Raw genomic sequence first — 288,358 nt, forward strand, 5'->3', positions numbered from 1 at the left:
CAATATCAAAATAGATCTTTACTAGTGGAAAGACCTTCAATTGTTCTCTGAACAATTGGTTTTTAATTAGGTCTTTCCACTTTTCCGTGGAAAGACCTATTGATTTTGTTATTTTTGTTCTTCCGCCTAAATTTTTTTCTTGCGTAGTTTTGTTGTTTCATAAGATGTCGCTTAGATATTTGAAATATGATATTGTATGGTTTATACGCTTTAAAAATTTACAACCGCGTAACAAAATACTTTACGTTGTAAGAGTTATCTCCCCAAACACTGTTTTTCTTGTGGCCACTACTCCTTCGCAACCGTAAAAGATTACGACAAAATTATTTTACCTAATTGCTCGTTACATCATCAGGATTAGGATATTCATTTGGACCAAAGCTTAACGGAGACTCCATATGAGAGTTATTCCCCCTTTTCCATTAAATTAAGTGATATGCATTTCTAAATGGTCAACCATAAGTGATAGAGACCTAGGGTCTTCAGATATGTGGTACTTGGTCCCAAAAAATGAAAATGAGGTCAAGGTCAAAGGTCAAGGTCATATTCTAAATTTTGATTTTGGCTTATTTTCACTTATTTTCAAATACTGAATGACATTTCGACAAATAATTTTTCATAAGTTGTTAGTTGGGACATGTCCTTACCTGTATATTTTGGTTGAAAGGGTGCGCAGCCAATAAATTTGAGTTTTTGCCATCTTACATTTAGAATAACGCGTAAAGTGATATTACTCATTAACCAAACATATTAAAGACCTAGGGTCTTTTGATTTAAGGTCCTTGGTTTGTGACCTTGAAATTGAGGTCAAGGTCAGAGGTTAATATGACGTTCTAGATTTTGACCTTTGCTTTAAATTCATATAAATACATCATAAAGCCATAGAAACTAACATTTTAAACTGATTTTTCATATTTCAATATCAAAACAGATCTTTACTAATGGAAAGACCTACAATTGTTCTCTGAACAATTGGTTTTTAATTATTATTTTTTTTTTTTTTTTTTTCTTCCGCCTAATTTTTTTCTTGCGTAGTATTGATGTTTCAAAAGATGTCGCTTCGATATTTGGAATATGATATCGTAAAGTGTATGCGCTTTTAAAACTGACAACTACGTAACCAAATACTTTGCGTTGTAAGAGTTATCTCCCCAAACACTGTTTTTCTTGTGGCCACTACTTCTTCGCAACCGTAAAAGATTACGACAAATTTATTTTACCAAATTGCTCGTTACATCTTCAGGATTAGGCAATTCATTTCGACCGAAGCTTTCCATAGACTCCATATGAGAGTTATTTCCCCTTATGTAAATGATATAAGTTATATGCATTTCTAACTGGTAAACCATAAGTGATAGAGACCTAAGGTCTTCAGATTTGAGGTCCTTGGTCCAAAAAAATGAAAATGAGGTCAAGGTCAAAGGTCAAGGTCATGTTCTAAATTTTGATTTTTGCTTATTTTCACTGATTTTCAAATACCGTATGACATATCGACAAATAATTTTTCATAAATTGTTAGTTGCGACATGTCCTAACTTGTATATTTTGGGTGAAAGGGTGCCCAGACAATAAATAGGAGTTTTTGCCAATCTTATATTTAGGTTTACCCGTAAAGTGATATTACTCTTTAACCAAACATATTAAAGACCTAGGGTCTTTTGATTTAAGATCCTTGGTTTGTGACCTTGAAATTGAGATCAAGGTCATAGGTTAATAGGACGTTCTAGATTTTGACCTTTACTTTAAATTGATATTAATACATCATAAAGCCATAGGAACTAACATTTTAAACTGATTTTTCATATTTCCATATCAAAATAGATCTTTACTAGTGGAAAGACCTTCAATTGTTCTCTGAACAATTGGTTTTTAATTATTTATTTTTTTTCTTCCGCCTAATTCTTTTTTTGCGTAGCATTGATGTTTCAAAAGATGTCGCTTAGATATTTGGAATATGATATCGTATAGTTTATACGCTTTAAAAATTTACAACCGCGTAACAAAATACTTTACGTTGTAAGAGTTATCTCCCCAAACACTGTTTTTCTTGTGGCCACTACTCCTTCGCAACCGTAAAAGATTATGACAAATTTATTTTACCAAATTGCTCGTTACATCTTCAGGATTAGGATTTTAGTTTTGACCGAAGCTATCCGGAGACTCCTTAGGAGAGTTATTCCCCCTTATGTATTTGATATAGGTGATATGCGTTTCTAACTGGTAAACCATAAGTGATAGAGACCTAGGGTCTCTTGATTTGAGATTCCTCGGTCCAAAAAAATGAAAATAAGGTCAAGGTCAAAGGTCAAGGTCATATTCTAAAAATTGATTTTGGCTTATTTTCACTTATTTTCAAATACCATAAGACATATCGACAAATATTTTTTCCTAAATTGTTAGTTGCGACATGTCCTTACTTGTATATTTTGGTTGAAAGGGTGCGCATACAATAAATGGGAGTTTTTGTCCATCTTACATTTAGAATTACGTGTAAAGTGGTATTACTCATTAACCAAACATATTAAAGATCTAGGGTCTTGTGATTTAAGGTCCTTGGTTTGTGACCTTGAAATTGAGGTCAAGGTCATAGGTTAATAGGACGTTCTAGATTTTGACCTTTGCTTCAAATTCATATTAATACATCATAAAGCCATAGGAACTAACATTTTAAACTGATTTTTTATATTTTAATATCAAAATAGATCTTTACTAATGGAAAGACCTTCAATTGTTCTCTGAACAATTGGTTTTTAATTATTATTTTTCTTCTTCCGCCTAAATTTTTTTCTTGCGTTGTTTTGTTGTTTCAAAAGATGTCGCTTAGATATTTAGAATATGATATCATATAGTTTATACGCTTTAAATATTGACAACCGCGTAACAAAATACTTTACGTTGTAAGAGTTACCTCCCCAAACACAGTTTTTCTTGTGGCCACTACTCCTTCGCAACCGTAAAAGATAACGACAAATTTATTTTACCAAATTGCTCGTTACATCTGCAGGATTAGGATTTTTATTTTAACCGAAGCTATCCGGAGACTCCATATGAGAGTTATTTCCCCTTATGTATTTGATATAAGTAATTTGCATTTCTAACTGGTAAACCATAAGTGATAAAAACCTAGGGTCTTTTGATTTGACATCCTTGGTATAAAAAAATGAAAATTAGGTCAAGGTCAAAAGTCAAGGTCATATTCTAAATTTTGATTTTGGCTTATTATGGCTTATTTTCAAACACTGAATAACATATCGACAAGTTATTTTTACAAAATTGTTAGTTGCGACATGTCGTTACTTATATATTTTGGTTGAACGGGTACGTAGACAATTAATGGGAATTTTCACCCATCCTTTAGAATTACGCGTAAAGTGATATTACTCATTAACCAAACATATTAAAGGCCTAGGGTCTTTTGATTTAAGGTCCTTGGTTTGTGACCTTGAAATTGAGGTCAAGGTCATAGGTTAATAAAACGTTCTAGATTTTGACCTTTACTTTAAATTCATATAAATACATCAGAAACTAACATTATTAACTGATTTTTAATATTTCAATATCAAAATAGATCTTTACTAGTGGAAAGACCTTCAATTGTTCTCTGAACAATTGGTTTTTAATTTTATGAGTTTTATTTTGAGTCTAAATGTATATGTACAACGAATGTGTTTAGTGTCTCATAAGTCAATTTATGAATGGGTATTGTTTGATTTATTGAATATTGTGATATGTTAATATTTTGTCAAAAATCATTTAAAATATTTCAAATGTAAATCCAAATTGCATATACAGTTTTTACCACTTGTGTACTAAAAGTGCTTTCATCGTTCTTCGGTTGACAGGTTGGTGTTTCTTTGGGTTTTTTTTTGTTTTTTCTGGGTTTTTTTTTTTGTTTTTTTTTGTTGTTTTTTTTTTGCTCTTATATTGATATATCAGTACATATCAGTGCAGAAGTTATGACAACTGATTTGATTACAAAACTGTTTATGAGTAGTGGAATTATTCCAACCGTCAATTCATTAAATACTCCTAAGTTGCTTATGACCAAACACGTCAGACACCGTTAGTTTACGGAAGACTCTTTAGTGGCATTCGAAACGATTAAATTAATCAATAACGAATATGTACAGTATATAAGATAAAACTAACGATGTGCGTTCCCCCATGCTGATTTTCCTTTTTTGGACACTGAAAGACACCAATAAACATGCAATTATTCCCATGAATGGTATCCTTTTATCACGTTGTGAATATAAAAGGAAACAGTTTAATTTCATTAACACAAGAAAAAACGCTCTTTGGTGGATATTCAGTATATTCTCATTTAAAGAAATTAGCTTTTATATGATCATATGAACTAGCTATTATACATTCTGTATCTTAGTCGAACATGCCTTTTTAATATTTATTGTAATTTTTAGTCTCGCTTAAAAAAAATTCACGTCACATCATATTTTCCTTTAAAGGATGCGATTATTAGATTTGTATAAGTATTTTCATCGTTATATTATTTCAAAAGGAAAAGGACTTAAATGAGACAACCCCAAAATATGTTACATCCAATAGGACGCCCATGAGACCTATTTCGCTTATATTGATCACAACCATGCAATTAACAATTTAAAACTATATGTATTATATTGCATAAAAACTTGTTGAACCACATTCATAGACACGTTAATGTTTATTGGGTTTTTTTTTACCAGTAATTTTATTTTTGATCGATAAAAAAGAGAATTAAAATAGAGAGATATCGCATGATTTACAAATAATAACAAGACGTCAAATGACGTTGATATATGACAAATGTGGAGGAGTAGGATATTTCGAGGAGGATATTTCAAATAACTACTTATAGTCAGTGTTTCTGAAACGAAGGAAAAAAATGAATAGCCTTTTGCGAATGAAATTAACATCAAATCAAATAATACACTCCTTTGATAAATTAAGCTATGCTAAAATTATAAACAAGTATATTAGAAGATTCATTTTGCGTTCAGCATGTATAGTATTAGATATTTTTCCTGTTTATATAACTAAGATATCATTCTCTTGTAGAATTCTAAGTAAAATGGCAGAGGATGAAGAGAAAAAAAAAGAGCATTTTATACGACTTTTGACATTTATCACTGGACCAGCCACAGAAACGTTACACCTTTACTTTGAGATAAAAGTTTTAAAATCGTTGGACTTCTTTATTTTCTTAGACAACCATAAACATATTTTAGTTCATCAGTTACATCAATCTACTAAATGCTGTGAATGTAAGACGGGTGATATAAAGCAAATAAGTCGTCTAACTCCAGTACAGTTCGATTTATTGTTTGAAACAGATGAAAGAAGAGAAATCAATGGTCATAAAAGAACAAAAGGACCTGAGATAATACAAATATGCCTATGCAGTATTTCGGCAAAGCGTACAACTACTGTGGATCTTATGGATATATCACTTATGTCTGCTGTATTGAATTCGTGTTGCCCACCTGGGTCAATATCTGGAAATCCAAAATGGATAAAAGATATTAAAGAAACAAGAAATCTTATTGCGCATTCGCCGAGTGATAAAATATCGAAGTCTGAATATGTTCAAAAATTTACTTTGATTGAAAAATCAGTATTGAAGATAGCAGATGTAATAGGTCCTGTATTTCTAAAAATGACAAAAGAAAACATATCTAGTTTTAAAGACAGCGATCTGTCGATAATTATCAACAAAGACCTCAAGAAGAACAGCAACGACAATATCCGACAGGTATAGATTTCAAAGTTTTCTTGAAGTAGAAGTGATTTTTATTTACTTTTCTTCTATTGGTATTTATATTTCCGTCTCTTGTTACTGTATCAATCGAAATCCAGATGGGAGTTATGATCTCAATATCCTACTTTGTCATGTGACTTTTCCAAGTCGGGAATCGCGTTAGTGATTGTCTCGTATCATATCTTAATTGGTTTTGTTTTCTTTCCTTTTTAAAACTTAGAACTTGATGATTACCATATCGACAGTACATAAACCGAAACTTCGATTAATTTAAAGTCGAAGCAGACATAAAGGGGGTGGGTTAAGATATCCAAAAAACATGTTTAACCCCGCCGCAATTTTGCGACTGTCCCAAGTCAGGAGCCACTAGCCTTTGTTAGTCTAGTATGCTTTTTAATTTTATATATTTCGGAGTTTAGTATTGCGTAACTTATCACTGGACTTGTACAAATTTTGTAGGGGCCAGTGGGAGCACACTTCCGGGTGCGAAATTTTCTTGCTGTATTGTTAACCAATTGATGGCCTTCGGCTGTTTTCTGCTCTTTGGTCGGGTTCTTGTCTCTTTGACACATTCCCAATTTCCATTCTCGCAGTTCAGTTAAAACAGAACAACAAATGAGGATTTTTCAAAAATATATTTCATTTGTATTTGTAGTACCATAATTCATTGTTCGAGATCTTTATAGTAAGACATTGCTTTCACCTAACCATGCAAATTTTTAATTGTGTTAAAGTAGGTACGTAATTAAAAACATTATATTTTTACTTGGAGGTCGACCAAAAATTAAATACTAACACCTTGAAAAAAGAAATTATTTGTCAGCAATCACTTATATTATAAAACTCTTTTTGTCTGGTTCATCATATTTATTTTCCTCATTATTTTTACACTTTTTATTGTTATTTCACTTTGATCACCTAGACCATCATATTTTTGTTTAATTCTAGAAGTTTCTAGTGGGTTATTTCGAATACTATAATCATTATCATAACCTAGTTGAATACAATTTTCAATATTGAAAAGGGAATTGAGAGTTACGGAGTCGATAAATACTGTTCGGTATTGCATCATTTATGATTCATATAATTATGGATACCGAAGCAAATCTGTACATTAGTAATACATACTACCACAAGTCTCTGAAGCACATGTTGAAGTTGTTCTGTTTTTTATATAAAAAAAAGTGGGTAATACCGCAGTTCCACTTGACCACGATCGCACTACGATCTGTGAAAAAAATGCAAATTTTGATGATCGTAGTACGATCGTGTAGATCGCAGTAAGGTCGTATCACGGTCGTGGTGAGGTCTTCAAGATCGTAAAGAGCGTGGCCAACTTTGAACATGCGATCGTGGCGAAATCAGGTCGTAGTAGAAGCGTAGTGAGAGCGCACTAAGATCGTAGTAAGATCGCAAAGGTCGCTGTACAATCGTAGCGAGAGCGTAGTGAAAGCGTGAATCTATTCGGAGAGATTGGGCTACGATCTCACAGCGACGTTATCATGACCTCACTACGACCATCACGTTCTCACTGCGACCGAACTACGCTTCCACTACGACTATACCACGCTGTTCAAGACCAAAGTACGATTCTAGCACGCTCTTGCCGTCCTCATCACGCTCTTCTTAATTACGACTTGACTACGTTCACACTACGACCACCATTTTTATTGTCATTTTCACATAAAAGATATAAAAAAGCTCCCTATAATTTGTTTGTCTAATTGTAATTATCCATTTGCTATAACGGCTCAACCATGCTTTTTGTTTTTATATAGATTAGACCGTTGGTTTTCCCTTTTAAATGGTTTTTACACTAGTATTTTTTTGGGCCTTTATAGCGTGCTGTTCGGTGTAATGCCAAGGCTCCGTGTTGAAAGCCGTACCTTGACCTTTAATGGTTTACTTTTATAAATTGTTACTTGGATGGAGAGTTGTCCCAGTGGCCCTCATACCACATCTTCCTATATCTATTGACACATCTGTGTCATCTCTGCTATCGTTCACTAAAATATCTGTGCTTTATGGACCAGCAATAGGTTGTAATTTAGGTTGGATTGGTCGGTCCGACATCTCTGCTTGATCAGGATTCGTTACTTTGCTACCTCTGCCTCTACATCCACCCCTACCACCACGCCCACGTGTTCTAGTAGATTTTGGTGGCATGACTGTATTGTTTCCGAGAAATATACGTATTAATCAGAAATAGAAGGAATGGAACTGTATTGATATGGAACACGATGTTGACGTTATTGCTGAGAACGTAGTAAGATCGCGGTATGAACGTAGTATAATCGTGGTAAGAACGTGCTATAATCACAATAAGATCTTGTTGCAATCGGATAACTCGTGGTATGGTCGTAGTGAGAACGTAAAGAGCGTAGAAAGATCTTGATGAGCGTAGTGAGGTCGCAGAATAAGCGCGATGAGAACGTGGTATAATCGTAGCGGGATCTTTGTAGAAGCGTAATGAAGAAGTAGTAGCATCGTGAAAGCAACGAAAATTTACACTTTCATGCCGCTCATACTGCGACTTCACCACGATCTAAATTTATTTTAGATCGCCGTGAGCGTGGTGCGATCGTGGTCTAGTGGGACTTGGGCTTAACTGTCGCCTGCAAATAACAATGTGAACTCATAAATGAAAATTTCTTTGAACAAATGTGGATGATCCTCAATGCTCTTCAACTTTTTACTTGTTTGGCTTTATAAATATTTTGATATGAGCGTCACTGATGAGTCTTATGTAGACGAAACGCGCGTCTGGCGTACTAAATTATAATACTGGTACCGTTGATAACTACTCATTTGATCGAATCTTTGTCTTAAAATCTGTTAAGAAATTATGTATGGTCAAGTTAGAATAAATGTTTTTATAAGATTTTGAATGAAACTGCAGTATGTTAAACTATATCAGAATCAATCAAAGCCAAAATATTGAAAGTCATGAATATGTAATAACCAAAATACGTGAAGAGCTACATACACCAAACCACACAGGACCTAAATCAATGTATGGTCAATATTGCCGAAGGACTAAATAATGAATTCATGTTTTGATATATTTAGAGAATAAATGTTAGCTAGAATATAACTACGACATCAGAAACATGGCCAATTTGTATATGGCTTTGGTAAAACTGAATACTAATGTGCCCAATGTGTCTATTTGGACAGGCTGTTATTTATTTATAAATATATTCCTATCAATATGGAACTCTTTTTGTGATTTTTAATTGTTAGAAGATTAAAAATATCCAAGGCAATATATCGACAAAATTAAACTTTACACTAATTTTACGAACGCATCAGAAAAAAAATGACACTGGATGTGAATTGAAGGAGCAATGGTCCAAAAGGATGTTTTCTGTAATGAACGATCCTGGAGACATTGCTTTACGATATGTATTGTTGTCTTAATCGCACATTTTATTTAAGGATTGAAACATTACAATGGATTCATACTAAAGAACATACACGCACTAGAAATAGGTTAAACTTCACATGTGTTTACAGATTCTCGAAGAATTTATAGAGGAGCAAAAACGAACGTCTAAATTATTAGAACAGCAAAACCGGAATTTATCAGAGAAAACTGAAGCAATGATATCCGAGGTATTCAGAAGACTTGAAGAGCAAAAAGGTAATTATTTATAAACACGACAAATGCCACTAGTGAAAACAAAAGTTCTTACTGGGAAGGGCACTTGAAGTAATCCCCAGTTGTGGCGGGAATCGAATAATTCAATCCTTAGTTTTTCTGAGTATTGTCTTGAAGACTGTTGTTTCAATTTTTTGTCAAATCTGTATCCAATAAATTTCTGCCAATATAGGCACACCTCCGTTTATGGAGTAAAACAATAAAAATAGTTCCACCACCGCAATAGGTTAGAATATGTATCCACCAATATATTTACACTATAAGCATTATGTACACAGTTCATAGTTTAAATTACGATACTTATTTATTCTTTTATATGTAAAAGATAAAAATTGTCTGTATACTATTAAAATAGGAATAAAAAATTTTTATTTATAAGATTTAGCCGAGGCGATCTGCAAAAACTCTATTTGACCTTTCTAATTGACTTTAAAGTTCATTTTCCTCCTACTACTTATTAAGTCCATTTTTGAAAGTATTTCATATCTCTTGTTGTGTAAATTATATATTAATTGTCTGCACAGATGTTCAATTCTACAGCATATATCATTTTCTGACTCATCACTGCCAGCATAGTGGAATGGATTAATAATAAGTTTCAAAATGTCTAGCTGAAAATTAGAATGTTGCAAAGCAGGAAGCTCACTACATTTACATATAATGTTTTTCAACATTGGTGTACGAATTTGGTCTAGTGCTCTACAACACAGCAAAAAGTGTGATAGTGATTCTACTGCCTGGTCACATAATTTACATGTTGGATCAACGTTGTTTTGATTGTAAGCTGCTCTATTCGTCTGTAGAATGTAGGTTCCAGTTTCAATTTTTATTCTTATTGGGATTCTCTTGATGTCTCTTTGATTAGCACTATTCGCTAAGGCCAAAGGATGAATTTTCCCAACTTTAAATGATGATGTCGGAATGTATTTCAAGCTGGAGTAATACATTATTTCTTCGTTAATTCTTGTTGTCCAATATTTATGTACTGCTGTGGTAGTCATTTTCTTCCATTTTTCTTTTGACATTTCATTATAAAGTAGTGATAATGGGTTTTCTGGATTATATTTGATACAGATCTTTTTCATATCTATAAACCAGCTGTTACTATCTAAGCTCTTAATCTGTAGTTGTTCTTTTTTAATTGCTTTATATATTTTGATTGTCCGTGTACTTCTTGTTTTCTTTGTATAAATGAGACACATGAGGCAACAGTCTAAAGTAATAAGAATAGCAAAGTTTAACTCCTGTCAACTTTCCCTACTTAATTGTCTTCGTCATTTCTTAAGAGTATGCTATATAAATTATGTCTGTCCTAAAGAAGTGACTACTGAGATCAGAATTGCATCTTTTGTTTCTCTTGGTACCTTCTTGAGAATTGGTCTTGATCAGAGTTAGAAAATGTCGTATTTAAATGAAAGATTTCGCTCTTTCGGCGTTTTTATTTGGTTCTGGACATTCAAATATGTCGGCCAGGACTATCACTGACGACACATTTATTGCCAGAAAGTGTATCTGGTGCATACAATTGGTGTAAATCTTATTAAATATGCATAAGATATTAAAACGTTCAAACATACTTTTATATTGTGTTTAACATTGACAATGTGCTTTTTATAATCCAAATATTTTATATCTTATAGATTCCAAAGCAAATATTTTATCCTTTTGCTCGCAATTTTTTGTCTTCCAAATGTAAAAAATGAAGATAATAATACAATGTTGACTGTTGTTCCCCTATGTTTGTCATTTTAACCTATTATGTCTGTTTGTTTTGTTCACGCATCTTTGTCAATATAATGCGACTGTCATAAAAGTAATAGATTTAGATGGCTATAAAACCACGTTCAATCCACCATTTTCTACATACGAAAATGCATGCACCAAGTCAGGAATATGACAGTTGTTATCAATTCGTTTGATGTGTTTCAGCTTTTGATTTTGCCATTTGATTAGGAACTTTCCGTTTTGAATTTTCCTCGGAGTTTAGTATTTTGGATATTTTACTGTTTACATTGTATTCATTATTAAATTGTAACTACCTCAAGCAAATTGGACCTTAGATTGAATTATCTATAATTGTAGGTCCTTTTTGGTCACAAAGCTCTTCAAATGTTGCGCTTCTTACACATCCTTGTTTTTGAAATATTCGGCTTCTAGTACAGAGCACAAAATACATTAAAATATCTTTCATTTATTCATATTTGAGAACAGAAAATTAACCTAAATCAAATACCTAAAAGCACAAAGCATTACATCCATTATACATTATACATGTAATGACATCAAGGCAAAACCAACATGCAATGTCGCATTATTTTAACAATACATAAAGAGGGAAATAGAAATCACTAACAATATATGAAAGTTAAACAGACCACACTAACCACTAACTAATCAAGAAAAATTAACAAACAAAGACCAACTACAACATACGAGGTTTTTTTTTATCTTAAATTTAGTTCATACATGTTTAATAGAACAACAAACAAAAGAGGAATGGAAATGGAATTAGCGTGGCGATTCCCGTTCGCACAATATATTTCGATAGAATATAGAAAGTAAATATTTGTTAAACTCATTTTTGAAAAAGAAGATTTTTGTTTAAGGAGATTACTAAACATACAATATCTTTTTAAAGCTATCTCTGTTGGCATAGGTGAAATGCTATTTGACGTTAAAACAGTGGTGCAAAATGAACTACCAAAAGCTGCATATCCCATTGATAAAACAGTTTCGCATGGTATGTGCTTTGTGATCTTGTTTTTGTTAAAGTTTTATGCGTTTAGCATGTTTAGAAACTATTATTCTCAGATTATTCATTTTAAAGCTATGATCCTGATGTTATTTTGAGTTCGTTTCTAACTTTTGTTCTATAGCATATGATACACACATTGAAGGTCAATAATGAAAAGCGACTATAGAGCTTAATGTTTTCTTATTCATCATGGAATTTGATCAGGACAAATGAAAGTATATCACATTACATCTCCTTATAGGTTTGTTTTTTTATATTAGCTGGATTACTGAATAAGGACAATCTTTGTACAATATAAGATTACAAATAAAAGTCTTAGAATGATAAGCTTTTTATAGTTTTGGCTCATCTATAAATACTAAATAAATCATGTTTTGACATGAATTATCATTGAGGTTATAATAAAATAACTTTTCACAAAACTTTGAATATTCGAAATACTGAGGATTTTTAACCCAACGAATAGATAACCTTAGCTGTATTTGGCCAACCTGTCCGAATTTTGTGTTCTTAATGCCTTTCAACTTCGTACTTTTTTAGCCTTTTTAACTTTTCGATTAGAGCATTACTCATAAATCTTTTGTGTACGAAACGAGCGTCTAGCATATACAGATTTAATCGTATATGGTATATGTGGTGAGTTTATAAGTATGATGATCAATGAAGTATATTGTAATGTTCAATGCATATTTACTGACCTTTTTCCAGATCCTGACGTTTGCTATGTTGAATGGAGGCTGGCCACACCAGGAAACTGGAATGTAGATAAAATTAAAGAAGCCTTGGAAAATACTCCATCTCTAATAGGACAGAAGTTCCATATAGAATTTGTTTACAAAGGATCACTGTTGATTCAGACAAAAGCTCCAATGTTTTTGCTGCAAAACTTCAAATTATTTGTAGAGGCAGTAGAATCATTTTTAAGACATTTTGTTGACATTTGTGGTCTTGATACTGAGGTCAAAACTATTGTAAAAATGGAACTTGTGGTATCCAAGGAGAAATTTGCATCACGTACGTAGTTGCATTATGAAAATGAAACGATATGTTATGATTGCCAATGAGACAACTTTCCGTGAGAGACCAAATGAAGTGAAAGTGACATTTAAATACGAAACAACAAATTAAACACCACATGATTAGCTCTAGTTGACCCACACTATAATAATGGAAAGGAGAAAATTAACTGCCTGACATGTCAAAAACGTGTTAATTGAATGGTAAAATGAAGAGTTGATGGCAAATGCAAATGAAAAAATGAAAATAGCAAGTTATAAATTTAATGCCTCCAATGTGTTTTCCTTGATTTACATTCATCGGGAACGAATAAAAGCCTAATATTTGAATATTTGAAAGTCATAGATTTTAGAAACTTAACAGTTCAAGATCTATATAACCAAAAAAGATCGTAAAATAATTATCTAAATCTATGTTTCTAATAATTTCAAATAGCACTGGTTCGCTGACTCTTATTATCATTCTAAAAGAAAAAAAAACAAAAGTTGTGACTACTATTCAATGTTTTTCTTAGGTCATGTCAAATTGTTTTGTGTAAACATTGAACGACAAAATTTCTTCCTATGTGACATATAAATTTTCTGCCGTCAGACACGCGAAGCAATGAATGTGTTTTTTATTTGATGGATGTTGTACATGTTGTATGCTTTTTTGTAAAAAAAAATTGTTTTAAGGGGGCTCGCGGGTCTAAATGAAATTTTTTATTTAATATAGGATTTCTCTATATTTTTCTATAAATGAACTTTATCTTATACTTAATAGAAAAATGAAATAAAAAAATGGGGTCACCGTTTATTTACGCCCACAATCTGCCTTCGAAAGAAGCATACATTTTTGTTAATGTCTTTTTTTTTCTGTTGAACTAATAGGAAAATAGCGGTAATATCGAAATAAAAAAAAAACTAAATTACAGAAATCGCTAAAATTTTACAATTATTTAGTTTATGTACAGCTTATTCGAAAACAACAATGAAAAATATAGGTCACCGATGAGTTAAAAAAGATATTTCAATTTTAATGCCAAAAAATGGCATTTTTGCACCAAAGGGAGATAATTTGGAACTTTTTCAATGATATCTACATTTTAAAAGTCCGCTGGGGCCAACACGAATTGATGTCTTGGAATGATTTTTGTGCCATATGATAAAGTAACAGCTACTTAAGGTAATCAATAAAATTTGTAATGAAAAATTAATGTTTAATTTTTTCTGAAAATCTTATACCCGCGAGCCTCCTTAAGATTGTAACACAGCGATGACTGCAGTACCTTATATTTTGACTATTTTATTATTATGTCTGTTTTGTTCACGCATCGTTTTGAATATAACGGAATTTGATGAGACTGTTATACAAGTGAGAGGTTTAGTGCTATAAAACCAGGTTTAATCCACCATTTTCTACATTTGAAAATGCCTGTACCAAGTCAAGAATATGACAGTTCTTGTCCATACGTTTGATATGTTTTGTCATTTGATTTTGCCATGTGATTAGGGACTTTCCGGTTCAGTATTTTTGTCATTTTACTTTTTTTCATATTAAATATCATTGATTTACAGAACACCTTGATCCCGAGAAGATGGAAACATCAACGTTTGCATGTGACCCCTGTTCCAGTAAAAAGCATTCATCAGAGGCTATTCAATACTGCTATCAATGTCAAGACAACCTTTGTCAGCAATGTTTCGAAAACCATAACTTGAATGCAGCGTTTTCGCAGCACAATCTGACAAGCACCGGTATATTAACTTTTGAAAACAATTGTTCCAAGCATGAAAGTCTCACTCTTGACTTCTTCTGTGTAGATCATGATTGCTTATGCTGTCGGGCTTGTATAACAAGCGAACATTCTTGCTGTCACAAATTAGTGCCTTTAGAAGATGCAGCAAAAGATGTTCAACACTCAGTTATATTTCAAGACATATCTTATGCTTTATCTAACATTGCAAAGACATTAGATAAAGCAATCACAAATCAGGACGAAAATATAAAAAACCTTGATGGTTATGATGAAGTTGCGATATTCAACCAAGTTGCAAGTCATAAATCCGGAATCATTAACCTATTAGACGAACTTGAAGAAAAAGTTAGACTAGATTCGTACTGCTTAAAGGAAGAGCAAAAATTCAATTCCGTATGGAGTAAAAAAAAGTTATTACAAATAGCAAAACCAATAAAACACATGTCGGATCTAGTAAATATAGTATTCAAATATGGTTCACAGAAGCAACTGTTTGTTCTGCTTAATAGATATAAACTAGAAATTTCAGACTACGAGAATAAACTTAAGGCAATCTTACCAACTCTTAAGACTAGAAAGATTACCTTTCATCCACCAGACAACATCAATAAGACTTTTATATCTTTGGGATCAACCAGACTAAATTCAATGCAATACAACGCCGATTACCAGCTACCGAGAATGCAACAAGTTCAAGTTCCTTTATCAGATAAAAGTATCCAAATGACATCGAAGTTTACATTACACAGTAAAATAGAAATAAAACGTCCAGGTGGTGTATGGATCAGCAGTATAGGAATAACAGACGACAACCGTCTCTTACTCTGTAATTTCTATGGTGAAAACGTCCTGGTATACAGTGACAATGGAGTTTTCTTACATGATTGTAAGTTATCGGGTGAACCATGGAAAATAGCTGTTTTACCCGGAGAAGACAAATCTGTCGCTACTCAACCTCATCAGCATTCAATACAATTTATCAACACTAAAACAATGAAACCTAGTTCTACACATTCTGTACCTGGGGATTGTTATGCTGTCGCTGTCGTCAATGACAAGATTTGTGTTGGTGGACATCAAGGATACTTATATATTGTTGATAAACAGGGGCAACATATAACCACAGTGAGGGTAGCAGATGCTGGTAGAATAGAATATCTACATTCTGGTCCTCATGATACTGTTTACTATATAGATAACAATCATATGGCTGTAACCTGCGTTAATCTGGAAGGACATCGACGATTTAGATACACTCCAAAAGATCTTAAACCCCTTCGGTGTGTGATTACCGACAAGGAAGATAACATGTATCTTGCCGGTAATAGTTCTTATAATATCCAACGACTAACACCAAACGGAAAATTCCTTAATGTCATCCTGGACGAAGGAAATTTTATGAAAAATCCCATTGACATGGTCTTCAGTAATGATTGTCGAATGCTGTTTGTCTTAAACCAAGACAAAAATAACACATATGTTCTCGTTTTCTCGTGTTCATAAGAAATATAAGGAAACTGCAACAATACGTAAACTATTCTGTAATTGCTTTGTACGAAATGAAATTCAATAAATATACGTTCTTTTCTTGTTTAACGTGTTTTACAGCGATATTCAAGCACGTACTTTTGGAAGAAAAATATATTTTAGAAATTGAAATCTCAATTTCTTTGTCTTCGTAAGACTAACAAGCGTTCAAAAATATTGTAAAAAAACTTCCTAATGGAATTTTTTCTGTCAATTTAGATCATAGAAAAGGCCGTCAATCAATGTTACAGCACAACATACACCAAAAGTAAAAATAAGTATGAATGCCTCCATTCGTTTGATTTTTAGAAGCCCAAGAAAACAATTAACATTATTCGAGTGAATAACTTAAGAGATATAAAAAAAAAAAAGCAGCCGTAGTTACTAAAAGATAAAGCCAACAGTAGTTTATCTCTGTTAAAAAGTCATAAATCGATTAAGAAAAAAACAAATCCGGGTTACAAACTATAACAGACGGAAACTCATCAACTATAAGAGTAAAACAACGTAGCAACAGAAACACTGAACTTAAATAAAAACAAACGCCAACATACGAAGAAACGTACAAAAGTATTTGATAACAACTGCCATAATCCTGACTAGGTATAGGACATTTAAGAAAAAATATGTGGGTTGAACCTGGTTTTATGGCTAGCAAGACCTCCCGTTTATAAGGCAATGTTAAGAAAACGCTAAAATGACAACATTACGTGATAGGAATACAGTACAAAAAAGGAAAGCCATTTCAATGTCAATTACAACTAATAAATAAATTGTGTTTTCAAAACTAAAGTATCAAATAAACATCAACAGGATTAAGTGCAATAGCACCATAATCAGTACGAGAAACGCATGGCCTTCTGTTAAAATGCCAATATATAAGATTACATTATCAAGAGGATGTAGGATCTGGTTAAAAAAAAATATTGACATAATACAGTTCAGAGATGTCTAACCTGTCAGCAAAAAGTTGAAAAAGGACAATATAATGGACACCAACATTCATTTTTAATTCTAAATCGTTGGACATGACCAGGGAGCAGGGCCCAAAAACATATGTCAAACTGACATTAACTGATAGTAATTCAATTTTATATAAATCATCATTATATTGATCATTCGCAAAGTAATTCCTATCAAACAGACTAGGCAAAAACTAAACATTGAAAATTGCTTATTTATTGAAAGTGGCTAGATCGTGAAATAGAGGGCAGGGTCTTAAAATGGTCATCAAACAAGTATACACTGATAGTTATGCAACTACATACAAGATACCAAAGATCTGTCACAAGTAGTTTCTATCAAACTTCCTTGAGCAGAAAACTTAACCATTGCTGATACCGACATCTTCATCCTCTTCATTGCTGGAAAAGTAATTCCTATGTCTCACTTTCCCGGAATATTGTTGCAGGCAAGACACAATCAGAATTTCAGAAGGAACCAAATACCAAAAGTTTTTCAGTCATTTGTACGGTATAATTCTTTTAAGTTTTCAGTTGAATTTTAAACGTCATACCATCTTCTGTAGATGTCTCTTTTCCTATATGCTCTAGTTGAATACAAAGTATACAAAGAAACCTCAAAGATATTACAGTGATGTACATGGTTTGTGGTGATCTATTTCACACTCTACTCAGCTAGGAATGGGTCATGAACATATGATAAGTTTAGATTAATACATTTGAGGACATGAAGAGTGACTGCTATCAGGAGCCTACAATTAAGAGTTTGTTGTTTGTTGCTGTCTGTCATAATTGTTATTTGTTAATTTGTTTTGTCATAATTCAGTCCATCAGATTCCCTTTTGAATTGTTTCACATTTTCTCATATCAAGACCTTATATAGATGTCCATTTGGTATTAGATTTGCTAATTGTTGGAGGCTGTATGGTGACCTATAGGTGATAACAGCCATGTCATTCAGACTATGGTGGATGGTTGTTTTAATGGAAATCGTTCTTTATTTTCAAACCTGTAAAATTTTTCTATTCAATATATCGGAAAACCTGTCTTTATATTGGTGTACACATTGCACTGAAAACCTTCAATACATTAGACCATTAAAAACAATTAACAAACTAATTATATAGGCTATAACATAACTAACACTAAACAAATTTATTTATCATTTTTATGAGGTAAATTTAGGTGTACACATAAAATTGTGAGAACTTAAATATCATTCATTTACATATTAACATACTATATAAAAATCTATACATATGAAATAATCATGAGTTTCAAAGCCATACTATACATGTACCACTTTGTACATAACAAATAATTAAAGCAAAAGTCTTATTTTCACTGACGTTTAATTCATAGAAAATATGCAATAACTAAGGTTACTTGGGAGTTATAAAAGTGTCTTTAAAAGAACTAAATATAAACAATGTACAACTTCTGGCATAACACATCTTTTTATAGAAAACCACATTTACATTTTTATAGTCCTAGAATTCAAAATTCAGGACCCAAAACTGCAATCCTATAGTTCAAGAGTTCATGATAAAAAATTCAATCATACAGTTTGATAGTTCAGAATTCGAATTTAGGATGGTTTCAGATTATATACTTTTATTATAGAAAATTTAAATAGCAGAAAACATAAAATTGTCTGATTAAGTAAAGACTGCTGGTTTCCTCATGTCAGAGATATAAAAGGTGATGGATGCAAAACAATATCAATCTCTAATCTTTGTCCTAATTTACTCACTGGAAGACATTCTGTAATACTGACTAAATATGTACATGTTCACTGAATAACCAACAACAAAAATACTAAGTACAGCAGTAAAACATATAGAGATTATTATATGGCTTTTTCAATATCACATCCATATCAATCAGACACCAATATTAGAGCTCTGCATGCAGAATAATATTGGTTGAGGAATGATACAGTGATATATTGAAAAAGCCACTTAAGTTTATATAAACCTCACCTACATGTTTTTATGTGACATGACATCATTTAATTTAGGAGTTTGATAAAGACTTTGCAACAGTGAATAAAAATGATGAAACGACGTCAAAGAATAAAGGTGTGATAAAGCCTTTTTAACCGTGACTGATAATCAATATCATCACGGATAGCATGATTGCTGTTGACCCTATTACAAATACAATTCATCAGTATTTCATGCTAAGTATATAATAAACATTTTTATCCTGATTTAGAGTAATTTCTCGCAATTTGATTGGCTGATATTGTCCTAAAAAATTTCAGTACAATTTTTTATTTCGTCAATTGGAATTATCTCCCTTATTTATTACGTCAATTGAAATTATCACCCTTAAACCATTGACCTAATAAAAAAAAATGAATTGCTTTCTAGTTCTATTATTATTAATTTTTCTCAGTTATAGATTAAATATCTAAACTGTATTTGGTTGCTATTGTCCTAATATTTAATTTGAATATAATATGTAATATAACAAAATAAGGATAAATTTGTTACACAGTGTTCAATTGTCCTAATACGGAATTTATCATGTCAATAATTTTCATATCATGTTTGGCTTTGCCTCATCAGATATGAATTTTTTCTGACACGATAAATTCTTGCATTAGGACAATTTAACACTGTGTAACTAATATTATCTTATATTGACAGAACTATTACAGATTTCTTACTAGTGTTTTTTCCTTCTACTGTAACATTATCTATATTGTATTTATTCATCAATGAATGTAGTCAAGTCAAACATACCAAACTTTGTGCATGTGCTTTTCTTGTCTTGCAGTCATATTTTGAGTACAATTATCATGGTCAGAATAAAAAATCGCCCAATCAAAATACTGTACTGTTGATTCATTATTATTTGTAGGATACAACTTTTTGTAGATTTTGTGGTTACAAGTGAACCACGAAATTAAATGTTCAACGAATGACATAATTTATATGGGTTAGTAAGGAGAGAATGGCAAAACCACAAATTAAGATAGCCACGGAAAAGCAAGTTTTCCATAATCCAAAAAAAATGGTACCCTAGAAAATAAATGATATCACAGTATTTGGTGTTTCTAGCTCAAATTTTATACTCTGAGTACTGATATAAGTCTTTTGACTAACAGGCTAGAAATACCTTCATCTAGAATACTCAAAGAGTTAGTTGTTTAGACCAATATATTGTAATAATTGTGGAGTTTTAAAACCAAATAAAAAGAATAGCCAAAACATTGCATAAGCAGCATTGCATGAAGAGGTTGTAAGGTGTTTTTTTTACAAATAAAGATAGAATGTCAGATGTTATCAACTTTTTGACAACATTTATTTCATATATATATATAGTTGTAGTGTATTTAGTATATGTTGAATTTGATCTGTTTTATATTCCAAAAATATAAATGTGTTTTCATTTGGAATCAAGCCATGTTTATCTTATATTCAAATATTTATGAAACAGAATTGTTAAACTTATACTATGCAAGATATTGGTATAAGCAGTTTAAAAAAGTTCAAATAAACATCCGAGGATAAATATGTTTGTTTGAAGGACTGATGAACTTTTTCAAAAAAATCAAATTCATTTGACTTGACAAAAAAGAAGGACAAAGTAACTTTTGGTTCAAATCTAAATTATGGTTAAACTTTGTTACATTATATAGCTATAGTGGAAAGAACAAAATGTACCAGCAAATATAAATAATACACATTTATTAATCATATACATGTAGTAAGAATTATATAATACACTTATGTAGTATGTACACCAGTATGAATGACACAATGTAATTTAGCACCAATTATTATGTTCCAATGTTTACATCAATACTTTATATGTATATCATCATGAATATGAAGTCATCATGAAGAATTGTAAATAAGCACTATCTATACTTCTTGTTCTATTCTTTACAATATAGAATTTAACTAAGACACAAGTCTTTTTGTACATGAAGACATGATAATTTGTACATTGTTTAATAGTTGCACCAATACCTTCCATAAAGAATTACTGATGATGGTTGCTATTAAAAAACAGTCTTCACAGTTCTGTTGTCTGATTGATGGTTGATGAAATGTTTAAAGCAATGTTTCTCAGCATATGTTTGCATTGCACTCTTCTTCGAAAAAAAAATTAATGTGATAAGATGGACGAAAACTGAAGAGTAAGCTAATGAGATGAGTTGTCTGTCTGTCTGTGATGGTGCACTAGAATACATCTTTGTCATGTTTATACCTGAAAAAAAGGAATTCATTTTGTTAATATAAACAAAAGTTTTCATATAATAATTATTATCTTCTACACATTATTTTGATTAGTGTGCAACATTCTAAAAGATAAAATATTCCCTGACAATACGTATACTATATCGAGGAGCTTTCTAGTGTCAATCTGACATAAACAAAAAATGGCTGACTACTATAATATTATTCATTAAATATAAAGACACACTGATAAAAGTCGGTAAGTTATAAGCAGCATGTCAAAATGCTCAAAGACTTTTTGACTTTTTTGTTCTCTCTTTTTATTCTTTTAATCATAGTTAAACAAAACAATAGTCTCTGGGTTTTTTAGTGTTTCGGAGTATTGTAATATTAACAACTTACATAATATGATGAATATTTTATATTCTGATTTTTCATCAGACCAATTCTTAAGATTATAGTTTTTGATATATGATAGCATATGTTTTTTTTTATTTTTATGGGAATTTTTAAAAAGTAAATACTTGTTCTTACAAATCTTGCATATACAAAAGAGACAAAATTTTTCATTAAAAGAAACAAAATAATAACCCAACTTACATCAGTACTACTATAAGCTAGAGGTGGAATTTCCTGTGATGCCATACGATATTGTTGTGAATGTTGTGGACTATTATGTAATTGATATTGGTGTGTTGGTGACATGTCTTTATGGAAACTTTCAGAAGGATGATCTATGTAACTACTGGATACATCAGTACCTATACCACTCTCTGGAAAGAAAAAAGATATTCAATAAGAAACTGCAGTATTAGTTTGGGGATCATTTTGGAGTCATTTGCTTGGTTAATGGTTTATTATTTTGAAAGTACTATTTATGTAACATACTTTTATGAAACAAGCTTAAGTGCGCCAAGATAACCTTATCAAGAACGATCAGAATCTTCCCAAAATTATATTTTCTATAAAGAGTAATTACAATTATCTTAAGGTGGTACCAAACACCTTGACTAGAATTAATTTGGCTGGTTAATAACATTTCAACAATTTTAAATTAACACTTTGACAAAAGTATAAAAATTTCAAAAAACTTAAACCACACCTTTATCGGAAAGATTTTATTGGATATATAGCAGTTTGACAAACACTAACTTTGATCCTAGAGAAGCCTAATATGTCCTTAACAATAAAACGTGATTAAAATGTTCAGCTGATTTTTACAGTTAACTCCCTGTAGTGTTATGTACCACCTTAAATAAAAAATTGATTTGATGGAAATATGTTAATAGAAAAATGAAAACTTTCAAAAGCAATAAGTAAGTAAGATTCAAGAGGATATATTGACCAGGACTTACCATTAGATAAGCATGTGTTAGTGGTGTGTCGTGGACTGTCAAAGGGATCCCCACCAGCACCAGGATTTATAAACAGACCAGAATGACTACTGTTGGATGACGATGTACTGCCAATGGAGATGATAGAATGAGGTCGTTTGTTGTTGAGCCTTGAATGATCAAAAGATGACACAGCTATTGAATTCCTGGTCCTCGCTGAAAATAGAAAATGTTTGTAGAAGAGTTATAAATTAAAAATAAATTACATTTTCACTTCTAATATTTGAAAAAGGAAAAAATTGCATTCAATTTGTTTCACTTTATTCAACATTTACCTATAGAATATTAATCAAAGAAGCATGAATGCTATCTCACATGTGTTTCATATTTTCTTTTTTTTTTTTTAAAGAAGCTACTTGTTACAAGACATATTTTAAGGAATGATCAACATTTTGCTGCAGATGGATTTAAAAAAAAAAAATTATCATAATTTCTTTGTGAGAAATAATATTTAATCACAATACTGTAGCACACAATTGAACTTTTATTCACCAATACTAAGTTTCTGCTTTTTTTACAGAACAAATTTGAGTCCAATTTTCAGAAGAAACCTTTGTTTAAAGTTTTATTTGCCTACCAACCACATGGTAATCATGTATATAGGTAATTACCTCCCCTTCCTCCTAAAGCATAGTTAACAAATCTATCCTGTATATTATTAGCACTTGGTTTGATATCTAAACATGGTTTATTTCCTATACCCATGGTTGCCATTTCTGTCATGTGACGATCTGAAAAAAGTTATTTTGTTCATATTAATCATTCTATTTACTATTTACTGTTTTCTTATAATTTTGTATTATTTCTTCTCTCCAGATCAAGTAATTAAACAGTATTTTATTTATCGTAGAATATATTTTAACTGTATAACATAACAGTTCATTCATTACTATTATAATCTTTAAGGTTTTAATACCCTACCTGGTAACTAAAAATAAAAATTCTTTTTTTTTTTCGAATATAAAAAATAAACAAAAATGCTGAAACTTGTCTAAGATTATTTGAAGTATTTGCATAAAAACAGAATTGAGATGACCAGTTACATCCTGAATATGATAAAGTCATCAAATGTGTCAAATAATTCTGCAATTGACAATTTGCTAGATAGATAGGTGAAATATTCTAGCTTCAGGTATATAGTGTTAAACTCTAAATCAAATTGGGTGATTTTGTTTGTCTGTTCAAATGTCAAATTTATAATAACACTTTTGTCTCTTCCTGTCTGATTGCAATTTAAAACTGTACATAAAAATTCTACAAGCAATTCAAAGTGCACTCACCCCTATTTTTTAAAGCTTGATTCCACAAGATTTTAGAAATGCCTCTGATCCAGTGAAGTTTAACATCTGAGTTAGGAGCCTGAAAGATATAGTTATCCCCAGAATTTCTCCTTCTGAACCAGATCTCAAACTTATACCCTGATTCTCCATAGTTCTCTGTCAGCCCTATATCAGCCATCTGAAAAGAAAAAAAAATCAACATCAAATAAAAGTATGTGTCTTTCCAAGTTCATAAAATATGTTTTATTTTTTACACAGAGTTATCTCTCTTCTATCATTAGAATTCACATCAAAATGCAGTTTTCTTTATTTTTCTGTGCTGTTTCTGATCATAAATAAATTTGGACAACAAATGGTTATATTAATCCATTGTTATCTAGTTATAAATAATCTAGTTTTTAAAAGCATGATTCAATTAAAAATATTTTTTATTTAACTCTGACAGATTTTTGGCAACATCTTCAATAAAAAAAATATGTTTTTGTCTCATGTGTTAAAAAAAAAAGAAGCTTTTTGGAACATATCAAAATGATTTTAATGCACAATGGGGGAAAAAACTAAAACATTCTTACATTTCCACAGCTGGAAACCAAAGCTTTTTTCAATTAAACATTAAACTTACTTTAAAGCTATTTTTATAAACATAATATTCTGGTCCCCCATGTCTGTTTCTTTTGGTTTTACTGAATAATATCATATCTTCAAACAAGAAGACGTGTCGTAATGATTTCTTCCTCCCCTGCCATACAAGGAATTCATCTTGTCGGAGTAGGCTTCCCTGCTCCTGAAGATTGACATCACAATCTTTCAAAGCATCCATGGCCAATAAGTCATTACCATGTCTTAATTGGAATTTTACCATTTGTTCAGCTGCCTACAATGCAAATAAACAAATTGATTTAGATTATCCAGGTTGTTTCAGAAAGAATTATTTACTCAAATCATGGAAGTATTATATTGACAGGAACTACTACGACCCGACTTCAAACGTTTCATCTGCGATGCAGAGCGCAATTTAATAACATGTTAATTAGCTTGAAACATGGCACGTTATTTACATACCAGCGTGTGGTGCCCTACAATATTGTCATTCTCGGTTGCTTTCGGAATTACGGAAATAAACGAAGAAATCGAAAGTTGTGATAAATTCTTAGGAAACAGCAATCGGCAAACCTCGGCAGATTCCGTTACCTTATATTTGCATATGTGTGCCGATTGAGTGATTGGTGGATTAACGCGAGTCATCATTAATTCTATAGAAAAACACATTGACGATGGAAATTTGTACCAAAGTTATTGAATAAATGCCCCATTTTTATTGATTTATTGTTCGGTAGAAATTGCACTTTATGTAATATATATCGCAAGTTGTGATTATATAATAACTACTGTTTACTCCACTGAGTGGCACACATTTCCTGCATATTTAAGACGATTGTAAATGATCGTTCTGATAAAATCAAAAGATCAAAGAGATTTTAGATTAATGTAGAAATTATTAAGCTTCTCTCTAAATCCAGGGTGAGATCATTGGTTGTTATATACGAATGTTCAGCCATAGATGTAGTATTACATCTATGGTTCAGCTGAACCCCGATGTGTTGAAATTTTTTTTTAGTACTGCGACTCAAGGATTTGTATAGTGACATTATACAAATTCTTGTGCGGCTGTTTAAAAATATTTACCAGTATCATTTGGACGGTTTCATTTGGTCGGATAGTGATAACATATTTTAGGGGACAGAAATGTATTATATAAATAGCTATATAACGTAGTTAGATCTCTGTTTTATTCTGCTGTATTTTGTTGATTGGTACGTACTTGCTCGATTAATTTTCGTATTGTAAACTGGAAATTTCTACTTTCCAGGATTATCCAGTAACTTAACCATATATATTACTCTAAACTTCACAGTTTTAATATTCATGAAATATATTTATTGTTAACCGGCAGTAACCGGAACACACCTTAATCGCGATTTAAACTTCACACACAAACTAATAAAATAATGTCACTCACTATTTCAAATCGTTGTAGAATAATTAATTCTGGGCCGATTTTCATTTTTTATGCATCAGTCGATTTGTTTAAATAAGTAGTTCACGAATAAAGGTCTACCGACGCAATTGAAATAAGTAAAGGTGTTTTCCGACAGGTAATATTGGTAAGCTGTCTCGATTAAAACCACGTGATTGATAAGAAGTATCTCTGGTCAATTTATGACCGCGGCATCGCAGATAGTCACAAAAGAAATTAACGACAGCGTACTAATTAGACAGTTCCCATATCTTTTCTACAGGGCTACCCGGGTTATAAATAAATGCTAATTAATCGTTGTAGTTCCTGTCAATATAATACTTCCATGCTCAAATGGATCATTTACATTGTTACTTCATATCTTTGGGAAATAAACGTATGTTTCATCTAATCCATACTTACAATTACAATCACTGATGACTAAAAATTGATACATAACATGCGTTTTTGTTGCCTTCAATGTTTTGTTGTTGTTGAATTGACTTAACTCCATACCTGCTATCATTTTAAAGAAAATAATGTTTCTGTCCTAAGTAATGGCCTTGGCATATACTCTCACTCTTAGTTATACTGAAATGTTCATGACTGTTAGTATATTTTGTGAAATGATTTGCAGGTTTTCTAGATGCTATGTCCTTTCTTCTTGAAAATAAAATATAAAGTATTGAAGTGCCCGCCTCTACTTACAAGTGATATTAAAATAATCACATAATTCAGGATTCTCAATAATTGGTCAGGCAAAAATGGTTAAAGACTACAAATCACTAATAATTTGCTTGTAGATCACATTTTAAAAGAGAGTTATGAGCCAAACTATTTAAGTCAGAATTCTACATATCTTAAATACTTATTTTCTGATTAACAAACGAACTATGAAACGTTATATAATTGTCATGCTTTGTTTGACCTGCAAGACTGAAGACATTCCCCAATTATCTGACAATGACATGCAAGTTATGTAATTGTTTATGAACCTTTAAGTCTTGATAAGCTGCATCAGATTGAGGACATTCCTTCATTATCTGTTTTAACATTAAGGCATATTTTCCCATTCTTTGTACGGGTTTCAGTAAGTAACTAGATAAATCCATTCTGTCACCCAGCTCTTCTTGTTTTTGCTAAAAAAAAAAAAAAAAAAACAAAATAGTAAGATTACCATGTAACTTGCTATGTCTTTTCCCTAAAGCCATAGCCATATCAGAGGTGCATCTTCCAAATATATAAAGTTACTCATTTCATCAAAATAAAGAGAATGGTGACATGCATGTACTGATTATGTGTCATTGATGGATACCCAATATCTTTTGATTTCTATTATAATACAAAACACTATATACATATGAAGTAGGTGTCGTCAAGAAATATAATTCATATTTGTAAATGTGAACAAATATCATGGTCTGTTTTAAAAGCATTCAATGGCTAAACTGTTATTTGGCAAAGCATCAGAAATACAGTATATCAGGTCATTCTGTTTGATTTGAAAGGAATAAAAATATATATATATTCCTCAATCAATTTGTGAATGGGGTCAAACCAATAGTTCAAAACCTAAATTTTGAATGATTTCTGAATGTATCAAGCACATGTTTGTTTTATTTACATTTCTCGACTTGGTGTTTATTAGGAGCTTGACATATCTTATAGACATTTGAAGATTGTGTATTGGGTACTGTTGATCTTTAGATTTCTTTGACATTTTTTAATGTTGTTGGGTTGGTGTCTCATAGATGTTTATCCTACATCTCATTTTATCCATTTATTCATAAACATTTATATTATAAAGTAACTTACCTTAAAGAAATTTTTGCCATATTCTGCCATCAGAGCATCAGACTTCGGTTTATTCTTATTATATAAAGCATACAGGTAGAAAAAACTCTCCTGCAAAAAATAATAAACTCAGATTTATTCTTTGTTTTCCTTGCAATATTTAAATACTATCATGACCATGTTGAGTATTTAGCAAATTTTAGTTCTCTTATATTTCTTTACCCTTAAACTCCTTTATTTCATAAATAATGACAACCATATCTTAGCATGTGTGCTTAGTGGGATTTCAATATCAGCATGAAAGGTGATATATCATTTATTTAAATTATACCTATAGAAATGGAAAAATAAAAGACAAGCCCTTAAATGATTCCAACGTGCAAACTTCTGCCATTAAACTTTAAATTCTATTTTAACACTGTTAACATGGATAAATTGTATTTTGTGAACTATTTCTGTTTATTTCATTAACACTAAGATTGCAACTTTTGTGTCAAAAATTATAGTTATTTCTCTTAAATTATCATCTCAACTGGTTAAAACAAAAACCAAGCCTTAATCAAGCCATTGATTTAACTTATTGTTTTTTGGGGTTTTTTTTATCATTTTGTCATGCCAGGAAATATATGCCTTATGCTAATTGTTGAAGGCTGTAAAGCATCCTCAACCCTTGGTCTAGTGGATAGTTGTTAGATTTGCAGTCATACCACATCTCCTTTATGTTAATACTAAGCATAGAAATAGCTATAATATTGATATATTAATATCTTTCTACTTACATGCATGAGAAAATAATGTGAGATCTGGAAAGGTTTCTGTTCACACATTTCAACTTCCTTCAAGAAATACTGATAATGAAACTGATGTATCTTTTCAAGGTTTCCAAATATAACATTTCTCTTTCCACGTAACGCCTGAGGAACATCTTCTCGTAATAATTCTGGGATATAGTTTTCTATAATGTATTGTAATGACTGAACATAGTCTCTCTCTGTTTGTACCATCTCACACATGACATGAGCCAAAATACTGAAAATAAAACAGAAAATTTTAAAATATATATCAAGCTTTGATATTTCCTTTTCCCTTTTTTATGACATGTTTAAAGAATTAATCATTATTTTTTTTTTAGATTTTAATGAAATTTTAATTTCAAAAAGCATCATTATTATTCTTATCTTAAAGAAATAATAATAGGTGTTGATCCATCATTTTAGTATTGTAATTTTTGGGGCCATGGCTTTTGTATTCATTTCTTGGAGAAAAAAAAAAACAATCTGATATGGTTAGGTTTTCATCTTTTTAAAGTTGTTTGACTCCTAAGAAGTACACAGGTCCTGTCATAATATAATCTCATAAAAAGGTAAATACTTTCAAATTACTATTCATTATTTACTTTAATGCTAAAGCACGAAATAAAAAAAATCCAAATTTCCCATCTAACTACAGCTGTAATAATTCAACAAGAGTTGTCTCCCATTGACTGTTTCATTTACTGATTATTTTACAAAAAAATGTTGTCTGTCAGAAGCCAGCATATATTCAAAACATTGTGACATTAACAGCATTTCCAACTAAATCAGCATTTTCACATAACTTATAATATATCATTATAAGTGACATCACCCTCCATTGTAATCTTAATCAAAGTATTCAAAAAAATCAACAAAAAATATACAAAATTCCATTTGATGTCCATGTTTATAAATAACTTTCACAATAAGTTACAATGTATGAATGGAATGGAATGTGAGGTTATCTAGGGGTCAACATAGTCCATCACAATAGACAAGTGTCTATGAAATATGGCTAGCTACCTTTTAGATTCCTTCCCAGAAAGCTTTAGACCAGCTAAAGATCCAGTTGGGACATTTCTGTTGAACTCTGACAGATGTGAATTAACAGGGACTGGGGTCCATTCTCTGGTAGGTGGACTACCACAAACTCCTTTGGACCAATCTCTCTTTTGAGGACTGTTGCAACTATTCTCTTGATTCTCTTCTTCCTCCTCAGGTAAACTAGAAAAAAATAATATCATAAATCAAATTTTGATAATTCATTTATCATGTATAAAATTTGTATATGTGTATACTTAAAATCAATTTGACAGCAAAATCAAAAATAGTTGATGATATGAACTGTCTGCTGTAATCATGGCAATTCTATCAAATAAAAGGAGGAAAAAAACATTATAAATTGTTTTTCTTAAAGGCTAAAGATGTTTTTCTCAAACTATTTTTTATCCCCACATAAATAATTTTAAGAGGTCCATGTTTCCTATACACAAGTTTGATTTGAACAGTTTTGTTAAACTCACACATTATAATACCAAATTGAAGTCACAGTTTGTGACAAACTAAAATACACCGAAATTTAAGTCTATCATTAGATATAATTTATTAATTAAGAGGATTGCTGATCAATTAATTTACTTGATGAATTGGAAGATACAAGAAATTTTATAAAATTAAGTCAAGTATGTACAGATTTGAATTCCTGTATCATCAACTGAAAACAACTGAACCAAATAAAATAAATATTGTATTCTATAAGCTCAGTAACACTTTTAACTGTTATCGATTTTTGCCACATACATTGCACAGTAATATCTTATGCAATCATATTGAGGTACTTCAATTTATCAATCTTTTAGTACAAATGTAGTACATTTATTTTCCGTTTGTTCCATTATTATTTTTTTTTTTACAAATGTAAATACTCATATGCAACATGTGCAAGGTACTTGAATCAATTTCAAATAAGATACAAAGTAGTAAGTACAACTAGGTGCAATTATGCATCAATACTGTATTCCATGAACTATTAAGCTGCATAGCTAAAAACCTTTCACAAATGTTATGATGAAGAACAGCAAAAAAAGCCCTACTCTTTTTATTAATTGGTCTCAAATTACTCTGTATCTAGTCGAATTCTCTTTCAATATTGGTTAACCTTAAACAACTCTTTCGACCTACCTTGAAAGACTATCTGTACTAACAGTTATCATACTGACCGGCCGACATTCAACGGTCTTCAGGTGTGGATTTCTTAATGGTGGGGATAATTTTGATTCATCTTCTTCAATAATAACATTACTAGGTAATGGAGCACTAGTCCGTTTTTGTAAACTTATATGTCCATTTTGAACTGCACCACTTGTATCAAGAGAATTCACGGTAGTCCGTTTTAACATTTTTTTCACAGGTCTGTTATGAGAAGAAAGTGTATTTCCAGGCTCATACGGAGGAGTAAAAACAAAATCTGTTGAATTCGTTGTTGAATTATTGAGTTTTTCAGTATTATTATTCTTGTTATTTTGAGCACTTTCCGATGAATCTTCCGTTAAATCTTCTCGAGAAGATTTTAAAGTTGTGTCATTTAACACTTTTGGAATAGAAGTAACCACATGATCAGATAAATCCTCGGTAATAAAAGAATTTCCTGAATGAGGTGAAAACGCTGCCTCAGAAACACATTTCCTGAAGGCTGGATGGATTGCACGGTTTGGAACAGCTGGGGTACTGGAGAGAATGGGGTTCCATCCCCCATCTCCTACTTCGTAAGACTGACTCATCTGATTAGAATCCTTTGCATAAGTCCGTTCAGGGCTTCTATGTGGAGAACTAAAACTATTTGAGGGTTGTAAATTTTGTTCTCTTAACATTTTTTCTTTTGCCCTTCGTAATGTTCCAAGCCTGAGATTCAATAAATTATTTGTTTCAACACAACGTGCTTTGGCTACACGACACTGTTCTAGAAGTTTATCGTTTTGTAATTGTTGGGCAAGTTCTGACATACTGGCAAATGTTGCCTCCGTCATGGCAGGATGGTGACGCAAGTAAAGCTCAAGACTACGTAATAATTTTTCTAGTCCTTCTAATGTTGTAGAATGGTCCATTTTCATACTGGCCACAAATTTCATTGCTTCTAAAGCCCATTCATAACTCTACAACATATCAAATTATTAATGTACAATTATATTAACATCCTGTTCCAAAGGAACAGAAAATATCACAAGACTAATAATTTAATATTCCAGCACAGATGAAAAGAATTTCTTCTAAGGTTGTAAAATCTTGAATGAATTTTTCACTTTCTTTATCAACAAAATGATCAAACATTTCATAAAATCATGAATTATGATTCTCTTTGAGAAATTTGACAGTATTCCAAAAAGAAGCAACTTTCCCTCCCAAGCATATTACTAGGTGTGAGAGTATTAGGCAATGAACACTTGAAATCAACAGGATAAACCACTTGTTATGGACTCTTTGATGTAAACACATTAATTAACAAGCCATATCCATTATAGATCATGTTCTCACAATATGTAAAAAATATCAAGACTTTCTGGCACATAAATAGTATTTAATGATGAGAGATTTGATATGCATTAATGTCAATAAGATCTATTTGCAGATATTATATTTCTTTGCATTCTTACTTAAAGATTCATTGATTTTTTTTTCTTTTTTGTCAACCTTTAACATTTATGTATTTTTAGTTTGTAGGCTCAAAATAAACATTTTTTTCTGTGATTTTTTATGCTATTTTTCTGAGTTGTATTAGACATTTGTTGGTTTGTTTTTTATATCCTGGTGAACATTATGATCACGATTCTGGTCTTAGTGTTGTTCAATTAGTCCATTCATTGTTCTCCTTAAATTATCATATCTCCTTTATACCCAAATTGAGATTTCATGGACATACTAAATCATGAAAAGCAAAGATACAAAACAAAAAAGATATCAACAGATAAGTTGAAGTATCAATACAAATAGCCTAGAGACTTATGACAAATTTATATTGCTTCATTTCTTATGCTAAGAATGCTTATGTTATTACATCACATTTAGAGGCAATTGTTCAATGATGTAATTTTCACTGATTGACCTTGGGTGTAACTTATTCATTAAAAAGACCTGAAAATTGGTCCATTAACGTTTAAACTATAGTTAATGAATTAAATAGAGGCTATCAAAGATATTACACAATACCAAATATAATAAAAGACAAAAAGAGATATAAGTCAAGACCTTCAATCACAGACAGATTCTGCATTAAACCAGGAACATGTGGCAGAGTTAAACCTAAAATATGTATACTGGTAATCATTTTTCATAAACCCATTGCTCCAATTTGTTACTATATACATTCATTTTTTCGGTCTTGAATTAAGAAATAACAACAAAACTACCCAATGCAGACTCTATCAGTTATGGGACCAAATAAATCAAACAATCTAGTCAGCCTGAACCTGACAGTATTCACTGTTATCAAGATATGGGTCCAAATCCAATCAGTCATACAAGTAGGTATGAGACCTAGACAACACAGCAACTTAACCAGCCTGGACCAAGTCAGAAATACACTATTCCATGGTATAGGGCTAAGAGAACGTATTTCTGTTTTAGATCCCCATCAGTAATATTGCATACCTTATCTAAGAGATGATAACATTTTGTGGTACTCTCTATCCTTTCCCTGGTGGCCTCTAGTCTATGTGTGAAGTCTTGTAAATGTTTCTTTAGGGTCCGGGCCAATTCTTTGTAGCCTGTAGCATCTTCAAAGTCTCCTGATTGGACAAAAATACTGGCCTCTTCTAACAAATCATTTCCCTTTTCTATGAAAGACTGAAATAATAGAGTAAAATACATGTACTACAAAATTAAATTGTTAACACTTGCATATAAAGTTAGATTTTTCAATTTGTAAAAAATATAAACCCAAAATTTCAATATGTTCTACTCTAAAGAGTTAAATTGCCAAGATATTTGATTTATTTGTCAATATCTGTTTTATATATTTAGAGAAGACATTTCAGATTATGTACTGTTTACTGTCTACAAAAAAAGGCTGCATTCATTTTGTTTCAAATATAAGGTGTTATTTATGGAGGAAATTGTCTATGTATGTATGTTATGTTAACTGTCAATTTCCAACTCTCCATATTTAGATATCAACAGACAAATGCAATTGAAAGCTTTCCTTTTAATCGGATTCTATCCAGACAAATAATATTCCTCCAGGAATTCCATCTATCAGCCTCAATTACAAAATTTTAGCTAGATTAATACAATATAAAAACCGTACCATATAAAACTACTACAAGTTATAATCCTTACTATTATTAAACACATATATATATATGTATAAGATATATACTTAATTTCAGACATTTTCAACAAAACATTTGCTAATTCAAGTAAAGGATATTCATTCCAATCTGATCAATTTCTACAAACCCAGAAATGTCAGTGATGTGTCAGTTTCTAATGAGATATCAACATTTAATATTTACACCAATCTAAAATAAGTTAATTTCATTGTCAGATATCTTATCCTGGATATGGAACATACTCATTATATTCCAACAATGGGATGGTACCAAATTATTTTATTGCATTTTAGACGATAATTTGATGAATTCTTCCGTATAAATTAATTTCTCTTATTCTGCAGAAAACAACTTTTCCAAGCAATGCTATCACTTATAAAGAGGGAGTTTGTTCTATAACTGGAATAGAAGGCCTTGCGGATGTGTTATGATTGATTTCAAATAAAACCCTTGGCCAAAGCAAAGAATCTTATCCAAGTGACAAATGATCAAGCCTGATGCTGTCCTTTTATCGATCGTTACTAACAAGTTCAGTGTTAATTTGCTAAAGGCATTTTAAGGCCTATTCTTATTAATTTAGCTCAGAAATGGTTTTAATTTCCTCCTTGATACAAGACAGAAGTACACATCATTATACAGAAACAACTTCTCATAAAATTGTTTCCTTAGTATGTGTTTTGCACTTAGTATTAGTAAGATAAAGAGATGTAGGTATTTACCAATATCAGAGCTGCTCAAAGGCACAAAAAAAATCAAAGAAATCTGGAGCTTAATAAACACTCTACTAAAGTAGGATTCATTTTTCACAAGCTTTTTATTGTATCAGTCAGTATCATATATTAAAATCTTATGTACCAGTAATGCAGTGTAAAGGTTAAAAGCATGTTTAGCTACAATTACAGATACACTTATTATATGCATTACATGTAGTTTTGCAGAGAAATGCAGTATAATACATGTAATAAAACTCCTCCAAAAATTATTTGATAATCTGATTTTAGCAAGAAATTCAGACATACCATGTAATGTACAAATACAGATTCAGCATCAGAAACTGTCCTCCTATTCAATAATTGAGTCATATAACCAGAAACAGTGATTATCTATTTTTTTTTTTTTTTTTTTACCAAACTGTAACCCTTAAGATCTTAAAATGTAAATCTATATTTACCATTAATAGTAAGCTTTTCTTAAGTTGTGATACAGATTCAAATGGTATTTTTTGTGATCTTTTACTTAGTATTGAATTACTTAACAATGTCCCTAATTAGTACATGCCACTTCCAGCTATTAATATTACAAACAATAAAAAAAAAAATTCTATCTGCCCTAAAGTAAAGGAAATCATAAATTTTATATCTGCAGTCAATTCTGTATTTTGTTATTGATGATAGCAGTCTTTAATCCTTCTAGCTATTTTTCCAATTATGTCCTTGATATAAGTTTTAGAGTAATTATAAACACAAATTAGCCAGAATGTCTTTTAAGGATTTGGAATGTCATATTATATCATTTTTCCATCTTTCTGTAAGGGAGATACATCAATACTCTTTAAATTCTTTTATTTTAGACTGATATTATCAGATTATTACATGGCATTTTTCATATCGCATGTATTATCAGCCCTAGGTTCAATATCAGCCCAAGAGCCGCATGGCTCGAGGGCTGATATTGACCGAGGGCTGATAATACATGCGATATGAAAAATGACATGTTATGATCTTTTTATCATATGCTTCAACAGTAGAAAAAAATAGCAGATTCATATATTGACCTTTTACTGGTTCCCGAAGTTTAAAGAGTAAAAAAGTTCACGGCCGTCGGACCCACAATTTGATACATTCAATATGAAATCTTTCTATCATATGCCTCAACAGAGAGAGAAAAAAAAATTTTATATAGACAAATCGATAAAAAAAATAATTCAACAATATACATAATGATCATTGTTTGGAAAAGTCAACTTTTTAAAGAAACTTTCTAAAATATGTTTCAGAAAAACTTAAAAAATGCATTTATTAAATAATTTGTTATTTTAATTTTTTTATTATTTTAAACAATATTCTTTCCAGTATTCAAATAGTTGTTTTGTACACTACTTTGTAATGTTTTTCACTGAAAACGTAGCATTGAGGTGTATTTTCCGGAATTGGCCGAGTATTACCGGAATGCCATGTGATAACGTTACGGAAAGGCATGTGATAACAATCGAAGCATGTGATAAACTTTTCATATCAGCCCGCTAAGCACCAATTCGAAAAATATGGAATTTACGTCAATTTAATGCTATTATCATACGGTAAAATTTATATGTTATTTAGTCTAAGTATATGATAATTATTATTTTACTCATTTTGATGAAAATATCAGACACTTATGTATACTCAACATATTCAGACTGAGCAAAATTATTTACAAGTTACTGTAGCTAAAAATATGTAAAACCTTCGATTAACATTCAATGTTGGTCTGCTGTACCTACAATATTTTTTTACATTTCAATTATTTTTTTAAGCACCTCATTTGCTATGGGTGTGTTAGATCAGGACTTAGTATATAAAAGAAAGATAAAGTTATGATATTTTATATGCATCTTTATCAGCTTGCACTTAATAAATGAACATCTGTATGCACTATCCTTCACATTGTTGCACGTAACATGCACATGCATACTTTAATAAGCTGAATCAATCATTTAAAAAGTTGTAAAAATGATTTCTAGTATAATAAGTAATGCTTCTAGCACAAAATAAAAACAAAATATTTATGTTTCACTTACCATTGCACTGAAATGAAATTTCTCAAAGTCTTTCTGTTGTGATCGGATGGCTTTTAGGTTGTCGGCCAAATTGGCATAGCGGTCTGCGATCTGTCCACCATGGCTCTTTAACCAACTGATAACCTGAAAAAGAGAGGTCAGGATTAAGTAAAACAGACAGATATATATAAGTGGGAAGATTATTGATCCAGCTTGTAAATTAATAGAAATCTCTTCCTGCTGGATGTGATTGGGAAATTTCTAAAATGATGGCTTTTTCCTTTTACTTGAATTCTATAATTGTCACTTAAGTGACCACAATTTATCTTTATCAAGATGGTTGGACAAATGGATTTTGGAATTGGATCCAAACAAAGTTAGCTATCATTAGGTAGTTAGTATAAAGCTATTCATTAACACCATAGTAAGGTTTGTTGATGACTTTCTCATAAATCAGACAGTAAAGTTAAGATCAGATCAATTTATCCATGACAGAACTGTGCTTAAAAAAAGATACATTTCTAATACATTTGAATCTCAGATATTTTTTAGGGCAAGGACTTTCTCCTTATGTCAATGAACCCCTAGGTAACCAGGGTATAGAAGTATTAATTGCTACCTTGACATTTTCCATTCTGTAATGAGAACCATGTAAAGGGCCATCTATTTGACAGTGTGACCCTTCTTACAAGCTCTCTGCACATTAACACTATTGAAGAACGCTTGAAACAACTAGTTGAAGGGTCTAGACTCCATGGTTGTCCTGTCTCAAGGTCAAATTTTGCACCTGCTTAATATTTGTTATTTATGTGGCTAAACAATACTCCTGTCCTACATCCTAGTCAACCTACTTCTTAGTGCCACATTTTGTGCATTACTTAACTTGTTCTCATCCACAACAAGCGTGAAAGATTTGCCATTGGAATTTAGGCAAACAACACTTATGTCCCTAATCTCATTCAGAACAATCTTTATCTTGAAATTTGTATATAGCCTTTTATTTCATTTTGCAGTCTACTACATTAATATTATTTTAAGAATAAGTATTTCATTTTAACTGCTTGTTAGAAATTTCCTTTTTGAAATAAATCATTCACATTTATAAAAAAAATGGAAGAACATGACCTTTCACTAACATTGACACTTTTACCATTTTTAAACCTCCTATTAACTCATGCATATGTGATAAAATCAGCAGTGTTATCAGTAACATGGGTGCAGTCATTAAAATGAAGACATATATACATATATAAGTGTATAAGTATGGTATACACAATTAAGATTGTGGCTAATTGGTTGTTGTTGTGCACCTGATGTTTATTACTAGTTGACACCTCATGGACTCTTCTCTTTACCAAAAGCAAAATAATATATTTTCCTTTACACACTAAAGAAACAAAGAAGTCACAAGAGAGTTGATTTTTTTTCAGTACAGATTTGATAGGCAAGGGAGATAAGTAAAGATTTTGTATTGAAAAGCAACAGGGACCTCTTATTTTTGGACTAAAAAAGATTGGCCCTACACTAGAAATCATCAATAAATGTCACTATTGGTGCATTTAAGGAAAATAACTTGCATACCCTGAGTCTATTTCTATGTCACTCATGTGGGTATCATGTTTGTTTAGGAGCAAACATTATACTTCAAAACCCTAATTTTGACCATTGTTTTAACAATATGCATCAAGAGGGTATACTGAAATAGGTTATACCTCTTGTTTTACATAGAATCTAAGAAATGACATAAAATAGAAATGTTAGCTTACCTATATAATTGTTTGCAGTAATATTTCTAACATGTTCAATAACACCCCCATTAAGAACTATAAAATCATCTACATCAACTCAATACAACATGTTGTACACATTCTTTACTGAGGTTCAAACAGGAAAACCAACAGGTAAAACAGATATTGTTATTGTAGTTTAAAAAGTTTTTATTTTTTAACAAAAGGTAATTGAATATTTTAAAGAAGAAGACACCATCTTTTATATGAAAACAATTCATGGCATAAAGTGCTAGTGTCTATTGGGGCCAGATATTTCCTCTGTGTTCTAAATGCATTTAATTGTTAGGAGAAATAAACAAACAAAAAAAAGAGTGCATAAACTGAAAAGTCTCCCTGAATCTGTCTCACCTACTTTTATAAATACTGATAATGATATAATTTTTGTTGAATTTTCTTTAAGATAATGGGTTTTTTACAGGAATCAAATAAACTTTACATACTCAATGATCCATGTTAATGAGGTCAAGGTAAGATGTAACCTACATTTATAAATGAATTAATCAAAATACAGAAGTACAGTAAAACTTCACTAACATATGCCATATTGTCTCAGATTTTATTTTATTTGAAATCTTAATATTGTTTAGTTTTCTCTCTTGTCACATAATAATCCTTAGATTGATTGATTGATTGATTGTTGGTGTGTAAATGCCACTTTGAAGTGCCCCTTTTGGGCTATTTTGTTGCGGTCAGTTTTTAAATGGTGGAGTTACCTGGAGTGCCCAGAGAAAACCACTGACCTTTAATAGGAAAACAGTCAATTAAGATCAAGAGTTATAATCCTTAGAAAATATCCAACTGAATACACTGGTCTTTCATTGAGGGAGTCTATGATCATCTAATGAGATCAAAATGTCTTCATTACCTATTCAAAATCTTGCTGTAATTCATTAATGCTTTCTTCTTTATCTAAAGTCAGTCACAGATAACCTGTTAATGTCAGTTTACTTTTTGCACTTCAATTAGCATAATTATTCTTGTACTTAATCTTTTTATTTACATACCCAAGTAATAACTTTTTTAAATTGATAACTAGGTATAGTCGATTCATTATTATTCGGGGAATACCAAATGGCAATTATCATGTATACTGTGGATATAGATGCACGTTTCATCATGAACCTAGAATTCAAATTTTCAATGAAGAGCAAATCAACTAAATGCATTGTTTCTGACTTAAGCAAAACTGAGAAATCAAATTGCTTTGAAAATACAAATGTTCATTCTAGTTCATTAACATAAAAAAAATACCGGTACTTTGCACATAACAAAAAGGTAACCATGCTAACCAATTTAAACTAATTTAAGTTTGAAGAAATAAATGCAAACTGCCACTGAAAAAAACTTTTGTCCCATTGGTAATGTGAAAGAGCAAAGATTCTTAGATAAGCAAAGCACAAAATTGCAAAAGTTTACAATGAATGTACTAAAAAATTATAACCAATAAGTTCTTGATTTCAGCTACCAATATGTAGGTACTGATTTTATGTTCAGCTCTGATAAACAGCAAATTGATGATGAATAAAATTGAGAATAATAATTTTCTATTACTGTTGTCTGCACTTCCTAACAACTAAAATGTCATGTCTGATTACACCATTTTCTAGTCAATAGTCCAGACTGCTCAGTCAAACATCTGAATGCAAATTTTCTTTCAAGTCCAAACTCATTTGAATACTACTTGATATTTCCTGCATTTGCAAGCGGTTTCCTTAACATACAAGTCCAATATTCAATAAATTTCAACAATTTTTTTCTTTTTTTTTTTCATTTACATGATATAAATGAAATAAATAAATTGATATCATCCTAAGGATTAAACACTTTACATGAACTAATAATAAAAGAAAACATTACTCTTGTTTATAAAAAAATAATCAAAATCTTGATTTCCAAATACCTCTAAATAATTCAGTATATGTCTTGCACAAATTTTTCCCCACCAAAAAAAATAAATCTGCACCTGAACATTAATTAGATAGAATCTAGCACTCAGTTTCTGAAGAAATTACTTTATTTTTTTTATATACTTATAAATTACTTACAACATATTCCAGCATTCGATCATACATTTTGGAATTTTATTTATAATCACTCAAAATACACTCTCAATCCTTTAAAAAATACAAATTATATGGTAATATTTGTCCTATGGATTACATATACATCCACATCACACTCCAAAATATTTATCACTATCAATAATCTACTGAGGCACAAGTCTGACACACTTCTAAGATACTTATATAAACCATTAAGATTATAGAGATTTCAAAACTTGCACATCTTCAAAACTTTATCAAAGTCTCCATAGAAACTGCAAGTTATCAAACATCCTTGTAACCCAGATGACTATGATTCACTATCATAATTCATATTTACCAAAAATTAGGATCAAAGCAGAGAATCTGCCAATACATACAAAAACATCAGTTATCTATAAAATAGAGAAAATGATCTCTGTAATTTTAGTAGCATTGATGATGATAAAGCCAAGAGATAAAATAGGCTTAATTCTAGATTAGATATTTATTAAGAAATTGGTGTTAGACTCATAAAAACAGATGTTTTTAGTCATACTAAAATAAATAAACAATCTAGGGAACTTATTAACCATTCTGGACATGTGCCGTCTGCTGTGAGAACATGTTTTTATTCATTTTTTACTGTTTATCATTAATCTTCCAATTAGTCAGATGATATTTCTAATGATTTTTCATGCTTTCCACCCCATCATTATGCTCGATAACATTAATCAAAGATTTTACACTGTTTGAAATAATGACTTAACTTTGAAACATAAACTTTCTTTCCAAAATAGAATTTTTCTTTATAAAAGCACAAGTCAAATAAGATCAAGAGTTTTAACACAGATATCCACATTTTCCATCAAGACTCTTACATTAATAACTTTCTGATTGAAAATGGCAAATATCTCAATTTACCTCCTAATATTTTAATCAAGGATGTGTCTAACAGTTAAAGAACAGACAATGAAAACCACTTTCTAATAAACTGTCTATGTAACAAAAAATGTTGAAAATAAAATTGCTGAAAAAAAGTTGAATGAGTAGTAAAACATGATGCCTTTGCAGTGAATATTTTGAAATAACCAATTTATCATCTATAAACTCTGCTTGGCTTTTACTATCTATGGTTTTGAGATGACATCAGGGAGTATCTTTGATACAATCTCATCAAGGGGGATAACCCTGAGATGAGATTAGAGGAGAAACTTCCTGGAGTTTGATATATTGTAGATAATCTGCTTTTCACTATTTTTCTTGACAACATCAATGACGTTAGCATTATACATCATGCATTCTCACTCTTCTAAAAACAGAAAAAACAATCTCAGATGAGTTCCTTGAGAGAGAATTATCACATAAAAGGATCAAAAGGAAATTTTAAGAAACTTGCTATAAGATTTTTAGTAATCTAGAGCAGTATCTCCGATTTAAATACAAACTACACAAATTCTTAATCCTTTTAACAATTTAGGAGTTTATTTTTATTGCCTTGGAAAAACATATAATCAATCTTGCCTATATGACATTTTTCAAATACACCATGAATAAAGACCCCTAAAACTGTAAAGGGTTGCTATTCTTCACACCAGAAAGGTCCAGAACTTCTGACTTTAACCGTACTGGCTACTGACCAGTCATATGGTTATCATACAGACAGCTAAGTCAGCAGAAAGAGAATATGTACTTATAGATAATATAAACAAACAGCAGACTGTGTCAATCTGTTTTTGAAGTTCTGTCCAAGAATGCTGGGTTAATATAGACCTATGGAGATTGTGCCAAGTTAATTATCAATGGACATTATACAGTGACTAGCCAAGAAATAAGTTATTGATGGGTATTGTAAAGTGATGAATGAAACATACCAAGAGAGTGACTTAACAGATAGACTAGTGGGTAGGTATGTTGCTGGTATGGCTCTTAAAATGATACTACAGTTGTTTTAATGCTCCTATAACTTTCTATCACCAGTAGTTCACTTTGGATTTTATTTGATTTTAAGCACTGCTTTTAGGCTATTTCGTGGCAGCCAGTTTTTATTGGTGGAGTCAATGTTGGAATGTTATGTTATATTTATAGAATTTGAGAATGAACTTGAGATCACTATACATATCAATTTATATAATAAACTTATAAAAATATTTTAGGGCCCATGATATTTAGGTTGTGTATACTGTATTTTTAAAAGGATTTACAAGAATTGTATTTTTTTATAATGTGATACTCAACTACGTTTGGCATATTTTGTCACATAAAACAATTGAGTTAGAAATTAGTACAGGCCATGGCCCACAATATTTTGGGCAATCAGTGCATTTAATGCATAAATTTGGCTCTTGCTATACAATCCTATGAATACAATACTGTTACCACAGAAAGGTTAAAATGGTTTTATGAAAGTCAACCACTAATCTGCAGTTCAAATGCACCACAGAAGGCACATAACCAAATAACGACAAAAGTAGAAAAAATATTAATTAATACTGTACTTATAAATGTAACAAACATGACACTTATAACTCAATAAATTGTTGCTTGACCCTGAGTTATGATAAAGTATATCATGTATATCCAAACATATGTAAATCAATACTCCCAACATCTATATATAGTCACACAAATAACAAATATTTTTTTATATTTATATTGGTTTTTTTCTTAAATAAATAAAATTTGACCCATTATAATAAAGAAAACAGTATGAATATATCTGAACTTTTAGTATTCTAAATATCCTTTAACACATAACACACGAATAAAGGAACAATACTGGTCAGTTTACACTGACTAGATATTTATTTTCTTCCACTTTAAACAACATTCTTGCTTTTCTAACACACAACTGGGACAATTTCAAATCAAACTCCAATAATTAGAACATCAAGAGTGCTCTCAATACCGGTCAAATTTACAAAACATATTACTGAGATTGAATAAGAGATAATGAATTACAGATTGATCCTACACCTCATCATTTTATAGAAGGGATACAAATCTTGTTAAGTTTCACAGCTTCACATAATTACAGCCAATACTTGAATCAATAAGTCATACATTTCATCAAGTTACATAATGAAAGCAATCGATTTCAACACTGATGTTACATTGGTGAGAAACATATGGATAATTCATTGATCTCAAATATTTACAACCAATATTTTCTCAGGGATTTTTCTTGTTCATCATTTGGTTGAGTAAAATGCAGTAAAGTAAAAAAAAAATCCTTTAAGTTGAAATGGGATGGGGAGGGGTTTGTTATGATGATATTGATCTCAAAGGTTTCCAGCTAATATTTTCTCAGGGATTTCACTACACCATCATTTGGTTAAGTAAAATATACACTAAATTAAATCTTCTTTTTTTTTTGACAGAACACCAACAATTAAATAACAGATGTCTGAGAAAGACAGCATAGCAACTAATTTGCTTACGATGTGGTATAAAGCAAAAAATATATACATGTCAAAATTTACAAATTGGAGCTCCAATCATGGATTCCATAGATTTTCATTTGTATGAAGGCAGCAGTTTCTGTGCATGTTGATATAATGTGCTCAGAAGAGATCTTTATAGATTGCAATTAATTGCATGTCTGCTATAAAGACTGAATATTGAGTGACAAAACTCATCTTCAAGAAAATTTCTAAATCCATGGATTGAAATTGGATCTTAATATGTCAACCAAGACAATCTCTGCAAATAATTCATTATATAATTTGATACTAAACAGCAGCACAATATTCAAAAGATTAACTGAGCGAAAAAATCAATTTTATGAGTTAATTGTGCTCGAAGTAGAACAACCAAGGCTACACTCAGATGAGATATTAAATATACAATTATATACCAAATACATATTGATTGATTTCAAAGAGGGCTGACAATGAAGAAAAATAATCTACATTATTAATTAACTACACTGTTATTGGACTTAATATGATGAAAACTGCCTATGCAATATAATGTGTAGACTGGGCCAATACAGAATAACTGGGCCAATACAGATTTTTTTCTGTATTGGCCGAGTTATTCTGTATTGGCCGAGTTGACACAAGTGCAGGATTTCGGAACGTCTCTAGGTTTTACATCGAAAGTCACGATAAACACAAACTGAAAGTAAACAGTTGTTTTGAAGACGCAGTTATCATTAAGAATGTTTAGTTATCTTAAACATGCTGAAAATGTCAGTATGGCATACATTTCAGGTGAAAGACGGTGACATTCATTTAAAAGGTATTTTGAAAGCAGACGTGACGATAAAACTATTTCAGGTTTGGGGAACGAGTAGATTATCACAAAGTTCATTTCTTGACGACCTCATAATTTCACGATTGTACACATCGATTTTAAATTAGTTTCTGCATTACACATGCAATGGCAGTACCTTTCCAATTACTATTTATGTGTTGCGTCTAAATTTAGGTTGTAACACTTTATAGTAACTGAAAAGGGTAGAAAAATTCATCAGATGAGAAAATGGTGAAGACACCTGGAAACAGCACCAGATCATTATGTATCGCATCTAATAAAAAGAAACAAACTGAGATTTTGATAGTTCCACTTCAAGGTAAAAATATTTATCTCTTTTGAAATGAAATTAAAAAAATATTGTAACACTGTAGTTAATTAATAAAGATATTATTACGTGTATTTCTGTATTGGCCTTGTTATTGGTCCTCGGCCAGCTGTATTGGCCTTCGGCTTCGCCTCAGGCCAATACAGCAAGCCTCGGACCAATAACAAGGCCAATACAGAAATACTTACGTAATAATATCATAATATTCCCAAAATTTCCCTAAAAGTACTAGGTGAAATTGTAATCTAAGGAGTGGCAAATAATCTGCTGACAGGAATAAATATGAAGGTGAAACTTTTCTAAGCCAATTAGCTGTAATTTCTAGGTCAAAAGACAGTCAAATGGTAAAACATCATTATACACAAATTATCAGGTAAATATCTACAAATTACAGTAATGACAAAACTTATTTTCACTTTATTTGGACAAGTAGGCCAATAGGAATAGATTTCACATAACAAAAATTGTAAGCAATAATAGTGATAATGTAAGGTTGGAAACAGCTATTTTGGTTTCATTTAACTTCTAGGGGCTTTGAGATGATTTTTGTAGTAACAAGTTTAGAATACGACATCTTCAGAAAACTTATGTCAAGTTTAACCAATAAAATAGTTCTTTGGTTCAGGTAACCTAAAATCTTGATTCTCAAATGCCAAACAAGTTTATTGGAATCTCTCTGCTTTTAAGAAATAAATTGATTCATTTAAATATTAAATCAGAGGGGAACCAGGATGCCAACCTACTTTTAGTGGGAAAAATTTGGTTGGTTATTCACGGTATGACTGGAGTGGGTACCTCTTGTGAAAATTTCTAGATCCGTCACTGTAAATTAAAGGAGCAGTGATCTCGTTACACCAAGTACAAATCATTTAGTAAACATCATATGACTTAATTGCAGTATTATGTTATTGCCAAAGGGAAGAAATTAAATGATTCACAAAATAAACACTACCAATTATTGCTTTGACATTTATAATGATTATCTAAAATTGCCTCCAACATATTTAGCAGTGCAGTCAAGGACAATTATTTCCCTTTCAAGTTGAAAAAAAAACACCATTATATCAACGCCCTTTTTAATATATAGATTAGTTAGAGAGGACGTTCTATGATTTCATAGATCAGGACATGATATGCACTCGTTATTCTAGATTGTATTGTATATTAGTATCCTAATTAGCTAAGATTACAAAATGTGCACTAATTCTGTGGAAATATTTCAATTTCAATTTGGAAGTTGGTAATGTTGGACAGAAGGAACTTAGAAATATCAGAAAATTTATATGTCAGTGGACTACATGCGTGCACTCAAAAACACAATGAAGAAAGTTCTATGTCTAGAAAAAATCTATAAAACAATTTAAGTAAACATTCCTTATGATATGTCGAGGGCTCTTATCAGATCTATCACTGTATTTAGTTATTCCAATATAGAATGTCCATATACCGTTCAGCTGCCTGACATATACTTCATCAGTTTTGTTCAGTTGAATGCAAAAAGTTTGTGTAACCTAACGTTAGCATCAAAACCAAAATGGCTTACAAAAATAGAATATAAGCTTCATCTAGCTCTGCTAGGATGATTAAAAAAAAATGTGCAAGTAAATTAAGAAGAAAATTTAAATGATTTCTGGAAATTAATTAAACAACATCATTTGATTATTGATTATGAAAATTAATGCTAGATTATCTCCCTTACATCACAACATAAATTTCTTGATGTATTTTACATACATAAATGGCTCATATTTATAATAGTTAAATCAACAAACCTTATTACTTTCTTCTTCAAATTCCCTGAGATGTAAACATTTCTCCAGTTTCCTCAATCTGTTCTCTGAAAGCTTCACTAATTTAACCATACTATTCTGTAACTGGATATATAACTGATCAACTGTCCTCATGCAGTCCCTAAAATGTAAAAAACACAAAAATATAATTGGTCTAAATAATTTCTCAACAATTCTCATACAGTTCCTAGAATCTTCTCAAAAAACTTAGTTAAATTGGTCTAAGATAACTGTTAAGCTATTCTTACACATATTTTCCTTTAATTTAGATTCTAATAGATTTTATGGGTCTGGTAATGTTTTGTTAGAACAATCGATTGGTAAGAGTGCAAAGAATTGAAATATTTATGAATATTATTGGGTTCAGTTTTAATACAAGTGAAACTGTGAGCAACTGCTTACTGATGAGACCCCCTCTGCAACTTGATAATTTAAAGTGTAAAAATATGTAAGTGTTCAGTAAACAGAGAGCTGTTGAGTGATGAATCTGAAAACGCATCATATAGTATAGCTTACTTATATAAACACTGAAACCAAATTTCAGAAATCCTTATAATGTAGTTCCTGAGAAAGATGCGACAAAAATTATTCATGGGATGAATGGACAAAGGAACAGACAGACAAAGGTAAAAAAGTATATGCCCACTTTTTTTTTGTGGGGGTATAATCAGGACATTACCTATAGTCTTCTGTATGTGACATATATTCCTCCTCTTTTTGTAAATCACTTATTATTCCTTTTCCATCAGATTGTAATGAAATTAATCTCTGATCACATAAAGCAGACTTCACTGATTCTTCATGGTGTTTGATTGTCTGAGTTGTTTCATCAAAGTTTTTTGGCATTACATCAATGTCTGATAAATCTTGAATTACGCATATTAAATATTTGGCTGTAGCTCTTAATTTGGACAAAAATGGATCCAGTTTCTGAAGAAGAAAACAAGAGAGCAAATATAAACACAGATTAAAAAAAAGTAAAACTTCAGAATTGAAGCTCAAACTTCGATATGAAAGATATTCTTCTGACATCAGACTCGGATTTCTCTTGAACTGAATTTTAATGTGCGTATTGTTATGCGTTTACTTTACTACATTGGTTAGAGGTATAGGGGGAGGGTTGAGATCTCACAAACATGTTTAACCCCGCCGCATTTTTACCCCTGTCCCAAGTCAGGAGCCTCTGGCCTTTGTTAGTCTTGTATTATTTTAATTTTAGTTTCTTGTGTACAATTTGGAAATTAGTATGGCGTTCATTATCACTGGACTAGTATATATTTGTTTAGGGGCCAGCTGAAGGACGCCTCCGGGTGCGGGAATTTCTCGCTACATTGAAGACCTGTTGGTGACCCTCTGCTGTTGTTTTTTATTTGGGCGGGTTGTTGTCTCTTTGACACATTCCCCATTTCCATTCTCAATTTTATCATTGAAAAAAAACATGAGTAGAACATGCACAAGGACATATGTATCATGCATTTTTCATGATACCATTGAGACAGTACAGCTTTCAAGATTGATGTGGGCGACTATTAAGCCTAAAGTCTCTCATTATGCATAGATACCAGACTCTAAATTTTGTACACAAGATGCACATTTTCTATACAAATGACTAATCAGATATGTCATGCTCGAATACAAAAAGTGAAGGGTTCAAAGTTGAAGAGCATTGAGGACAAAACTTTTGTAAGGTTTATTAATTGTAGCTATAAAAGTAATATTTCTGGGGTAGAAAATCCTCAGTATTTGGAAAAATTCAAAGTTTTGTAATTTTGACCATATAAATTCATAATTCATGTCTAAGGAAGATGTGCTGTCTTGTGATTGTTACAATCATGAATTACATCATACAATATAATTGGTTATTTTCATTTTAATATGATGTAATTCTACTTAATCTATTAAAGGTTGTAACTCCCTCTGGTGGAATTTGACCTTACACAGATTCGGCTAAACAGTTTAGGCGTTTGTGGTTTTGGTGCTCTAAATGGTTTAAAATATCTGTCTTATCAGACTTTTTGTCTGAAACTTTATTGATAAATAAATAATTGTCTTGTTTATTGAAATAAGTTAATATGTTGGTATAACTAACAGTGGGAAGGGTCTTTCGTCAAAAAAATAAACTGAATAAAAGTAAGATGTGGTATGATTGACAATGAGACAATTCTCCACCATACGCGGTGCATGGTTTCCAGCAGACTATGAAGGATTAATAATATTATACATTTTTAATTTTTTTATATTTCATTGAATTTTAGAGAATAATTTGAAATTTTAGATATTCCTAAAGGTTTTAAATTATTCCAAGTAAGGTACTTTTACTCATTTTTCATTTGTTATGACAGTGAAGAAAATACTTCCTGTAAAGTTCTAGACACAAGAAAGATTATGATAAATCATTTGACATACCATATGAAATCTAACCCAGTCCTCATGACAGTATACAAACAATCCATGGAATATAAGTGGGAGCTGGTCTAATTCTATAGAATCACATAGTTGTTCAACTGACAGTAAAACAGAGCTCTGAAAATTAATAAAAGAATGGTAAAGTATATAAGGTATCATATAAAATAGATTTTATTTCATAATATCTATTGGAAAGAAATGAAATCCTACTCTTATTTGGTTAACCAGTGTTTACTTTATTGATCAAATTTTCTTTATTCTTCTTAAAAAAACATTTAATTTCCATCTTCAGCAATATCCATTCCAGCTCCATGCAATAGTCTGAATACATATTTTTTTTAATTCTTATAAATTTATATGAAGAACAGTAATATAAGCCCTGCTTTTTTAGATATCAAATATAACGTCACATTAAATAGTACCATACTTGAAGGAAACAAAAGTAACTATCCAAAGACAATTGAAAGAAATAAAATTTGATAGGATTTAGGTATTCTTAAAGATTTTTCTTGAATGTCTTTTAAGATTTTATTAATTTGTGATATACAATGTAATTCTTTATTACACCAACAAATAATGATTTCCTCAACTAAAATATGAACCACATTAAAAGCAGTTTTCCTAAACCAATAGGCAAATTGAATTCTTAATATAGTTTTATAATCTCAAATCTGTCCTAAACTATTCATCATAAATCTCTTAATTTTTTTTTTGATATTCATAAAAGAAGTAGCTCTACAGCTTACAGTGGCCACATGCAACCCTAATAGCAACATCAAACTATACCTTAAAAGTTGCCTTCTTGTCATACACAGGAGATTTCAACACCAATGGTTCAGTATGGAGATCAGCGACACATAATAACGAAGAAATACAATTTGGTATATTACCCTGAAAAATGGAAAAAAGAATAATGAAATAATCATCTGACATTAAGGCTGTGAAATATTATCCTAGCAAAATCATTGTCCTATAACAAATTTATTTTTTATTGCTAAATTTCAATCCTTTTTACTGAAAAATAAATGGGTTCAACATTGTCAATTTGTTTTCTTCACAAATGATACTGTAAATACATTTTTTCTAAATATCCAACTCTTCTCTCAGCAAGCAAAAAAACTTAACACTATAAAATGTAAGATGCTGTGAATGAATATCCTCTGTAAAGTACTTGTCTAAAGACATTACTTCATAAGAGGTTTAGCAACAATCTTACAAAGAAATAATGCCAACAACAACTTTTTTACATGATCTTGACATACAGCGATCATCTGAAAAATATATTTGTCCTTGACACTGATCCTATGAAGTTTGTAAAGATATAACCAATTTTTCCATACAATAAGAACTATTAAACTTTAGACCTTATGCACTTTCTTTACATGGCATTAGTATACAAGAGTGTCAGTTGCACAGATGAAAACAATCTTCATCCAGGCACAGTTCCCTGAATTGTGACATACTACAAGTCATGTGGTCAAGTTTTTTTTTGGTGCATAATGTTTACAATTTACCTACACAGTTGTTCTTGCACACACTCCACCCCTTCTCTACAAGAGTTGTAATCGAAGAACTCCAAATTTTCCATATGAGCAAAAGGAATTGCTTATTCTTACTACTTTCTACCAATACGTTATATTATATGCAGTCTAAAAAGATTAAAAGAGTGCCCTTCTCCAATCAAATATAGGAATAGTAGTGGCCATTTTTTCAAGCAGTGCTGTTTTTGTTGTGTGTGTATTATATACAAAAACCTAGATTCTAACAATGTATCTACCTCTAGTAAATATATAGCCTCTAACAAAGTATTAATTGTAGAAGAGTTGGATCCTCTGACATCAGCAACAACTGTCAGACCTTTCTGTTTAACTTCCTCTCTGAAATATACAATAATAACATCTGAACAACCATCAAAAATTGTTACATTATTTAACTGTGACTGATCAGTTTGGTAATAACCATCCAAAGCATTGGAGAGGAGATCACTTCCAATTATGGTGCTCAGTCTTTAGTTTTCTATATTGTGTTTTGTGTCCTATTGTTTGTCTGTTGGTCTTTTTTTTTTGCAATTATGGTGTTGTCAGTTGATTTTAAATTCATGAGTTTGAATATACCTTTAGTATCTTTCCAGTCTCTTTAACAGATTGAATGTGCAATTTTACTCTCCATATACATATACATGTAATGGAACTATTGATTTTCATGTTTTAAGTATATACAACAACTTAAAATCTAAGATGTAAGTTGTAATTTATAATTAGTTTCTGATTTATCTTCAAGATATAATTTCCATTGTATTCTTGGCAGTTTATTAGTTTCTTCAAAATCTTGATTAAAGCATGTTATCACTTTGAAGTGGGAATTGGGAATCTGATTTGTTTTTGTTTTTGGTTTTTTTTTTTCACCAGATGCTTGGTTTTTGTTGTTGAATTTAGAATTCATTTTATGACCTCAACAAAGTATTATTTTGATAAATACTTTGTCTAGCTGCATGATGACTTCTTGCTATGAAGAAAAGGTTTTGGGTATACATCAATGTTTTCATTTTATTTTGGTACTGCTATAATTGTACATACATGTGTATTGTTATGCTTATCAACTTCTGAAGAAGCATATATTGGTATCAGAAATACTTCTTTACAGGCTGCTTACCTGGGAACAGATCTATAATACAAAAGGAGTCTGGCTAGCTCTGAGCTGGATACCTGTTGATTTTTCCAGAGAGAACTTCCTGTGAATATGAAAATTACTGCTCCTCCTCGCATATCTCGACATCCTAGAAAAAAACAAAAATAAATAAACATTAAATATGTGATGAACACTAAATTCAAGAATAATTTTTGTGACATATTAGTTTTAAATAGCCTTTAAAATCTTAAACCTGCCCTATTTACTATCTATACACAAAATCATTTTGACATATTTAGCTTCTACATACCTAAATTGTTTAAACTTTATCTTTGTTTTTTATATAAATGTCATTATAAGGTCATAACAAAGTACTACATGTAATACTATGAATTAACAACCAATTAGGTCTATTTTTTTATGTTTTTGTTTAAATTTGGAAACATTGGAAATTTTTTCTCTGATTAAAATTATTGTCTGTTTCTTTCTTAGATTGTGTTGTAATAATGTTTAGACAGTCTTTTGTAAAATAAATGCATTATGAGTTAGAGATTTTTTTCATAAAACATTATCCAGTTTTAGAGAAAAGCTATAAAGAATACTGATTGATTCAATATTATTCTAATACAATTTTCTGCACTATTGGCTATTTGGAAGTGGTCAGTTTTAACTTGTATAAGAAGCAGGAATACCCAGAGAGAAAGAACAGCCTTTGGCAGAATAGTGATTGTGATAAAACACATATGGGAGATGCTAGGTGCACCTCAATATTGACAGGCAAGTAATACAGTAGATATGATAAAACACATATGGGAGATGCTAGGTGCACCTCAATATTGACAGGCAAGTAATACAGTAGATGTGATAAAACACATATGGGAGATGCTAGGTGTACCTCAATATTGACAGGCAAGTAATACAGTAGATGTGATAAAACACATATGGGAGATGCTAGGTGCACCTCAATATTGACAGGCAAGAAATACAGTAGATGTGATAAAACACATATGGGAGATGCTAGGTGCACCTCAATATTGACAGGCAAGTAATACAGTAGATGTGATAAAACACATATGGGAGATGCTAGGTGCACCTCAATATTGACAGGCAAGTAATACAGTAGATGTGATAAAACACATATGGGAGATGCTAGGTGCACCTCAATATTGGCAGGCAAGTAATACAGTAGATGTGATAAAACACATATGGGAGATGCTAGGTGCGCCTCAATATTGACAGGCAAGTAATACAGTAGATGTGATAAAACACATATATGGGAGATGCTGGGTGCACCTCAATATTGACAGGCAAGTAATACAGTAGATGTGATAAAACACATATGGGAGATGCTAGGTGTACCTCAATATTGACAGGCAAGTAATACAGTAGATGTGATAAAACACATATGGGAGATGCTAGGTGCACCTCAATAATGACAGGCAAGTAATACAGTAGATGTGATAAAACACATATGGGAGATGCTAGGTGCACCTCAATATAGACAGGCAAGTAATACAGTAGATGTGATAAAACACATATGGGAGATGCTAGGTGCACCTCAATATTGGCAGGCAAGTAATACAGTAGATGTGATAAAACACATATGGGAGATGCTAGGTGCGCCTCAATATTGACAGGCAAGTAATACAGTAGATGTGATAAAACACATATATGGGAGATGCTGGGTGCACCTCAATATTGACAGGCAAGTAATACAGTAGATGTGATAAAACACATATGGGAGATGCTAGGTGTACCTCAATATTGACAGGCAAGTAATACAGTAGATGTGATAAAACACATATATGGGAGATGCTGGGTGCACCTCAATATTGACAGGCAAGTAATACAGTAGATGTGATAAAACACATATGGGAGATGCTAGGTGTACCTCAATATTGACAGGCAAGTAATACAGTAGATGTGATAAAACACATATGGGAGATGCTAGGTGCACCTCAATATTGACAGGCAAGTAATACAGTAGATGTGATAAAACACATATGGGAGATGCTAGGTGCACCTCAATAATGACAGGCAAGTAATACAGTAGATGTGATAAAACACATATGGGAGATGCTAGGTGCACCTCAATATAGACAGGCAAGTAATACAGTAGATGCGATAAAACACATATGGGAGATGCTAGGTGCACCTCAATAATGACAGGCAAGTAATACAGTAGATGTGATAAAACACATATGGGAGATGCTAGGTGCACCTCAATATAGACAGGCAAGTAATACAGTAGATGCGATAAACACATATGGGAGATGCTAGGTGCACCTCAATATTGACAGGCAAGTAATACAGTAGATGTGATAAAACACATATGGGAGATGCTAGGTACATCTCAATATTGACAGGCAAGTAATACAGTAGATGTGATAAAACACATATGGGAGATGCTAGGTGCACCTCAATATTGACAGGCAAACAATACAGTAGATGAACTTCTTACACCACTGACTACCAAGGCCAAGTATATTTTGTTTTTATCTTAACCACTGACCATCAAGGCCAAGTATAGAACAATGATCTCTAAGAACCTCTTAAACCAGTCTGACCACCAAGCAGTATAGAACAAATTCAATTGTTTTAATGATGTACTCCAACTACTGACCATCAATGCCAATTAGTATAGAACAATGATTCTAATGAACTACTTTAACCTCTGACCACCATGGCCTACAATAGAACATTGGTCTCAATGAACTACTTAAACCACTGACCACCAAGGCCTACAATAGAATAATGGTCTCAACAAACTACTAAAACCACTGACCACCAAGGCCTACAATAGAACATTGGTCTCAATGAACTACTTAAACCTCTGACCACCAAGGACTACAATAGAACAATGGTCTCAATGAACTACTTAAACCACTGACCACCAAGGCCTACAATAGAACATTGGTCTCAATGAACTACTTAAACCTCTGACCACCAAGGCCTACAATAGAACATTGGTCTCAATGAACTTCTTAAACCTCTGACCACCAAGGCCTACAATAGAACAATGGTCTCAATAAACTACTTAAACCACTGACCACCAAGGCCTACATTAGAACAATGGTCTCAATAAACTACTTAAACCACTGACCACCAAGGCCTACAATAGAACAATGGTCTCAATAAACTACTTAAACCACTGACCACCAAGGCCTACAATAGAACAATGGTCTCAATAAACTACTTAAACCACTGACCACCAAGGCCTACAATAGAACAATGGTCTCAATAAACTACTTAAACCACTGACCACCAAGGCCTACAATAGAACATTGGTCTCAATAAACTACTTAAACCACTGACCACCAAGGCCTACAATAGAACAATGGTCTCAATAAACTACTTAAACCACTGACCACCAAGGCCTACAATAGAACATTGGTCTCAATAAACTACTTAAACCACTGACCACCAAGGCCTACAATAGAACAATGGTCTCAATAAACTACTTAAACCACTGACCACCAAGGCCTACTATAGAACATTGGTTCAATGAACTACTTTAACCACTATGTCCAAGTATAGAACACATTGTCCTCAATGACATAGTAATTTTAATTTGATAACTGTTCATCACATTCATGTCAAATCTTAAAATTTATATTAACTTTACTGGAGGGATTTGAATACTTACTAAATCTTGAGGGTAGTAGAATTTCATGAGATTTCAAAGCCCTCTGAATATTTACATACTAAACACAGATTTATTTTAACAGCAGTCAACAAATCCTTGTGCTCCATTCTCAAATCTTACAGACAACATTACTAAAGCAAAGGTATAGATTTCCACTGAGATATTGATCTGGTACTTCAAAGAGGAGATCACAGACAATATTATTATGTCACATAAATTCCTCACCAAGATCAAACCTCATAACAACAAATACATTTAAGAGTCAAACCGTTTTTTAGTATCAATAAAATATTTAGTTCAAACTTTAGCTAATCTGTTACAAGTTTAGTGTAAATATTATATTAGGGTCGTATAAAGTAAAAATATTTAGATAAACAGTAAAGTAAACTGTCCTAAATTCCTAAAACTGAGTCATATTCTTGATACTGCAATGTTGTGTTATGACATAAGAAATATGCAAAGAAAAGTAAGATGACATCAATGTATGTCAACCCCAGGTCAAGTAAATGTTGAATTGTAGGTCAAATAGAAACTAGTCCTCTACTGCACCAAATATCAATCACATTTTGTACTTCACTGCCGTACAAGATAATTGATCAAATCTGAGACTTTTGGGACCACTGCTATAGATATAAGGCTACTGTTTTCTTAACTTTCACCCCAGTTATCAGTTATAGTAAAGGAGAGTGCAAACTATGAAATTTTTCACCTGCTTTACTGATTATGATAAGATCAATTTACATTGAAAATCTCAAGCATAACACCTGTCATGGTCAAAGGTCAACACAGGTAAAAAAAAATGAATCTAATGGCCATACCACATCTTCCTATCTTTATATTGTAGATTCATTATTTTCCTCTGGATACCAATTTTTCGTTTCTTTGTGGGTAGAGGCTAACCACGAATTCAAATGTTCAATGAATTAAGTTTTCTATAGGTTTTGCATTGCAGAGATTGGCAAAACCACAAAATCAAAAATCCATAAAAATGCAAATTTTCCTCAATCCAGGAAAATTGGTAAAGATGATACTATCATTAATAACTGAGGAAATTTTGAAGTTTAATGGTGATTTTAAGTCTGATAATTTTGAATCTCTATTTCAAAAAATGTGACTTGTGTCATGTTCACACAGTGAATGGGGACAGAAACATGACAAACTGACCTAATACCTAATAAATTAATTTTGTATGTTTACCTTACAAATTGGAGTAAATCTCTATTCCATGTTAGTATAGAGAAACATTGGATAGGAATGTCACAATATTATTGTAAAGTTAGGCAGTAGGTGGTAAACTTTACAACTGATGACATAATATATAAATACATATATCATCAAATATAAATCAAAATGGAATGATGATACAGAACTTGATGCATAATTAATCTATTTAAAAAGCAAGAATATTTAGGACCTTATTTTACATTTTTTTTATATAATTTCAACTCGATGACTTTATACAAGTTGTCACCTTTAAAAAGCTCTAAATTTGAAAAACTGAACAGTCTCAAATGTTGAAACTAATAAATAAGGAAGTGTCTAAGAAGTGTATGGCATAACTATATATATTTTCATGCTTTTCTAATTAAATTTCTAACAGATATATTTTACACACTCTGCATATCTGGAATCTGATGTACAGTAGTTGTCGTTTGTTTATGTAATTTATATGTGTTTCTCCTTTCTCTTTTTTTTATTTTATATAGTTTAGACTGTTGGTTTTCTCGTTTGAATGGTTTTACACTAGTAATTTTGGACCCTTTATAGCTTGTTGTTCGTTGCGAGCCAAGGCTCCGTGTTGAAGGCCGTACATTGACCTATAATGGTTTACTTTTTTTCAAATTGTTATTTTGATAGAGAGTTGTCTCATTGGCACTCACACTACATCTTCCTATATCTATATATGATGTAATCCCTTTTAATCCATATATGGAATTTAAGGAATTAAATCAAACATGTTTTGGACTTCTCCAATTTTCCAGACATGTTTCTCTAAATGGTTTATTTAAAAATCCAGTCAAAGTATTCAATACAAAAACATACATATATCGTACACTATATGAACCTACAGATCTATTTTTGCTGATACATGTACATGACATTTGTCATAATTAGATAAGCTCATTATATCATGTCAAATATGTGTTCACCTTGTCAGCATGTCATTATGTATAATATATATCTGTCCTTCAATTAAATCTTTTTACGTTTGCATTTGAAGATTTCTATATTTAACTGATATTGGTTCATTTTTAACCTGTCATAAGGGTGACACTAATCCTTTTAGATGTTTTGGCTAATAAGACAAAGTTAATACAGATTTAGATTTATTCTGCACCTTATGTTTTTTTTTTCTTTAATACTTCTTAATGTCATATAAAACTGTGACAACTAAAAATGAGAAAGCTAAGACAACTTAAGTTTAGAATCAGATGCAAAATTCTGAACATTAAGTTTTTTTTTAAACTTCTATACACCATATAAAAGCAAGACAAATGAAAGTAAGGCCATATAAGAGCAAGACAACTGAAAGTAAGGTCACATAAGAACAAGGCAACTAAAAGTAAGGCCACATAACAACAAGACAACTAAAAGTAAGGCCCCAATGACATGAGTAAGACAACTCAAATTAAAACCACATAAGAGCATTACAACTGAAAGTAAGGCTACAAAAGAGCAAGACAACTGAAAGTAAGGCTACATAAGAGCAAGACAACTGAAATTAAGAAAACACAACAGCAAGACAACTGAAAGTAAGGCCACATATGAACACAACTGAAGGTAAGGCCACATAAGAGCAAGACAACTGAAATTAAGAAAACACAACAGCAAGACAACTGAAAGTTAAGCCACATATGAACACAACTGAAGGTAAGGCCACATAAGAGCAAGACAACTGAAAGTAAGGCCACATATGAACACAACTGAAGGTAAGGCCACATAAGAGCAAGACAACTGAAAGAAAGGCCACATACAAAATACAACTGAAAGAAAGGCCCATAAGAGCAAAACCACTGAAATAAAGGCCATGTAAGCCACATAAGAGCAAAACAACCAAAAGAAAGGCCACAGATGAACCTGACAACTGAAAATATGCCCATATTACAGCAAAACAGCTTATGAGAGTAGCAATACTGTCTAAGATAGCTATGGTATTGGTCTTAATCATGATTTAAGGATGTGCAGTGACCTATAGTTATTAAACTCTATGACATTTAGTCTCTGGTGGAGAGTTGTCTCTTTGGCAATCATGGCACATCATCTAATTTAAAATAAACATATCACTACCTGGTAGAATAGCTATCCCAGACTGCAACAGATCATAATCTAGATCCATGATAGTTTTGGGAACATCCAGAGTTCTGTGATTATAAAATCCTGGACTCCGAGGCTGATTACATTGTAAATCGTTGTTCATCTGTGGGTAGTAACCATCTGAAAATAAACAAGACAGATTAGTAAACAGAACTGGTATATATAATATTATACTGCGTAAAAGAACATGTAATGCAAAAACAAGTGAATCTATTGCACTAACTTGACTAAGGATTGAAAACAGACGATTAAAATGAATTGTGACCATCATAAATTGTATGCACAAATATTGCTGATGGGGCTTAGAACCCCCAAACACTATAATTTAGGCTGAGATTTTGATCTTGCACTATAAAAATTCTACTATTATGAGTATGCTGGTCATGCCCCTGATATCATTACTCATTACAGTATATATGTTACATAACATACACCCACACCCTATGACTGTCCTGTCAAATCTTAAACAATATATGATCTGGTACATAAATTACACTGATTTAAGCCTTGTAATCTGTAATTAATTCTGTCTGGAATTTAGGACAAACGTTTTACTTTCTATAAGTCAATCTATGGTGCCTAACCATGCAACAAATCTCGCCACTGTTCAGATTGTCATAAGATTAGAAGAAAGGAGTTTGGCCAAATTGTATGCCAATCAGTAAAATCCTCAAGTAGTTATAATACACATATGAACAATTACAAAGCTACCTCTTGGTTTATTAGGAAAAATAAAGCAAGTCTTGGACATTCCCTTTTTTCTCACACAAAACATCATAAAAGCTAGACTAAAACAATTCTAAACTGAAATAAGAGCCCACAGACTACACCCTATAATATTAATAACTTCCAACATGTACTTTGAACTTGTTTAACCTCCCACTAGACAATAGCATCAATGCAGGTTATTGTTAGTATTACTTCTACCTGCTAATTCCAATTATTACTGCTAATTTAATCAGATGAAAGTGAAGCACATGGCTGGTTTACTTTCAGTTTAGTGATAAACATCTGTGCTCCCACACCCTACTCTCACTTTTCTCAATTGGGATCACAGGAATGCTAATGAATGCACATTGTGCAGTGGTAGTTATCAATTAACATGCAGATTGTTATGATAATCTTCCCTCCAATAATCCCACCCTCAAGTACATAAGTCACTCACTGAATCAAATAATTAAGAGATGAAATGATAAGTTTTTGGACACTTGTTGTGGATTCCACACTTTTTTATACATTTTTTATTATGATAAACTTTAGGCCAAATATCTTTTTGAGAGAAAAATATAAAATTGACCTATTTCAACATTCCTATGAATAAATTATATCCTGGTATCAAGGGTTTTGTGCCATTAAGAATGCATTGTAACGTCAGAATTTCCATTAAAAAAGCATTGCTAGTACAAATTCATATGACGTACTACGAAAACATATGATCTGACCATAAGTGTACTATTAAGTCTTTCACTATTTCTACCATTATAATTAACATATTTATTGTATATTATTCATCCCCAGCATGACTGATTGTGAAACAAATTACAAGCTACATTTCAAAATTTGATACTTTTCCAACAGTTTGTTCTTCTCAGTTATTTATACCTAATGTAAAGCCAATGACTTCATGTTGCTAGTATGATAGTCACAAACACATTTCTAAAGTCAATCATAAACATTTAAAGCTGGCAAAACAATCAGAATGATACATTCTAATTACATGATTTATAAATGTTACTTGCATTACTCAAAACAATGCAGAAGTGGTTCTACTCGGTTTAGTACAGTAACATATTAGAAGAACTACCTAAGTTGAACCTTCTTTGAAGCACTTCCTTTTCAATCTTGCATGTCTTTTTTTAAAGCAAATGCAGATGACAGATTGTCACTGTCAGGCCTTCAACCATGAGCAAATTCCATACAGTATATTTATAGTAATAGTTAGCTAAAAAAGGTCAAAACATGACAAAATATAAAACATTTGAAATGAGAAAAACTTCCAGCCTGATTTATGTACAAAACAAAAAACATCTGACAGACCTAATGACAACCTCTTAATTACAAGCTCCTTTGGTAAACCTTTAAAATCTTTGAAAAATTCAAACTGCCAACAAAAATTAAGCTTGTTTCAAGTAAGTTTAAATGTAAGATTGTCCATTAGTAATTCATTAGATTATCACAAAACTTGGAAGTGGAACATAAATGTTTTCAAACAGAACTAATCAAACTGAATCAAGGCAGTCTCTTCAGTGTTTAGTTCAATTCCTTGACTCACTCTCTCAGTATTCAGCAAAACTAGCAACCTAATCTACAAAAATATCTTGCATCAATAATCACTTCAAGAGCTTTTCAGTTAAACTAAGCCAAAGATGTTTATTTTTTACAAGCTTAGAAAACCTGACAAAATCAAGACAAAAAGATATATAGATAATGTTTCTTTACTTTTCTTCCTTGGAAATCCTAACAGAAACATTAATAAGTAATAAAATACAACAGGTTGTCTATATAATGACTTTTAAGTCTGTTACACCAACAGTGCAGTTAATTCATTGAAATTAATGTTCTACTTCAAACAATGTCAGCTGCCAGGGCAGAATGTTACTCCACCCAATAAAAACAGCAATGGATTATTTTTCTTAGAATAAAAGAAAGTAAATTAAAGAAACTACATTGTCTTTGATTTCTTTTATTTGAAGCAAGTTCAAATGCCAGTTGCCTTTATCAAAATGTCAATATGCATTATTCATTTTGGATATATATACAATGTAATAGTTTTCTTTTAACATGGACGAATTTGTTTTTAGGCCAAATGGGGGTTGCTGTCTCTGTATATCCCCTTCTTCTACATTCATGTGACTATAAACTACCTTTTGATTGTATATGGGCGATATATTTATTAGCTGCTGTACACAAAACAACTGACAAGTATTATATTCATTAGGCCAAATAAAATAGTATGTGTGGTTCCAGTTACATCTGAAAAAAAGTTAGGGTAGGTAGGTAGGGATTTTTTTTTATTTTATGTTTTTTTTTTACATTGAGTCTATGGGAGCATCATTCTGACTTTAACAGTGCTTAATGAAAAATGACAATAAAGATAAATCTTTAGGGTAGGCTATTTTTAAGCCGAAAAAGTAGGGACGGTAGGGTTACTGGAACCACACATATATTTTTATTTGGCCTTACTGTCGAATTACAAACATTACTGTAGCATTGCATTTTTACTTAGACTTTATACCAATTTCTATGGTATAAAATTAAGATGTGGTATGATTGCAAATGCAACAACTCTCTACCTGAGAGACCAATTGACACCTATAGGTCGTCATGAGGCCTTCAACAATGAGTAAAACCCATACCACAATAACAAGCTTTAAAAGGTCCCAAATATAATGTTTTACTAGATTTGTACAATCTATCTTCTTCCTCATTCCATTAAGAAGAGTAAGAAACTAAAACAAAATAATTAACATATCAATTCTGTAGTAGTAAGAACAGACTTACTTCTAATATGTACATAAATGTATATATCAGGGAAAGCTTTTAAAGTGAAGACGCTTTATCCACAGACAGACATAACTTCATTATTTCACTTGAAAGAACTAATCTTATGTCACAGCCTTGATATACATACTTATATATCTATGTACTAACCAACATGTTGGTATTGAATGAAAATTATGTTTGATTCAATTATTTACTACGAGAAAATTCAGTTTTTAATAAATACTGGCAATAAAAGTATTTTTATTTTATTATAATGGAACTGATATAGTGGTTCACCTAATGTAACATGAATTGATTTAGTAAAGGATGAATGCATGGAGAAATACATTGTACATGTATGTAGTTTTGTGAATCAACACATCTTAAAATTTGCCTGTGTGAAACCCAGAAAAGGTTTAATTTATCAAACAGAAAATGCATTTCATACATTTAGTGGCATTTATTGACATGCTTGGAATCAGATGAATTCTTTCTGCTCACAATAAACCCAACCATAAAACAAAATGAGCTTTACCAATTTTATTGTCCTTAGCAAATGGACAATTTATCTGCCATGATTATCTTCATTATCACATTAATGGATGACAGAGTATCAAATTGACTGGAAATAATTCTAAAACTCAAGTCTATAATTTTGTTGTCAATCTATAAACATGGAAGGCCAATGCAGATTAGATTACAGTCAAAGAGGTCACAAAATTACACCTTGTATAAAAATGTATATACATATATGGCAAGTTCAACATGTTCAAATTAATCCACATTACTAGTCCCCCCCAATCCTCCCTATATATTGCTCCTTAATCTATTTAGGGACTATGTTGTGAATACTAAGATACTTTCCCTTTTGGGGCCCGAACCAAACCCTGAAAAGATACAGTGCAAATGAAGCATCTGTTTTACACTAATCACAGATCAGTAAGGGGCCCAAGATATGTTAACCGGTTCTTAGTTAGAAGTATAAACTGAACAAACACAGGTTTGGGACAAAGAACCACAGTTTAATATTTTCTTTGCATATCAATAAAGCAATACATGTAAACATAATTACAAACAAAGCAAATTCCAGTTGAAAATCTGTGGTACCACAGTTTAATATTTTCTTTGCATATCAATAAAGCAATACATGTAAACATAATTACAAACAAAGCAAATTCCAGTTGAAAATCTGTGGTACTCCTAACACAAAGTACATAATAACTGTGAGTTCTTTTGAAAACATTACTACTCTACTTATTAACAATATATTTTAATAAACACGATAAAAGGCTGAAATGACAAAGCAATAAAGTAAAAACTATCCTCTAGGGAGCGGAGGGTGGGAATAAATAATTTCCCAGAAAATTAGAATGTCTGCTCCAAGCAAGCGTTGCTTTCAGAATAATTATGTGCTTGTGCCTAAAACAAAAGCCCTGTTAATTAAGCGCTGATTGGTTAATTCAAATGCAGTGTTAATTTTGATTGGTTAATTAGGATAATCTCGAAAAGCAATTAGTAAACGAGATTTCACATGCAGCAGCAACTGGGAAACCCCCAAGCTGATTGGACCAAATAGCAGACAGGGATTCCCAATTAAAATTATATGTACCTGCATTGCACAAAAACGTATTGTGTATTAATAATCTATTTATACAAAATAGTTCCATTAATCCACATTACTAGTCCCCCCCAATCCTCCCTATATATTGCTCCTTAATCTATTTAGGGACTATGTTGTGAATACTAAGATACTTTCCCTTTTGGGGCCCGAACCAAACCCTGAAAAGATACAGTGCAAATGAAGCATCTGTTTTACACTAATCACAGATCAGTAAGGGGCCCAAGATATGTTAACCGGTTCTTAGTTAGAAGTATAAACTGAACAAACACAGGTTTGGGACAAAGAACCACAGTTTAATATTTTCTTTGCATATCAATAAAGCAATACATGTAAACATAATTACAAACAAAGCAAATTCCAGTTGAAAATCTGTGGTACTCCAAAGTAAAACCCCAAACAAATGACAACACAAGATATAAGTATTTGACAAGTATACAGGATGGTCAGACATCTAACATATTATTGTATGAGAAGCTTCATAAACTTGCAGTAAAATCAATTTGGATGTCTGATCTTGATCAGAAATTTAATATTGAGGTTGTACTGTATAAACCACTTCATTGAATGAACAAATTTTGGTTGTGTATCATACAAATAGAAAATCAAACAAGCAGCATAAAAAACTAATTCAATCAAAACATCAAAGTAAAACATATATAAATCTGATAAATATACAAAAACACTCTCCATATTACATTTACAATTTCGTCAATGAAATTATTAATTTAGTAAATAGAGGAAAAAAAAAATAGAAAAAAGGAGACAAATGTCTGCAATTTATGAGTACATAGTTCTTTCATGGGTATAAAATATTGAAATGCATCAATATTTCTTTAATATTAATTATGCTGATAACTTATAAAATTCAAAAGTTCAATGTTTTCAATGAATGTTCAAATTAGAAAAATGGGAAAAGTTATCCAGAACTTGGTTAGATGGATTGATTGGTGTTTAACACCACTTTCAACACTATTGTGCTCTCATTTTAGCCAGAGAGTGCCCAGAGAGTGCCCAGAGAGTACCACCAACCTTCAGTAGGAAAACTGACAGCCCTATTCAATTAAGATTCGAGTAGAGAGCACCTGCCCTGTGCAGGAATCAATCTCATAACCTCTAAGTGTTGACTGGCTGGTAATACAGAAGTTCAATTACCTAGACCACTTAGCCACCATGAAGTTCCCTAACTTGGATGGAAGTTGCAATACAAAATGATTATATATAGCCACATTTATAAGTCAATGAATTAAATATTTCCACTAATATCTTTTGATCAACAATTATTATCATGCATAGTTTCTTAAAACAGAGAATATTACAAATATTTATCAAGGTATTAGCTCTGCTTTTGGAAAAACTATGATAATGTTTATTAATTAATCCATTAAAAATGGACATTTTCTCTGTTTTTGCCTTTCATGGGTGGATTGTAAGTAGAGAAACGACAATCACATCAGAACTGCCAGTTAAAAAGGAAAAATGTTTCAACTTCAAGGTCAAATTACCCTGACTTCAACAGTTTAGAATTTTTTAACTTCTCTAGGTCACAATATTTGCCCTATAAATGGAAATTGTCATGAGACAAGACTAATTTAGGAAACATTATTAATGCACATATGATATACCTATAAAAGAAACCCTTGGGATAAGTACTATAAATTTATTATGAGGAATCTGCAATACCTACAACTATATCAAGATTATAGTATCTAAATGTTTAATGAAAAGTAGCAATTTGTTTAGTTTTAAAAAGAACTAAATGAAAATGATTTTGGCATGAAACTAGAGTCAAGTAACTATCTATTATCGGCTCAAGTCATAATACTGATATTGTTTAAAATATTCCCAAAGTATGCAATTACAGGTTCAACTTAATAAATATCACTAATAGTTGCGTGTATAACCAGAAACACAACAGAAATATGGTATAAACATACTTTGGAAAGAAAAAATAGGGTTGGTGTGCAGTTCAAAAACCTTTTTATCTATAACTTGATCGAACTCTCAACCATACCATTATTTCCAAGTGATGTAGTTCTCTGACAATTATAAGAACAATGATCTGGTACTTATTACATGTATCTATATTCTCTTGTACATTGTATATTTGAGTCACATACATGTATTCATTCTTTCACATAAATTATTTTGAGAATCTATTTGTCTTCACCAAGTATAAATGACATGTTTAGAAAGAAGAGGTGATACATAGATGTAAATACCAATGAGGCAGCTACCCTACAGTGGAATCAAATCACAATACACATCTAAAATGCAATCTTTCAACAATGAGTCAAATCAGACTTCTAGAGGGTCATGTTTACCCCCCCCCCCCCCCCTTTTTTTTTTAATAGTAACATGTATTAGACAACTGTCAACATTCATTTCAGCATCAGTTTACCAATTTTAACACTTTCTTGGCTAAACATACTTATCTCGTTAATATCAATCAGGAAAGAAACATAGGTATGATTTCCCCAAGGACAAGGCACTATCTATCTTAGTACTAGCTTCAAGTGCAATCAAAAGGGAAAATAAAATTAGTTATACACCCAACCCTCTAAATAAATTGTTTTTTTGGGGGAAATGGAGAGCTAGGGCTTCATGCACTAGTTTTCATATGCATCTAACCAGTAAATAACTAGAACAGTTTTTCAGTTCAATTTTTAAAACCTATTTAAATTTTTAAAAGAAATTTCAAATTTTATATCAACAATTGCTATTTTAACCAATTTGATCATTGACTGAGTTTGATCCTCAGACATCATAAAATAGAATGTTTTATTGAAATAAATTAAAATAATTTAACAAACCTGCAACACTGTGTTTGTCGGTGCTATCCTTGATCAATATAAATATCAATAAATCACGCTATAAATATCCTATTAATATTTTCTCAAGACCTTCAAATTAAATATTATCCTAAATGCTTGGTCAATAACATGAATGATCACTCTCGTTCAATAACACAAACAAAATCTGATCTCCGTAATTAATTCCTTTACCACTAATAACACTAATATTGACATTAAATATTAAACAGGGAAAACCTCTCCTTCCACCATCAAATTTATCCAGAAAACACATAAAATCCAGATGCTTGGGTAAGATCTACAATGGATTGTAATATTACACAATGATTTTTGTCACTAAGCCATGTGGAAGTTGGCTGTGTGGTAATATTGTGCTATCTACACTGTACAAGTCAATATCAACGTTATGTCAGCCAATCAGGACTGATATGTTATTGTTGTGTGTACTAAACTCTCTGTCACTTTGATAGGTACAACAGAATAACTTAAAAGTCTTTAACTGTACATGTATATGTAAATTCTTTTTCCCATTAAATTAACAAACATAATTACAAAACCTGCATTGGCTTATGAAAGATAACTCTTTATGGAAGACTAATACTTACAATGAATTTATTTATTTATTTGTGGGTACCAATTTTCGAGGATTGATGAAAACTTGAATACTCCTGGATATTTAATTTCGTGGTTTTGGCAAAGTTTGCATACTTCCGTGTAGAAAATTTGTATATTTTTCGTTGAACATTTTAATTCGTATTTATCTTGTAACCAAGAAATCCACAAAAATTGGTATCCAACAAATAGTAATGAATTCACAGTATGATGCACATTTACAAATATCACGTAGTCAAACCATATTGTACTTAATTGTGACTTCACGTTCTCTTTCTCTTATTTTTGATGAAAATAAATATCATAAATCATAAGTGATAATTTCATTATGATAGCAATTTTTAGATAAGAAGGCTACAAATTAATTAATTGCTGTTAGCAAACTGTGTGATGGCAAATATTTCATGCATATTCTTGACAATCAAGTAAAATAACTTATATAGTATATTAATGTTGTGTGAAAAATAAAGGTGGCTGTAAATTCCAAAAATAATGATGTGTGAAATATGAAGGCTTAATTTGTCACAATCAATGAACTGGTCTCTCAGGTCATGACTCAATTATATTCTTCATTTACATTTGCCTTTTTTATAATCTTAATTTTCAACTGTCAATCTCCCATTGTAAATTTTCCCATTCTTGCATTTCAAACTATGCAAAATAAGCAGTTTTGAGACCCAAGATTAAGGATAAATGGTAATGACAACAAAATAAAGCTATCAAAATTTAATTTTGTCATGCCTTATTAATCTTAAAACAGACTTTGATCATTATCAGCATAATAAAATTTATTATCTCAAACATAATGACCCAATCCACCAAAACAAATATTAAAATAGGATTAAAGTTAAATACCTATATCAATATATCTAGTGATTATATATACTCAGAGGCATGCTTACATACACATTATTCAAATAGTTTTGTCCATGTAGATAATCCAGCTAACTAAATACTGGTCACTTCTACCATTTGTACAGAAACTTAATATGTTCACATGAAGTTTTTCATCAAAATGATCCTAAATCACCGACCAGTCATGAGCATGCATTAATGAAACGAGAATAATCACAAAATCAAATCATCTTGAATTGACTGGTCTTTGTCCAGTTGTTGTAAACCTCATAAAGATCACACTGCTGTAAACAAATACCAACAAACACCTTTGAGTAGCGTTAAATTAAAATTCACAAAATCGAGACACACCACTTTCTTCTTTATGGTGAAATTCACAGTCTAACATTTGCTTATTCTTTAAAACTCCAATCAATTAATTTAAATATCAGACAGAACCAATCGCTGACTTGAAAAGTTTATTGATTTAATTGAATGTGGATTTGTATTATTTTGTCAAAAACAGGTCTAATTGAAGATTTCTTTTATTACAGGGTCAGATGTCAACAAATAAATGACAGAATGTTAAACAGTTGTTCACAAATGTTCATAGTGAAGTTTAACTCTTTATAAAAAGACATTTAAATTAACCTTTCTTTGTTAAACACACTTCCATGGCTGTTATTTACTTAAATGCAGACTTAGGAAATTAAATGAGTAAATAAGAAATGGAAAATCTGCTAAGACAGCTTATTATTCTTATATATATTGAATTGGATACAGAACTTCCAACATAAAATCATTCAATTAAAATGTACTTATGGCAATGATGGTTGTTGAAAGGACTGTCGATCTATCTTATACATGTATGACAACCAATTAAAATTTCTTTCTACCAAACTATACGTTGCTTAGATTTGAATTATCATTTTTAATTTATATTTATTGTTGATGAAAGCAGATGGCAGGACTTCCTTTAAAAACTTTAGAAAAAAGTTCTTTAGTTTTGTTGTTTCCATTAGGGTTTAAATGCAATAAATATTAGTTTCCAACAAAACTGAAAAGAAACATGTAACTTTTCAGATGAATCGTCTGACAAAGACTGCACATTAATGATTTGTACCAAAACAAAAACAAAAATTTAGCCATTATGTCATCTCTGCATAAAATGCATGCAGTTGACATAATTTTAAAGTTGGCCTTTGCCAATTAACATGATTCATCAACTGGCAAGGTCATACCTCAAGTATATATGTCGTTGCTGAGATCTAGGACTAAACATAAAACTTATCTGGGAAAGACCAATGAAATACTTATTATGAACTAATAAAGTTTTTTAAGCATTTTTAAGTCCTCCAATGGTATGTGCTTAGATGATACCAGAAAACTCAATAATGTTTTCTAAGTAGAGTAAGTCATTAAGCTCACTGCCATATATAAATCAGTCAAGCTTATACATGATACAATCCTTAGGATAGAGAAGGGCTACAAGTAACAAGACATCATGTTGACAGATTAATTGTTAAGAAAAGCTTCAGGAGACAATAAACAATTGGACTAACTTACTGATCAATATCCAATAGCATTAAACAATGAAACATCACAGCTTCTCCAGGTCTTAAAAGTCTTTATTATATTAACCTAAAGCAAACTAAAACACTGGCTAAAAGAAGACATATTATTTCCCTGAATCTGAATCAATCCATGGCCTTGTATTTAGATTTTCGATATTGGACCATAATAGAACATAATTTAACCTTAACATATACAGATCTAGACCAGTAATAACAGTTCAATAAGTTTCAACCAATTCTGTCATCTTAAATCAGGACCAGCAATCCATGTATTTACACGAAAAGTGACAAAGTGACACAATATTGCTTTGACTCACTAAATTTTGCATTAATAGCTCTTATTCAGTCCATAAACTATCCACAAACTGAAACTTGGTGACAAATTAAATGTGACGTTGGCTCCAGTAAATATTCAACTGGATCTGACTCAAACAATTATTTAATAAGCTGATGGCCAATTTTAGAATAACCCTTGAAATTTGGTTAAAGATTTTGTATTCATAAACTACAGACTTTGCATTGTAGGGTGCGCTAAGAAAAATATTATCGGAAGGGGCATTAATCTGATTTATCATCGTAACAGTCTTCAAAGCCAACAACTCTATTGGTACAGCCTTGGCCTCAAGTATGTCTGATAGCTCCAAAATTATGTATGGGGATGTGAAATATACCAAACTATTGGAGAGTGTATCAAAACAATTTTCTGTGAACTAACTGAAATAATTCTTTTGTTTCCCATCAAAATACAAAATTTGTTCAATCTGGCCAATGATTTTTATTCACTTTTTCTTGATTTCAAAGTGAAACACAGCCTATGTTGAAGTTGAATACTTTATTCTACATTTGTATTTACATTGACCTGACTTCAGTAAGGGTTAACATTTATATAACCATCAATATTGTCCCTAAATTAACGAGGCCCGATCTAGAACGCGTTTTTGAATATTGCGCAACTCAGGGATTTTTCGGTAGTTGGTTTAACGGTTATAACATAACACATTAAATAAATATAAACAATACCTTTTCTGATTATTTTAGGAACTAAAATGATAAAATAAATCAATTTTTGATCGTAGTTTATATTTTATTTAAATTTATACTGTTATTATTGTTTACGACATAGTTTCGCGCCATTTACGGCAATGTAAACAATATCAGACGACATGCCTAGCAGAAAGAAGAACGGTCGGTTTTTGAAAAACTGTCAGGCAGAGACTTACAACAACAGATTAGACAACATATCTAGACCCGATTTATCCACAACTGATTTTGATACACCATCTACACTCGATTTTGATACTACTTTTACACCCGATTTTGATACTACTTTTACGCCCGATTTTGATACATCTTTTACACCATGTACACCAGGTTCTTTCCAACATGATCACACGTATCAATCCTCTGCATCGTTTGATGAGATCAATGAGTTCTATTTTTCTGGAAAATTAAAGCCAATAGGTTATACCAGACATGTGATTGACATTCAAACCTTTTTTGATAATATGAGATGTTCCAGATGTGACATTACATTGAAGTTAAAAGATGGAATTGGAATTTTGCCTGCTGGTTTATGTGGTCACCTGATTGTTCGTTGTTATAACTGTAATGACTTTGTACGTGTTGCCATGGGCAAAACCCACAATGCATCCCATGGGCCAAGGATATTTGATGTCAACACCAAACTTGCAACTGGTAAGTGCAAAAATAAAATCTGCACACCCTGTATATTTATACTTTATATTCACATGTAGCATGTTTACCTAGTACCAATTCCTGGACTGCAAATAATTATGATGTCTTGCGAGTGCTGCCTTGTAGTCGCATTAGCCTACTCTTTTTCGAAATCTACAAGGGTGTCTTTAACGTGCAAGAGGAATCCATGACAAGTCGCCCCACTCCTAATCGCCCCACTTTAAAAAAAAAACCGCCCCAACCTGGATTACCAAATCGGCCCACTTTTTAAAAAATCGCCCCACTTGTGAAATGTGTTAAATCCCGTTAATATTACTCCTGAAAACTTGCCCCACTGAATGGAAAACGATAAAATCTAGATTAATATATTATTAACCAGGATGAATTTAGTAAAGCCAACTCGCCCCACTTATGGAAAAAGATGTTATCCCGTTGTATATAAGTTAAATTCCGTGAATATTACTCCTGCGAACTCGCCCCACTATGGAAAACGATAATATCTAGACTAATATATTATTAACCAGGATGAATGTAGTAATGCCAACTCGCCCCACTTATGGAAAAAGATGTTATTCCGTGAATATTACTCCTGCCAACTCGCCCCACTTAAAAGAAAATGATAATAATCTAGATTTATATTATATTTAATATTATTAACCAGGATGCCAACTCGCCCCACTTGTAGAAAAAGATGTTATCCCATTGTATATAAGTTAAATTCCATGAATATTACTCCTGCCAACTCGCCCCACTTGTAGAAAAAGATGTTATCCCATTGTATATAAGTTAAATTCCGTGAATATTACTCCTGCCAACTCGCCCCACTTGTAGAAAAAGATGTTATCCCATTGTATATAAGTTAAATTCCATGAATATTACTCCTGCCAACTCGCCCCACTTATGGAAAAAGATGCTATCCCATTGAAAACCTTATAGAAACTTCTTATATTATTCCCTTTTTTTAATATAGCAGTAAGAAGTGAGTATTAATATTTCCACTTATGAATAGTACAAGTATGAATAGAGTTAAAATAAATATTTAACATGATTAAACCAATTTCACATGTGGGACGATTTTTTAAAAAGTGGGGCGATTTGGTAATCCAGGTTGGGGCATTTTTTTTTAAAGTGGGGCGAGTTGGTGAAAAAGTGGGGCGATTAGGTGTGGGGCGACTTGCCAGTGGGGCGACTTGTCCTGCTTCCGTGCAAGAGATATGACTCTCTCTTAACACGGGTCAGCCAATTTTCGTCCCCTTCCAACGGACTATCATCGTTACTTTAGTTTATTGCTTTTGGTTGGTTTTTTTTCTGTCGGGCAAGAATGTAAAAAATACAAAATCAAATTTACAGAACCAAAATCTTACATCATCCAGTGAAAAGGTACTTTACACAGTAGAATAAAATGCTTCATTGAGCGCTTATCAAACCCTGACAATTGGGGCAATATTGGACACAATATTCCAGCTTGATACTGTCTGAATTGGGATTGTGATTAAATTTGTTGACATAATTATGATATAGCTTTCAGGGCCTTTTGAAGCTACATGTAACTATGCTGAATGGGCTTTGGCTCACTGTTGAAGGCTGTACAGTGACCTTTAGTTGTAAAAACTGTCTTGTGAACAGTTGTCTCATTGGCAATCATACCACATCTTCTTTTTTATATTCTGTACATGTACATTTTAAATTTATTCTGTACTATGCACCAAATACTCAGACTATTGCCCTGATCTTTTTTATGGAACTCTGGTTGTGGCAAACCAACATTTTTTTCAATGTGGCCCCACATCAAGGATATGATATAGACCCAGAAAGAAGTCTGTAAAATGTATAAATTTTGAGCAATAACTATTAAGAAGTCATATTTTTTATTGATTTAATAAAATCTACCAACCCAACACGCATCGTTTTATAAGTTGTATTTCGTCACATTTCATTATCTTATGACACAAAAAAAATACATTGCATCCTGGACTCATCAAAATCTTTTGGGACTCACCATTTCTAAAAGTGATGAGTCCCAGGACTCACCATGAAAAATTCCTAGTGAGAACCCTGACTCTTATAACAAAACCTTTAACATCATGTGCCGCAATGTGGATATATCCAAAATCAGTGAAAATTTTGTGTCAGAATGAGGCCACACTTAGAAATATTTTGGTTTGCCAAAACCCTTAGTACCCAATCTATGCATCGAGAAAGTGGGTATATTTGTTGCTACAATGTAGGTAGGCTATTTCTTTTTCTTTTGGCTATGAGAAATTTAAGTATCAATGTTTATAAATCTTCATGTCTATCTGAATAAAAATAAATATTTTCACATTAGGACAATAAAAGATTTTTAAGTAGGTAGTATTTTCAAGGAAGGTACATGTAGCATTAGGGCAAACAAACCTATTCTTTTTTTAGGGTCTGATATAGTCTCCTTGTTCTATATATAGAAAACTGTTTAACCAGACTTTTTATATTTATATTATTTGTGTATTGAAATCATTAAATACTTTTGTTTCTTTTAAAAAAAAATAGCAATTAATTTGACAGATCAGTTGTCCAGATATATACTGATCATTAAATTGCTAATTGTTAATGAAAAAAACACCACATAAAAATTAAATTGTCTATCAGCTCAAGGCAAGATTTTAAGTAAACATATAAATTAGTAAAAAGGGCTAAGTTAGCTTTTCTCATCACTTTGCGTCCATCATGGTTTTTACAAAAATCTTCTCCTCTGAAACTATACTAAGAAAAATTTAACCAAACTTGTCGACAGTCATCATGATCATTGCGTTTATCATTATGGTATCTTGTTAAAAAGATGTGTCCCATGACCCTCCCCCCCCCCATGAATCAAGATGGCAGCCATGGCTAAAAATACATAGGGTAAAATGCAGTATTTTTTTGTTCATTACATGTAGGTCATGTTTTATCTGCCCTTTAATTTTCAGACCATTCGGGCAACTTGTTGTTGGGCTGCTGCCCCGGAATTAGTAATTTTAGGAAAATTTTGCAGCCTTTGGTTATTATCTTTTGATGTCTCGAAATATCAATGTTATCTGTACAAGACTTACAACATGTAGAAGCAGATAGAAAGCGAGGCTGTGGCGAGAAAAAGTTTTTTTCCAGCCAAGTACAAATAAAATTTATATTTCGAAACAAGGTATGCTGTTTCACTATAAACTGCAACTCTTATAACTGATCTAATTGATGTATTTAGAGTAGAAACTATCATTTCTTACTTATAAGCCAAAGGCGTAAAATTTCCGCCAACCTGTATATTTTATTGACGTCATCAATTAAACTGTACAGAAAACCATTGTCTACGTCATATACAAGGGGATATATACATGTACGATCACTGACTGTTTATCACAGATGAATTATAGTCGATGCAATTTGACTGCTCATATAGCACAGCTGCAGTATGTCACCTTATATTAGTACTGTTGTTCAAATTTTTAGTTTTAAAATATATATATGTTAGATATAGGAAGATGTGGTGTGAGTGCCAATGAGACAACTCTCCATTCAAATAACAATTTATAAAAGTAAACCATTATAGGTCAATGTACGGCCTTCAACTTGGAGCCAACGGTCTAATCTATATAAAAATGAGTAACGAGAAACATGTATAAATTACATAAACACATGATAACTACTGTACATCAGATTCCTATATGTACATAAATGTATTGACACATACAAATACTGCAATTTTTTAAATGAAAATTAATATTTCAGGTATGTACCACAGTGGAATAGGACCAATACAGCTTAATAATTTATTTACATCACTAAATTTGCCAAATGTCAGTGAAAGCCTGATAAGAAGACGTTGTGAAGAGGTTGGGCCTATTCTTGAAAATATAGCACAACAGTCCGTAGACAATGCTTTGTTTGAGGAGGGATTGCTAACAAAAACTTGTGAGTAAATCAATGATGACTCTTAAATGACAGATTTGTGTAAGCCTGATATTTTCTAGTATTGAATATCAATCTACAAAGGATTGAACCACTCTACACATGTCATGAATATTAATGTGAATGTGATTTGTTGTGTGAAAATTAGCACTATTTTGAATGAGCATGAAATGAAGTTTAAATCATAATTAACGCAACATAAGTTTTTATATGTCAGTCTTTAAAGAAAAATAGAACTTTATTCATATGATAAACAAGAGGCTAGCTAGATCTGGCTTTGTTCACATGTAATTTGTCTATTATTTGAGTTTGTTAACTTTCAAAAAACCTGCTATGAAACAATGAACACCAAACTAAGTCTAAATTATCCTTATTTAGTACAAGGTTTGTGTTTTATTTTCTCTTTTGTAAAAAAAACATGGCTGCCATTGCTATAAATAAATCATAGGGGTGAAATGCAGATTTTGGCTTATAACTCTGAAACTAAAGCAATTAGTATATATTTGACATGGGGTCAAGATCTATATTCCCTTAAATTTTCAGGGGAATCAGACATTGCCTGACCTGTTGTAGGGTTGCTGTCCATATGTAGTGCTTTTATCTTTTAACTTGTCAATCATTTTTTCATTTCAGGTAATTTACAAGCCGATAATGACAGTGATGCAATTCATGCCATTGCTAGTGGGTCAGAAACTGCAACAAGCAGTAGTGGAATAGCTTCAACAGATAACACTAATCCTGTGTGTGGCCCTATTAGTGTAACTGGAATAACAGCATCAGCAGACGGAGCTTATCAGAGAAGGGGCTCAGGAAGGTGTTACAATAGTTTGTCTGGTAACTATATCTTTATTATTTACCTATCTTAAGATGGAAGTATTATGATCTGTTTACATGTCATACTAAAACTAAAAAAAAACTTATTTTATTCTTAAAACTAAGAAATATTGAACAGATATATCATTCTTGGAAGCAGGGTTTCCGTTGGCAGCCTCCATTTTTACACATTTTGGAAAAGAAAAAAAAATGTTTGCAATGAAAGATTCGTCGTTTGCAAAAGAATTTGGCTAAAGAAATTATAACAATTGGATTTTATCCATCTTGTTTACCTTTTACGGGTTTCTTGGACAAAATGAATACTTCATCTTTTTTTTTCTCTTTTGGTTTTTTTCTAAGTAAGGAAAATTGTATGTAAAATATGTTTATGTTTGTTGGCAAAACTAAATTGAAAAAGGCATAGAGGTAAAAAAGAATATTTTCCACCAGCAGAAAAACATATGTGTATAAAAATGAACAGGGTTATAAAAATGAAATAAATTTGAATAAAAATACATTAAAAATACTCCTGGTATCAACTATTTTTATGAAGGGTACAATAATGTGAATAATATATATGAGGAGCTAGATTCCTTTTGACATGAAAGTGGGTGTAACACGTAATTAGTGAAATCCAGTAATTTAAAAAAAATATTCAATGGAAAACTTTTTTTGTAGGAACAGCTTCCATGATTGGGAAAAAAACAGGAAAGGTTGTTGGCTATAGTGCTCGATATAAGAGATGCAGGAAATGTGATGTGGCAAAATTTAAAAAACGGCTACCAACAAAACATAAATGTCGTAAGAATTGGTGTGGCTCAGCCAAATCTATGGAACCAGACATGATTGTGGAAATACTAAAAGACGCCAAAAAGAAAGATACCCCGGTAAAAACACTAATAGGAGATGACGATTGCACAGCATTCAATCGGGCAAGATGTGAAGTCGACTCATGTTTGGAAAAGGTCAGTGACATCAATCATGTAAAGAAGAACATATCAAATAGGCTCCACAAAATAAAAGGCAAATATAAAGAACTCTCTGTAAAAACAATTACTGCTCTCATTAAAAGTTTTTCTTTCATGTTAGCCCAAAACAAAGGTGACTCAGACAGAATAAAGAACAGTTTACCATCTGTAGTGCTACACCAGTTTGGTAATCATGATGGATGTGGAGACTGGTGCCAAATGAAAAACAAACCCACAGCAAAGCACAGAAATCTACCATGGGGTGCAGATCTCAAAGATGAAAACTTGAAAAAAGATCTTTTAAAAGTGTTTACAGACCTTGACCCGGGAAAGATGAGCAAACTAGATTCCAGTAATCCTAATGAAAGCTTTAACAACACTGTTCGATCAAAGGCCCCAAAAGACAAGCATTACAGTGAGAGTGGAAGTTTAGCTCACAGATTGTCTGCTGCTGTTTGTCAAAAAAATGAAGGCTACAAATATGTTGCACAGGTACTAATAATTTATTTAAATAAAGTATAAATATAAAAACATTCATCAAATTATTTTTTTAAACAGAATATGGTTTATAAACTTGAAAAACTGTAAAACTGGTTCACTAATTAGGTTAAGTTGAAAGATAAACCATAATCACATGAAACTCATAGATATAAAAAAGAAGATATGGTATGATTGCCAATGAGACAACTCTCCATGAGACAAACTTGACACAGAAATTAACAATTATATATATATATAGGCGACTATATGGCCTTCAACAATGAGCCAAGCCCATACTGCATAGTCAGCTATAAAAGGCACGAAATGACAATGTAAAACAATTCAGACCAAACTAACCGCCTTATTTTTATAAAAGAAATAGAACAAAAAACAAATTTGTAACACTAACACATAATTACAGGTTCCTTACTTGAGACAGGCACATACATAGAAAAAAATATATCAAAAAGAATAATATAAATGTTGTTTAGGATGGTAGCTTTGTGAAATGTTATCATACACAATGTAAGACACAGCTCCCAAGTTCTTGTGTGTTTTTTTAGGTCCATGAAGAGCTTGGTCTTAGTCCTGGAATTGCCACAACAGTAACAGCTGCAATAAGAGACAAGGATGTTAACAGGAAAAGGACTGTAGCAAAGACTAAGGAATTTAAGGTTTGATTTAAAAGCATTTCAGAATTTTCATTCGAACACAATCTTTATACATTAAATGACTTTTAAGGAGATTGATAAATTCTAAACATAGTTTTATGCAGCCTTTTGAAATTTCTTATTTTCATGATAAAAAAAATTAAAAATCCCTGTTTAGTGGGAGTTACATCCCTTTGATCATATGATAGAAAGTTTTAAATGAAAAAAAATCCTCTAAATTGTTGGGTTTTTTTTAAATTTTATATAAAGTATTATCCTATTGTATCATTATAACTATGTGAATAAACATTAAATTTGTCATGCTTTAGAGTGTGTAGACTTTATTTTACAGTTACAACGTTTAAAACTTAAAAGTCAGAGATCTTCAGAAACAAGAAGTCATGAAATCAGGGAAGGGGACACTTACTGCTCAAATGTCATTGGTATGTATAAATTTTATCTGTACGTTTTCAATAAGAATTTAAAAAAACAATAATTGTTCCTACAACATGCTATCAAAGCACTACCCATATATAAAATATATTCCAAAATATTTGATATAAAATTATAGTTATATTAATTTGGGATTTACTATTTTCTAACAAAGAAAGATAATTTTTGTTAGAGTTTTTTGACAACATAGATGTTTGGGGAATATGATTGAACTTTCATGATGAACAACCTTTTAATATAATTTTGACAATGAAAGAACATGACTAATTTCCATTAATGAAATTGCCCTGCTAACACTATTGGTAAATTATTTATAATACTGTTACTCTCTTTTGTGGTTTCTATTTCATATAACTTATATTATGTTTTTTTTTCAAATATCCAAATATACAATTTTCAAATATACAATTATCCAATATATAACAATATCAAAATAAGAAAGAAATTTGAAATCAAAATGTATTTTGAAGATTTAACAAAAAAAAAGTGTTTCCATTACTTTTTCATATGACAGTGGATTACAACACAAAAACCGAAACAGTGTTATTACATCCCTTCTTTCTAATTTTATACATTATATTGAATTTTTCCAGATAGGTCTTCTTACAAGATATAATTTGACCTCAATTGTATATTTTAGCTGATGCAGAAGAACCTGATTTGACAGTTATTCCAGGACCATCAGAGGACAACTGTGAACATATTGAGAAAGTTGTCGTTTTTTATGATTTAGAGACCACAGGACTAAGTATGATATAAATATGAATTGGAAATAGGAAAGCATCAAGTTTATTTGTACAAGCTTTAGGAGTAAGGGAATATGCCAGACTTGCCAAACAATTTCACCTATCAGCCAAGTATTCACAATAAAGGGCTGCGCTTGAGCACATGATACGCCCGTTGCTCTTTTAACTTGTTTTTTATGCTTTAAATGAATTTATATGATCAACTAGAAATATATATACAAATCAAAAGGGATGTTACATTAAAAGTTTCATAAAATCCCCCTTTTTTAAGTATAAAAATTCATTACTTAAGAAAAACGTAAAATCTAAAATTTAAAAAAATGGAAAGGGAGCTTATGTCAATAGATATAAACAATTTATCAAAGTTGCATAAAATTTTGTGAAAGTGTTAGTTATTGTCCCAAAATTGGAAAATCCCCCCTTTTTAAGCATAAAAATTCATAACACGGAAATGTAAAATCTGAAATTTATAAAAATTGAAAGGGAGCTTACATCAATAGATATAAACAATTCACCAAAGTTTCATGGACATTGGTGAAAGCCTTTTTGAGTTATTGTCCGAAGTGTTGAAAATCCCCCTTTTTTTTATGAATAAAGCCCCATAAATCCAAAACTTAAAATCTGAAATTTATAAAAATTGAAAGGGATCTTACATCAATAGATATAAACAATTCACCAAAGTTTCATGGACATTGGTGAAAGCCTTTTTGAGTTATTGTCGGAAGTGTTGAAAATCCCCCTTTTTTTATGAATAAAGCCCCATAAATCCAAAACTTAAAATCTGAAATTTATAAAAATTGAAAGGGAGCTTACATCAATAGATATAAACAATTCACCAAAGTGTTTTTGAGTTATTGTCCGAAGTGTGGACGACGGACGGACGGACGGACGGACAGACAGACGGACGGACGGACAACGGTATACCATAATACGTCCCGTCTAAAAGACGATGGGCGTATAAAAACTTGATATTTTCTGACAATATTATATACTTATTGACTGACAGGCTATAAGGACAAATCATTGAATGGATAAAGAGTGGAAGCATAGTTAAACTTGCTATTGTTTGAAAAAGCCAGTCAATAACTATTTTTTTATAAAGAAAACCATGGCATCAGATTGATGTATTATCAGACTATGATGTCACTTTTATCCAAAGACAAAAGTTCAGGAAATGGTTAAAAACTATTTGCTGGTTAAGTCTTTTTTACTATTAGGTAAATAGTCAAGAGAAAATTTTCTAAAAAAAAAGCTTGTGTTCGTTTATAGTTCTATTGTAAAAAAAACACACTGTCGTATAACAATGGTATTTTATTCGGAAAAAAGTTCTAGACAATCAGGAATTCATTAGTTGAGCCAAATAATGTCCTTCCACCTTTTTAATCTGCAACTTTTTAGAATGCCTCATCAAGGAAATGTTATGAAACTTACACAAAATTTAAGTCATAGATGCACATTTATTGGAAAATATAAAGAAAAATAATCCTGGTCTAAGAAATTCCAAGGGAGATAATTGATATAATTTAGTTAATCAAATGTGGGATGTGGAGGTATCCTTTAGTAAGTTGAGTCATATTCCTATGCAATACTCTCAGACTGCTAAGTACTATCCATACTGATCTGTGTCCACTATTGTTACTCTTGGTTTAATTATACAAAAGAAATTTGCAATTGAACTTTTACCATGACAATCATTCAATCTACTTATTTTCATCAATTTATTAAGTTATTTTCTTTTTTATATAGGTAGACAAAGTTCAATTACACAAATCTCTGCAGTTTGTGAAGAACAGGAATTTAACAGATACGCAACTCCTACTCAAGAAATTTCAGAAGATGCATGTAGAGTGACAGGATTAAAGTTTAATACAGCGACAAATGAGCTCCTTTACAACGATGAACCAGTTTCACATAAACACCCACAGCAAGTTCTTTTAGATTTCATACAGTTTTTAATGTCACTTTGTGCCAGTGACAAACACATTGTGCTTGCTGCTCATAACAATAGGCGATTTGACAGTATCATACTATTTAATCAATTAAAATTTTATAAATTATGGAATCATTTTTCAAGATATATTGTTGGATTCTGTGATACTTTACCTTTTTTCAAAATGTTGTATCCAGAATTTGAAAATTACAAGCAAGAGTATATTGCTCAGAAACTGTTGAATGAAGCTTATTCCGCTCACAACGCTTTAGATGATTGTAGAATGCTTATGTCTCTTGTAAAAAAGACGGAGAAAATTGATGTTCTCCTATCTGACTATTTTTACAGCAGTCACCAAGTTACATTTCAGGGTGTGCAACCGAATAAAGAGTCATTAGAACACTTGTTAAGAAATAAGGTCCTCTCTAGAACAATTTTCAAGAAACTTGAAGATTCAACATTGACTTACAATCATCTGAAAATTTCTTATCATAGAGATGGATTTGATGGTCTATTTTATTTGTTGAGTGAAAAGACAGGCAGTGGAAAGGCCAGAATTAGTAACAATCGTCGAGTGATCCAAAAGATAGCTGACTTTTTTTCTAATGAAGAATGATGTTATTACTGTATACAGTGACTATACACATGAACATGTATTGATAAATAGGGCAGCATTTAATATTTATACATGCGCTTTAAACAAAATAGGGGTTTACTGTTCTACCTCTGTCTGTGCCATAAATATATTTTGTTTAATTTTTTGAGGAACTTGAAGACGAGGATTTCTGATATTTTATTTCAGGGTTTATAAGTAAGCTTTAACCTGTGATGCATTTTAAGATTCCCCACTCAACAACTTCCTGTTTAACAAAATTAGTATGATTTTACACATTATAGCCAAGTTGATATTTTTTTTGTCACATTTTTCTCAGAAACTACTATATAAGTCAGCAATACCATGTGATTCTTTTTCAGATTCATCAATCAACAACATCCCATTTATCTTACACTTGTATCATTTCACACATGATAGCAATGTGGAAAATTTTAGTTACATTTTTCCCAGGAACAATTTCAATTTACCAAGATTTCTGAAATTTCAACATCTTTCTGTTTTATAAGGAAATATTCAGGTGGGGGTATCATTTTACCTGCATCACGGTATGTAATTCTGTCTGTCTGTCTATTAATCTTTCGACAATGATTTCTTCGCTTCTATGAGAGGGAATGATTTTATATGAAGCCCAGAGCTTGATCATGGAGAGTTGTAAGCATTTTTTTTATCTGGTATGCAGCCAAATTAATTACTCAGTTTAAAGTATGACTGCTGAATGTACAAGGAAATTATTTTTGTAAAGTTTTCTTGGCTTTTATGAAAGGGGATGATTTTATATTTGGCCCAAAGCTTGAAAATATTGAGTTGTAACGATTAAGCAGTTTTTAGATCTGAATTCAGCCACTTTGTGTTTGCTGATAGTTTGAAATGTAACTACTCATTGTACAAGGTAAAAGTTTGTCTTCAAAATTGTCTAAGCTTCTATGAAAGGGAATAATTTCATATTTGGTCCAGAATAGACTCCAGATCTTAACATGTTGAGTGCAATAATTAGATCTTCAGTACAGGAACTTCCTGTAAGAGGGTAGTTTGAAATTTTACTACCAATTGTATTTGTGTATAAGGAAAATTTGTGAACAAAATTTTCTTGGCTTCTCTACAAGACAATCATTTTATATTTGTTAACCTTTTGTAAATTTGTGTAATACTAATGGATATCTTGGATAAACCAGTAGGAAAACTTGAATCACATTTTCCTGAGTGACCATCTGTTCAGTTTATATTGATAAGGTATGCTTGGAAGGATGGGTACGTCAATAAACGCCTTTGCCAAAACTGCTTCCCTAATATAGTCATGCGCAGTACACATGAAAAGAATTTTAGGTCTGAAGAAAGATAAAATTTGGAAAACAAATATTAAAAATGTATCAATTAATAATTATCAGAATTTAGCACATTTTTTTAGAACGTGGTTGCTTTGTAATCTGGTCTCAGACTCACAAATTCAACATAAAAGCCCTCTTTTTTGTTTGTAAGTTTAGGACTCCGTCCAGTAAATAAGTTTAATCCTATAATGTTGCACAAAAATTACAATTTCATTTGATTTCAGTTATCAACCTTATGTTTTAGGGACTTTAAAAATCTGTTCATAAACATATATAGTTACCTTGTTTTCATTGTTGAATTTATGTTATTTGTTATATTGTTAATATTGAAATTATTAAATACTCAATCAGTAAGAGATTGTTTTTTTTATTATGTTTATCTGGCCTAGAAACCAAAGAATAGATCAGGGAGTGTTAGTTCTGTCTGTAGTAATGAACATTGTTGAAACAAATGCATGAAGTCATCACCAAGTCTCCCGGGTGCAGTAGATATAAACAAATAAGAAGATGTGGTATGATTACGAATGAAACCGATTCAGCTATAAAGGCTCACAATATGATCTGCACTGAATGACATTGGAATTGACTACTGACAGTCTGCTCCATATTGCCTCAAAAACATTTAAAAAAAACAGTTGAATACAATGGCTCAGCAAAATTTCAAGATAAATGATATGACAGAAAAAAAAAGACTCGTCATTCCAAGAGAGGAGTTCACACGGCCTTAAAAGTACCCAAGCCTTCAGACTATAAAGACCAGCTTTTAATGATTTCAACAGGATTCTGTATGAGATATCTGTTTTTATAGTTGAACCCTCACAAGTTTATATATATACGTCTACTAAAAGTAGGGGATTATAGTGTAAAGATCTCTGTGTCCGACAGTCCATTGGTACAAAGTCTGGTTGAACTGCAGGTAGAAGTTATTTTATTTTACCATAAAGGATTGTGCTATGATATCATTATGAAAACTTTATATAAACCTATAGGCATCAGAGTATAAATAATATCATTTTGGTATTTAACCCTTCTAATCAACTTCACGGTTCATTGATTATGTAAAAAAGGTATTGCATTACATTTTATTTTTTTAGATATTCAATTTGTGTTTTGAGATGTTCCCCATTAAGATTTTTAACCAATATTTCCATTTGCAAGTCTTAACTAGGAATCTACTTTATTCAAATAAAATGCAATTCAATTCCTATTGATATTTTCTATTTGTAAAATAAATAAAAAAAAGTTTTGAGACTCTCCCTTCAAAAATGTCAAACCCAATAAACCAAGTTTTTTTTATTTCTTTCAACTCAAATGCATTCTTTTATGTATGTATTATAAGTTTGTTTTATTTACATTTACATATTTCTTTTCAATTATTTTTGATTATTAGATTTTTGCTTGTGAAGATATGATAATAAATGACTTGAAATTTTGCACCCCCCCCCCCCTTCCACCCCCCTCCTTGTGAAATTTTACCTTTTAAGTATGTTTTTTTAATTAATAATTACAGTTTTGTTGATCCAGGATAACAAAGAGACAACTTATTACATTTTTAAAAATTAATTTTGGATATTTTGAGTGATATCTTGATTTTCTTTTAAAAAAATGGTAAAATGTAGGTTTTGAGAGCCCCCCCTATAAAAATTTTCCCCCGCAACACCTGGTTTTCTGACTTTGAATGGAAAGAGTGATGTTTGATGCATGTCATATGTGAAAAACAAAATTAGTTATTGAACAGTTTTTTTTTAAATTCACTTTTAGTTCATTTCAGGGCAATTTTTACTATATATCCATTATAATATTAGCCCTATTTTAGCATGTCCCTCCCGTTACTACAATAAAGGTAAGGTATATATTTTTTTAGCTTAATCCATTCATTATACATATATAGGAATTGAGGAAAAAATTCAGACATAGTTATTGGTCAGATTTTTCATAATTCTTTTAGATTGGGCCTCGTTAAGGTCAATTATAAAGTGACATGAAATAGTGGACCTTAACAGATTTACTATGACATAAATTATCACATTTAAAGTCCACCTTTAATCCTGTAATGTGAATGGGAATACTTTACTGTTAGTAATGTTACCATACACCACTGGAATGTTTTCTGATCTTTTAAGAGAAAATTGTGAAATTAAAGCATCATACTGCCCTACTATTCTACAGCTGTCAACCTTTAATGTAAATCTTCTTTTAACCTGACTGTCTGGTCTAACAAATTGTAATGTTCAAAGTCAAAAACAACAAATTGTAATGTTCAAGTCAAAAATTACAAATTGTAATGTTGAATTGGCAAGATTTACAAATTGTAATGTTCAAAGGCAAAATTAACTAATTGTAATGTTTGTATGCGGTCAAAAACATAAATCTCCTTTCCTTTTGCATAAAGATATTCCTATTGTTATATTATATGCTAAAATATCTTACCTGTAGCCACATTTAATGGTATGTCCTTGTCCAAGCTTAAATTAGCATCTTTTATTTTTGCAGGATAGAACTGACACTACGGTGGATTATTTTATTTTTGCAGGATAGAACTGACACTACGGTGGATTATTTCATTTTTGCAGGATAGAACTGACACTAGGGTGGATTATTTTATTTTTGCAGGATAGAACTGACACTACGGTGGATTATTTTATTTTTGCAGGATAGAACTGACACTACGGTGGATTCTTTTAATTTTGTAGATACAAATTTTCTTTGATGAAGGAAAACTTACTTCTGCGTGAATATTTAATTTCAGTGTTTTGTCAAAGACAAGCATACAAGCCAATATAGCAATCTTTTTTATTAGTTGAACATTAATTTGGCAGTTAAGGTGTAATCACGAAATCCACAGAAATTGGAATCCAACGTATAATAATGAATCCACAGTACTCAATAGAGGGAGTGTTGACCAATTTTGCTGTAACCAGATAACGGAAATACTTTTTTACATAATATTTTGACAGACTTACCTTAACTGGCGTCAGTCAGTTTTAGCTGATTTTCAAAAATGCATGCGACAATTCATGTGTAATTGTGTGGAAAATTAAAGGTCACAATGGAATGATTTTTTTGTGAGCCCAGTATTAATTGGTCAAAGGAAGTGCCATTAATTGGAAATTAATAACCTCACGGATTATCATTAATCTCCTTCATTACACAAATTAATCAGGTATAAATGATATATTAGGACACATGTCAGACATATTGGTTTTTTTAATAATATATAAACTCAGTTATTTAAATTTTCATTCATATTTTTTCAATACTGGCTTTAAGTATACTACATATTAAAAGTTACAAAAATAACAAAACTTTCAAGCTTACCAGAAAAGTACATACATATCAAGAATTAAGTTTATATATGCTAAAACGTACTTTCAAAATGATTATATAGTTAAAAGAAATGAGGATATTCACTGCAAAATTTGAATATCATTGTCCCAATATATAATGAACTCTTGAACATCTTTTCATTAAAAGTGTTTTACACTTAATAAGATAATGTTCCTTCATCCAAGCATATCTTGGATGTGCAGGATGAAGGTCATTCTTAGAATATGAGCCTGAGGCTCGAAAGTAATGAATTAGCTTTACTTCTCTATGAGGGGTGAAGCTTACATATAATATCTCTGTTTAAAGAAACAAACTATATAACCACCTATAGCTGGCCAGTGACCTTGACCCTAGTATATAAGCACCTGTTCCATAATAACTTGTCATAATTTAAAGCAAGTTTGTGTCGACCAAATATAAAACCCAGTGGAAAAGGGTGGGTCTGACTGATAATCCCTAGGGTGGGAATTAATTACTTTCGAGCCTCAGGCTCATATTCTAAGAATGACCTTCATCCTGCACATCCAAGATATGCTTGGATGAAGGAACATTCTTATTCATATTTCGCCTTCGGTCTCAAGTAATGAATTAGCTTGTTTAAAGTGTAGACACAAACTAAAAACAATTTTTATATAAATGCCAACATTTAATAAAGGATAAAAATCACAAGATCATCCAGTAACTACAACTGAAGAAAAGTGTTTTAGTACTGATATTATTTACTTTCCTGTTATAGAACTTGTAAAAAGTTTTACCATATGTCCAGACAAAACTGTTGCCATAATGTCCTTAATAGAACATCCTGAAGCTAAATGCACTTATGAAGAGGTTCCTCCAAATGAGTTAACCTTAAAACCTCGGATAAAATTAGAACTCTCTCTAACTATCTAAACTTTATGAAAAGACTTAGATGAATTCTCTCACCTATTTTGTACACAAAACATGATAAATCATTGTCTTAATCAACACAAAGTTTTGGTTTATCAAAACCTTTGATCACCTCATTAGGTAAACTAACTACAGTAACAGATCTGGTATTTTTCAAAAACTCATGTATATGAAAAAATAAAGTGCCATGTCTCTGAATGAAAGACATAGAATGTAAATCTACAGCTGATAAAGATAGTACTTCAAGGCAGATGTAGTCAAGGCAAATAAAGACACAAGTATAAAAGACAGTTTCAATGTTAAATACTCCAATGAATATTAAGAACTTAAAAAAGATAGCGCTAAATTCATCACCCAAGTGAAAGAGTATCTAACTCTTCAATTGCAGATTCAGGTTTAAGCAACCTTCCACAAATACATGTAGTAAACAAACAAATTCAGTAAAATCTATTTCTTAAAGGATAAAGTCTGTTTCAACATAGACCAAGAAAAATTCACATTAAACATGCTGAATATGAAAAGCTTGTGTTTTACAAAAATTTCAATAATCCGTGACTAACATCCTTTTTAGATGGTGATAAGGAATTGGTTCTCTAATTGAACACACCAAATAATGAAATTTCTCAAAAAAAATATTGATAATGCTTGATTATAGATGCATGGTCTCCAAGATGAAGTGTAAATATATTTTACAAATGATTCTGAAATCTCCTGTTTATATTAAAGTGATTTCTGAGTATAATACACACGTTTTTACCCTACTGCACAATCAACCCTTCAGGTGTTGGTTCACTTTAATTTTTTACAATATACAGTTAAATTAAGTCTCTTCCTGACGGAAAGACATTATCTTCAGTATGTAACATTGTTACTAATTTTTATGCTTAACAGTTTAACTGGCAAATAAATTAAAATTGGTCTTAGCAAAGAAAACCAACTCTGAGCAAGCCAAAAAGGATAATCAAAAGAGCCTTCTGAACTTTATCACTAATAATTTTCTTTATAAATATCCCCAACAATGAAAAAGATGGGAAAATATAAGGTCATAATTCTGATCATGAAAATAAAAACATCTCTGAAAGGAGCTTGTTGGTCAAAAGACAACGAAGTAATTATCTACAGATTGAAAATGAAAACGTAATAACAACAAAACAAATATATCTTCTTTCAATTGACATCCTTTTGAATCTGTAAATTTTTTAGACATATGATAAGCATCAAAAATTTTCTTACCAGGAATATAAAGAGCTGTGATAAAAATGTTCTTTCTTGAACACCAAGCCCAAATAATGAAATATTTGTAGTAAGCATGTTAAGTGACAAAGAGGTTACACCTCCTATTGCATAATAAAAGCTACTGAAATTGTATCTTCTGATTGTATAACTCTCTGTGACTAAAACTTTTTCTCCAGAAGAATATTATAGCCAACAATACTATGAAATCTATATGAAATGAGTGCATACTCTTAAAGAAGCTCCGTCTACCAACAGAAACATTTTCTTCAAATTTGGATCCCAAATCCTTATGTCAGAGGAATCTGGTACAACCCAAAAACTTATTTGGATGGGTCTATAAATCAAATTTTTAATTTCTGATTTTAAATTGTTAAAAAATTTCACCTATTGATGATAATAAACACTGTAACAACTATACAGTGTTTCAACATTATTTCTCGCCATGTTTCTGCAATGTAACATTCCCATGCATGCCACAGATACTGCATTAAAAGCATTCATCACAAGACCAATAAATGATGTAAAACATCTATAATACCGTTACACAATTCTATTTAAAAAGAATTTCCCAAGGGAGATAATTTTACCATTTCTCATCTGTCAGAAAAAACTTAAATAGCTAAGTATCAATAATGAGACAAAGGAAAACAATGTGCTTCCAAGGAATGAGTACCAACTTCTCAAAATTTTTCTGAAGCACAGCTTATCAAGCATTTGCACCACTTCTTCTGTATTCACAATACAATCATCTAAACTCTGATCCATAATAAAATAATCATCAATGTATAAACTATAGCATGTATATACTTCAAGTGACATTATTTCATAAATACATAGACAGGTTTTAAAACCTTAGTAAAAACTCTTGATGCAGAAGCCAATCCAAAACAAAAAAAAAAAACATAAATATCATATCAATGTCTTTTCCACATAAATCAGGAAATTGTGATATAAACATAAATGATACTTAAATATGCATCTGTGAGATCTATAGATGTTAGCTCTATCTATAGATAATTATTCTAAAGAATTACATCTAAACAAAAGATAAATGGTCCTGCTCCAAATGCTGATAAGCCACAAACTTAGTTTGTTTTAATTTTTCAAATAGATACAGGCCTTGAAGACCAATCTTTCTTAGGAACCAAGAAAATATAGGAAATAAACTGATTTTCCATTGATCGATCAACCTTTTAAATAGCTCTCTTAGCTATCAATTTTTGGACTTCTGAAATTAATTCATCCTTATGAAAGGTGAAATGTATTTAATTCAAAAAGGATAAACCTTGTGGTACATCATTAAAAATAATTTTATAACCATTTCTTAATAAATCTAATATCAATAGATCATTAGTAACATTTTCCAAATCATAATATTTAAGTTATCTACTGTATATATAGCAACTGGTTGAGAAATGTGACCTCTTTGAGATTCTCTGTTCCCTTTTTGGAAACGTCTCCCTCTCAATGAAGGGAATTGCCTACTACATGTAGTATAGTCGCCCTGTTGACCAACAGAGCCTCTGCAGTTAAAAAACTGATATTGCCTTTCCCATAACAGCTGGTAGTAAATTAATTGCTAGACCTGGAACCTCTTCCAAGGAATCTATAATTTGCTAAGAATCTTTGTATAAACACTAAGTTTGCTTTTTGCAATCATAACTAGAAATGTGATAAAGCAACTATCACAACAGAATTACAAATAAGTTTTATCATCTAAATATTTCTGAGCATCTCCTATGGGTTTAACCAGAAAACCATGGTAAAACAAACAAATATAATTTTACAATAAAATCCTTGTATTATCAAGATCCAATGGCTCATTCCTACAACAAGAAATAGCAAACTCAACAATAGGGGTGATGATCAACCCCTTAATAAAGTATCTCTGGGTTTCCTGCATCTTTGAAACCACAGAGTGGGCCTGTCTAGGCATTGCCATTTCGATTTTTTAATTATCCTAGACACACTAGGATTGTCACAGTTCTCAGTGTGATAGTATTTCCTCTAAGAACTTTATATATTCCTGATTTTATCAAAATCATGATTAAACTGTTCAACAAACAGGATGAGATAATGGACCATTAATCTCACTAAAAGAAGCCTTAAAGGCTTCTGAAAACCTTAATGCAGGATCAAAAGACCTTAATGCAGGATCAAAAGACGTATCAAATTCAACTCCGGCTGGACTATCATCAGCCATGGCACATACTCCAAAAGGAGGTACATACACCGTATCAATTCAGTAGATAAGATCAAAATTTAGAACTAAATCTTCATTAAAGTAAGCCTCTAATGGCAAAAATTCAAATATAGCAGCAGGTTTCTCTACAAACTCTGCTAGAGTTGAAGGCAGTGAAACTGTCTCAAACCTCATGATTCATACAGGTTCTTTAATACATTAATAATAAATAGTAAATGTATCAATATACATGCCTATCTAAATCTCAACAGCACTTTCGTTAGAAACAATCACAAATCAAATAGATTTTGAAGTTATACAAGTAACACTAGATTTTAAAACTTACTTTTTACAGGTTCTGTTGCTTTGTCAATTATTTCCAATTGCCATGCCATTATGATCTATTATAAAACTACTAGGTTTTATAACTGTTTAAGAAGAGGATTTATTTAAAATACCTCTTGTATTCCTATTAAATTTATCATCTTTAATTTCTAAAACATTCCAGAGATGATGAAAATCATAACCATCACCCTTGTAAGTGTAAACATCATTCTAAACATCTTGCAAAAACAATACATTTGCATAAACAAATTCAGCCATTGTAATACAAAAATGTGTACCTGTGCAGGTAAAACACGTGTAAATTGTGAAAAGTACTCACGACCTTCAGATGAATAGAAATACTTTTAAATATCTACCTGTTTAACAAACAGGAGTATGAATTAAGTAACAAATGTGCTATTAGGCAAAAACTTAATGAATATATAAAATTGTCATACATCGTAGACAATAAAATATTTAATTAATTTCCATGAACACTTGTCATACATCGTAGACAAGAAATTTTTAAATTCATTTCCATCAACAATTGTCATACATCGTAGACAATTGAGGAATTATTATTTGTAAATAACAAAATAACATTAGAACTTGTCGTACATCGTAGACAAGTTAATGTAACTTTAATAACTTTCTGCCAAATTTAAGATAAAAATAAAATAACTAAAAAGAACTTATGTGAAGTGTTCACTTCAACCCTCTAGAAAAATAATGACAAGTTATTATGGAACAGGTGCTTATATACTAGGGTCAAGGTCACTGGCCAGCTATAGGTGGTTATATAGTTTGTTTCTTTAAACAGAGATATTATATGTAAGCTTCACCCCTCATAGAGAAGTAAAGCTAATTCATTACTTGAGACCGAAGGCGAAATATGAATAAGAATCATTATTCACACCTGTAATGACAATTGGTTCACCTGTCTAACTATACAAGTACTTGTTTGCAGGATAATGTCCTCAGACAACAGTATATTTGTCATCAGTTTACCTATCCTTATTATATACTAATATATCCATCAAACAAATGGCCACACATGTATGATCATGTCAATCAAACTGGACAACCACAAAACATTTGACAAAACACAAGTCGAGTGTTAGATCTGAATAGTACATACATGCTTCAGTACAAGGTATAGGTCTAACAAAATATTCCTACCTGGAAAAGTTTCAATGAATAACCAGAATTCAACTAAAATGTCATATCTCCCATTCCAACTTTTTTTTTACTCTTACTGGAACTCATCCTTTTTTTCTCTCAGTCATGCTATGGCCATGTGCTTTTGTTTTGATAACAAAAACATTGCACCATTCCATAACTGCACTATGATTAGCTTAATCCTGTCAAAGTCCACCCAAGTTTTAATGATAATAGAAGATTCTATTCCAAGAAGAAATTTTAGATAGTGACCAGTTCCTTACTTTTCATAATCATGATAATTATATAAACAGTTGGCAAAGTAGGCAAATTTGTTTTGATGTCAGATGGCAAGGTGAAGAAGTAAATTTTGATTTTAGCTGAATAAGGAAATCACACTACTCTCAACTATACCTGATACAGTTGACTTTAGCCAGCCAAGAGGGCAAGTTGATTTTAACTTGGGCTTGTAAATATTAGAAAACATTATGTTGTAATATAGGAGATACAATGTAGCTACACATGTGACCTTTGACTAAACTTGCAAAGTAGGCAACTTTTAAAGTCAACTTGAGTTGAACTTAATTTACTGCAATAGTGAAATAAAAAGAGAATTTGTTTATATATCAAATTATTTTCATCTAGTTTGACTTTTGTAATTTCAAAACACTTACAGATATTTTATGAACCACAAATAACTATATATGAAGGTAAGTTACAGTGAGGTACTTTTAAACTACTTTAACTATCTTTAACACAAATATTTAAAAAATGAGAAAGAAAGCTTCCCTGAACTCAACTATTGTACATTAAAATGTAATAATAACTCAAATGAACTGGTCTATGTCGAAACAAGACATAGCTGATCTGAATTGGAACCTTTTTTTCCTTTCCCATACATTAAACTTTCATCAAATATAAGTGTTATGAATTGTTTGTATTGTATTGTAACCTTGGGACATATTTCTTAATATATATGTTTCATTTTTCAATTCTGAATCCATTGTAATAAATACAAATAAAACATCTGATCTGAATATGCTGAAGGTGTTTTATTAAATAATTGGTTAAAGCTATGTGCACACTGTGATATCTGTTTTAAAAAGTTTATGGCTTGATAATGTCCCATCTCGCCCCTTTTCTCAATTCATCTTCAGTTCATGTGTCTTTCAATTCAGTTATATCCTAGACTTTATGATTGTCTATTTGTGTCACTGTGACATTCATCCCTTACATGGATTTTGTTCATTGTTGAAGGCCTTTAATTATATATATAAATGACTTATATAGTTGCTCACCTTCTATATCATTTGACCTCTAGTAGAGTCTGAGAGTTGTCTCATTGGTCATCAAATCCAAATCTCCTTATTTTTTAAATTAATCACTCACACAAAAATCATTCTAAAATATTGGCCATCTTCACACACAAATCGTTAAATAAGAAGCAGTTCGGTTTTAAAGTCATGCAATTTCACAATATAATTTTAACTATGAAAAGAGGCTCGTTTATTTATTAAAGATGATATGGTGATATCATCAGGCTAGATTTATATTTTGGGTCACTGTAGTTGTCGGGTTGTTGTTTCATAGTTTTACATTCTAAATTTCCTCTTATTCAGCTTATAAGGCTTTCAATTATGAATAAAACAAGTTAAAGATTCATGAGAATGAGTCAGAAACCCAACACAGTAAAACAACAAAATTAAACATGAAGTAGTATATTGTCTGACAGTCTAGCTGTCATCTTTTCAAACTGCTCAAACATCAACTTGATCAACAAATAGTAATGATTTCTAATGAGTTCAATGTTAAAACTTTATGCCAACCTAACTTCAAAACGATTGATGTCAAATACAGTTTAAAAGATCATTAAATTTCCGTGCCAATTTCTAGCAAGAACTATATTGCACTGAAAATCAACAGATTTTGCTAATGTGTGTAATTTGACAGCAGGCAAACACTTTGGACAGTTAATGTTATGTCAAACTAGATAAGCAGGCAACTCATTCTTAAAATAACCTGCCTTCAAATTAAAACCTATCAGGCATTCAGGTTACAAGGAAGTAATTATTTACATAGGCGACAATGGTAGCCTTATTTGGTCCTGCCTTTTCACTATCAAAGATCCATTGAAAAAAATTTCAAATTCTGAATTATCAACACCTTTGGGTGTAATTGCAATGGTCAAACAAATATGGTGCCGCAGCTTTTTTGATAGAAAAATGGCATTTTTTAAGGGTACTCAACGGTTCTGGAATTTCCGAAATAGTATGAATGAAGAACACTCCTTGCTTAATTTGGCACAGAAAATGTTGCTTGTCTTAAAGAGTTTTCTCTAGATTTCTCGCTATTTCTACACCAATGGCCAACACCCATTTCTCACTATTTCAATTTTAATTTCTAATTACCAAGGCAGCAGAAAATAAATTTACTTTTTTCTATTATCTTGGATGTAAAATCTAGGTGGTGCCAGTCATCTTTATTTACTTCCTTTTAACCTTCATGTAAGACCCTTGTAGACTAGAACATTATACAATTGTCTTACCTGGTCTGTTTGAGAACCTTGATCTATTTGTGACTGCTGACAGTACTTTCTTTCCATCTGGTATTTGTCTATTCCTCTTACAATCCTTGCATGAATCAGCACTTTCCTCTAGTTTTATTTTTTGTATACTATCTTCAAAAGACACCATTGTTCTTTGAAGTAGTTTACCAAGATCTTCATCAGACCTCATTTTAAATCGATTGGACCATTCCATATTTAAAACATTTGCAATTTCATTATTTTTTCTCAAAATCACATCATGTAATCCTTGTAAAGAACAATATTTAACAGCAAGCTGTATTTGACCTCCAGATGACCTTCTGATGTAAATATATTGTTGCCCTGGTAACAGTTGTTTGGTGTCCTGCAGATGAATTATAATAGATCCTTGACAACACACTGGCCACTGGAAAGTGCTAGGACATCCTGGTTCTTGGAAATTCTGCAAATAAACCAAAAAGGTATACTAGTGAGTAAATTTGTCTTTATAATCGTGAACACTAATTAACAAGTAAACCCGGTAATGGAAGTCATTGTTAATCTAAAGCCTCAGATTTCAAAATCAAAACAAAAATCTCAGATGTGAAACTGGTTCCAACCAAGGGTTTCATTGTTTATAAAGGCCTCATGAAGTATACTCTGATGTCACTAGATTTTTTAATTGATTATTAAATCTACACCGAGTTCCTTAGAAAATACTAAAATCGGAAACTTTGTATTTGTAACAACATCAATGCATGTCATGGTATCCAGTAATATTGCATTTTCTTTCTGTAATTTCATACTTTAGTTTTGACCAAATGGTTTTATTTCTTTAAATTAACAAAACTACATTTTTTTTTCAAACAATACGATTATAATCTGTACTCCGATCATCATGACCTCAGTATAAAATAACCAAAGTACTCTAATACATGTTTAGTCATTTGTAGTCACAATGTTAGTTTTGTTTTTATATTTAGTTTAAACAAGGTCTATGAATGGAACCCAGGTTGAACTAAATGTAAGACGCGATAACCGATTTTATTTTAAAAGGTACAAATTCACCCTTGATAAAAAAAAAATACAGTTAAAAATACAACAATTAAGAATACTTTCAAAAAAACTAAATAATATTATAAATTGAGGGCATGTTTCATTTCAAAACCCTAAGAGGCATCTAGCAGAGATGTACACTGAAAACAAAATAAACAAGAATACAACAAGATACCTTAAGGAAATAACTCCTTAAAAAACATCAGCATTACATTCTTATTCTACCACTTCATCAAGTGGGTGTCACATATATACAATGGATCTTATGGTAAAATCTTATTTCTTTTTGACAATTGGTCAATTACCAACACTGCCAAGAGCAGACACCTCAATTGAATACATTTATTTTAGCAGCTAAGCCTGGTCAGAGGCATTTCTTATTTTCATTACCATACTACTACAATGAAAATCATCAAAATTCATCTAAAGTAAACTCAACTATATAAAGTAAACAAATCATTCTTTAGAAATTGAACCCTGTGAAAAATGAATTACTGTCTATTTTAAACAAAAGCTTTGGTTCTAAATTGATTAAGTTTGTTTGAGGTACAATTTTATTTGAATTACACATATGTATAAAATTGTTTAGCAATACATTTACCATTGTTAAAATAAGTCTTACAACTTTTAGAACAAATTAATTTGGAATAAGAACAATCCTTCTTACCTGTGTTGGTTAATAATAATAGTAATCAACAGCTTTGTAATTCATTACCATTTTAATAATATAAACTGTAAATGTTCAAACATGCATTTCACCTTTTATCGGATCAAAGAATTAATACTATTTACTTTAACATATCTTTTTCCATATCAGCCTTATCAAAGATCGATTAATATGCAATACACAGTTTTGATATGAAATAAACAAATAGCTATTTTATACAAATATTTTCCTATGCCAAAATCCAACAAATTTCTATTCTACAAAATCAACATTATTACAATCGGTCTGGTATAGATCTTTAAACAGATAACTTATGATTGAACTTGTTATTAGAGTACAGATTTGGTTTTCTTATTAAACTTCATAGAGGTTAAAAATCTTCAAAATTTCCCAAGATTTCCATGAGAAAACTGTAGACCAAAAGCAAACAGGTGCAATGTTTTATACTTTAACCTCAGGACCAAATCAGTCCAAGCTTGTATCGATTCCATTGATCCTGCAAGTATGCAAACATAGCACTCTCATAACCCCTCCCCCTCCCACATAATGCATGAATAGACATCTCAAACACATTAGACATGAACTGTTAACATCAATACATAATGCATGAACTGACATCTCAAACACTTTATGCATGAACTGACAAAACTCCCCACATAATGCATGAACTGATATATCAAACACTTTATGCATGAACTGACAAAACTCCCCACATAATGCATGAACTGATATCTCAAACACTTTATGCATGAACTGACAAAACTCCCCACATAATGCATGAACTGATATCTCAAATACTATGCCTGAACTGACAAAACTCCCCACATAATGCATGAACTGATATCTCCAACACTTTATGCATGAACTGACAAAACTCCCCACATAATGCATGAACTGATATCTCCAACACTTTATGCATGAACTGACAAAACTCCCCACATAATGCATGAACTGATATCTCAAACACTTTATGCATGAACTGACAAAAATCCCCTCATAATACATGAACTGATATCTCAAACACTTTATGCATGAACTGACAAAACTCCCCATATAATGCATGAACTGATATCTCCAAGACTTTATGCATGAACTGACAAAACTCCCCACATAATGCATGAACTGAAATCTCAAACACACAAGGTATGAAATGAGAACAGTGAACAACATTTTATGCATGAACTGACAAAACCCCCCACATAATGCATGAACTGAAAGTTCCCTACATTAGGTATGAACTGACAACACCAACACATTAAATATAAAGTGACAAAACCAACATATTAGGCATGAGCCGACAATTATACATGATCAGATACAGAATTTCAGCATTAACAAAATGCTTACAATATAATTTGTTTCCAAAATTGTTTTCCCCTTGTATGAATTTCCACAGAATTTAAAGGATAATAATATATAAGCAAAATCAAAACAGATGTGTGGAAACTGAACTTAAGGGAATGAAAGATTGTGCCTCTGTGATGAAATGACTTTCTCTTATTAACTAAACAACAATAGCAAAATAAACGTTTGTTAAAAAATTACCTTTTCTTGGGTTGAATCTGGTAACTGTTACAATAATACTTTAAAATTTCAAAAATTGACATACCATTAATTATTCACTTTAAATTCTTACATTTTCTGTACCATTGGTGGTAACCCAAATACCCCTATCTTTTAAATCATGCCAGATTGAAATATTTCCACAATAAGTTAATACATCAATCTGGTTATTAGAAAGAAAAGATTTCCTATCATGTGACAAGTGGTACAATAGAAAAGGTTAAAGCGGTGGTATTAGGGTTACACTCCTACCAACTTAAATATTGTAATTGTGAACCAAAAACTGACCAATTTTCTTATGTATTCTTAGGCTGTTGTAAACAAATTATTTGTTTAGAAAGAAACTAAAAATCTGCAGAGTTTATAGCATTATTCAAATAAGTCAAAGACATTATTGCATAAAAAGTGCTAAATGTCAGTCACAAAATCTGGCAAAAAATATGATTTATGAATATTAATATATCAAGCATTTTCGACTTGGCACATTCTTTAAAATAACAAGATATGCCATTCTTCGTTTAATAATTATCAACATCAATTAACAGGCAACACAATTTGAAGTAGTTTTGTTACATTTTAACTTTGAGGTCTAAAGTGTAAAATTCAGTCTCAAAAGGTATCTATAATTACCAATATATTGCTTTTAAGGCCGAAAAAAGCAACAAATGTGCCTGTCATACAAGTAATATTATGTGGTCAGCATTTTTGTGTTTGTCGAGTTAAAATATCCAAATTTTTTATACTGTTACTCATTATGTTTTCTCATCCTTGTACAATCTATAACATTTGTTTCTATAGTTTCTGACAGAAATTATACCATTTCCTTGAAAGGTTCTTGCTGTTACAAAAATTAATATCACCTTTCATTCCAAAGGATCTTATATTTGTCAAAATATTTCAAACAAAGTCAAGCTGTGTGATTTTATACAAAACAAGAAAAAGCCATTTCCTTTCTGTCACTTCAATCTTTTGCCTAAATGATATTTAACTATATATTCAATAACCATTGAATACATGAATAATATTAGATGATTTTTAATTCTTATGATAATTTTTTAATGGTATCAATTGAATGTTCCTTGAATCAAATTTTCATTGATAAAACTAATGCATGTGTTAATAGACCATATCAGTTCCCATCATTCTTAAACCTGTAACCAGGGTTGCAGACACAACCCCCCTTTTTCTGTGTACATTACTGGTTAAACACAGGGATATAATATACAGTGAAAAGTCCCTACTCCTATAAATACCAATCAGAGCTGCATGAAGCAGGTCAGATTTTTTTGTGCCTACATAAAGCCATCAGCAGAGTTTTGAATTCACAGATGAAGTATAAAAGTTTATATGTATCTTTTCATTTGACCAATAAAAGATCTCTCCTTTAACTTTGTACTATAAGTTTGCAAAATTATCTTTAGATAATATTTAAGTTGTTCTAATTTTGTCATAAGAATGCTATCTGAAAACTTTCATTCATTCAATAAGACATATAATATATATATGCTGAAAAATGTATTCTTCAAAAAAAGTATTATTTTACATATTTGGTAAAATCGTTAATAAAAGTCTCCTACCTTTATTCTATAAACCTATGCCAAATATGACCAGTTCAAACCGTCCACTACACAGGTGACAAAAAACTTAACGGATTGTGTCCATGAGATCATAAACTCCTCACAATAATAAAAAGATGTTATGTCTCCATACTTAAAATATTGACAAGTTTTTATCTGTTAATCATATTTGCTGTGCATTCTGATTCTATACAAAAGTCTCAGGGTTTAAATTTCACCTGTGTTTTTTGTGTCCAGGTAGGCCATTTTAAACAGCTATACTGGACGTCAAGATTGTCACATGTTCATTATCAAGTGATAAATCTTCAAATGTCAATTTGTTTACACTATTATAGTCTTAAAAATTCTACAATCATAACTTTGAGTTTGACTGTTTAAAATATACTGTGATGTTTATTTTTTCTGAATGTGAAAATTAACATACAAAATTGATTTAAATGATAAAAGAATAAAATAAAAATTTGAATGTATAATGGTGACCTATAGATGCTTGCATCTCATTTGTACTTTGGTAGATAGAAGTTTAATGTATCACTGGCAATCATACTACATCTCCATATTTTTAAAAGAAATTTTGTACATTTATGGCATAAATAAGTTTTTAACAGATTTTCTAAATACAACTTTATTGAACATTAAAAATTCTTCTTTTTCCATCTTTCATCCCTTAATTTAACTAGTTTTAGACAAAATTATTATTGCTGGGTAAAGATGAGTTAGTAGCCATGGTCATCCTCTCATCAAATAGAAAATGTCCTATACAAGGACTTACAAATGATCTATTACAAAACATGACAGGTTTTAAACTTTTTTTTTTAATCCATTAAAGGAAGATAAATATTTGTAACAGTTTCTGTGCTATACTTCTCCATGGTATTTATACAATTGAACATTATAAAGGTGACAATACCAAGCTATCACATTAAATATGTTCTGTACCCATAAACAGTTTCTAAGGATAGTGTGTAGTGTTAAAATAGATAATACCATCACTTAATATAAATATTTTAGTGTAATGTTTGAGTCTTAATGTCATGACACTTTTATGAGGGATTTATTTTACCAACTCTGTTGGACCTAATTTAAGCTCAAGCTATGATTTGATCCACAATAACAAAGTAACCAATTAATTGGTCATAAAAAATCATTCTAATTTCTTATTTTCTATATTAGAATAGAGTAATATGGAAAAAGAGAATGTGTAAAAGAAACAACCCAACCAAAAAGCAGAAAACAACACAACACTACCAATGGGTCTTCATCGCAGTGAGAAAATCCTGCAGCCAGGAAAAGAAAACATTTTGCCATAAAATTAAGATCCAGTAGCCCTTTTCACAAAAAATCTCAAGTGTAAAATTAATCTTACGATAAAAATATTTAGTTAATTGTTACAAGGAATATTCTAGACTTACTATAAATTTTACACTTAAGATTTTTTGTAAAAAGGGCTACTGTCAGCTAAATGATTTAATAGTGTTAGAGAGCCTGACAACTCTAGTGTGAAAATACATGATATTCTGGACTATTTACTAGTAATGTATCATCAGACTAGTGGGACTCACATACATTACAAAACTATAAAGGTGACATAAATGACAATATAATCAGATAATATTACACCTGTGTACAGGTAATTAGATAAAAATAAATGATCATTATTTAATATGTACTGACAAGTTCCTGATTGATCTTTAGTATTTTTTAATGACAATTATAAGGAATATGACCAAAATATCTCTCCATACAATTCTATTGTTAACTGAGTATAGCATTTCTGTAATGGAGATTTTGTATAATATTATGAGTGAATAAAGGGAGATAGGTCATGGTATGTGTCAATGAGACAGCAATTCCTTGACGCAAAACAAATTAGAGTTGTCTACATAGCAAGGCTAATTCCCCCATGTATATCATTGTAGTTGTGGTGTGACATTTGGTATTGAGACAAGTCAAAGGTCAAAGTGAGAGCGACTTAATTTTGGTATTTAACGCATCCTGATCTCATACTTCAGCATACAAACTTTTTTCATCTAAGTGCTACGGTACAAAAGTTATGCAACATACACAAATAAGACGATGTTTTACTATCATTGGGGTCAAAGGTCAAAATCAAGGACAGAGTGACCTGTTCCATTTTAATATTATAACACCCCCATTCCATGATGCATCAAAATATCATGCTTGGATAACTTGGACACTAGATCTATGGTACTTAAGTTATAAATGTGCTCAACACAAATCAAGACAAGGTTTTACTATCTTGGAGGTCAAATGTTCAAGGTCAAGGTCACAGTAATATGACTGTAATATATGACATACCCCTGTCCTATAATACATCATCATACCATGGTTTGCCAACATTAGTTCTACAGCACTAAAGTTATGTGCAGGACACAGTCAGACAAGGTTTTACTATCATAGGGGTCAAATTCAAGGTCAGTGTATGACACACCCTAGCCAATAATACATTTGATGTGTGTGTTCATTACAAACAAGAACTTATATTTATCCTCCACAAGTTATATATAAAACAATTTTTAGACACATTGATAAAAAAATATTGGAATATGTGAAACCCCTTCTGGATCTGCAACTGTTGTTTCTCACACATTTTAAACAAGTCATAAGTTGTCACATATCTTGTTAAGTATAAAGCTACAAATTCAAGAAAAATTCATTCTTTTTCAATATATGTTAGCTTTGTAAATAAGCATAAGGCTAAGTAAAAATGGACAACTTTTTGTTAAAAATTTTTAAACATTTGTCTGGTGAAATATAAGCTGAATACAGATGCACACTCATGTAATATATATGTTATAATTTTAAAACCTCTTGGAAATTTGCTATAAATTAAAGTGGAAATCATGCAACAAATTTGTGACAAAGTTTGAATAAGTGGTAAATCACCCGTAAAAGTAAGGTTACAGAACCAATTTTCCAATACATTACAGACAATTACCTGTTAGTATAGGACCCTTCCCATGTGATACACAAATAATTACAAATTGGTAAAGGACCCTACCCTTGTAATACACAGATAATTACTATTGGTAAAGGACCCTACCCTTTTAATACTATCACCACATTGTCTGTGGATATAGATGTATCATATATTTATCTAATATGTCAATCAGAAAACTTTACATACCGTGTATGATATACCGTGTATGATACCTTAAATTTCACAATTTCAAAAATGAAATTTTTATTCAAGAAGATATCATTTATTGAAACACAAAACGATGACACCACTGAACATACAAAAACAATAATATTGACTTTCATTCATGTGAAAGGTAAAAATCTGCTAATGGGGTGAATAAACAAAAGGTCTAACTTAAATTTCATGGGTGTGTTCTTTTGTCTTATTTCCTTGTTATTTATGGGTCAATCTAAATTGCTTTTTAATACAAATGAAATATGATTATTCAGTGTCTCCGTATTGCCTTTTCACTTGAGTAATACACACTGATTTAGATCAGACGAAATATTATGTTTACAAATATATACCATAAAAATGTTAATTTCTTTTGATAAATGATCTTATATAGAACTATTTTCTTTCAATGTTTCTGTAATGATATTATATAGAACTATTTTCTTACAATGTTTCTCTACGAAGTGATAAAGCAAAATTAAAAAATGTGAAAATTAACACCAAATAATTCATTTTAAATCTTTTCAATTCAAAACCAGAAAAATACATTTTCAAAAGTATCTATAAGGTAAATCTTAACTAATTTTCAACTCAATGTGGCAGAAAAATTGTTGGAAAGATAAGAAAAAGTCTTTTTCTCTTTGCCATGTTAAAGGACTCCGTAAATGGCTTCCTTCATTTAACATGAATCAGCTATGAGTGTATATTTTGACATAGTAGATATCAAACCTCAATTTATGCAATTGGGTAATTAAGTTAAAGGACTCTGTCATGATTTTGCACTATATGTAAATGTATTGTGTCAACTTTAATTTGTACTTTTAACTTTGGTTTCATTAAATTACCATCTAATTGTTAAGACAGTCAAAACCCATGAGCAAATATTTGAATTTTATACTTCTGTGAACTACCATTAAACACTAATACTAAAGCATTTAATATTTAGATTTAATGTATAAAACACCTCCTACAGTCTACTCAGTCTTGCCTCTTGATCGTCCAAAGTCCTATTAACCTTATTCTCAGACTGATATCTTCCCAAATCATTTTTGGCAAAAAAAAAAAATGATGTGCATTTAAAAGTGTGAATTGAGAAATTACTGCATGCACATTTTTTGCTAAATAACAATGTGATTTCAAGAATTTCCACATACATCATATACACTAGTAAGTAATTATATATATATATAACTGTGTCATTTAAAACAGTTTTAATAATTGCATTCATTGAAGTACATTCTGCAAAATTCTTTCCATTCAACCCCTATACAAAAATAAGAAGATGTGGCATGAATCAGAGACCAAAAGACCTAAACTTTAAGTCACTGTACAGAATTTAACAACCAGCAATCCCATACAGCATAGCTATAAAAGACCCTAAAACATTAAATGTAAACCAATTCAAACAAGAAAACTAGTGTCCATATACATTCACTAGTTGCAATAACGAATAGTGGCAATAATTTCATAAATTTTAAAAGTAGCAGTATATATTTGTCTGTGTGAACCTGATATAGTTAGGTAAAAATAACAACACAATTACCAAGATTCTTTTTCCATTCATCATGTTCATAAGGTCATTTTCCTTTAGACTCAGTAACCTTATAAGTAATGGTACAAACACTACTTAATTATTTGTCATAATAAATATACCTAAAAAAAATCCATCCTGATAAAATGCATATCTTAAACCTTTTAAAATAGTTTTTAGCAATTAAAATAATAATGTGACAATTTCGTCAGTATATATATAATTATATATAAAGGATAATGTGGTTATATACCACCCAGATAGATATATCAGTCTAAAATCAGACAAGGGATCCTTTAGAATAATTCAAAATAAAGAGATTGTAACAAACAAAATAAAAAACCCTGCAAAACTGTACTTGAGCATCTGATACAACTGTTGATAATAAGATATTTATTATCTTCAGATCTTTTTTAAACAAGTATTTGTAAAATATAATACAAAATCAAACTTAGAAAATATGTTAAATTGGCTGCAGAAGTATATACAATTGAAACAAATTACTTTTAAAGAGCATTTCATCTATAAATTCCTCACGTACACGGAATTTATACAAAATACAAATTATGGTATACATTGGAACCCCATTTAAATCACATTTGAGATAAATAAATAGGAGTATCTCTTTTATACTTATTCACAACTTAAATATAATTTATATGCAGCAAGCATACAAAACAGAATTTTAAATATCACATTATTCAACAGATACAAACCAAAAGTTAAATCATTTAGGGCATAAAACTGCACTACTCCCTAATTTTAAACTGTTTCTAAGGACCTATTTCACTTTCATCTTCTTTTTATTGTTTTTTAAAGTGTATTCGTAAAATTCTTGTTCATTTGCATAACATATGTTTACAATGTACCATGCAACATTTTTTGTTTTGTTTTTTTTTTAATAAGGTGAGGTAAGCGGCACATCAACTACTGTACAAGGGGAATTAACCAATGTGATTGTATTTTTAATCCTATCGTTTGAGTCAACATTTAAGTTGGCAATACTTTGAACACTAAATCCAACAAAGAACTAAGTTTGTTTTTGTAATAATGAATGGGGGTGTTTGATTCCACAGATTATATTCAAAACAAGCCTCAATTCAAGTTGTAAATTTCAAGTTTTACTTTACATTAGGCTTAAACAATTGTTTACTTATGCCTTAACTATATCTAATCAAAATTAAATTTAAAATATTTTAGATAAAAACTTCCAAATAATCAATCCTACATGTTTCAAATTTTAAAACTTAAATATCTTAAGGTTTATACACATACAAATAAAAAGGAAAAACTTTGGACCTTTTTTTGTAACAATACAAACAATCCTAAGCTTAAACATAAAGCTATCTTTCATTTTTTGAAGATTTTTTTTATCAGTTAGGCTTTGGCAAACAAAAGATTTTTAAATTTTGTTTCTAACTGAAGTACTAGTTAAAATAATTATAATACACACCCTGGTACTAAAACAATGGGAAAAGATTGAATTCACTCTTAAATACAATAGTAAATAAAAAAAAACAACCCTATCACATGCATACAGATTACCTAATATCGATAACTATAAGCCTATTACATACCTACATATCTGTACAAAGTGATTTCTTTGATAGGGACAACATCAAAGGAATACATAATACTGTAAAATCTTATATCATTAAGTCATGCATTCAAACATTTATCTGCAAACGAAACAGACTTATCTATTTTTTGTTGAAATATAATTTAAAAATTGTGACATTTCTAAGTTATCATGTTTTTAGTGAACTGAATAAAAGAAGAAAATTTCTTAACCTTCATATACTAACAAACAGAAGCAATAAATAATGAATATCACAATTTTTATAATTTTGAAAAGGAAAAAAGACAAGTAACTGTGTTTGAAAATTTCTATTGAGCACATTTTGGGACAACAGATATAACTTTAACTAGCTTTATGATGAAAATTTCTGCACAAAGAATTTTATTTATTAAGATAAATACTTTTTTAATACAACTTTTACCGGTACTCAATATCTATTGGTAGGCAGTACAGCAAAATATTGACATTTTTTCTTTTCTCTTTAACTATACTAGCTATAACATGGCTAATATTTAGAGATCTGAACAAATTAATATCTTCCCATTCATAAATTTTAAATTTATATAAAAGTACATACCTTTTACAATAGCTGTTCACCCAAAAAAGATAAATTGTTTTATTACTGGGTAGTCTACAAGATTTATACCTTAACATACTTAACATATCAAGGTATAATTAGGTTACAGATCATTACAACTTTGATCGCAGGTGGGAATTTACAGCTAGTCACATATATAATGGACATTTATTACAACTGGTTCACAATAACAAAGTATATCATTCAAATTTGCATTTAATTAGCCCTGCTCAGTTCCAATATATTGTATCTTATAACTAGTTAAAAAGGAAGTTTTTTTCTCTCACTCAATGACTCTGAGTAATATTTTCAATTCACCCTGGTACAAATTGTAAATATAGGATTTTTTAGGTCTAGAAATTCTGTCATTGAAAACTGTGCCTATTCACACCATGCATTATAAGGCAATTCTTTCATTGTCATATTTACAATTGGTCTACCTTACCTGATATTGACTTCACAGTTCAGCTAGCAAGCAAACTAACCAAAGATACATTTACATACACACTCAATGCAATAGGCTTTAAGTTAAATATGAAATTCCAATACATAGCAACCCCCTCAATTGGTGTCGTGGTTGAGCAGACTCTGTTTGACTGAGGTAAGCATCAATCCCTGGTGAGGTCAAACTCAGCTTTGAGTCAGAACAAGATGTCAAGTTATGATTACATGTCTTCTTGCAGGCTTATACTTCGTGAACTAGCACTTTAAAATATGTCTCAGTGTGTCAGTTTGGTACAAAGCAGGATTCATATTCAAATTCAATGTCATAATATGTACTTGTCCTCAATATGCATGTAATATGATGATGGACATTAAGCAGCCATCCATTCATTAATATCATTATTTATTGTCACATATATTTGGAACATTTCAATCAATTAGTTATACCTTTGAGGGTATTGGCATCATAATATGGTAACGGCAAAATGATGGTTTTCTACTTTTAAGAGCTGAGGTCTTTCATATAAATGAAAAATCATTTTATGATTTCGTATGAAATATACATCAATTTCAATGAACAAAAATACATTGATAAAAGATACAATTTCCAATTTTTAAGAATAACTTTTCAGGTCTTTAATCCCCCCTTTTCTAGTCCATGTCTCAAATAAACTTGTAATATTTCAAAACAATGATGTTGCATAAAATAATTGTCCTCTTAAATCTATGAATACAATTTTTTATTGTCATGATTGTAATTTAATCCATATACATGTAAATCTTTTGTTAACTAAAAATGTGACTAAACAAATCTATTTAGCAGTAAACTGATGCTCTTATAGACTTTGGCATTAATCATCATTAAGTCTCTTAAAAATTTAAAAAGCCATTAACTTCCATTTGAATAACGTATATATAAAACTCAATTAATTAAGGATATGATCTACTAATACAGGATTACAAGCCTAATTAAGGTACAAGAAATTTACAAGGCTTAATCTATGTTTACAGAAAAAAGACAAGGTTAGTTCTTGGATTATATACAGGTACTTATTTTATACCTAACAATATATCATTGACATTCAATTATAAGCTTTAAAATGCTACACATGGTCTAGCTGTTGAACCGTAGCTCTTACAGTCTTTGGGATATTATTTTTGTCCTTAGTCAACATACTTCTTTCAGGTACATATATATATCATCATATTGACCTCATATAAAGGCTATAATTGTGTTGTTCTTGCAAACTATAGATGTTTAGGAATTACAATAACAATACACAAAGGACCATAAGCGCTTTGGTTTTGCAGCTTCATACTAACAAGAGTCAAATTTAGAGTATTTAAAACTTTAAATAATTTGTAGATACAATATTCACTTTTCAAGGGTTATAAAATTGAGAATGGAAATGGGGAATGTGTCAGAGACAACAACCCGACAAAAGAACAGACAACAGACGAAGTCCACTAATGGGTCTTCAATGTATGGAGAAACTCCTGCACCTGGAGGAGTGCTTCAGCTGGCCCCTTAACAAAAATGTATAATAGTTCAGTGATTAGACGCCATACTAAACTCCGGAAAAAAACACAAGAAACTAAAATTAAAAATCATACAAGACTAACAAAGGCTAGAGGCTCCTGACATGCGCAAAAATGTGGCAGGGTTAAACATGTTTTTATGATATCTAATGCATGCATCCATTAACTGAAAAGTTTATTAAGTAAGATAGCAAAACTACTGATAAGCAAAATCTTGACCATATGACTTGTTAATATGCTTGTCAACAATGCAGACCACAGTATCATCACTCAAAAAGATATATTCACACATGAAGTGTATTTCATGTTTTACTCAAACTCAAAGGAAAAACAATATTTTTGCAAGGCATTTGCTCAGTATGTTAACATTAAAATGTTTATTAAATAATTAGTTGTTTCTTTTTAAAACATCTAAAAAAATCTCCTGTTTGACATCACAGTCAAATTTAAGCCATGTAGACATGACTAATAATGACATTGTCTGAAAGATTTTCTTTTTTAACATGTGATAAGTTTTACATGTACATATGTAGCTTCATGTAATGCTTATTTTCCATTAATTTAAAAAGAAGTCCAAATATATTTAACCCTAAAAATTACCTTCTTCATCGATCATGGCTTTTTCAGTCTGTTATCATGTACCCTATGCTAATGCTATCTGGTAATCATTGTCCTTACCTTTTTCAAAGTTTTGATGAGCTCTAGTGCTGGGTCTAGGAAGGTATCACAGAAATACAACATATAACCACTGTATTTGGTATTCAGCTGTACCACAGCCTCTCTCACAACTTTGTCTGTACACTCTCCATACACAGCTCTTAGTTTACTGTATAGGTATTCTGTATTGTCCAAACATCTCTGTGTGGTATTAACTCTGTATGGAGGCACTTTCTGGTTAGAGTTACCACCCTTAGATTCAGCATCCATGGAAACAGATGGTGAGTAACGTTGAATCCTTTTAATTGTATTGTCAGCAGTTCTATGACAGGATCCATCCATTCCTGTCCTGGTTGGTGTGTTTTCTGTATCCCCTCTACTAGACTGAATGAATAAATAAAATTTTACTCATGATTAACTTTTCAAACAACAATGATATAAAAGAAAAACATTTTCATTAGTTAAGTATACTGATATATGAATACTAAATACATACCAAGCTGACACAGGATTCATTCGTTATATAACTCATAACATTTTCATAATTTTTCCAAATTATACATGTCACAATAATACTATTTTACGTGCATATAAATGTAGTGGTCATGTGTCAAAATGTGGCTGCAAAACACTGTACATGAAAATGAAACTATCCATTTGAGAGATAACACCAAGTAGAAAGATTGATACATTAGAGATTCAGCCATTTAGCTCACTATGGACTGCTGTGAATTTTGAAGTAACCATTTGTAGTAACCACTATCTTAGATGATCCATTCTGTATTATGAAAGCTAAACAGTCATGACAGTGCAAATAATAGATTTTGTTTATAATAGAATATTGATGCATTTAGCCTGTTGAGTAAAGTCATCTGAACTTAAATCTCTTATTTTTGTGATAATGGATTTCTTTCCTATCATCTTTTAAGAAAATTGTCTTGCAAGTAACCCTACACCTGTAAAAACAATGGTTTTATAACCAGAGCTCCAGATAAGAATTCACAAATTGGGGTTTTTACCCACCATTTTCTTATATAATTGGGTGATAAAGTTTTTTGATTGCATTATCAATTTCAATTCACCCCTCATGTTAATATCAAATTGGGTTTTTCACCACCAAGCTCCTTATTGTATTGGGTTTTTTCATCAACACAATATCGAATATTTAGGCAATACCAACCCCATATTTTTTTCCATCTTAAATATGTTTCTTTCTTTGTTTAGCTGTTTTATTTGGTTTATGGTTAGGGTTATTTGCAAGCTGTTTTATTTGGTTTATTCACTGAGGAGCAATTGTAGGTTTAATTTTTGTTCCGTTTCAAACCTTCTGCCAGTTTTGTATTTTCTCATATATACTGTATAAAACGGATATGTGTATTCACAGGCACTCGTCTTATACCTTTATATAATAAATTCTGAGACCAGTGTAAAATGAAACAAAATAGTCTATAAACTCTAATTATACTTGAATGTTTTTGTTTTATTCCAATTTTCATAAATCTGGGTTTAGTTGTCTTTTATTAGAACTTTTGGTTTCTGATGCTTTATCATGTCATAATTGATTTGGCCTCAAGTGTTTGGCCTTTCACTTTTTCCAACTGATTTCTTTTTGAGGAAACCCTGTTTTTATTAGCAATCAGAGGCGGATTTAGGGGGGGCCAGGGGGCCCGGGTCCCCCCTTTTTGGGAAAAAAATTGGTTGCTTATATAGGGAATCATTGAAGCGTGACTGGAGCGGGCCCCCTCTTATGAAAATTTCTGGATCCGCCACTGGCAATGTTCTCGTTAAGGTACGCACACACGCCCGTGTGTTCGACGGCTTCCTAAAAACACTGGCTGAGTCTTGTTATCATCATAACTTTCCCTCAGCTTTTCAAAAGAAGCAGAAAACATGCTTCTATTCAATATTTTAACCGAACATTCACTTTCGTTTTAATTCAATGTATGTTATGATAAATCCCGAGCAATGCGAAAAAAATATGACTACATGACGCACGCTAATTGGATAGACGTCGAGAAGATCGAAATGTTTTCAAAAGCACGTGTACCTATTGAGCAACGGCAAACTCTAACAGGGACCCATTTCAGCTACTTGATGCAGGGATCTATTTTTAGAACGAAAGGAAATTTCCAATTATAAATATTATAAGAAATAAAAATAGTTTACGCGACGACTGTAAACAGATAAGGGTAAACAACGCAAATGGTTGCCAATAAAAGGGTGGAGAACTCATGGTTTTGGAATATAATTGGGTTTTCCTTTGAATTAATTGAGTTATTGAACCCTGCAATGGGCAATTGCATTGGGTTTTTTATTATTTGTATTGCGTGATCACGCAAATACGCAGCTTATCTGGAGCTCTGATAACATGTGTAAATATTTTTTCTACAAATTTACATTTCTGGTTTTCACTAATAAAACAGTTTCAGACAATTCAGACTTTTATATGCCTGAAATTATCTGTAGATTTCATTACCTCTAGAGCATGTGGAGAGTCATTCACATTTGCTTTGGCACTATATAAATTTGGTTTTCTATCTCTATCAATGAATCTTGAACTGGATTGTTTACTATGTATAGGAGACTTATTCTTTCTCTCAGGCTTAACCTTCACTCCCCTGGTAGGTCGTAAAGTTACCAAATGTAGATTTCTATATATCTGGTGACTAGGTAGACTTGGTTTGGTATTTTCTTTTGCTGAAACATCCTTTTCATTTGTACCAATTTCTAAACTTGCTTCATTTTCTGAAGTCATCTTCCTCTCAAATGCCACACTTTCTTGTGAATCTGGTTCAACACAACTGTTGTTTAGAGTTCTAGCCTTGTGCTCATTTAATTCAGTTATGTTTTCAGACCAAACATGTTTTCCCATAGAATCATTGTAATCAGTAGTGGGGTGTTGGCAATCTTTTTCTAAATCACTTGTAGATTCATGAAGAGATTCTTTTCCCTCAGTAACAGCCAAATCAGTTGTACATTCTTGCCGGAAATCCCTTTCTTCAGAACTTTTAAAACTAGTTGTACATTCTCGCCTGAAATCCACTTCCTTAGAATTTTCAAAATCAGTTGTGTATTCCTGCTGGAAATTATTTCCTTTGGAATCATAACAATCAGTTTTATTTTCCTGCACAGGTTCTTTGGCCAAAAAAATTTCCAAATATGATGTACATTCCTTATGGAGATCTTTTTCAATACAAATTTCAAGATCAGTTTTAGTTTCTTTCAATTGATTATGTTTCACATAATCAACAGGATTAATTTCATTTGCTTGCTTAATCTGTCTTTCACAAAATGAAGCATTTGAATTTGTTTCACTTACATGATAGAGGCGATTTTTTAACCCTGTTTGATTAGAACACTTGACCGAGTTTGCAGTAAAATGAATATTGCATCCATCATCACAGTTATCTTTATCTTGCCATGAAGATTCAGATGGGTGATTCAGAGGCAATGATTCTTCAGATTCATGACTGTGTCTATCTTTATGATAATCTTCGTTATGATGTTGTGTTTCACATCTTAGTTCTAAGTGACTAGGAACATTTTCATGATAGTCATCTCCTGCTAAGCTTGTCTGGACATCTTTATACTTCTGTAGCCATTCATCCTCCAAGTTTCTGCTGCGAACGTTTGGTCCATCTAAACTTTCTAAGTCACTGTTTTCATCACTGCTGTCTGCAAGGCCCTATGAAAGTATTAAATATTTATACATTTAATACAAGAGAATCTCATTCTGTACTATATAAAATAAAATTATCATGAAGAGAATTACCAGCGAAATTTTCGAATCATGCAACATGTACCTAAATGACCATCAAGATAATTGACCATTTGAAATCTCACTTCCAAAAGTAAAAAGTATCAAAATGCCAGTTTTGGCCTTTTAATTTAAAATTCACATAAACATTTTAAAAGTCTTTTCAACTTTTAGATCTATCAAATAATAAACTTCAAATTTTCACCTGAAAATAAGTCTGTCAGATGTCAGTATGTATATATAAATATATATATATGTTTGAAACTTGTCTAACATATTTTACATGTCATTTAAAAAAACAATCTCATAATTGTCTCATTTTGAGGTCTTCCCATTAATTTTTAGATTTGAGCTACAGCCCTTCGCCTTAATTCGTTTGACTGCCAAATGTCTTACAAACAGATAATAAAATGTGTAAAACATGTTTGCATTAGGCTAGGGCTTATATTTAATTATGCCAATAGCTACATGTATGAGTAAATGGCAATTTGTTTGTCAAATTGTCAATTTCTACATGTACGTTTTCTCTACGGAGAAATTTTAAATAGATTCCTTGTAAACAAGGAATTTTGAAATAGTATCTCGTTTCTAGAAATATTAGAATCTTATTCATAAGACAATCATTTCAGATGGCATCAGGTTTAAGTTATATAGCAGCAAATTACAAAGATACTGAAAGGTCATGGGCAAAACACCAAAATCATCAGTCTTATATAATCCTATTCTTGCTTCAATGAAATTAATATTCTTTGGATTGAAAAGATCCTCTTTTTTTCCATATGGATTGATAATGGCTTCCTCATACTGCCTACTTTTGTATGTAACCAACAACCTGGTCATCATTGCTAACATGAAAAAGTTTAATGCTACTAGGTCAACCCCTGCACATAATTAAGGAATCCATTGCTGAGTGATAATGTTGAACACTTTTTCTCGACACACAAGTCAAATGAATTCAGTTGAAGAATAAATGAAATTAATTTAGTTCCACTACACATAATTAAATGAACATAGAGCAAACTTTATCACTTTAAACTTTTTTTGGTGTCAATGGAAATGTTGGGTCCCAATGAAGGGTCATGATTGAGTGATGACACAGAGACATAGAAGAAGTTTAAGTGGGACACTCTTTTGTGGATTATTTAGCAAGTATTTAGAGCAATTAAAAAACTAATGTATGCAAGTTTTAATGTATAAATCATAATTAATTAAATCAGCTATGATATAATCCTTACTGAATCCCTCTACAATGAAGTGATTTAGTGAAGTATTTATATGAGAAAACATTTAACTATAGACCCAGTGATGTGAAGAACAGGTATTTTCTTCCTTATAAATGAAATTTCAGACATGTTTTTCTTTATACAAAGGGAAATAACTCAGGTTTTCACATTGATTTTTTTTTCAATTGCCACCATTGGTGAAATTTAGGTATAGATCCCTTCAAACAAAACCAATACCGCTCTGTTTCAGGTTTTTCAGTGAATTTTCATTAAAGTACATGGAAACCTAAAAAAAAATGTTATCTGCTGGTCTCTGTATCAAAGCAGTGGTATAATTCTATCAATTTTTCCAAAAAAAAAGTTGCCCACAAACATGGTTAAGTAAGTACATAATATATGTGTCTCTCCCAAGTCACCTAGGAGCCTGCTAATATGTTGTCCATCTCTTCTGTGTATCACAGTTAAAGTTTTGCATTTATTGTTTTGTATATAAATCAGGCCTTTAGTTCTGTTGTTTGATCATTTCGGGGCCTTAAAAAGCTTGATATTCAGTGTAGAAGGGCTTTTCTCATTGTAGAAGGCAGTAGGTGATCTATAGTTGCCAAGTTCTATGTCAGTTGGTCTCTGGTGGAGAGTTGTCTCTTGGCACTTTTCACATTATTATTTTTTACTGAATATTACTGAATTTGAATGATTTCATTGAAATATTTGTACCACATATTCTAATTTTCATACATGCTTTTTGTATTAGGGTGTTACTGATTGTGCAATGGTGTCATTATGGTGCAGCTTTTTGATCATTTATTTTTATAAACTGCTAGTATGAATTTTCCTGGATTGTTTACATATGACCTTGAAAAATTATTTATTTCAAACTGGATTGCTTTTTCAAATTTCACTTCTTTTTTTTTTTTACTGAATAATACTGAATTTGAATGATTTCATTAAAATATTTGTGAAGTGTATAAAACATCATCAGAATGGCATGCATATCCAGCTTATCTCAAAAACTCCCAGACAAGAAAATATACTCTAGCTACTTTTCATGGGCAGGTTACCTCTGTAATAGCACAACCAGAAGGGACAAGTCAAAAATATTTCCTGCACTGAGCTTCTATTAGATAGACATCAAAAGACCTCACCATTGGGTAAATGCATGAAATGAAGTGTCACCAAAAAGCTTTAAATGGAATTATGGGCCTATAAGCAAAAAAAAATGACATCTTTTCAATACCCAGTACTTGTTTTGAAGATCACGAACTTCAAAACAAGTACTGGGTATTGAAAAGATGTCATTTTTTTTTGCTTATAGGCCCATAATTTCATACACTTAAACACAAGTTATTGTCAGGAAACTAGAAAAATGCTTCTTTTTGGCCCTTTTTTGGCCCCTTATTCCCACATATTCGGAAAAACTAACCCCAAACTGATTCCCAGCCTTCCCTGAGTTATATGGAAACTTGTGGTACAATGTCAGAGAGATCCATACAGTTACAAACAAGTTATTGTCTTAAAAATGCTTGTTTTTGGCCCTTAATTCCTAGACTGTTTGCCCAATAACCCATTAAAATAAATCCCAACCTTCTACTCATGGTATTAAACATTGTGGTACAATATCAGAACAATTGAAATACTAATACACAACTTTTGTCCTGAAACTAGATAAATGCTGTTTTTGGCCCCTTTGGGCCCCTAATGCCTAAACCTTTGGGACCATAACCCCCAAAACCAATCCCAAGCTTCCTTTTGTGGTTATAAACCTTGTGTTAAAATTTTATTGATTTCTTTTAACTTATTCAAAAGTTATTATCCAGAAACAATCTGTCTCCGGACAACGCTGACGACGACGATGCCGACATGATATCAATATATACGACCAAAAAAATTTTTAATTTTTGCGGTCATATAGAAATACTATACAAATCTTTATAAAAATAAATTGTTTTATCTGACCTTTCATCATGCTCATATTATTTTCAAGTATTACAAGAAAAATATTTTGGTTTGAATAAATGCTCCCAAAATTATTTGTTCTTTTTTTTGTTTTCAAACATTACAAATATATGCCGAGATGAAATGTCTATAAATATATATTCCCAATAATGGTGTGGAGGAGTACACATTTCTTAGTACTTTGCGTACGCTCAAATGATTTCGTTTAAAAGGGTTTATGAGCACCAAACAATAAACTCACCTAGAGAAAAATAATTTTGAAATAAATTAAAAATGTTGAAAACTACCAAAAATGTTTGTATCATCTTTAACACATTTGTTAAGGAACTTATTTTTAAGATTGATTGATTGATTGATTGATTGATTGATTGATAACAGCTTTAGTTTAACATCTTATGATCAATTTTACCATTAATTTATTATGTGATGGTTCATAATGGGCAAAAATTGTTCCACCTATTGGTGACCTTCTGCTGTTGTCTTTTCTATGGTTGGGTTGTTCTCTTTGACACATTCCCCATTTCAATTCTCAATTTTATTAACTTCCACATGCAAATGAATCATGCGTTTTTCCCATACTTTTTGGATGTCACAATGATCATGATGATTATATAATTAAATTTAAGAGTTGATTATTCAATGTATATTGGCATAATTCTTTCATTAATAAAACCTTGAAATTTTATATACTTCTGGAAATCTATATAGACAAACTGTACATTTCGAAAAAAAAAATAAGGCTTGTTGTGATATTGTCGAGTCATATGTTTTCGTATCATCCATATTTTACAGGTTTCGATTGCACAGGCGTATATTGTGACGTGTTTTTCGGTTTCTATATTTGGAACAACCACACTACAACTTGACAATTTTAAAACATATTCAAAATGTCTTTAAAAGACATTAGAACAAATTTAATAAAACTGACCTGTTTCAGCCATTTTTATTTAATGCCAAAAATATGCATCATTAGAATAGTTGTTGAAAAAGTCTGAAGGGTTACATGAAGTACAACTATGTTGTTTCACACTGTTTGTCTGTCAGACACCGGGTCTTTAAGACATGTGACTGTCATGTGTTTATTTGATAAGTTTTTATTATAAACCAGCGAGTTAAAATGAACTGGGTTCTTATATAAAACATTTTTAAATGGTTGTTCAAACTCCATTCATTCAACATTTTATTGACAATTTTTTTATACAACCTAAAAACAGTCTTAGCTTTTTACATTTAATCACAATATTTGAAATAGATCTGCATTTTAAATTTTTTAAAAATAAGGTCTTTAGTCATTGTTAGTAGAAACCCAGTGCCAGTTTTTTTGAAAAAAAAAACAAAAAATTAGAATCTCAGCTCTTGAAACATCCACCAAAAACTATTTATTACTTCGTTTTAGCATAAAATTTCAAAAGATTTATATAACTTTTTTTGTGATTCAAGCAATTACCAGAAACAATACTTTAAAAAAAATACTCATTTCGGGATTTTATAGTCATTTCCTGTCTATGTACCGATTCAGTTTTTACTTCATACGAAAACATATGACACGGTTTTTTGACATACGAAAATCGCAAAATAATCGGAAACAGTAAAAAATCGTAGTAAATTAGCCTTGACAAAAAAACTTTATACTGTCTACTAACAGTTTGGATCATGTAATCATTTATGTATATAGGATTCATTATAATAAATCTACTCATTTTGAGCCCTGTCAGAGATATTTGAAGTTTTTCATTACCAATTTGAGTCTACGTGTACTATTTAACGAAAGATGGTTTAGCCTAGTATTCTGATAAATATATTTAGTGTTCGTGTAGTATCTCTAAAATAGATTCATCCATCTTTGACAGAGGAAATGTCATATTTTTTTAGTTTTTCATCTTAAAAAAGTCCCGCCAAAAGTTATCTCCCCATCTTTCGAATAAGAAAACATTGTTGATGCTGGGATCCGGATAAGATTCAAAATCCGTGTGATCAAATCGTGCAGGGTTTCATGATCTTTCATCATTAAAAATTCATGCTAGACATTAAAAAACAAAATATTCGCAGCTTGAAAATGTGTTTCTTTGAAAAAAAATCATCTGAAAAGTTAGATTAAAGGATATTTGAAATCTCAGTGGCGGATCCAGAGGGGGGGTTCCGGGGGTCCGCACCCCCCCTTTATTTTGGCCGATCAATGCATTTGAATCGGGACATATTTTTGCACCCCCCTGCACCCCCCCTTTGCCCTGGGCTAGCACCCCCCCCCCCCCCTTTCGAAAATTCCTGCATCCGCCACTGAATCTCCTAATGTTTTGTCAAAGGGGGACACATATTCGCCGTTTTTTTCACATCTAAATATTTAAAACCAAATAACTACAACTTTAAACAATATTTATCAAATCAATTTCATTATAGATGAATAGCAGACATTTCAAAGGTGTAAAGAACTGAAATTTGGGGCAATCGGTCAAAGAATTACTAAGAAATACTTCTTTGAAATATTTTTTTCATTCAGGAAATTGGCTGAAAATCGTTGTCTGTTTTTCGGTCCTTTGCGGTAAGTGCCTAAATTTTGCGAAATTGTGTCCCCGGCGAATATGAGCGCCCCACTCTATTGGCATTGCAAATACTTTAGAATAAGATATCTTAGATTCTAGCTTAATAATTGGTTTGGTATAACTCAGGCGCAGATCCAGGGGATGGGGGGGGGGGCCTTTTTTTGGGACGATCAATGCATTTGAATGGGAACATGTAGTGGGAACCCCCCTTTTTGTCCTGGGTTAGGACCCCCCCCCTTTTAAAATGGCTGGATCCGCCCCTGGTATAAATCATATCAAGGCCATCCTTGATAAGTTTAGGTCATAATTAAAAGAAATGAAAATATAACAAGGCCTATATATTTAACCAAGGAATGATTGTATATTATAAACATTTATATACAACGTCAAGTCCTTGATCTGACTTATAATTTGGATGACAATACTGTATATTGTGAAAAAGAAGTTAAACTGAATAGTGTTACTCTTGATTACTAATTTAAATGTGATACTCATATTAAACTATTAAACATCAGTACACATCCAATTTTAAGCGTGTCTCGGCATCGATAAAGTTGACATAAGTCGGGTCCGATTCTAGTTTGATGTTGGCATTAGAAGGGTTCAATTTCAGTTTGATGTTGGCATGGGAAACGTTTTATTTTGATCTCCTAATTACTTAATTTTATAAAGGTAAACAGGAAAATATTTAACGAAATTAGGTAGATTTAAAATTACTATTTACTTAATTGTTTTAAGAAAGGTGTGCATGCAGTTCAATGTGTATTTAGCTGCTTGATTGAACTGATGCGTTAATGTATGTTAACGAATGTTTGTGTTATATGCATGCATACTTTGAATCTCGCTTTTCTGTGTTTAATTGTATGTGTGCATGTGTAGATATCAATTGTTTGATGCGCTTTTATTTTGTCAATACTGTTCTCCAAAGATTATGTTTGCAATTTTCTAGAGACTTAGAATAAAGCATTTCATGTTTTATATTCATAATGCCTAATATTAATAACTGTCTAATTGTGTGGCATTTTTTGTGGTTATTGTCACGGTGATACCAGAAAAATCATGGAGAAAATACAGGAACATGCATTTAGATTTATGCATAAAGACTATTACCTCATCGAAAAAAATGTAGTACTACCTAATGTGTGTTTGATTTTTCTACATTGACTAGATGAATAAGGGGAGGGTTGATACATGTTTAACCCCTCCTCGTTTTTGCGCCTGTCCAAAGTCAGGAGCCTCTGGGATTTGATAGCCTTGTATAATTCAAAAGTTTTATTCTAGTTCACGATTTGGAGTTTAGTGTAACATCCATTATCACTGAACTAGTACACATTTTTGTTTAGCTGAAGCACGCCTCCGGTTGCGGGATTATCTCTTGGTTTTGAAAACACATAGGTGGCTTTCTGCTGCTTTCTGCTCTTTTGTCGGGTTATTATCGGTTTTGACACATTCCCCATTTCCATTCCCATACGGACGGACGAACGGACCCACAGACCAGAAACATAATGCCCCTCTACTGCCATAGGTGGGGCATAAAAAATGTCAAGAGTTGAAATTCAATTAGCTCTTGAGAAATTAGTCCTGCCCTCTTTGTATAGATCAGTCCCTTTTATCTTACTTAACTCCAATTTTATGTTCCAGGTCATACAGATTCTTAAAAACCTGCAAGGCATGCAAAGACAGTGTCCTGGACCTTGAGCAGTAGAAACGAAGGCTACAGGTAGAACCAGTTCAAGAATCATCATACTGGGATACAAATTATTAAAAGATCAATGTTGTCAGTTCTGGCTTTCAATAAACTAAAAAAAATCTTTCTGATATGAACCAGGGACAGTCTATACAAGTATCGACTGTCCCTGTATGAACTATAAAAAAGAAGATGTGGTATGATTGCCAATGAGACAACTGTCCACAAGCTCAGAGTCCACAAGAGACCAAAATGACACAGACATTAACAACTATAGGTCACCGTACGGCATATGATCTTTTAAAATATTCCTGACTGCCTGGTCTTGAGACTAATATTGGATTAAAACAAATCCCAGATCTTACCTCTTCCTGGCTAGTACGGAACAAGTTCCAGACACTAGATGCTACAGATTTAGATATCCCACCGATGTATTTAGCACCACCGACCATCTGTGAAGAAAACATGTTGTTTTAACTTGAATTTCTCCTTCTGAAATTTTATATTTCCTCTTTACTTAAAGAAAACCTTTAAAGTGTCAATTAACCTGGATACATTTATTGAACAGTTCTGAAATATTGAAATAATCCATGTATAGCCATCTTTCCCTTGCTATTCCGAATAAATTTACCAGGATGCCGTGTAATGTGTTAATTGTCAACTTGTCACCTTCACATTAAGTCACAACAACATTTTAAGATGTATAGGCTAAAGTTTTAATAAAGTCCGACCAATCCTCCTTAATAATTCATATCAGTTTCACATAATACACAAAAGGTAAGGAAAAACACGTATATTTCACACCTCACGTCCATTATATATACTGTCATTTTAGTATGTCACATTGATACTAATTTATTTCATCTATGTACAAAACGCATCTTACACCTGACTGGGACACCTGATGAGCTTTATAAATATGCAATATTATACCTGGAATACATTAAATGACACTTTAAATAACGTATGTCCCGTATGTACTTTGAAGTTTACATGTTATAAAATAGCTTGTCCGTTTTAATGTTAATCAATCCACTAAACACAGATCACAAGATTTTACTTAAGTTTGTGTGCCTAAGTTGCCTTCGGTCTTCTTTTTGTTTTTTAAATAAGAAATCACTGGAGTATTATACCAACAACAGCAGTCCTTTGATCATGCATAAAGTAAAGTGACATTCATATTTTTAGAAGGTAAACATATCTTACACCCAAACACACTGACAGTGAAAAAAGGACATTGTTAAAACAAGCAACTAACTACATAATATTAAAAAGATTGCATGTTTGAAACAAACGATACTTGTCCTGAAGATATAGTTTTGTCGATGAGCATGCATCAACAATAAATGAATTGCTTCTGAATATTTAAAATTAAAGACGATGTGGTATGATTGTCAATGAGACAACTCTTCAAAAGAGACCAAATGACACAAAAACTAACAACTATAGGTCACAATATGGCCTTCAACAATGAGCAAAGCCAATACCACGTTTCAGCTTTAAAAGGCCCCGAAATGATCGACAACTTGACGTAAAAAGAACAAACGAGAAAACTAACGGCCTAATGCATCATGTACAAACTAACAAACGAAAAAAAAAAATCATTTTAAATCTGCATGTTGTAATTGTTTAACTATAAGATCAGATAAGATAAGATAAGAATTTTATTAATCTAATCAAGAACCCATAAATAAGGGCATCATTTTACAACACAATATGATTGGAAAAGGCAAAACAGAAAACTAATACCATACAATAACGTTATCGACAGGATCAGAGCCTAACACAACATGTGTTTTATATAACTATTATATTAAATTCTTATAACAATAAAATATTATATTATTTCATATATTTTGTTTACATCTGGGGCCGTGTCAACGAAGCGGTCTTAGGACTAGGACGTGTCTTAGGATGGTCTTAGGACACGTCTTAGTCCTAAGTCAGGTTAACGAAAGTCTCCTCTTCTTCTTCTTATGGTATCCAGTTATCCATCAGAATTTTGATGATTACTAACTGCTGCGCATGCGTAGGATAATAATAAATAAATATTTACAAAAGAAAAGTGCCAAAAATAAACAAATACTAACATGACATGTGGTTAAAACTATTTACATAACTACTAGGTTTACTGTTTTATATTGTAGAGAACAGTAGGTGTCAACTGTTCTCTAAAAATATTTAAGGTCGGAGCAAAAGGTAGTACATTCCATTGTGTAATAGTAAACGGAAAAAAAGGAATATTTGTCTTTAAATGTAAGTATGTGTCTGTAAGTTTGTGGATGGAATTGTCTGGTTCTATTGTCTGTTGGTATGAGTAAATCTGATGGTATGGCAACAATATGGTGAACAATTTTATAAAACATTATAAGTCTAGTTTTAAGTCTGCGTTGTTGTAAGGTAGGCCAATTTAAGGTATTGAGCATGTCTGTAACGCTACTGGTGTTGTGATAACGATTGCAGGCATACCTAGCTGCCCGACGTTGAACCATCTCAAGTTTATTGCATTGTTCAGCAGTATGAGGGTTCCAAACCGAACAAGCATATTCTAGTTTTGGTCGGACAAGTGCTAGGTATGCCTGGGACTTAATGTTTGTGATTGATGTTTTTAGATTTCTTTTTAGAAATCCTAGACTTTTATTTGCATTGCCAATGATGTTGTTTGTATGCTGGTTCCATTTTAGGTCAGATTACAGTGTTATACCAAGATATTTAGCGGCGGAGACAGATTCTAGGGTATGACTGTGAAGGATGTAGTCTTTTTTAATTGTATTTTTCTTATTTGAGGCTGTGAGAACTGTACATTTGTCTGGATGGAAAGCCATCAGCCAGTCTTCTTCCCACTTTACAGCAGCATCAAGATCTTCCTGAAGGCTATAACAATCTTCTTTAGATTTGATGCTTTTGTAAATGATGCTGTCGTCGGCGAACAGTCTGAGTTTACTGGTTTTCAAATATTCTGGTAGGTCGTTTATGTAAACCAGAAATAGAACTGGACCCAGAACTGTTCCCTGTGGGACACCAGAAGTAACTGGAGCAACGTCTGATGACTCTCCATCCAGGACAACTGTTTGTGTGCGGTTTGATAAAAAGGCAGAGATCCAGTTAAGTGTTTCATTTTGTATTCCATAGAAGTGTAGTTTGTATAAGAGTCTTTGATGTGGGACTTTGTCAAAGGCTTTGGCAAAGTCCATAATTACAAGGTCTGTTTGGGTGTTATTGTCTGAATTTGAAGCCAGTTCTTGTATGAAAGATAGAAGTTGTGTTTCACATGATCTAGAGTGTCTGAAGCCGTGCTGGAGGTCGTATAATAAGTTGGTTTTTTTTTCTAAGTGATTAATTAAATGTTTTGTTATGACATGTTCCATTAGTTTGCAACTGATACAAGTGAGAGAGATTGGTCTGTAGTTAACTGCGTTGCATTTTTCACCTTTTTTGTATGCTGGTGCGACATTTGCATGTTTCCAGTCAGATGGTATACAGCCAGATGTAAGTGATTTCTGAAAAATAATGGTGAGGATAGGTGCCGTTATGTTTTGAAGTTGTTTTAGAACTCTGCCGCTGATGTTATCTGGGCCAGTGGCTTTGTGCGGATTGATGTTGTGTAAGAGTTTTTGTATGCCAGGTGTGGTAATTGTGAGTGATGGAATGACCGGATGGGGACTTGGTCCTTTATCAGGCATATTACTTGCTGTTTCGGTGGTAAAGACTGATTGGAATTGCTCATTTAAAATGTTGGCTTTTTGTTTTGTATCAGTTATTAATTGTCCCTCTTTTTTCAGGGGAGCAACTCCACTATTGTCACTTCTGATTGATTTAATGTAAGAAAAGAGTTTTTTCGGTTTTGATTGGTTGCTGTAACTTTGGTCAGGGTCATTTGTTGGAAGGTCAAGGATCATTTTTTCTATGTATGTACAATAGGCACGTCTCTGTTCTTGTTGGACTTGTTGTTTAAGTTTTTTTATATTTAAGTATATGCTTTTTGTCCTAAGTTAAGATATGTCCTAAATTTGGTCCTAAAGTTAGGATATACGAATAGGTGTCTTAGGATGGTCTTAGGATAGTCCTAAGAGTTATGATGTCCTAAGTTGAAATAAAAACAACAAATATGGCCGCTGTGTATGTTCATGTAAGACGACGAGAGAATAATATTCGCCGAAACAGAGTGTAGAGTGTTTAGGGACAGAGACAATCCATTGGACTATTTGGACGATGCTGATATTGTACGTAAATATAGACTTTCAAGACCAATGATTCTAGAACTTTGTGGATTGTTCCAGAATCAGCTCGCTAGGCCGACTAAAAGGTCCCATGCATTTCCTGTGTCATTACAATTAATGGTAGCCCTAAGATTTTATGCGACTGGGAGCTTCAACTGGTAAATGCTGATGTTCATCGTATTTCTAGAGCTAGTGTTTCTACTATGACAAAAAGTATATTTAATCAATATGATAGAAAAAGCTATTTATCACTCGTGATCAATGGCTCGATCTGAGTTTTCGGGAATCTGCAAACTGATACCAAGTTGGGCCAAACGCAACTGTTCTTTGGCTTGTTCCAGCTGAAGGCGTTGGCGGTCAACAGATAGCTTATCTTTTTCTACGCGAAGTCTTTCCTTTTCAACGGTGAGTCTCTCTTTCAGCAGTCCCATCTTTTCTTCTTTCAGTCTCAGTGAATCCTTTTCTACCTAAAGTCTTTCCTTTTCAATATTCAGCCTTCCTTTCTCTATTTGAACTAGCTGCTTAGAACTACTATCTTCCATGGTCGATGCAGTGGTGATAGTATTTCTGGTAGGTGTAGTTCTATTAGTAGCACCGCTGATTGATGGTTCTGAAATAGAAAGTTAAACATTAGGTTAATTCATAATGACACTCTTTTGAGTCGACAAAATGCACGAAAAGAATAAATTAAACGTTGATTGACATATTTTGGCGATTACTCTGTGTGTGTGTGTGCGCGCGCGCGCGCGTGTGTAACGTTGTGGTCTATATACACCCACGTCTCTTTTTTTTCGGTGGATTATCAAATAGTTGAATCCAAAACAGATGGTTATTAGATATATTTCAAATATTGAAAAGATCACAATTGATGATCACAAAGAGTGGCAAACATTACAAGCATATCACGAGCGGAAAAAGTGCAAAGACATGCATGTCGAACCAATCATGTCGCCACTTCCTCCCCACTTTTTTCGCTCGGTTTTACCCAAGACCTATAAGAAAATAAACAAATTACCTGATTCATCTGCTGAAGAGTAGGAGCTTCTTCTTGAAGATGAGCATGACGGCATCCACAAATCCATCGATGTTTCCAGGGGCGGATCCAGCCATTTTAAAAAGGGGGGTCCTAACCCAGGACGAAGGGGGGGTTCCAATTACATGTCCCCATTCAAATGCATTGATCGTCCAAAAAAGGGGGGTTTCAACCCCCGGAACCCCCCCCCCCCCCCTGGATCCGCGCCTGGTTTCTGTGAAAGAGGCTGTATCTATTCCTCCATCTATTCCATCTATAGGCGTGTCTCCAATAATTCCTACTACCTGATCTTCCATGGAGGAAATTTCTTCTGGGGGAGGACCTCCGCTTGTCTTTCTTGCCTCACGTCTATTGTGTGACACTTTCTTTTTTGCGTTGCTCATGTATGTTGTCCATTTCTTTCGAATTTCTTCAACTGTTCTTTGGTGGTGGGTATTTGAAGAATTCATCTTTGTACAGATACTATCCCATGTCTTCTTCTTAATGTTATTTTTCGCAACATTTGACAGCTTGCTGAATGTTTTTCCACTTCGGCCAGCATAATTTGTATTTCGATTTCGGAAAAATTTGGAGATCTTTTCTTGCTCATGTTGATTCAGTATACGAATTGAAATCGAGTGGACCTAAGTACAAAACTAGTTTATATAGTAAAATTGCAGCACGACAATAGCCTCTAAAAAGTTTTGAGACAATCAATTTAATCGTTTAAAGAATTTTATTCTCTCATTTTAACAGTTTATATTATGGTTTTATTAGTATATATAAAAAAACCTTTATTTTGTGTATTTTTGTTTTATAACAAATAAGACCCCCCCCCCCCTAAAAAAATATATAAAGAAATGGTTCAAAATCTATTTGATTTCATTCACTAAATATTTTATTAATTAAATAAATAAGTTAGGATGGTCTTAGGACCATCGTAGTTTGGACTGTCCTAAGATATCTTTGTTTTACATCCTAAGACATGTCTCAGACACGTCCTAAGACCATCCTAAACAATGTCCTAAGACATGTCCTAAGACATGTCTTAGGATACTTTCATTGACACGGCCCCAGGCTGGATCTTGTTTTTTTAAACCTTTAATAATGTAATTTCCTAGGCACATGCATGAGAGTTGGTAAATGCTCATTTGTGAACAGCCAGAAATATTTCTTATCATTAGGTAGTTCTTTAAAATTAGTACAAAAAGTGATAACTTTATCAAATAATAATTTCCTCTGTTCATTATATAATGGACAATTTACTGTAAAATGGGTCTCATCTTCAATAGAATTTGATCCATGTGATAAGCAGTTATGACATAGACGTTGAGTTCTCTCTATGTATTTTTTGTGAAGGCCTCAATGAAAATTAGGCTAGTTCTAATTGAGTTACCCTCTTTAAGTAAAGAATTTATTAAATTATTATTATTATTATTATTATAGAATAGAAGGTCAACGTTTGAAACTTTCCGTGGAACAACGTTAAAATCGTCGCGTTTTATTAGGAAGTCGTGTAACGCTGAGTGGCACCAATACCGTGCGTAACGTATGATCACCGTACAACATTCAGCAATGAGCAAAACCCATAATACTGATGGCCTGATTTATTACAAAACAATAAACGAAAAAAAAATTTAGTTCTTATTTACGGCAAAGTTTCATTACAAGTGCGTAAGACCCCATGTACTAACTCACACATTGGAGGTACTTTAACATTATAATAGAAGAAACAAATATTTAACAACACTTACCGTCATCATAATCAAGAATTTTCTAACTATACTGCCGAAATTTACACAAAGGAACTTAATTACTTTAAATAAAGCAAATGTAAACGCTAATAGCTGTCCTCTCCTATAGATTTAGATGTTCCTATATCTACATGCACTTTCATAGATCTACAATCTGTCGATTCCTGTATCTTGACATCGTACTATCACGGGATAGAAGTTCCTTCATAATATAAGTTCTAAATGGAAACAAGATCCTGTTTTTCTCTGACTGTTTATGACGTCTTTACACAAAATCCATAGGATGTTGGATGTGTATATACTGATTGATAAATTAGTCTAAGATGCATGATTTTCTTTATGTGTTGTTAAAGTATTGTTTGACATTTTTCGTGGATTCTTTTTCAAGAACCCACGGTGTTTGACCAAGAGAGAGCCTTTAGCAAAACTCATTAAGGCAACAATAGATCAGTATATCGAGTATTGTTGCCTCATAAGCACTTATCACCGAACCTTCGGACCAATACATCTGAAATATGTTAACTTACAAAATTGAAAAGAACATAACATTAAACTTTTATTCACGTTTACATTATAAAATACTAGTAATGAACGAAAAACAAATATGATAGTCAGAAACAGCTACTTCCTTTGGAGCTCTGCCAAGTTCACCATAACAGAATAAAGCCTGATATCGCCAAGGTCATTTAATTAAGTAAATTGCAAATAGGAAAGGATGCACATTTTCTCCCTGTCTTTCTCCTATGTCACACCTAAAGAATGCGATTCATTATTGACTGCTTTCAACATAATGTTGAACATTATCATACAAACTATGCAGTAGTTTGAATTGTTAAAAAATGCCATTTATATTTGCATTGTGTAGCTGCATTCACATTGACAACGAAGCTCTGGACAGGTATCGAATACATATGAAATGCCCTTTAAAAATCCACAAACTTTTTAAGGTACAGTATAATTTTGTCAAGTGATTGGTAGATTGAAATTAAAGCATACAAAGTAAACATTTTATCACTTGTGACCTTCTGTAAACTTCCATTTTAAGTCCTATGTGTGTGTGGTTGTTTGGAATGGCAAATGCATCCCGCGGCCAGGCATGCGATTTTTTTCCCGGACAAACTTTTTTTCGGCGAAAAACAATCTATTTTTTTGGCGACAAGTCGAAAACAATTTTTTTTCTTTCAATTTCAGCATTACATATAGTGGCAGCTGAGGGTCAAACAAACAATTTTTTTCCTCAGGGTAAAAAACAAATTATTTTTTTCTCCCAAAAACTGGAAACAAACAAAATCCTTGGCTTGATTCACAAGCTCACATTCGATTAGATTTGAGACAGATTGACAAACTAAATATGTCTATGTGTAAGTACTGATATTTTACTAGTCCGGCTATAAGGGAACGTAATGCTTTGTTTTGTAATTCATGTCGGTTCTTCAATTGTGTTATTTGTTATACTTTTTGTGTGTGTGCTTCGTGTTAATTTGATGAGTCATCGAGTCTTTTTCCACTGTTTTTTTTTACAGACCAACTTTCGCATTGACGTTTGCTGTTATAGCAAAACTGATACCGAACCCAAAGGAAAATTCAAGACCGAAAGTCCTTCAAATGGCAAAATCAAGAGCGCAAACACATTTATCAAATGGAAAAAAACTGTTATATTTCTGAAATGCTACGGGCATTTCCAATTATATAGATAATGATGGGTGGTTAAGATCTAGCTAAACATTTCACTTGTGCGACAGTCGCATCGATTGCAACAATGTGTGAGCATTTGCAGATAAACACTCTATATACAAAGGATATACATATCTATAGCTCAATAACACTATATAGCGGGATGTTTAAATACCGAGCCACGCCAAAAGTATATTACCATTTTTTTAATGAATTAAACAGTAAACTTTAAGGTTATACATATAATAATAATAATTTATTTTATTAAAGTGTCACATACTTGTCTACAATTTTTTATACAGACTCTATAATATACATTGCACAATAAAAAAATAAGACAAATACCCAGCCTAGATAGGCTTATGAGACACTAAACATATACAAGGACAAACAAACAACAATATTCTTCTAGACCATCATGTATTACATTTGTGTAATTGTCAAGTTGACATGGAACAACAAGGTCTTCGTATCTTCGAAGAACTTTTTTTTGGAAAACGACGAGACGTTCTTTGACATCTTGAATTTGATCATCAACTTTCGGCTCAGACCCTGGTGACGTTTTATAAAGTCTGAGTTGCAGCTGCAAGCTCTTGAATACCGAAGAGATGGCAAATGTATATCCTATGCGCATGTGAAGTTGGGGTATATTGCTGCCAAGGTGGGGGACATTTATAATTCTAAGATTAAAATCGTCTCGTTCGACAGAGTTCTTGTATTGAGATGCCCTCTTATGTCTAATTTAAGGTATAAATATAAAACTAAGCTAGGTGGAGGAAGCCATAGTATTTGTTTTATATTTGGGTAGGACTGCGTGTTTGATTACTTGCTCAGAGCAGCCTCTTTTGTATATTTTGATCCCAATCTCCTTAATAGACGTATAAGTAACAACCAGTGCAATGCATGATTTTAACAATTGTTTTCTTTTCAATGCTTTTTTTTTGTGTCAGTCCGCAATAGGAGGCAACTGCCTACATGCCTCTATGTAATTTACGAGACAGTCGACTTGCTCACATGATCACTGATTCCTTAATTAAAGCTGACTGCATGGACATGGTGGAATTGATAATGGTCATATATTAGGGACGACATAAACAAATCAATGAAGGATAAAAAAACATCATTCAAATAGTTTGGGGGGGGGGTTGGGTTTGGGGGGGGGGGAGGGTAAATTGCTAAAAGTTTTGTTTAATTGACATCGAGATCGATTTTATATATATCCTTATTTGTAAATCATTTATTCCCAAATTGAGTAGGGCTGTTGCTAAACGGCGGAAACGGAAACGGAAAGAAATATTTATTTAGACGGAATTTAAGGTGGAAATGGAAAGAACTATAAAAATCAATAACGACTGAAGTTACGAAATCAGACAACAATTATGTTCATAATAGGATATAGGAGCTAGATATCAAAGACAATATTAGCAAACAGTTTTGGAAATACATAACAGCTAAAACAATGGGACCTATTCAACATTACTAGAACACACCCGTGATATCGCGGGTCCGTGACTGAATTAAAGTATATAACTATGCGCAAGCCTTATTTTAGTATTAGTATTGTCATCTGATATTTAGTCATGCCGATTATAAGATACACAGTTTTCTCTGCTTTCAAATCTTTCTGTTTGAACCCGTCGAACTGGAACTTGTCAATTATTGGTAATATTAATTATTTGGAAAACAATAGGTCCTGGAATGGAGTATTTTTTAATCAACAGCATTGTCCTATATTAGTTATAAATAAAGTTGAATTCTTTGATTCGCTGTTTTACGTCATGCCCACTAACACATTGAAAACTGTACTTATTTTTAGTCCAGATTTTTAGTATTCGTATTGTTATCTTAGAAAGTCTTACTGATTAAAATACTACAATAGGTAACAATTTGACAATTTAGTAGTGTCAACCCTGTGATTATGACCCGTGTATATAGCATATTATCGTGAATACACCGTTGGTTGGTGCGCCTGTCAGATGCGGAACGTACAGATAAGGTAAAAGGTAACAGGTGAATATACTATTGGTATCGGTATCGGACTAGACACGGAACTTCTTAATTATTGGCAATATTAATTACGTGGAAAACAAAAGGGCCTGGAGTGGTGTAATTTTTAATCTACACCTTTGTACTATATTATTTATATATAATGTTGAATTCTTTGATTCGTCGTTTTTACGTGATGACGGCTGACAAATTGGACCTCGTAATTTTAGTATTATAGATATACTTGAATTATATTGAATAGTTCATGACAAAATCTCCCTGTCTTCTTTCAAAAAAGGATAAAAAGTCGTCATTTAAGGACCTTCATTTCTTTAAAAAGTCTAATTACTATAACAGAAATTTTGACTTGCTTGTAGATCTTATCTTGCTGATCATTTTTGTTATAAACTTTCTAGCTATCGAATATAGTTTTCAAGATAATTGGCAAAAAAACCAAAGATTGGTAAAAGCTTATATAGCGAAAACTCCAATAACGAGCGAGTCGAGTAACAATTTCGCCGGATATTTTGATCTCCTTGTAGATCTCGTCTTCCTGGTAATTTTTGCTAATAAATGTTTCAATATAATTAGGCAAACATATGAAGTGGTAAAATTCGTTATACAAGGAGGATAACTCCTATAAGAAATAATTTGACCGTTTTGACGGAACTGGACATTAGGTAAAGCTCAACGTTCTAAACATGTTTTTCACAGGTTTTCGCTATTCATTGCAGTTTTCAATAGACAGTATTCGCATTTTATCCAAATGTTTTAATTTTAGCCATGTCGGCTATCTTGGCTGGCCGTCAGTTTTATCCGTCAGTGTTATCCAATACACGTTTAAAACTAGATACACGGTACACCAATGCTAAACAACTTCCTCAAAGACATGTGTTCGGTAACATTTGGCCAAGTTGTTTCAGAAAAGATTTTTGTAAAAGTTAACAAAGACGAAACGGACGCAAGGTGACGAGAAAATCTCGCTTGACAGGGCCAGGTCAGATAAAAAAAAGAACTCTCAAAGTATACAAGACAACCACTAAAGACTAAAGCAGGACTACCAATAGTCTGACAGAGCAGAACCATTGTTGAATGAACAATAATTCAGTATTGACTATAATAACTATTAGATCAACCATAGTTGATACAATTATAGTGAATAGCTATAAGAAGACTTCTACTAAATATATACCACAAAATAAACCGTTATAATATCCAAATGGAAAGACACAATAGCTTAAGTAGGGGCGAGAGGAAAAAAATAGAATATGGACTCAATGCATCAAAAGCGTGAGTGCCAGAAGAAATAAGCTATAGAATGTCTGAAAAATATAAAATAATTCAGCAGCTATCATATTATTATTCACCAATTTTTCAACAATCATCAATACCAGCTTGTTACCTGATGAATGGACAACAACAGACATTTGTGCCTTTTCGCTAAGTACCTCAAACATGCATTATCTGCAAGATGCTCTAACATATATATATACATAGTATGCTTCAACATAATGCATAACTGTCTAGATTATTATAATATCATTAATGCTTTTCGTAAATACCGCAGTTGCAACTATGTACTGTCATCAATGATTGTGCCAACACCATCGTTAAGGACACATTACAGCTATTCTTTAGCTTAAACAGTTACAGGAAACACTCAATGTTGGATTTACTCATTCCTATGCTTCCGCAAGCAAAGAGTCTTGCTAAATTGGGCATTATCAATTGCAAACAGGTCCAACAAGCCGTTGATATTGGCGTACCTCAAGGAACTAATCTTGGCCAGGTGTTATTTGGTAAATGATATCAGTGATATTTCGGATAATCGGTTATTTGGGTATTAGAAACATCCAAACGATCAGATGCATAGTGCAAAATAAATATCATTTCCGCCAAAAATCAGAACAGAAAAGAATAAGTTTTAAGTTGTCTTGACATAGCACCAAAATCATAAAAAAACGACCAACATAAACAAAAGAGACTTTCAAATTTCAACATTCCTTTAAACACGTTCTCATCTATAATTAGAAATTCTCATATGCCACTTCACTCATTTTTGAGCGAAAAAGCTACATTTTCTGGGATGATTGATATATTTCGCGTTAAAAAGTCACTTTATAGCATTATTAATATTTGTGTGTCATTTTTTTTTGCAAGATTTGTGGTCTTTTTTTGTAAATGCGAATCCAAAACTACATCATTTTATCATAAACCTCTTTCATAGGATGCTAGAATAAACTATTTCAACACCCAGGAAATAGTTGAAGCAAATAAACCTTAAAAAAATACTCATTCTACATTTTTGTTATACTGTCATGCCATTTTTGAAATATATACATAACATAGCATTCACCCATCTTTATTTCAGATGTTTCAATGAAAGGAATGCTAAATTCAGTCTTTTTTGTCTTACTTGGATTTGTCAGGTCTGTATGCCTGCATACCAACCTGGTTTATGCTAAACCCTCACTCAATGTGTATTCTAGAATTTGTCAGGTCGGTATGCTAGCATACCGACCTGGTTTATGCTAAACCCTCACTCTATGTGTATACTAGTATTTGTCAGGTCTGTATGCCAGCATACCGACCTGGTGTATGCTAAACTCTTACTCTATTAATATACTAGTATTTGTCAGGTGTGAATGCCTGCATACAGACCTGGTGTATGATAAACCCTCACTCTATGCATATACTAGTATGTGTCAGGTCTGTATGCCAGCATACCGACCTGGTGTATGCTAAACTCTCACTCTATTAAAATACTAGTATTTGTCAGGTGTGTTTGCCTGCATACCGCCCTGGTGTATGTTAAACTCTTACTCTATGTACAGAGGCGGATTTAGGGGGAGGGCCCAGGGGGCCCAGGCCCCCCCTTTTTTGGAAAAAATTTGGTTGATTATATAGGGAATCACTGAAGCGTGACTGAAGCGGGCCCCCTCTTAGGTCAGTCAGTGGGCCCCCACTTATGAAAATTTCTGGATCCGCCACTGATGTATACTATAAGTTGTTAGATTAGTATGTCAGCATACTGACTTGGTGTGTGCTAAACTCTCACTGTATGCGTACGCTAGTACTTCATTTGAATTTGAAAGAAAGCTCTCAATTCTTAACTACAACACTCAGGGGTTTATTTCTGTATATCAATAAAATTGAGAATGGAAATGGGGAATGTGTCAAAGAGACAACAACCCAACCATAGAGAAGACAACAGCAGAAGGTCACCAACAGGTCTTCAATGCAGCGAGGAATTACCGCTTTTCAATAAACTCTTGTAATAAATGGAATTCATAGGTTTGAATGTCGGCATACCGACCTATGGTCCTTTTCACATTGGAACCAGGGGCGGATCCAACCATTTTAAAAAGGGGGGTTCCTAACCCAGGACATACAACACTGGTTTACAGTGAACACTTTTTGTTTTTGAACTTGGATATATACAAGATTTGATTGCCTGTATACCCACCTATGTTCTATTGAATGATAGTTTTACATACATTTTAGTATTGTCAAACCAAGCTGGTGTTCAATGAGCTAGTGTGATGGTGTTAGGTTTTTCCTCCAGTCTAAAATTTCTGCATATTTGGTGGTACTTATTGGCTATTTTGCAAGCTGAACGATTTGCATTCTAACCAGCCGTATGTTGTATTCATATTTTAAATTGTAAAACTATTATTTTTCATCATGCTCTAAGTTAGTAACTTCAAGAGGGGCGAAAGATACCAGAGGAACAGTCAAACTCATAATCGAAAATAAACTGACAACACCATGACACGAAAAACACAAACCCCACCAAAAACTGGAGTGATCGCAGGTGCTCCGGAAGGGTAAGCGGATCCTGGTCCTCATGTGGCACCCGTCGTGTTGCTTATGTTATTACAAACCCAGTAAATAGTCTAATTCAGTAAGTCACATTTATGAAAAGGGAAGGGGATTGTAGTTACGACGTAAGAAACATATCCGATATCATCTGTGAAGCGGTTATTCCATAACGGTCAACCAACTCGTGATGGCATTGCTGTCCATAAAATTTACGATTGGATGATTTTACCTTCACCATTTGGAACTCTTGGTTAGAAATTGATGGAGAGAAAATGAAACTGTCTTAAAATCTGATATAGTTCAATGGCAACATGCATACTACATAGATAGTGATACAGCAAAGTTTTTAAGTCATTGTGTTTGCATCTCTGCCTCTCAACATGGTGTATGCCAAAGTTCTTGTTTTTTTAAAAGCTTTTAGGGGGACAATTTGCTTTACAAAGATGTATGCCAAACATGCATACAGTACTGTACATGTATCTTAATTATCGGTAATTTAAACAATTTGCAATGATCTGTCTTCACCCCGCCACATTTTCATATGTATGCATGTGCCTGTCCCAAGTCAGGGGCCTGGAATTCAGTGGTTGTCGTTTGTTTATGTGTTACATATTTGTTTTTTGTTCATTCTTTATATAAATAAGGCAGTTAGTTTTCTCGTTTGATTTTTTTTTTTCATTGTCATTTCGGGTCCTTTTATAGCTGACTATGCGGTATGGGCTTTGTTCATTGTTGAAGGCTGTACGATTACCTATAGTTGTTAATTTTTGTGTCATTTTGGTCTCTTGTGGAGAGTTGTCTCATTGGCAATCAAACCACATCTTCTTTTTTTATATTCACTGCATATCATAAGTCGGTTTCTAACTGGACTAGCTTAGACATGAAAATTTGTGAATTTATAGCATTATACTATGGTAAAAATTGTGTATAATGGCATATACACTCAATAATTGATGCCTTTTCTGGGTGTCATCCTTTTCTAGTGAAGCCATTTTTACTTTATTAGCAGGAACAGCAAAAGGTCAGGTGTTGTTCATTGGTATCGCAGATTTCTAGGAAGGCATTGGTTTAACCTATCCAGTGACTAAGAAGTGTTACAATTCAATTCATAAGCAACACATAAATAGTTACATGAAAGGTATAGCCACTGTTTGAACAATACTGAAACGAGAAATGGAAACTACATATTATATACATATATATGTGTGAATATCATACACTTCACAACTTTAAAATTATCACAATTACTGATTTTAGAATTCATATGAACTAAGGGTTCTTAGTGGTTGAATTGAAGTCGTTCCCTTGACAGTTATTTTGTCTCCAAGCATCTGATTGAAGATCAATGAAATATGTCATTTATTTAAATATATTACATTCATTTTTCCAATTTGAACACTCTTGGAATGTGCTGTTCCGATCCTTTCGCAATAAATGTATGTTTAATTTGTTTGGATTACTTCTTCTTTTTTTTTTTTTTATTGCTAACTAAATTTTTTAAAGTTTTCTGTCTGTCTTTCGATTTTGTTGATAGCTTTTCATAAATTACCCTGTTACAGTAACAACTTCTTTCTTACACACATGATATCACAGACTCGCACCCGCAAATTGGAAAGGGATTAATATAAGTTGCAAAATTTGTTTCCAAATCTAATATAAATAAATATGTTTAATAAACTAACACACATCACAGAATGCTGTAGTGATCATGTGACAAATGTACTGTACCGTTTTCCCAAACAAATGAACAAGGACACATCATACAGCCTCCTTTTAAAAATAAGGAGATGTGGGATGATTGCAAATGAGACAACTATATATATCCACCAAAGTTCAAATGAAGTGGATGTAAGCAAGTATAGGCAACTGTACAGACTTCAACAATGAGAAAAAACAATACCGTAAAGTCAGATGATAAAAGGACCCAACATGGAAAATAAGAAACAATAACCATGATAACTTATAGCAAAACAATTTACGAAAAAAAACCCGATATATATCATGTATATGAACCAATGACAACTTCAACTACAAGGTCCTGACTTGGGACAGGCACATAAAGACTAGTGTGGCCGGTTTTAACATGTGACCGCTCACATTCCTCACACCTTTTTTTTTACCTGGGACAATTTTTTCCCTAAAAGTTGTTAAAATAAGACCTGAATGGGTTAACCGAAGGACGTTATTTAAATCCGGGAGACTCAGTGGCAGATCCAGAAGTTTTATAAGGGGATGGGATGGGGCGGGCACTTACTTCTTTAGAGTCTAATAGAGATGGACCGCTTCCGTATTGTTTCCCTCAATAAATCAACTAAATTTTTCCCACAAAGCACCCCCTTTAAATTCGCCTCTGCAACTAATGCAAGGAGACATCACTATGGAATGATGTACACATAATCGAATGTCACGCCCATTCATTTTTTTCTCTAAATACTTTCAAATACTTATGACGTCTTGCAATGCTATTTTGATTTTGAAAACCCTAGGACATGACTACGACTAACTTGGTGAGGGCACTGTGCAGATCGTATGTCCATGTAGGTTACACATTTTCCGCCACTTGTTTCACATCAATTCGTATCTATTGTTTTTAAATTCTAGGACAAGTAAATTAAATGCTTTTCTCACGTTAATACCAAACAGCATACTTCAGTATTATAATCGGGTGATAAAGGCTTTGTAAAGTGAGTGATTTTGTCAATTTTTACATAAAAATAAAGTATATTCAAGTTTCTATTTTAGTTCCCGGGTTTCCTTATCGGTTGTTGTCCATACATCATTGTCCCATTAGGTCTCTTTTATTTTTTCTTTCCATTATACAAGAAAAGATACAACGAAAATCACAAATGCAGTACCACGCAACAAGATACACGACATCTCTAATCTTGATTCAAAGCAATTAAAATAGAACAAGAAAAATGAAGAAAAGCATTTCCAAAAAAAAAAACTATTACTTTACAACCTATTTAAAGAACCGAGGCCAATGTCCGTCTTTTTAGGCCGTATGTATATTGTTTTGTGTTGTTGGGTTACTATCTTATTGACATTAATTACATTGATCCAATATTTTTTGTTAAATAAGAAAAGTCGAACAGACTATATTGAATCGCATGAACGACATACGCATGACCTTTTCAAATATTTCAAAAATAAAGTCTTATCATCTGTTAATTATTTCAATACTTTATGCTTTAAAATCTCATTCCTCTGTTTTTCTTTTTTGTAAACATGTGTTATACTATATAGAACATGCATATATAGATAAAATAACGAAAAAGAAAAGTTGTCAATTCTTTCTGATTCCTTTTTTCGTTTCCGTTCCGTATTCCGTTCCGTTTTCCGTTTCCGCCGTTTAGCAACACCCAATTAAGTAGGGTGTCAGTGAAAAACTATATAAAATTAAGTTTGTTATCCTACATTGAACTTTTGATGTCGTCCCTTAATTATTGGTGACAGGTTTTCTCACACACATACACGCACACCAATTAAGGAAGTCCTGTATGGATATAGATAACACGAAAAATTAATTATCCAATTTCTATAAATTTGCGCTTGTATGACATTTTGTTCTCCAGCTATTATACTTACTCATAAATAATCAAAGTACGTGTCATTTTATCGTCTTTTTGGCCAGTGATATTTTTTCATGAAAATCCCAAATAAGTGACACGCATGCACAAATAGTTTTCTTTTTTGCTCCATTACAATTCATATGTAGAGCAATATCCTAAATGTATAAAACTCCGAAGCATATTAAAAAATATTTTCAACATATTAAGCCGTTACGATAAAACGGAACGCTTTTTTGTTGTGAATATTAATATATTGTTAACTTTTAAATTTCCATGGTGGTATACACATATATAGTGTTATGTTAAAATTCTTGCTTCACATGGACCGATTTTTATGAAAAATTTTCACATTTAAACTATCATATTGTCCAGTAGATTAAAAAAAATCTCTCTCGTATTTTTGGCGAATCCAGCACTTACCCATTGTACTATGGATAATAATAGAGTTATTCCTCTTGGCATACAAATGAATCCAAACGGACAGTATTCCAATACATTTCTAAGTTGTGTCTTTTGGATTTTTACAAAATGGTCTGACTTAGCAGCAGCCTAATATGAAATCGCGTTGCGGCGTACTATGTACAAGGTGGGAAAAAAAATAGCCAAATAGCGATAAATTCGATACAGGTTTACAAATATTTGTGAACAGATATATCATGTTAAGGAGGGGTATTTGCGAAAAATACCAGTCGAGAAAATGTTAAATTTCATTCTCAAGACTTGTATTTTTCGCAAATACCCCTCAAGAACATACTATATCTGTTTAATTACACCGAACGTTAAAAAACGCATTGATGATCGTGACGTTACAAAAAAAAGTGAAATCACAAAAATACTGAACTTAGAGGAAATTCAATTCGGAAAGTCCATATTCACATGGCAAAATCAAATAACAAAACGCATCAAAAACGAATGGACAAGAACTGTCATATTCCTGACTTTGTACAGGCATTTTCAAATGTAGAAAATGGTGGATTAAACCTGGTTTTATACAAGCGTCCAGTCGGATAGAGTATATTTTGGCAAATACCACGAAACTTTAATTAAAAAGGCAGATCCTTTTTGCAAATACCCCGGCGGCGTTAAAAATAAACGATATTGATATTCATTTGATAACAGTAAATTGGTGAAAAATACATTGGCTATCAACCAATCAAAACCCAGGATTCTTACATAAGGTGTAATTATAAAAAAAAAAAAAATCCCCTCTTTTCTTATCTTTACCATTTTCTTCAAGAAAAAAATATGTTTTTCGATTCATCATCAAAATGTACTATCAATAAACATCGTGTGGATAATTAAATTTTCAATTGCATTTTTATTTGACAAAAAATTTAAGTCCACGACGTATTTTCTAACTAAGTATATAGAATGTGTTCACACATGTTAAATATTGAATATGGTAGCTAGATTCACCAAAAAAGCAAGATGATGAAAGATTATGTCTCTTATGTAACCAAGGTGATATCGAGGATGAGTTTCATTTTATTTTAAAATGTACAAAATATGACAGTATAAGAAAATTGTATATTAAAAAGTTATTATTAAACAAATGCATCTGTTTTTAAATTTATAGTTCAATTATTGTCAACAAAGAATTTATCGGAATTGTCTAATTTAGGAAAATATCTGAAATACGCCACACATTTTCATGACAATCCTCTGAATAACTTATACTATATGCAGTCTTGCCTCCGATTGTATTTAAAATGTTCTGTTATGATATACATGCATGTATATATTTATGATATACCTATAAGATCCTATAAGCTATATTGCTTCTGGTTTGAAATATATATGTATATCTTTATTACCAAAGTCTATATAAACTATAGGTATACAATTATATCAACATCCATAATACATATAATACATACATAAACACAGACTATGTGACAGCAGACTGAGGTGTTGTAGTAATAAACAAACTATTAATTATTTTAACATTTCAGATCTAAGCCACGGGGGGGTCTCTTCCTATATAAAGGTATATACATATGTGCCGCTGGAATGGGTCCCTTTTTTGATCCGTCAAATATATCAATGGGGTGCAATTTCACCGAGGAAATATATCAATAGGTAGTAATTGACCGATTGTGATATATCTAATGACTATTTGAGCTGATAAATATATGAATGGGTTATGATTTCGCTGTGAAATATATGTATAGGTAGGGATTTCACAATTATTCAATATATGAATGGGGGGTGTTTTTAAAATCCCAGCTGCACACCTGTACCCAAAATCCCATGTTGAGACCCCCCCCCCCCCCCCGTGATCTAAGCTCAAAAGATCTAAATATAAATTTACCTAAATTACACAACTCTTTTACATTGTTAGTACTCATCGGTTTAATAAATTTGTACACTCGACGTTTTTTTCCAATAAAATGGTTTAATATAAATTGTTCTAAAACCGTGGACATTTGAGGATGAAATGAAACTCATCCTCTATATCATTTTTACAAAAAGTACATGTTCTATTATTTCTTGTTATACCATAAAATCTTACATTTTCTATAGCTAAGTTGTGGCTGCTTAATCTTATTTTTGTTACCCATTTTTTGTAAACATTTGGAATCGGTTTGCATAAAATAAAAATTATCTACAATATATTTATAATAAGATCATTTTGGAGAAATATGCAACTGAGCATCATGTTCTTGTTTTAGACAATCGTACAAACGTTGCTTTATGACAGCAAAATATACATCAGACAAGTCACAAATAAGGTTTTGGCTATACCATACATCACCTAAACCAATAAGAAAAAGTTCATTCCTAGGCTTATAAAATACAACCAGATACACTTATTATTTGGACAACTCTCTAATTCACAATATAAGTAGTTATAACACTTTTTCAATATACAGTTAGAAGTATTTAGCAATTTAAACCAATATAATACAAAATAAACTATTAAAAAACTCTTGAGTCTGAGTCTTGAGTTTAACTTAATGTTTGTGAAAAAAATCCCCTCTGCTCTTAATATCTTTACAAATATTCTTTTGAAAATACTTTAAACACAGGTCTTAAATAAAAAAAGTAATTTAATATAGGTTAAAATATGAAAGAAATATTTTCAAATATAAATACACAATTAAAAAAAAGGGGGGGGGGGTCCACTAGTACTCCACAAACACCTGTGTAAAAAACATGACCATCCCTTCTGTAGGACTCTGTATGATAATAACTCTACAAAAACAATAAATAAAGTTCATGTTACCAATTTTCATCAATGACAAATTGTCAATTTTGATTTTTTCATTTGATTACGGACAAATTTTGAATTTTCCACGGTGTTCATTATTTTTGTCAATAAACTTTTTTTTTATAATAATCTTTATTTGTCATATAAGTAACATTATACTTGTGACATAAACAAATTCATAATCATTGCCGTGTCTAAATTTAGGTTGTGACGCATACGCTTGGAACTAGTCTCAACTAGAACATTCCAATCTATTGTGACGTAGACTGAGTAGATTTATAATTTTACAAGATAAATGCGAGCAAAAAAATAGTACATTATATTATCTTTTCATAAATTCTCAATACTGACCAAAACATGTGATATCTATAATTATAATTAAGGTTATAAATCAAATTAAAACCTAAAGTACTGAATTGACGCATATGAATAGAATTTTCAAAATATTTCTTAATTTTGTCATGTGTTTATGACGTAGGTGGGTATTACTTAAAAATAGTTCGATGTGTGCGTTGCCAGTGTTGCGTCTGATGAGAAGAAGACAGGACCTATGTCAAACAGATTGAAACCCTGATGTGTCGATATAACAGTTTCTGAGCTTTATTTTCATGTCTGGACACTTAATTTTGTTAAACAGAACCTTTTAATAGACTGGACGATTACCGATTTTATTCATTTTAGTTTAAATTCGAGGATATTTGATATAATAGAACAATTTTTGTCAATCCAAGATGGCGCCCACAGAAATCTCCGTAACCGAATCTTCAGTTGTGTTGAATTTACTACGTCGCGTACGATCAAAGAAAAAGACTGTAAATGGGAAAGATTTTCATTATCGGGCCAAAGCTTTATTACAATCCACGGAGATGAAATTATTATTGGATCTACAAAAACTTGGTAAAAAATTGGCAAAACGGGATGGTGAAAATGTCGGAAAAGAAATTTATGATGAGGGTAAAACAAAATCAGGTGGTAACGATGATATTTTATCTTTAAATTCGTTTTTTGAGAAGCTTTATAATTCATAATTTTTTATAATTCAAACGTTTTAATGTTTTCCCACCATACGTGTTCAAAAATTTCGCGATTTGTATTCTGTTATTATATTTTGTTTGTTATTGAATAAAATATGTTGATTATAATATACTTTGTTGCATCGTCAATTTAAATCATATATATATTATTTTATCAGCTTTCAAGCCTTCATGAAGACTGGCCAATATGTCTCAAGTTTGTGTATAGAGATGTGTATGTAGCTTTATCACCTTGCTGTCCTTCCTATTTCCACACAGTTCAAAGGAAATATGTGGAATGACATGGTCGCCATTCAAGACTATTAATGAGATAAGTTGGTCGCCAACACGATCACCCTATTTGCAGTTCACTTGCCCTGTGTATCTGTTCCACTGACCGGTGTGATACTGTCCATGTTGTGTATATAAGAAGGTTGGATTCCTGCTCTAGTTCAGAGTTTATACGTGACAATCAGTAAGATGAAGTATAAAATCTTTTTTTTTTTACTTTAAATACAAGTTAAAAGAGACGATAAATGTTGAGACTTTATTGTAAAAGTATTTACCAGGGATTTCATAAATGGATGGGCTCTATTGCTTTCCATGACAAGATGACTAGTAAACAAGGGATTGAGGGAGGAATGGATGCAGTTGACTATTAGCCTGAATGTTCAAATGAATGATAACTTGCCCTGTTAGTAAAAGGTATTCATTATGCATGTTACAGAACTCCCAATATTGTTTACATCTTGATTTTAAATATTTCAAGTTGAAACTAAATTTCCATTATAAATAATCTGTTCTATTCATTATTGATATTTTTATTTGAAAACCTAGCATAGAAAAACCCAATTTATCCCAACTGATATTAGAAGTAAATTTTTTAATAATTATTGAAAATGTATTTAAATAAATGCAACTGAAACTTTAACCAATAACTATAAAAATATAAAACTGCTGCCAAAATTTATTCTGTTGTCAAACAATACAGTACACAGGATACAGGTACATTGTATATTGTGAAAATTACTTTAAAAAAGAAATATTTCATGATTTTCCTTGTTAATATTAAAATTTCAGTATGCAGTCTTTATACTCCGAAGCGAGAAACCATACATGTTGGTAAACAAGACTGGATTTCTTTCATAGACTTGGTACCATATTTTTCTGCTGTCATGGAATCAAAGACTGGGTTTTCCTAAAGTTGAACTGTTAAGAAAATGAACAACTGATGTTGAAATAACTGGTAGTTTATTCAAGTATTAAGAATCTAGTTTGCATCATTTTATCAACTAATGAGCAGTGGTTTGTAATGTATCAGTCATTTTTTAGTATGGTCATTCATTGTTTTCATTTGACATGAAATTAATCCAATATAATGAATCTTGTTCTATTGAAAATTGTGAATTTTATGAAATTTAATCAAACAAAAAAGATTGCTTCATCCTGTTCCACTTTTAAGTTAAAATAATGCAAATTTGTGTTTGGGAAGTTTCACATGTTCAATATACAATGTATATTATGCCAAGCATGCCCTAAAAGCAATGTTTTTCAGTAAATTCCAACTTGAATGTACAATTGAAGATTTCTAAATTGTAGACCTTGATGTATGAATGTTACTTTTATTCCTTTTCATTTCCTTTGGGGAAAGGTGACTGAAACCAAGAGGAGGCCAAATAATAACCTTGCACAGCACTAAATAGTGTTGCATATCAACTCTACTTGGAAATGTTACATTTTACTGCTCCAAAGTCCATTCATACCACAGACTCTTGAATTGCAACGTTATTCCTTGCTGGGTTCCTCCGTCTTCCTCTTGATTCTTGAAAGTATTGACAAGGAAAAGTAAAAAGTGGACAACAATGCATCATCCAGTACAATACTTGTTGGCTGTCCTCAATCATTTGGTTCCTTTGAAAGAACATTTGTCTGCAGAATAAGATAAAACCTGGAAGGTAAAAGTAAGGTACATGTTGTTTGTGTGTAAATTAATTGACCAAATATTTCACTCATTTATGAAATAATATTTGTAAACATGATGCTTCAAAATTGAACATCAACATTAAAACCAAAATAATTTTAAAATTAAAAGTAAAATGTGTTATTTGTTCCAAAATGGTTAGAGTGTTTTAAATGGAGACTTAAAATAGGAAGTAAGATTGCAGAAATTCATATATTGCCTTGGCAAGATGTCAAGTTGGAGAAGTTTCAATTGATAGAAGTGAATATTTTAAAAACTTTTTTTTTGGTATATAACAAAGTATTTTGAAAAAGCTTTAAAAGTTTGTTAATTCAAATAGTATGTAAATTGCCAGAACTTCAACCTCTGTATCGCATATCCTTGTATAACCTTTGACTTGTAAATTAGCTTTTATTACAGTCCACAATGACATTCTTAAACATGTTAAAGGAATGGATGAATTGTAAGTTTGTATAAAATGGCTGAATCTTAAGATAAGACTTGATGAACTAGTGCTGTTGTTTTGAGAAGGGTGAAAAAGCTGTTGGTCATTGATGCACACTTGCTGTTGATAATAAAGGTGAAAGGCCATTGGTCAGTGATGTACACTTGCTGTTGATAACCGAAAGGTGATAGACTGTTGGTCCTAGATGTACCCTTGCTGTTGTCCTTGGTATACCCCTGCTGTCGATAACAGAAAGGTGAAAGGCTGCTGTTAAGTCTGAAAGTGATTGCCAGAATTTGATGAGTTTGTGGTTTGTAGAGATTTTGAATTTATAAACAAAATTTTGTTTATTTCTGATGTAGGATAGCCCAATATTTTTTTTTAATTTCAAATGTGAGTAAATTTACAGTTACACATGTGAAGTGAAAAAAATAAAATTTATGGCGGTCACTCTAAATCAAAAAATGATTACCATCCTGTATAAAAAAAATTAAATTCTACATTTGGTGTCGGACGGCAATCACCACTAAAAATTTGCAAAGATGGCACTGTAAAAATTTTGTAATTCACAACAATTTAAACCTTGTAATCTATTAAAATTGATGCAAATTGTAGTCACTGTCAGTGGAATATTTTACAATCTTAAAGTAACATAATCTCCAAAAAAGGTATGTGCTGAGAAAATCTTTGAAGAGCACCCTTGCCTATCATGGGTGAGCCCATTTCACGTTTCAATTCAATGTGTATTAAACCTAACTTTCAAAACACCATTGTCATATTTGCAGCATTTTATATAACTTCTTAAAAATAACTAAATCTGTGAAGAGCTCTTGTGTCTCCATTACTGTCTTTCTCTTTTCATCTGGGAGTTACCTTGTTGCAGCCATAAACTGCTTGCATCAGTATCCAGAGTATGCTTATCTAAAGGTTGAAAGCTACTGAATGACATGTCCACACTGGCCAATTAATTGTCTTCTACATTATGAAGTGCAGATGTATGTAGTCCTATCCAATATAAGCTTTTCCGCAACTCTCCTACTGGAAGTTAGAATCCCAGACTTTTCATTTGGTGCTGCTGCAATAAAGAGAACGAGAGGTGAAGGTAAATTATTGGTTTGTCTATGTTCTTTTGATGAGCCATTAGACTTGTTAAATTTGTTCAATTGAAATATTTATTTTATTGAAAAGTTTATATTTGTTATCAGGTTCAAAACACTTCAATTTATAATTAGATGCAAATTTAAGCACAAAAATGAAAAAAAGTTGATTTTTTTCTTGAAATTTCTGAAAACATTGAGGTTTCAAAAACTTGTACTGATTTTTATCCTAACAATAGGCAATAGTTGAAACAAGTGAAGTGATTGCAGTTCAGTAAAGCAAAAATGTGTGTGACCTGTTCTTGACCAATGGCCAACTACATGCTTCCACTTTCCAATCGTCTATATAGATGATTTCATGGAGACACTTGTTATTGGGTTGTGTTTTATTGTGGACACATAATTGACTTATTGAACCCCTGAAAGGCTGATCAAGGCTGTCCTGTAGAGTGAAGGCTTGAAAGTACAATACTGATAAATGGTGAAATACAAAGCTATCAAAAGCAGGTATTAGTTCAGTTTGGTGCTGTTATAAGGAGAGATCTGCAGATCCTTCATAGTATTCAACTTTACATGTATACACAAACTTAAAATTAACTGCACCAAAAATGAGTCAACTCATCTGATTAAATATACAAAACCTCTGTCTATGCTTTGCTTACAATGGTCTGAAAACACGTTAATCTCTACTATAACTACCAATGAAATGTCGGCTGTCAAATTTTTGTATAGTAGCGAGTTTCATCACGACAATTATGTAAGATCCTGAACAGTTGTAGAATGGAGAGTTTTCAAATCCTTTTAAGTAAAGCATGGACACTGGCTCTGTATTTTAAGCAGATTTTAAGTAACCAAATACAAAGAACAATCAAAAAGCAAATTATTGCACAGTTTATTCAAGGAAGATGATGATCCACACACTTGTGAGCCAATCATTGATACATTTTATTTGCTTCCCAACAATCAGTAAGTGTAATAGCATCCACACAATATATCACAAAAGTGTCATTTATTCAGTTTAGAATGAGGTTAATGTTTTCAATGTCCTGTTAATTTTGCATTAAGTACATATCTAGTAAATTAAAAGGCGAGTTTGTTTAAAAATTTTAATATTTAGTAATATTTAATAATTAGTTGCCTTCTGTGCTGTAGACATGTTTCTTTTTTAAAATCTACATTGTTTAGTCCAAATGGACTGGAAATTTAATATGTACATATCATTATGAACACATTAACATTTCATAAACTTAAAATAATATGACACTTCTGTGATAACTGCAGATACAAAGGGTTAGGATTGTGTTCAAAAGTCTCTTTCAATTTGTTGGTATGAAACTAATGCAACTGTTTCAATAACATTCCATCTTATCTAGGAAAAGAACACGTGACAATTCATAGCTTGGACATCATAAACTTGACAAGGTTTCTTTCCTCTTTAATATTTGTACAATATGACGCAGGCATTGTGATTTTCTTGGTTGTGGTAACTTTTAGGCAATTAAGTCCATTTCCGTGGTCAACTTCTACTAAGAACACCCTTCTGTGAACTTTGGGTTATATTTTTCATGAATGCGGTATTTATGTCAATGGGACTGCAATTAAATTTTCCATGAATGTGGTATCAAAGTCAATCAGACAGCAATGTTAACTGTTAAAGTGTTTATTAAATTATCTGCTTTTTCAATCTGGGAGAAGTCGTAAGGAGTTGATGCTGTTTATATTATTTATTACAATCATAGTTCCTGAATCGAGGCATAAATATTGACCTGCTTTCCACACTGATTGACCATATGCGGCAACAACAAAAATGTATACACATCTTGGGGTGGAAATGAGAAGTAAGATTGTATCCATATTTTCTATTTAACTTCAAAAGGTCCAAGTTGAAATTTGGAATACATACTTTTTTATTAAACTATTTTGAATCCTTATTTTTGGTTTTGACTACCGAAATAGGCAAACAAATATTTTGTCATCATTTGTAATGTTTGCTATAATGAGGACACAATTTTCAAGTAACATCTATCCTCTAAAAACAACCTTTATTCTTAAACTTTTTGGAAGTGAAATAAAAAAAATTATAAAGTGAGTTATTAAGTGATTTAAAAAGATAATAGGGTCATAAGCATCTACCAGGTAAAAAGTCTCTGCTGTAGAAATTCAGAATTCTACAGAAAAGAAAAAGAAAAAAAAACACTCCAGGAAATAATGAACTTTGAAAGTACACCTGAAAAAAAACCCATTGTTGTTGTACAAATAAAAGCTGACTTAACAAAAAATAACAACACAGGTGAAAGTGCAAAAAAAGTTACACTTATATATACAAAAACAAAAAATGACAACACAGCAAAACTTTCAGTACAAAATGGCGTTGATTTGGAATGGACTGATGGTTTGTTATCAATTGCAAATCAGAATTTGAAGATATTACTTGGTGATGCAATGACCAACCAACCAACAGGAACATGGAAATGGTGCAAGCAGGACAAATAACTTTGCTGAATAGGGACCAACCAGGAACAAGACAACAAACAAAAATGATGATTTGTGAAAGCATCTTAAATTCAAAACGAAAGAAGCAACACAGAAGAGGTAATTTTAAGCATAGTTTCTTTACATGCATTTGTTTGCAAATTTTAAAATTTTTGTCTCACCACAAACTCCGCTAAAGACAACTACCAATAACCTACTCAAAATATGCCAGGCTGACGATCAACCACAAACCAACTCTGAACTAGAGAACTCGAGATACCACATGGTGTTCCATCTGGAATTGCAAACAAACATACACATGGAAATGGTAGATACAGGATGGATGCCTTTGATGACTATTAACCACAACTGATGAACAAAACCTGAACAAGACAACAAACAGATAGTGTGTGATGTGTGAGGGGACTGGCCAAGACCGAATGCCAGAAGAGAATGTGGTGAAGCAAATATTTAATAATTTATAAAGGCAGCATGAATTGAAAATTTCAAAAGCAACACATAATGAGGTAATTTTAATGCATAGTTTCTTTACATGTATTTCTTTGCAAGTTGTTGAATTTTTGTCTCACCACAAACTCCTAAAGACGACTGCAAATCAACTACTCAAAAGGTGGCTGTCTGACAATCAACCACTAACCAACTCCAGGCTACAGAACTCAAGATGGTACATGGTGTTTCAACTGGTGATGCAACCAACCAACCAAACAGACACATGGAAATGGTAGATGCAAGATGGATGCCTTTGGTGACTATGAACCAACTGATGAACCACACCTGATGAACCAACCAGTAACCAGACAGCAAACAGATACACAGTGTGTGTGTGTGAGGAGGCTGTGACCAAGACCAGATTCCAGAAGAGAATGTGGTGAAGCAAAAATTTAATAATTTGTAAAGGTAGCATGAATTGAAAATTTCAAAAGCAACACATAATGAGGTAATTTTAATGCATAGTTTCTTCAAATGTATTTCTTTGCAAGTTGTTGAATTTTTGTCTCACCACAAACTCCACTAAAGACGACTGCAAATCAACTACTCAAAAGATGGCTGCCTGACAATCAACCAAACTAGAGAACTCAAAATGGTACATGGTGTTCCAACTGGTGATGCAACCCACCAACCAAACAGACACATGTAAATGGTAGATGCAGGATGGATGCCTTTGGTGACTGAACCAACTGAAGAACCACACCTGATGAACCAACCAGTAACCAGACAACAAACAGATACAGTGTGTGTGTGTGAGGGGACTGACCAAGACCAGATTCCAGAAGAGAATGTGGTGAAGCAAAACTTTAATAATTTGTAAAGGCAGCATGAATTGAAAATTTCAAAAGCAACACATAATGAGGTAATTTTAATGCATAGTTTCTTTACATGTATTTCTTTGCAAGTTGTTGAATTTTTGTCTCACCACAAACTCCTAATGACGACTGCAAATCAACTACTCAAAAGATGGCTGCCTGACAATCAACCACTAACCAACTCCAGACTACAGAACTCAAGATGGTACATGGTGTTTCAACTGGTGATGCAACCAACCAACCAAACAGACACATGGAAATGGTAGATGCAAGATGGATGCCTTTGGTGACTATGAACCAACTGATGAACCACACCTGATGAACCAACCAGTAACCAGACAACAAACAGATACAGTGTATGGTGTGAGGGGACTGTGACCAAGACCAGATTCCAGAAGAGAATGTGGTGAAGCAAAAATTTAATAATTTCTAAAGGCAGCATGAATTGAAAATTTCAAAAGCAACACAAAATGAGGTAATTTAAATGCATAGTTTCTTTACATGTATTTCTTTGCAAGTTGTCGAATTTTTGTCTCACCACAAACTCCTAAAGACAACTGCAAATCAACTACTCAAAAGATGGCTGCCTGACAATCAACCACTAACCAACTCCAGGCTACAGAACTCAAGATGGTACATGGTGTTTCAACTGGTGATGCAACCAACCAACCAAACAGACACATGGAAATGGTAGATGCAAGATGGATGCCTTTGGTGACTATGAACCAACTGATGAACCACACCTGATGAACCAACCAGTAACCAGACAACAAACAGCTACAGTGTGTGTGTGTGAGGAGACTGTGACCAAGACCAGATTCAGAAGAGAATGTGGTGAAGCAAAAATTTAATAATTTGTAAAGGTAGCATGAATTGAAAAATTCAAAAGCAACACATAATGAGGTAATTTTAATGCATAGTTTCTTTACATGTATTTCTTTGCAAGTTGTTGAATTTTTGTCTCACCACAAACTCCTAAAGACGACTGCAAATCAACTACTCAAAAGATGGCTGCCTGACAATCAACCACTAACCAACTCCAGACTACAGAAATCAAAATGGTACATGGTGTTCTAACTGGTGATGCAACCAACCAAACAGACACATGGAAATGGTAGATGCAGGATGGATGCCTTTGGTGACTATGGACCACAACTGATGAACCAACCAGGAACCAGACAATAAACAGATACAGTGTTTGATGTGTGAGGGGACTTCGACCAAGACCAGATTCCAGAAGAGAATGTGGTGAAGCAAAAATTTAATAATTTCTAAAGGCAGCATGAATTGAAAATTTCAAAAGCAACACAAAATGAGGTAATTTTAATGCATAGTTTCTTTACATGTATTTCTTTGCAAGTTGTTGAATTTTTGTCTCACCACAAACTCCACTAAATACGACTGCAAATCAACTACTCAAAAGATGGCTGCATGACGATCAACCAAACTAGAGAACTCAAAATGGTACATGGTGTTCCAACTGGTGATGCAACCCACCAACCAAACAGACACATGGAAATGGTAGATGCAGGATGGATGCCTTTGGTGATAGTGAACCAACTGATGAACCACACCTGATGAACCAACCAGTAACCAGACAACAAACAGATACAGTGTGTGTGTGTGAGGGGACTGACCAAGACCAGATTCCAGAAGAGAATGTGGTGAAGCAAAACTTTTATAATTTGTAAAGGCAGCATGAATTGAAAATTTCAAAAGCAACACAAAATGAGGTAATTTTAATGCATAGTTTCTTTACATGTATTTCTTTGCAAGTTGTTGAATTTTTGTCTCACCACAAACTCCTAAAGACGACTGCAAATCAACTACTCAAAAGGTGGCTGTCTGACAATCAACCACTAACCAACTCCAGACTACAGAACTCAAGAGGGTACATGGTGTTTCAACTGGTGATGCAACCAACCAAACAGACACAAGGAAATGGTAGATGCAGGATGGATGCCTTTGGTGACTATGAACCAACTGATGAACCACACCTGATGAACCAACCAGTAACCAGACAACAAACAGATACAGTGTGTGTGTGTGAGGGGACTGTGACCAAGACCAGATTCCAGAAGAGAATGTGGTGAAGCAAAAATTTAATAATTTGTAAAGGCAGCATGAATTGAAAATTTCAAAAGCAACACAAAATGAGGTAATTTTAATGCATAGTTTCTTTACATGTTTTTCTTTGCAAGTTGTCGAATTTTTGTCTCACCACAAAATCCACTAAAGACGACTGCAAATCAACTACTCAAAAGATGGCTGCCTGACAATCAACCACTAACCAACTCCAGACTACAGAACTCAAGATGGTACATGGTGTTTCAACTGGTGATGCAACCAACCAAACAGACACATGGAAATGGTAGATGCAAGATGGATGCCTTTGGTGACTATGAACCACACCTGATGAACCAACAAGTAACCAGACAGCAAACAGATACAGTGTGTGTGTGTGAGGAGACTGTGACCAAGACCAGATTCCAGAAGAGAATGTGGTGAAGCAAAAATTTAATAATTTGTAAAGGTAGCATGAATTCAAAATTTCTAAAGCAACACATAATGAGGTAATTTTAATGCATAGTTTCCTTACATGTATTTCTTTGCAAGTTGTTGAATTTTTGTCTCACCACAAACTCCTAAAGATGACTGCAAATCAACTTCTCAAAAGATGGCTGCCTGACAATCAACCACTAACCAACTCCAGACTACAGAAATCAAAATGGTACATGGTGTTTCAACTGGTGATGCAACCAACCAAACAGACACATGGAAATGGTAGATAATATTTGTTTTGTAAGTATGCGGGATAATAATTTCTAAAGGCAGCATGAATTGAAAATTTCAAAAGCAACACAAAATGAGGTAATTTTAATGCATAGTTTCTTTACATGTATTTCTTTGCAAGTTGTTGAATTTTTGTCTCACCACAAACTCCACTAAAGACGACTGCAAATCAACTACTCAAAAGATGGCTGCATGACGATCAACCAAACTAGAGAACTCAAAATGGTACATGGTGTTCCAACTGGTGATGCAACCCACCAACCAAACAGACACATGGAAATGGTAGATGCAGGATGGATGCCTTTGGTGATAGTGAACCAACTGATGAACCACACCTGATGAACCAACCAGTAACCAGACAACAAACAGATACAGTGTGTGTGTGTGAGGGGACTGACCAAGACCAGATTCCAGAAGAGAATGTGGTGAAGCAAAACTTTTATAATTTGTAAAGGCAGCATGAATTGAAAATTTCAAAAGCAACACAAAATGAGGTAATTTTAATGCATAGTTTCTTTACATGTATTTCTTTGCAAGTTGTTGAATTTTTGTCTCACCACAAACTCCTAAAGACGACTGCAAATCAACTACTCAAAAGATGGCTGTCTGACAATCAACCACTAACCAACTCCAGACTACAGAACTCAAGATGGTACATGGTGTTTCAACTGGTGATGCAACCAACCAACCAAACAGACACATGGAAATGGTAGATGCAAGATGGATGCCTTTGGTGAATATGGACCACAACTGATGAACCAACCAGGAACCAGACAACAAACAGATACAGTGTTTGATGTGCGAGGGGACTGTGACCAAGACCAGATTCCAGAAGAGAATGTGGTGAAGCAAAAATTTAATAATTTCTAAAGGCAGCATGAATTGAAAATTTCAAAAGCAACACAAAATGAGGTAATTTTAATGCATAGTTTCTTTACATGTATTTCTTTGCAAGTTGTTGAATTTTTGTCTCACCACAAACTCCACTAAAGACGACTGCAAATCAACTACTCAAAAGATGGCTGCATGACGATCAACCAAACTAGAGAACTCAAAATGGTACATGGTGTTCCAACTGGTGATGCAACCCACCAACCAATCAGACACATGGAAATGGTAGATGCAGGATGGATGCCTTTGGTGATAGTGAACCAACTGATGAACCACACCTGATGAACCAACCAGTAACCAGACAACAAACAGATACAGTGTGTGTGTGTGAGGGGACTGACCAAGACCAGATTCCAGAAGAGAATGTGGTGAAGCAAAACTTTGATAATTTGTAAAGGCAGCATGAATTGAAAATTTCAAAAGCAACACAAAATGAGGTAATTTTAATGCATAGTTTCTTTACATGTATTTCTTTGCAAGTTGTTGAATTTTTGTCTCACCACAAACTCCTAAAGACGACTGCAAATCAACTACTCAAAAGATGGCTGCCTGACAATCAACCACTAACCAACTCCAGACTACAGAAATCAAAATGGTACATGGTGTTTCAACTGGTGATGCAACCAACCAAACAGACACAAGGAAATGGTAGATGCAGGATGGATGCCTTTGGTGACTATGAACCAACTGATGAACCACACCTGATGAACCAACCAGTAACCAGACAACAAACAGATACAGTGTGTGTGTGTGAGGGGACTGTGACCAAGACCAGATTCCAGAAGAGAATGTGGTGAAGCAAAAATTTAATAATTTGTAAAGGCAGCATGAATTGAAAATTTCAAAAGCAACACAAAATGAGGTAATTTTAATGCATAGTTTCTTTACATGTTTTTCTTTGCAAGTTGTCGAATTTTTGTCTCACCACAAAATCCACTAAAGACGACTGCAAATCAACTACTCAAAAGATGGCTGCCTGACAATCAACCACTAACCAACTCCAGACTACAGAACTCAAGATGGTACATGGTGTTTCAACTGGTGATGCAACCAACCAACCAAACAGACACATGGAAATGGTAGATGCAAGATGGATGCCTTTGGTGACTATGAACCACACCTGATGAACCAACAAGTAACCAGACAGCAAACAGATACAGTGTGTGTGTGTGAGGAGACTGTGACCAAGACCAGATTCCAGAAGAGAATGTGGTGAAGCAAAAATTTAATAATTTGTAAAGGTAGCATGAATTCAAAATTTCTAAAGCAACACATAATGAGGTAATTTTAATGCATAGTTTCTTTACATGTATTTCTTTGCAAGTTGTTGAATTTTTGTCTCACCACAAACTCCTAAAGATGACTGCAAATCAACTTCTCAAAAGATGGCTGCCTGACAATCAACCACTAACCAACTCCAGACTACAGAAATCAAAATGGTACATGGTGTTTCAACTGGTGATGCAACCAACCAAACAGACACATGGAAATGGTAGATGCAGGATGGATGCCTTTGGTGACTATGGACCACAACTGATGAACCAACCAGGAACCAGACAACAAACAGATACAGTGTTTGATGTGCGAGGGGACTGTGACCAAGACCAGATTCCAGAAGAGAATGTGGTGAAGCAAAAATTTAATAATTTGTAAAGGTAGCATGAATTGAAAATTTCAAAAGCAACACGTAATGAGGTAATTTTAATGCATAGTTTCTTTACATGTATTTCTTTGCAAATTGTTGAATTTTTGTCTCACCACAAACTCCACTAAAGACGACTGCAAATCAACTACTCAAAAGATGGCTGACTGACGATCAACCAAACTAGAGAACTCAAAATGGTACATGGTGTTCCAACTGGTGATGCAACCCACCAACCAAACAGACACATGGAAATGGTAGATGCAGGATGGATGCCTTTGGTGACTGTGAACCAACTGATGAACCACACCTGATGAACCAACCAGTAACCAGACAACAAACAGATACAGTGTGTGTGTGTGTGAGGGGACTGACCAAGACCAGATTCAGAAGAGAATGTGGTGAAGCAAAACTTTAATAATTTCTAAAGGCAGCATGAATTGAAAATTTCAAAAGCAACACATAATGAGGTAATTTTAATGCATAGTTTCTTTACATGTATTTCTTTGCAAGTTGTTGAATTTTTGTCTCACCACAAACTCCTAATGATGACTGCAAATCAACTACTCAAAAGATGGCTGCCTGACAATCAACCACTAACCAACTCCAGACTACAGAACTCAAGATGGTACATGGTGTTTCAACTGGTGATGCAACCAACCAACCAAACAGACACATGGAAATGGTAGATGCAAGATGGATGCCTTTGGTGACTGAACCAACTGATGAACCACACCTGATGAACCAACCAGTAACCAGACAGCAAACAGATACAGTGTGTGTGTGTGTGAGGAGACTGTGACCAAGACCAGATTCCAGAATAGAATGTGGTGAAGCAAAAATTTAATAATTTGTAAAGGTGGCATGAATTGAAAATTTCAAAAGCAACACAAAATGAGGTAATTTTAATGCATAGTTTCTTTACATGTATTTCTTTGCAAGTTGTTGAATTTTTGTCTCACCACAAACTCCTCAAGACGACTGCAAATCAACTACTCAAAAGATGGCTGACTGACGATCAACCAAACTAGAGAACTCAAAATGGTACATGGTGTTCCAACTGGTGATGCAACCCACCAACCAAACAGACACATGGAAATGGTAGATGCAGGATGGATGCCTTTGGTGATAGTGAACCAACTGATGAACCACACCTGATGAACCAACCAGTAACCAGACAACAAACAGATACAGTGTGTGTGTGTGAGGGGACTGACCAAGACCAGATTCAGAAGAGAATGTGGTGAAGCAAAACTTTAATAATTTCTAAAGGCAGCATGAATTGAAAATTTCAAAAGCAACACATAATGAGGTAATTTTAATGCATAGTTTCTTTACATGTATTTCTTTGCAAGTTGTTGAATTTTTGTCTCACCACAAACTCCTAATGATGACTGCAAATCAACTACTCAAAAGATGGCTTCCTGACAATCAACCACTAACCAACTCCAGACTACAGAACTCAAGATGGTACATGGTGTTTCAACTGGTGATGCAACCAACCAACCAAACAGACACATGGAAATGGTAGATGCAAGATGGATGCCTTTGGTGACTATGAACCACACCTGATGAACCAACAAGTAACCAGACAGCAAACAGATACAGTGTGTGTGTGTGTGGAGACTGTGACCAAGACCAGATTCCAGAAGAGAATGTGGTGAAGCAAAAATTTAATAATTTGTAAAGGTAGCATGAATTCAAAATTTCTAAAGCAACACATAATGAGGTAATTTTAATGCATAGTTTCTTTACATGTATTTCTTTGCAAGTTGTTGAATTTTTGTCTCACCACAAACTCCTAAAGATGACTGCAAATCAACTTCTCAAAAGATGGCTGCCTGACAATCAACCACTAACCAACTCCAGACTACAGAAATCAAAATGGTACATGGTGTTTCAACTGGTGATGCAACCAACCAAACAGACACATGGAAATGGTAGATGCAGGATGGATGCCTTTGGTGACTATGGACCACAACTGATGAACCAACCAGGAACCAGACAACAAACAGATACAGTGTTTGATGTGCGAGGGGACTGTGACCAAGACCAGATTCCAGAAGAGAATGTGGTGAAGCAAAAATTTAATAATTTGTAAAGGTAGCATGAATTGAAAATTTCAAAAGCAACACGTAATGAGGTAATTTTAATGCATAGTTTCTTTACATGTATTTCTTTGCAAGTTGTTGAATTTTTGTCTCACCACAAACTCCACTAAAGACGACTGCAAATCAACTACTCAAAAGATGGCTGACTGACGATCAACCAAACTAGAGAACTCAAAATGGTACATGGTGTTCCAACTGGTGATGCAACCCACCAACCAAACAGACACATGGAAATGGTAGATGCAGGATGGATGCCTTTGGTGACTGTGAACCAACTGATGAACCACACCTGATGAACCAACCAGTAACCAGACAACAAACAGATACAGTGTGTGTGTGTGTGAGGGGACTGACCAAGACCAGATTCAGAAGAGAATGTGGTGAAGCAAAACTTTAATAATTTCTAAAGGCAGCATGAATTGAAAATTTCAAAAGCAACACATAATGAGGTAATTTTAATGCATAGTTTCTTTACATGTATTTCTTTGCAAGTTGTTGAATTTTTGTCTCACCACAAACTCCTAATGATGACTGCAAATCAACTACTCAAAAGATGGCTGCCTGACAATCAACCACTAACCAACTCCAGACTACAGAACTCAAGATGGTACATGGTGTTTCAACTGGTGATGCAACCAACCAACCAAACAGACACATGGAAATGGTAGATGCAAGATGGATGCCTTTGGTGACTGAACCAACTGATGAACCACACCTGATGAACCAACCAGTAACCAGACAGCAAACAGATACAGTGTGTGTGTGTGTGAGGAGACTGTGACCAAGACCAGATTCCAGAATAGAATGTGGTGAAGCAAAAATTTAATAATTTGTAAAGGTGGCATGAATTGAAAATTTCAAAAGCAACACAAAATGAGGTAATTTTAATGCATAGTTTCTTTACATGTATTTCTTTGCAAGTTGTTGAATTTTTGTCTCACCACAAACTCCTCAAGACGACTGCAAATCAACTACTCAAAAGATGGCTGACTGACGATCAACCAAACTAGAGAACTCAAAATGGTACATGGTGTTCCAACTGGTGATGCAACCCACCAACCAAACAGACACATGGAAATGGTAGATGCAGGATGGATGCCTTTGGTGATAGTGAACCAACTGATGAACCACACCTGATGAACCAACCAGTAACCAGACAACAAACAGATACAGTGTGTGTGTGTGAGGGGACTGACCAAGACCAGATTCAGAAGAGAATGTGGTGAAGCAAAACTTTAATAATTTCTAAAGGCAGCATGAATTGAAAATTTCAAAAGCAACACAAAATGAGGTAATTTTAATGCATAGTTTCTTTACATGTATTTCTTTGCAAGTTGTTGAATTTTTGTCTCACCACAAACTCCTAATGATGACTGCAAATCAACTACTCAAAAGATGGCTTCCTGACAATCAACCACTAACCAACTCCAGACTACAGAACTCAAGATGGTACATGGTGTTTCAACTGGTGATGCAACCAACCAACCAAACAAACACATGGAAATGGAAGATGCAGGATGGATGCCTTTGGTGACTATGAACCAACTGATGAACCACACCTGATGAACCAACCAGTAACCAGACAACAAACAGATACAGTGTATGGTGTGAGGGGACTGTGACCAAGACCAGATTCCAGAAGAGAATGTGGTGAAGCAAAAATTTAATAATTTCTAAAGGCAGCATGAATTGAAAATTTCAAAAGCAACACAAAATGAGGTAATTTTAATGCATAGTTTCTTTACATGTATTTCTTTGCAAGTTGTCGAATTTTTGTCTCGCCACAAACTCCACTAAAGACGACTGCAAATCAACTACTCAAAAGATGGCTGCCTGACAATCAACCACTAACCAACTCCAGACTACAAAACTCAAGAAGGTACATGGTGTTTCAACTGGTGATGCAACCAACCAACCAAACAGACACATGGAAATGGTAGATGCAAGATGGATGCCTTTGGTGACTAAACCAACTGATGAACCACACCTGATGAACCAACCAGTAACCAGACAGCAAACAGATACAGCATGTGTGTGTGTGAGGAGACTGTGACCAAGACCAGATTCCAGAAGAGAATGTGGTGAAGCAAAAATTTAATAATTTGTAAAGGTAGCATGAATTCAAAATTTCTAAAGCAACACATAATGAGGTAATTTTAATGCATAGTTTCTTTACATGTATTTCTTTGCAAGTTGTTGAATTTTTGTCTCACCACAAACTCCTAAAGATGACTGCAAATCAACTTCTCAAAAGATGGCTGCCTGACAATCAACCACTAACCAACTCCAGACTACAGAAATCAAAATGGTACATGGTGTTTCAACTGGTGATGCAACCAACCAAACAGACACATGGAAATGGTAGATGCAGGATGGAAGCCTTTGGTGACTATGGACCACAACTGATGAACCAACCAGGAACCAGACAACAAACAGATACAGTGTTTGATGTGCGAGGGGACTGTGACCAAGACCAGATTCCAGAAGAGAATGTGGTGAAGCAAAAATTTAATAATTTCTAAAGGCAGCATGAATTGAAAATTTCAAAAGCAACACAAAATGAGGTAGTTTTAATGCATAGTTTCTTTACATGTATTTCTTTGCAAGTTGTTGAATTTTTGTCTCACCACAAACTCCACTAAAGACGACTGCAAATCAACTACTCAAAAGATGGCTGCATGACGATCAACCAAACTAGAGAACTCAAAATGGTACATGGTGTTCCAACTGGTGATGCAACCCACCAACCAAACAGACACATGGAAATGGTAGATGCAGGATGGATGCCTTTGGTGATAGTGAACCAACTGATGAACCACACCTGATGAACCAACCAGTAACCAGACAACAAACAGATACAGTGTGTGTGTGTGTGAGGGGACTGACCAAGACCAGATTCCAGAAGAGAATGTGGTGAAGCAAAACTTTTATAATTTGTAAAGGCAGCATGAATTGAAAATTTCAAAAGCAACACAAAATGAGGTAATTTTAATGCATAGTTTCTTTACATGTATTTCTTTGCAAGTTGTTGAATTTTTGTCTCACCACAAACTCCTAAAGACGACTGCAAATCAACTACTCAAAAGATGGCTGTCTGACAATCAACCACTAACCAACTCCAGACTACAGAACTCAAGATGGTACATGGTGTTTCAACTGGTGATGCAACCAACCAACCAAACAGACACATGGAAATGGTAGATGCAAGATGGATGCCTTTGGTGACTATGGACCACAACTGATGAACCAACCAGGAACCAGACAACAAACAGATACAGTGTTTGATGTGCGAGGGGACTGTGACCAAGACCAGATTCCAGAAGAGAATGTGGTGAAGCAAAAATTTAATAATTTCTAAAGGCAGCATGAATTGAAAATTTCAAAAGCAACACAAAATGAGGTAATTTTAATGCATAGTTTCTTTACATGTATTTCTTTGCAAGTTGTTGAATTTTTGTCTCACCACAAACTCCACTAAAGACGACTGCAAATCAACTACTCAAAAGATGGCTGTCTGACAATCAACCACTAACCAACTCCAGACTACAGAACTCAAGATGGTACATGGTGTTTCAACTGGTGATGCAACCAACCAAACAGACACAAGGAAATGGTAGATGCAGGATGGATGCCTTTGGTGACTATGAACCAACTGATGAACCACACCTGATGAACCAACCAGTAACCAGACAACAAACAGATACAGTGTGTGTGTGTGAGGGGACTGTGACCAAGACCAGATTCCAGAAGAGAATGTGGTGAAGCAAAAATTTAATAATTTGTAAAGGCAGCATGAATTGAAAATTTCAAAAGCAACACAAAATGAGGTAATTTTAATGCATAGTTTCTTTACATGTTTTTCTTTGCAAGTTGTCGAATTTTTGTCTCACCACAAACTCCACTAAAGACGACTGCAAATCAACTACTCAAAAGATGGCTGCCTGACAATCAACCACTAACCAACTCCAGACTACAGAACTCAAGATGGTACATGGTGTTTCAACTGGTGATGCAACCAACCAACCAAACAGACACATGGAAATGGTAGATGCAAGATGGATGCCTTTGGTGACTATGAACCACACCTGATGAACCAACAAGTAACCAGACAGCAAACAGATACAGTGTGTGTGTGTGAGGAGACTGTGACCAAGACCAGATTCCAGAAGACAATGTGGTGAAGCAAAAATTTAATAATTTGTAAAGGTAGCATGAATTCAAAATTTCTAAAGCAACACATAATGAGGTAATTTTAATGCATAGTTTCTTTACATGTATTTCTTTGCAAGTTGTTGAATTTTTGTCTCACCACAAACTCCTAAAGATGACTGCAAATCAACTTCTCAAAAGATGGCTGCCTGACAATCAACCACTAACCAACTCCAGACTACAGAAATCAAAATGGTACATGGTGTTTTAACTGGTGATGCAACCAACCAAACAGACACATGGAAATAGTAGATGCAGGATGGATGCCTTTGGTGACTATGGACCACAACTGATGAACCAACCAGGAACCAGACAACAAACAGATACAGTGTTTGATGTGCGAGGGGACTGTGACCAAGACCAGATTCCAGAAGAGAATGTGGTGAAGCAAAAATTTAATAATTTGTAAAGGTAGCATGAATTGAAAATTTCAAAAGCAACACGTAATGAGGTAATTTTAATGCATAGTTTCTTTACATGTATTTCTTTGCAAGTTGTTGAATTTTTGTCTCACCACAAACTCCACTAAAGACGACTGCAAATCAACTACTCAAAAGATGGCTGACTGACGATCAACCAAACTAGAGAACTCAAAATGGTACATGGTGTTCCAACTGGTGATGCAACCCACCAACCAAACAGACACATGGAAATGGTAGATGCAGGATGGATGCCTTTGGTGACTGTGAACCAACTGATGAACCACACCTGATGAACCAACCAGTAACCAGACAACAAACAGATACAGTGTGTGTGAGGGGACTGACCAAGACCAGATTCAGAAGAGAATGTGGTGAAGCAAAACTTTAATAATTTGTAAAGGCAGCATGAATTGAAACATTCAAAAGCAACACATAATGAGGTAATTTTAATGCATAGTTTCTTTACATGTATTTCTTTGCAAGTTGTTGAATTTTTGTCTCACCACGAACTCCTAAAGACGACTGCAAATCAACTACTCAAAAGATGGCTGCCTGACGATCAACCAAACTAGAGAACTCAAAATGGTACATGGTGTTCCAACTGGTGATGCAACCCACCAACCAAACAGACACATGGAAATGGTAGATGCAGGATGGATGCCTTTGGTGACTGTGAACCAACTGATGAACCACACCTGATGAACCAACCAGTAACCAGACAACAAACAGATACAGTGTGTGTGTGTGTGAGGGGACTGACCAAGACCAGATTCAGAAGAGAATGTGGTGAAGCAAAACTTTAATAATTTCTAAAGGCAGCATGAATTGAAAATTTCAAAAGCAACACATAATGAGGTAATTTTAATGCATAGTTTCTTTACATGTATTTCTTTGCAAGTTGTTGAATTTTTGTCTCACCACAAACTCCTAATGATGACTGCAAATCAACTACTCAAAAGATGGCTTCCTGACAATCAACCACTAACCAACTCCAGACTACAGAACTCAAGATGGTACATGGTGTTTCAACTGGTGATGCAACCAACCAACCAAACAGACACATGGAAATGGAAGATGCAGGATGGATGCCTTTGGTGACTATGAACCAACTGATGAACCACACCTGATGAACCAACCAGTAACCAGACAACAAACAGATACAGTGTATGGTGTGAGGGGACTGTGACCAAGACCAGATTCCAGAAGAGAATGTGGTGAAGCAAAAATTTAATAATTTCTAAAGGCAGCATGAATTGAAAATTTCAAAAGCAACACAAAATGAGGTAATTTTAATGCATAGTTTCTTTACATGTATTTCTTTGCAAGTTGTCGAATTTTTGTCTCGCCACAAACTCCACTAAAGACGACTGCAAATCAACTACTCAAAAGATGGCTGCCTGACAATCAACCACTAACCAACTCCAGACTACAAAACTCAAGATGGTACATGGTGTTTCAACTGGTGATGCAACCAACCAACCAACCAAACAGACACATGGAAATGGTAGATGCAGGATGGATGCCTTTGGTGACTATGAACCAACTGATGAACCACATCTGATGAACCAACCAGTAACCAGACAACAAACAGATACAGTGTGTGTGTGTGAGGGGACTGTGACCAAGACCAGATTCAGAAGAGAATGTGGTGAAGCAAAAATTTAATAATTTGTAAAGGTAGCATGAATTGAAAATTTCAAAAGCAACACAAAATGAGGTAATTTTAATGCATAGTTTCTTTACATGTATTTCTTTGCAAGTTGTTGAATTTTTGTTTCACCACAAACTCCTAAAGACGACTGCAAATCAACTACTCAAAAGATGGCTGTCTGACAATCAACCACTAACCAACTCCAGACTACAGAACTCAAGATGGTACATGGTGTTTCAACTGGTGATGCAACCAACCAAACAGACACATGGAAATGGTAGATGCAGGATGGATGCCTTTGGTGACTATGAACCAACTGATGAACCACACCTGATGAACCAACCAGTAACCAGACAACAAACAGATACAGTGTGTGTGTGTGAGGGGACTGTGACCAAGACCAGATTCCAGAAGAGAATGTGGTGAAGCAAAAATTTAATAATTTGTAAAGGCAGCATGAATTGAAAATTTCAAAAGCAACACAAAATGAGGTAATTTTAATGCATAGTTTCTTTACATGTTTTTCTTTGCAAGTTGTCGAATTTTTGTCTCACCACAAACTCCACTAAAGACGACTGCAAATCAACTACTCAAAAGATAGCTGCCTGACAATCAACCACTAACCAACTCCAGACTACAGAACTCAAGATGGTACATGGTGTTTCAACTGGTGATGCAACCAACCAACCAAACAGATACATGGAAATGGTAGATGCAAGATGGATGCCTTTGGTGACTATGAACCACACCTGATGAACCAACAAGTAACCAGACAGCAAACAGATACAGTGTGTGTGTGTGAGGAGACTGTGACCAAGACCAGATTCCAGAAGAGAATGTGGTGAAGCAAAAATTTAATAATTTGTAAAGGTAGCATGAATTCAAAATTTCTAAAGCAACACATAATGAGGTAATTTTAATGCATAGTTTCTTTACATGTATTTCTTTGCAAGTTGTTGAATTTTTGTCTCACCACAAACTCCTAAAGATGACTGCAAATCAACTTCTCAAAAGATGGCTGCCTGACAATCAACCACTAACCAACTCCAGACTACAGAAATCAAAATGGTACATGGTGTTTCAACTGGTGATGCAACCAACCAAACAGACACATGGAAATGGTAGATGCAGGATGGATGCCTTTGGTGACTATGGACCACAACTGATGAACCAACCAGGAACCAGACAACAAACAGATACAGTGTTTGATGTGCGAGGGGACTGTGACCAAGACCAGATTCCAGAAGAGAATGTGGTGAAGCAAAAATTTAATAATTTGTAAAGGTAGCATGAATTGAAAATTTCAAAAGCAACACGTAATGAGGTAATTTTAATGCATAGTTTCTTTACATGTATTTCTTTGCAAGTTGTTGAATTTTTGTCTCACCACAAACTCCACTAAAGACGACTGCAAATCAACTACTCAAAAGATGGCTGCCTGACGATCAACCAAACTAGAGAACTCAAAATGGTACATGGTGTTCCAACTAGTGATGCAACCCACCAACCAAACAGACACATGGAAATGGTAGATGCAGGATGGATGCCTTTGGTGACTGTGAACCAACTGATGAACCACACCTGATGAACCAACCAGTAACCAGACAACAAACAGATACAGTGTGTGTGAGGGGACTGACCAAGACCAGATTCAGAAGAGAATGTGGTGAAGCAAAACTTTAATAATTTGTAAAGGCAGCATGAATTGAAACATTCAAAAGCAACACATAATGAGGTAATTTTAATGCATAGTTTCTTTACATGTATTTCTTTGCAAGTTGTTGAATTTTTGTCTCACCACGAACTCCTAAAGACGACTGCAAATCAACTACTCAAAAGATGGCTGCCTGACGATCAACCACTAACCAACTCCAGACTACAGAACTCAAGATGGTACATGGTGTTTCAACTGGTGATGCAACCAACCAACCAAACAGACACATGGAAATGGTAGATGCAAGATGGATGCCTTTGGTGACTGAACCAACTGATGAACCACACCTGATGAACCAACCAGTAACCAGACAGCAAACAGATACAGTGTGTGTGTGTGTGAGGAGACTGTGACCAAGACCAGATTCCAGAATAGAATGTGGTGAAGCAAAAATTTAATAATTTGTAAAGGTAGCATGAATTGAAAATTTCAAAAGCAACACAAAATGAGGTAATTTTAATGCATAGTTTCTTTACATGTATTTCTTTGCAAGTTGTTGAATTTTTGTCTCACCACAAACTCCTCAAGACGACTGCAAATCAACTACTCAAAAGATGGCTGACTGACGATCAACCAAACTAGAGAACTCAAAATGGTACATGGTGTTCCAACTGGTGATGCAACCCACCAACCAAACAGACACATGGAAATGGTAGATGCAGGATGGATGCCTTTGGTGATAGTGAACCAACTGATGAACCACACCTGATGAACCAACCAGTAACCAGACAACAAACAGATACAGTGTGTGTGTGTGAGGGGACTGACCAAGACCAGATTCAGAAGAGAATGTGGTGAAGCAAAACTTTAATAATTTCTAAAGGCAGCATGAATTGAAAATTTCAAAAGCAACACATAATGAGGTAATTTTAATGCATAGTTTCTTTACATGTATTTCTTTGCAAGTTGTTGAATTTTTGTCTCACCACAAACTCCTAATGATGACTGCAAATCAACTACTCAAAAGATGGCTTCCTGACAATCAACCACTAACCAACTCCAGACTACAGAACTCAAGATGGTACATGGTGTTTCAACTGGTGATGCAACCAACCAACCAAACAGACACATGGAAATGGAAGATGCAGGATGGATGCCTTTGGTGACTATGAACCAACTGATGAACCACACCTGATGAACCAACCAGTAACCAGACAACAAACAGATACAGTGTATGGTGTGAGGGGACTGTGACCAAGACCAGATTCCAGAAGAGAATGTGGTGAAGCAAAAATTTAATAATTTCTAAAGGCAGCATGAATTGAAAATTTCAAAAGCAACACAAAATGAGGTAATTTTAATGCATAGTTTCTTTACATGTATTTCTTTGCAAGTTGTCGAATTTTTGTCTCGCCACAAACTCCACTAAAGACGACTGCAAATCAACTACTCAAAAGATGGCTGCCTGACAATCAACCACTAACCAACTCCAGACTACAAAACTCAAGAAGGTACATGGTGTTTCAACTGGTGATGCAACCAACCAACCAAACAGACACATGGAAATGGTAGATGCAAGATGGATGCCTTTGGTGACTGAACCAACTGATGAACCACACCTGATGAACCAACCAGTAACCAGACAGCAAACAGATACAGCATGTGTGTGTGTGAGGAGACTGTGACCAAGACCAGATTCCAGAAGAGAATGTGGTGAAGCAAAAATTTAATAATTTGTAAAGGTAGCATGAATTGAAAATTTCAAAAGCAACACAAAATGAGGTAATTTTAATGCATAGTTTCTTTACATGTATTTCTTTGCAAGTTGTTGAATTTTTGTCTCACCACAAACTCCTAAAGACGACTGCAAATCAACTACTCAAAAGATGGCTGTCTGACAATCAACCACTAACCAACTCCAGACTACAGAACTCAAGATGGTACATGGTGTTTCAACTGGTGATGCAACCAACCAAACAGACACAAGGAAATGGTAGATGCAGGATGGATGCCTTTGGTGACTATGAACCAACTGATGAACCACACCTGATGAACCAACCAGTAACCAGACAACAAACAGATACAGTGTGTGTGTGTGAGGGGACTGTGACCAAGACCAGATTCCAGAAGAGAATGTGGTGAAGCAAAAATTTAATAATTTGTAAAGGCAGCATGAATTGAAAATTTCAAAAGCAACACAAAATGAGGTAATTTTAATGCATAGTTTCTTTACATGTTTTTCTTTGCAAGTTGTCGAATTTTTGTCTCACCACAAACTCCACTAAAGACGACTGCAAATCAACTACTCAAAAGATAGCTGCCTGACAATCAACCACTAACCAACTCCAGACTACAGAACTCAAGATGGTACATGGTGTTTCAACTGGTGATGCAACCAACCAACCAAACAGACACATGGAAATGGTAGATGCAAGATGGATGCCTTTGGTGACTATGAACCACACCTGATGAACCAACAAGTAACCAGACAGCAAACAGATACAGTGTGTGTGTGTGAGGAGACTGTGACCAAGACCAGATTCCAGAAGAGAATGTGGTGAAGCAAAAATTTAATAATTTGTAAAGGTAGCATGAATTCAAAATTTCTAAAGCAACACATAATGAGGTAATTTTAATGCATAGTTTCTTTACATGTATTTCTTTGCAAGTTGTTGAATTTTTGTCTCACCACAAACTCCTAAAGATGACTGCAAATCAACTTCTCAAAAGATGGCTGCCTGACAATCAACCACTAACCAACTCCAGACTACAGAAATCAAAATGGTACATGGTGTTTTAACTGGTGATGCAACCAACCAAACAGACACATGGAAATGGTAGATGCAGGATGGATGCCTTTGGTGACTATGGACCACAACTGATGAACCAACCAGGAACCAGACAACAAACAGATACAGTGTTTGATGTGCGAGGGGACTGTGACCAAGACCAGATTCCAGAAGAGAATGTGGTGAAGCAAAAATTTAATAATTTGTAAAGGTAGCATGAATTGAAAATTTCAAAAGCAACACGTAATGAGGTAATTTTAATGCATAGTTTCTTTACATGTATTTCTTTGCAAGTTGTTGAATTTTTGTCTCACCACAAACTCCACTAAAGACGACTGCAAATCAACTACTCAAAAGATGGCTGCCTGACGATCAACCAAACTAGAGAACTCAAAATGGTACATGGTGTTCCAACTGGTGATGCAACCCACCAACCAAACAGACACATGGAAATGGTAGATGCAGGATGGATGCCTTTGGTGACTGTGAACCAACTGATGAACCACACCTGATGAACCAACCAGTAACCAGACAACAAACAGATACAGTGTGTGTGAGGGGACTGACCAAGACCAGATTCAGAAGAGAATGTGGTGAAGCAAAACTTTAATAATTTGTAAAGGCAGCATGAATTGAAACATTCAAAAGCAACACATAATGAGGTAATTTTAATGCATAGTTTCTTTACATGTATTTCTTTGCAAGTTGTTGAATTTTTGTCTCACCACGAACTCCTAAAGACGACTGCAAATCAACTACTCAAAAGATGGCTGCCTGACGATCAACCAAACTAGAGAACTCAAAATGGTACATGGTGTTCCAACTGGTGATGCAACCCACCAACCAAACAGACACATGGAAATGGTAGATGCAGAATGGATGCCTTTGGTGACTGTGAACCAATTGATGAACCACACCTGATGAACCAACCAGTAACCAGACAACAAACAGATACAGTGTGTGTGTGTGAGGGGACTGACCAAGACCAGATTCAGAAGAGAATGTGGTGAAGCAACAAATAATTTCTAAAGGCAGCATGAATTGTAAAATTTCAAAAGCAACACAAAATGAGGTAATTTTAATGCATAGTTTCTTGACATGTATTTCTTTGCAAGTTGTCGAATTTTTTTCTCGCCACAAACTCCACTAAAGACGACTGCAAATCAACTACTCAAAAGATGGCTGCCTGACGATCAACCAAACTAGAGAACTCAAAATGGTACATGGTGTTCCAACTGGTGATGCAACCCACCAACCAAACGGACACATGGAAATGATAGATGCAGGATGGATGCCTTTGGTGATAGTGAACCAACTGATGAACCACACCTGATGAACCAACCAGTAACCAGACAACAAACAGATACAGTGTGTGTGTGTGAGGGGACTGACCAAGACCAGATTCCAGAAGAGAATGTGGTGAAGCAAAACTTTAATAATTTGTAAAGGCAGCATGAATTGAAAATTTCAAAAGCAATACATAATGAGGTAATTTTAATGCATAGTTTCTTTACATGTATTTCTTTGCAAGTTGTTGAATTTTTGTCTCACCACAAACTCCTAAAGACGACTGCAAATCAACTACTCAAAAGATGGCTTCCTGACAATCAACCACTAACCAACTCCAGACTACAGAACTCAAGATGGTACATGGTGTTTCAACTGGTGATGCAACCAACCAACCAAACAGACACATGGAAATGGTAGATGCAAGATGGATGCCTTTGGTGACTGAACCAACTGATGAACCACACCTGATGAACCAACCAGTAACCAGACAGCAAACAGATACAGTGTGTGTGTGTGTGTTAGGAGACTGTGACCAAGACCAGATTCCAGAAGAGAATGTGGTGAAGCAAAAATTTAATAATTTGTAAAGGTAGCATGAATTGAAAATTTCAAAAGCAACACATAATGAGGTAATTTTAATGCATAGTTTCTTTACATGTATTTCTTTGCAAGTTGTTGAATTTTTATCTCACCACAAACTCCTAAAGATGACTGCAAATCAACTACTCAAAAGATGGCTGCAAATCAACTACTCAAAAGATGGCTGCATGACGACCAACCAAACTAGAGAACTCAAAATGGTACATGGTGTTCCAACTGGTGATGCAACCCACCAACCAAACAGACACATGGAAATGGTAGATGCAGGATGGATGCCTTTGGTGACTGTGAACCAACTGATGAACCACACCTGATGAACCAACCAGTAACCAGACAACAAAGAGATACAGTGTGTGTGTGTGAGGGGACTGACCAAGACCAGATTCAGAAGAGAATGTGGTGAGGCAAAACTTTAATAATTTGTAAAGGCAGCATGAATTGAAAATTTCAAAAGCAACACATAAGAAGGTAATTTTAATGCATAGTTTCTTTACATGTATTTCTTTGCAAGTTGTTGAATTTTTGTCTCACCACAAACTCCTAATGACGACTGGAAATCAACTACTCAAAAGATGGCTTCCTGACAATCAACCACTAACCAACTCCAGACTACAGAACTCAAGATGGTACATGGTGTTTCAACTGGTGATGCAACCAACCAACCAAACAGACACATGGAAATGGAAGATGCTGGATGGATGCCTTTGGTGACTATGAACCAACTGATAAACCACACCTGATGAACCAACCAGTAACCAGACAACAAACAGATACAGTGTGTGTGTGTGTGAGGGGACTGACCAAGACCAGATTCCAGAAGAAAATGTGGTGAAGCAAAAATTTAATAATTTCTAAAGGCAGCATGAATTGAAAATTTCAAAAGCAACACAAAATGAGGTAATTTAAATGCATAGTTTCTTTACATGTATTTCTTTGCAAGTTGTTGAATTTTTGTCTCACCACAAACTCCACTAAAGACGACTGCAAATCAACTACTCAAAAGATGGCTGCCTGACAATCAACCACTAACCAACTCCAGACTACAGAACTCAAGATGGTACATGGTGTTTCAACTGGTGATGCAACCAACCAAACAGACACAAGGAAATGGTAGATGCAGGATGGATGCCTTTGGTGACTATGAACCAACTGATGAACCACACCTGATGAACCAACCAGTAACCAGACAACAAACAGATACAGTGTGTGTGTGTGAGGGGACTGTGACCAAGACCAGATTCCAGAAGAGAATGTGGTGAAGCAAAAATTTAATAATTTGTAAAGGCAGCATGAATTGAAAATTTCAAAAGCAACACAAAATGAGGTAATTTTAATGCATAGTTTCTTTACATGTTTTTCTTTGCAAGTTGTCGAATTTTTGTCTCACCACAAACTCCACTAAAGACGACTGCAAATCAACTACTCAAAAGATAGCTGCCTGACAATCAACCACTAACCAACTCCAGACTACAGAACTCAAGATGGTACATGGTGTTTCAACTGGTGATGCAACCAACCAACCAAACAGACACATGGAAATGGTAGATGCAAGATGGATGCCTTTGGTGACTATGAACCACACCTGATGAACCAACAAGTAACCAGACAGCAAACAGATACAGTGTGTGTGTGTGAGGAGACTGTGACCAAGACCAGATTCCAGAAGAGAATGTGGTGAAGCAAAAATTTAATAATTTGTAAAGGTAGCATGAATTCAAAATTTCTAAAGCAACACATAATGAGGTAATTTTAATGCATAGTTTCTTTACATGTATTTCTTTGCAAGTTGTTGAATTTTTGTCTCACCACAAACTCCTAAAGATGACTGCAAATCAACTTCTCAAAAGATGGCTGCCTGACAATCAACCACTAACCAACTCCAGACTACAGAAATCAAAATGGTACATGGTGTTTCAACTGGTGATGCAACCAACCAAACAGACACATGGAAATGGTAGATGCAGGATGGATGCCTTTGGTGACTATGGACCACAACTGATGAACCAACCAGGAACCAGACAACAAACAGATACAGTGTTTGATGTGCGAGGGGACTGTGACCAAGAACAGATTCCAGAAGAGAATGTGGTGAAGCAAAAATTTAATAATTTGTAAAGGTAGCATGAATTGAAAATTTCAAAAGCAACACGTAATGAGGTAATTTTAATGCATAGTTTCTTTACATGTATTTCTTTGCAAGTTGTTGAATTTTTGTCTCACCACAAACTCCACTAAAGACGACTGCAAATCAACTACTCAAAAGATGGCTGCCTGACGATCAACCAAACTAGAGAACTCAAAATGGTACATGGTGTTCCAACTGGTGATGCAACCCACCAACCAAACAGACACATGGAAATGGTAGATGCAGGATGGATGCCTTTGGTGACTGTGAACCAACTGATGAACCACACCTGATGAACCAACCAGTAACCAGACAACAAACAGATACAGTGTGTGTGAGGGGACTGACCAAGACCAGATTCAGAAGAGAATGTGGTGAAGCAAAACTTTAATAATTTGTAAAGGCAGCATGAATTGAAACATTCAAAAGCAACACATAATGAGGTAATTTTAATGCATAGTTTCTTTACATGTATTTCTTTGCAAGTTGTTGAATTTTTGTCTCACCACGAACTCCTAAAGACGACTGCAAATCAACTACTCAAAAGATGGCTGCCTGACGATCAACCAAACTAGAGAACTCAAAATGGTACATGGTGTTCCAACTGGTGATGCAACCCACCAACCAAACAGACACATGGAAATGGTAGATGCAGAATGGATGCCTTTGGTGACTGTGAACCAATTGATGAACCACACCTGATGAACCAACCAGTAACCAGACAACAAACAGATACAGTGTGTGTGTGTGAGGGGACTGACCAAGACCAGATTCAGAAGAGAATGTGGTGAAGCAACAAATAATTTCTAAAGGCAGCATGAATTGTAAAATTTCAAAAGCAACACAAAATGAGGTAATTTTAATGCATAGTTTCTTGACATGTATTTCTTTGCAAGTTGTCGAATTTTTTTCTCGCCACAAACTCCACTAAAGACGACTGCAAATCAACTACTCAAAAGATGGCTGCCTGACGATCAACCAAACTAGAGAACTCAAAATGGTACATGGTGTTCCAACTGGTGATGCAACCCACCAACCAAACGGACACATGGAAATGATAGATGCAGGATGGATGCCTTTGGTGATAGTGAACCAACTGATGAACCACACCTGATGAACCAACCAGTAACCAGACAACAAACAGATACAGTGTGTGTGTGTGAGGGGACTGACCAAGACCAGATTCCAGAAGAGAATGTGGTGAAGCAAAACTTTAATAATTTGTAAAGGCAGCATGAATTGAAAATTTCAAAAGCAATACATAATGAGGTAATTTTAATGCATAGTTTCTTTACATGTATTTCTTTGCAAGTTGTTGAATTTTTGTCTCACCACAAACTCCTAAAGACGACTGCAAATCAACTACTCAAAAGATGGCTTCCTGACAATCAACCACTAACCAACTCCAGACTACAGAACTCAAGATGGTACATGGTGTTTCAACTGGTGATGCAACCAACCAACCAAACAGACACATGGAAATGGTAGATGCAAGATGGATGCCTTTGGTGACTGAACCAACTGATGAACCACACCTGATGAACCAACCAGTAACCAGACAGCAAACAGATACAGTGTGTGTGTGTGTGTTAGGAGACTGTGACCAAGACCAGATTCCAGAAGAGAATGTGGTGAAGCAAAAATTTAATAATTTGTAAAGGTAGCATGAATTGAAAATTTCAAAAGCAACACATAATGAGGTAATTTTAATGCATAGTTTCTTTACATGTATTTCTTTGCAAGTTGTTGAATTTTTATCTCACCACAAACTCCTAAAGATGACTGCAAATCAACTACTCAAAAGATGGCTGCAAATCAACTACTCAAAAGATGGCTGCATGACGACCAACCAAACTAGAGAACTCAAAATGGTACATGGTGTTCCAACTGGTGATGCAACCCACCAACCAAACAGACACATGGAAATGGTAGATGCAGGATGGATGCCTTTGGTGACTGTGAACCAACTGATGAACCACACCTGATGAACCAACCAGTAACCAGACAACAAAGAGATACAGTGTGTGTGTGTGAGGGGACTGACCAAGACCAGATTCAGAAGAGAATGTGGTGAGGCAAAACTTTAATAATTTGTAAAGGCAGCATGAATTGAAAATTTCAAAAGCAACACATAAGAAGGTAATTTTAATGCATAGTTTCTTTACATGTATTTCTTTGCAAGTTGTTGAATTTTTGTCTCACCACAAACTCCTAATGACGACTGGAAATCAACTACTCAAAAGATGGCTTCCTGACAATCAACCACTAACCAACTCCAGACTACAGAACTCAAGATGGTACATGGTGTTTCAACTGGTGATGCAACCAACCAACCAAACAGACACATGGAAATGGAAGATGCTGGATGGATGCCTTTGGTGACTATGAACCAACTGATAAACCACACCTGATGAACCAACCAGTAACCAGACAACAAACAGATACAGTGTGTGTGTGTGTGAGGGGACTGACCAAGACCAGATTCCAGAAGAAAATGTGGTGAAGCAAAAATTTAATAATTTCTAAAGGCAGCATGAATTGAAAATTTCAAAAGCAACACAAAATGAGGTAATTTAAATGCATAGTTTCTTTACATGTATTTCTTTGCAAGTTGTTGAATTTTTGTCTCACCACAAACTCCACTAAAGACGACTGCAAATCAACTACTCAAAAGATGGCTGCCTGACAATCAACCACTAACCAACTCCAGACTACAGAACTCAAGATGGTACATGGTGTTTCAACTGGTGATGCAACCAACCAAACAGACACAAGGAAATGGTAGATGCAGGATGGATGCCTTTGGTGACTATGAACCAACTGATGAACCACACCTGATGAACCAACCAGTAACCAGACAACAAACAGATACAGTGTGTGTGTGTGAGGGGACTGTGACCAAGACCAGATTCCAGAAGAGAATGTGGTGAAGCAAAAATTTAATAATTTGTAAAGGCAGCATGAATTGAAAATTTCAAAAGCAACACAAAATGAGGTAATTTTAATGCATAGTTTCTTTACATGTTTTTCTTTGCAAGTTGTCGAATTTTTGTCTCACCACAAACTCCACTAAAGACGACTGCAAATCAACTACTCAAAAGATAGCTGCCTGACAATCAACCACTAACCAACTCCAGACTACAGAACTCAAGATGGTACATGGTGTTTCAACTGGTGATGCAACCAACCAACCAAACAGACACATGGAAATGGTAGATGCAAGATGGATGCCTTTGGTGACTATGAACCACACCTGATGAACCAACAAGTAACCAGACAGCAAACAGATACAGTGTGTGTGTGTGAGGAGACTGTGACCAAGACCAGATTCCAGAAGAGAATGTGGTGAAGCAAAAATTTAATAATTTGTAAAGGTAGCATGAATTCAAAATTTCTAAAGCAACACATAATGAGGTAATTTTAATGCATAGTTTCTTTACATGTATTTCTTTGCAAGTTGTTGAATTTTTGTCTCACCACAAACTCCTAAAGATGACTGCAAATCAACTTCTCAAAAGATGGCTGCCTGACAATCAACCACTAACCAACTCCAGACTACAGAAATCAAAATGGTACATGGTGTTTCAACTGGTGATGCAACCAACCAAACAGACACATGGAAATGGTAGATGCAGGATGGATGCCTTTGGTGACTATGGACCACAACTGATGAACCAACCAGGAACCAGACAACAAACAGATACAGTGTTTGATGTGCGAGGGGACTGTGACCAAGAACAGATTCCAGAAGAGAATGTGGTGAAGCAAAAATTTAATAATTTGTAAAGGTAGCATGAATTGAAAATTTCAAAAGCAACACGTAATGAGGTAATTTTAATGCATAGTTTCTTTACATGTATTTCTTTGCAAGTTGTTGAATTTTTGTCTCACCACAAACTCCACTAAAGACGACTGCAAATCAACTACTCAAAAGATGGCTGCCTGACGATCAACCAAACTAGAGAACTCAAAATGGTACATGGTGTTCCAACTGGTGATGCAACCCACCAACCAAACAGACACATGGAAATGGTAGATGCAGGATGGATGCCTTTGGTGACTGTGAACCAACTGATGAACCACACCTGATGAACCAACCAGTAACCAGACAACAAACAGATACAGTGTGTGTGAGGGGACTGACCAAGACCAGATTCAGAAGAGAATGTGGTGAAGCAAAACTTTAATAATTTGTAAAGGCAGCATAAATTGAAACATTCAAAAGCAACACATAATGAGGTAATTTTAATGCATAGTTTCTTTACATGTATTTCTTTGCAAGTTGTTGAATTTTTGTCTCACCACGAACTCCTAAAGACGACTGCAAATCAACTACTCAAAAGATGGCTGCCTGACGATCAACCACTAACCAACTCCAGACTACAGAACTCAAGATGGTACATGGTGTTTCAACTGGTGATGCAACCAACCAACCAAACAGACACATGGAAATGGTAGATGCAAGATGGATGCCTTTGGTGACTGAACCAACTGATGAACCACACCTGATGAACCAACCAGTAACCAGACAGCAAACAGATACAGTGTGTGTGTGTGTGTGAGGAGACTGTGACCAAGACCAGATTCCAGAATAGAATGTGGTGAAGCAAAAATTTAATAATTTGTAAAGGTAGCATGAATTGAAAATTTCAAAAGCAACACAAAATGAGGTAATTTTAATGCATAGTTTCTTTACATGTATTTCTTTGCAAGTTGTTGAATTTTTGTCTCACCACGAACTCCTAAAGACGACTGCAAATCAACTACTCAAAAGATGGCTGCCTGACGATCAACCACTAACCAACTCCAGACTACAGAACTCAAGATGGTACATGGTGTTTCAACTGGTGATGCAACCAACCAACCAAACAGACACATGGAAATGGAAGATGCAGGATGGATGCCTTTGGTGACTATGAACCAACTGATGAACCACACCTGATGAACCAACCAGTAACCAGACAACAAACAGATACAGTGTATGGTGTGAGGGGACTGTGACCAAGACCAGATTCCAGAAGAGAATGTGGTGAAGCAAAAATTTAATAATTTCTAAAGGCAGCATGAATTGAAAATTTCAAAAGCAACACGTAATGAGGTAATTTTAATGCATAGTTTCTTTACATGTATTTCTTTGCAAGTTGTTGAATTTTTGTCTCACCACAAACTCCACTAAAGACGACTGCAAATCAACTACTCAAAAGATGGCTGCCTGACGATCAACCAAACTAGAGAACTCAAAATGGTACATGGTGTTCCAACTGGTGATGCAACCCACCAACCAAACAGACACATGGAAATGGTAGATGCAGGATGGATGCCTTTGGTGACTATGAACCAACTGATGAACCACACCTGATGAACCAACCTGTAACCAGACAACAAACAGATACAGTGTGTGTGTGTGAGGGGACTGTGACCAAGACCAGATTCCAGAAGAGAATGTGGTGAAGCAAAAATTTAATAATTTTTAAAGGCAGCATGAATTGAAAATTTCAAAAGCAACACTAAATGAGGTAATTTTAATGCATAGTTTCTTTACATGTATTTCTTTGCAAGTTGTCGAATTTTTGTCTCACCACAAACTCCACTAAAGACGACTGCAAATCAACTACTCAAAAGATGGCTGCCTGACAATCAACCACTAACCAACTCCAGACTACAGAACTCAAGATGGTACATGGTGTTTCAACTGGTGATGCAACCAACCAACCAAACAGACACATGGAAATGGTAGATGCAAGATGGATGCCTTTGGTGACTGAACCAACTGATGAACCACACCTGATGAACCAACCAGTAACCAGACAGCAAACAGATACAGTGTGTGTGTGTGTGTTAGGAGACTGTGACCAAGACCAGATTCCAGAAGAGAATGTGGTGAAGCAAAAATTTAATAATTTGTAAAGGTAGCATGAATTGAAAATTTCAAAAGCAACACATAATGAGGTAATTTTAATGCATAGTTTCTTTACATGTATTTCTTTGCAAGTTGTTGAATTTTTATCTCACCACAAACTCCTAAAGATGACTGCAAATCAACTACTCAAAAGATGGCTGCATGACGACCAACCAAACTAGAGAACTCAAAATGGTACATGGTGTTCCAACTGGTGATGCAACCCACCAACCAAACAGACACATGGAAATGGTAGATGCAGGATGGATGCCTTTGGTGACTGTGAACCAACTGATGAACCACACCTGATGAACCAACCAGTAACCAGACAACAAAGAGATACAGTGTGTGTGTGTGAGGGGACTGACCAAGACCAGATTCAGAAGAGAATGTGGTGAGGCAAAACTTTAATAATTTGTAAAGGCAGCATGAATTGAAAATTTCAAAAGCAACACATAAGAAGGTAATTTTAATGCATAGTTTCTTTACATGTATTTCTTTGCAAGTTGTTGAATTTTTGTCTCACCACAAACTCCTAATGACGACTGGAAATCAACTACTCAAAAGATGGCTTCCTGACAATCAACCACTAACCAACTCCAGACTACAGAACTCAAGATGGTACATGGTGTTTCAACTGGTGATGCAACCAACCAACCAAACAGACACATGGAAATGGAAGATGCTGGATGGATGCCTTTGGTGACTATGAACCAACTGATAAACCACACCTGATGAACCAACCAGTAACCAGACAACAAACAGATACAGTGTGTGTGTGTGTGAGGGGACTGACCAAGACCAGATTCCAGAAGAAAATGTGGTGAAGCAAAAATTTAATAATTTCTAAAGGCAGCATGAATTGAAAATTTCAAAAGCAACACAAAATGAGGTAATTTAAATGCATAGTTTCTTTACATGTATTTCTTTGCAAGTTGTTGAATTTTTGTCTCACCACAAACTCCACTAAAGACGACTGCAAATCAACTACTCAAAAGATGGCTGCCTGACAATCAACCACTAACCAACTCCAGACTACAGAACTCAAGATGGTACATGGTGTTTCAACTGGTGATGCAACCAACCAAACAGACACAAGGAAATGGTAGATGCAGGATGGATGCCTTTGGTGACTATGAACCAACTGATGAACCACACCTGATGAACCAACCAGTAACCAGACAACAAACAGATACAGTGTGTGTGTGTGAGGGGACTGTGACCAAGACCAGATTCCAGAAGAGAATGTGGTGAAGCAAAAATTTAATAATTTGTAAAGGCAGCATGAATTGAAAATTTCAAAGCAACAGAAAATGAGGTAATTTTAATGCATAGTTTCTTTACATGTTTTTCTTTGCAAGTTGTTGAATTTTTGTCTCACCACAAACTCCTAAAGACGACTGCAAATCAACTACTCAAAAGATGGCTGTCTGACAATCAACCACTAACCAACTCCAGACTACAGAACTCAAGATGGTACATGGTGTTTCAACTGGTGATGCAACCAACCAACCAAACAGACACATGGAAATGGTAGATGCAAGATGGATACCTTTGGTGACTATGAACCACACCTGATGAACCAACAAGTAACCAGACAGCAAACAGATACAGTGTGTGTGTGTGAGGACACTGACCAAGACCAGATTCCAGAAGAGAATGTGGTGAAGCAAAAATTTAATAATTTGTAAAGGTAGCATGAATTGAAAATTTCTAAAGCAACACATAATGAGGTAATTTTAATGCATAGTTTCTTTACATGTATTTCTTTGCAAGTTGTTGAATTTTTGTCTCACCACAAACTCCTAAAGATGACTGCAAATCAACAACTCAAAAGATGGCTGCCTGACAATCAACCACTAACCAACTCCAGACTACAGAAATCAAAATGGTACATGGTGTTTCAACTGGTGATGCAACCAACCAAACAGACACATGGAAATGGTAGATGCAGGATGGATGCCTTTGGTGACTATGAACCACACCTGATGAACCAACCAGTAACCAGACAACAAACAGATACAGTGTGTGTGTGTATGTGTGTGAGGGGACTGACCAAGACCAGATTCAGAAGAGAATATGGTGAAGCAAAACTTTAATAATTTGTAAAGGCAGCATGAATTGAAAGATTCAAAAGCAACACATAATGAGGTAATTTTAATGCATAGTTTCTTTACATGTATTTCTTTGCAAGTTGTTGAATTTTTGTCTCACCACGAACTCCTAAAGACGACTGCAAATCAACTACTCAAAAGATGGCTGCCTGACGATCAACCAAACTAGAGAACTCAAAATGGTACATGGTGTTCCAACTGGTGATGCAACCCACCAACCAAACAGACACATGGAAATGGTAGATGCAGGATGGATGCCTTTGGTGATAGTGAACCAACTGATGAACCACACCTGATGAACCAACCAGTAACCAGACAGCAAACAGATACAGTGTGTGTGTGTGTGTTAGGAGACTGTGACCAAGACCAGATTCCAGAAGAGAATGTGGTGAAGCAAAACTTTTATAATTTGTAAAGGCAGCATGAATTGAAAATTTCAAAAGCAACACAAAATGAGGTAATTTTAATGCATAGTTTCTTTACATGTATTTCTTTGCAAGTTGTTGAATTTTTGTCTCACCACAAACTCCTAAAGACGACTGCAAATCAACTACTCAAAAGATGGCTGTCTGACAATCAACCACTAACCAACTCCAGACTACAGAACTCAAGATGGTACATGGTGTTTCAACTGGTGATGCAACCAACCAAACAGACACAAGGAAATGGTAGATGCAGGATGGATGCCTTTGGTGACTATGAACCAACTGATGAACCACATCTGATGAACCAACCAGTAACCAGACAGCAAACAGATACAGTGTGCGTGTGTGAGGGGACTGTGACCAAGACCAGATTCCAGAAGAGAATGTGGTGAAGCAAAAATTTAATAATTTGTAAAGGCAGCATGAATTGAAAATTTCAAAAGCAACACAAAATGAAGTAATTTTAATGCATAGTTTCTTTACATGTTTTTCTCTGCAAGTTGTCGAATTTTTGTCTCACCACAAACTCCTAAAGACGACTGCAAATCAACTACTCAAAAGATGGCTGCCTGACAATCAACCACTAACCAACTCCAGACTACAGAACTCAAGATGGTACATGGTGTTTCAACTGGTGATGCAACCAACCAACCAAACAGACACATGGAAATGGTAGATGCAAGATGGATGCCTTTGGTGACTATGAACCACACCTGATGAACCAACAAGTAACCAGACAACAAACAGATACAGTGTGTGTGTGTGTGAGGACAGTGACCAAGACCAGATTCCAGAAGAGAATGTGGTGAAGCAAAAATTTAATAATTTGTAAAGGTAGCATGAATTGAAAATTTCTAAAGCAACACATAATGAGGTAATTTTAATGCATAGTTTCTTTACATGTATTTCTTTGCAAGTTGTTGAATTTTTGTCTCACCACAAACTCCTAAAGATGACTGCAAATCAACTACTCAAAAGATGGCTGCCTGACAATCATTCACTAACCAACTCCAGACTACAAAAATCAAAATGGTACATGGTGTTTCAACTGGTGATGCAACCAACCAAACAGACACATGGAAATGGTAGATGCAGGATGGATGCCTTTGGTGACTATGAACCAACTGATGAACCACACCTGATGAACCAACCAGTAACCAGACAACAAACAGATTCAGTGTGTGTGTGTGTGAGGGGACTGACCAAGACCAGATTCAGAAGAGAATGTGGTGAAGCAAAACTTTAATAATTTGTAAAGGCAGCATGAATTGAAAAATTCAAAAGCAACACATAATGAGGTAATTTTAATGCATAGTTTCTTTACATGTATTTCTTTACAAGTTATTGAATTTTTGTCTCACCACAAACTCCTAAAAGACGACTGCAAATCCACTACTCAAAAGATGGCTGCATGACGACCAACCAAACTAGAGAACTCAAAATGGTACATGGTGTTCCAACTGGTGATGCAACCCACCAACCAAACAGACACATGGAAATGGTAGATGCAGGATGGATGCCTTTGGTGACTGTAAACCAACTGATGAACCACACCTGATGAACCAACCAGTAACCAGACAACAAACAGATACAGTGTGTGTGTGTGTGAGGGGACTGACCAAGACCAGATTCCAGAAGAGAATGTGGTGAAGCAAAACTTTAATAATTTGTAAAGGCAGCATGAATTGAAACATTCAAAAGCAACACATAATGAGGTAATTTTAATGCATAGTTTCTTTACATGTATTTCTTTGCAAGTTGTTGAATTTTTGTCTCACCACAAACTCCTAAAGACGACTGCAAATCAACTACTCAAAAGATGGCTTCCTGACAATCAACCACTAACCAACTCCAGACTACAGAACTCAAGATGGTACATGGTGTTTCAACTGGTGATGCAACCAACCAACCAAACAGACACATGGAAATGAAAGATGCAGGATGGATGCCTTTGGTGACTATGAACCAACTGATAAACCACACCTGATGAACCAACCAGTAACCAGACAACAAACAGATACAGTGTATGGTGTGAGGGGACTGTGACCAAGACCAGATTCCAGAAGAGAATGTGGTGAAGCAAAAATTTAAAAATTTCTAAAGGCAGCATGAATTGAAAATTTCAAAAGCAACACATATAATGAGGTAATTTTAATGCATAGTTTCTTTACATGTATTTCTTTGCAAGTTGTTGAATTTTTGTCTCACCACAAACTCCTAAAGACGACTGCAAATCAACTACTCAAAAGATGGCTGCCTGACAATCAACCACTAACCAACTCCAGACTACAGAACTCAAGATGGTACATGGTGTTTCAACTGGTGATGCAACCAACCAAACAGACACAAGGAAATGGTAGATGCAGGATGGATGCCTTTGGTGACTATGAACCACACCTGATGAACCAACCAGTAACCAGACAACAAACAGATACAGTGTGTGTGTGTGAGGGGACTGTGACCAAGACCAGATTCCAGAAGAGAATGTGTTGAAGCAAAAATTTAATAATTTGTAAAGGCAGCATGAATTGAAAATTTCAAAAGCAACACAAAATGAGGTAATTTTAATGCATAGTTTCTTTACATGTTTTTCTTTGCAAGTTGTCGAATTTTTGTCTCACCACAAACTCCTAAAGACGACTGCAAATCAACTACTCTAAAGATGGCTGCCTGACAATCAACCACTAACCAACTCCAGACTACAGAACTGAAGATGGTACATGGTGTTTCAACTGGTGATGCAACCAACCAACCAAACAGACACATGGAAATGGTAGATGCAGGATGGATACCTTTGGTGACTATGAACCACACCTGATGAACCAACAAGTAACCAGACAGCAAACAGATACAGTGTGTGTGTGTGAGGACAATGACCAAGACCAGATTCCAATAGAGAATGTGGTGAAGCAAAAATTTAATAATTTGTAAAGGTAGCATGAATTGAAAATTTCTAAAGCAACACATAATGAGGTAATTTTAATGCATAGTTTCTTTACATGTATTTCTTTGCAAGTTGTTGAATTTTTGTCTCACCACAAACTCCTAAAGATGACTGCAAATCAACTACTCAAAAGATGGCTGCCTGACAATCAACCACTAACCAACTCCAGACTACAGAAATCAAAATGGTACATGGTGTTTCAACTGGTGATGCAACCAACCAAACAGACACATGGAAATGGTAGATGCAGGATGGATGCCTTTGGTGACTATGAACCAACTGATGAACCACACCTGATGAACCAACCAGTAACCAGATAACAAACAGATAGTGTGTGTGTGTGTGAGGGGACTGACCAAGACCAGATTCAGAAGAGAATGTGGTGAAGCAAAACTTTATTAATTTGTAAAGGCAGCATGAATTGAAAAATTCAAAAGCAACACATAATGAGGTAATTTTAATGCATAGTTTCTTTACATGTATTTCTTTACAAGTTGTTGAATTTTTGTCTCACCACAAACTCCTAAAAGACGACTGCAAATCCACTACTCAAAAGATGGCTGCATGACGATCAACCAAACTAGAGAACTCAAAATGGTACATGATGTTCCAACTGGTGATGCAACCCACCAACCAAACAGACACATGGAAATGGTAGATGCAGGATGGATGCCTTTGGTGACTGTAAACCAACTGATGAACCACACCTGATGAACCAACCAGTAACCAGACAACAAACAGATACAGTGTGTGTGTGTGAGGGGACAGACCAAGACCAGATTCCAGAAGAGAATGTGGTGAAGCAAAACTTTAATAATTTGTAAAGGCAGCATGAATTGAAAATTTCAAAAGCAACACATAATGAGGTAATTTTAACGATTGTTTCTTTACATGTATTTCTTTGCAAGTTGTTGAATTTTTGTCTCACCACAAACTCCTAAAGACGACTGCAAATCAACTACTCAAAAGATGGCTGCCTGACGATCAACCAAACTAGAGAACTCAAAATGGTACATGGTGTTCCAACTGGTGATGCAACCCACCAACCAAACAGACACATGGAAATGGTAGATGCAGGATGGATGCCTTTGGTGACTGTGAACCAACTGATGAACCACACCTGATGAACCACACCTGATGAACCAACCAGTAACCAGACAACAAACAGATACAGTGTGTGTGTGTGAGGGGACTGACCAAGACCAGATTCAGAAGAGAATGTGGTGAAGCAAAACTTTAATAATTTGTACAGGCAGCATGAATTGAAAATTTCAAAAGCAACACATAATGAGGTAATTTTAATGCATAGTTTCTTTACATGTATTTCTTTGCAAGTTGTTGAATTTTTGTCTCACCACAAACTCCTAATGACGACTGCAAATCAACTACTCAAAAGATGGCTGCCTGACAATCAACCACTAACCAACTCCAGACTACAGAACTCAAGATGGTACATGGTGTTTCAACTGGTGATGCAACCAACCAACCAAACAGACACATGGAAATGGAAGATGCAGGATGGATGCCTTTGGTGACTATGAACCAACTGATAAACCACACCTGATGAACCAACCAGTAACCAGACAACAAACAGATACAGTGTGTGTGTGTGAGGGGACAGACCAAGACCAGATTCCAGAAGAGAATGTGGTGAAGCAAAACTTTAATAATTTGTAAAGGCAGCATGAATTGAAAATTTCAAAAGCAACACATAATGAGGTAATTTTAACGATTGTTTCTTTACATGTATTTCTTTGCAAGTTGTTGAATTTTTGTCTCACCACAAACTCCTAAAGACGACTGCAAATCAACTACTCAAAAGATGGCTGCCTGACGATCAACCAAACTAGAGAACTCAAAATGGTACATGGTGTTCCAACTGGTGATGCAACCCACCAACCAAACAGACACATGGAAATGGTAGATGCAGGATGGATGCCTTTGGTGACTGTGAACCAACTGATGAACCACACCTGATGAACCACACCTGATGAACCAACCAGTAACCAGACAACAAACAGATACAGTGTGTGTGTGTGAGGGGACTGACCAAGACCAGATTCAGAAGAGAATGTGGTGAAGCAAAACTTTAATAATTTGTACAGGCAGCATGAATTGAAAATTTCAAAAGCAACACATAATGAGGTAATTTTAATGCATAGTTTCTTTACATGTATTTCTTTGCAAGTTGTTGAATTTTTGTCTCACCACAAACTCCTAATGACGACTGCAAATCAACTACTCAAAAGATGGCTGCCTGACAATCAACCACTAACCAACTCCAGACTACAGAACTCAAGATGGTACATGGTGTTTCAACTGGTGATGCAACCAACCAACCAAACAGACACATGGAAATGGAAGATGCAGGATGGATGCCTTTGGTGACTATGAACCAACTGATAAACCACACCTGATGAACCAACCAGTAACCAGACAACAAACAGATACAGTGTATGGTGTGAGGGGACTGTGACCAAGACCAGATTCCAGAAGAGAATGTGGTGAAGCAAAAATTTAATAATTTGTAAAGGCAGCATGAATTGAAAATTTCAAAAGCAACACAAAATGAGGTAATTTAAATGCATAGTTTCTTTACATGTATTTCTTTGCAAGTTGTTGAATTTTTGTCTCACCACAAACTCCTAAAGATGACTGCAAATCAACTACTCAAAAGATGGCTGCCTGACAATCAACCACTAACCAACTCCAGACTACAGAAATCAAAATGGTACATGGTGTTTCAACTGGTGATGCAACCAACCAAACAGACACATGGAAATGGTAGATGCAGGATGGATGCCTTTGGTGACTATGAACCACACCTGATGAACCAACCAGTAACCAGACAACAAACAGATACAGTGTGTGTGTGTGTGAGGGGACTGACCAAGACCAGATTCAGAAGAGAATGTGGTGAAGCAAAACTTTAATAATTTGTAAAGGCAGCATGAATTGAAAAATTCAAAAGCAACACATAATGAGGTAATTTTAATGCATAGTTTCTTTACATGTATTTCTTTACAAGTTGTTGAATTTTTGTCTCACCACAAACTCCTAAAAGACGACTGCAAATCCACTACTCAAAAAATGGCTGCATGACAATCAACCACTAACCAACTCCAGACTACAGAACTGAAGATGGTACATGGTGTTTCAACTGGTGATGCAACCAACCAACCAAACAGACACATGGAAATGGTAGATGCAAGATGGATACCTTTGGTGACTATGAACCACACCTGATGAACCAACAAGTAACCAGACAGCAAACAGATACAGTGTGTGTGTGTGAGGACACTGACCAAGACCAGATTCCAGAAGAGAATGTGGTGAAGCAAAAATTTAATAATTTGTAAAGGTAGCATGAATTGAAAATTTCTAAAGCAACACATAATGAGGTAATTTTAATGCATAGTTTCTTTACATGTATTTCTTTGCAAGTTGTTGAATTTTGGTCTCACCACGAACTCCTAAAGACGACTGCAAATCAACTACTCAAAAGATGGCTGCCTGACGATCAACCAAACTAGAGAACTCAAAATGGTACATGGTGTTCCAACTGGTGATGCAACCAACCAACCAAACAGACACATGGAAATGGTAGATGCAGGATGGATGCCTTTGGTGACTGTGAACCAACTGATGAACCACACCTGATGAACCACACCTGATGAACCAACCAGTAACCAGACAACAAACAGATACAGTGTGTGTGTGTGAGGAGACTGTGACCAAGACCAGATTCCAGAAGAGAATGTGGTGAAGCAAAACTTTAATAATTTGTAAAGGCAGCATGAATTGAAAATTTCAAAAGCAACACATAATGAGGTAATTTTAATGCATAGTTTCTTTACATGTATTTCTTTGCAAGTTGTTGAATTTTTGTCTCACCACAAACTCCTAAAGATGACTGCAAATCAACTACTCAAAAGATGGCTGCCTGACAATCAACCACTAACCAACTCCAGACTACAGAAATCAAAATGGTACATGGTGTTCCAACTGGTGATGCAACCAACCAAACAGACACATGGAAATAGTAGATGCAGGATGGATGCCTTTGGTGAATATGGACCACAACTGATGAACCAACCAGGAACCAGACAACAAACAGATACAGTGTGTTATATGTGAGGGGAATGTGACCAAGACCAGATTCCAGAAGAGAATGTGGTGAAGGGAAAGTTTAATAATTTGTAAAGGTAGCATGAATTGAAAATTTCAAAAGCAACACATAATGAGGTAATTTTAATGCATAGTTTATTTACATGTATTTCTTTGCAAGTTGTTGAATTTTTGTCTCACCACAAAATCCACTAAAGACCACTGCAAATCAACTACTCAAAAGATGCCTGCCTGACGATTAACCACTATCCAACTCCAAACTTCAGAACTCCAGATGGTACATGGTGTTCCTAATGATGATGCAACCAACCTAACAGACACATGGAAATGGTAGAGGCAGGATTGATGCCTTTGGTGACTATGGACCACAACTGATGAACCAACCAATGCAGCAGATAGATAGTTTGTGATGTTACTTTTGACTCTGTAAGAAAATTAGACAAGTTAAAAATTATGGCAAAAAAGAAATGTGTTCCAATCATGTTTTCCAGAAAATCGCTTCAGCCAAACAAAAAACAACAACAATTGAACTTTGTTTCTCTGTCCTATATAGGCAGTGAGTTTAAGATAGCTGCTAGCATCAGTTTGAGTAATTTTTTTTACTACCTATAGATTAGGCTGCATCTGTTAATTTTATTTATTCTGGGTAAAAAAATTTGTTTTTTAATTATATCTAACAATACTGTCATGAATTTAAGATTTATCTAGCTTTAAAATACAAAACCAATACAAACATTTAGACATGCTTAAGGCAAATGAAGATATACATGATTTGCATACTTATTAAAAATTCATGTAGGTTTTATAAAGTTTTCATTTGAAGACTAGATTTTTAGAAACACTCATTTACTTTGCAGTCTGGTAGCACATGGATGAAGTCTGACATTAAGCTTCTGTTCAAGCAGGATTCATTTCAGCATACCCATTTTCTACTTGAATGGAATTTTCAATTGATGATAGCGACCAACTTTTCTTGTAACTGGATTGTTGGAGCAGATTTGTTACAGTTGATTTATGACTATATCTAAAGAAGTGCAGTTGACAATATTTGATCAGACATTCCATCTAATACTATGAACTATAATATTTTGAGAAAGATTGTATTGATTATAAACAAATACAGAATAAATTAAATGTTATGTTGTATTTATATGGTGTTCTGATTTATAATAATAGTAAAAAAAACATTATATTCCTTATCTTACTATGACGGATATTAAATCGTCTTAAATATAACCATTTATTAGTCCCTTACTGGTGGTGTTGAACGAACTTTAGGTTTGCATCTGTACATTGGTCAGCTTGGCAATTCAGTGTTTCACACTTTTGTATGCCCCACTTAGGGCCATTATGTTTTTCAATATGTGCCCCGTACGCTGTCCATCCACTCATTCATCTATCCAGATTCAGGAAAAAAAAATTGAAGTTTTTATGTTGTTTTTGTTGGAAGTCCAATCAACTTGAAACTTGGTACACATGTTCCCTATAGCTATGCTATGATCTTTCTAATTTTGATGTCTAATCAAAAGTTTTGACCCAACTTTCACTGTCCACTGAGCATAGAAAATGATAGTGCCAGTGGGGCATTCGTGTAATATTAGCACGTTCTTGTTTCTTCATTCTTAACAATATTGATTTGGTATTTGGTGTACTTTATCCTGATGAGCAACAGATCCCGTTCAAATTTTGTTGTGGTCATTATTTTGTGCAGAGTTGTGGTCCTTGAACTATATAAACTCTCTCAAACAATCTGTTTTTCACACCAATTTTTTTTGCCATGCTGGAAGATATTGATTTGATGATTGGTATATGTTGCAAATCAATTTTGTCATCCTTGGGCCACGGTAGAGATTGTGGGTAGGTAGCTAGGCATTTTCTTTTTATTTCTTCGGCAAAGATAAAATGAAGTGTCATATGTTCTTGAGTATTCATGCCTTATTAAAAAAAAAAAACTTTTTCACATCAGGACAATGCAAAATTTTGAGTAGGCATTTTTTATGGTCTTGGAGATATTGACTATTTTTTATGAATTTTACACTTTGACAAGTTATAGATCAAGTTACCATTTTGTTCCAGTACAAAGAATGTTTAATGTCGTATTCTTAACTTAGTACAGGCATTTTCTTATGTTGAAAATGATTGATTAAACCTGGTTTTTAAGCTAGCTTAAGTGATCACTTGTATGACAGTTGCATCAATTTCCATTAAACTGACAACGATATGTGAACAAAACAAAAGAAACATTAAAAGGCATATAAACAAAGAACATTTGCAAAATAAAAGATGAGGATACAAAAAGGTTTTACAATATATAGCACAGTAACAGGATGTATAAATATAGAGCCAGGTAATGTGTATCAAAGAAATACCAAAGAACATATAGACAAAGCACATTAGCAAACTTCCTATATCTTACCTCAACCAATTCATAACAAAGTAAAGACCTGCACTGATGTTTTTTGACGGGGACATTACTCGGGGCAAATAAAGGAATTCAAGTCCACATCTCGTGCTATATGCAATAGATTTGGTGTATGAAATGATTATAAGGTGTACATATAAAAAAGATGTGGTATGATTGACAACGAGACAACTATCCACAAAAGACCAAAATGACAGACATTAACAACTATAGGTCGCGGTACGGCCTTCAACAATGAGCAGAGCCCATACCGCATAGTCGGGTATAAAATGCCCGGATAAGACCATGTAAAACAATTCAAATGAGAAAACTAACGGCCTAATTTATGAAAAAAAAATGAACGAAAAACAAATGTAACACATAAACAAACAACCACTGAATTACAGGCTCCTGACTTGGGACAGGCACATACATAAATAATGTGGCGGGGTTAAACACGTTAGCGGGATCCCAACCCTCCCCCTAACCTGGGACAGTTGTATAACAGTACAACATAAGAACGAACTATAAAAATCAGTTGAAAAAGGCTCAACTCGTCAGATGGACAAAAATACAAGTGGATGTGGCCCAGTACTTATACATACCAACACAAAAAGACACAATGCACAGATATGAGAGTACTCGCAGTTATCTGACAGCTAGTTCAAAGCCACTAACAACTAATAAAAAAATCATGCATCTAAGACTAAACTATCAATCCGTACACATCCAACATCCAATGGATTTAGTGTAAAGACGTCATAAACAGCTAGAGAAAAACATGACCTTGTGCAATACCAAGTTACAGGTGTCGGCAGATTGTAGATCCATGAATATGTATATGCATATAACATACTACATGTAGTAATATTTAGTTAGCTTTTAATTAACTGATAACAAAATCAATATTTATACCAATAAAAACAATATTCAATGGTCTTATTACAGTGTTGAATAGGTAAACTTTTAGAATAAGTTTATTTAAAGGAGCTACAAGTTTACATGGATCATTTCTAAATTTCCGGGCACAGTTAACAAAATTTCCATAAAAATGAGGATGTGCTATCCCGTTTGAAATAAGTTTTCTACAGGTACAACCAAATCTTTATATCTATGGAAAAATTTAGTAAAGGTTTTAAGTAATTTATGGTAACGATATCCCTGGTTTAATAATTTACCAGTAATACATAGGTTGCGTTCGTTAAAATAAAAAACGTCACAACAGACACGGGCATAGCGAACAAGTTATGAAATATAAACACCGTAAGATGGTGCCAAAGGAACATCACCATCTAAAAATGGAAAATTAACAATAGGGAACGAAAAAACCGTCTCTTTTGTCGAAATTTAAGTGTGGAGTTTCCCGTTTAAAACCGAAATATCTAAATCTAGGAAAGGACAGATATTACCGAATAAATTTGATTTATTTAAAGTAAGTTCCTTGGGGTAAATTTCACCAGTATATTATGAAAATTCTTGATTATTTAACGAAAAAATATCATCAAGATAACGGTAAGTGTTGTTGAATTTATCAATTAAATGCAATTTCGACGGGTCTTTACTCATGAACTGTGATTCGTAACAGTACAAAAACAAGTCTGCTATTAAAGGGGCACAATTAGTGCCCATGGGGATACCTACAACCTGTTGATAAAACTTTGTTGCTGAAACGTACATAAATATTATCAAGGAGAAAATTAACAGCTTCAATCATCTCATCACACCTCCAGTAAGTATATCTAGCATATTTACATTTCTCATTAGAGAAGAAGGCTTTAAATGAGTTGCAGCAAATATATCTACATTCAGCTTTACCAAACGACAATGTAATTAAATAGGAAAAGTTTTGTTTAATAAGATATAGTGTGGAAGTGTAGTGTAAAGAGTAGAAAAATCAAAACTATTAACAGAATCAAAAGGACCATCAAAAGCACGTAATTTATCTAAAACATCCAAAGAATTTTTTACACTCCAAAAATGGTTTATACCACTATGTTCATATATTGTCTACATAAGACTCATCAGTGACGATCAGATCAAAATAGTTATAAAGGTTAAGCCAAACAAGTACAAAGTTTTAAGAGCATTGGGGATCCAAAAAGTTGTGCCAAATACGGCTAGGGAAACTATGCCTGGGATAAGAAAATCCTTATTAAAAAAATCATACTAATGTAAACAGGAAATTAAAAAAATATATATTATATAATTGATATTACTGTCAACATAGAAGTGCTGACTACTGGGATGGTGGTATACTCGTGGACGAAACGTCCACCACCAGTGGCATCGACCCATTTGTGTAAATAGTTATAAAAGGTACCAGGCTTATAATTTTATACGCAAGACTCACGTTTCGTCTACATAAAAGACTCGTCAGTGACGCTCAGATCAAAATGGTTATCAAGCCAAACAAGTACAAAGTTTTAACAGCATTGTGGATTCAAATTCCAAAAAGTTTTGCTAAATACGACAGGTTATCTATGCCTTAGATTGGCAGCTCAGGGCACAAGTCCGTCTGTGGAGGCGGTGGTCCACCATATTGTCGACCATGATTAATAATAATTGCCGATAACATTCAAAATATAGAGACTGAAAATATTTATACAAGAGACATTTCTGCAATTGTGCACGAACAGGTACACTATAACAGGTAGAAAATTTGGTAAAGCAAAATCTGTTGGACATAAATGCTAATGATGTGGTTTGAGCAATTGATAATCCTATTTCAGCTCTACCTCGTAGGCCACATTTAAAACCCTACGATGAACAAATGTCAACTACAGATCAGGTGTTTTAATTGTTCATCAACCTTGATGATTGTAGCTCTCATTCATCTCGTTTATCACACATTTTCATTTAGTTTCTACAAGGGGCACCAGATGCATCCGATCCCGTTGAATGGATTTCTTTTATTCACAAGATGGCTGTCGTTCTCTTTATACATATACACATGGAAAAAATTGAAATTCAAATTAAAAAAACACTCTTTATATTTTTGTGATATAATTTGTTGAAATAGAACTAGTTAAACATTTTTTAAATATCACCTGAGTTTAATCAATAAATATCGACTCGATAAGTTCTTATCTGCACATGCAGCTACTGTACTCGTAAACAATAAACATATGTTTTTATCCTCAGTGTTTTCAACACTTTAAATAGAAGTGGGACATTTAAAGACGTATCGTATCCGTATCTGATACGTTGACGTATCTAAACATATATATATATATATATTGATTATTATTCAATTGATTTTTTACGTGCTTAAAAAGTAATCGAGAAAGAGAAAAGAGATGGTGAAAGAAAAAGGCGATGCAAATTTTTTATCTCTTTCATCTTTAATAAATAAACTGTTGAATTATCGTGTAATTTATGCATCATTTGTATTTACATACATCATGGATTTGTATAGTAAGACTATACAAATCCTTGCATACATGTACTTGCTTCTTGTATGTCAAAATCTGGACTTAATTATATGTATTGCTCTCAACGTGATGTTTCTACTATATTTACAGTTCCTATAATACAATTTTTAAAAACATTGCATGGACGACAACAGAAGCTTACATTTATACACATAACAATAACGTGATTTTCATGCCAATCTATATACTTGTATTATGTTTTGAAGCTTGATCTTTAAATCATTATAAGGGAGCTACCATTTGATTTTAATGGGGGGCTAGGATGAAATTTGAAAAAAATAGGCAGGACAGGAGTTTTGAGTAAAAAAAAAAGGCAGGATGAGACACTTGCAAAAAAAAAAAGTCAGGACGACAATTTAGGTAAAAAAAAGTCAGGATAAACTAAAAAAAAAAGGCAGGACCGAACAGAGTGAAAAATAAAAAGGCAGGACAGAGATAACAGCTAAAAAAAAAAGGCAGGACAAAATTTTTCATCCTAGCCCCCCCATAAAAATCAAATGGTAGCTCCCTAACTACCCAGGCGTGAAGTTGAATTATAAAACAAATAAAGTTAACGTTAACAATATTCATGCACATACTTGCTTATAAAAGGGTATTGAATCTTCCACATTATATAAGTCGAATTGATTATTGCTACCAATAATAATAAAATTATTCAAATATGTAGCGAAGTACACCTTTCTAGGGTGCACTCGACTTAAGTGACTTATACGAGTTTTGTTTTTGAATATAGTTGTTAATGACGTTTTGTTAACAATAAACGCTAGCACATTAAGAAGAGAGTAAACTGTGTTTTTATAATTAAAATCTCTTTATTCAAGTCTGTAGAACTTATAATATTTGCCACAAAGTCCCGATTTTCTGAACGACGTTTCCTTTGTATATATGCACAATATGGCATATCTCTCTATTGTACCATTGCTGTTTTAATTTTATTGCACAATTTCGTAATACACATGGCTACAGAAGGACTCAAAAATCTTAAATTCACGACGGAGAAGTGGTGATGGTTTAAATATCGAGTGTTTAGATATAAACGAGTATTCATAAATTGAAAACTATCGTGTTTTAAAAAAGTGTATCAATGGGTATCAATGAAAGAAAGATGTCTAACATATAAAAACACATATCAAACCTGAAAATAATCTATTAAACAAGAACACAAAGATACTTTCTCAGATACGTCAACGTATCAGATACGGATACGATACGTCTTTAAATGTCCCACTTCTATTAACCAGGTTTATAAAGTTGTGTGATTGACACGTTGTAATTGGTCATCCACAACTCATAACTGCAGCAAGATGGCAGATAATCAGTATAAGAGAAGCAGGTATGTCGTTATGACAATTGCACGTATTGTTGGTCATCACCATTCCACTATAAGTTATGGGCCAGAGATTAGGAATAGCCAAAGCCAGAGAAGGGATGGTATACGGGAAAACATCCAATAATATGCCCCCCTTCTGTCATCTCAACATGAGATGCACCCCTGATCTGGGCAGTCTTGGAATGAACAATTTGTTTAGGGATCAAATGAAGAACATCACGGAAGAGACAAGAAATACTTTCACGGACAGAATAATCCGAACATTAGACGGTTTCCTGGAAGAAAAAAAAGAAACAATAACAACTATAAGAAGAGAGGCGAAAGAAAAAATTGGAACTACAAGTAAAAGTGCAGGTACAGCAAGATCCATTATGTACAAAAAATTAGAAGAACTAAAGGACCATAATGACAGGAAGCTAGCCGAATTCAAAGCAGCAATCCGTTACAAACAACCCGAAAAACATAATGGGCCACATGACCAATTGAAAAGACACAGGGACAATTCATATAATTATTAATTATAATACTATGGAAATTTGTTATGTTGTCATTGGATTTTTCTATTTCTTGTTTAATAAAACAAGTGTTAATCTGTCATCTTAATTGGATTTTAATGTTTTTTAGCAGCACTTCTACCACTCCTCATTACAGATAAGTTGAGTTATGCATTTTAATTAAGGTATCAATATATTTGAAAACATGAAAAGACAAAAAAAAAAGCACAGGTATATAAAGCTAAACAATATGTATATAACTTAGCCAACTGTCAATTGACAGACGACCAATACATTGTTCTAGGTAAAGGTTTGAAATTTATACCTATGCCTAAGAAGTGTAATATAGGCAGAACTGTAATGGCAGACTTCAATGAATTTGCCAGAAAACTTAGATGTCGTTTTCATTTTGGCAATACAGAAAGTCGGGGAATGCATCCGTTCCGACAGAAATCATTTTATGAACCGATACCTGCTTGCTTTGAACTTGAAAATTATCTAGATCTAACAAAGTTTGAATTATCAAATCTTGATTTACGAAATAATTATTACAATTTCACTAAAGAACAACAGCTAGGATTCCGATCTTTGAAAAGCATGCAGGATATTATTTTCTCTAAGAGCGACAAGGGAGGCGCAATTGTAATATCTAAAAAGACACACTACATTAAAGAAGGGTTAAGACAGTTAAACTCTATCCATTACACGGAGATACAAGAACCTAATCTATTACTGATTAAAAATAATGTACAAACACAAATCAGCAAGATGTTTGACAATGGTGAGATTGATGGGGTAACTCTTGATTTTCTCCGTGGCTCATCGAAAGAGGGACCCAGATTGGGTCGTCTTTTTCTTCTTCCTAAACTTCACAAATTAAGTGAACTTGTTATTCAAGGGATAAAAAAACAAACGATGACAGTTAATGAATTACCCCCATGCAGACCGATTATTTTTCAATGTAACTCTGTCACCGAAAGGGTTAGCAAATTTATTGATTACTTTTTGATACCTATAGTTAAAAGACAGAACAGTTAAATTAGAGATAGTGGGGATTTCATAAATAAAATAGAAAATTTAAGGCCTGATCGGGATTGCCTCTTAGTTTCTTTTGACTGCACCAGCATGTATACAAACATGGAGTTCAATGAACTCATTAATTATGTTGGACGGGCTTATAACAGTGCAGTAAAAGAAGATTATCCGATACAATTACCTAGCTGTGAAACAATTAAATCGTTAGTAGCCACAGTGTTGAAAAACAATTATTTTGAATTTAGTGACCGATACTTTGTACAGAAAATAGGCGCTAGTATGGGAAGTAAATGCAGCCCAGAAATTTGTGATATTAGAGTATTCGAAGTTATCAATGAAATTATTGAAAAATATAAGTATAAAAATAAGATCTTATTTTACGGAAGGTATAGAGATGATGCGTTTATAATAGCCCATTCATCACGAGAAGAAGTTGAGGAGTTTTTTAAAATAGCAAATGATCATCACCCTTTATTAAAGTTTACGTTTGAAATTTCAAACGAGGAAATTATCTTTCTCGATACAGTCGTACATAAAGGGTTGAGGTTCAGGAACATCGGTATCCTTGATATTAAGAGCTACACCAAACCTACTAATACGTTTCAATATTTAGATAGGACGTCTATGCATAACCCAACAGTCTTCTCCGGATTTATAAAAGGGGAAGCTATTCGCCACCACCGAAACAACAGCAACACGCAAAATTTAAAAGATACTCTTTGTATATTCAAAGGCAATCTTAAGCAAAGGGGATATAAGGACCTTGAAATACTTCGTAACTGTGAATCGGCTCTCAATATCAAACGACCAGAGTTACTCCGCTTTAATCAAGAATCTGACAAGCAGATACCACTAGTATTTGTAACTAAATATCACTTCTCGTTAGGAAATATAAATAAAGCTTTACGAAAACATTATAAAAAACCTAGTTCGCAATGCGAAATGTAGGGAGCTATTTCCAAAACCACCAATGGTGGCGTATAGTAGACATCGGAACTTAAAAGAAATACTGACTAGATCGGTAGTCAAAGCTTAGTACAATATGAAGGATTGGGTCAGGACCCCTGATGAAGCACCCACCCTTCATATGAGCCACGGAATATTATAGAGTTTGTCCTATTCTGTACCAGTGTATGTAAAGTGCGGATCCTAAAATATCATTTTCACTGTATATGCATTGGCGTAGCTAGGTCATTTTTACGTGTACGCCCTAACCTAGGCGAGGGGTCTGAGGGCCTTAGTCATAGCACCTGTTGGTAGTTGGCTCAACGGGGCGAATGCTCAAGTCCTCGTAAGTTAACAGGTTATCAAGAATGAGATACCGTTCCCTTTATTGAAAATTCTCATCAATAGAAACATACTTAAAGAATTTAAATGGTTTATTTTTAATGTTTTTTTAGTTTATTCATCGTGTTAATTTGGAATCTAATGGTCATTGGATATACCGGACTCGATAAAATCACGTGACTGATAAGAAATTCCAGATGCCATTTTACAACCGCGGTATCACAGATAGTAACCAAAGGGGTCTTACCGCTGAGACCAGAGGCGGATCCAGGGGGTGGTCATCCGGTGCCGGTGACCACCCCCTGGGTTTGCAAAAATGGTGCACCATGTACCAAAAATGGTGCACCTTGAACATTTTGAAAAATAAATTTGTCGATCAAATCAATTTGTCTATCGTAATCACCAGTCATAAAGTTGTCATTACTTACCTTAAGGCTAAATATATGTACCTTGACAGGTATGTTTATACAATGAACATGACTGTAATCAACAATCGCTAATTACTTAGTCGATTTCTTTGATGTTAAGGTGTAAAAATGAAGAGACAATCCTCAATCTTAGATGTTTTTAGCAGGTAATTTATACTTTTTTTTACATTACGTTTGTCAAAATTTTTAAAGTTTGTATAATAACTTTTCTCGACCAATAATATTTTTTACTGTGATGCCAAAATTCAAAAATAATTTTAAAGTTTTAAGTCACATAAATATTCTACATTGAATGAATACCCCCGTTCCATCATCTGTTTGTCTAAAAGTTTCGTTCATTCCAATTTTTTAGTAACTTATACCCTCTTTCCTTCAGGAAACGCCACAAATCAGCCCCCTCTGAAGCGGTACCAACGACTTGTAATGAACCTAGCATTGATACGAATATAAGTTATCAGATTAAAGAAACAAGGACTTACATATAAGTACAAACGACATTGGTTTTGTAAAACAATCAACACGTAAATTAACAAACGAAGAGAAATTTAATTTGATAAGAAATCATTTCCAACCTGGAATAAACTATAACTTTCCTATAAAAAATATGCAGGAAAGAACAGACTGTTTCAGCTGAATTGGCTAAATCGCTATGATGGGCTAGTGTACTCACCTTCACAAAAAGGAGCTTACTGCATATACTGTGCTCTGTTCGGGGTTGATAGTTTGGGAACATTATCATGCAAACCACTAACAGATATGGCACATGCAAGTACAAGACTTAACGATCATTTCGGCCGTGATGAGAAATCATGTAAAAAAAGTCATACTGAAGCTAGAGCAAAAGCTCAACTTTTTCTTGACATTGAGCAAAGGACTACTGATATTCAAACATTTTTTGATAAAGCAATGAATGAACGTATAAAAGCAAACAGAACTGTTTTGAAATCTATAATATGCAAGTGTGTTTTGCTTTGTGGCAAACAGAATCTTCCTATAAGGGGCCATAACAAAATTGAATTTTAATTTAAGATTTCAAAAGGTGACCACCCCCTAATAAATTCCTGGATCCGCCCCTGGAGACTATAATTGCATAAAATCATATGACTTTAGTACAGGGCTCTGCAGGCCGTTAATACATGCTAATTAGTCGATGTTATTCCTTTTAAATATTACTTCCATTAACTCGAATAATTCAAGCCCTTTCCGTGTCCGATTTTCTCCCACACGAGGGCTTGAACTCCTTGTGATCATTGGCCGCGTCGCCTGCTCTCTGTGAGAGAGAGCCAATCAGCGACGATCAGGATATGAGTCTGCGCAATTCTCTTGAAATTGACTTACCAAACACGTGTGTTCAATTAACACAAATCCGATAATAATTAATTAACATCAATTAACATCAATTAACATCCGGAACTCCTCCTTCTTTAGCTGCCAATTTAAATCAAAATTCCCATATTGCAAAGCGGTGTGAATTTTCCGGTTGACGGTCTTGATCGAGGAAGACGTTCAGGCGTTAATGTAGCCTTCGTAGATCAGCGGAATATAACGACTGAATTATTCGGGTTATACTTCCATGGATATATAGAGAACAGTCTAAACCAGTTTCTTTATAATATGTTTAAAAGGACCCATGGGGTAATTGTCGTTAATGAACATGAAATAATTAATGTTCGGAAGGTTTCTGTTGAATCCTGGTTCTCGGCTGGAATTGCTCTCCGCCATATCTATCTTTTACAGGATTTAAAAAAACACACACTTTTTTTTTAGATATTTTTACTTTTCTTGGAATATCGACTCCACCCAATTTTAACGGAAATCTATTAAAATTTATGAATTTATCATGTGAACAACTTCCAGATCGTTAAATTGCGTAATTTAAAAAGGTATGACTTCTTTATACTGAAACAATGGAAGATGAAAAAAATGCTTTCAAAATTTTGATTCAGACATTATGCAGAAAAAAAGCTTCTTCCATCATAAAATCCAATAAAGGTTTGACAATTGAAAATAATTGATATATAACAAACTTTTATCCCAGACTGTATCTTCTTGTGCAACAAAGATTTTTTTATTCTAAATATAGCAAAATTAAACATATAATTTCATCATTATACTCTAGATACTCTTTTTTATCATGAATAGTTTCTGTCCAACTTTCATACAAAGGTTTGCTTAAGGTATTGATACTTAAAATAAACAGTTTTCAACAACTCACTTATCCTAGTGACACCATCGACGAAATTTAGAATCATATATGTATTCCTTTTGCGACATATAGAAATATCACAGGCACGACAAAAATGCAAACCACATACATTGTGTCAATTCACAGAAGATAAAGAATTCATTTAAAAAGAAGGAAAGTTAGTAAAATTCTCTGTCAAAGATTCACAACTAGTAGATTCAGACTTTGAAAAACAATAAACAAATCTATAATATATGATACCTTTGGTTTGAAAAGTAAAATTAGTCACTTTTATTCGCATTTGAAAAAGATTTACAGTGCTGATGTACTATTTATAAGTAATTTGTATTTTATTTAGATTAAGCTATAATTTTTATCAAAATTCAAGTGTACGCCCGGGCGTTTTGACGTAAACGTAGCTACGCGCCTGATATGCCAGAAATTTTTGATGTAGAATGATAAATAAACAGACGACTTTTTTTTTATTTTTGAAGAAAATGAAGAAAATTAGTTAAAAAGTATATGTTAAGAAACACATAATACTAATAAAACAAAGTAAGAGATGCGAACGGGGTTTTTTCGCGCCTAAATCCAAATAGCTGTGAAATATATACCAAAATAGGTGAATATTTAGGACAATTCACAAACAGATCGTGCAGGTGTTTTATAACTAACAGGTAAGATGTTGTTGCAGAAAAAATATTCATTTCAACACAATTATTAAAGTTGTATAACGTAGAATAGGTTTTGTAATTCAGTTTCTTCATATTGAACTGAATTCCACTATGATGCTTTCTTTATGCGAGTCATGTTTACTGTCGAATAATGATACTATTCTTTCATTTTCACTGTAGAGCGATTCATTAGTATTGTATATGCGGCGCATTTTCACTGTATGATATATTTATTTTTTTTTATCTATTACAGCGTATTTTTTAAGCATGTAAAGCAAGACTTTAGTTAGCGTGCTTGCTTTGTTTTTTTTTTTTTGTACAATCATTATGATAACACCCAATTTAATGCAAATATAATAATTATATAAATACAGGTTAAACTATGCCGATACATATTGTTTAAAGATGTCAATCTTATTTACAAAGTTTGTATAAACAATTATACAAACTAAGCAATCAAGTCAACCAAAGTTTTGCTTTACATGCATTAGGAAATTAGCTGTAAAGCCTTAATTTAGCCGACTTGCTCAAACAATAGATAAAGTAAGAGACGGATTTGATTAAATTTAACTTACGGAGGAAAGTTTGGTTTTAAAACACTCTAAATAAATTCAATAGAAATAACATTTATTTCAAATGTATTCCATTTTTAAAATTTCTTATGAATCGTATAGGGATCTTTATCCTTGTTTTTTTTTATCCATTTCCATATCCTTGTTTTTTTTTTATCCAATTTCATGACACTTCACCACTAATTACGTACATCTTGATAAAGATTGAATCGTTGGTTTTCCCGTTTAAAAGGTTTTAAACTGGGGCCCTTTATAACTTGCTGTTCGGTATACTTTTATAAATTGTAACTCGTTTTGAGATTTGTCTCATTGTCACATATGACATCTTATCTATCTGTGGCTCAACCTGAAACGAGACGGGATAAAAAGGGATAAAAACACACTTTTTTAATATATTTATAATGGGCTTAATATGAGTCAGAAAAGAGTAGAATAGTGGGTTGTTGTGTACAATTACCCAAATGTGCATTGTTTGACCTCTGTGGTAGTATCCACTCGCGGATCTAGAAATTTGTATAAGTAGGGGTCCAATGACTACCTAAGAGGGGGCCCGCTCCAGTGATTCCATATAAAAGTAACCAAATGTTTTCCCAAAAAGGGGGCAACCCCCTGTCCCCCTAAATCCTCCTCTGGTATCGAGCTGTTTATTACGGATAATTTTTTTTTGTATCAAGGGTGCTCTACTTCACGTACCAATGCAAACAAAAAAGTTCGCCCACACCTTACATTTCATGTTTTAATGACTGTGGATAATTTATGTCACATACCGTTTCACCTTATACAGTTAAAATCATGCAAGCAACAATCGAGTCAAGAACATTTGTTCTACCAAAACTGTCTTTTTCAGAATATGGAAATTGAAGCAGTTGAGGGTACAACTGGGGAAAGTTAATCTTTTATAAGCTTTTCTGTCACCATTGCGTTTCAAGATGCATATTTCTCTGTTCGCAAGTGTATTTATTGCGTGGAAGATAACGTCCTCAAATGTACTCGTCTCTATTTTACACAGACTGCACTTAAACTCCGCAATATCAATCTTTGACTTCAAAAAAATACAGAAATATCTTTTAATTTTTTTTTTAAATCAAGGAAAAACGTAATTTGAAGAATACAATATGACATTTTGAGAAGCGTTTTTGTTACAAGTTTGAAAAGCTATATATTTGATAAAGAATGAATGAGGAGTTTGTATTTCAATTTGAAAATACATTTATCATAAATTCTAAAGTCGTCAACTAAGTTTTTTCATTTATTTCAAGTGCATTTATCACATAATTCTACAATAAAAATTCCTCGCATCTTCGAAAATTCCACATCAGAAATGACTGCACTAACAGTGATAATTCATCGCATCTATAGTTAAAATGGATCGCTTTCAAAAATCGATATGCTATATTATGTTGCTTTTATAACACTTATTTGAACTTTAATGCTATGTTTGTACATAATAAAGACATATCACAATGAACATATGTAAAATTTTCCCTTCAAATTAATTAATTTGGTATTTCCAAAACGTAAACAAATACAGTTTTCCCCATGATCCTTTATTCTACAATAGACATACCCGCATATGACAGTGAAAATGAACTAGCTGGATTCGCACTTTATATACACTGTACTGCAGAAACACGATGTGTTGGGTCCTGGAGAAGAGGCAAACGTGGCTGATAGGTACTTCCAGACATTCAACTAAAAACGGAAAGATTGAAAGAAATCGGCAATTAAATGCCTTTGGAAGGTGCAATTAATGACATGGTAAAGACTAGAAATTCATTAAAAAGGAATCTATCGCTGGGTGTTTAAAAACACCAGACCTGTCTGTGTCAGGCACGACAAGGCTTTCATGGTTAAAAAAGATGAGTTTTAAAAATGCCTATTCTTATCCTCCTAAATTGGATGACAATACTGAAGAAGGTCTTGTCATTAGTCACAGAGGCAATATTCCACTGTTCAATAGAAAACTATATTATGATTTTCGTCGTATTGACAATTCTGCCAGGACACTTTTAGAGCTGTTTCCTATGGCACTATGAATTCTACCTTTCTTGATGAAGCCACCTGTCAAGATGATAGGATTGAAGGATGGAAAGCGTCTATTACTAGTAACTGCGTTAGAAGCATAGCTGATTAAGCTGAAAGAGTCATCTCAAATTCAGTTTTGACTAGCAGAATATTTTTTTCTGAAAAATGTTAACTTCATAAGTAAGTCTACACAACAGAAGTTTATGAAGTTGCCTTTTTTCGGCAGTCAACTTTTTAATGGACAGTTATTTTACACTCTACATACATTATAAGATAATTTACGTTCGATCGAAAGAGAAAAGCTGATTATACTGATTTTTCTATCCTCATACAGCTAAAACTGCTAGGACAAGCACTGTTAATTCTAACCCAAATTTAACAAGGATAATTTTCGTGCAGGAAATTTTTCAAGAATAGGGAATTTTCCCCGAAAAAGTACTGGGGCCCAAAAGGATTCCTAGCTCCAAAATAGTTAATTCAAAGAATTTTGTACAAACTGTAAAATAAGTCTCCAGGTAGGGGTGCGTATGTTAATTTTTCACAGGAAGTAGGGAATGATCATATATGGGTATTAGACACTTTACAGAAGTGTTTGCACATACTTTTTGCCTCCCCCAATTCTTGATCTTAGAGTATTACAAAAGATTCCAGACGGTGGTTATTCTGATTGCACCGATGGGGCCAATAAAACCATGGTATCCTCAAAGACTAGATTTACTGATAGATATACCATTAACATTACCTTTCTGCCAGATCTGCTCTCGCAGATTCACAATCGAAGTAAAATATTGATCAAAATAAACAAACATTGAATTTTGTAGCAAGGAAATTGTAAAACTGCGAGATAATTCAAAGGGATTTTCAGACAAAACTGCAGAGATTATGGCACATGCAAGAAAAACATGAAATCAGTTTATGATGCAAGACTCAGAATACGAGGATATGATGTAGTTGGTGTAAAGAACACAATATCAGTCCAACTTCTTCAATTATAATTGAAGTAGCAGAATTCTTTTCGCATCTTTCTTCTGTTTGAAAATATGTATACCACAAACTTTAACTGGTTATAATTTAAATCAGTTATAGCTTATTGATTGCACAGAATGGAATAGAAATTTCAAACAGTATTGAATTATTATCCGTGATAAAAGGATTATTTAATACGAATCCACCAATCCGTCAGTTGACTACGATATCACTAGTTTTGTTGAATCTGACAAAGAACCCTTTTGAACCTCTAAATTCAGTTGATTTAACTTTCAAAGCAGTTTTGTTCTGGCTGAAATTACACCAGCCAGAAGAGTCAGTGAAACATCAGTTTTTTTCTTTAAAAGAGGGACATTTTTGAATTGAGAAAAACATGCAGTTTCTATTTGAAGATTTTTAGACCACTAGTCCATTTTGCCAAGTCCGCAATTTTGGATTTGAAGACGTAAATATGTGAATGATATACTTTTAATTCCTTATATAATTCCTTTCCCACCTCCTTTAGTAGGCCTGCAAATTCTTTAACAGTTAGTTAAGGAGGTAGGTAAGTGGAAATATTGAAGTGAACTAGGATTTTTGTGTGTAAAATCCAAAATCCTTCTGTTGATCAATTATAACTCATTTGTATATATAACAATCATTTTGAAAGCATTCTACATTTCACTCTTTTTCTTTAAAATAATAAAAACGTCCTTCCATGTATTGATAGAAAAAATGTCAAATGAATGCAATATTTCAACCATATAATGAGTTGATATTTAAATTCATGAACTTACCTTGATATATTATATGCAAGTTGCAAATCACGATATGATATGAGGCTTCCTTTTCTGAGGAAAGAATAAGGAAGTATTTTGGAAGTATACTATGTATTTATATTTTTTTCAATATGTTTTCTAAATTGAATTTGATTTTCAATTAGAATGGATTAAACAATAGTATCAAAATAAAGTAAGTATTACTAAATGCTAAATGTATTGTTTTTCATAGATACAAATAAAAAATTACATCTTCGCCACATCAGTTCTGACAAACTTGTTGAAAAGAAATACATTTTAGTAACAATTTTCAACAACCTCTCTCTTTTCAAAAGTAGATAAAATAAAATTGACCGAAAAAAATATAAATATAAGAAAACAACTTTAAGTTATTACCACGTAAGCCATGTATTCGTTTCTTTCTTTTTGAAGTGTGTTTGGTACATACACCATGTACACATAATAAATGATTTTGGTAATGTTCCACTTGTATTTTTGTCCATCTGATGAGTTAAGCCTTTTTCAACTGATTTTTATAGTTCGTTTTTATGTTGTACTGTTATACCACTGTCCCAGGTAAGGGGAGGGTTGGGATCCCGCTTAAATGTTTAACCCCGCCACATTATTTATGTATGTGCCTGTCCCAAGTCAGTAGCCTGTATTTCAGTGGTTGTCGTTTGTTTATGTGTTACATATTTGTTTTCGTTCATTTTTTTTTTACATAAATAAGGCAGTTAGTTTTCTCGTTTGAATTGTTTTACATTGTCTTATCGGGGCCGTTTATAGTTGACTATGCGGTATGGGCTTTGCTCATTGTTGAAGACCGTACGGTGACCTATAGTTGTTTATGTCTGTGTCATTTTGGTCTTTAAATTTGTGGATAGTTGTCTCATTGGCAATCATACCACATCGTCTTTTTTATATTAGTCCTTTTGTTTATCTAAACTACATTTTGAATCGATTAATTACCCCGTTTTAGACTATTGTCTATTTTTCTACCGTCACAATAAACATATACATAAAATTCTATTAAACAAGAAAAGGGGAGGGGTATTGATTTCTTATATGAAGTGATAACAATAAATGATGTCTTGTGTAACAATTAATATTATGTTTCAACATGAAGTTAGTATATAGCAAAACCAAGCAGTATTAGTTATGAAATTCATGTTCGCCGATTTAACATAGCATCTCAAAATCTTATTTTCATTGATTTCAGATATGATTTGTTTTATAAGATTTATAACCTTTTAGATCCCGATTAGAGAGAGTTTTCCTTGTTTTTCCCTTTACACGGGTGTCATTCGGTTTATCGAGAGAAACGATCGTGAAAGAATATCTAACGGCGGTCAAGTATTAAGAGACGATCGTGAAAGTTCTGGTAACGGATCGTGAAAGACATTTAATCGAGAAGACATATGAAAGGTCAATACATATTCTAATTTAATAAATTACACAGACAAATTTACAACAAAATAAAACTGTCTGTCAAAATGGTTCAACATTATGATCAGTATGTGAGAATATCCAGTTTTAATAGGTTATAGATATTTCATATCTTTTGGACTGTTTTGTGGTGTATCGTAAATTATACCATAGCTTTTGTTGAAACCCCCGGCAATAACCTCACGAGACGAAGTCGAGTGAGGTTGCCGAGGGGTTTCAACAAAAACTATGGTATAATTTACGAAACAACACAAAACTTTCCAAAAAATATGAAATATCTGTTTTAACCTATTGCGTCTTTCGCTGTTTAAAATTGTGTATTTCATATATTTTTGTTTGTTTACTTCGAAATTATTTTAATAAGAATCTGTAAAATAACCCTTTTCGGACCTTACACTTAAGGCTCCGCCTACTTTTTAAAACTAGCACGGGCTTCAGAAACAGCGGGTAATCAGTTTGAAAAGATTTTTCGACAGCGATGGATGCATCTTTACATTGGTGATGAAAAAACTGTTTTTAGATGTTCTGGATAAGGACACAAGAAACTTCTAGTACAGATATCTGATATTTTGGGAGATTGCTGCAATCCCAAACTTATGTACAATTGAACTGTAAAGGGTAGGTTTTTTTTAATTTTATTATTTGTTTTCAAAATGTTCGAAATGTTTTAATTTTTTTATATTGATTAATGATTTTGAGGAAATTAATTTCACAAGAATCTGTCTGAGAGTTTGTATGAATTATTCCACGTTTAACTTGAAACCAGAAGCCCATGAGGGAGGGTAGGAGGGGTCCTGATCCCGCAATCCCGGGCTTAAAAACACGAAATCCCGAGGTCCCGAAATTCGAAAAAAGAATTCCCGGATCCCGAAAGGGTCGATCCCGAAATCCCGAGCTTAAAAACACCCGATCCCGGAGTCCCGATAAAGGTCCTATCCCCCCTCGCCCATGGCGTACATTAATTAAATGGGATTTCAAAATGTTCACCATTAAATTCATTGACATGCGACGATATAATTAAAAAAAAAAAAAAGAAGAAATAGCTCATTTAGAGCTGGGAACAGTATATCTAACATATATATATTCCTGTTTAGAGTAAAACGCTATCTAATTTTAACGGTCAAACATAGAGTAGCCTCATTAAAAGTCTAGATGTCAGCAGTGTTTAATAAACCGGGTGTGGATCAAACACTTTTAAAGCGGGGGTGGGGGTAAAGCAAGCCAACATTTGAAAATACTATTAAATAGGTTATTTGTTTACCATATTTAAAGTTCTTTAAAAGGGGCGTGCTTCCTGTCCCCTCCATCCCCTAAAAACTAACCCGCCTTGCCAAACAAACGGTTAGATGTGATTCATGTAAATGTAGCTGTACAGTGGAGCCTATAGAAAGTTTACCATTTAATAACCGAAAATCAACATATTTTTAAACTATTTGTTTGTTCTGGGAGCGAATCTTGATTCATTTAAAATATAAGACAACAGAGTTGGTGTATGTGGGTTCGATTCCCACCCTAAGCAATCATTTATTTCAGCTGGTGCAAAGCGGGCAAATTAGCTTAGTGGCCCCACACTGACTTTGTTGTTTCTATCAAAAAATTCAGACGGCCGCGGCTAGGTCTTGACAATGTTTTTCTTTTGAATACCTTATACAACAAAACCATGGTATAATTGTGAAAATTATACCATGGATAGCTATGGTATAATTTTCGGTTATTGAGATTTATACTCGGGTTGCACTCCCATAGGTTACATTGAACAGCTATAGGTTAATACATAGTTATTACAAAACAACAAAAGGCAGATTGCTTCTCGACATTTCAATGACATAAAAAATGTAAACAAACATGATTTTTTCACAAATTCGACTAGAAAAACTACTTTAATACGAATAAGGACATTCTATTTGAATTAATCAAATGGTTTTCATAGTTATTTTGTATAAACATAATCTGAAACTTGGTAAATAAAGAACTATTTACACAAAAATTGATTTTTAGGATCGTGAAAGATCACGTACCGCATTTTTGAAGATCGTGAAAAGGATCGTGAAAGATCTGATGCTACGAAGACGTTCAAATTATTGTTCAATTATATCATAATTAATATTTGTTATTGGTATTGAGAAAAGCTATATAGGTCAACATTCTCAATAGGTTTAAGGTTTTCAAAGTATTAATATTTTCAGAAAATGAAATGTAAAATAGTTGGATGGTTGTAGGATGAAGCTTTTTATTGTCATGTGAAGTACTCACTTATCACGAGTTATAGGATACCCACATTTTGTATATTGGATCCTATAAACTACATGTCCGTCAGACAGGATTCACCTGACCCCGAATTTGCCTTATTTCATGGATGAAGATTCATTTTTGTGGTCAAGTCCGTATTACGGATTCGTTAAGCTTTAGGATAACTGTCTGTTGTTATGATTGTGAGGTGTACATTTTCGACTTCTGCAAGGTTTCAAATAACATCGAACTCATTATCATGCATTATTCGGCAATGCTCGATTTATGTTTTCTAGCCTTTTGGATATATACCTGTATGCTATAGCGCTATGGTATTTCGTGTATGGTGGACATGTCTGTCTGCATGTTTCATATCTGACCATGATGACGTCAATTGTATTTTGTATATTGAATGATAGTAAGATGTCTATGTCTGGCTGTCGGTCAGGGTTCATATACTTTTGACCTTATGTTTCGAATTAATTGGCCAACCATAACTTTTACATTTGTCAGTTTCTAAGGCACTGTAATTATCGGAACACATTTGTTTGGTCTACGGGATAATTGTAGAGATCTGTATGTCATGGTTCATCTAACCTTGCACTCTTTTTATGGACCATTGACAATCATAATTTAAAAAAAGAAGATGTGGTATGATTGCCAAAGAGACAACTATCCACAAGAGACCAAAATGATACAGAAATTAACAATTATAGGTCACCGTACGGCCTTCAACAATGAGCAAAGCCAATACCGCATAGTCAGCTATAAAAGGCCCCGATATGACAATGTAAAACAATTCAAACGAGAAAACTAACGGGCTTATTTGCATAAAAAAAAAATGAACGAAAAACAAATATGTAACACATTAATAAACGACAACCACTGAATTACAGGCTCCTGACTTTGGACAGGCACATACATAAATAATGTGGCAGGGTTAGACATGTAAGCGGGGTCCCAACATTCCCCCTAACCTGAGATAGTGGTATAACAGTACAATGTACAACATAAGAACGAACTATAAAAATCAATTGAAAAGGCTTAACTCATCAGATGGACAAAAATACATTAAGCGCATTAAGCGCATTTGACACTTCTAGTAAAACCCTTGATATTATAGACGTTTCAAAAATTAACTATCATAAGTAAAGCAGACGAGACATTACATCATTTGCGCTCTGGTATTCTATAGTCTGTAGTATATAGTTAAATCAAATTTATCAAATGGTAAAAGAAATACTGATTTCTGATTACTAGTAATAAGTCTGGTCACGCATTATCTTTCACGATCAAAATAATGCGTTGCCTGATCTTTCACGATCAAGTTTGATGGATATTCAACAAATTCAAGGTTTTCATAAACAAATTAATGCTTTTAAGAGAGGAACATACCTTAATTTTACTGTACTATCAGATACACCAAAGATTAAATTTCAAATATATCATTATAAACTGAAATATGACCATTATAGGTACAAAAAGCGTGTTATTTGTAATTAATTTCATAGACATGCGTTGCGCCTTTTGTGTTTTTTCATAAAGTACTGCATATTTCTTCAATCTTATTTTATTTCACAGTTATTTTGAGGAAGTTAAGTCATTTTGACAGACATATTTTTTTGTTCGAATTTGTTCCGCGTTTTGCAAATTAAGCGATTTTTTCAAAGATTCTAACCTAGAATTTTCATTAAATGTCTTTCACGATCCGTTACCAGAGCTTTCACGATCGTCTCTCAATACTTGACCGCCGTTAGATATTCTTTCACGACCATTTCTCTCGATAAACCGAATAATACCCGTGCTTTAACATTACTTCCCTGTATTGAAAGAGAACGCTTAAATGCAATATTTCACAACACGATAATGAATTGTGATTTAAATTTGACCCTGATGTCAATAAGGTAAATATAAAAATAAGGATTTTTTTTTTACTAAATTTAGAATAAGGAACTATTTCGGAAGTTTATGTATATTTATATCTTCTCAATTTGTTTTCACAAAAAAAATCTGGCATTTATATGTTAGTTCCATTTTAACATGTTTAAAGAGTGTCTAGAAATGAAAGATTTATCAAACTGATTTCGTACAATATTGGACCTTTTGTCAAAAATAAGTTTTGAATTGATTTTCTCCGCGTTTATGATATGGTTATATTAATAAATTTACTGTTCGCAAAATTTAAAATTTTTGAAAACCTAAGGCTTTTCTACCTCAGGCATAGATTACCTTAGCTGTATTTGGCAAAACTTTTAGGAATTTTGGTCCTCAATGCTCTTCAACTTCGTACTTTATTTGGCCTTTTTTTACTTTTTTGGATTCGAGCGTCACTGATGAGTCTTTTGTAGACGAAACGCGCGTCTGGCGTATATACAAAATTTAGTCCTGGTATCTATGATGAGTTTATTTACACTTTGTCTTCTTCCTTTAAACATGTCTGTTTATTTTCTTTATATCAAAAGGGGGAGGAAATTAAATTCTTCTTTTGACTAATAAAGCAATGATAATCATGTTTGATGTGTAATGGATATTAGAATTCCACATGGTGCATATCATAGTTTGCAGCAAAAACAAATTTTGAAGGATCAAATCATTGTTTTTACAAGCTTAAAGTCATATGAAACGAATGACTGGTGAAAAATAAGGTTTATACTATTCTTGAACCAATGCATGTATATATCATAAACTTAGTCCTCTGTGCACGATTTTATCAATTTTTACGCAAATATATCGTATAATCGTCATTTTTTCTCTCTCTCTGTCTGTTATGATTTAAATATGGCTGCTCATTAAATGTCGTGTTTGAAGCCGAAGTTTACCGATTGTCACCTTATAGTAAACAATCAACAAAAAGCATAGGTGTTGAGCACGTGTTTAACATGTACAATCAGATAATTGTTTATTTGAATGACCGTATTGATATCACCGGATTTTTACGAGGAGGGTCACGCTAAGGTCACTATGCATACGGAAAATATGTCCGCGAATTGCTTCCTCGAAGCAAGCAATTAAAAATAAGTAAAGTTCTTCTAAATGTGGACAAATTACTGAATTTTCTTCAGAAAAAATATATGTACATAAGTTGTATAATAAAAACTATCCATTTAATTAAAAAAAACATATGCATGATTTTTTTTTAATTTTAGGTTTCATATGACTTTAATAAAGATAATGAATATGAGTAACACTCAATATTGTCCAATTGTATTAGTACAAAAAAGGAAATACCAAAATTAAAATGTAAGACAACGAAGTTTTTCTTTTCACAACCTTTGTCGTATACTTTTCACAACAACTTTCAATAATTTGTACAAAAGGGGACCTCGTACGTTACAAACGGATCATATCCAAAATTAGATTGCACATAACTCTTAGATACATATAAAGGGCAATCAAATTGGGGAAACCGATGGATACATCATTTCTCTATTCAAGGAGCACTAGCTACGAGATGAAAAAATCGATGCGAAAATTATTTGGGAGCAGGAATTTCAAATGTTGAGAAATATACATTGAATATTGATGATTTTCGTTACCGTGGAAGGTCAAAATCGATCATGCCCGCTTTCATGGTATATGTCTCTGAAAGACTGTTAACAGTTGCATGTTTGATGCACTGTGGATCTTCAATTCAATCATTTTGTATGAAACTTTTAACCATTACTTGCATAGTGACATATTCTATACCATGAAAATTTCAAATAAAATGCATGTTTAAATAGTACCCAGCGCAACAAACGTTCTGTTTATTGAATGTGTCATTCAACAAGTGGTTGCATGTGAAACAAACGTTCGAGTGATAGTTTTTCCAAGTGTGACGTAATCTAAAACTTGCCAGAGATAACAAATGAGATTCAAAATATATTCAATAACATGTAAAAAAGTTCAACAGCCAAAAGAGCCGAAATATATATGGAACGATAGAAAAACTGCTGTCTACAGTCTATAGTTAAAGTAGTTTGAATTAAGCATTTCGGTATAATAAATAAGGTCAGCACCACAGAGAGTCAAATCGATAACAAACATACCAATGCCACTACCCAGCTTAGAGCATCTTCCGAACATTTGAAAGTCCCTACCATGTACTGGTTATCGAAATTACACAAAAAAACATTTAAATTCCGTTTCATCTCCGCATCGAGTAACTGTTCTACTACTAATCTATCAGTGTTTCTAACTACCTCCCTTACTACTATCAAAGAATTGGTTATTAACTTTTGTAATAAAGCTTATGAAAATATTGGTATTAATTGTTTTTGGAGTGTTAAAAATTCTTTAGAGGTTTTAGATAAAAGACATGCTTTTGATGGTCCTTATAATTCTGTTGACAGTTATGATTTTTCTACTTTGTACACTACACTTCCACACAACCTTATAAAGAAAAGGTTTTTGTCTTTCGAAAATTCTCATTGTAATTTTATTTGCTGTAACTCATTTAAAGCCTTTTTTCTGTAACCAAAAAGGAAAGTATGCTAGATACACTTACTGGAAATATGAGAATATGATTGAAGCTTTAAATTTTCTGCTAGATAACATTTATGTACGTTTCGGCGATAAAGTGTATCGTCAGGTAGTAGGTATTCCTATAGGCACTAACTGTGACCCTTTAATGCAGATTTATTTCTATATTGCTATGAATCTCAGTTTATGACCAAACTCAGCAAAAACCCATCATTGTTATATTTGGTTGATACATTCAAAAATACCTACCGTTATCTTGATGATATTTTTTCGTTGAATAATCCAGAGTTCTCTAAATATACTTCCGAAATTTACCCAAAAGAACTTACTTTAACTAAATCTAACATAAACAGCAGCAGTTGTCCTTTTCTATATTTAGACATTTCAATTTCTAACGGAAAACTACATACTAAGATTTACGACAAAAGAGACGATTTTTCATTTCCTATTGTTAATTTTCCTTTTTTAGATGGCGATGTCCCTTTGGCTCCATCATACGGTGTTTATATATCCCAACTCGTTCTGTATGCCCGTGTGTTCTGATGTCATAGATTTTAATGAACGTAATCAATGCATCACTGGGCAATGATTGTGTCAGGGATTTCGATACCCTAAATTACTTAAAACTTTTACTAAATTCTTTCATAGCTACAAAGATTTGATTAGTAAATTTGGCTGTACCTTATATGAAAATATGGTATTTCACATCCTAAATTTTACGGTAATATTGTACTTAAAGCGAGGAAATCACTATGTGATCCGTGTAAACTCATCAAATCTTTAAACAAACTCATAAGTAAGGGTTATCGTACAAATATTGTAAAAAGATATCTGAATATAGTTTACATTGGCACTAATATCGATTCTGTCATTAGCAAATTAAAACATAACTAAATTGTATCTTCTTTTCAGGCGGGATGTATAGAGACACACACACGTTATTTTTTTTTTATCTCTAAAGAAGTCGCTTCTCACTATATTACTACCTGTCGATACATTCATTTTTGGCATTGCACAAGTCATGTCTTCTCTGACTGTTCATGATGTTAAAATACTAAATCCCTGGGATGTGTTTTAGTTGATTTTAGTCTCTGATGCATGATTTTTTTTATTATTAATTGTTTTCGGCTTTTAACTAGCTGTCAGTCACAGCGCGTATTCTCAAATCGTATTTTCTTGTTAATTCGACCTGTTGATACTTTTTATAATGTTTTTTTTTTATCAATATGGATCTTGTCCATATTCTAGCTTTTATTATTTGGAATATCTAATAATTTTCACTTCTTCGTACTACATTTGTATGAACATCAAGATTATTCTCATAAAATCTGTACAGGGAAGTTTTAGCTAGCTCTAATTGTATAGTTTTATTGTCGCTATTCACCCCAATTTATATCTAGTGTTAAATTATGTATTTATATGACATAACTTTCTTGGTATTCCTAATTATTGGAAGAATTTTATACACATAAGTAGTATACCTAAAACGACAAAGTTCTTTTTCATTTACCTGTAGATATTATTAAAACCGTTTTTTTTTTTCAAAAGTAATTATTTTCGAAGGGTTAAGTTTTTCGCGGTGATGCCTTGTCATGGCTTTGTTTGGACTTGTTTGTTTGCTTTTTGGCCTGTAATGTTTGTCCCTAAAATTTTATTAACTGTACATTTGCATTCAGGTATCGCAGATCAAATTTATTCGTTCATAGTGTGTTAATTTACGTTTTTTGATTGAGTTAAGCCTTCCAATTGATATTTTATCGTGTGGCTTTCTATGTTGTGATGTTATGCTATTGTTTCATGAAAAAGGGAGAAGGTTTGTTACCATGAAAACGTTTAATCCCGCTGCAAATGTTTTCACCTGTCCTAAGTCAGGAATCTGATGTAGAATAGTTGTCGTTTGTTTATGTAATTTATACGTGTTTCTAGTTTCTCGTTTTTTATATAGATTAGACCGTTGGTTTTCCCGTTTAAATGGTTTTACACTAGTAAGTATGGGGCCCTTCATAGCTTTTTGTTCGGTGTGAGCCAAAGCTCCGAGTTGAAGGCAGTACATTGACCTATAATGGTTTACTTTTTTAAATAGTTATTTGGATGGAGAGTTGTCTCATTGGCACTCACACCACATCTTCCTATATCTATTAACCCACTAATAGAAGTTCCTGTGTATGTTTTTTGCACAAATGTTTTAATGCCAACGTATTTGTTCGTTTCCTGCTTCACAAAGTTTGTAGACTCTTAGGTTGTCCCTTTCTTAAAATATCCTGTATGCCTTCGGAATATACAAATATTAATATTTTGTCAAGAATTTCAAACTTACTGGCTCAGACGTACTTATAAATATAATTATTTTCTGTGACTGTATCTTACATTAGTGTGTAGGATCCTTCACTATAGATAATTTTGCTGATCTGTAAGAATAACATCTTCATGCCTTATATATCATGTACTGTAGTACGACGCTAGATTAAAACTGACGTGGAAAGGTAACACCCGGCCACCGAAAGCTTCATTTTATGAAGCCCAGGTGGTCGTGTGGTCTAACAGGACGGCTACAGTGCAGACGATTTGGTGTCACGATATCTCAGTAGCATGTGTTCGAATCCCGGCGAGGGAAGAACAAAAAATTTGCGAAAGCAAATTTACAGATCTAACATTGTTGGGTTGATGTTTAGACAAATTGTATATACATAATGTACACAACCATGTATCACCATCACTGCTGGTGATCCGATGGATAAATCTGTTGTAGAGTTGTCACTGGCTCAGACGTACAATGTATACCAATGATAACACATGACGCCAAACAAATACATTTGGGCCCTTAATTTGTATTATCTAACTTTAAGACAACTTATTCAATCTTCAAATTCTTGTATTAACTACATAAAGCATTTCCTTCAAGTTCTGCATCGGCACATTTTAAGTACATTTGACTTCTTTTTTTAATACTTTTTACCTTATAAGATTAATTCGATATATCTAATTTTTTTATCAATTTTTATTGGTGTATACCCAAGTTGTCATTATATTCATATGATAACATGAAAAAGGTTTATCTTTTAGATGAAAATGAGCTTGCAGAGAAGGAATGTCTTAATATTGTTATTATTTGTAAATACAGCATCTCAATTTCAGGTATGTCAGTAACTATTATTATATCAAACTTCATATACTAATAATATTATCAACTGTATCTAACTAATTGAAACACATAAATAAACATACACAAATACAAACTAAAACAATATCCTTGGTATTACTTTCTGAAAATTTTCCCTCAGTTTTGGTTTGTTACCCCGATTTTGTTTTATGTCCATAGATTTACGAGTTTTGAACAGCGGTATACTACTGTTGCCTTTATCTGAATGTCCAAAGCTTGGTATTAGAGGCCATAACATGTACACAATGTGAAGGAGTCTATTTGCGTCAAAACTAAAAACTAGAAAAAGATCCGGGATGTTTTTTCTAACAGATTATGTTTGAATACAGGTTAAAAACTGTAGCAAAAACATACAATTTACACACTCTCCTAACCCGAATTTGTTTTTTGGCCTTTGATGTGTGTACTACGTCAACATGTGAATTGCAGGAGACAGTTCATTCTAATACTTAATTCAATGATTTTAACTACTAACAGTACTTAAGGTAGCACAATACAAAGATTTTTCATCCCCAATCAGACATCTTTAAACTGATGTAATTCCACTCATCCTTCTTTAAATTTTATAAATGAGGTACCAAAAGAAAGAATGATTTATCTTTCAAATTGTGATAATTTCATTATGACATAATTATTACATAATTAATTGTTATGTAATTAGTTGCTATATTGTGATGTCCGTACTTGAATGAATTTAGCTTCTTTGTTATTTATAGCATCCAAAAATATTTTATGGATTCTTGCACAACACAGTTTGACCTCCAAAACTGTGTCTCAGATTTTTCCTATTGTATTTCATTCTCTCATAAATCTTCAATGAAGTTTGTAACATCAATTCATAATAGATCACTAAATTCAGTTGGGTATAAAATTTGTTCTATTGATGTTTTTGGAAATCTGAGACACAGTTTTGGAGGTCAAGCTGTGTTGTACATAAATCTATAAAACATTTTGGGATGCTATGAAGAACAAAGATGCTAAATTCATTCAAGTATGGACATCACAATATAGCAACTAATTACATAACAATTGATTATGTAATAATTATGTCATAATGAAATTATCACAATTTGAAAGATTAATCTTTCTTCTTTCTTTTGGTACCTCATTTATAAAATATAAAGAAGGATGAAATGAATTGCATCATTTTAAAGTTGTCTGATTGGGAGTGAAAAAATCTTTGTATTGTGCTACCTTAAACATGTCTATGTAAGGATCCCAGATGTACAAGTCGCAAAAAAACTCTGAACGTAATACAGGTTTGTAGTAAACATTCCAAGGTTTCTGCCATGCATTTGATCCTTAATTTCAAAGGGAAGCTTTTGATTTATATAAGCAATTAGTAGAACTTCTTAATTTTTTTCAAGCTGAATTCGGTTTTCTCACAGCTATACATATATTTGGACTACCAAAGAGCATTGTAAAAGTAATTTGAAAAAGTCCGAACTCGTCAATTAGATAGGAACAATGACACAAAATACACAAAGTATTGATCTAAGATTATTGTAAGTTACTGACAGTTAGTTTAAAGCCAATAACAACTAAACCGCCGTTAGATATTCGTTAACAATCATTTCATTGATAAACCGAATGACACCCGTGAATATGATTATCAAAATCCAGAAACAAATCTGTGTCAAAGGGTCCAATGAATGCATATAGTAATTTTGGAGCCCTTTACAGCTTGTTGTTCGGTGTGAGCCAAAACTCCGTGTTGAAGGCCGTACATTGACCTATAATGGTTTACTTTTATAAATAATTATTTGGATGGAGAGTTGTCTCATTGGCGCTCATACCACATCTTCCTATTCTATATAACCTGTTGATAAAATGCATTTTAGAACGGAGCCTTTTATAGCTGCCAATGCGTTATCGCGCTTGCTCATTGTTAAAGGCCGTTCGGTGACCTATATAGTTGTTAATTTATGTGTCATTTGGTCTCTTGTGAAGAGTTGTCTACTAGTAATTGGCATTCATACCACATCTTCTTTTAAGTATATATATATATTTATAGATATTGACAGCGGTAAGATATACAGCTAAGTCATCGCGTTACATTTCCATGAGTTTTTCTAGAATAGAGATGGAATAGTTTTATATGAGTTTAAGCAAATGCATTTTACCAGAAATCTTATGTTTGATAACAGCGATGGAAAATCATAGCTGTCAACCGAGTTCAAAGTGTCATCAAATGCATATTTTATCTAAAACATCCATAGTAGTTTTTGCATGTGACATGTAATATTAAATAGTGACCTATTTATTGTTCACTGACATTTTAAGAATAGTTTTCAATTTTCAGACTAATTGTATCATATAGAATATATTCAAAGTTAAAATTGTAAATTGTTTTGTGATAAAGAGATCATTCTAGCATCACAAAACCAACTGATCTATTATTATGAAAAACAATGAAATTACAACAACCAATGAAATAAGAGTAATGACGATAGATCAGCTTAAATATACTGAACATTTTTATAGGTAAATTACCTTTTACTTTCCAACTTTATTTTATATATATAATTCTATAAATACGTGATCTTTACCTCTTAAAAAACTTTAGAATCTAAACAGTTTTGATTGTATACCAATTTTTAAAAAATGAAAAAAGGTCATACGAAGGGTTTTATTCTACCGGTATAACTTGCATGCATTTACGATGGTAAATGATATCGTAATATAATTGATGTCTTTTTGTTTTACAAAAGTAAGGTAAATTTCTGTTATTTTGGTACTAAAACACAAACTAGTCATGTAAATTAAAACTGTGATCTTTTAAAGAATATACCTATTTATTATTTCCAACAAAAACACTAAAGATCATTCTATAAATATAACAAATTATAAAAAAGGGACGAAAAATACCAGAGGGACAGTCAAACTCATAAATCAAAAATAAAATGACAACGCCAAGGCTTAAAATGAAAAGGACAAACAGACAAACAATAGTACACATGACACAACATAGAAAACCAAAGGATAAACAACACGAACACCACTAAAAACTAGGGGTGAGCTCATGTGCTCCGGAAAGGTAGGTAGAATCTGCTCCACATGTGGCACCCGTCGTGTTGCTTATGAGATAATAAATCCGGTCAATAGTTCAATTCGGTAGGTCACATTCATGAAAGGGAAGGGGATTGTAGTTACGACGTAAGGAACATATCAGATATCATTTGTGAAACGGTTATTCCATAACGGTTAACCAACTCGTGATGGCGTTCGGCGTCCGTAAAATTTACGAAGAGATGATTTCAACTTCACTATTTGGAACTCTTGATTTAATAGCTTCCTTGTGAGCAACAACCCTCTATCAAGGAAATCATAATAGGAAATGCAAGCACGGGAATATCGGTTCAATTTGGAGATATATACACCGTATGCAGGTGCTGCTGGAATGTTGCTACTTAGAAATGGAAAGTTTACAATTGGAAAGCTGAAATCATCTCTTTTGTCGTAAAGTTTTGTTTTTAATCGACCCTCAAATTAAAAAAAAATACTAAAAAAACATCTCAAATCAAATTTTCAAAATGATTGGGAGAAAATGCGAGATTTTTATTTACAAAATTGACGCAAATTGGACACTTATTTTTCATTCCAAATGTCATTTGACTATGAAAATTATTTAGATTCAAAGCACCCGCAAAAACATTTGATAACAAAATACCCACTCAGCAATCACTGTTTAATAATAGAAACTGGAAAACATGAACGAATTACCAATGTAAATGATAAATATGAAATATTACCTCGACATGAGAGGATATGTTTATATTGTAATTCAAATTGTATTGAAAAGGAAATGCACTTTCTTCTGGAATGCCCTCTTTATAATAACCTCAAAAGATATGACTGATTATATAAAAAAATACCCCAGTTCAGATAATTTAAACAGAAAAGATATTTTTTCATGGATCATGATTAATGAAGATAGCAGTTTTTTTTTTATCTATTTTATGTGCATACCTCGATAGAGGCCTGCAACTTAGAAAATCAGAAAAAAAGTTAACTTAGATACTCTATATGCTCTAATAGATATCAAAATTATCTCCCCTTGACCACTGACCCTTTCCTCATGCATTTGGATTATTATTTTATGTTTCTTTAATCACTCTGTAATGTTTATGTCATGTTGTTATTAATGTAATGCTCTTAATGGGCCCTTTAATTTGGAAAAATATTGTATTGTATTGTATTGTATATTACTTTTTTTTTTAAATTCTGTACTTAAAAGGGCTTAACTGGTTAATCTTTATCAGGAACGCTTAAAGCCGAATATCTGAAAGCAAAGAAAGTTTAAGGACCGAATCAATATCTATCTGCACATATAATGCACTTAAATTGAATAAAGGCAACGTTTCAAAAGTAATAAATCGATTGAGAGAAAACAAATCAGGGTTACAAACTTAAACCAAGGGAAACGCATAAACTATAAGAGGAAAACAACGAAATAACCGTAACACTGATATTATACAAACTTAAATTGCAAACAACTAGTTTCATTATACACGTATAATCAACATGTTTCTTGTAAGAAATAACCGTAACACTGATATTATAAAAACTTAATTGCCAACAATCCACTTTCATTATACACGTATAATCAACTGTTTATTGTAAATTGTTTTATTTTTATCAGACAGTTACACGAAGAAACGCATTGTCTGTCATATCAAACAAAATGTACAATATCATCACATTTCTTTCCCTATTTTATTGGCTATCGAAGGACACAATAATGCAGACTCCCATTTAGGAGCTGCAAAATTTATTTTCTTAAAATACCAGAGCAACTAGGAACGATTAAGCTTATAATTTGTGGAATATGAATATAACATATGCTAAATGCACGTAATATTTAGCCTAATAACTTAAATATAGATTCCCAAAATAACCGAGAATTAAATCTATGCCGTTAATTTGTTTTCCTTATACAAAAATCTCAAAATCGTCCGCTTAACAAAGTGGTTTCTGTAAAGTGTCCAACAAGGATATAATGTGTACTTAAAAAGAGTTGACATTATTTTATTCTGGGAAATGAACAATGGAATAACCAATAGTATAAAAGTATACCACAAATACCATACTCCAAGACAAATTCAAAAAGAGAAAGTCCGTTACAGCGTAATAACTGACAAAATCAATGGCTACGAATTTCTTAACAAATAAAAACAACTGCCATATTCATGAAGTAGCAGGCATTTTCCGAGGAAACGTATATAAATTTAGATTTATTGTTAGCCAAACCTCTCACTTGTTTGATTGTTGTTTATATATAGATTTCACCACTGCAACAAGCGTGTTACGATATTTGTCCACTTTCTTGTCGAGCTGTTTGAATAATTAAAATGTATCTATTGAGAGTGAAGAAATTTCATTATACACAAGTTTAGGTGTTTGAATCTATTTCTCTAATGATTTTTGTCCATTTTTTTTCAAAAATCTATAGAAAGCATCGTTTTTTGTATTTTACGTCATCGGGCGTGTTTGCATTCTTTTTATTGACGTAACAATATAAAATAAGAAACTGAGAACATTTGACGTCAAAATTACATTTCGACCAATCTTTTGCCGAGAACAGAGTTAGGAGAAATGTTTTTGTCAAGAAATGTGAAAATACCACAAAAATTAGAGAGAGTTCCGTTATATTGAATAATTTTATTAGCAACCAAAACAGACACTAGGTATATTTTAAGATTCTGAAAAATGTAATGTAAGTAGCTGTGGTGGGTCGGCGAAACTGTTGTTGAACGTAATTTATTTCATAAAATGTCAAAATTATTCGAAACACTCATGTTATCCATCATAGTTTTCGAACGCTTATGGTCAAATTTATGAAACACTTGATTTTCAATGTTTTCAAATTCTATTTTTACTTGGTTTCCGAATATTTAAATTCGAACGACACTCATGTTATGTAGACAAAATGCATCTGGCGCCTTAAATAATTAGCCTGGTATGGTAATTTTGATGAGTTTTTAGTATGCATATTCAATTTATTGCTTATACATATATACTTTCAAATTGCAATGAGTCGTTGTGGTGGTTTAGAGCATTCCAATTTTCAAGTTTAGAAAGGTTGTTATTGAGCACTTGCAGTTCAGTACTTCAAATCAATTCTAAATTTGGATTGAAAATGCTTTAAAAATACTAGTAGATGTTAAATACATAAGTTTTACTAAATATATCAGTTTAAAATTGGCCGTACTAAACATTGGATCACATATTACATTCGAGGGCTGACATTCAATAAAGAACTCTACATACACATTGGAAGTGAATGGAACTATGGTAAAGATTTTAGTGCGTTTAAATCAGTTTTTTTTTCTATTACCATATTTTTCGAATATTTAAAAAAAATCTAACAATACGTTTTATAGGAAAAGGAAGAAACACCTAAATGCAACTACATCAACACCGAATTTGACACGTGTTGTCCCGATTGCGTGAATCTACAAAATGACAGCTGTAGGACTTATGGGTGTCCGAAAGATTATTATCATTTGAAAGGCAAATGTTATGGAAAGCACGATGAATTAGAATCAAACATGTTTGTATGCAAAAAGAAATGCCCTACAAGTCATTATGGAATAACACTAGACGGAAACCAAGTGTGTTTGGCCTGTTTGATATTGTGTCAGGATAGTTCTCTAAAAACAACATGCTCATGTGAAGATATACACAAAGAAACACAACCAAAAGGAATTCTGTTTTATGTAGTCGTTTGTCTTTCTGCTCTCTTGACAATAACTTTGGGAACGATGGTGGTGTACTTTTGTTGTAAAAATCGGAGTGGAGGTATAGAATATAATTCGACGAAATGTACCAAGGTATTAAATAAACATTTTAAATGTATTTTTGATTGAAACGTATTCAATAATTTTTTCTTTTGATTTTCAATTTGAATCCCAATGATGAAAACACGTTTTTTTCATATACAGAATTATAACCATGAAGCAGTTTTTCATTTCTAAATCAAAAGAAAATAATTGAAACATAAGCACCGATTCCCCTCAAACTTTCCGTACATTTTGTTCAGCATCTTTAAAATCACATACGTATGTCCACAGACAGATATTGCATTCGTATAAGCAAATTATGATTGCGTTTGTAAACTTTTAATGGTAGAACTTCACCTTAATTCAATAGCTTTTTTAATATGAAGTCATCTATAAATGCCATTTCAACAGAGGGTTATATGAATGTGAATGATGAAAAATCACTATATATATGAATACCGAAATAATTGAACCAATACTACGTTCTACATAAAAAAAAAAATTAGAAAATTCTTGCAGTTACCGAAAGCAAACTCAAATTATTTAACCCGCTGAAAAGAATAAATTGATCTAACGCTAAAATATCGCCGGATGCTTTTAGTAAAGAATAAATTCGAATATTCCGAAAAAAGAAGAAAGAAGCAATAAACTATTTCATAGTCCAAATAAAAAAGACGAACAGACAAACACAAACAAAAGTACACAAATCACAGAAAGTTAAGATTGACGTACATGAATACCTAAAAGACTGGGTTTATGTCAGATGCTCTAAAAGGATAAGCTGTTGTAGTTTCCCTAGTACCATACTTAGGTCACAAATTATGATCTTGTGTCATATAAAAAAGATGTGTTATGATTGCCAATGAGACAACTGTCCACAAGAGACCAAAATGACACAGACATTAACAACTATAGGTCACCGTACGGCCTTTAACAATGAGCAAAGCCATTACCATGCTCATCGCAAATTTGTAGCAAATTTCAATGCAGAAAACAAGAACCTATTTTAATCGTGTGTCCAATAAGAATAAAACGAACTGATCTTAACCTCATAAAATCCAAAACAGGATGATTGAACAACAAGTCGACAATTCTGAACACTCAATATGATACTATAATGACTGTTTCAAACAAGTCTTAGAACAAACATCGATAGCATCAGTATTGTATAAATTTCGTCATTATCTGGTTTGTCACTGTCAAAAAAATATAAAAATGTATGGAGACAAACCTGAAACCACATAATTCTTCTCTTCTTCAAATAACCATGAATATCAATACAATACAAGTTGTTTTATACATTTTACCTTCTCGAACTATAGGTTGACGGAACCGACATCAGGAAAAATTCTATTTCATTCGATGCAGACAAGCCGGAGGAAAACAACTTAAGTGGACAACAAAAAGCTGCATTATTTGCAAAAGAGGCTGAAAAAGAAGATGATGAGAAGACAAGATACACAAAAGATCCTACTGTGGAACCAGAAAAGGTAAATTATTCCTATACTTTATGAAAGATAACATGCATATCATACATAGAATCTCAATAGGTAAAAGATAAGAGGATATTCAAAGTCGATGATAAAATCAAAATTTCATGGCAAACAAAAATCGAAAAAACAAAACACAACAAATATATCTTAAGACTTTACAACACACACCGCACTAAGATACTTTTGTCCGGGAAGAAAAGTAGTGATTCCCATGCTGCATCCGTCGACAACTAGCTCCAGTATATTTTAAAAGGAAGAAACTAAAAACGACTATTGGACACTGTTCAGCATTCAACAACAGTCAAATATACGCAGTACATTTAGCAACAAAACCAAAACCATCTGTTACGACAAGACATTAAATAAAGGCAACAGTAGTATACCGCTTTTCAAAACTCATAAATCCATGGACAAAAAACAGAATCGGAGTAACAAACTAAAACTAAGGCAAACGCATCAAATGTAAGAGGAGAGCAACGATACAACATTTAAAATGTCACACACACACACACACACACACACACACACACACACACACACACACACACACACACACACACAGAGAGAGAGAGAAACGGACTAAGCATGAGACAACTTTAACTTCATGCATTTCGAAAGAGGAAATCCCCAGCCCGACATATACAAAAAACAATATGGGACAAATACACAAAGACCTCAGCGGGGGCAAATATGCTTGCGATTGTGCAATCCCCTTACCCGAAATATCGATACAACTGCATAACACAAATGCAAACTAAACATTGATCCCCCGAATCAGCACTAAGCGCACATAAAAAATTAAAGACAAAAGACATAAGGTAACGACTGAAGTATAGTTGTGTTCAAATATAGCCAACAAAATTTTATAGATAAACAAAACATGTCTTCCCTTCATGATACATAAACTGGAACTCATCCTCTGGATTGAATTTTCAGATGAATCAGCTGCTGCCAATAAATTGAATATTTTAAGGAAATTTTGTAGTTTTTGTATTATCTTGGATATTATTAAAGATAAAGATAAACTGTAAACAGCAAAAATGTTTAGCAATGTAAGAACTACAAATAACTTGAAATAAGACTTATGATCAAAATTGTCAATTGATTTCTTTTAAGGATAATTTTACATAATTTGTTTATCATGTTTTTTTTTTAATCTTCTCCTCTGAAACTATTTAACCAAACTTAAGCTAAATGATTGTTATGTTATCTAGAATTAGTTTGTGTTTTATTTTCCGGCTCCTCAGAAAACTTGATTTTGAACAAATAGTAAAATGCAGTTTTGACTTATATCTCAACCTAAAGCATTTTGTGCCAATCAGACAAGAAGTTCCAGTATGCATGAGGTCAAGATCTACCTTTCCTGAAATTATCAGCCAAATCTTGTATCTGATGTTTTTGTTTATTCCCTGAATTGATGATTTTCAGGAAATATTGTAGTTTTCGGTTATTATCTTGAATATTATTATAGATCACGATAAAAGAGGGACGAAAGATACCAAAGGGACAGTCAAACTCATAAATCTAAAACAAACTGACAACGCCATGGCTAAAAATGAAAAAGACAAACAGACAACAGCACACACGACACAACATAGAAAACTAAAGAATAAACAACACGAACCCCACCAAAAAACTAGGGGTGATCTCAGGTGCTCCGGAAGGGTAGGCAGATCCTGCTCAACATGCGGCACCCGTCGTGTTGCTTATTTGATAACAAATCCGGTAAATAGTCTAATTAAGTAGGTCACATTCATGAAAGGGAAGGAGATTGTAGTTACGACGTAAGGAACATATCCGATATCATTTGTGAAACGGTTATTCCATAACGGTCAACCAACTCGTGATGTAAAATTTACGAAGGGATGATTTCAACTTCACCATTTGGAACTCTTTGTTTAATAGCTTCCTTGTGAGCAGCAACCCTCTATCAAGAAAATCATGATAGGAAATGCAAGCACGGGAATATCGTATAAATTGGGAGATATATACCCCGTATGCAGGTGCTGCTGGAATGTTGCTACTTAGAAATGGAAAGTTCACAATTGGAAAGCTGAAATCATCTCTTTTGTCGTAAAGTTTTGTTTTCAACCGACCCTCATTGTCAATTTCTAGATGTAAGTCAAGATATGAGGCCGACTTAACTGTATCTGTAGTATCCTTTATCACCAGCTCGATTGGATAGATGCGTTCCACATAGTCACCAAATTTTGAATTATTTAGTGAAAGAACATCATCTATATAGCGAAAAGTAGAGTTAAAGGATATTGCTAACTTCTTATGTTTCTTCCTAAGAAGTTCCTGCATGAAGTCAGCCTCATAATAATAAAGAAACAAGTCGGCAAGTAGAGGGACACAGTGTGTTCCCATTGGAATGCCGACAGTCTGTTGAAAAACACGTCCTCCGAACGTAACAAATATGTTGTCAATCAAGAAATCAAGCATCTTGATAATATCAGTTTCAGAGAATTTTTTGTTCGAATTAGAGTGATCCTTTACAAAGTAGGATTTAGCCCTCCCTAAGACAAGATACTTGTATCTACGTTGGCCATTCTTTTTTACGAAGCAAAGCAATACCAACTCTTTCAATTTGTCTTTTAGTTTGGAATGTGGAATACTAGTGTACAGAGTAGAAAAGTCAAATGTTTTAATACTGTTACAAGATGAAAGAGAGTTAGATTGTATGTACTCTAAAATATCTTTGGAATTTTTAAGTATCCACATCTGATTGAAGCCCCTTCTAGAAAAGGCAGTTTCACAATAACTTTGAAGCCCATCTTTGATTGCTGATAAAATAGATGTTAATAATTTAAAAAGAGGTTTCGTGGAGCACTTGGAAGACCCAGCAATATACTGTTGTTTGTAAGGAAACTTATGTAGTTTAGGTATCCAATACAGTGATGGCAGATGCAGTTCTTCATCTTTGGTTGAAATTCTAAAGGAACACAGAACAGACCTATGATTATCCAGGATTTCCTCTTTGGTAAGTGTCGTGAGGGTATATGTTGAGTTTCCAAGTGAATTGTCAATACCTAATTCGTTTATCAAGCAGTTAATGTAATGAGTTTTACATACAAAAACGATGTTGTTTGGGGCTTTATCTGCGGGGACAACAACATATTTGTCATGGAGGTAGGATAGGTGTTTTGCAACATTTGGGTCTTTAAAGATTGACGTAGCATGGGCATTGATAGACCCATTCAGTTTCTTAATTCTGATTTGTATCAACGACCTCACTGCCTTAATCCATTCGGAAAGAGTGTCTACGTCTTCTTTTTTGCGCTTAGCCGTAAAACTGTAGACAGTAAAAATGTTCAAAGTAAGATCTTAAAATAAATTTTATTGACCATAATTGTCAATTGATCCCTTTAAGTGTTATTGCCCATAAAGACAATTTTTCATAATTTGTTCATCGAATTTGACATTTTCTCCTCTGAAACTCAGGAATCAATTTTAGCCAAACTTTGTCTGAATGAGTTTTAGAGAATCTAGTATACATTTTGTATTGTATTTTGTTACCTTTTTCGTCATGAAACATAGCCACACTGGCTTAATAAGGTCAACAGTAGTATACCGTTGTTTAAAATTCATCAACCGATTTAGAAAAAAAACAAATCCGGGTTACAAAATAAAACTGAGGGAAACACATCAAATATAAGAGAAGAACTACGACACAACAGAAACACAACACTAAAATGTAATTTATAAAGCAATCGTATTTATATTGCTGGAAGATTCAAGCAAAACATTACTATCGTAAAGTGGTTTTACTAAAACTGCATATGTAATGAGAAAGACGTCTAAACTGTATGAATTTGTATTGATGACTGAAGTACAAGATAACGTCATAAGAACACGACGTTGGATATACAATAAAGCCGCGTTACGTTAACGTTCTCTTCTGTGCGTGATGTCCAACATTCTCCGGCCCACGAAAAGTGAAAATATAAAAAAATGTTAAATTATTAAAGTCTCTTTGTTAAAATAATAAAATGAATCCATCATAAATTAAAACTTTTACCACACTTAATAATATAGTGTCACTTTAAATTAACGTTCGATTTTCTGTTCAAGTTCTCCCTGTAGTCCAAGTCCTGATTCGTTCTACTGCTACACGTTTTGCCTCGCGATCTTTCGGTGTGTTCGAATCATTGTCCTGTTCCTCTGTGTCACATATATTGATTTCATTCGTACTTATTTCCAAAGGGCAAAGTTTCTTTATTGGCCTTGATGTTATTCCGTTTTTTTCGTCCTCAACATAACTGACCGTATGAGTCCATCTTGTCCAAAAACAAGTTCTTTTATAATAGCTAGTTGCCAATTAATCCTGGGATTTTCATCGTATATTTGAACAATGTCACCAACTTTGATATCCTGTTCATTATTACCGTGGATGCGATGAAATTCACGTAAAGCGGTTAAATATTCCTTCTTCCATCTACACCAGAAATGCTTAATTATCTGGCATTGCACTGTATAAAGTTTGATGGAGGAAGAATGCGTAAAGTCTTGTACAAGGTTCTCATCTACGTGTTGGTTGCTAGGATACGGTAATGATACGATTTTCCTTCCATATAATAAATGAGATGGAGTCAGTGGGTCCTCGTCTATCGGATCTGTAGATATGTATGTCAACGGACGGTCATTTAGAATTGCCTCTACTTCTATTACTGTAGTATTAAGTACATCTAAACTCACATAAGATCGTCCTAAAACTTTCTTGATACAATTTTTTGTTAGTCCAATGAGTCTTTCCCAGAAACCGCCATACCAAGGCGCTCGCTTCGGTATGAACTTCCACTCTGTCCCTTGACTATTCAATGTTGCTTAAAGTGTTGGTGATGAAGTTAGCTTTTCAATTTCTTTCGCTGATGCTACGTATGTTGTCGCATTGTCGGATAACATAATTTTTTGGTAGTGATTTTCTACTTGAGAATCTACGGAAAGCTAAAATAAACTGTTCTTCTGTTAAATCTGTAACTATTTCTAAGTGTACAGCTCTGGTGCTAGCGCACGTAAAAAGACATATGTATGCCTTACTGTCTTTTCCATTCTTATTCCTAACTTTTAACGCTCCAGTAAAATCTACACCAGTTACAGTGAAAGGAGGCGCTTCGCGCAGTCTGTCTTTTGGTAAAGGTGGTGCTTATCCAAATCCTTCAGAATATCTTGATTTTCCTTTAATGTATCCAAAATTGTTTCCAACTCGTCCTCTTCCGGTTTTTCTTCTGTTTCATTTCTCTCCTCAAATCTTCTTAAAATCCTAGAAACTGCGCTTCTGTGTCCCGCTCGTATAGATTTCAGCTTTGAAGTCATCTTATCCTGGTCACGGCACCAATATCGTAAAGTGGTTTTACTAAAACTGCATATGTAATGAGAAAAACGTCTAAACTGTATGAATTTGTATTGATGACTGAAGTACAAGATAAAGTCATAAGAACACGACGTTGGATATACAACAAAGCCGCGTTATGTTAACGTTCTCTTCTGTGCGTGATTTCAAACCATTACAAGGTGAGCGATTCAGGCTCTTGAGATATTTTCAAAAGGATTAATAAGTTTACACGGATCCGTATCTAAGTTTACGAACTTTATAAAAGAAATCGATGTAAAAGTTCAGATATAGTAGCCCATCAATAATGGTTTTAAGGCACATCCAAGATCCAAGACGCAATATGTGCATCTATAGAGAATTTAGTTTCGGTTTTAAAAAAAATGTAATAACGAAACCCTAAAAAAATAATTTACCAGTAATACATAGATTGTGTTCATTGTAATTTTAACTACAGACATACGCATATAGACCGTGTTAGGAAATACAAAAGTATGAACTGAATTTCATCGTTTCAAAAAGTGCTATTAACAATGTGAAAGTGCAACTGAAAAAAGAAAAAAGTGTCGATGTAGACAAACTCTTCTTTAGTTGTTTGAACATTATGAGCATAGGTTATTTTTTTAATGAAAAATGGATAATGTGAACCGGGTTACCTATCATTTGATTTGTAACATACATCACATGATTAGGCAAAGAGTACCTGATACGACTAAAAAAGGAAACTGAAAACTCATTAGTTAATAGACAAACAAATCTCCAAAAACATATATAAAAGGCTGAAGATTGAGAAAACAAACGAACCTACTCCAAAAACCTGAGGGTGATCACATATGCTCCGTGATATTAAGATGATCATTTAACCAATATGTCATCCGTCATGTTTTTCATATAAAGTACAAATTGGTGTTAATACAAATAACACTTTAAATAATGTTGTATAAATCCCAATCGGATGGTGACTAAGTCAATTGGAACATATCCTATGTCATCTATGGCACAGTCAACCAACTCAAGACGGCGGCCGTGAAATTTTCGAAGGAATGATTTCAACATAACTAAAAGGAGCCATCAATAGTTGTCAAAGATGATAGTTCGAAGTGGTCTTTCCTGTAAAATAAAAAAAAGTCTTATTATGCTAAACATGGAAAGTTCACTTTAATTTAGAATGTTAATTATTAAGCAACAAGATATATTAAATATACTATAGTAGAAAGTTACTTAAATACAGTACTGGTGGAATTACTGCAAACACCATCACTGTCCCCAGCCGAGGCCATCCGTCATCATGTGTTTCGACCCCCTAGCTCGGTACACTCTCAGGATGTGGGGGGAGGGGCACAGTGGTGACCAATCAGCGCGCATTGGTGGTGGGTTTCCAGCTACTACTGTCTCTCTTCGTCCATATCCAGCAAGACGCTTTCTCTGCTGCTTGGCCCAGTTTCTTAATTGCTGCTCTTCTATTCTGGCCAGTCACTCCACCTTCAGAAAACATTCTCCACACTGACTGTGCAGGTTAATCTTTGCAGCCAACCTCAACAGGAAAGTTCCATGTCTGCCATCCTCTATCTCTGCACTCTTCCAACAATCCATCATATTGTGCCCTCGTTCTTTCATTTGCTACGCCACATCTCTCCTCCCAGGGAACTGTCAACTCTATGATTACTACCTTTTTACTGTTGGTGGACCAAAGTACCATGTCTGTGCTTAGGTAAGTTGGTACAATATCAGGAAATTACATCTTCTTTCCTAGGTCAACTTCTAACTACCAATATTTTGCCTGATTTAGCATTCCTGAAATGTTCTCTTTACTTTTCTGGCCTAATTCACCCTCCTTCACAAACTGTATCTTGATAGGTTTGTTTCTTATGTGTTTTTCTCTATCACTTCAGCAAGTTCCCGGAGTACTTGGTTGTCTCGCCATGTATTTCTCCCCTGCGTAAGAGCGATATTGCACCCTAAAAGTACATGCTGTAGAGTTCCTCTGTATCCGCACAAGGGACAATCTGGTGTTTCTGAATGTTTTCACCTGTGCAGATTTGTAGGTGTTGGTAACACATCATACACTGATCTTAGAAGGAATTGCAGTTGGTATTGCGGATATCGCCAAATATCTGACCATGTAAGGGATCGTTGTTCCAATTCCCATCTTGACCAAGCGCCTTGGCTCCCTAATTCTACTGTCTTTGCTTGTCTGTTTTCTTCTTCTCTAGATTGTATCTCTATTTGGACAAGACCTCGTCTTTCTTGGGTGTTAGCGTTATTCCAGTAGCAACTTTTTGATGTACCAAGGCCCTGTCGTCCTACTCCCACTGTTCCCATGATATCTTTATGCCTCAATCTACTCTCTGCCTCTGTAACTGCTTTTGATGCTGACCATTTTCGTCCTATCCTTACTTGGACACCTGCTGTTCTTACTTTGTCATCTCTAGATTCTTTCAGTGTCATCACAAGGCGACTTTTGCTAACTTTGAATTCTTCCACTAAAGATGTTAATGGTAGCTGCAACTTTGCAGTCCAGCTGTACAGTCCTACAGTTGTAAAACTTGGAGGGACACCTAACCATTTCCTAAGATGTCTGTTGATGGTTCTTTCAAGCTTCTCAACTGTTGTCAATGTAATTTCGTACAGCATAAGTGACCTTGATATCTGTTGGAAATCACGCACAGAAGAGAACGTTAACGTAACGCGGCATCACTGTATATCCTACGTCGTGTACTTATGACGTTATCTTGTACTTTAGTCATCAATACAAATTTTCTTCCCTTTTCTTATTATTAGAGCCTTATACTTCTCTTGCTTGAAAGACATCCTTGCACATGTTACTGTCTCTTCCAATGCATTTAATACTCATCTAGCCTGGACATTGGTATCTGTAGTAATGGTTTAATCGTCCATGAACCCTCTATTTGGTGGTTACCTGATGTCAGTTGATATTATATGCCTCTAGTTTCTCTCTCTCCAGATTTAATTATCATATTCATTCCCATGACAAACAAGATAACTGAGATGGTACATCCAGTAACTATTCCTATTTGTAGTTTCTGCCATGTTGTTGTAAATGTGTTTGTTGTAAATCGCAGCTCAATCCCACTGAGATAACTTATTACTTTCTTAAAGTGGTCATATAGTAATGATCTACAGACTGCTGTATCAGCATGTGAGGAAAAGTACCATAGGCATTGGCCAAATTATTGTAAGATCTTTCTTGTTCACTTTGGCCTCTTGAATAAGTTGTGAAATGATGCTCGTATGTTCAATGCATCCTGCCAATCCTGGTATTCCGCCCTTCTGTACTGAAGTGTCTACATAGTTGATATTTGTCATATATGATGTCATTCTTCTAGCCATAAAAGAGAAAAAGATCTTTCCTTCTACATTTAGGAGGGAAATTGTCCGAAATTGTGTGATGTCCTCCAATTTTTCTTCTTTTGGAATAAAACACCCTTCTGCTTTCTGCCAACATGATGGTCTCTTCCCTTTCCTCCAAACTACTTTCAATAGCCTCCACAGGGGTTTGAAAATTTTTGGGCACTTCTTATATACTAGTACCTTGTACGGATGCCATTTTGTCCTGGTGATGATGCAGACCTGGCTTTCTTCACTACATCTGACACTTCTTTCCATGATGGTTCCTTAGTGTTAATTGGTATTTCTGGTTCTGTCTCCAATAGATGTTTTTCCACTTCCTCTTTCGTGCTTTTTACTGATCACGCCTTTGTTCCGTCCAGTGTTGCTTTGGTAAACTTGTAGGGATTGGCAACAAACATTGCTCTCTTTTTCCCTCTTTCTCTCCTTGCTTTTTTTTATTCTTTCTGCTCTTTTTAGGTTGTTTCTTCTTTCCCTCAGTATTGATCTTAGCTCATTCAATCCTTCTTTTTCCTCCTGATTTGCTCTTCTATACTGCTTGTGCCATCACTTATTTCGGTTCTGAGTGTGTGTATTTCTTGTTGACGTCTGTTATGTTTCATGTTTCCCTGAGTGCCTTCTCTGGTTTTGGTGTTACTAACTCCAAATTGATCTTGTCCTACTGCATATACAATAGTTGACAATGATGATATCTTTCTCTGTACATCTCCAGTAAGTGTGTAATCCAAAGACCTTGTCTAGGTCTTCATCAAAGATCTCCCATCTCCTATCATCTGTTGGTGGCCATTGTATCTTTTCTTTCCTGCTGTCTGCTGAAAGTGTCGATGTTCTCTGCTGGTTTTGATTCCATTGCTACTCCTCAAAGTTGATCTGAGTAGCTTCATTAGGTAAGAGATCCTCAGCACTGTGGTGAGCTTCCTGGCTGTGGTCCTCCGTCGTCTCATCAGTGTTAATTGTGCGTTCCCTTTGCTGCTTCCAAGATCCACATTTAGTTCTTGCCTGGTGTATCTTCAAACCTTTTAAGTTCTTGCAGACCTTCCCACAATGACACTTGGTTTCTGCCGTTGTTCCAGTCAAAATCCGTTGGATTAGCCGAGTTGTAACCGTTTTCCCTTCTCAATGGGGCTGTCATCCTCCCCCTCTCGGAAGACCCTTGGGGTATTGGTTGTTATTCTGTGTTGTAGCTTGGTATGGTGTTCCTTCACAGGAACAGTGTGTTAGGGTGCCAATTTGTGTATGCGTTTGGAATTTATATAAGAAGAAATAGTCCATCAATATTATGTATCTGGGATTTATATTCTAATCATGATTTATGGAAACCAAATGATACAGTTCTTTTTTTCGTTTTAATTATTGCACACCTTATCATCTTGGGATCGTGTTTTGCTCATTTCGAACGGGAATAAATAGTTAAATCCGTGTCATTTAAGCTCTGGATAGATTTTTGATTTTGCAGTATTACGATATCTTAATTTGAACAAATATGGACAAAATTTAAGAAAATTCTGAAATAAAATGTCCATCGCGGTGTTATTTTACTCAATAGACAGGAGTTGTAAACACAAAGGTTCACAGTAAACTAATACTTGCTATGACTGTCGTACTTATTGTGTGTATGTGTATTCTGTAAAATATGGTTTCATGTAAAACTATAATTTTCAGAGGAGTTTTTAAAACTATAACTCTATGGGTATCATGCGATAGAATGATGTATAAATATGACTATTTTCCTGAGCAATGATATATAACAGACAACTGCAATTATCAAACTAATCTCACTATTATAAATTTTACAGCACAAAAAATAAAAAATAAACAAATTGGTTTTATGCATGAGCTTACGAATGTATTTTTTAATGCAAATGTCAAAGAAGTATTAAGTTTTAATAGTATTTCTTTTTTTTAAAATAGAATCTCCAAAACATCCAATCAGACAGACCTATAAGTAGTGCATATGAAAACTCAAGTTCAATAAGAAGAAATGAGCTTTTGACTGATGAGATGAATAAAACGAGATTTAAAGACACAAAGTGCAACCTTCCACCAATAAAGGATGATGAAAGCAAAATCAAAATAACAAAAGAAGGCATCAGTCCATCGGAATTCGAAATCGTAGATAGATCCGTTGCAGTTCCTATTTGTATGACCCTTGATGTGACCAATGAAAATACACCGAAGGAGGATAATAAGGAAGGCGACTATGATACGGTTGAAGAAGATCCAGATGAAAAGGGATATGAAACTCTTAATTTTCCAGACGGAACCATTGAAATCACTGACAAAGAAAATATTTCTCAATCGAAAAAGCAAGGTCTGGTGAAAGGACACAATCATGATAATGCGGCTTGTTCTTTCAAAAAACGCAAAATATCTGACAATGATAAAAACTTTGAGTCAGATAGCTTTGATACTGATACTAACAATCGAGTAAGTGATAAATCTAGTTCATCAGTTAAAACAGTAATGAGTGGAAGTCCAAGATCAGATTTAATGTTAGAATCAAAATCAATTAAACCTGTGCAAGAGCCTTTCGTCCTAACCTTGCCAGAATCAGATGCCCATCAATATGAAAATTATCAAGGTTCAACAAGTGATGTCGATAATATCAATCTAGCAGATTTTACAACTATCGAAAATACCCCTTTGCCTATCATGCGCCAAAATGTTAATACAAATGTCAATTCTACCAACAAGCATTCAAACAGATGTAGCCAAGATAGTTCAGATAGCACTAAGTCTGATGAATCGTACAAATCCGCAGATAGCCATATTTCGCTTCAGGAAAATTCAGTGGCCCAAATGACCTCAAATAAAGAAGAAACAATAATAGAAATGGATGCATCGAGCATTGCCAGTGATGTAAATAACGTTGCTGTACTGAAAGGGTCAGTAGAAGTTACAAAGGTTGCAAGTCAGCCAAATATCAATTTAAATGCAAAAAATGTTACTTTTAATCTGGTATACAATCAGAAAAACTAAAACTTTATGACACTGTGGATTCATTTCTTTTCGTTGGTACCAATTTTTGTGGACTGAGAAACACTTGCATACTCATGAATATTTGATTTTATGGTGTTGTCAAAGTCTGCATAACACCCTTAAGAAATTTTTTATTCGTTGAACATTGTAATTCGTGGTTAACCGAAACCTGTAAAATCCATTGATATCCAACGAATAATAATGAATCCACAGTTACTGTAAAACATATTCAGACAACATCGCTATTATATTTAGTAAAGGTAAGGCCATGTGTTTAATAGTAACACTTAATGAATGACAATTAATGTTGAAAAAATGGAAATAAGACCGAGCCGAAAAAAATGTCATTATGATGATTCAAACAGGTCAAAATTGACATATTTGAACAAAATTTCCGTTTTCATTTTTTTTACATCACTGGGTCGATACCTCTGCTGGTGGACTATCAGTCCCCGGGGGTATCACCAGCTCAGTAGTCAGTACTTCGTTACTGGCATAATTTAACAAACTTTTCTAAAATTGTCCGTTTATAAATTTTGAAATTATTAAGAAACTAAGGTTTCAACTCCCTCATGCAAAGTTGACTTTAGATGAATTTTGCTATCAATTTTAGATATTTTTGTCATACAGCTCTTCAACGGTATCGGTACTTATACATCATCGGATTTCAAATGTTTTGCTTTGACATGTTTGAGCGTTCCTGACGCATTTAAATTATCAAACTTTTTGACATAGTTAGACAAGATCAAATGGCTTTACCAAAAAGTAATAGTTACCAACACTAACATAGATTCATTGTAGAAGACGTCTTAATTGTATTTAATCTACATTTTTGAGTTAAGACTTAAGTCATATCTATCAATTTTAATGACTAAGACTTTAACCAATAATTTTGGCAGTTTTTAAAAATTAAATAAGAGCAGTTTGAACCCTGTTAAAAATACGTAAGACAAAAATTATAAATGTATAGATATTCACAGACACAAGCCTTGTGCACATCTAAATGGTGTTACATTTAGTTTATTTAAATATCTATCAAGTGATATTTGTTCTTTTGATACTAAGTCTTAACTTGAATTTCATGGCAGCTTTATAATGTAGATGGGGGATAGGTGTCTTAATTACAGACGCATGACTTTTTGGATATATATGTGTTATTGGTAGTTCTACATAATTGTAAAATATCGTAAAATTCATAAACAGTTATTATCGGTAATATCAGAAGTCCAGGGCCCTAGAAATTGACTCCTGATATTATCACTTCGATGATGCTATTAGTTTTCTCATGGAAGTAAAAATTCAACATGATATAAAAGAAATAAGGAAAAAAATACACTCGGAGATAAATGATTTACCAGTGATATGTGTAACAATATGTTGATAATAAACTGTTTATATTAGTATTTCGTCAGTTGTTATAATACAATGTATTTGACAAATTTTACATATGAGACTTTATATACAAAGGTAGTAATAGCTTAATATAGAAGTCATTAAAAGTGCATTGAAATTTAGTATGGAATAACGAATTTTGAATGTTTTGCAAAAGAGGGACGAAAGAAACCAGAGGGACAGTAAAACAAACCATCGATAGTATTTGTCCCTTTTTGTTCATGTTAATAGGTGAGTATTGATCAATGCTTAAACACTCATATACAACCGCGAAAGGTTCTTATCTATTTTGAAGGTGTTTTTTTCTTTGAGAATATCTTCATTTGTGACTTTAATTTTTGTTGGAAAATAGCCACAACACTTCACAATGAATCTATTATCTTTCACAGTGTCAAATAGTATTTCATTTGTTGAAGGGAATTAATTTAAGTCATGTTTGATGCCATCTTTAAAATCGACGCGCGATAATTTAGCTTTATAGCAGTTTTGTATAGTTTACACACAATTTTTTTTAAATCACCAATGATTTTAAATTAGTTGTCAACCATGATAATTTTATAAATTGTATGTCATAAATGTTACAATACTCATGATACTGTATACTACATATTTTATACTCGCACACTGTGACATGTGTGATAAACTCAAATTTAAGAACCCACGTTATATAATGCTTGAATCTCAAAATTTCCATACAGGTTCTTATTATAATTTTCACGGGTGTCATTCGGTTTATCGAGAGAAATGATCGTGAAAGAATATCTAACGGCGGTCAAGTATTGAGAGACGATTGTGAAAGTTCTGGTAACGGATCGTGAAAGACATTTAATGTACATTGTAGTTCAGAATCTTTGAAAAAATCGCTTAATTTTCAAAACGCGGAACAAATCCGAACAAAAAAATATGTCTGTCAAAATGGTTTAACTTCCTCAACATAACTGTGAAAGAAGATAAAGAAAATATGAAGTACTTTTTGAAAAAACACAAAAGGCTCAATGCGTGTCTATGAAATTAATTACAAATAACACGCTTTTTGTACCTATAATGGTCATATTTCAGTTTATCGGGATATATTTGAAATTTAATCTTTGGTGTATCTGATAGTACAGTACAATTAAGGTATGTTCTTCTCTTAAAAGCATTAATTTGTATATGAAAACCTTGAATTTGTTGAGTATCCATCAAACTTGATCGTGAAAGATCAGGCAACGCATTATTTTGATCGTGAAAGATAATGCGTGACTAGACTTATTACAAGTAACCAGAAATCAGTATTTCTTTTACCATTTGACAAACCTGTAACTGGTTGAAGCCTGTAACTATTTTGATAAGGATGAACATCAAAGCTATTTTTTTTTATTCAACACTTTACCTCGAAAGTTAAAAAAACAACAACTAAAAACGTCTCTAAATAAGTTTGAAAGATTCAGCTCTGAGAATCAGTCAAGTGCAATTCAGGCAGACCGACACTATTTAACCAATAATATGGATATGCAACGTTTAAAACAAAATGATATCCATCAAACAAAAAATTACAGCAAAACAGCTTCTTTCATGAGTAATTTGAGATTGAACGATAACCAACATTTTGTGCAACAGTACTTTCTTAAGTTCTGTATATACAACGCAGATGTGGATTGATTTAACTATATACTTCAGACTATAGAATACCAGAGCGCAAATGCTGTAATGTCTCGTCTGCTTTACTTATGATAGTTAATTTTTGGAACGTCTATAATATCAAGGATTTTACTAGAAGTGTCAAATGCGCTTAATGCGCTTAATGTATTTTTGTCCATCTGATGAGTTACGCCTTTTCAATTGATTTTTATAGTTCGTTCTTATGTTGTACTGTTATACCACTGTCTCAGGTTAGGGGAGGGTTGGGATCCCGCTAACATGTCTAACCCGCCACATTATTTATTAATGTGTCTGTACAAAGTCAGGAGCCTCTCATTTAGTGGTTGTCGTTTGTTTATGTGTAACATATGTTATGTTTTTCGTTTATTTATTTTTATACAAATAAGGCCGTTAGTTTTTTCGTTTCAATTGTTTTACATTGTCATATCGGGGCCCTTTATAGCTGACTATGCGGTATGGGCTTTGCTAATTGTAGAAGGCTATACGGTGACCTATAATTGTTAATGTCTGTGTCATTTTGGTTTTTTTTGTGGATAGTTGTCTCTTTGGCAATCATATCACATCATCTTTTTTTTAAATTATGAGTGTCAATGGTTCATAAAAAGAGTGCAAGGTTAAATGAACCATGACATACAGATCTGTACAAATATCCCGTAGACCAAATACATGTGTTCCGATCGTTACTGTGCCTTAGAAACTGACAAATGTAAAAGTTAAGCTTGGCAAATTAATTCAAAACATAAGGTCAAAAGTATATGAACCCTGACCGACGGCCAGACATAGACATCTTACTATCATTCAATATATCAAATACAATTGACGTCATCATGGATTGTATATATGAAAGATGCAGACAGACATGTACACTATACACGAAATACCATGGCGCTATAGCATACAGGTATATATCCAAAAGGCTAGACAACATAAAACGAGCATTGCCGAATGATGCATGATAATGAGTTCGATGTTATTTGAAACCTTGCAGAAGTCGAAAATGTACACCTCACAATCATAATAACAGACAGTTATCCTAAAGCTTAACGAATCTGCAATACAGACAAAAATGAATCTTCATCCATGAAATAAGGCAAATTCGGGGTCAGGTGAATCCTGTCTGACGGACATGTAGTTTATAGGATCCAATATACAAAATGTGGGTATCCTATAACTCGTGATAAGTGAGTACTTCACATGACAATAAAAAGCTTCATCCTACAATCATCCAACTATTTTACTTTTCATTTTCTGAAAATATTAATACTTTGAAAAGCTTAAACCTGGATGTTGACCTATATAGCTTTTCTCAATATAAATAACAAATATTAATTATGATATAATTGAAGAATAATTTGAACGTCTTCGTAGCATCAGATCTTTCACGATCCTTTTCACGATCTTCAAAAATGCGGTACGTGATCTTTCACGATCCGAAAAATCAATTTTTGTGTAAATAGTTCTTTATTTGCCAAGTTTCAGATTATGTTTATATAAAATAACTATGAGAACCATTTGATTAATTCAAACAGAATGCCCTTATTCGTATTAAAGTAGTTTTTCTAGTCGAATTTGTGAAAAAAATCATGTTTGTTTACATTTTTTATGTCACTGACATGTCGAGAAGCAATCTGCCTTTTGTTGTTTTGTAATAACTATGTACTTTTAAAACTGGATATTCTCACATACTGATCATAATGTTGAACCATTTTGACAGACAGTTTTATTTTGTCGTAAATTTGTCTGTGTAATTAATTAAATTATAGTATGTATTGACCTTTCATATGTCTCCTCGATTAAATGTCTTTCACGATCCGTTACCGGAACTCTCACGATCGTCTCTCAATACTTGACCGCCGTTAGATATTCTTTCACGAACATTTCTCTCGATAAACCGAATGACACCCGTGATTTTTAATTCAATTGACATTTCTATCGTTTAACGGCCTAATTGATATTTTAAAAAGTTATTGAATTATGTCGCTTTTGTACATTTAATATGTGTTTGTCACCATTCTATATGCAGTAGTATATTGTTCATAGAAGATGTTAAAGCTCGCTGTGATAGAATATCCCGTGTATATTTTGATGAACGTTTATCAAATACACATTTGACAAGTGTAATCCAATGGAGGAAAATACATTGTATCTTTTTCGATGTCAGACAGTTATTTTGGCAGTTTTTACAGTTGAATATGGCAGTTTGAACTCTGTTAAAAATACGTCAGATAAAAATTATAATTGTATAAAAACTCACAAGCCTTGTGCATATCAAAAGGGTTTTACGTTTTATTTTTTAAATATCTATCAAGAGATTTTGCTTGTTTCTTCTGATATTAAGTCTTAACTCGAGTTTTATGAAAGCTTTATAAGGTAGATAAGGGAGGGGTTGGCTTAATTACAGACGCATGATTTTTTGGATTTAATATATGTGTTATTGGTAGTTCTACATAATTGTAAAAAAGCAGTTATTATCGGTATTATCAGAAGTCTATGACTAAGGCTCTAGTAAAATTCTTTTGATAGTATCACGTCGATGATGATATGAGACAGACAGTTATTTTTTGTTTGTCTGGCTCAAAATATTATACGCAATCAAATGCTTCCAGGAGCATAAATCGATCATCGGCAAGGACGGAATATTCTAAACTAAATATATTAAGATAAATGTGAACAGTTTATTACTTTTAAAATATGTGATGTCTTTAGTAAAAGGTGTTCTGTGTAAATCGAACGTATTTTGTAATCTGTTTGACAATAATATTCGTAATCGCTACATTTGTTTAAAGGTAAATGTATTTGCTTTTTCTGTTTGTCATATATCGTTATTTATTATTTATTTGTTTTGCAATTAGATGACAAGTACAGTTCAGTGAACAATTATAAAATTAGTACATGTATATGTAGCTTTTACGTTATTTTATTTAATGTTTTATGTTGATGGGGCATTAGCTACGAATCAGACAAAAAACAGTTAAAAAATTGTGATTTTTATGTTTCAAACATGCATAAAAGCTGAATATACAATAGTATTTCAACATTAGCTGCCAGTTTGGTTCAATTTTGTCAAAATAAATCAAACCACGTCGCTGATGTATTGTTGGCTGGCAAGTCAATTATTTAACTTAGTTAAATCTGTATTTCTTGCAACCTTTGATTTAACCTGTAGTAGAGATGGGTTGCGAATATGTTTCGCACGTGGTTCATTCATTGTAAAGGAAATACCGTCAACATTGAAATGTGAAACAAGGGAGCAATGAGGAATAACCATTTTCTTATTAATCCGTAGCACAACAAATTGTTCTCATATAGGTAAAACGATGACATACATATCATGTTTAATGTATAACATGAAATCAAACATAAATGTCTGGTAAAATAGTTATTATACGATTGCACAAGCTTCCTATTCTTTTGTTTTCAAATTTGTTTATATCGGTTTATCTGACCATTGACAACAGTATTCTGATATCATCTGGTATCCAGTTAAAATAACGGTGTCTTCCCATTTATCCAACTTTTTAAAATAAGGTATTCTCATTTATCCAACTTTTTATTTTTGTTAATTATTGGGTTGTTTGTTTAGTAATAATAAGGTGTCTTTCTAAAATTTGACAGTAAATTTGTTCCTGTATGTTTTTATATTATTTAAAAAAATATATATATGAAATAGGCGTTAAGTAAACTTGTTACATTTTATTTCAAATTTTTTTTTAGTATATTTTAAATAATAAATAAATGTTTCATCATTTGAACAGAAGAAGCCAAACAATCAGTAATATTTTCATATTAAAATTTTATGAAAGTAATTATGACTGTCTTTATTACTTTTTTAAAATTGTATGTGCTACATTTCAAAGTTAAGCGCATGTTGTAGTATATAAAAATATTCAATCCAAAATTTCATTATTGCACAATACTGAACTACCTAGGCAGCCCGCCAAAATCCTGGTTTTTGGTACTTCAGACAACCTTCGACACCTAAGCCAAGCCCTATAATCGCCGATGAAACTTTTTACGCTAGTCCATTACTTTTTAAGCAGCTTTACACAATACTTGCACCACTGGCGGATCAAAAAAAAAATCATTAAAGGGGGCCACTGAACATTTTATATTCGATTCCAAAGCCCGAAATTAGAGCAAAAATTAGCTGAGCAAAAGAAACTTAAACTTATTCTTTTAACTCATCATGAGTAACTCACATTCTAAAAATCAGTCCAATATCTGAAAGCGTTTAGAAAAAAGTCCGTATAACTGTGATTTTCAACAATTTATCAAAGTCCATAGCCCGTAATTTCGACAAAAAATAGCCGAGCGGAACAAAACTTAAACTTGATCTGTAACTCATCATGGTTAACTGACATACCAAAAATCAGCTCAATATCTGAAGGCGTCAAGATAAAAACTCTGTATAATGGTTTGTTGCGGAATGACAGAATGACGGAATTACGGAATGACGGACAAGGGTAAAACTATATGGCACCGACAACTTCGTTGTGGGACCATAAAAAAGCTCCATATCATTGATAAATCTCTTCATGAATAAAAGTGCAACTGATATTTTCTATCTAATTCACATTAATTAATTAACGGTTAAAAAACTTAAAAATTCTTTAAAATGATTTACATTACAATAACTAAATGTCAGTTGCACATTCTAACATGCTATGCTAAATAACACTACAGAAAATTAAATCCGGGTATAATTTTCAGTCAAGTTATTTTTCACCTGTCATTCAACCCAAACTTTAATTGAAAAACCCTTTGTTCTTGACTACCTTTGATCTCATCTATCCAACTTTTTTTTTTACCTTTACTACCAATAATTTTGAAAAGTTGGATAAATGAGAATGAACCAAAATAACACAGGAAATGCTGATACATTATTACGAGACAATAGAAGTGAGAATGGAAACGGGGAATACATTGATTATTGATTCTTTTGTAATTTGGAAATATGGTATAAATAAAATTTGAGAATGAATTTGACAGCTATTGTCCATTTAAGTCATATATACTTTTAATCACAAAATTATTTAAGCAATATTAACAAGCGTAAAAGCTCAATTAAAATGAAAATCAAACTTAATATTACATGATTTGCTAGTTGATTGGATAAAACTGTTTATCTTTTTTGTTTAAATTGACAGATTTGTCTAAACCATATGTATAATTATATAATGTATAATATTGATAATTTATTACGATAATAAAGCTTATATGCAAAAGTTTAAGCTGAATTTAATTTAGCATATGCTTGTTTGTGGAAGATTGCATGATCTAAAAAGACAATAGCTATGTGACAGTGGGATGGTCTTCTCGACGGTTAATTAGGTGGTGTCTAGACTAAAACACACATGAAATGCCAATTTATTATCAAGTACATGCATTGTTAAGTGTTTATTTCAGACATTTTAATTCGGATATATCTTTAAATCATTTTAAATCAAATATGAGAATTTAAGTCAACTCAGTGAACATAGATGTGATAGATAATGCCTCTTTAAGAGTAATATTGTCCGCTTCCAATTATTCATTCTGATTGGTTTGATGGATTCGTTAACTTTCAAAGTAATCATTCCATTGCATGTTTTGAGTATTTATTGTAATTTACTAAATCTAACGTTTATTTGTAACTTCTGTTGACAAGACAGAATGTTTTTAATAAAAATAGTATAATTATGATAAATACACACATGAATGCCTTCTTAGACAGCAGTTCCCGGCGAATGATACATTGTTGTTTTAGTTGCATGCTTAACGCCACACGCAAAAAGTAAAATCACAAAAATACTGAACTTTGAGGAAAATTAAAAAAAAAGTCCCTATTCAAATGGCAAAATCAAACGCTCAAACACATCAAACGAATGGATAACAACTGTCATATTCCTGACTTGGTACAGGCATTTTCTTATGTAGAAAATGATGGATTAAATATGGTTACATAGCTAGCTAAACCTTTCACTTGTATAACAGTCGCATCAAATTCCATTATATTGACAACGATGTGTGAACAAAACAAAGACATAAGAGGTAATAATGTCAAAAATATGGGAACAGCAGTCAACATTGTTTTATTATCTTAATCACTATAAAAACAAAAAATTAGAAAACAAACATATACTTTAGCGCATAACACAATGACGGGATGTATAAGTACAGAGCCACTTTATATGTAAGAAAGAAACACAAAAAGGCATATACTAGACAAAACATACTATCAAAAATGAAAGACAAGAATACAGAAATTATCATAGAACAATAACACAATGACGGGATTTATAAGTACAGTGCCCCGTCATATGTTACAAAGAAACGAAAAAAGGCATATAAATAGACAAAGCATATTATTAGCAAAAATGAAAGACAAGAATGCAAAAATTATCACAGAACAATAACACAATGACGGGATGTGTAAGTACAGAGCCACGTCAAATGGATACCACCAAAAAACAGTAAAAGTAATATTCCAAAACACAAATAAAAGAATACTATAACACGTTATTAAAAGACGGGACGTTCTTCTATAAATCCCTGTTCATCAACTTTCTGTTGAGACCCTCGTGGCGTTTTAAAAAGTCTGAGTAGTTGCTGCATGCTCGTGATTACCGAATAAGTTGGGAAAAGAATATCCCATAAGCAGATGAAGTTGGTATATATATTGTTACTAAGATGAGGGAAATTGATAATTTCAAAATTAAAATCGTCTCGTTTGTACTTGTTGTGGTATGGAGATGACCGTGTATGTTTAACTCGAGGTACAAGTCTTTAAATCTTTAAATGAGGCGTAGGATGACGTGTCTGTTGTTTCTTATATTTCTAGTTCTTGGGGTATATCAATGAAATCCAATCAGAAAAGTTTGGATTGTTAATGGAAAGCATATCATCAATATATCTGAATGTGAAATTTAATGACCTGGATACTTTGATCTTCCCGTTTTTGACAAGTGTCTGAAGGAACGAGCTGGAAGGAACTCCGATTCATATGAAAATAAGAAGAGGTCGACAATTTACCCTTTGTGACTCTAATTGACTAGTATTAAAGTATACTTTCCATATACATGAGTCACGAGGGGTACTAGCCAATTTGTATGTAATAATGTTGTGCATATATATGCTTGATTATTTAGATTTATATTGATTTGTTTATGTGCTCTTTTAGCCACTGCAGTTGAAGTCAATAGTATGTATCCTCATTTTAACATTTTGTACTGAATAAGTAAATTATAAGATGGGGTATAACTGCTAATAAGACAATTTTTCACCAGAGACCACTTAAATTAGATCACTACAAACTATATGTCACTGTACGGCATTCAAAAATTAGCAAAGCCCATGTACCACATAGTAAACTGCAAAAGGCACCGACATAATAAAGTATCAAACAATTCAATTGAACTTTTATTTACAATACGAAAAATAAAAAAATATGATATACAATATTGTCAATAATAAACGGTAACCACTGAATTATGGGATCTTGACTTAGAACATAAACAAGGGGCGTGGTTAATCATACCACTGTTTACGGGCGCCAAATCAAAACGTTTAATTTCTATTTAAAATTTTAAATGCATAAATTAAAATAAAACAAGTTACAATACTAAGCAATAAAAGAGTCTCTGCTAAGCTATAATAAATCACCATGAGTCCAAAGCTGGCTTTTCTGTATATTGTCAAGTGTTACTTTAAAGATATGTCCAGTATATGTAAATAAACCAGCAGCCCACGACCAATAACTGTAAAAACAACCAAAAGTCACCCAGAGAATAAAATACAATATTTTCTGAATACCAAAAAACATATGTATAAACGTATAACATAAGGCAACCAAAGTGGCTGTTTCTTTTCTAGCTTTCACTTTTTGTTCGTGTGGATAACTTAGAAAAGGTATTGATATCGGATAGATCCATGCCCCAAAATACCTGTATAATAATAATGAAAATAATAATAAATTCTTTATTTAAAGAGGGTAAATTCAGTCAGTTACAATAAACTATTAAATCTTCCCTGAGGCCCTCAAAATAATGGATAAGACATGTGTTTTTCGAGACAGTTTTATCGGTATTTGAAAAATTATTTGCGATGGAAAAAATGTCTCTGGATATATCACAAGTTCAGGTCAAAATCAAAACAACACTAATATTCAGCAGGTTTTTAACCCTTTTCATAATTGGGGCGAGTTGTCTAACGTATAGTCAACGTGTTTTATGTTTTTCATAATTGGTTGCATTGGTATACAATATTTTGGATCTAAAAGATTTTAAATTAAGGCAACCAATCTGAAAAAAATAGAATATGCGCTCATCCCTTAAGGATAGAGACTGATAGATATGCCAAAATTTATGTGAATAGAACACTGATAGATATGACAAAGTTTATGTGAATAGAACACTGAGAAAAAGTTTATACTGCACTTTAAATAAAGTTGAAGTTGAGATTCACTTTGTAACTGAATGTCCACTATATATTGATAACAGAAATGAGTTTTTTACTGAAATTTCTATAAATTGTAATAATTTTATTTACACAAGAAAACTTAAATGTGTATAAATGTTTAGGAAAGTATTTATCTAAAATTCTAGAGATAAGGAGAAGTTCAATATAATAAATGCAAATTAGCCACAACAGTACGTATTTTGAGTGGTATATGATTTCAAATGGTATATTCTAAAGATGTAAATTGTATTATCTGGTTCTGTTCTGGCCTTTTATAGCATTTTAATAGTATTAATTTTATTTTAAACATATCTTTTTATAGTGGATTGGGAAACAAGTTTTGCAACTTATATTAATCCCTTTCCACTTTGCGAGTGCGAGTGCTGCCTTGTAGCGGCATTAGCCGGCTCTTTTTCGAAATCTACAAGGGTGTTTTTAACGTGCAAGAGATATGGCTCTCTCTTAACACGGGTCAGCCATTTATCGTCCCCTTCCGACGGACTATCATCGTTTCCTCGAGACCATACTCGCAAATGGTGTCAAGAGAGAGCCGAAAATTCAGTCCCTGAAATAGTATTAAACTATGTTGTTTTCTTATGTGTCTCTAATTTATTTCTAATCTTACGTAATTGTATGTAATGTCATGAAAGCTCTTTATAGGGCCCTTTAATTGGAAATGAAATATTCTTATTCTTATTCTATTCTTATTCTATACAAGAATGGGTCGACTTTTTAAAAAGGGGCGAGATGGTGAAAAAGTGGGGCGTTTTGCCAGTGGGGCGAGATGTCTTATAAAATCCTGAGGAGTTATCCCCCTTGTATGCACTCTCCTTAGTACTATGGAAACAAAAACACAAATGGCGAACAATTTTCTCAAAAAATTATGTCAATCTGACTTTTAGGAACTTTTACCGCATTATGCGGTCTATCAATTTCATTCCAAAGTCATTGTTGCCTCAATAATAATAGCGCTAAATAAAAAAGGTAAAATTACAATTCACGAATACTGGTAAAAACAGAATTTAAAACTTAAAAGAACAACTAACGAAGTCTCACGGGATATACTTTGAATATGTGTTCACAATGTTTGTTTATATTTGATCAACAAATAAGCTTATCTGTATCATTACCTCACATGTACCCATTCTTGTTCTTTAACTTGACGGGAGAGAGCGTGCCTATTGACAGCGTTGGAGAGCTGTTTTGAATTAAGCTCTCAACTAACTTGGCGCACACATTGCCTTCTTCCAGTTGGTTCCAATGAATCACAGTTTTTACGAAAAATGAGTTCTTAAATTGCTCTGTTTGTTGTTTCAATTGCTTTTTAGTTGTTTTTAAAGGCAGCACTTTAATGGTGCCAGGTAAATATTTGCTTCCTGATCCTAAGGTCAATAATTGACACGACTTGTCTCTCTTGTACTGTGTATTCCTAGTAAGGTGCACCATTTCTCTTGGTAATTTCTCGTGAGAAATTGAAAAGTTAGTTTAGACGCAGGATCAGGTATCAGGACTAAATTCCAACTTGCCGCTTACGTCATGTCTGACATGTCTACCAGGGGTCAATATGCCATAAAAAAAAATCTGGAAATGTTGAATCAGGATTTTTATTATGGCGTATTGACTATGAAGGGTATATAATTTCTGGCTTTTGTTCTTATTGCTCAGGATGTAACATTTCTTTGGGTTAAAGTGCATACCGCAGTGTTAGGCACATACAGAAAATGTATAGTCAACATGCCTAGACCTATTACTTATTAACAATCTATGTCCCAAACTTTTTTTTTACCAAGAGTAAAAAATCTGTGCATAAAATGTCACAAAAAACACAAATGAAAAATGTAACCCTGTCCCTGGTTCAAAAATGTGTTCATGAACTTGAACCCCATGAAGATTTTCAAAAGTAAGCAGGTACAAAAATGTATGGTCAAGTGTTACCAAAATTGGATAAAATTGATTAGAGGTAATTGGGAATATGTAAAAAGACAACCCGACTAAAGATAAGACAACTCTCAAAGGCCACTAATGGGTCCCAGTTTGTCCTGAAATAAAAATTTGTTCTTAGTTCAGTGAAAATGGACGTTATACTAAACACTAAAAAAGTTGTTGGCATGGCACGGGGTATGTTATTCTCATATATGTTATGATGGTATGATACTAAACCCCTCATGGGGAGGATTGTGCCTGATATTCATATGATAAAGACATAATTTTTCAATCAGTTTAATTGAAGCCTGGAGCTGGCATGTCAGTTAACTGCTAGTAGTCTGATGTTATTTATGTATTATTGTCATTTTGTTTATTTTCTTTGGTTACATCTCCTAACATCAGACTCGGACTTCTCTTGAACTGAATTTTAATGTGCATATTGTTATGCAATTACTTTTCTGCATTGGCTAGAGGTATAGGGGGAGGGTTGAGATCTCACAAACATGTTTAACCCCGCCACATTTTTGCGCCTGTCCCAAGTCAGGAGCCTCTGGCCTTTGTTAGTCTTGTATTATTTTAACTTTTAGTTTCTTGTGTACAATTTGGAGTTTACTATGGTGTTCATTATCACTGAACTAGTATATATTTGATTAGGGGCCAGCTGAAGGACGCCTCTGGGTGCGAGAATTTCTTGTTGCATTGACAACCTGTTGGTGACCTTCTGCTGTTGTCTGCTTTATGGTCGGGTTGTTGTCTCTTTGGCACATTCCCCATTTCCATTCTCAATTTTATCTAAAACATATAAATGTACTAGAATTAAAAAACTTAAAAAGAGTTGAAGACTAACAAAGACCAGAGGCTCCTGACTTAGGACAGGTGCATAATGCGGGGTGTTAAACATGTTTTGTGAGATCTAAACCCTCCTCTTATAACTCTAGCAAATTATATGTACAGAATAAAGAAATACACAGCAATAAACACTAAAAGATTAAAAAAATATTTGGAGTCTGATGCCAGAATAAATAAAGGTAACAAAGTAACTAAGCAAAATGACAATGATACATTGTACATACATAAACAAAGGACTACTAGCAGTTATACTGACATGCCAGCTCAAGACCGCTATTAAAATGAATGAAGGATTATGTTTTCATCATATGAAACCTATGGATATCTATTTTGTAGTATAAGTTTTGTAATGATGGTACATTAAACAAATATTCATTCCAGTACTTAGCAAATGAATAAAAGACAATTTAATGTTTCCATGGCAATATCCATAACATGCAGTTTTATTTTATTCATATATTTATTTATCATTTTTTTTTTATTTGTAGAGAAAAAAATTGCAAAGATGGCAGGTGCACCAGTTAAGGATGATTTAATGAAAAATTTAGACAGTAAATTAGAATTTGCTGATTATGAACAATGGACAAGAAGAAGTAAACCCAGTAAAGCTCTAGTAAAACCAGATGGTTTGTATATTAAACACTGCATATTTTTGTTCGTAGTTCACATATTTAGATTTCTATCTTTTACTGAATAAGTATATGTATGATGTATGAAACTGAATAAGAATATAGAATAATTGATGAAAATTTCAATAATTTATCAAATTATTATTAAAATTTGTAACATTTAAAAGTTAACTAAGGTATATATGTTAAAATGATTTGTATTCTAATTGGTATCACTTATATTATCAGTAAAACTGCAGACACAACTAGAGAAAAGTTTCTGTATTATTAGTAATGATGAACTTGAACTTACAAATTTTCATTAGTTTTGAGGAACAAGATTTTGAGAACTGCAATCCAATGATGTATTTTTAGCCAATTCTTTAATATCGAACTGTTAATCTCAAGGCTATAGGTAGAATGTTTTACAAATAACTGTAAATTCAGAAATTATTGTTTGCATTCATTATTGCAATTTTGTCATTTAAGACTACAATGCGATTTAAGTTAATAAAATTTGGGATATTGTGAAATATCCTGTGTAATTCTTATAAAAAATGTCAAAATGCGAGTTTAATTCATTGAGATTATAACTCTGTTCAATTTTCCTCAATAATAAAAACATTGCAATAATTTCTGAATTTACAGTACCATAATACTGTGTGAAAATATTTAGACTTTCATTTAGAAAATTTACTCTAATTATTATGTTTTTTAGCAAGTAAATCTTTTCTTGTTGGATTGAGAGCTAAATCTGCAGAGCCTTCAAAGGGTATTCATGTGCCAACTTACAGAGAAAAGAAGGAGGCAGCTAAACAAGCTGAACTAGATAAAGGCAGAACAGAAAGAATTAAGATTTTAGAGGTAAATAGTTTTACAGGAAAAGTCTCACATGTCTTAGATAAAGGCAGAACAGAAAGAATTAAGATTTTAGAGGTAAATAGTTTTACAGGAAAAGTCTTACATGTCTCAGATAAAGGCAGAACAGAAAGAATTAAGATTTTTGAGGTAAATAGTTTTACAAGAAAAGTCTTACATGTCTCAGATAAAGGCAGAACAGAAAGAATTAAGATTTTAGAGGTAAATAGTTTTACAGGAAAAGTCTATGGGTAGCAATCTATATTGTTTAGAGTTGTTTTCCAGATATTTTTTGTCATGGATCTTTCAAATACTGACCACATGTATTCAAAAGTAATTTCCTATTTACACTTTGGTGAGGAGATTAAGACTGTCTGTTGGAGTGTCCATCAGACATTCTTTGTACATTTCAATGATTAATTTGAATAATGCCACATTACCAATAAAACATTGCAGATTTATGAATATCTCTTGAGTTTTAAATGGAAGGAATTATGCAAATATTTTTGGGAAAAGTTTTTTATTTATTTAAATAAAGATGCATTTTGAGTCTTCTGTACACCATAACTTCAGTTAAAATGAGTGGAATTTAGTAAATTTTGTAGAATTTGGTCAAGAAAAGGTGAATTTTGAAGAATGAAATATAAATATACTGTGTAAATATTTTCAGGTGTAATACCACAATTGTTTTCCCTGTTAGTCTTTGTTAAATTTGCACTTTTAGAAAAATTGGGCAGAACTTATCTTTGTTTCAATAAAGAAAAACTGGGCATGAGTAAAGTTTTAGCTGTCCTGTACTACAGACAAATTTCACATTATATTTCATGTCATATAAGATGATATTAGATAACAATCACTCAACCAATACAATTTCCCAACTTTTTTCTCTGTGTACAAACTTTGGTTACAAGTTTCAAAAATATTCTATAAAAAAAGAATTGTGCTTTGAAACACCCAAGAAATATATTTTTTACTGCAATGAAATGTAGGATTAATTTCTTACAAATGTCAAATTCGAGGGAATATTTTTTTCGCTTCCTTTTCATATGCAACTGGATATGACATACTTTGATAAATTGGTGGTATTATACTGCACCTGAAGGTGAAAATTTTATTGAATGTTTTTGGGAAAGTAGTTTGTTGTGATTAAGAGTTGTTTTTTTTAGTTAACTTTAGTTAAAACAATGGTATGGTTCATCATGAAGTTTTCTTATCTTCTATTAGTATAAATATCCTTAATTACCAGGAATATGTTCTCATTTTCAGCTTAGAATAAAGACAAGGAGAAGGACAAATGAAGAATACAAGAAAAGAAGTTTTGAACTGTATCCTATTTACCTTTGACTGATGATTGTCTATAGAGCATTTATATATATATACATAATACTTTAGTTTTGAAGCACTCTTTACTTGTTGCTTCGACATTACTTGATTTTTAATTTAATTTTTTTTCTATATTATTGATGTTTATTTTGATTTTGAATCTTTCGCATCAAACATCGCAAACATTTGTGAATTATGAGTAGCCTTATAAGGAATGAATCAGTATGTTATGCAGTGATAATTTTTCATTAGTTGAATTAATTTTACAAACAAAATGGTTAAATATACAAAAAGTCAATCTAAATCAAAAGCCGTCCTGTAAAATATATTATAGTCTATTCTCAGAGAAAATGTATTGATAGACATCTAATTTATGATATCATCTGTATAATCATAGATTGTTCATCATCTCAACAAGATTGATTTTTCTCGTTTGAGCCGGTACGAAAGTGAGAAAAGCAATACAAGTTTATAGCTATTTTACCTATGAGGACGTTATTTTCATTGACAACAGGCATGTGCGCTATTAGTTTCTAGCAAATTTTGTTCATATCTACTGTGCTGAGAAAGGAAATTTTCAGTCAGTAGGATCAAAGAAAATTTAAAATAGTGCTGAAATCCTGTTATATTTTATACTTTTATTTAAAGGGAGTTAATAAATAATGCTGTGAAATAATTTATATCATAATGACATTGCTAATCAACCTGATAATTCACAGAGCAGGACAAGTAAAGGAATTAGAATGAAAGTATTAAATCTAATAATATTATCAAGTTTAAAATTATAATGTAAATGAGCAGTTATGTAAACAGAACATGCATTTCCTTGACCTCCTGATAGATTAAATGAGAATATAAAGATCAGAGGTTCTGTAGAAACGGAGGAGCATGGTACATTGGATGACGTTAAAGCTTTACTTAGAAGATATGAAAAATACAGGGTAACTTAAGTACAGCATGTATGACAGAAAAAATACAAAACAAACAAACAAACAAATATTTTATTTGCCAATCATGGCACCCAAAATGAGCAGAATAATTACAATATAATTACAAACAAAAAATAAAACTAAATTAAAGATACATGTAGGTTAACCAAAGTTCATAACATCATTGATTTTGATTAAATTTATTAACATTACATTTACAAATAAAATCTGTTATTTATATCCCTAGACATCACCAATATGCCCAACAATGATTGTCATTAAAAATGTTTCTTTTCTCTTTATAGACATTCAAAAAATTTTACCACAAAAATATGTAAAGAAAAATGAAAAATAATTACACTTAGAACTATCAAATTTGAAATACATGATTCTAATTCGAGTAAAATAGCTTCATTCCAACAATCAAAAATAGAAACAGATGAGTTGCTTTGCCTTATTCTTTCATTTAAATGAGTATTTTATTAATATTTTCTACATCTTTTAGGGAGGTATTTCAACTTTAAATACAAACTTTTCAAGAGAACATAAGGAGACAAAAGATGAATTAGATCAGACAAAACAGAGAACACAGATGATATTATCAGGTATGTTTAAAAGAGGATTCAGAGATTCATGAAAATATGATTATAAATGTGTTTGCATTTGTCTGTCCATCTTAAATTTAGGAATGAACTGTTTTATATTTTAAGCTTGGCCTTTGTAAAATGCAGATTTTACAGTCACAAATTGAGTTGTAGTGAAGCTAGGTAAACTGATATTCACGACAGTAACATAATGTTTTACGAAGGCCAATCTTGATGCATACAGTTTAGATCTAATATAGATTTCATTGAAAATTGGCATAATTATTTCATTCCCTGTTTTCTCGTGCCTACCAATGATTTACTGACGATTGCTTCATTTAAATTATTAATTCAAATAATTTGCAAGTTTGTTTTTGTTACAAAAATTTTTTAATTCAAATTTTCAGCTTTGAGTGATAAATCTTTACAGAGTCTTTGGTTTCAGATACAATTTGAATTTTTCACTGAATAAAACCCAAGTAGGAAAGTGTGATACTGTTTGTTTATTGGTTGTTCTTAAGGTTATTGCCTAATTAATGCATTCCTAGCAAAAATATGTGAGGATCTATTCCTCATTGTAAAATCAAATTCAACCTGATTGTCAAATTGAAAAAAAATCAGCTAATCTTACTTATTTATATTTTGCATTTTTCAGCTTTGGAAGAAAAAGTGGATGCTTTAGATAGAAAACTGAAAAATAAGCAAGAACAACTGCATACGTTGTTGAATTACAAAGTGAGTAAAAAATTTACCAGATTGAATGCAGTACTATTTCATCATGTTCAATGTATATGATATACTTCTTTGACTGTGTCCCTTGGGAACAATATGGGAAGATGTCCTTCCAGATTAACACAGGTTACAGCCTTAATATGATTGTTGTCTATATAGTAAACACTATCATGAGGACCAGGATGTAGACAGTGATTTTCCTGGTGTTTAGGGGAAGGGTCCTGGGGCCCATGCAATTGGGAAAAAAATTATTGTTTGGGAAAAATATGATTGGTCTTTACGACGGCGGGGACACAGCGTAAGCCGTGTGCGCCTCGCTAGGGGGGTTTGGGGGCATGCCCCCCCCCAAGAAAATTTTGAAAATTAGGTGCAAAATCCTGCATTCTGAGAAGGATTAACTGCATGAATTGCCTACAAAATAAGCTATCTTTTTAAGGAAAAGGATTAAAAATAAAAGTTGAATGTGTCTGAGGACATATTTGCATGCACTCAAGCTTTGTAACTTTACTCTTGAAAGGTAAAATTCAACCTATCCCTTCTGATTCTATTTATAATGATGAGAATCTATAGAAATTCTAAAAAGACACATTTGAAATCTGAAGCATTTATTTTTTAGTTTTATTTAAAATTCCAAGTTTTCCTTCATGTTTATTTTTAAACATATCAACTAGTTGTTCCAGTTCTGTATCTGAGAGTCGGTCTTTTCCTTCTTTCACTTGTTTCATCAGAAGGAAGTAGAAACGACTTTTTGAATCCAAAAGCTTCCAGCTTCCGGCATTTACTACCGTCCGCCGCCTTTAGCTTCTTTGTGTAATATTTGGAATTATGAGACATGATCTACGTTCATTTTGTTTACATTATGTCTCATTTTTTTGCTTTGTCATTGAATTATTCATTCGGATGTTTCAAGCGCAAACGTGACCAGAATATCGTAGATTGCAATGCAATCCAAAAAAGATTGCAAACCAATCATCGTCTTAAGTGAACGATAATGATAACTCCCGAAATACCCCGAACGCTCAGAGATTTGTCAACAAAATAATACACGATACGGAGATACGACAATAACAAAATCTCGCGGCGATGTCCATATACGATTGGGAATTTTAGAGCTGAAAATTGGGAAAAAAAGAGCATATTTCTCTTTGGGAATGGGGCCGAAATTCGTGGTTGGAAAATCACTGGTAGATATACTATACTACCAGCATCTGATACATGTAAATAGTCCTACCAGTGTGTATTACAGAATGTGAAATAGAAATGAAATCATGGTTATCAGGTCAAAAGGATGGACAAAACATGCTACACAACACAAAAATTAAAAGCAGCATGAACACCTGGTTATTCACTGCACACTAGTTTTGTAGGCCAAAATTAGGGAGATGTAAAAAGTAGTATTGTTTTTCTAAAAAAACATTTTAGTTCCTGTTGTGATAATATAATTGTTTATTCAAGCAACTTGCATTTATTTTCTTTTGTAACAAAGAACATGAAGAACCAGATATATATGGTCATGTCTTTTTACAGCCAAATGATAACATTTCACAACAAGGTAATAAAAATTAGAGTTAAATTAGACACAAAACTCAATACATTAGCTAAAAATTGAGAAGCAACAACCACCAAAAACTTGGTGTAAACTCAGTTATAACAGAGTGGTATGAGTAATGTCAACTCAAGTAGTTATTTATTGACACCCATTATTAATCTTTATTATTATTGAAGCAAACTATTCATATTTCAATGTTTTTTTAGGATAAAGAATATCCTGTAAAGGCCATGAGGATTGCAACACTCCAGAAAGAAATACAAAGTTTAAAGATTTCAAATCAGGTTTGTCTCATGTTCATAGTTCAGATTCAAAAGATATCAAATCAAATTTGTTTGATATTACATGTTTTAAAAAAAAATCAAAAGAGTTTTGAAATAAAAAAATTGTTCTGATATTTACCAGATGATATTACAGAGTTTGGGTTATTTTATAGTTTCGCGACTTGATCTATGGAGTTTTACAAATATTGGATTCTATAGTCGCCGTCAGGTAAAATTGAAAAAAAAATATCAGCTGCGTTTACTCAAGATGATGTTTTTCATTTAGCGGAAGTAAAATCCTGTCCAAAAATCCACTACTGTCCTACCTTTTATTGTGTTTTCACTGTATAATCCTGACCTTCACACTTTTCAAGATTATTTACATTGTAAAACCACCATCTATGAGGATCCCCTATTACATGACATTCGTTACTCTCTGGTATTATCCTTGTCATTGATGATACAATTTCCCACTTTTTACGTAAAGATGATGAAAAGCTCTGAGAGACACAAGAAAATGGAGAGCACGTGCAACTCCACAGCAACACTTCTGGTAATAACAATGTTGGGATTCCACCATACAAAATAATGTTGGATTATGTGAAGGTCAGGATTATACAGTGCAAACACAATGAAAGGTAGGACAGTAGTGGATATTTGGACAGGATTTTTTTCCCCTCTAATTGAAAAACATGATCTCGAGTAAATGCCGTCAATGTTTAAGAAAATTCTGACAAAAATCATTGTGCCAATTTTACGTGACAGCGACTATAGAAGTAAATATTGCCTTTGGTAACTCGTTCAAATATACTACATGCAATGCCACTGTTACTGCCTTGTCAGTTTATATATTCAGCTTGCTGTGGTTTATCAAATCTACAATAAACTGCTGATTATAGATGTAGATTGCCTATATCATCTGATTTTTATAGAAAAGTTTAAGTTTGCTGTCTTTTATATAATTTCTTGATTTATTATAAGATTTTGTCTATTTTTTTTACAGGAAGACCAAGAAGATTTAGAACACATAATTTACACAGAATTATCCAAGTATGAAAAAGATAGGTCAAAAAGATCGCAGGCAATTACAAAGGAAATTACTGAGGTTAATACTTATAATAGAATATATACTTCCAATGAAATATTTTATTGACATGTCTTGTGGATTTAAAATGCAATAATTAAAATAACAAGGAAATATTTTCAATAGACATTCCAGAACGAATAGAGAAAAATGAGAAAAGCTTAAAGATCAGAAATAATTGGATGCAAAAGTATAAAGATTATATATAATTAACTGAGGAAAATTAAAGAATTGATGAATACAATAATGATTGCAGAAATAAACAATATATATACAGAATAAATTAATCATAATTGCAGAACAAATTAATTTTTCGTGAGAATTTTACAGAATAATCATTATTTTTTTTAGATTAAGAAAATTTTCTAAAAATTTCCTTTAAAACAGCATTACAAAATCAATTTCAGACAACAAGATATTACTTATGCTTTAAACTATAGTTTTCTTAAGGAACATAAATTTAAAACAAGGCTAAAAATGATTTGTTTTATCTTCAGATAAAAAATGGCTCTTTTTATATCGAAAACAAGGTGACCTTCATTTATTCGTAGTTATATAATTAGTATTGGGTTATTCTAGGATGTATTTATATGGTTTCCTAAAACTTCTAAATCTAGTTGGAAGTTGATTATCAAAGGAAAAGCTGGAAATAACATTTCCCCAAAATAAAACTTTAAATCTAAAACAATGACCATAACTTAAAATAACAAAATTGTAATGAATGACGCCATCCTGAGACTAGACATTATTAATGCATATATAAATTTGAAAACCAGTGGGAAAATTCCTTGCAAAGGTAATATTTTATATACACAAGTTATTCAAAGTGCACCACATTTTAAGCTCACCTGGCCCGAGCTTTTCTCATCACTTGGCGTCTATTGTTGTTAACTTTTACGAAAATCTTCTCCTCTGAAACTACAAGGCCAAATTTAACCAAACTTTGCCACAATCATCATTGGGGTATCAAGTTTAAAATATGTGTCTGATGACCCAGCCAACTCACCAAGATGGCCATCATGGCTAAAAATAGAAAATAGGGGTAAAATGTAGATTTTGGCTTATATCTCTGAAACCAAAGCATTTAGAGCAAATTTAACAGCAGGTAATATTGTTGACCAGGTCAACATCTATCTGCCTTAAAATTAGAGATAAAATGTGATCAGCAATAATGTTCATTCAGCAAAGTAAGATCTACAAATAATCCAATATGATCAAAATGGTCAGTTGACCCCTTAAGGAGTTATTGCCCTTTATAGTAAATTTTTAACAATTTTTCGTAAATTTCTGTAATCTTTTACTAAAATCTTCTCCTGAAACTTGTTTACTAATTTAAGCAAAATTGTCCACAATCATCATTAGGGTATTTAGTTTTAAAATTGTGTCCCATGACCCCGTCCGTGAACCAAGATGGCTGACATGGCTTAAAATAGTACAACCAAAGCATTTAGAGCAAATTTGACAGAAGGTAAAATTGTTTATCAGGTCAAGATTTATCTGCCCTGAAATCAGAGATAATCTGTAAACAGCAATAGTGTTCAGCAAAGTTATACCTAAAAATACGTCAACATGACCAAAATGGTCAATTGACCCCTTAAGGAGTTGTTGCCCTTTACAGTCAATTTTTAACAATTTTCATAAATTTTGTAAATTTTTACAAAATATTTCTACTGTAACTACTGGGCCAAATTCATTATAGATAGAGATAATTGTAAGCAGCAAGAATGTTCAATAAAGTAAGATCTATAAACACATCACCATTACCAAAACACAATTTTGTCATGAATCCATCTGTGTCCTCTAGTTTATGTTGCAGTCATTCCTTAAATAAACATTGATAACTGATATTTTTAACATAAGAATTATTTTACTGACCATATAAGAGTTATTTTTTATATTAAAATCTGTTAATGGCAGAAATTTTTCATTTTCAGACAAATTCTAAATTTCTACTATATTTTAGTTTAGTTTAAACATATTTATTTTAACAACATTTCATTTATTAGTTCATCTAGTTGGGATTTTTAAACTTGGTTATATTGAATGTAGATAATTAATCCATGATATTAATTTTTTAGTCAAAAACTACTTATAACAGACTTTCAAATTTGTGCTCTTTCCTGTAAATTTCTTTTGTTTCAAATGAAATGACGAATATACATGTTTCAGCATCATGTCTTTGTTGAATTTTCCTTCTTTTTTATAAAGAATTCATGAACATTTTGTTAGCTATGAAATGCATTTTTTTTTATCACGAATTAAAACAGAAAATTAAGGCTTTTTTTTGAGTTTTCAATCTTTAATTTTGTTTAGAGGTGAAGTTTGATGAATATTATAATGTAAGGATTTTATATGTCATCAAAAGTATTTTTTTCTCTTCAGAAAGCTATATCCATGATGCATCCTAGTTTAAAAGATATGGCTTTACAGAATATGGTTATGTCAAAGGTTAGTCATATAATGTTTAACATGAATAACATTAAGAGCCACATCTTGTAGTTTATATATATAGATTATCATTGATCATCTCAACTAGATTGATTTTCTCGAGAAAGGCAATCAAGTTGAGATGACCAATGATAATCTGCTATTTTACGTATGACGGCGTTGTCAATTTTATGTCAATTTCGTTAGCAACGCCACGTCACGGCCTGCTTAGTTTCTAGCGATAATTTTCCATCTCAAGCGAGTAGCATGATATGAAAAATTATCACAAAAAATGATCAAAGAAAAAATGCACAAAATAGCAATCAATATATATATATATATATGGGTGAAGTTCTTTTTTGCAGTAAACATGTTGGTACAGTCTGAATTTTTTTATTTTACTTTTTCAAAACCATCATGGAGTTTTACAAAACTTTGACAGATGTTTCATCATAAACAGGTTATAGAAACCTTATCAATACTTAGAATTTTGTTTATTTATTTTCCTGCATTGAACCGATAAATGGTTGACCTCATCTTCTTTTTCATATTAGTTGTTGGAAATCAACATGTCACTTTTACACAGATTAAGTTTGAATTTTTATGATGTACGTGGTAAATTTCTTAGTTTTTTTAATAGACAGAGATATAATAAAAGACAACCAGAACAGAGGGTTATGACTTGAATTATCAATCAATATTACATTTTTAACAACTGATCAACTTGTAAATGCTTTTTTACTTGCTTTTGTTAGGAAATAGAAATTCACAGAAAGAATCAGGAGCAGTTAAAACAAGAAAACCGACAAATAGAACAAGAAGTTCAAAGGTTACTCAGAGATCCAAAAACTAACACTAGATATCAAATGTTCCCAGAATTCTTCCCACAAAGAGAAAAGTGAGTATTATTTTGTAGATGATAAAATCGGTATGTTTACAGAAATTGCAAGAAACATTTTTATAGTTTTTATTTATTATATGCTTGATCCCAAGCAGGGAGGTATTTTGGCAGAACCCTTCCATCTGTCTTTCAGTGAGTCTTGTCCTTACATCTGTCAGTACCTTGAAACTTTCTTTAATTTTTTCTAAGAAACTGCATACGAGAGCTTCCTAAAATTTAGCCACAGGCTTTCTGATAGTATGGTATACAATGTAATGTTGATTCACATTCATTGTTTATCAACTTCCTGTTGATCTTAAACTTTAATATATTCTTACATATAATTACCAAGAAGTTTTAAAAATCAAAAGATACTGTTCAATTCTTAATTGCTATTACAGCCAAATATGTCATAGTTATTTCCAACATCAATATCATTGAGCGTTCAAAACGTCTTTCAAAATACCAAACACTGTAAATTCTTAAGGCCACTCTTTGTCTAACTCAGGACAGCATGTACTATATGTGTCACATTTACTAGACTGGACTTGTGTTGCATCTATCTTTTCATGTAACAACATCAATCAGTCCTAAACTATTTCAAGTGGAGTAGAGTAGAAATTTGAAAATTAATTTGAAATGTGAAGAAATTTATAGTTAATAAACAATATTTCTTTTTTTCAGATGTACCCCTGACATGGATGTTATTCTTGATATACCAACTCAACAGTGGTTACCAATATAGCATTTCAATCTTATTATATGAATGAATGACTGCATGTGTCAATAGAATGAGTGTATTAATAATTGTATTTATTTAATTATTTGTAAAAAATTACACTTACATTGATTAATATATTTGATGTAAAGTCAGAATTTTTCAGTAAATATGAACAATAGATTTGTTAGCTATTCCTTGTATTGATGACGATTTAAAATATGCTTTTTGCTGCTGGATTCTGTTACCCCACCCTTTTTATATAAATTAGATTTAAAAAAATGTATACCTTTTCATATATTGCGTAGGTAAAAATGTTACCTTTTCCCATATTGTTTGGGTTTTGTTTGTTGTGTAATGTAACAGTGGAATACCAAAGTGCCAAAAGACAGAAAATTGGTTGATAAAACACAGCCAGGACCACCAAGAAAGATGACCAACAAAGTTATGGGAACTTTTATTGACCTTATCATATATTTTGAAAGTTTTACTGACCTATTCACATATTTTAATCTTGAAAAGGGGACCTATCACTTTGTATATAAGAAGTGGACCCACAGAGTTTTAAATTAACATACAATAACCCATTAGTTGTTTGTTAAAAATGCATTCCTCATTATCTTTCCCTCTTTTATATCTCACTTAGGGGCATTATATTTTTATGCCCCACCTACTATAGTATAGGGGCATTTTGATATCTGGTCTGTGCGTCCATTCATTTGTTCCATCGTCTGTCCGTCTGTCCGTCTGTCCCACTTCATGTTAAAGTATTTGGTCAAGGTAGTTTTTGATAAAGTAGTACACATGTTCCCTATGATATATTCTTTCCAATTTAAATGCCCAATTAGAGTTTTTACCCCAATTTCACGGTCCACTGAACATAGAAAATGATAGTCAAGTGGGGCATCTGTGTACTAGGGTCACATTCTTATTAGGTCTATGCATCTGTTCATTCATCTGTTTGTCTATCTGTCTGTTGGTTCGTTCATCTGTTCATCCAACTGTCCCGTTTTCAGATTAAAGTGTTTGGTCAAGGTAGTTTTTGATGAAGTCGAAGTCCTATCAACTTGAAACTAAGTAAACATGTTCAATATGATATGATCTTTCTAATTTTAAAGCCATTACGGTCTAATGATTTAGTCCCAATACCCTTAATACATGAATTATTACCTGTCAAAACCGGGTTTTCTAATTAATTTAAAATGAGATATGCAATCAAAACATATTTGTTTATACAAGATGGTTGTACATGATAATCAATTAACCATGCAGGTGTTAAACTGGGAACTGACTGTTACAAGTGGTAAAACATATAGTGAGCTGTATTTTTGAAAAAACTATAAAAGTGTAAAAAAGATTAAAAGACACGCCAAAATATATCACTGAGGGAACCTCTGGACAAAACTTATGTTGTAACTTGGATAATTCTTTTCAAATGGCGGAGTAAGTTATTAAAGTTAGCAGTCTTTAATATTTATGAAGCTGTAAGTGTATACCAGAAGAAGATCACCCGGATGACTACAATCCATGGGTATTGTACACTATACCACAATGTTTCAATCGAGATGAAATTTCGTTTCATAAAATTCTGACTTTTACCAACGTCAGAAATGGAGTAAAACAAAACTCTCATGTCACAATTCAAATAACGCAGCAATTCTGATGCAAAGGAAAACGATGAACACAACGTGAAAGTGCAAATAACAAGTCGGAGACTGATGCTACCGAGGTTTATTTGACAAATGAATATATATATATAAAACAGGTTAAAATAATATTTCAAATTCGAGGAATAACCGGTTTCTTTAATGTCTAGAGACAATGAATAAAAAGATTCGAAACAATGATTGTGCAAAGTTATAGCAGTCTTTACGTTTTTTATTTATCAGTTTATAATTTAATTTACAATCAGACAGAACTTTTACAGTGCAATATATCGGACGTCACATTCAAGTCAATAACTTAAGGTCAAAACGCAAACCTGAATACACCGGCACACTGTCCAAACCGGCCGTTTTTTACGGTCCCGTAGCCGGCAGGTTTATACAGGTTTTACTGAACTGCCACTTTTCCCGACTTGGTACAGGACAGTTAAGAAAACATGGTGGGTTGAACCTGGTTTTGTGGCTTGCCAAATTTCGCACTTATATGGAAATGTTAAATATAACACTAAAATGACATCATTACATGCCAATACAGTACAAGTAAATGTAAGAACATTCAGGACAGAGAAATACACAAATAAGCAATACAATAGGACATTCCGACATGCTAACCACAGAATAAAAACTAACACGTAAAACAACATAGGACAGCACACAAAAACACCACAACAGAACCACGAACTGTCTTTCACACTACTGGGTCAATGTCACTTTTTCAGGGAATTTTTGATTCTGTTCAAGATCATGTTTATAACTTATGTGATGTATTTTACAATTACAAGAATATTAATATAAAATTGTGTTAGTAATTAGATAATTAATTATATTATGTCGTTATTTTTTTCAAAATCAAACTAAAACAAATGAAAAGTGGACATATAGTTGCTTTAGACTAAAATCTAAGAAATGAACTTGGTGATTACATATCTTTACTTTTACATACGAATAGAAAAACAAATAGAAACTACGAACGATGAGTCATTTAACAATATCCGAACAGAATTACAAATACAACATCATAACTAAATACATGAATGTTGGATTACAAATACCGTGACACGTCTTATAACAAAGTGAATTCACACTCAGCAAAACAGTCATATTCGCGAATAGGTCATGTTTGGTACTTAAAAGACAAGACGACGTATATGGTACCAGTGCGTGATGGTGTCATAAAATTTATGGAGTGTCATTTTTCATCTTTCCTCCTAACACTTAATGTTTGTCTTACATTTGATTAATTACTGCTGTTTACATATTTTATAATGCTCAATCGGTGTCAGGACTGAAGAATAAGTGGAGACTTTCAAAAACTTACAGTATGGTGCATTTGTTTATAGTCATAAACCTGGATGATATTAAAATAAAATTTAGCTGCGATGCTATGTTGCGTGAGATAAGTGCTTTTGGATTCGAACTATTTTATTGTTTCTGTAATTATAGTATTGATGTCAAAATGATATAAATAAAATTGAGAATGGAAATTGGGAATGTGTCAAAGAGACAACAACCCGATCATAGAACAGACAACAGCAGAAGGTCATCAATAGGTCTTCAATGCAGCGAGAAATTCCCGCACCCGGAGGCGTCCTTCAGCTGGCCCCTAAATAAATATATATACAAGTTCAGTGATAATGAACGCCATACTAAACTCCAAATTATACACAAGAAACTAAAGTTAAAAATAAGACTAACAAAGGCCAGAGGCTCCTAACTTGGGACAGGCGCAAAATGCGGCGGGGCTAAAAATGTTTATGAGATCTTAACCCTCCCCTAGATCTCTAGCCAATGTAGAAAAGTAAACGCATAACAATACGCACATTAAAATTCAGGTCAAGAGAAGTCCGAGTCAAAATCTATTTTCTGAAGCTAGTTAGTTATTTTATTTTTGAAAATTTATCTTATATACTTTGTATAGATGCATTTTTTAATTCTTTGTTGACATATTTGTTTGTTTTTATAGTGATTAAGATTATGACACAATGATGACTACTGTACCCCTATATATGTAAATTTTACCTTTTATATTTTTTTTCTTCACAAATTGTGCCAAGTGTAGCTAGCTATAAAACCAGGTTCACTACACAATTTTCTATATCAGAAGTCAGGAATATGGCAGTTATTCCTTCGTTTGATATGTGTGAGCTTTTGGCTTTGACATTTGATTATGGACTTTCGTTTTGAGTATTCACCGGAGTTCGTTATTTTTATTACTTTTCAAATGTATTTTACATTAGAAAAATAGTGGTCGAATCTGAGGGTTGAATCTAAAAGAAATATTACTATTGTTATAAAGATTGTCAACAATTACAACCAGCCTTTCTAAAATTGATAAATTTTGAAATTATGAAGAAACAAAGGTTTCAGCTCCCTCAATCAAAGTTGACCATATGGAATTTGGCTTTTCCCCAGGATTTTTTTGTCGTATAGCTCTTCAACTGTTTCAGTACTTGTACATCGTCGGCTTTCAAATATTTTGTTTTGAGATTTCCTGATGGTGGTGAATCCAGAAAAGCGCTTCGGACGCATGAAATTATTAAACGTGTTGTTTTCACTTTTTTTCAGCACTGGTTCGATACCTCTGCTGATGGACTATCAGTCCCCGAGGATATCATCAGCTCAGTATTCAGTACTTCGGTACTGACATGATTTAAAACCAACCTATCTAAAATCGTACTTTGATAAATTTTGAAATTATAAAGAAAATAAGGTTTCAACTCCATCAGGCAAAGTTGACCTTATATGGAATTTGTTTTTTTTTCAGGTATTTTTTGTCATATGGCTCTTCAACTGTTTCGGTACTTATATATCCTCAGCTTTCAAATATTAGGCTTTGAGCGATCCTGATGGAGGTAGATCTAGAAAAGCTCTTCGGATGGATGAACTTATTAAACGTGTTGTTTTTATTTTTTTACAACATTAGTCTTAAAGCAGGCAATACCCTTTTGGAGGAAATAGTTATCAAAGGTACCAGGATTATAATTTAGTACGCCAGACGCACGTTTCATCTACATAAGACTCATCAGTGACGCTCATATCAAAATATTTATAAAGCCAAACAAGTACAAAGTTGCAGAGCATTGAGGATCCAAAATTCCAAAAAGTTGTGCCAAATACGGCTAAGGTAATCTATGCCTGGGATAAGAAAGTCCTTATTTTTTTGGGGAAAAATTCAAAGTTTTGTTAATGGGAAATTTATAAATATGACCACATTATTGATATTCATGTCAACACTTAAACGAAATTTTGCTTGTTTGCTAAATGCATTTTTTGCATTGACAAACGAGAAACTTAATAATCACAAATATATATGAATTAAACTTATACTAGTACATTTTTAGAAAGAGAGATATTTTAAAGATATTCGTGGTTTTTCATTTCACTCAATATTCCATGTTAGAAGGTTACAGATTAAAAAAAAAAGATTATCAGAATGAAGATATTACTTGAAAGCTTCTCGGAAGATATCATGATTTGGTTGACTACTATAGTATTTAAATGTCTTACGGGTCACGTTTCATATGCTTTTCCATAATACCGTCCCCTGTCTTCGTTTTTGACATCAAGGAATGCGATCATTCGCGGCAGTTTATTTCCATTATGAGTTCAAACCGTTAAAGTATTATCGTCTCCCATTGTAGACATAAACGTTCCATACTATGTATACATGTGCATGTTCAAGAGGTGAAGATAAATATTTTAACTATAGTAACTGTTTTAATTTTTGTTTATTGATATGTTTTGTAGTAAAGTGTGATGTCCATTTTCACTAGTACATTTTTTGGTTTAGGGTCCAGGTAGCAATACACAGTTAGGAGTTTAGTTTCGCATTTTGGCCCTGGTGGATTTTTCAAATAGGAAAGTTATTGGTAATAAAATTAATTTTTAGACAGCTGAGTGCTAATTTAGCCTTCAAAGATGGTTTATAAGAGCATCAAGATTATTTTTTACATGTTTAATGGGCTATTTTCTGTTTGACAATCCGTATTTTCATAGCTAGACCGGCCATCGGTCCAGAAATTAATGTAATGTTTACAAACACTTTTTTTCTACACGAAGTTTTTGACGCAATTTTACAAAAAAATGAGATGAAAGACATATGATTTCATTGCATTTGCTGAATGATGTGTGTTCACAGATTCAGAAAAGGTATTACTTCAAGCCATTGAAATTCTACTTTTAACCAAATTTTGGGGAATTATGTGACATATTTCCCCCCTTTTTGCAATATTTTATAACAAATAAATGCAGATTGTTGCCATGGATACACCCAAAAGAAATTATATTTTACCAGTTTATATACTAGATATAAAATCTATGGAAGATTCTGATTACATACATATGCACATATATGACACAAACAGTAAGCTTAATATTGCAAGAAAGCAATGAAAAGGGGATAGTAAAATTTATAAGGGCAAATTTTAATATTTTTTCCTAACTGTTTATTGCTACCCCAGCTGAAGCCCGCCTCTGGATGCGGGATGGTCTCGCTGTGTTGAAGAAGCATTGCTGGCCTTCCGCTGTTTTCTGCTCTTTTGAAGGGTTGTTGTTTCTTTGATCTTTTGATAACCGAACGTGACCTATCCCGAAATATGACTGTTTTTCTGAGTGTGAATTTACATTGCTATTAAACGTGTCTAGGTATTTGTTCATCCGGCGTTGGTGTATTTAATTACGAAGTTTTGTTTGTAATACTGATCGGATATTGTTGTGTGTCTTATCGTTTAAAGTTATGATTCTATCTTTTATTTTCTATTCGTATGTAAAAGTAAAGATAAGTAATCACCTAGTTCATTTGTAAGATTTTAGTTTAAAACAACTACGTGCACAGGATTTATTTGTTTAACACAGTTTGATTTTGGAAGAAAGGCCGACATAGTTAGTTGCACTATTACCAACATATTTTAATATTCTTGTTATTTTTATAAAATACATCAAATAACAGAATAAGGAACCTAGTCTTGATTTCTATCAAATTGTTTTTTTTTTACCTGTGACGTTGATGCATTCGTGTGACAGACACCCAATTCGTAATTCTAATATGGGGTTTGTGTGTACTGTCCTAAATCCAATTTTAGTTATTCGTTGTTATTGTTGGGTTTACATGTCGAGATGTACTATTATATTACTTATGTATGATGTATTTATCTGTCTTGTGTGTTCTTGCATTTTACTGTATTCCCATATATTTTGTCATTTTAGCGGTATATTTAACATTGCCATAAAGCGCGGAGGTTTAGCTAGCCATAAAACATGGTTCAACCTACAATTTTTTCTTAAAATGTCCTGTACCAAGTCAGGATTATGGCAGTTGTTATCTAATAGTTCGTTTCTATGTATTTTACATTGTCAATTGTTTTTTGTAGCACTTCAGTGTTCTGTTGTTTCGTTGTCTTCCTCTTATAGTTGATGTGTTACCCTCGGTTTTAGCTTGTAACCCAGATTTGTTTTCTATCAATCGATTTATGACTTTTGAACAGCAGTATACTACTGTGGCCTTTTTTTGACATATTCCTCATTTCCATTCTCAATTTTTTACGAGCAATAACAGAAGAAATATAAGAGATAGTACTTTATAGCATTTTTGTTCAGTTCCGAAATTTTCCCCATCTTTTTGTTGTTTTTCATTCTGGAGGTTGGGACGGGGCTGAAGCGCCATTTCCTCCTGGGGATCCTGGGTCACCAATAATAGGTCCTGGAACCGGTGGTTCAGGTTCAAGTGGCCTCATACCATGTGCTACAATTCCACCTGAAACAATTAAATTGCATTTGTCATGATATCAGTGCGGTGCATCATATATTGTATCTACTATATTGTCTGCAATTACATCGATATAGTGTGAAAGAATATGGTAAAAATAGTTTTCATAGTTTTTTCATTCAGCTACGCTGGATCTATACGATCACACTGGTTTTGGAAATGATGCAGAATGCCAAGTTGAAGACATATCATGAAACTAATAATGTTATTTGCCCTTAAATTAGGAAAGATTGATCGAACCCTTTTATTTTAGGTATACACTTGCATGTGATTTCTTTGTAAATAAAGAATCTTATGCTTGTATAAGTTACTTTTAATGAAATCCAGGTCAACACGTGTATTAATATATCTAAGTTGATTCCAACACTTTTTTGAAATGGTATGTAAGAGTCAGTATGATTATCAACTGTCATGATTTTCAAATAATTACACACAAATACTTTTAGTATATAAGTATTAATTGGAAACAACCCCAGTCTTAATTCACTACAGTTAATATTCCATGACCTGTTACATTATTAAATAGAACTTAACTGAATACACCCATTCTTGAACTCAATATTAAACCTACAAATGTATTATTTATTTTGATCAACACTACATTAATTTTAAAATTATCTGTTTATAATAATTTTGCTAATAAGCTGAATTGAATTGCAATTCTTTTAAAAAAAAATCTGACAGAGTTTTAATTTTAAATATATCAATAAACATATCAATATTTGCATCAATATTACGAAATTCCCTACCTTTTGACAAAAAAATAAAAATTTTACAGTAAAATTGGAAATGAAAAGAGACAAAAATATTGAACAATGATTAGTATGGTCAGAAAGAGTATCAGTCTAGCTATGAATATGGCTGGATCAACAACATTGCTATGTTTTGAATTTATTTTAAATTGTTATGTATTTATTTGAAGTATAGTATAATCCTTATTTTGAATTTTTTTGAAAAACTGATAGCAAAAGAGAATTGAAAGATGCCAAAGGGACATTCAAACTCGTAAGTCGAAAAAAGCTTACAACGTTAGAAGAGAGATTAGAAGAGAGACAAGTTTTACAAAAAAAAATTATTTAGACTTGAATTATGTTGGACTACCAAAGCCAGGATGTAAAAACAGAACAAATACAAACCCTAACTTAGCTTCATCTTTTAGCGTAACAGTAAATTCTGCATCATTTTATGATGGGTGACGCATATGGAACAGTATTTGCGTACCCTTCCGGAATACCTGAGATCAACCCCGATATTCAGAGTGAACACTCTCTCAGATAACTCCTCCTAAATATAATTGGAATGAGGAGTCTGTATTAAAATTTCAAACAGCTCTGACCTGAATTGATATACAAGAAAAATATCAAACTTTTTGTCAGATGATCTGATTCCCAAAATATGAAATATATTTTCTTAATTAAAATGCGTTAACAATTAGACGACAAGGATAAACTATTTAAAAATTATAATAATGACCCGAGAGGGAATTTCTTCAGTTTTTTTAATTTCATATAGAAATAATATAAAGAAATAATACTAGAAAAAATAAATATCAACAGTTCCGTAAGATCTTTTTGTACAATTAGACAACACGAGGGATAACAATCCATTCCAATATTACGAATCACTACAGTCTCTCAGTAATGAATCCTCTCCGAAAAGGGATATATCTAATATGTCAAACTCTGATTGGTTACACTATTATAAAAAAGACTCTACTAGAAAAAATAAATATCAATAGTTCCGTAAGATCTTTTTGTACAATTAGACAACACGAGGGATAACAAACCATTCCAATATTACGAATCACTACAGTCTCTCAGTAATGAATCCTCTCCGAAAAGGGATATATCTAATATGTCAAACTCTGATTGGTTAAACTATTATAAAAAAGACTCTACTAGAAAAAATAAATATCAACAGTTCCGTAAGATCTTATTGTACAATTAGACAACACGAGGGATAACAATCCATTCCAATATTACGAATCACTACAGTCTCTCAGTAATGAATCCTCTCCGAAAAGGGATATATCTAATATGTCAAACTCTGATTGGTTAAACTATTATAAAAAAGACTCTACTAGAAAAAATAAATATCAACAGTTCCGTAAGATCTTATTGTACAATTAGACAACACGAGGGATAACAATCCATTCCAATATTACGAATCACTATAGTCTCTCAGTAATGAATCCTCTCCGAAAAGGGATATATCTAATATGTCAAACTCTGATTGGTTACACTATTATAAAAAAGACTAATTAAAATTAAAGGCATCCGATACAGTTTCAAGGGAGTTAACTCTTGGCGCGACGTTAAGCGTTTGAATTTCCACAAAACGTCACTTTTTTGCGGGACGTAATGCTTGTAATTTTCCGTAATAAGAAACATAATGGTGATCTTCCGCATGCTAAATTCTACACCATTAATATTAGTGCATTTGATTCTAACAGGATAACAGTCTAACAAAATCATAAGAAATAAAACACATTAACTGTTTCTGTGAGATATTCAATATTTTATCTAACAAAAAGTAAAAGGACGAAAATACTGAACTCCGAGGAAAATTCAAAAGGCAATAGCCAAAAATATTTTTATACGCCCGTAATTTTTTTTTGACGGGACGTATAATGGTATACAAATGTCTGGCGTCCGTCTGTTCGTCGTAAACATGGTACAGCATATTATCATAATGTCATTAAACTTAACATGGTTGAATTTTCATGATGATCAAACGATCTCTATACTTTTTGGTGATCTTTTTGAGTAGCAAGACTTTGTAACTAAAACAGTTTGTGTTTTTTTTTTCATAGTCCGCGCTGTATCTCAAAAACGTTTTATGATTATTGCTTAAAACTTTACACACTTCTTAGTTATATTAATCTTAAGATCTGTATTCTTTTTTAGGATGATTCAAATTTTATTTTAGAGGTACTGAGTTTATGAAAAACAGGGGTTTTCACATGTCGCGCCGTATCTCAGAACCTATTTATAATTATTGCATAAAATTTCACATACTTGTTAGTTAAATTATTCTTAAGATCTGTATACTTTTTCGTGATTCTTTCATTCATTTTTGAGTTCTTGAATTTTTATTGAGCTTCAATTTTGTATCTTAGAAAACATTATATGACATGCAAACTTCCTTTTGATTTTTTAATTTTAAAAGCCGTAAAAATTATCAACAGTCCGTTATCACTTTCTTGAGATGTTTCTCACTTAGACCACAAACAAAGAGAGGTATTTATGATTCACATGATTTCATTTCCGAAAACAGTATAACCAATGTTTAGGTAGCTATTTACAAGCAATATTTATACATGTATCTGAAAAATGTCGCTGGTAATTTGCAGCGATAACGTCGAAAAAGTCTGCCAGCGACGTCGTGCACTTTAGCGCTAACGTTGAGGTTACAAAGGGGAGACGCAATTTTAAGGATAAATCTCGTTTATCATAGACTCCAGCACGGTGACATATATTTTTTTTGTGATTTGGAGAAAGCACGACAAAATGCAGTTTATGCAGAAAAATGATAAAAATTACATTTTCAGAAACACCGCTTTGAGAATCTAGTCCGCAATGCCAAGCAAGGCTTGAATAGTATTTTAGTCATTTGTGTAGGGATTTATTTTTTTCCTTATTGTCACTTATCACAGCTTCAAATTGAATCCGATCTTTATAGTTTACGACGAAGAATATTTGCTGTAAAAATTTTATAACATTGCCTTACTATTTTACAAAATTGCACAAATCCCCAATTTTCAGCCTCAATTTTCTCGAAAACGAGCACGGTGACCTATGTTTTATTTTGTGTTTTATTTATAACTCGCCAAGTCCTACAACATATACATATTTCAAAACTATAAAAATGACATTATATCGAGAAACTGTATTGGATGCCCTTAATAACCTAGAAAAGCATAATTTTTTTTTTACAGAATTTGATTCTAAAAAAAAAGACGAGTCAAATCACTAAAAAAAAAACCAATAAATCAAGCAGGTTCGACGCCATAATAAATGATATGCTCGAGTGCACCAAATCATATCTGCTTAAATGTTTTTTTTAAAGATTTTCAAAAGAGTGTTAACAACAGGAAAACTTCCTGAAATATGGGCTACAGGATTTATTGACCCAATACACAAAAGTGGACCAAAAGATGACCCCTCAAATTTTAGAGGCATCGCTATATGTAGTTGTATAGGAATACTCTTGTTAAATACAAAATAATAGATAAGAAAAGTTTATTGAAAAAAAATATATAGTTGGTCTAGAGCAGATAGGATTTTGTAAAAAGTAAAAAGAACCAGTCACCACATGTTTGGACTTGAAACGTTGATTGATCAATGCACTTTAAAATTAGTGACAAAAAACGCTTTTATACCTGTTTTGTTAAAAGAGGCCTTCGACAAGGTTTGGCATTTATCCTTATTCTTTGAATTGAGGAAGCTTAGATTGAGTTATTTATTGTGTATAGTGTTATTAAAAATATGTATAAAACACAACTTTGTTGGTAAAAACTAATAGTTATACATTAACTGCAAACTTCCCATCTGATATTGGTGTCCGTGAAGAGAATAATTTTAGCCCTAAATTTTTAAATTCTTTTATAAATGATTTACCAGATTTTTTTTATTCCATCTAGCTGTTGCCCAGTTTGTTAAACAACAATCACCTTAACTGTTAAATGTATGCAGATGACCATATTATGATTTCTTAAACTTCATTTTGGATGACAAAATTGTTTGGACAATTGGATGTATTATTGTAATAAATGGGGATTAGAAATTAACATGAAAAAAACCTAAATTGTTTACATCTTTTTGACACATATTGAAGCCAATTTTATTATATGGCTCTGAAATTTGAGGCCCAATTCTCTTCTCATAAGTAACAATCAAAAGGGGATAACTATTTTCTTGAGGTTGTTCTTAAGGGCATACGATACAGTTACAGGGGAGGTAATGACGTTGCTAACGTAAAATGTTATTTTCGCGACGTCAAACTATGACATATTGGGAAAAGATGCATTTTTCGACTGATCTTTATCATTCAAACTGATTTGATTTGAAAACGAGTGCATGGACCCCTATTTTTTAAAACTACATTTTGTTTCATTTTGCAGGGAGATTATGTGGACCAAATTTTATAAAACTGTAAATAGTGCATTTTTTTTAATTTTGATAACTATACAGCAAAAAATTAAGTTTTTTTTTCAATTCATGACCATTTGATAAATATGAGCTATTTCTGAATAAAAAATGCATACATTTTTAGAATACTTATAAAATACAGAAATTACAAATTATTTAACAAAAAACAGTTTGTGTTTATCTTTTAAATCAAAAATGTTATGTCTTTCTTCCGAAAGGGAAAATACGGCCACAAATCCGAATTTTGAGCAAATATATAAAATTTTTACCTCATTTAACTCAAAAAGTAGCACATGAAAGTATATTATTTATTACATATTTGTTTTAATCAGGCAAACAATAGCCTATATGGAAATTTTCATCAAATTGTAAATACGGGATCAAAACTGTATCGTATGCCCTTAATATGACTAAATTTTCAGTCAGTCTTCAGAACAAAATAACTCTATCATTAAAGAAGCATTTGAAGAGTCATTCATTTTATCTAAAAATGTAACGACAACTGGTTGGTAAGCATTTATTCATTATTCAAATATTTTAGTTTAACCCGGAATATTTGTTAAATCACAAATATAAGAAGATACAAAGGAATACTCCTAGACAAATGATTTTGTAAATTATGTAATAATGACATTGTAGAAAATGAAATTCATTTTCATTTTCTTTTTCAATATCCATCATTTATAACCATAAGGGTCAGATTCATTTAAGATTTATCCTCTAAATTTATTATTTTAAATTTCTAAATGGCCAATGCAAATTGTATGGTTTGTGTCAAATGAAGATCCATGAGTTAAAAACATGATAATAAAGTTAATAGATAGTTTGATAAAGGCCAGAAAAGCAGCTCATCCTTCAATAACACAACGGTACTGATTGGTACTGCGTTCACTCACTAATTATCTTTGGGAATACACAATGTTTGTTGTCTCCCTTTTCCTATATAGTTTTAGTTTTATTTGTCATTTATTGTAATTTTAGTTCAATAAAAAAAAAAAACACCTAATTTTTTTGTACTCTTTAATTTAAACTGTAATTGTACTGTTTCTCGGGGTTTCTTGATTGAAAAATAAAAATTGTTGTTGTTTGTTGTTTATTTAAAATGAATTATCCTTTTAAGCTCACAGTAAATACAACAAACTTCGAATGTAAAATATATATATATGTTCACTAATGATACTTACCACAATTATAACAGAAACAGCTATAAAGCGATTGCCCACTTTGAAAATCCCATCGTCTTTCACATCTACCGTAGAGACAATTCAATTTTCCCCAACAACAGCCTTTACATCCACAGTCGCTTCTAGGCCATTTACGGCAATATTCGGTAGAACATTTCTGTCCTGTAGTTTGTTCGACAACTGAAATTAAGTCATAAAGTTTAGTATTTAGGTGGATATATCGACAAGCGTACTGCCTCACTTCAAATAAACTGATTCACTGAAGGTATGCTTGTACGCGGTTTCTTGATTAGATAGACGTCCGGTCTGTTATCGATGTATGTTCTTCAAACCAACTACCAAATCTTACGTCATAATAACATGCGATTTCAAATCGATGGCCAATTATATGACCTTTTTTATTGTTGTTCTCACATAGACGTAAACTATTTGTCTTCTCTAATCAACGTCCTTTTTACGGATATTTGCAATGACGTCACAACTTTATTCAATAAAAAACCGATCATATTCCTAATTTGTTACAGACATTTCCCAAATGCAAATGAACATAACACTAAAAAAAAGCTGTAAATATAAGAATATTACTGTACAGCGTTATTCTGTCTATTGGTGTTAACATGCATAAACACAAACATGTCGCATAAATTAGTGAAGACTTTGATCATTTCAGAAATGCATGACGTCAAATTGAATGTCGACTATAGGGTAAAAATATTGGACAGTGTTTTGAGAACCTGACATTACATTGAACGTCCATTTAAGGAACCAATGTCGATTGGACACTGAAGGTCAATCTAAGTCTATATATGAAAAGTCTAGATAGGGGTCAACAATCAGTACTAAGAGTATATAATGATGCATTCAAATTTAACGCGTTGTTTTCGCAAGAAACACAAGTTCGCAAACATTAATACGGCGAAGTACATTGGTGTTAATGCTGAAGTGCGATGGCTTGAATTTCTTTTAATTTTCAATGTGTTTCATGCGCACGTGTCCAAGAGGTGCCATAGAGGTCAACTATTTTGTTACATTTAGCTTTTGATGTTTTTGTTTGTTGATCGTCGAGAGTATAACCCATAAACAAGTATAATAATAAATAGTCATTCCATTTGCAATCATAACTGTTACGTTGTAATATGTTTTTACAAAATACGATCGTTCAGAATTTGAACACTTTATATCTATTTTTCAATTCAAACCACTGCTTAATACCACAAAAGAAAAACATGGTAGTTTTATAGATATTGGCAAATACAATGGACAACTTGATGAGTCGGAACGAAGCAAATGAAGCATTACAACATAAATTCGTCTTCTGTGAAGGAGAGCAAGAAATAAGATTGATCACCGTTATTTGATTTTACGGCAGCTGTAAACAAATTTGAATTTATATACTAACCAATAGATTGAATCCGACTATCATACACATTTTTAGTTTTAAACTTAATACCACGCGTCATAAACATGAAGAAGAGAATCGCACGTCAATGTTCAAATTACACTATCGAGTCTTGTATATTTAAGCATGCACAACTTAATGTGGGTATACAATTCGGGTTTGAAAATCTCTTGCCGTTTTGGACTTTTGTTATTTCTTCGCAAAAATATGGAAAAAGGAAATTGAAACGTGCAAACTTGAATATCAAAAAGTAAGTGATATAGGTCATTGCATAATCGCATTAAAATTGACATTGTGTCAAATTGTAAAGAAACATTTTTCTGAATCGTATGCTCTGGTTACGTATGAATACTGGTACATTCCTACACGAGAATGACTTAGGAAATTGCGTAATATTTTTTTCCGACGTGAATTGATATTTCAGACCAAGATCTTTATAATTCCCTTTCTTTATATTGGTATTTTTTTTGTTCCCACTAATTTGTCATGAAAATTATTTGATACTCTTATAAGACCTATTTTGACAAACAACTCTGAAATTTGGTTTATGGATAATTTTCAGTCAACCTTTAGGGCATCTAATAGAGCTGCTGTAAATAATACTTTTTGTGATACTCTTGCATTAGCAGAAAAATATCCTTTTGAGAAGGTTCATTCTAAATTTTGTAAAACAGTATTAGGACTGGAAAAGACAGCCACTAACATAGGTGCTAGATCAGAATTAGGTAGATTTTCTTTATCAAAACTCAAACACTCATGTATTTTTATAGAATAAACTGTAATGATATTAATCCCCTGGTTAAAGAATCTTTACAAACAAACATAAATTTACATTCCGCAGGAATTTATTCTTGGTATTCATTTGCAGATAAAATTTTTAAAGTTGTGAAAATAAACCCAGAAAATTACCTTTATATTAATGTATCTTTTAAAAAAGAAAAAAATGTGTTAAAATGTAATATTAAAAAGTGTTTCAGAGGAATATAAAAAACTACTTTAAATTAACTTTCAAAATTGGATTCCTCATCCAAACTTTGTCTTTATGGGAAATTAAAAACTAATTGTCAGTCTGAGGAATATCTAAATTGCAATAATTTTATACATAGGCAGTTACTCTTAACATTTAGACTTAGTGATCATTCCCTAGGCATTGCATAGGGAAGGTTCAGAAACATTCCAAGAGCACAAAGATTATGTAAAAAATGTGGAGTCCTAGATGACGAATTTCATTTCTTGTTGTATTGTGACATTAACATATCATTGCGTTCTAAAAGACTATGTACCATTATTTCAACGTCTCGATGCATTTAATAAACTAAAACACATTCTAAACCCCATCCCTAAACTTGTTTGTCATATTGGAGTCTTCATTAAGCAGTCTTTAGAACTGAGGAGGTCAGACCCATGTCAGACAAGCTCATGATTGTGTTTTATACATCAATTTATAATTTGAACTCTTAAAATATGTTCTATTATATTGTACTGTATTTCATTGTATTGTATTGCATTGTATTTAAAATATATAATTGTTTGTTTGTATTGTTTGCCCCAATTTTGTTTTTTGTCCATAGATTTATGAGTTTTGAACAGCGGTATACTACTGTTGCCTTTATTTATGGGTGTAATTTTGGAATAAAGATTATTAACGTCACGTTTTTGCATAAAAGGAGAAATAATGTGTACGTCATTGTCACAACAACCTGTCAACACAACAACACAGACATGTTAAGATTAAATAAGTTTGAGGTACTCAATCTTTCCTCAATATTTTGAAATCCTTTCCCCTGTTTTTTTTAAATACTTTAAATACTACATAATGTGTAACTCACCAGCCAGGAGCAAAACTGGAACAAGGATAAGTAGAATCTTCTGCATGCTTCAGAATTAGATAATCTTGAAATCTAAATGAAAAAAAAAATCTTTCTGTTCTACCTGAATATGTTTCGCAATTATATTTCCTTTTTTTCCATTTTGATTTTTTTTTATATATTTGTTATGAAGAGTTTCATATCATTTCAAAGTGGCTAGAGTTAAAAATTTATCATTTATTTTGTTTTTGATATTAAGTCAACAATCAATCATTGCATCTTACTATTTCCTATTTCACTCAATATACTAAATATACAGTTGATGCTTTTTAAGATTAAGATTTAATATACGTTATCAGAAGTAATTCCTAGTTTTAAGTATATTTAATGAGCAATTTAAGTACATTTTACTTTAAGTGATAAGCAGTATAAATTAGTTAATGCGAAATATGGCACTGCTTTGTCATGTGTTGTTAATATTTAAAACGTTACCACTGGGTTAATATTTCAAGCGTTAACCCGAAAGTGTACACTTATGAGTTTGTAACTGGTAGAATTAATATCTAGATTAGTTCTTATGTATACTTCCGGTAAATTGTAATACCTACCAGAACAAAGCGAAGTCCGTCAGTCTTTGCTGTGTTTTCATTTTGTCTAGAGCAAGGATCCCGGGGGTTCCAAGAAGTAAGAAGCAGTGCATTTAGCTGTATGCTGCGCCGTTTATTTCCTACGTTAACGTCATAGTAGGGAGCTAAGAAGCAGCGCAGATAGCTGTAAGCCTTGCATTTATTACAAAAAATTACTAGAAATAATGTTATTTTAGTAGATACGCTCCTTATGGTAATTGTATAGTTGTTAGAACATTGTACATGTATGCAAATATATCAGCCGTTCTGCAGTTTAATAAACCTATCATTTTCTACTTTGGATTAATTATTCACACTACCAATATCGAGATAGAACAGTCGGTGTCTTCTGGCCATTCCTTCATAGAGATTAGTAGAAGAACAATAAATGTTGTTTTTGCAAGATATGTTGTTTTGGTCGTTAGTTTCTAATTGGGTCAAAGGTAAATTTACCTGAGGAAATTGAATAAAATTATTTTTTATATGTAAAAAATGGGATTGTTTTGTTTGAAAACATGCATCAAGTATTAAAATTAAGGGAGTTCGCTTCTCAGTTTCAAAATAATTACCTTTTCAAAACACTAGTTTATATTGATAGGGGATAAATAAAGGAATCCAAAGAGCAAAATATATATATAGGTTACAGTGCTTGCTTTCGAGATATTAGCCATTGAAATTTTGGCGGGCAACTTTTCTCTCTTGACTTTTCATAGTTTTATAATTGACATGTTTAAGTTCTAAAAAACTATTAAAACAATTAAAATTTTATAAGACTTTCACAGATGGCTTATCATTATACATGTAAAAGATGTACAAAAAGAAAAATGGGGGTCACCGGGCAATTTTCTTCGAGGCATTCAAATGACAACAGGCATCAGAATTGACAGTCATATTTATTTACCCCTTATATATAGTTACACGATTTATGAGTTTGTTTGCATTTTTTTGCTTTAAAACTAAACAAAATATAGCAAGAAGCAGAAATTACGATAGGCTTATTACACTTTTCCGGACGATAAAAAGGAAAATGTAAGGATACAAATACATTAAACAGTACAATAAAGGTAGGAAATATTAACTATAAGTAACGTATTTTGACATGAAAAATAAAAACTGAATCAAGTTTGAGATGAAACATTACTTCTGACATGTGATTGGCGCTAATGCACACAAAGTGTTAAGTAAAATAAATTGTGTAAGTTACCAGTTTAAGAACAGTTGATTGATTGATTGATTGTTGTTGAACGCCATTTCAGCACTTTCTGCTATAAGTTGGCGGTAAGTTTTTTTATGGTGAGGAACCCGGAGTTCCTGAAGAAAACACGCGTCCTTCGGTTGGAAAACTAACAATCCTAGTCAATTAAGAATGGAGTTGGTTGTACCTGTCCCATATGGGATTCAAATTCACAACCTCAGTGTTGACAGGCTAGTGATACAGAAAGTCGACTTCTTAGACCATTCGGCCACCGAAGTCCCAAGTACATTTCCGACCACAACTGCTAAAGAAAATGCCTGTATATAATGAAGAATATGTCAGTCTGTCTTCGTCTAATGACAATTAATATCCCTTAATGTCTTCTGCCTCTTAGTATTCTCATGTCTGACTCAGTGAAGTATATACTCCAATTTTCCAAGATTTTTCTGGTTATTCTTATTACTAATTAGAGAATTCTAATAAAATAGCCACTACATGAACCAATCGAGTTCAGATACATGTAGCAATACAATATGAAAGATCGGCCCTATTTAATTTTTTTTATAATTTTGAAACCAAATGTTGATGGAATGACTTATATGATGCTGCATCATAAAAAAGCATAACACAATGCAGAATTTCCTTCGATAACTGTTACATTTTCATCGTGTATAGGTTTTCAAAAACACTGAAATAACAAAAATAACAAACTCCGATGAAAACTTTAAATGGAAAGTCCCTAAGCAAATGGTAAAATCCAAATCCAAAACACATCAAACGAACAGATAACAACTGTCATATTCCTGACTTGGTACAGACATTTTCTTGTAAAATGGTGGGTTAAACCTGGTCTTATAGCTACCTAAAACTCTCACTTGTATGACAGTCTTGTTATGCATTTTAAATTACTAAAACTATGTTCAGTTTCCAAACCCGTTATTGAATTTGTGTAGGAAGGTATGCAAAGAACAGTATACAAATTATGTGTTCGTGCAGGTCTTACCCTAACTAGCAGAAATATTTCCATTTAGCAAAAAAAAGTTCATTTTGATCGATAGAAAAAAAAAAAAACAGTTTAAATGATGATGTGTGTCAATAAATCTACTTTTGGATAACATTGCACATAAAATTCTGCCTATGGTTTGGAAAATAAGTTTTCGCAGATATATTTGCTCTGTAACAGATATTTATTCTTTATAATATAAATATACAAACACAAGATAAATAAACAAACAATAAACAAACAAAAAAGAAAGAAAGAAAGAAGGAAAAGAAAAAGCATAAGACATACCTTTTATAAACTCCTTTATTAGCGTTTAATTTCATTGTCCATATTTTACTTTATATATCCCAGAAATAATTAGATAATGATTTATCAGTGAAACATGTTGTGCATGTTTTTTTGAAGGATTTAATTTTTTCTGCTTTTTTGTTTTGCATATGCAATCGTTAGCATTTTATACATATATTTGTATTTAAATTCTGCTATTCTTTTGTGTTTAATAAAATGTGTAAAAGAGGATTTCATTCGAACATCTGTATTGAGATTCGTGCAAATACAGGATCATAACATATAACTGTATTAATTGTTGTCAAATATGTGTCATATATATGGAAATAAGAAAGTGAAAGAAATAACATCAGAACTTAACTTACTGCAGCCATCTAGGTATACTTTGGATATCACTATAAAATTAATAAAAGCCTCTGGAAAAAAATGTGTTTAATCCTTATAATTATAAAGCAAAATACTTCCGATTTTTTAACATTTTTTTGTGTAATGGCTACTATAATTGCCATTAAATACACAATTGACAGGTCTTTACTAAGGAGTTCGCCGCCATATTGACTTGCTAAAATCCATAAATGTTCGATAAATACATCAGAAAATGAAATAGCACCTACCTCAAAAACTTCATTTTAATGAGACATTACCCGAATTTGAAGCGTACAAATAACGAAATAATCTTTCCCTTGAAATGTTTTATTCGTATGACGTCGTGTTTTTACATGACGTTAATTCGCTTAATCGTTCATGAAATTTCGCGGAATTTTATTTAAATTTTAATCCCTGCATGCATGTGGATCGAGCATGAATAGATCACAGTGAAGGTTACGAAAGTAGTTTTGGAAACATGGTTTATTAAACTCGCCGTTTTGAAATCTAATGTATACTGGGTAATATTTTAAAAAGCGTACACCAATACGTTGTGATTGGTCAAAAACGTTCTAAACAATGGAAATTGAACCATTGACGTAACGTTATTTTCATTTTGGTGTCAAACAATGATCTTACCCATAGTCCTTTAGATTCGGCGAATTGTAGATCAAGAAAAAAAATCTAATTGATCAATCCAAATCAAGTATTTATAGATATGCAAATCATAGAATAAATATTGTTGAGTATTCTATCCTATTTCTTTTGCCCATTGGTGTCCCTTTCTATTTTCGAGTTATAAACTCTGATTGTTTCTTTATGTGTTTTACATGTTTAGAACAAACACAAGCATGTTTAATTTTTCTCCTTTTACAAGTTATTTAAAGAACGCGTATATGTAATCGGAATGGCGTTTATATTAAAGTATGATATGTTCTATGAATATAAATATAAGAAGATATGGTATGACTGCCAATCACACAACTCTTATCAAGAGACTAAATGACACAGAAATTAACAACCATAGGTCACCGTACGGCTTTCAACAATAAGTGAACCCATATTGTATAGTCAGCTATAAAAGGGTAAAGACAAATGTTAATCAATTTAAACGAGAAAATAAACGGCGTGACATATCCCTTAGCCGTATTTGGCACAACTTTTGGGAATTTTGGGTCCTCAATGCTCTTCAACTTTGTATTTGTTTGGCTTTTTAACTATTTTGATCTGAGTGTCACTGATGAGTCTTATGTAGACGAAACGCGCGTCTGGCGTATAAAATTATTGACTTTTGATAACTATATATCTACAAAATATTGTACGAAAATCAAATATGTACAGATCTGAAAGTACTCGCAGTAATGACACCTAGTTTAAAGCCAATAACAACTAATAAAAAAAGCATTGTTACCGGGAGTGGGGAGGTAATCTGATGAATTCAATTTAGAAATTATCATTATTTCATATATCAATACAACATGAAAGTACGGGTTTTATATTTCGTACTCTCAATTTTAAATATTGCTACTCTGAAATCGTAATTTTTTCATACATGTACATCAGAGAAATGGATAGTCATATAATCATACATTTAAATGTGTATGCAATATAGGAAAGGTGTACTGATATAAGAGGTCTCTAAACACATTAGCTCCAAATGTAGCTTTCGTCAGTAGAAGCCATATTAATTTGGTGTACCAGCGGGGGGAAATGTGAAAACATAAAAATATAGTATATGCCAATACACATAAGTAACAGCGCCTGGTGATGGTTTATAGCTTGACCGGTTTCGGTCCCAAAGGGGACCTTCATCGGAGGCAGAATGGTGGATTAATGTTTGCACCCTATTTATATAGATATGGTAATCGGCGGTTCATACATTTAAATGAGGTTCAGGGTAAAAGAAATATGAAATAATGAAAAAAGTAGATGTAAAAGTAGAATATATTTTGCCAATGTTGTTTGGTACATAATGTTCATAAGAGTGTTACCTAACTGAAACAGGTTTGAATTTTTTTTTATGTGAATCCCATATAAAGTGAAATACATGACGTATATAAAGAAGGAATCAATTGCTGTGAATCCGTCACATGCAATAGCACTTGGAAATTTAAATGACTATTTAAAATAGTTCAATAAAACGCCACAATAAAACGACGAAAGGTTACACTGCCAACATAACAGATCTAAAAAACCTCCTTCCTTTTCTCTATTTGTAAAATTTCCTCCTTTTTGACAGATCACTTGAAGAGAAGTCAAAATCTCCTTCTTTGATAGATGTCCCCATGTTTTCACTTCCTTTTATTCTTCTTGACACATATCATCCTAGTTACCTTCCTGGAAAAAAATAGATGTTGAAAGATGTTTTGATGGTATTTTCTGTGGAAAACTTATTATACAATGTAGCATGTTTATCTAAAGTCATCAAAATTCATAGTTTCAAATAAAATTAGTAGATATGGGTAACTAAGTCCTTATGATTGAATAAAGTAACATTCATTTTTAGTGGAAAATTGTTGTAATGTTTATTAGGCTCAAATTAAAAATTGTTTGCTAGTCCCTCTTTGTGATTAATGTAAGATAACTCTAGTCAATTTTCCTAACATTTTAACAATATGGAGAGATAATTTTCATGTATAGTCTTTTTCATAAAAATTCAAATGCTTATTTAGTTTCTAATCATAATTTCTCACTAACGCATTTGACATAAGTTTGAAGATTCTGGAATAAAATGGTGAGTATGATGTTCTGTTATTGAGTTTACAGTGTTTCCTTGACAGCAGAATGACTACATGTGTCTATTAACACGTGTGTGGTTAACCTGAATGTTTTACCTCATATTATAAACAATACAATACAATACAAGTTTATTAATACAATCAGGCACACATTATATGCAACAAACTGTGAGTGTCTGAGGCAAACTTCACTTAGGCCGTGTTCACACCAAACGGCATGTATAGTTAACATGTTTACAATTAGTTTAATGCAATGTACACTAGTTTCACATTAAATTTGTTCACATCTATACACCTTGTTTCGTTACCTGTACATAAGATTTGTTCACACTCGTAAACTATATGCCATTCAAATGTTCGTTACGTAGAACCGAATTCAAATGTTTCGGACAACTTTTCTAGCAATTAGGGAACGATTATTTGACTTCAAAATGGTGGGGGAAGGATTTTTCCTGAAAAAATATTCTGATACCGTATTTGATAAAAAAAAAAAAATAGTATATTCTGGTCATACAGATCATTAAAAAATATTCTAAATCCAGAGTTTCCGCATACATTATAGGGTTGAATATTGAAAAAAAAATATTTGATTTCCAGCATCGAAAAAAAAAAAAACTGAATAAAAACGTCCGCGCAAAATAAATTCTGACTCACGAAAAAAACATCCCCCTTTTTGAAGTTAAGTCGTTCCTCCTTTATGAAACTTGGAAGTTAAATTGTTGCTCTTTATGAAAGCCATTTTGATGATTTGCAGTAGTTTAAAGATACATTGTACTAAAGATGTCTCGATTACGCATTAGAAAATGTAGGCTGCAGCAGCGTGCTTACAGACGAAGAAAAAGGAATGAGATGTTAAGGATCACTACATTTCTATCTTTTCTGTTTGTTTTAAATTGTATTTCTTTTCCAAGGAGTATTTGGCAAAGGGATGGTGTTTTTTTTTTTAAATTATTTCTAAGTGTATTTTGACGGATCTGAGATACTATACAAACAACACGTTTACCTCACACTTTTTCAGTAATGCAATTATGAGTGAATCGTTGTTTGAGTAAAGACCAGTAGCAAATATTTCAGTGTTTGTCCAGTCGATTCAGGAAGACCTTTGCAAATGAATTATGTATTCAGCAGTGATGATGTTTTGAGTCTTGTCGATAAGGGATTAATAAAGCTACGCAAAGTGTTTTTTTTTTGTAGAACAAATGAAACTATCAAGTGTAGACAAATATTTTTGTAAAGAATTTTATTAATTAATGTTATAAATATCAATTTTATTAAAAAATCGTTTCCTCCTTAAATATACATGGTATTTATGTTCTAAATGCCTAGTTTTGTGTATAATAACCTACACAAGGCCTACATTGGCTATCGACTGCATGTAGACAAAACATGATTTAAACTACATGTAAACATTGAGTTCTATCAATGGGAACGTAACTGTGTATAGTTTGCGTGTGAGTTACACTAACACAACATAGAGTTTAGGTCAATGTGAACACGACCTAACCCAAGTCTATTGTAGATAAGAAGTTAAGAACGACCATAATTTCTCCCGCCAGTCTTACATGGTCGGTGATTTATTGTCTCGTTTATAACTGAATAATATTTTAAAAAATATGCAAGGTTCTTAACATCAGTATATAATAAGTTTGAAAGTTTTAAAACAAAATAATAAAACTAAATGTATGAATCAATGTCTTTAATAAACCAATAACAAAAACTGAAATCTATTGAATTTATCAATTTTGTAATTATTTGAATTTTAAAATTCAAATAACTATACGTAAATATAAAATTATGAACCTGTTCAAGGGAGACCATACTTGCATAGCGTCAATTGACTTTTACGAATTAGAACATGGTACAAAGGAATATCAGTCTTGCATATTAATGAATTAATTGACACCACAGTCTGCTTCACCTTCAATGAAAATTCTAAATTATCAATATAAACAAAAGTTGTTAATATGTAGGATAGTGACGACTGATGAATGCTTACCCACAGTAAAGAATATTTGTTTGGAAATTTGTTTAAACTTACT

At 32.9% G+C, this 288,358-nt stretch overlaps 3 protein-coding genes and 4 long non-coding RNA genes across 10 annotated transcripts; 6 read left to right on the plus strand and 1 right to left on the minus strand.

Annotated features, from left to right (window-relative positions):
- Positions 1–5,081: 5,081 nt before the first annotated feature.
- LOC143078349 (uncharacterized) lies at positions 5,082–16,520 on the plus strand. Its single transcript, XR_012979184.1, has 5 exons — positions 5,082–5,752; positions 9,275–9,401; positions 12,058–12,159; positions 12,883–13,188; positions 14,748–16,520. It is a non-coding gene; the product is annotated as an uncharacterized LOC143078349 (long non-coding RNA).
- A 2,048-nt stretch (positions 16,521–18,568) lies between these two features.
- Positions 18,569–121,662, minus strand: LOC143080470 (puratrophin-1-like). Of its 4 annotated transcripts, XM_076256323.1 has the most exons (24): positions 121,193–121,662; positions 112,144–113,352; positions 109,689–110,051; positions 95,342–95,783; positions 59,127–59,273; positions 52,217–52,340; positions 51,342–51,441; positions 50,351–50,455; positions 49,565–49,681; positions 47,838–48,088; positions 47,141–47,279; positions 36,994–37,116; positions 33,535–33,729; positions 31,072–32,042; positions 29,914–30,114; positions 28,876–29,125; positions 28,118–28,207; positions 27,298–27,441; positions 24,908–25,159; positions 24,286–24,463; positions 23,617–23,736; positions 22,967–23,161; positions 22,212–22,384; positions 18,569–21,642 (listed from the first exon to the last, which is right to left on the minus strand). In XM_076256323.1, exons 1-24 carry the CDS (start codon positions 121,292–121,294, stop codon positions 21,637–21,639), a joined length of 5,997 nt encoding a protein of 1,998 aa, XP_076112438.1. In that variant the 5' UTR covers positions 121,295–121,662; the 3' UTR covers positions 18,569–21,636. The 4 variants fall into 4 exon arrangements, with proteins under 4 accessions (XP_076112438.1, XP_076112439.1, XP_076112440.1 ...); XM_076256324.1 differs by lacking the exons at positions 112,144–113,352; positions 121,193–121,662 and adding an exon at positions 110,164–110,298; XM_076256325.1 differs by lacking the exons at positions 109,689–110,051; positions 112,144–113,352; positions 121,193–121,662 and adding an exon at positions 100,184–100,385.
- LOC143080471 (uncharacterized) lies at positions 71,017–82,915 on the plus strand. Its single transcript, XM_076256328.1, has 8 exons — positions 71,017–71,782; positions 75,521–75,703; positions 76,334–76,534; positions 77,192–77,973; positions 78,525–78,635; positions 78,964–79,054; positions 79,705–79,812; positions 81,557–82,915. The coding sequence occupies exons 1-8, from the start codon at positions 71,251–71,253 to the stop codon at positions 82,354–82,356; spliced, it is 2,808 nt and encodes a 935-aa protein (XP_076112443.1). The 5' UTR covers positions 71,017–71,250; the 3' UTR covers positions 82,357–82,915.
- Positions 121,663–142,549: 20,887 nt separating the features above from the next.
- LOC143080472 (uncharacterized) lies at positions 142,550–154,256 on the plus strand. The gene is made up of 4 exons (XR_012979722.1): positions 142,550–143,796; positions 144,172–146,598; positions 146,833–152,923; positions 153,222–154,256. It is a non-coding gene; the product is annotated as an uncharacterized LOC143080472 (long non-coding RNA).
- Positions 154,257–185,939: 31,683 nt separating this feature from the next.
- On the plus strand, positions 185,940–189,223 carry LOC143080473 (uncharacterized). The gene is made up of 2 exons (XR_012979723.1): positions 185,940–188,503; positions 188,935–189,223. It is a non-coding gene; the product is annotated as an uncharacterized LOC143080473 (long non-coding RNA).
- A 16,517-nt stretch (positions 189,224–205,740) lies between these two features.
- On the plus strand, positions 205,741–239,036 carry LOC143080474 (uncharacterized). The gene is made up of 5 exons (XR_012979724.1): positions 205,741–205,877; positions 216,884–216,955; positions 223,364–223,813; positions 225,085–225,252; positions 235,868–239,036. It is a non-coding gene; the product is annotated as an uncharacterized LOC143080474 (long non-coding RNA).
- Positions 239,037–249,238: 10,202 nt separating this feature from the next.
- On the plus strand, positions 249,239–263,315 carry LOC143080475 (uncharacterized protein C20orf96-like). Its single transcript, XM_076256329.1, has 12 exons — positions 249,239–249,388; positions 251,668–251,805; positions 252,506–252,651; positions 253,912–253,970; positions 254,810–254,909; positions 255,403–255,502; positions 256,137–256,216; positions 257,969–258,046; positions 259,029–259,130; positions 261,492–261,557; positions 262,292–262,434; positions 263,101–263,315. The coding sequence occupies exons 2-12, from the start codon at positions 251,685–251,687 to the stop codon at positions 263,159–263,161; spliced, it is 1,056 nt and encodes a 351-aa protein (XP_076112444.1). The 5' UTR covers positions 249,239–249,388; positions 251,668–251,684; the 3' UTR covers positions 263,162–263,315.
- The last annotated feature ends 25,043 nt before the right edge of the window (positions 263,316–288,358 follow it).

This window comes from Mytilus galloprovincialis, chromosome 6 (genome assembly GCF_965363235.1).
Source record: "Mytilus galloprovincialis chromosome 6, xbMytGall1.hap1.1, whole genome shotgun sequence".
Lineage (NCBI taxonomy): Eukaryota > Metazoa > Mollusca > Bivalvia > Mytilida > Mytilidae > Mytilus > Mytilus galloprovincialis.

Excerpts from the sequence above, each read along its gene's own strand:
- LOC143080471 (XM_076256328.1), top strand. The coding sequence starts at position 71,251 with ATGCCTAGCAGAAAGAAGAACGGTCGGTTTTTGAAAAACTGTCAGGCA. Across the intron at positions 71,783-75,520 it reads CAACACCAAACTTGCAACTG|GTATGTACCACAGTGGAATA; the intron begins GTAAGTGCAAAA and ends TTAATATTTCAG. Across the intron at positions 76,535-77,191 it reads GTGTTACAATAGTTTGTCTG|GAACAGCTTCCATGATTGGG; the intron begins GTAACTATATCT and ends CTTTTTTTGTAG.
- LOC143080470 (XM_076256323.1), bottom strand. The coding sequence starts at position 121,294 with ATGTTTTCTTCACAGATGGTCGGTGGTGCTAAATACATCGGTGGGATA. Across the intron at positions 52,341-59,126 it reads TGGGATAGCTATTCTACCAG|GATGTCGAGATATGCGAGGA; the intron begins GTAGTGATATGT and ends GTTTTTTTCTAG. Across the intron at positions 23,162-23,616 it reads TGCTTTAGGAGGAAGGGGAG|CGAGGACCAGGAATTCAATA; the intron begins GTAATTACCTAT and ends TTCTATTTTCAG.
- LOC143080475 (XM_076256329.1), top strand. The coding sequence starts at position 251,685 with ATGGCAGGTGCACCAGTTAAGGATGATTTAATGAAAAATTTAGACAGT. Across the intron at positions 258,047-259,028 it reads GTTTAAAGATTTCAAATCAG|GAAGACCAAGAAGATTTAGA; the intron begins GTTTGTCTCATG and ends TTTTTTTTACAG. Across the intron at positions 261,558-262,291 it reads AGAATATGGTTATGTCAAAG|GAAATAGAAATTCACAGAAA; the intron begins GTTAGTCATATA and ends TGCTTTTGTTAG.